Genomic DNA, 288,358 nt, shown 5'->3' with positions numbered 1-288,358 from the left:
GGAAACCAAATCTAATCCTAAGTAAATTGTCGCTAGTAAACCTTTCAGGAGAGGTCTCGATTTTGATTGGTTGTGCAGGCTATGAAATGAAGAAACTGCACAGAGAGTCAAGATAGTAATGCAGTCCTAAGGCTGGTTATGCTATGGACTTTGGCCTGGACTTGGGGAGAGGAGGGCCTCTGGAAGGTTTCTTGGAGAAATAACATCTAATTTGACCTGAAGAGCCAGAGGTAGCCTAAGAGATTAGGTGGTAGGAGATTGATAACAAAGGGAGGGAAATATTGTAGAGAGAAATCAAGTGATAATAAGTATGTCAGGGTGAGATAACTGAAGGTGATTCTGGGCATAGGGATAGAGGTCAGCCCAGACAGGTATGGAGAAACCAGCTTCAAAGGACCTTTTAATTAGCGGATAGGATTGGGTTTTATGGCATGAACCGCTGAAGCTAAACAACGTATCAACATAATTAAGTGTTGTTAAATTAATTAAACAGGGAGGCCAATAGACTGAGGTGGCCTATATAAGCAAACCAAAATCTAAGCCTATAAGTTCCTCAAGGTTATAAAATCAAAACACCAAGGACTACCAGTCACAAACAGCCAGCCAGGCTTTAAGCTATAGCCAATCCAATAATTTCCTTTCTTTTCTTCTACATTTTTCTCTGTATAAGTCTTTTCCCTGGAGCCTTTTGGCAGTGTTTCTAACCACTTCTGATTTGGGGCTGCCCAATTCTAATCAATTTTTGCTTAAATAAACTCTGAAAATTTTTAATATGCCTGAGTTTATCTTTTTTTTTTTTAAAGATTTATTTATTTGAGAGAGAGAGTGAGAGCACAGGCGGAAGTGGGGGAGGGGCCGAGGGCAAAAGAGAGGAAGAGAATTTCCAAGCAGACTCCCTGCTGAGCACTGAGCCTGACTTGCGGGCTCCATCCTTCCACCCTGAGATCATGACTGCCTCAAGTTATCTTTTAATAGTTCCTAAATAAGAATGCTATTTTAGTCTCAATAATGTGAGTATAGTGCTGTATTTTCTTTTAACAGCAAATGACTGTCTTTGACAGCATTTTGGAAGTTCAATAAATTAATCAGCCAGTATCAATCATTGGAATATAACTTTTTTAAAGCAAAAATTGCTTCTAAGGAAATTATCTTACTTTGGCATTTCTTAAAATCTCTAACAATGGCCCTGCATAGCTCCCCTGCTTTTAAACAACATCTAGTTTCGTTCTGAGGATGTGGCTGATGTGTAGTAAGTTCCTGTTAATTTAAATGGTATTTCTGACCTATTCACATCAAACCCCCCCAAAACATCTTTCAGGAATAATTGTCTCCTGACACGAGCAATATAATTAAGGGAAAGGAATTTTCCGTAAGTATTTTTATATTTTGATATGAAGCATCAGTATCATGGAAATATTTATTAAAAAAAAGGCAAGAGGAAACTTAATTATCTAGGGGAAAAGTTGGGAAATACTTTAAAGCCTTGGAGGAAAGCACATATTTACAGTATTATAAAAGGTAAGGAATTAGTCACTGTAGACAGAGCTCCTCTGGTGTTTGGCATTCTCAGCTGTCTTAATCAAAACCCAAAAATAATTTGAAAATAGTTCTCCTGAGCATAAACATCAACAAAAGTTGCCAAAAAAGTTACCAATGCAAACATTACAGGAGAAAAAACCACCAGCATTCGCGTATATGGTGCTGGCTTTCAAAATCGGTTTTTATGAGACAAAAGTGAAGACGTGAGAACTTTTAAGAAGTACAAAGGAAAATAAGGAAGAACACAATGTGGGTAGAAGGGAAGAAACTGACAGACAAGAGAAGTGGCAGCTGAGATGAGAAGCCCTGATAACCACTGTGAAAAAGACTAAAGGCTACAAAAGCTGCCCATGTCTAAAGAAGGAAGGAACATGGACCAGAAAAATATCAAGCTCCCGGGGATGTGTAGCTAAAGAGAAAACTCATACTTAACTTCAATAATTTTGAGCATGTGTCTTGGCCACTTCTAAATCCTACAGCAGTATTTGATCAGTCTAGAGACAAATTTAGAGATTCCCTTAATACATGAAAATATTTTACAACTGTAAAATAATTGTAACCCATTTAGGAAAGATCAGTACACCTGATTTCTTTTAATACAATAATAAGGAATAGTGTAATGTATTTTAGAAATGTTTTCAGAAGCTGATTAAAGTGAAAGTTCCAGAACTTAAAGTATGAAATATTCATTTGCATGAAACTTAATTTACCTAAATAACCCTTTTCTAAGTTCTATCCACTCCACTATGATATTTGTCTTAATATCAATAAATCAAAATTTGTCGGAATTATCCAACTAATTTTATTGATGCATTTTACCCACCTCCTCATTTCATCTGGGTAGAAACAGCCTGATTTTGGTTCTTATTACTAAAGTACTTCTTTTTTGTATATTTGGTTTAATGGAAGATCATTTAAAAATTGTTTGGGAGAAGGATATAATCGCTTTCTCAACTGTTAAAAATTAGAAACAAAGTTTCAGTAATATATTATGTGTTCAACTGGAATCTAGAGCATTCAGTGTTACAGAAAATTATAATAGGAATCCCCTGTGTGTTAATATACTGCCTGGAGAATAAAATGAAACAAAATGCAAATGTTGAGACTTTTCTACAGTCAGAGGGTTTGGACATTTTCCATTTTTATCTGCTGCAACCACACCGCCAAAGGGTTGCCTGCATTTCCTTATCTTTAGTTTCATACCTGAATTGGATGCAGTTAGTTGTTTTTTTCCATTTTAAATGTGTGATTCAATTTTGGGAATTTCTTAAAAATAGTCTAGGGATTGTAAAAATCCTTGGAGTGGAGCCAGATCTTCCTGAATTAATATACACTCTTGTCTGCCGTCAGCTACACGTGAGCGCCATTAACATTTGTCACGCACCTTTCATACCCATTGCTTGCGTGCCATACAAGGCCCTCGTACTTCTACAAACATTTCTCCAAATTTGCTTTGAGCAAGTCGGATTCCCAGTATGTGATGATCTTAATAGGAATGTGTGGTCAGAATCCAGTACAATAAATAAAAGATGTGCAAAATCAAAAGTTAAAAGGTCAGCAGCTTCTTATTGATGCCCACGTCTTTTCATTGCTAGTGATTAAAATGGGCATGCGTAGTAGCAGGAATTTCCTGTCTCATTTTTTAATTCCTCTGTTGATTTGTAATCTAGAAGAACAATTTTCTTTGGGGACTCAGTTTTATCTCCAGTGCTCTCTGATGCCCCAGACCATTGATTTTAGAAAATATTTGGAATAGTTGTTTACTATAGTACACTAATTCTGAAAAGATATTAGAATGTGTTGGAAAGATCATTTCCATTTGTTTTGTTTGTGTGGGCTGGTATGTATAAATGTTACATGCATATTAATAAATGTCTATTCACAATAATGTTTTCATGGGCTGCAAACCTTTAAAATGCTTCTATACTAAGATACATGCCCAGCATATGATGATCTATCATTTATTTAGTTTCCAGTGTCTAGGAAACATTATGAAGCCTCACACAGACTTAGCCCTATAAGGTCTTTAGCATGTTCTGTGGCCTGCCATTTATTTATTTTAATGTATGGTGAAGCTAATGAGGAGCAAATCTCAGATATAACACATAGGATTTCCCCCCACCAATAAGAGAGAAAGTAACTATGGTAAGTGGGAAGAGTAAATGTTCTAAAAAAATATTCTTAGTATTTCCTGGGGACGTGGTGTCTTTTTCAATTATACTGATGTGTAGTTAGCACTAGATATCAAAACACAGCATTCTCCTATATAATTTGCTAAAAGTTTCCTTTGGAAGAACTACCACACCACTGCTACTATGTAACTGCACTGTAGCTCACTAAAGTCCTTGGTGTGCTTTGTGCCTTTAATAGTTACATATATTTCAGGTAATAGAAGGCACCCTGATATGTCTGGTTAAGAAGCCAATTCCTCAGGGTGTGGAGCTATGAATTCACTAGAATAGAAGAGCAATCAGGTATGAAATAAAAAAATTCTCTAGATAATCTATTTTTTTGAGAAGGTGATAGTGCTGATGTGTGTAGCTGTGGTGATGTTTATAGTAGAAGCTGGTGCTGTTTTACCCAGATTCCTCCCAAGTGTAAGCATGCATGGTTCAGAGGCAGTAAGTGTTGTCTACTAGAGGCTCACAGTTATTTCCTTTTATCCTCTGGGGTGCCATTAGTTGCTGTCTGGAGATGGAGAGGGAGGTTATATTTCCCACCATCACTGCCTTCAACCCTTGCAGAGCGCAACCGATTGCTAACACAGAAATCCCAAAGTTTTGCCCCCTTGGCTTAAAGGGACACAACTATGATAGGCCATTAATGCTTCTGAGCTTCTGATGGGATCAGGCTGAGGCTAGGACTCAACTAAAACCATAGCTTTGCTCAGCTTCTTTCTTGACCTGTTTCTTCAAGGCCCTACAGGTTTCTCCAAGAGCACTGCCCCAGTGAGTCCTTTGCATGGAAACCAATTCCATGCTCTGCCTCGAAGCAACTGGATCTAGGACAGCATTGATTTCACTCCTTCAATTCTAGAACGCTTATTGCAGATTGCAGACATCGTGTATTCATGTACAAAATTGAATAAGAAAATTCCTGCTTTTGAGGCACTCAGGTTCTGGTGAGCGAGGAACACCTTACGGGTCCTTACAGAGTGATACATGGCTTTGATAGAGGAGAGAGCAAGAAATCTGGAATGAGGCGGGGTCAGGAAGCTTCAAAAAGGAGGTGACAATTGAGCTACATGTTTATCATTAGGGATTTGCTAGACAGAAAAGAAAGAAAAAATTCTTTTTTTTTTTCAAACACACAAAAGCATGGTGTCTTTGGGAGACCCCTGCAAGCTTAACGTGTTAAGAAGGGATATGGAGGATGAGATTGATTTAGGCAAGGGGCAGACTATGTAGGGCACCAATGCAAAGAGATTAGACTTTATACTATAAGATATGGATCTCTCTCTTTTTTTTAAGTTTTTGCATCTATTCATTTAAGTAATCTCTATACCCAAAGTGGGGCTTGTACTCATGACCCTGAGATCAAGAGTCACATGCTCTTCCAAATGAGCCAGACAGGTGCCCCAGAATATGGATTTCTGAGAGACAACATATTTTTTTCTTTCCCTTCTTTCTTTTTAAATTAATATACAATGTATTACTTGTTTCAGGGGTACAGGTCTGTGATTCATCAGTCTTACACAATTCACAGCGCTCACCATAGTACCTACCCTCCCCAATGTCCGTCACCCAGCCACCCCATCCCTCCCACCCCCCCTCCCCTCCAGCAACCCTCAGTTTGTTTCCTGAGATTAAGAGTCTCTTATGGTTCGTCTCCCTCTCTGGTTTCGTCTTGTTTCATTTTTCCCTCCCTTCCCCTATGATCCTCTGTCTTATTTCTCAAATCCCACACATCAGTGAGATCATATGATACTTGTCTTTCTCTGATTGACTTATTTCGCTTAGCATAATACCCTCTAGTTCCATCCACATCATTGCAAATGGCAAGATTTCATTTTTTTGTTGGCTACCTAATACTCCATTGTGTGTGTATGTGTGTGTGTGTGTGTGTGTGTGTGTGTGTGTGTGTGTGTGTTTATACATACACCACATCTTCTTTATCCATTCATCTGTTGATGGACATCTAGGCTCTTTCCATATGAGGTACAGGATCTTATATGAAATTTAAAAAATATTAAACTCTATAGAAAGAAGGAGGTGCATTGAGAAAAAGGAGGTGGGGCAGTGAGAAATACTACTGACATATGTTGTTGGTGGAATTCTTTGAGGTGTGGGGTATGAGAGATTCAAGAGATTTAGAAAAAAATGATAATTTATTAAATGTCAGGGATGAGAGAGGGAAAGATTCTAGGATGAATTCTGGGGATCTGGCTTCAGTACCTGGGTATCTCATGGTTCCAGGAGGAATGTAAGGGAAGATCTGTTGATTCTATCACCAAACAGTTTTTACTTATATTGTCTTGCAAATTTATAATGGTTCTTTAAGTAGATAAATTCACAGGTACCTGTTATATATAGGAAGAAAGATCTAATGATTTTTGTCTTTCTTTAAAAAATATATATATATATATTTATTTATTTACAGTGTGTGAGCAGGGGGAGGGGCAGAGGGAGAGGGAGAGAAAAGAATCTCTTGCAGACTGCCGAATGAGAAGCCCCATGTGAGGCTTGATCCCTCAACCCTGAGATCATGACTGGAGCCTAAATCATGAGTTGGATGCTTAACCCACTGAGTCACCCAGGTGCCCCATGATTTTTATCTTTTAAAAATCCTTATTAATGTTTCTCTTTCAAGTTGTTAATGCTGTCCTCATGGGCAAATTTAACTTGTTTTTCCCCCACTCTCTTTATCCACTCAACCATTTCTGTCAGTTTAAAAATTTTATAAACACCATCCTCTAGAAAACCTTGTCTTATTTATTTTTAAATATATTAGATAGTTCTTAGTAATTACAGATTGTTTCTATTTTCTTTGCTAGTATTACTCTGTTTAGAAGTCTTTTTGTAAAAATAATATTCTTTCATAGCTTTCAACATACTGTTAGTTCAAATGGTTTTTATTGAAGATGCTAAAGCAGTGGTTTTCGCTAGAATTATCCCAGGATTTCTTCAAGGGCATGTAATAGAAGATTCATGTGCATATTTCTATGAAGTTTGTATGGTACTTATAATCTATAAGGGCAGCTAAAGCTGAAGTACCACAAAAATCTTAAGGGACTGGCCATAGCAGAAGCCTATGTTGAAATATGGTGGGCACAGAAAGCAAACAGAGCCTTTTATGGAAATGTCAAGGACAGATGCCCTGATTTGCAGATAACAAACCCGATTTGCAAATGTACTGTTTTTCTAATGGGCAACTCCAATATAGCCAAGGTGATTTAGCAACTGTACCTCATTTATTTAATGATTCTCCCAAGGAATACTAGTGAGACTTGTTAATCTTTAAATAAAATATGTAGCTAACTTGAAAGTGAAACAGGGTATGTGTGTGATCACTTTTGTCAAAGTGAGGAGGACTTCTGTTTCTGAATTATTATTTTTGAGTTGGGAAGCCTATTTTTAGAATACATTCTACAATAATCTTTGATTGTTAAGCATAAATTTCCATTAGAATAAGAAAAAAAAACAAAATGTTCAAGTGATTATAGGCCAAAATTCTTTATCTATAGTGTTTTTATTTTTTTTAAATTTTAAATATTTTTTAAAGATTTACTTATTTTAGAGAGAGAGAGAGAGAGAGAGAGAGAGAGAGCTCACACGTGTGTGAGTTTGGGGAGAGGCAGAGGGAGAGAATCTTCCAGAAGACTCCCTACTGAGCACAGAGCCCCATGTGGGGCTCGATTTCACAACTCATGAGATCATGAGATCATGATCTGAGCCAAAACCAAGAGTCAGATGCTCAACCAACTGAACCACCCAGGTGTCCCTACAATGTCTTTATTTCTAATATATCCTGAACTTATAACTGATCCATTTAACATGGGCAATGGAATTTCTATTTTTATTCATGTTTCTGAAATAAATATACGTATTTTTGAAAATAAATAATATATAAAAAATGTATAAGTAATTATATCCTATGAGGTAAGGTATAGCTCCTTATGATGTAATATAAAACTGTTTTTTTTTAATGGTGTCATTCTGGTACTTTAATTACTAAGTTTACTATTTGTACAAGCTAGTGTGTACTCTTAGGCAACCCTAAATGGATTTTAATATTTTACTAATCAGTAGAACAAATATATTCCATCTAGGGATAATTCCATCTACATATTAGTTATGACAAAAATCAATTTCAGGTCCAAAAGACTTTTAGAATATATGATTTTCAAATTCCAAGACTATGCAATAAAGCAATGGTTATTGACTCGGTAATGAAATAGAATATGGAAAACAGTTAAGGGATTCAAATAATGTTTGATTTGGTGAATTTACTTACAATCTGCTATTCGTATTTAATAAGGAACTGGTATACCATAGGAAATTATTTTTAAACCAAAACACGAAGTAAATGGACATTTTTTGCTTCTTTGTTATTTTACAAAGGGCACTTCTGTTTTACCACAATCAATCTTGCTAACCTGCTAGTGCCTTTGACCCTGATCTGAGAACCTTTTACTTGAACTTGGCCTTTCAAATAGGGTAAATATGATCATGGTTGTGGTTTGTGGAGGGCAGAGGCACAGCCAGCCTGGGCTTATCCAACCAATACTAAGTGCAATATTATGGTGTAGAAGAGGAAACATGCCAACTCAAAGATGAAAGAATTTCCTGTGCTTCACTTCTCAAAGCATTCAGAATTATTGAGTTGGCCCCCAATGTACAGAAAAATATTCTAAACTGGAAAGTAATTTGTTTGAAAGGATTTTCTCCCATGGTGAAAACCCATGAAAATAACATCTATATATTATAATATATAAGGTGAAAGTTGATATCCTATATCTTTAAGTAATATTTTCCTTACATGAGGGAAATCTCTGGAGTCTTGATAATTAAAACTACCCAATAATACTGGCAGAGTGGATGTAGGTTGGGATTTTCCACCACATAAGTATTGCCTAAGTTTTATTGCCTGAAAAAAAAATGTGCTTTTTCATTAGTGAGTTTTTCTATATTACTGTGTGCCAGTTGTAACATTTATTTTTGTTTTACACAAGTTTTGATTTTTCCTCATATAATTAAATTCAGATTTTTATTGGCTGTTGGTTTCTTGGAAATTTTTGCGTTCAAAATGACTCTTGCAATAACCTCTAAGTAGTCTTGTTTTTGCCTTGAAAAAAAGGTACAATTTGGATGGAGAGGAAAGATGAGAAGTGAATACTGCTGACAAATACCACTTTCATCATGCTGTTCCCATGATTAAGAACCTAACATGTCTTGGGGCGCCTGGGTGGCTCAGTCGGTTAAGTGTCTGACTCTTGATTTTGGCTTAGGTCATGATCTCAGTCATGGAATCGAACTCTGCATCAGGCTTAGTGCCTGGCATGGAGCCTCTCTCTCTCCCTCCCTTTGCTCCCTGCCCCACCCACTGCTCACGCATACGGCGCACTTTCTCTCTCTCTCTTGCTAAAAAAAAAAAAAAAGAACCTAATGTTTCTTAAAGCTTCTCTCAAAAACTACTAACTCATCTATTTGACCTTGGAGTTCTTTCATCAACAGCCCCTGATGACCCTAATATTATTTTTCTCCTGTTGTCTGTAATCTATCTTCCTAGCAATACTTATCCAATTTTATCTGTTTTCTTCTCCTGAAACTTGTAAAATTATTTTCCTCTTGTTTAAAACAGCCTCTTCTGCTTTCTGCCCATTCAAATCTAGCACATTCTTCAAGGCCTGCTGAAACAGACCTCCTGCATTCATAGACAAACTGGCCACGAAGGCTCTTCTGTACCTCTGTTACTATAAATGCCTTTAATCATATATATGTGACTATCTATCTATCATCTATCATCTTATCCCACTATGTGAGACAGCCATTGAACTAAACACTTGTGATATTAGTGTACCAAACAGAAAGGTAAATTTGCCCTCCTAGAACTTACATTTTCTGGTTATACATGATGAAGAGGAACATATCATAATGACTAAAAGCTTGAGTTCAGAAGTTGAACAAAATTGGGGTCAAATTTCAGCTCTAACCTCACTTAGCTTTGGTTAATTTTCCTCCCTGTGCTTCACTCTTCCCATGTGTATGTTAGGGATAATTATAAAGGTATTATAATTAGGTTTATTGTGAGAATTAATTTTTTTTAGTTTTTTAAAATTTTATTTTTAAAGAATTTATTTATTTGAGGGGGTAGAGGGAGAGAGAAACTTTAGGAGACTCTGTGCTGAGCTGAGCACGGAGCCCAGTGCAAGGCTTGATCTCACAACCCTGAGATCACAACCTGAGCTGCAATCAGGAGTCCGAGGCTTAGCTGATTGCACCACCCGGGAGCCTTTATTGTGGGAATTAAATGAGATAATGCTTTTTTGAATAGACTAATACCAATAATATTCTAGAATTTATTACATGCAGCTTACATCACTTAAAATATTAGGGAATTATTGATATCTCTTTCAAAGGTAGCATGTTATTAAAATGAGAATAAGGAGGCTTCATTGAATGTACCAACCACACAAATTCACTTAGCATTATTGATATTTTTACAAAAGATAATCTTTTGCTCTTATGAATCTACAAAATTGGAAAAGCAGTTCTTTGCTGATTACCATAGTTCTGAAAGGCAGTTTTTACTCTCCAGAGGCTTAACTGCCTTCTGATTATGAAAGAGTCAAATTACATGATTTTTTACACATACAGGGTATTATTTAGTAAATGAGTAGGTCATTGTACCAAAAGGTATCTTACTAGTCTCAAAAAACTTTTCAAATGACTTAATATGTACCTAGAGGAGTTATTAACTAATGATCCCAGCAAAAACTGATTCTGTCACTTACTCTTCTTATGATATTTTATTTCTACCTTCATATGACGTGGTTCTTAAATCAAAGGTTGACATTCATCTAAAAAACTCTGAATTTATGGAACTAAGTGGACTTGGTTCATTTATTTATTCGTTCATTTTTTTCATACATGTGCTTGTTCATTCATTAGATTTTTTCATGTTACTATATTAAAATCTATAAAAGAGGTAAAACATTGAATGAGAAGTTGACTTGGGGCATGTAAAGAACCAAACAACTGGAAAATAAGGCTACATATTGATGCAATGCAACAAAAACAGATGACTTATGGTGGTCAGGGAAGTCTTCTTGGAGTCAAGGATTGGAAAAAAATGAATGCCATGCATTGGCTAAGAAGCAGTCAAGTATTAAAGATAAGGTACATAATTAATCTTTTATATTGGGATGTTTTATATACTGTTCAGTTAGGCAATAGGATTTAAAATGCAAATGTCAAAATAAAACTTGCTCCATAAGCATTCTATCCAAAGGCTTGAAGGTGGTGGAAAATTTCCATTATACATTTAAATTGCAGCAAAACTTTTTTCCTTAACTTTTTTTTTTTTTTTTTTTTTTTTTTACCCTTACTGATAGGAAAATATGTCAGGACTAAAACACATTCACATACACACTGAAAACCACTTAAGCAGGATGCACAATTTTTCCTCAACACATGTGGCCTTGAAAATGAGTATGTAAAGGAAGAAACTGGTCTATATAAAAGTGTCTCTGATTCTTGGGTGGCTTATGGTTAGTGTTACTGTTTTTAAAAACCACTCTTGGCTTCTGTGGTACGTTGACCTGTGTGTGGAATCTCAAAGTAAATGTTTTCCACTCGGTGGGACACTGGGTCAAAGACGAAAGGTTTTGTTCCCTTTCCAGTAACAATTTTCTCCCCCTCCATATTCACATGATGATTTTAAAGCCCTTTTCTTTTATTTGAGGCAAATCTTCTTTCTTAGAACAAGCATTTCATAATTTGGGAAGCCAACTTCCAAGACCTGAAGCTCATTGTAAATCAGGCTGAGGCAGTCCTTTATTTGGTCTAATTTTAAGGCTGTAGAGGGCTTGTTTTCCACTACAAGGAGCTGTTGTTCCCAGCATTAGCCCTGAACATTTTGGTTAAACCAGACTTCTCTAGAATGCTGCTACTAATGCTTTCTCTGATTTAAGCTATTGTGAGCTTGAACACAGATTAGTTTATTTGATTATCTAGAAAAGCTATGAGGGGATGGACAGTGGATGCATACATTTTTATAGGGGAGAGAGAAAGGGTAAATGAGGAGTTTGATGCACTATCCAGTTGGATGATGGAAAAATAGGGAGATGGTCTTTACTGGAGGTAGCCAAATGGATGCCTTGTGAAGGGGGAGAAGACTGAAAGTGAGAAAAGACAGATGTGAAAGATGAGGTCTCCCACAACAAACTGTCTACATGACAACTTTGTGTTGTTCTCTGATTAGAAGACCCTGTCTGGGGTTGCCTAGAGTGAGCCGTGTCTGACGTGCCAAGACATTTGGCTTGTGAGAGAGCTACTTCCGGGATTCCGAGAGTTCAGATGTGGCACAGGACTACATCATGCAAAGTTGGAGTAATCTAAATATTTCAAGACCTTTGTATTCCCCCAAAAGAAAATCTGGAGCGCCGTTTAGAATTTCAGTAGGACTGGATCTTTGAAGCATGTATTCTTCAGATACCGCCTGGCCTATGGTACACTAAGGTAAATATCAGACTTTTGTCACATTGTCTTCCTGATGGAGTATGCCAGAGCCGGGCCATAGTCTTGAACTTCTGGTTTCATATGCCCTTTGCCTTGTATGCCCAGCTTTTCCCCTTTCCAAGCACTTCCCACATGTGCCTCCACCAAGGTCCCCCATCTCTCCTTTCCCCGCCCTCATTTCTTGCTCCACTCATTCTATTTCTGAGCAAACAGAGTAACAGTAGTGTAAGTGGAGGAAAAAAAAAAAATCTCTTGCCCTACCTATCTTAGGTTCTCCAGCTGAGGCTGTATAAATTAGACGGGCCAAAGATAGATAACAAGAGAAAAACAAATACAAATTTGTTAACATGTGCATGCACTTGGGAGTACCTAGAGATGAGTAACTCAGAGGGATGATTAGATTTAGGCTTATATGCCATTTTAAGCTAAAATAAAAGGGGCATGGGGCTTCTGGGATAGGAAGGCAAGTTTTGAGAACGTGTCCAGGAAAAGTATGGCAAACAAGGATTTTTTAATAAGGTTTGCTGTGTAGATTTAAGTCAGTGCCTTCTTCATTGATCAGAGTTGTTAGAAGTCCTACCTCTTTCTTGTGCTGGAGAGAGAGATGCCTTTACAAACAAATTTCCTTTACCAAGGTAGCACTTATGCCCTATTTTTAGAGATTTTCCAGCCTCTGATGGTTCTCAGTGGCCTTTAGCTCAAAATAATCCTTATGCCAAAGAGACATATTATAGTGTGGTACATTTTGGTACCCCACATTAGCTTCAGCTTCCTGCCTGTGGGAAATAGGATTAGGTAATATTCATGGATTGGCCAAGACTGCTTGATTTCCCACTCTGAAGGCTTTTTGGTGTCCCTGATTAGGACTCAGAGTTTCCTTTCTTATCAGGTAACACCATGATTTACCCAGCTGTTTATGCTACTTATGTATGATACTTCTTATAGGTCACCCCTATTTCTAATCCATTGGGGATTTCTGCTGGCTCTACCTCTTGAATCCATTCTTTGTCTTCACAACTGCCACAAGACAAGAATATTGACATCTTTTACCTACATTACATTATAGAATTCTCTCTTTATATGTCTGCCAACTTCCACTCTTGTTTTTCCACAGTCTAGTAAAGGATAGATGTGAATGGGATTTATATCATTCCTTAGATTAAAAATTTTCAGTATCTTCCTGTTGAATTTAAAATAAAATCAGCTTCTCACCAAGCTCTGCAAGGCCTGGTGTGACCTGGCCCAGCCTCCATTTCTAGAGTTTTATTTTAACATTCTCTCTCATACTCACTATTCACTATCTCCAAGCATAATGATCTTCTTTCAGCTTCTTGGTCACATGAGGCTCTTCTGCATCTTGGAATATCTGCCTGAAATGACCTTTTTTATATTTCTTCCATGACCAGATCTTTCTGTTTATCAAGCTTTTGACTTTAGTGCTATCCCAGCTCTCAATTTGTTGTTGTTGTTGTTGTTGTTGTTTGTTTATGGTACTTGTCATGGCATGGAATTAACTTTATTTTTCTGTTCATATATTTGTTCTGTCTCCTGTACCCATATGTTCTTTTTGAGATGATAGTCTTGCCATTCTTTTTTACTCTTCTGTATTGAGATTGTAGTATAGTCCCTGACACATAGTAGCTACTCAATAAATATTTGATATGCAAACAGCCAAGGGCAAGTCCTGTTCCCAATACTTCCGATAAAGACTATATCACTGTTGACTAAGGGTTGTTCCTCAAAACATGTCTCTGGTTTTATAGGATAATCCTACCTTATATTAAATTTGCATCTGAATGAATTGGAGTTAGACCTCTCAGAAATTATAGGTTTTTCGCCATTTCTCTCCAAATAAACTGCTAAACAAAATTCTTGCCCCGAACCTAAGGAATTATTATTGTCAGAAACTTAGGTTTCAAAATATACTAGTCAGCTAACCCAAAGCTATGAATACAAATTTTATAGTGTTTCCCCCAAGCAAATCATGCATACTGTAAACGTTTTGGAGATTTTACTTAAAAAATTGGTTTCCTAGCCATGCACATCTTTCTGTTTTCCCACCACCTCATGTCTCTTATCTATCTAGGAGAGCTAATTGCAAAAAGTTCACAGATGTAATTGCATTGAAACGTCAGAATAAGCTATTCTTTTGAAGTAAAACGGAATAACTATAGTTATTAGTTCCAAAGTATATCTGACCCAATGGCATTCAACAGCATATATCTCATCACTGCATTGTATAAAAGGCTTGACTCCAATTCAGGAGTTTAAACTTTGCTCACTGTACATTTACTTTTCAGTAATGTTAATCAGCTAATTTGTGAGACACAAATAAGCTATAATTAGTATGGTGCTTTTGATATTTTATTTCTTAACAACAGGAAGATGATTACCTTCAAAAATAATAAAAGATTTAAATCTAATCTAAATTACAGTCGTTGCGTTGTGTAGAAAAGTGAATTCAGTTAATCCCTATTTGCATGTGCCAATTAGTTAAGTATTAATCAATTTCCTATATAAATGGAAATGAGAATACCAGGGTTCTTTGGTAAGATAATGTTTCTCATTAACACAAACACAACCTCCTGACATTTCATAAAAAACAAAAACAAAAACAAAAAACTCCGTTTTCCTTCTTCAAAATATCTAGTGATTTATTTTTCTAAGTTATGGAATCTGTTCATCCCAACACATTTGTAAGAATTTTTTTCAGAATTTCTCTTAGTATTTAATAATAAAGAATAGCTATTGAGCAGAATTTAGAGTACACCTTAGTTATTATTTTAATTAGAGTTGACACACAATGTTACATTAGTTTTAGGTGTATAACAGTGATTTGACAAGTCTATACATTATGCTGTGCTCACCACAAATGTGGCTACCGTCTGTCACCGTCTGTCACTATAGAACTCTAGTATAATACTTTGTTCCTTATGCTGTATTTTTTTTTATCCTCATGACTTATTCATTCCACATCTGGCAGCCTGTATCTCCCACCTTCCTTCACCCATTTTGCCCATTCCTCTACCCTACTCCCCTCTGGCAACTGTCAGTTTCTTCTCTGTATTTATGGATCTGTTTCTGCTTTTTGTTTGTTCATTTTTATTTATTTATTTTAGATTCTGTGTAGCAGTGAAATCATATGATATTCGTCTTTCCCGAACTCATTTTACTTAGCTTAATACCCTCTAGTCATCCGTAGTGTTGCCAATGGCAAGATTTCTTCCTTTCTTATGGCTGAGTACTATTCCATTGCATATATCTGTGTGTATATATATATATATATATATCACATCTTCTTTATCCATTCCCCTATGGATGAACACTTGGGTTGTTTCCATATCTTGGCTATTGTAAATACTGCTGCAATGAACACAGGGATGCAAAACATAATACTGATTTGAAAAGATAGAGTTATTTTTTTATGAAAAAAATTTCAAATCTCAGAACTCAATTTTGTATCTGAAGATGTGGGAGAGCAAAGTAAGAAGCTGAAAATTTTCAGGTGAGCTATGCTCCAGTGAATTTATCTGTTTTTCCTCCCTTCCTTCTTCCCTCCTTCCTCCCCCACCCCGGCCCGACCCAGGTATGGAATATACCCAAGTATATGTGTTTAAAATATTTACATTTAAAACAAATAAAAGAGTTTGAAAAATCACTAAAATTCCTTGGTATTGAAAAGCTATTTGGTATTTGGAAAATCAAAGGAACAGAAATTTTAGCATAACTATTTCAAATGAATGATTTTTAACAAGTGCTTTTACAGGACTTTTAGAGCTCAATTTTGCAAAATTCAGGACTGACATAGACATGATATTCACAGAAATAAGGCTATGTCAACATTCTCTGCCTTTCAGAGTTAGTCCTCTGGGGTATATTTGCTCCATGATGACCTGACCCTTTATCATCATATTGATATATGCCTAAAATGCAATTAAAAAATTATTACTGTGGGAAGTGAGAAATTATAATAAAACCAAGATGGTCTTTGAAATGTGGTTTATGTGGGAAATACTCTAGTGAGATGAATAGAGTAGTGGTCTGTTTTCCCATCCTACTACAAATTTTAGTTTGAGGAGCTTCTAAGTATCAGCTAGCTTCTAGATTCCCAAATTATACTTTCTTGATTAAACATCAGATTGTTTTTCCTCTATCATTTATAAAAGGCAATATTAATCAGTGTGATAATTTAGGAATTTTTGACCAAATAACAAATATATATATATATGTTTATATATATATAAATTTTAAGATTTTATTTGTCAGAGAGAGAGGGAGACAAAGCACAATGTAGGGGGAGTGGCAGGCAGAGGGAGAAGCAGGCTCCCTGCTAAGCAGGGAGTTCTACACGGAACTTGATCCCAGGAACCTGGAATCATGACCTGAGCCAAAGGCAGAAGTTTAACCGACTGAGCCACCCAGGCACCCCTCAGATAACAAACTTATAAAGATAATGGTGTAGACTAGAGGAATATCCAATTATCCTAAAATTAAAAAAAATATTATTTAATAAAAAACAAATAAAAATTACCCATAATCCTAAGACAAAACTAAATAAAGTAATAAGAGAATAGCCTCTTCTGCCCACTGTTCTTAAAATCCCAATCCCTAGAGGTAACTACAGTTAAAATTTTAGTACCTGTTTTAAATTTTTTCTTCATTTTATTAAAAAGTACCCACACATACATATATACAAGTATTCACACACTTCAAAAATGGAGTCATGTAAAAAAGTAAGGTACCATAATTTATTCAACTATTTCCTTATTGATATATAATCAGAGGCTTTTGTTTGTTTTTTGTTTTTCCCGTTACCGTGCTTCAGTGGGAATCCTGGGGGACAGATGCTTCTGTGCTAGTGTGTTTATTTTTTTTGTTTTTGTTTGCTTATTTGTTTGTGTCACTTCCAAAAATGTTGAACTGCTTTCAGTTCCATAAAGAGTTTGTGAGAAGGGCCATTTCCTTATACCTTCATCATCACTGATTATCATTCTTAATTTCTGTCAATCTTATGATAATGTGATTTTTTATTTCTTTAAATACTAATGAGCCAGAACACCTTTCAAAAGTTTGCATATACTCCATTCTGCATTTCCTCTTCCTTGAATTCCCTATTTCTCAAGGTGTCAAACATAAAGAAGACTGAAAAAACAATCAATTATGAAGTCCCCAAAATTTAGAATAAAGTTTGAATCTAGATGGCTTCTCTAGTTGTATAATACAATAACCAAATTCTGTTAATACTGCTTTTGTCTTCTTGTTCTGCATTTGGCTAGGATATGGAACCAACTGACCAGTAGTATGAACCTACAAAAGAGGATATTTGAAAAAAACCTTGCATCTGAGTTGATGGCAGCATACATTTTGCAGTGGTACTGGTGGTTAAATACCTCTCTTAGAGCTCATCCGGCTGATACCCTGAGTTAGCAGTCCATTCAAAGCCCAGAAACTAAGACTACTTAATGGTTGCCCAAGAAAGCAGTCACTGAAATCTTAATTTACCTTTGGAAATGTTATGATTTGGATTGCAGTTGTCTAGATAAGGACCAGTATATATGCGTGTGTGTTGTGTGTATTGATGTATGTATATATCTGTATATTTATATATAGATTTTTTTCCCAAAATGTGTGCTGATTTCAGGAGAGCATCTGTTTTAGCAAGTTGACAGATTTCAAGGTCAATATACAAATATGTTTTGTAAATTTTAGTAAATTTTATTTTTATATACTGGCAACAATTAGAAAATGAAATATAAATATACTATTTTCAAAGCATCAAAATAATTCCTAGGAATAAATCTAACAAGAAGTGTGCAAGACCTTTATACAGAAAACTACAAATATTGAGAGAAATTAAAGAATACTTAAATAAACATAAAATGAACACATCATGTTCATGAATTGAAAGACTCTATATGATAAAAACTGACCTATACATTCAAAACAATTTTAATTAAAAAAATAACTAGAAGTTTGTGTGTGTGTGTAAATTGACATACTAATTCTAAAAGCTGCATGGAAAGTTCAAAGGGCCAAGAATTACCAAAGAAATCTTGAATTATGAAAATATAGCTGGGAGATTTGCATTGCCAGGATTATATTATGTATTTTATATTATATGTTATATATTATAGAGCTACAGTAATTTAAAAAGTCTGATATTGCCCAAAGACAAACAGACAGAGGTGCCTGGGTGGCTCAGTCGGTTAAGCATCTGACTCTTGATTTTAGCACAGGTCATGTTCTTAGGGTCATGAGATTGAGCCTCTTGTATAGGGCTCCATGCTCAATGGGGAGTCTGCTTGAGATTCCTTGAGATTTTCTCTCCCCCTCACCCTCTGTGCTACCCGCCTCTGCTCTTTCTCTCCCTAAAGTAAATAAATAAATCTTAAAAAAAAAAAGAAACAGACGAATGATGCAGAAAATAGAGTCCATAATAAACATTTACCACATGGTCACTTGATTTTGACGAAGTTAATTTCAGTGATACGAGAAAAGGATGTTCTATTAAATAAATGGTGCTAGGTTAATTGAATATCTATATGAAAAATTGATCATGATTTTTAAATCATGTCACACAAAAATAATTTTTGACTTTAAAATTAAATATAAAAAAATAAAATTAAATATAAAAGGTAAGGCAATATATTTTTAAGAAAAAATAACACTTTCTTGACCTCAGGTAGGCAAATATTTCTTAAGACATAAAAAATACTAACCATAAAATAAATGACAGTAAATTGGACATTAAAATAAAGAACTTCTGTTTATCAAAATACACACATTAGAGGTTAAAAAGGCAAGTCTTGGGCCACAAAATGAGAGAAAATTTTGCTGTATTTGTGTGTGTGTGTAGAAAAATGTGCGAAGACTTGAACAGGACCTTTGTAAAAGAAACCATCCAAGTGGCCAATAAACATAAAAAAGATGCATTAATACAGGGATACATAAATTTCTGCAATAAAGGGCCAGATAGTAAATATTATGGGCTGTGGTAACTGAAAAATACTCCCTCAAAAGATATCCATATCAAATTTGTGAAACTTGTGAATACTACCTGACATGGAAAAGGGTGTTTTTCAGGTATAATTAAAGATCTTAAAATGAGACCACTCTGGATTATCCAGGTGAATCTAAATACAATAAGTATTTTACAAGACACATAGAAGAGAACAGACATACTAGAGGAGAAGGACACAGAGATTGAAATGTGGCCACAAACCAAGGAAGCTAAGGAATGCCAAAAATTCTCCCCTAGAACCTCCAGAGGGAGTACAGCTCTGTCAACATTTTGATTTCAGACTTTTGGCTTCCGGAACTATGACAGAATAAATTTATGCTGTTTTAAGTGATTCAGTTTGTGGTAGTTTGTCATGGCAGCCACGAAATGGGCCATATGATCTCTGTCATAACTATTTAACACTGTATTTGTAGCATACAATCAGCCGTAGGCAATAGTAAAGTAATGTGTATGCCTGTGTTCTGATAAAGTTTTATTTCCAAAAGTTTGGAGAGACTGTGAAGCAGGGAATTCTCATATACTACTGGTGGGAATATGAAATGGAATGAGAATTTTGAAAGATTGTTTGGCATTTTCCATAATCCAGAAATTCTGCTCCTAGATTTAAATAGAAATTTATAAACACATGCACCAAAACACACATATAAAAATGTTCAGAGTAACACTATGTAATAGTTCTGAACTGGAACAAAATTCAACAGTGGAATCATCAATCAATCAATTGTGGTATGTTATAGACATACAGGCACACATGTATACACTGTCATGTAATACTACAAGGCAATGAAAATGAATAAATACTGCCTCCTGTAATAACATGGATGATTCTTGCAAAAAATATTGGAAAAAAAACAGTTATAAAATAGTAAAAAATAGTACATACTGCATAATTACATTCATGTAAATTTCAAAAGCACTCAAAGTATTGATGGTGGTAGGAGTCATTGTAGAGATTACTTTTGGAAGGCAGTGAATAGGTTAGGGGGCTTGGGAGGACGTCTGAAGTTTTGTTCTTTGATAGTTATGGTGGTTACCCAGTTGTGCTTACTTTATAAAAATTTGTTGGACTGTGTGATTTGTATTGCTTTCTGTACCTGTGGTACACTTCAACCAAACATTTGTATACTTTTAGAGTCCGCATAGCATGGATTTTAATGTAAGTAGGATCAGTAGTACTGTATCATGTGACAAATAAACATCTTAAAATTTAAATAGTGACATTTCTGCATAACATTCTTCAAGATAGTATTTTTGAAAATCAGTACTTTAAAAAATAATCATTCTGACTTGCGAATTACCTAAACTTCTTAGTTAATATTGTTGTTTTTAAGTGGTTAAAAGAAAAACATTTCTGGTAGTTGATGTTTTTTTTCTCAAACATGATTAATGATGAGAAATTGGAAATCCTGAACATTTTCTTGTTAGTTCACAGGGAGTTTTTAATTATGAAAAGATATATTTTTAAATTGTAAAATACTAGGCAGAATTAATTACATAACAGCTCTTTGGGAATGGTAAATGTTAGTAAGGAAATCTAGATTGCGGGCAATGGCTGTCTATTCTTCTAAGCACCATAGCTGAAAAGTGGCTCGGATTGTAATAAGAGATTAACTTTCATAGCTTTCTTCAGATCATATGCACATAGTCAATTCACTGCTCTAGTAATTTAGTTGAAACTTTACTGAGGTATTGATATTTAGACTTTTTAAAGTCTTTCATTGCCATAGGCCACTTTATTTAATTCCTTCATCTCAGAAATGGGAATTCTACCACCTTCCTGACATCACAGTGACATGATGATTAATTAGTTAATGTTTGTAAAGTGCTTTGAGGATGTAAAGTGCTAAATAAGTGTTAAGCCCTGGTAAGTATCACAGTCAATCAATATAATGTTTTATTGTACAGAATCTCATGTGTTACTTCAAATGCAGTATACTAATTTAGTTAATGTGAGAGTTCTTATGAAATTACAACTATATCACAAAATCGGCAGAAATTTTATAAATTATGAAGATGCAGCAGGGATCAGAGAATTATATTGATTTATTTATTTAGAGTTTAATTTGTATTCATTTTTCATTTTTAATCAAAAAGAATTAAAACTTCTCACCTCCCATTTTAATTTTACATATTAAAAATACTCATAAAAATAATCTGTGCTAGAGTCTCCTTAGCCATCCTCAATTCTGAATATAATATTTCATTTCCACAAGTAGTATTGATCTCTTTTTAAGAATATCTGAGGGCTGGAGTTTTAATGAATTTATCCCTGTTTCTTCATAAAATCTAATAAGTGGCTTTGCATTAATAAAAAATGGCAAGAATTTTGTAATATGGCATTTAGGTAATATAAGACAACTTTTCTGTTTAATAGGTATAGGCTAAGATTGGCTGAAAGAGGCTTGATGTTATCCAGATATATTGACTCCAAGCCGAGATATACAGAATAATTAAGGAGGTAAGAAACATAATTATTTTTTTCATTTCCTTAAAACCCAGAGGACACTCATGTTCTTTGGGCAGGAATTAAGAGTTAAATCCAGTGTATTTATCCACATTTAATATAGAAATTAGCAAATTATAACTTGAAAATAATTCCTTATTATTCAAAATAGTTACTATTCTTAAAAAAATACCTGAAATAGATAATATAAGTACCTGCAAATATATTGCACTCTTTGTTGCAGCATGTAATTTCACTCTTTTGGGTGAAGATTTAAGGCAGATAGTGAGCAAAATGAAAGAGCAAACACAGAGTTTATGTATTCTAGACAGCTTTCTCTTGCCTCTGTAGACCTAAGGACATTCCTTCTCTGTGTTGACGTCAGTACTTGCTTGAGAATAATCTGAGAACAGCAAAAGATTTAATTAGGTAGCTGACTTTGCAAAAACAAACCATGCTTTAAAAAACATACAGATCCCAGAATCTTCACTTCTTTTGGGAAATTACTTTTCCTGGGTTCCTAAAGATCAGCTAGTATAATTTTATGGATGAGAACCCTGAGCTTAAACACATTCCCTCAATGTGCCTTGAGCACAGGATGGTAGAGTCCGCACTGCTCTGGCAGGGCCCTCACCCTGGTCACCTCTTCACTGTCTTTGTGGATGATGGAAGGGGTACAGGGTTTGGAATTAGGCAGAGTTGGCCTGGGGCCAATGTCTGGCTTTGTCACTTTCCACGTGTGTGACTTTGAGCACATCCCTTCCTGAATACCAGTTTCAGTGCCTTACAGAATGGGGAAATGATGCTTTTCAGGGTTGCTGTGAGGATTACAGATAAGGCACCCTAAGTACCCAGAGAGGAGCCTGACATATAGTCAGCTCAGTAATTGAGGGTCAAATAATATAACTGGCTTATGGTCCTTTTACGCATATTATCTCCATTAGAAAATCTCGATTATTATAGTAACTATACAAATATACTGTTTTACATGCAGCAGCTCTCTACATTTATTCATTTAATTTTACAACAACTGATAGGTTTCTCAACAACTGTTTTATTTCTATTTTATATGAGAAAGCTAAGACTTAGAGTAATGGATATGTGTAACACAATCAAGACTCATAGAAATTAAGTAATCAACCCATGAAAGGCCGCACAGCATGTGCCTGGGGAGCTGGACCTCTGTCAAATTGGCCCATCTGCCCTTCTGCACCTTCTGCTATTGCTGTCTACCTAGATGACTCATTAATTTTATCCTGTAGTAGTGATCCTAAATATGAGCAGGAGAAATGCCCCCAGAGAAAAGAGAAGGGAAAAATGAGGGCAGAAAAATGAGAAAGAAATCAGAGTAGAAAAATTCAGAATGCAGTATGTAGGATTCTTGAATAACCAATGCCACTGACACATTCTTTACATTAATGATAGGATTTGAAAAACTGGTATTTTGTTACTCTGGTGTAAAGTTAATTCCATAAGAATCTGAACTTTTTTTCTCAGTCTTAGTGTACTATCAGTTAGATGAGGTCAGTTTACATAATATCCTGTCTTTGCCACCAATTTTACTGACTAAAATAAATTCACCATAGTATCTGTTACTGACGTGGCTCCCATTTGTCACTGGTAAATGCATATTATGTCCCACACCGTGACAGTGACTTTATGCACAGTTCCTTGGGGAACTAGAGTATATCACTTACAGGGCTTGGTGAGCTCATAAAGTTATTTATAATGTGTAACACAACCATTAATAGTTTGAATATTTATAACCATACTTAATAGCTATATATCACTGGTACAACAACAAAAAATACATATGGAAAGAAAATGGTTTCTTTCTCAAATGCAAAACTGATATCTTTGCCTTTCAGCGGACTTGGGAGGAAAATTAGATTTTTGCACAAAACTGGAAACGGCCCTCAGGAGACATGTGTCCTCGGATTTTTCTACTATATCCTTATAGCATTGTTACTTACCTGAACACTTACCAGAACATTTTTCAGCTTGCTTGTTTTACTTGTCTTGCCATCCTGTGTCCGGTTGGTTCAGGTTGGCTTAATTTACCTAATAGACATCTCAGAGTTAACCCATACAAAACTGAAAGCTTGACCCTCAAAATCTCAGCCCCATTTGAAGTTCCCAGATCATTTAAAATCATCCTTTTCTAGTTGATGACATATTCCTTTCTTTCTATTTCTTGGGCCACAGACCTTTGAGTCATCTTCAGTGTTGTCTTTCCTTCTCTGTCTGGATCCTCTAATGAGAAACATATTCATCAACATAAAATATCATATAATTTCAGGAGTTTCACAGATGCCCTGAAGCCCAGACACTTTATGGACTTTAGGTGAAGAACCCCTATAAAATGCCCCTTCCAGGTTTATAATCACATTATGCTTTATAGTGAAAGTTTTTATTATAAAATGATACAAAATAAAACACGATTCATTTTCTAACAAATAGGTAATACTTCAATAGTTGGTTCTTTTAATCAATAGAAAATAATACCTTAATTTATACTTCTCATTTTCTCTTCAAGTATTGATAGTAAGAAAGTCTTAACATGGAAAATCTGTCATGAAAGAACTTAAGGATCAGATAAAGAACCTCAGGTCTGCCTTATGAGATTCTAGAGAACTTAGATATTCATAACATGACCAAAAACAGGATTGCTGTGGCTCATTAGGCTTAAACATTAATTTAAAATTGCAATATGAAAAGAATGCTACCTGTCACGTATACAAGCAAGAGACATTAGAAACTTGGATTTTTTTTTTAAGATTCACAGGGAACCTTGTTCTCTGGCAAGTTAATTAATAGTAATCAAGTAAATTTTCATTATACAATTAGAAATTGAATTGAAGGTTGTGTTTATAAAATAAATAAAATACAACAATACCATTTTATTGTTAAAAATGCAAGAAATATTCCTATATACTTCAGATAACAGTCTAGATGGCTACTGTAGAATTGTAAACTTCTAGAGATAGAAAAACTGGAATTTATTTCATTGTAAGTTAGGTGCAATAAACAACTGTTTAGGACATCCCAATATTGAGATAAAAAAAATCCAAAAAAACTTTGCTAGGCACCATGTAATGTAAAAGAAATACATGACACCATTTTATTATAATCACAACAAACAGCATGATACAGAAGTATTTTGCTGCTGCTGTCTTCTCCCTCACCACTGGCAGTCACGAACTGAAAACTGCATATATCTGCTAAACCCTGAGAGTGGCCTCAAAATACTTTACAACGCATTCCTTAAATAGTCACTTCCTATGTATCTGAGTGGGCTAATAGGTGAAAGTTATTTATCATTTTCTTCCTGCAGTACAACCCCCTCCAGATAGTTTATACTCTTGGCTAAGGGTTCTTTTCTTTTCTTTTTTCTTTTCTTTTCTTTTTTCTTTTTTCTTTTCTCTTCTTTTCTTTTCTTTTCCTTTTCTTTTCTTCTTTCCTTTCCTTTCCTTCCTCTTTTCTTTTTTTCTTCTTTTTTTTTCTTTCTTTCTTTAAAGATTTCACAATGTATTTATTGCATAACTTTTTCTCTGGGATTGCCCAGCATACTGCTGCCAAATATTCCAACTTTCTCCTTAAACTGGCCTATGAATAAATCCAAAAATTTATCTGTTTGTAGGTAAGAATAACTTACCTACTCCAGGAAATAAAACCAATTAACTTAATTTAAAGATATTAAAAGCCTAGAGGTTATTCAAATGTCTAATAATTTTCAGGAAGCCTAAAAATGATCAACAATCCTAAAATTCTCAGTATAACTTACCTACTCCAGGAAATAAAACCAATTAACCATATTTAAAGATATTAAAAGATGAGGGCACATTTAGATATACCTTTAGTATCCAATGTAGCAGCTGGTCCATTCTTAATAAAGATGTATTTTTTTTCCTTATTACTGTTGTAATTTAAACAAGAAGCCTCTAGATCAATATTCTATTAAAAAAAAAAGAATCCCAAGAATAAATAGCAAGCATATCTTCATTGTAATAGTCTTTGCTTTCCTTAACTTGAAGCATAAAAGCCTTTCAGTAACGGATGTTAAATTCTTAAAATAGACTACATTATCTTCAACCATATTATCTATTTCCATATGTCATAAAATGACTAAGTTTCTACCAGAATACCAGGAAATATACAAAAGGAGTCAGTAAGTGGTATTATTTTCCTAATGTCTTCAAGAGAGATGCTGAATTTGATTCTGATTTTTAAATGTAATATGATAAAATAGGAGAAGTAAAAATATATTTTAGTTGTTAAAATCATCGTAAAATTTTCTCAGATTTCAAATACAATATAAACGTGAAAAGGCAGATGTTCCATTTCCACTAATATTCATTCATTCTTTGAACAAATAGTCTGAATGTCTTCTAGATGCTAGTTGTTCAATGTTATGGCAATGAAAACCAAACCAAAACACATCTCTGTGGTAAGTAGCCTCTGAGTGGCCCACAATGACCTCAGCCTCCTGATATTCACAATCTTATATAACTACCTTCTTTGAGTGTTTGCTGGACTTAATGATTCACTTGTAATGAACCAAAGTATGGTTATGAATCAAAGTATGGCCAAAGTAATGGGATGTCATTCCTGAGATTAGGTTACAGAGAGACTGCTTTCTGTCTTACTCAAACTCTCTCCTGGCTCTCTCTTTCCCTCCAGGAGCCCACACTCTGGGAAAAGCAATCTTCCAGGCTGCAGGTTGCACTATGGAGAGGCCCATGTGGCAAGGAACTGAGAATTCTTTCCAGTAGCTAGTGAGGACCTGGTGCATGGCAGCAGCCATCGGAGTGACCCTGGAAGTGTATCTTTTGAGACTTCCCAAATAGACTAAACTTGGAAGTGGATCCTTCTCCAGTTGAGCCTCTGGTTGACTGCAGCCCCTGCCAATATCTTGACTATGGCCTGTAGGACACCTTGAATCAAAGGTATCCCAGCTAAACTGTGCACAGATTCCTGACCTACAGAAATGGTAAGATAATAAATATTTATTGTTTTGTGTTGCTAAGCTTCAGGTGTAAATAGATAAATAGCAATAGTTAACTAATACATCTTCCCTCATTGTTTATATTCAAATGTATATATTTGACCTAAGGATAAGACATTTTAGGGTATGGTAAATATAAAAACTAATGTGAACAGTACGGAGTTCCTCAAAAAATTAAGCATAGAATTACCACAAGACTCAACAATTCCACTTCTGGGTATATGTCCAAAAGAGTTGAAGACAGGGATTCAAACAGATATTTGTACACTCATGTTCGTAGCAGTGTATTCACAATAGCAAAAAGTACACACAACCCCTGTGTCCCACTGACAGATAAATGGATAAACAAAATGTGGTATATACATACAAAGAAATATTATTCAGCCTTAAAAAGGAGGAGATTCTGATATATGCTACAACATAGATAAAACTGGAAGACATTGGACTGAGTGAAGTAATCATACAAATACTGTATAACTCCACTTATATGTGGTACCTGAAGTAGTCAAATTCAAAGAGCCATAACGTATAATGATGGCTGTCAGGGACTGGGAAGAGGGGGTGGATAGGGAATTACTGCTTAGTAGGTAGGTATGAAGTTTTAGTTGGGGAAGATGATAAGAGTTTTGGGAATGGGTGATACTGATGATTGCATGACAATGTGAATGTACTTAATGTCACTGAATTGTACATTTAAAAATAATTAAAATTGTAAATTTTATGTTATGTATATTTTACCACAGTAAAACAAAACAAGAACAAACAAATGGAAAAGGAAAGAACTATATAAAGGAAAACCCTCCCTTCACCCCTGCATTTTCCTTAAGCTCAGACAATTGAGGGTGACTGAGTAAATTTCAAAGTGAGGTATGTTTTGCGTTCTCAAGGTGTGATGTGAATGCTTTTGGTGGTGATGGAAGTCATTGGCCATGCTCCTCCCCCTTCAGAGAATTGAGAAAGATGAGAGTTGCTTGATGGCCATGGAAATGATAAAAAGAAGTGAAGCAGAAAAAGACAGTGAAGACATGCAGTAGAAAAAGACAGTGAAGACTTACAAAGTACAGATGACAGTCCAAGCTGGTGTGGACTTAATGGAGATCAGATGAGAGAAGCTAAGACTGAGCTACAGAGTCTGGGAAATATATGACAAAGCCTTGACTGGTCATTGTTGTGGTGGGGGTGTGGGAGCCTAGAGATTATTCAAACTTTTAAAATTCCCTTTGATCATACTCTCAGAGGAGCTTTTGTGCATGGGGTTTTCAGGACTAGGTCTATCATGGCACTTTACATAAAGCTGAATTTTTCTATCACGTAGCCAGTAAAGAGAAGGTAGAATGAGAGGTGGGAATTTGGGACCAGACGGAGAGAATTTATTCAGCCAGAGAACATCTGGATACGTATATACCTGAGTACAATATAAGGCCTTTGCTTTACACCTACAAGTAAGATTTAGAGGATAGAGGTAATCAAATGGGTATCAGGCTACCAGATAGAGGCTCCTTGCTGTGTTCTACTCCTGCATGGAGAACCAGATTATGACTCTGCTCATCAGATTTTATACTACACAAGCTCAGGGATGGTGTATTCTTCTCTAATTCTAGGGATGAAAATCTCCAAATCCTGGGGCCACTTTCTCAGACTGTAGGTTTTTTGGTTTCTTCAACATTGGAACACAGCTGAAAGGTTTTGTCATGGCTTATTTCTCAGGGCCTTTGGTGCCAAGTGTTTTTTTTCCTCTCGTGAATTTAGAGCAGTGCGAGGACAGTGTAGGAAAAGCCTTCTTACAGAGTGATCACTGAGAGCTCAGCGGGGGCTCAGGGACATTTGAAAACAGTTGGCCTGTGTTCTGAGGGGTGACTGAGAAGTCAAAAAAGCAAAGTAGGAAATCACAGTGGATAGGGGACTCAAGGGCAAGAGAAGCATTTTGCCCTCCCTGCCAATGACCTGCCTCCCTCAATAATTTGCACTTCACATTTGGGTGTTATTTATATCATCAAATACTGACATTTCAATTATTAATAAATGTTTCATTTAGACTATATCACTATAATTGTGAAGTGGATCATAAATTTGCTATCTTCATCCCTTTATATTATGAGGTATATCCAGGATGCTGCAGTTGATCACAAGGAAACACAGATGATTAAGAATAAACTTTCCTTCTGGAGCCTGAAATGAATTGGAAAGAAATAAACATTTGCCTAGTGACATGATCAGTAGGATAATAAAGATATGGAGGGTGTGCAGAGAAGGAGTGCTTGTGGGGGCAAGAGAAGCCTTCTTAGGAAAGGTGAACATTCATTAGAGAAAAATTCACCTGTGTAAATTTTAAAGGTCCTGTTGGCTTTATTCAGCAGTTAATGAATCAGGAAGTATCCAATCTAGTAGACAGAATGGTGCTCCAAAGAGCTGTCTAAGGAGACAGATTTTTCCACAATGAAGTGAGCAGGCACAAAGAAGTTCTACTTGGCATTTGCTGATTGGTTAAAACAGGGTTACTTTCATTTTGTGGAGCAAAGGACTGCCTTGAAGCTGATCCGGTAACTTGTTCTCAGTGGGCAAGTACTGATTGGTTGATCCTAGGCCTTCCCTTTCTGGGAGAGCCTAACATAGAAATTTAGTTAAGTTTTGGTTTGCAGATGTAAGGACTGAGCACAAGTGACTCCATTCTGGGTCTAATCTGGCCACTTTAACATGTTAAACAGTCTTGAATAGGTTTTAGCTCATGGAAAAGCAGAGGAATGTGAGATAGCATGAAGAAAGCAGGTAAATTGTTTTATTTATTTATTTAAAGATTTTTTTTATTTATTTGACAGAGAGAGACACAATGAGAGAGGAAACACAAGCAGGGGGAGTGGGAGAGGGAGAAGCAGGCTTCCTGCAGAGCAGGGCGCCTGATGTAAGGCTTGATGTGGGGCTCGATCTCGGGACCCTGAGATCATGACCTGAGCCAAAGGCAGACGTTTAACCAACTGAGCCACCCAGGCACCCCAGGTAAATTGTTTTAATACTGCTATAGTAGTGGGTGTGGATGGCAGGAGAGGCAGGTAGAAGCCAGACCCTGCTGTGCTCTGTGCTCCCAGCAGAGTATCCTAACAGACAATGGAGGCATTAGTGTTATAATAGTGGAGATATTAGTGATAGAAGTAAAATGCTTAAAGGTGTATTTTTTTTGTAGATGAAAACCATCAAAAGGAATTGTTCTGTTATGGAACCTGGACTGGATCACCCACAGAAGAACCCAGCGGCACCTGGAAATCTTGGATAGGAGGTTGGTCTTCAAAGATCTGAGCCCCAAGCACAAACAAAGGGGGCAATTTACACACTTCTACTTCTGCATACTTGGCACTTTTGGCACGTGCGCAAAGCGGGGCAGGGAGAAGGACCCGGATTGGGGCACGTGGGAAGCAGAACAGGGAGAAGAACCCGGAAGAGCCCCGGGGCAAGGACTGGGACTCTCTCGCTATCTTGGTGGGCCATCTTAGGATAAGGATTTTCCTTATCATTCCCCCCTTTGATGCCCCTTTAAACACCTAGTTTAGAGGGCATCACTTTCATCTTCTAATGGGCGATAGTGAATAAGGAGTAACTGGAGTCTGATCTTAGCAATTTGAATAGTGATAAACGTAGTAAGGCCATTTAAGAATCCAAGGACCAAATGCTACTATGAGGAGAAGCAATAGGAGGGGGCCGATGAGGGGGGCAAACAAAGGGAACAATTGTGAGAAGGTATCCCACCAAGTTGTCCACTGGAGTGATTCCCACTGGCGATGTACTCGTTCCTGTAATTGGGCCAGAGTTTCTTGGACCACCCCCGACTCATTAGCATAGAAACAACATTCCTCCTGTAAGAAGAAGCAGAGCCCACACTGCATGGCTGTGAGTAAGTCGAGCCCATGCCTGTTTTGGAGGACCACCGAGGCCAGTGACGTGAGTTGGCACTGCAGGGCCAGGGCCGACTGAGTGAGGGCGGAAAAATCCTCTGTGAGTTGTTGAGTTAACCCCTGGTACTGAACCTAAGACATTCTGACGCCAGTGACACCGAGGGCAACACCTGATGCGGCCAGCAGGCTCATGATAAGAGGGATGGCCACGGGGGAGCATCGAGGGCGCTTAGGAGGTCTCCATATGAGTGGGGCATTGCTCCCGGGGAAGGACTGAAAGATCAGGTAAGAGACTGACAAGTGTGCATGATTGATGGTGCGGGGTGATGCAGATGTATACACTTTGATCACAAGCCAGAAAAGTGTTGTTAGGCGCACAGACCTGACTGTGGCCAGTGATGGGAGAGAAAGAGTTGCCATGCAGCAGTACTGGAGCCAGAAAGGGATAATCTGAGGTCCCTGGTGCCGAGGTGGGAGGTGACACTATAGAATGGTTGAAGATGACGCCTAGGTATTGGACGGGACCGGGCTTTATACAGATCCAGCAGTCAGATGCTAGGGGTGGATTTATTTTCCTCCTTTCCTCTGTGTTAAACAGGGTGCGGAGTAACTGTTGGCAGTCTTCCCAGGTTGTCCGATGAGTCTGGAAGAGCGATTCTATGAGGTCTACCATAGCCTGTGGTTTCTCAGAGTAGGATGGGGTGTTATGTTTCCAGCTGAGGAGGTTGGTGGTGGAGAAGGGCTGATAATACATCATGGAATGGCCGGGTTGGACTGTCCCATCTTCATTGTGCCTCTTGGGTTCCCATGTCTCTCATACTGGCATTTGGAGGGCGCTTGTATCTGGCCTGGGGCACAGCCTGGTTGCTGGTCCTGGAGAAAGTGGATCTTTTGGGCCTGGGGGCACTGGTGGATCCTCTGGGCCTGGGGGCGCTGATGGATCCTCTGGGCCAGGGGGCACTGGTGAAACCGATGGCGGTGGAGTGTCTGGACCTGAAGAGACAGGTGTAGGTGGTTTTGGGGGTATGTATGGTGGGGGCAGGTTTGGTTCATCCTCGGGATCTCTGGCTAAGATTTGTGGAGACTGGGGCTTTTGCTGATTTTCTTTAGGTCACTTGCATGAGGTGATTAAGACTCTGGCCTGTCCCTGCCTATTGCAAGCGAATTGCACCCATGGGGGGAAGGGTCTGAGCAATTCCTAGCCAGGAGTCAATGTATGGAAACTGGTCAGGGTGTCCTGGTTCTCCTGTTCCGACTTGCCATACTCGATGATTCGTTGGGACATCCAGTGTCCCTCCCGAAGGCCACCCGACATCAAAGATGGGCCATTCCAATTCACATAGGGTTCTCAACTTGCTGGGGTTCACCCTGATTCCAAAGTCTCCTGAAAACCCCTTCTTGAAATTTCTTGATTATGGTCTCTAGAACCGTAGGTTTACTCTGCCCTGATCCCGTGGTGATGTCCCCGTGTGCGGTAGCACAGAGACAGATAAAAGAGGGGTGCCTCCTGAGATGAGATCAGTCAGATGCCTGTCTGGCTGTGTCCTGAAGGAGCTTAGGTGAGGCTTAGCCGTAGCGATTTCAACGTTGTGACTTACGATTGGAAACTATTCTGATGCCGCCATAGACTGTTTGCCATTCACCATGGAATCGCAGACAGGCCCACTCAGACTCTATAGGCTTCTGAGGACCTTAAGGGTGCCCGCCCGTGGAGTCACAGAATCTGTCCACTTGAGCAAGCCAGGTCGGACTGGATATTCACTCACACATTCACACTCCAGAAGTTATTACACTCCCTCCCTGGGAATCCCTACCTGTGAGACGGCTAAGAGGTCTCTGGGAGGTGATCAGGCTCCCCTTCCACCCCAATGGGTGTGGGCTTGTCTGGGTCCTGGGGCCCCAGGCCTTATTGGAATCCAACGTCGGGATCAGGTCCTCGCCTGCCAAGTCTCCTCGAGTCTGGCGGGAACAGTGGAGCGGGGCCGGCCCGAGGCGACCGGGGTGGGAGACTGCCAAAAATTAGGCAGGTGCGCCTTGTCTGTTATGACATCTTGTTCTGTCACCACCCCACTGTTTTCCCAAAGCGGTGGCAACAACGGGCCAGTGCGGTTGGGTTTCCCGGTCAGGGAACCAAATGTTACGGAACCTGGACTGGATCGCCCAATGGAAGAACCAAGCGGCACCCGGAGACCTTGGAGCGTAGGAGGTTTACTTAACACCAGCGGGCTCAGAGGAGAGTGGTCTCCAAAGGTCTGAGCACGGAGCACAAACAAAGGAGGCAATTTATACACTTCTGCTTCCGCATACTTGGCACTTTTGGTGCGTGCTGGAAGCAGGACATGGAGAAGGACCCGGATTGGGGCAAGTGGGAAGCAGAGCAAGGAGAAGAACCCAGAAGAGCCCCAGGGCGAGGACTGGGACTCCCTCGCTGGCTCTGTCGGCCATCTTAGGACACAGATTTTTCCTTATTAGTTCAATGACAATTTTAAATGAATTCATGCGTCAGTTGCATGAATTATGTGGACGTTCTCCCTTCACTTTCTCTGTCTCTACTGCCACATTTTTTAAGGTCTGTTATGATTACTTAGATGTGGATAATTCTCATACCCTCTCACTCCCTGTCCACTCCTCCCCTCACCTGTGAGACAGTACAGGTAGTTTAGCTAGAGGTAGAAAAGCTAAACAAAGCAGTTGATTTACTTGTAAAATAAATATTTAATACTACTGATGTTATTTTTTAAAAAAATACATTTTTGGAGACCTTTTTATCTGGGAAGCAAAACTGATCATTAGAAGTTCCTTGGTTGCTATATTTCCAAACCAGAAGAAAGTAAAAATGCAATCTTTATTTTCTTCAGAATTTTAAATTACCCATCTTCTCATATTGTCTTTCTTCCTCCTGAATATCATATGTGCTATTATTTTTATTTTCAATGATTTTTGAATTATTATAAAATTAATGGTGTTACAGTGAAAGTTTTCTTTATGGAAAGGATAAGCACAAAAGAAATATATGAGTAGTATTTCATAGATACTGGAAAAAACTAATTTTTGTCTTAGATTACTTTCTTAAGTTTATCTTTAGACAAGCTAGTTTGGTTCCATTAATTGTGCAATATCTATTGAATTATTACAAAAATAAGACACTTGTATTATAAAATGGAACATAAGATATAACAATTTCCCTACCATGAAAATTCTATACTGTAAATGTAAAAGTAATATAATCACCAAGGTAAAAATAGCTTGAAATCTTATAATATGAAGATTTGTTTTATGATGAGCCTATGAGAGATTAGTTACAGCTAAATATTTTGAAATATTTGATAGGGTCTGCTGTTCTTACTTTGGAATTGATTCCCAAGAATAGTGTGGATGGAAAATCAGTTTGAAGAGAATATTAAAAAAAAAAAATCCTCCCCAAGATCCAGTGAAGGAAATGTATTGCAAGATCAAGTGGCAGTAGCAAAACAATAAAGACAACACAAAAGTAAAATCCAGGGCATATCTGAATTTGTTTCAGACTGAAGGCTAAATCTTTGTTTTTTCCGGAGAACGTGTCTTCCTTGCTGGAAATTATAAGTTAGGTAGGACAGTTTCTTTCTATTCCTTTCTATTATTCATTCATTAGACAATGTATTTTTGGGTGGGTGTCATATGCTAATTAGGATATATAGGTGCCCTCATAGAGATAATAGTTGAATGGGGGACACAGACCAGAAAATAGGAAACCAGAAATGAAATAAGAACTGAGAAATTCTTATTGGATATAGCAATGAGGAGAAAGTTTCTCTGAGACCTGCTTCAATAAAGTGTTAGTCATTGTGTGGTTTGAGGAAAGAGAGAGCTATATTGGAGACTGACTATAGATAACTTCAATCAAGTTTGGCTCTGATGGTTGAAGAAGGATGGGGGGGGTGGTAATTTACTGAGGGCTTATGAGTGGAGGGAAGCCTTATGTATTCAAGATTGGAGGGAGTTAATCTTGTTCAAATGCTAACCTCTGGTAAAGGTTGAGGATACTGGACAAGTCACAATATGCAATGGCATACAGATGTATGGAAATAAACAATGAAACCCATGGGCTAGTAAAGGTAGGAATTATGTATCATTTCTGAAGTAGGGAATAGACTGAGCATCTTTTGGGATTCACTTTTCAGGTAAGATTAGTTGAGGGAGATAGTAGGCCTTATCTACTGCCCTCCTTGCTTCTTTACCCAGATTTCCATAATGTGAAAGGTGAGGAGGCAAAAATAACTGAAAAAAGGACTTTTTTTTTTTTTTTTTGTCAAAGACTCTACCTCCCTTTCATTGTCTTATATAAAATGTATCTTGGTGAGTTCTAAATTAATTACTTAAAAAAAGCAATAAATCTGGGTAGAGCAATAGAATTTTCACAAGACCCTTCATATACTTTAAATTATTTCAGTGAAAAAAAAGTAAAGTAATACCCTAATGGACTGATAAAATTTTGAAATGTTAATCTATATTTTTTCTCTTGTATTCTGGTTTTCTTCCTCTTTTGTCCGTTTAAGGAGGTTATTATTTCTCTACCATGGTCATCAAACCATGCATGGGTAGAATGGAAAGGAGGTTGCAAGTCTGTCTGGGTTTTGTTTTCTGAAAACCTAAGTCTTTAGAAAAATGTGGAGGGATAATGGAGGAGTAAAAAGGATGAGGTTCATGGGTATAGACAAAATGTCTTGAACATATCGTATTGGAGAGTGATATTTCCTCTCTAGTCTGGCAAGATTTCTCCCTGCTTTATAAGTTCAGGGAAGGAGCTGAGGAGGAAATCTCTGGGTCCTAAAATTAGTAACAACCATTCCTTATATCCAGTAGCACTGCTGGTGAGGCTGTGAGATCTGAGGGTAGAATGGCTTATGGAGTCTTTGCAGGAGGGATCATGGGCATGGACAGCTTCAACAAAGTTTCCTGTGACCCCTAAGCATGGCTTAGAGGCAGCAGAGCTTTTAGATCTGCCTGGGCCATGCAGCAGGAGCAATGGGTAGCTCCGCAGAAATCTGTGGTGACTGAAAACTGGACCAGATGCCCATGTGGTCTCAGATGCCTTGGTACTGATCTATTTCAAAGGCACTAGAGGAATTCTGCATGCTGTGATCTTACTGTTCCAGAAGGAGTATTTATTCTCACTTTGGTGAATTTTGAAGGACAAGAAGGGCAGGCCCCACAGAGAGACAAAGAAAGAAGTAGAGAATCCAAGCTGTATCGTTGCTGCTCTTTTAAAGACTTTGTGTGTCTTTAACCAACGTATTCACACTGAATTTTTTCACTTTGGGCTCACTTTAATATAGATTTATGATTCACTAGCCCAGAAAGTAACCCACACTCTAGGTATATGGCCAAATTTCTGGGTTCCTGCTGCTGAACAAGTGAATCATGTAGCTTCTTTATAAATAATTTAAAAATTTAGAATTGCCTGTATATAGTAAACTTCAATAAAAAACGGATCGGTAGTAAATTACCTTTTATTTCAGTTTTAAGGTAAAAGAAGCCAGTATACAATAAATGTTTTACATATACTTTCTTATTATTCTCATGGCAATCATATGGGAAAAATGATTCTTGAAATGTGTAAGAAATTTTTGAAGGTAAGGCAATTGAGTTGCTTTTTAAATGCAGGTTTCACTCTTTTCTCTCCCTCTGGATCCTTCTCTTTCTACCTTCTTCCCATAGTAGGGGTATTGATTTTTTGACAAATATACATAATGTACAGATTTAAGCTTGTATCTTTTATTTCTAAAGTAATAGCTTTGTGCAGATATTCTAATAGTATTACTTGTTACAGAACAGATTAGAATGCCTTTTGGCATTTGCCTTCAAAGTGAGCCATATGAGAAAAAGAGTTTTATCTCATGTCTTGTCCCATCATACATGTCTAAAATTGACACTGGTTTGCTCACTGACAATTATCATGAGGTTTGGTACTGGATAACTAGTGGGTAAATTAAAAAATTCTTAATGTATAAAAGATATGACATCTACATTGACTTTAGAAAAATGTTATAAGCTTTTGAGGCAATTAAAAAAAAAGGTGAGATCATAGCATTTTAGAGCTGAAACAGATCTTTGTCCAACTTCCTTACTCAGCTCAAAGTTACTTTTAAGTGGTTTAAGTGTGGTTTAAAGATAACATACAGATTATCACATTAGAAACACAAAGTTATTCAAGAAAATGTTCACCACAAAGATTCATTTTCCGTCTTTACACATTCTTAAGACACTTAATTCCTAGAAGGAGATTTAATGTCCACCACTAGAGTTAATGGAACAGTGAAGACAGATTTTTACTTAATCCCCTTGAACCAAGGAAAGCTAATTTATAAGGCTTCATATAACAATGAAGATTAAGAATTTCATGAAATCCAGATGGACAAACAGTATCTATATTATGTCTTTTTCATACCTTTTCTTAAGTGTGTTTTAATTTCACTTTAAAATATAAGTGAGGACTTAAATACTTTGGAGTTTAATCATTATTCATTACTATGATTTTTATGATGCAGAAAGATTGTATGTTTTATGCTTCCTGATAGGGGCTGAGTTAAATATGTTTGTATTGCTTAATATCTTTATAATGGACAGTCACTTCTAAAATTTTGAAAGTTGTTTATAATGGAAAAAATGGAATTTTAATTTTCTTATGACTAAGAATTTTTACTGAATTTATATTAGGAAAAACACTCAGTACTATACAGTTGTCCCATTTTATTAATGAGGAAGGAAGTAGCAAATACCTTTATTTAGACATGCCAACTAAGTAATAATTTTTAAATGTTACAATATTTTTTATTTCTATAGCATCTTATGTAATATTTGTGATTGCTCAAGAGATTACTGATGGTCGAAAATGCTTGCTTTTAAACACGTTCAATTTCTTTTTTTTTTTTTAAAGATTTTATTTATTTATTTGCTAGAGAGAGCGAGAGAGAGAGAACGCACAAGCAGGGGGAGTGGCAGGCAGAGGGAGAAGCAGGTTCCCTGCAGAGCAAGGAGACTGACTAGGGCCTTGATCCCAGGACTCTGGGATCATGGACCTGAGCTGCAGGCAGATGCTTAACCAACTGAGCCACCCAGGTGTCCCTTCAGTTTCCTTTTCTGGAGTATGTAGTCATTAACAAAAGATTCTTTTTCACCACATATAAGAATGTATGTTATTGTGGATGGAGCATTATTGATTTGCTAGGTAGAACACATTATAACCCAAAATTGGTCATGCTTTCTAAAACATCCAAAACTATACAGAATTGTAAAAATTCTCCGGGCACTTGGGTGGCTCAGTTGGTTAAGTGTCTGCCTTCAGCTCAGGTCATGATCTCAGGGTCCTGGAATCGAGCCCCACTTTGGGCTCCCAGCTCAGTGTGGAGTCTGCTTCTGTCTCTCCCCCTACCTCTCCCCCTGCTCATGCTCTCTCTCACTCTCTCTCTCAAATAAATAAATAAAATCTTTAAAGAAATTCTCACAAAAATATGGGTTAAGTCTAATGTTTAGGCCACAAAAATCTCTATTAAAATTTGAAATAGATAAAATATTTTTAATTATCTACATAATATTTAATATTGCCTGGAATTCAATGTATATTTTAAAAGTTAATTTAAAAAATATCTTGTTAAATAGTTTATCTAATTTACCTAATGAAGGGATATCTTCAGTAAGCCCTTTATGTAGCCCTTGAAATGACACATGGATTTTTAGCTTCCCCCCTCACCACAGGGGCTTTTCTTTTTTTTTTAATTTTTATTGTTATGTTAATCACCATACATTACATCATTAGTTTTGGATGTAGTGTTCCATGATTCATTGTTTGCGTACAACACCCAGTGCTCCACACAGAATGTGCCCTCTTTAATACCCATCACCAGGCTAACCCATCCCCCACCCCCCTCCCCTCTAGAACCCTCAGTTTGTTTCTCAGAGTCCATCGTCTCTCATGGTTGGTCTCCCCCTCCGATTTTCCCCCCTTCATTCTTCCCCTCCTGCTATCTTCTTCTTCTTTTATTTTTCTTTTTTTTAAAATTTTTTTATTGTTATGTTAATCACCATATATTACCTAATTTGTTTTGGTGTAGTGTTCCATGATTCATTGTTTGTTCATAACACCCAGTGGCTCCATGCAGAATGTGCCCTCTTTAATACCCATCACCAGGCTACCCCATCCCCCCACCCCCCCTCCCCTCTAGAACCCTCAGTTTGTTTTTCAGAGTACATTGTCCCTCATGATTCGTCTCCCCCTCCGACTTACTCCCCTTCATTCTTCCCCTCCTGCTATCTTCTTCTTTTATTTTTCTTAACATATATTGCATTATTTGTTTCAGAGGTACAGAACTGTGATTCAACAGTCTTGCACAATTCACAGCGCTCACCATAGCACATACCCTCCCCAATGTCTATCACCCAGCCACCCCATCCCTCCCACCACCCACCACTCCAGCAACCCTCAGTTTGTTTCCTGAGATTATGGATTTTTAGCTTTTAATACCTTTTTCACCAAGACTTGCAGACTTTCTGAGGCAATGTTCTTTTAAAAATATGTTGATCATACTGTTACTTGAGTAGACTGTGGCTTTCTGAAGTCAAAAAAATGTGTCTTATTCATCCTAGTGTCCTTAGCATAGCACAAATCATAGGATTCAGCCTATTTATTCAGTCTATTGAATATAGATGAATGGTAAACTTTTCTTTATGAAACATCTTTAGGATATCTGTATCTTCCTTAATATATTGTATCTTTATTGTTCCAGTGGAAGCATATCTTTTGAGTTTCCTGATGCGGCTCCACTCATTTAAAAATCATTAATGGATAACAAATAAATCAACAAGTTATTTATGGCCTACCCATATAAAAATGAAATGCAAGTTACAATATCTAAGAATTTTGTCTACTTGGCAAAATATTGAACAATGGCATTGCTTAGTAAAGATAAATTTGGTTGAAGATAATGAAGCTCTTGAAATTGAGAGGCACAGAATTTAGGCTTAAATCATTGAGGTAGGCAATCGGATACATGTTAGGTCTTAATCAAGGGTTTAAGTATGATAAACTCAGGATTTAAAATAAATGAGCCTCACTGCACAATAAGAAACCCTAAAGAGATGATAAAGTTGAAGACAGATCAACCAAGAGACTATAATTCTTGTGTGAACTGTATGGTGGAAAAGTGAATAGAGAGAGATGTGATAGAATATATCTCACAGGAAATACTGATAGGAAAGAATATAGGCCAGGGTGCCTGGGTGGGTTAGTAGGTTAAGCATCTGACTTTGGCTCAGGTCATGATCCCAGGGTCCTTGCTCAGTAGGGAGTCTGCTTGTCCTTCTGCCCCTGCCCCCCTGCTCATTCTCTCTCTTAAATAAATAAATAAAATCTTTTTTTTTTTTAAAGAAGGAATATAGGCCAAGGAGAAGGTGAATTAGAAATCTCAAGCTGGTCTCACTGACAAAAATACCTTGAATGACTAAGGCATGAGGGAGAGGGAACTGGAAAATTTGATGACTGATTTTAGATTCATTAAATTTGATATGACCTTAGGGCATCAAAGCATCCAGATGGAAATATATATAACAGCAGTCCATTTAGAAATGTGAATGACAGTACAGAGCAAAATATATATTTTTGAGCATAATCAACAATGAAGGAGTAGTTGAAGTTATGGTAAGAGAGCATACTATAGGATTATGAAGAGATGGAAGGACAGAGTCACACTGAACACTGTAAATTGGAAATGAGAGTAGGAGAAGGAGCTACCTGACAATAAATAGAGTCAAAAAAGAAAGAAGAGAACCAGATTGAAGTAGGAGATGCAGAGTGTAGAGAGAATTTCAAGGAATGCAATAGAGCTGTAGTGTCAGAAGCCTGTTCCTATCAGCTCAGGAAAGTAGATTGTTAAATTTGGGGGAATTTTATGGTTCACTTTTTAAACTCAGTCATTCAAAAAAAAATTAGATTACATAAACTTCAGTTAAACAAAATATATTAAAAGCAAAGTTAATAAATACAACTTACCACTTTCTAATTATTTTACTGTCTTTCGCTGTTACCCATACTCTTTATGTTATCTAAATATATTATAGGTAACTATATGGTGGGAATACTATTTAGTTGTGTTCTATTTTATTGTCCATCTCTTCCCAACTCAGCATGCAGTGATATCACATTGGTAACTTGAAATCAGCAATGAGGGAGGATGTGAACCATTAAAATGGTAAGTGCTAAAATTTAGGCCCAGTTTATAGTTCTATTGATTATCTAGGCAAGGGATTGGCAAACTACATCCCTTAGGCCATATTCAGCCTATTGCTTGTTTTTGTACATAGCTAGAGTATTTGTACATAGTTAGACTAGTGTGCACAGTCTAAGTTTTATTGGAATACGGCATAGTCTTTTGTTTACGTGCTGTCTATGGCTGCTTTTGTGGTACAATAGCAAATAGGAATAATTATCACAAAGAGTATAAGGCCCACATAATCTAAAATATTTAGTATCTGACCCTTACAGAGAAAGTTTTCTATTGCTGGTCTACACATAAGAAAGTGATGGAGGACATATGCATGATGCAGACGAAATTTATTTATTTATTTGACAGAGAGAGACAGCGAGAGCAAGAACACAAGCAGGGGGAGTGGGAGAGGGAGAAGCAGGCTTCCTGCCGAGCAGGGAGCCCGATGTGGGGCTCGATCCCAGGACCCTGGGATCATGACCTGAGCCGAAGGCAGACTCTTAAGGACTGAGCCACCCAGGCGCCCCGCAGATTAAATTGAAAAGTGTGTTGTGTGTACAGGTGTTACAGTGTGAAGACCACAAGAATCTGAGAAAATATTCTTCTAGTGTTTGTAAACTATTAATCTGAGTCAGCAAAAAGTTACTAACACTGTTGACAAATGTGTGAAGTTCTGATGTATGTCTCTGTTTTGTCATTTTTATTGTACTCAAAAACATTAACAAAAATGTCAAACAACACCCACATTGGAATTACACTCATTTGTCAATCTCAAATATGGATTAGCTATGGATACAAGAGTTAGGAAAATAATCAACAAAATCCGTCTGTGAGAATCAATTGGCTAGATGGAATTTTCAATGAAGAATATTGTATGTTTTATTATTTGTAAATTGTATCCTGTGTATTTTTTATGTCAGTAAAATTTAAAATAAAGTTATGTATATATACACATGCATTACTTTTCGTGCACAGAGCACGTTTTTAAGCATTTCCCAGAACAGCCCTGAATAGCAGTTTCAGAAGCAGTGGAGTTTTGGAGGAAGATAGTAACAGAAAAGATCGTTATATTTAATAAGTACTTAATGACATAGAGTATATTTGTCATTCAGAAAACTATGAATCACTTAAAAAATCCTCAGAGTAGTTAGCTGCAAATTTTATTGCTTTTTTTCTTTTATTCATTTAGCAAATATTTAATTGGTCATCTGCTCTGTACTAAGCATTATGCTAAGTGATTGATACACTTTGAGGAATTAAGTAAAGACACAGCTTGTTTTGTGGTGTTTATAATCTGATGTAGAATGCAGGTCATAAAGGAATAAATATATAAACAAGCATGCAATTACAAAATTATATAAACAGACTATAGAGTTAGTGAATAATAGAAAGGAGATGGCATTGACCTTCCTAAGCAGGATGTCCAGGAAGATCTCTGAGGAAGTGCTGTTTTGGCTGAGGCAGAGACCAGGCTGGGAAGATTGTGCCTGGCAAGGGGAAGAGATTGTACAAATATCCTGAGGACTTAGCTTTAAAAAAATTTTTACTCCCTTGCAATAAAAAGGTAATCACTTTCAATTGCTTCATTAATTATAAAAGAAACTAAATTTTAAATGATATTACTTGGGATATAGGCAGTTACTTTCCTCTAAAAACCTCAAAGTTAATCATGTGTGGAAGTTAATTTCCCAAGTTTCCTTTTAAAGCTAGTGTGGAATTCTCTGTATGTTTACATATGACCTTCATTAAGGCTAAGAATTTCTTCATTTAGATTTTGGCTTTATTTGATGCTAATATGTTACGTCAGGTTGTTTCTCATTACTTTGTGTCAAAGGAGGATAATTCTTTTTCTTTCTTCATTTATGTGTTCCCGAATCTCTAAACCATACTTAGGCTCAGACAGAGAAGCATTCACGCTTTTATCCAATTTGATTTTTTTCTTAATTCATCAGGCCTCAGGGCTAGTATATGATCTCTGGTTTCATGAAAACCCCAGGTAAGTTCAGCATTACAGTGGAAATCTATCTTGTGAGAAAAGATTAATTGCATTTTCTCATCTTCCTTTATTCTTTTTGCTACATGGTTATTTTTTAACAAAAGGCTGAGTCAGATATAATAAGTACTTCAAGTGATAAAGATTAGAGCTAATATTTGTGAATATTTTGAAGCATTGACTGAAATATCCTCCTTAACATCACTTATTTCCTTCTCTGCCTGACTTCATTACCCTACACTTGAACTTCTTTGATTTCCTTTTCTTGGGACTTAGGACCCTTCATTCCAGTGCAGGCATCCAGAAATTGGTCATTGAATGTTATCATTGTAGGATTGGAAGAAAAAAAGAAAGGCAGCAAATCCTTGGCTTTTAAATTCAAAAGCTTCACTTCCTATACAAGAAGGAAGTATTTAGGAAGAATCTTTGTTATCCAGTTTAGAAGTCCCCTACTCCTGCCAGAACTCCTCTGCACTGTAGAAGGGAATAAAACAGAAGAGAAAGGAAGATAGTTAGCTGGGGCTTACAACTCATTTTATACAATTGTCTTTTACTTTGAGTTAAAAAGGATGCTGTAAAAATGTTGAGAAGTAAAAAAGTCCTTTGCCTTTTCAAAGGATCATTCTGCCAACTATGCTAAATATTTACTGAGGGGTCAAGGAGAGTCACAATGAAAGCAGTTAGGAGGCTATTGCTATAATCCTGGCAAGGGACGATGGTTGAGCACAAGTGATTAGATTCTGAATGTATTTTAAAGGTGAAGCCAACAGGATTTCCTACTGGACTAGATTAAGGATATGAGAGAAAGGAAGGAGTCAAGAGAACTACAAAGTTGGCAGAAAACAATGTCTGTCTTGAGGTACTGGAAGGATGAAGTTGCAACCTACTAAGATGGGTTTGGAGGAGAGATCAGGAGATTGATCTTTGATATATGATATATTAAATTTGAAGTGTTTATCAGACAGCCAATTGCAATTTGAACATACAGTTAGCTATGTGAGTCTGGAAGGACCTTGAGAAGAGATATTAATTAAGGAGCTTTCAACATAGAGATAATATTTAAAGTCATGAGGTTGAATTGAAGGCTGGTTCCCCAATAATATGTTTGAATAATCTTCTAACAGATCTCCATCTTGCAAATAACAGCTATAAATTCTAAATAAAATACCAAAAACAACTACTACAAAGGCTCTGAGGAGTTAACAAACCAGGCAGGTTATGAAGGAAAATTGAAACTTGTAAGAAGTAACGGTACTGGGTGAATTTCCTCATTTTTATAGCTTTTAGCTTGAGTACCATCTTCAGGGTTTCTGCAAGGCCTCTTTTAAGCTGCGATAGAAAACCTTAAGTTCTTCTGTCCTGAAGAATTAGAAGACAGAATTTGGGGCAACCACACAGAGTAAAAAGTGAATGAGGAAACAGAACCAGAAAAGGGGAGCCCTACTCCCCATGTACAAACTCTATGAAATCTCTGGCTAACACTTGAACCATACATGATTGAAAAAGATTTCAGCTAAAGACAAAAGAAATGAACTGACATTTGAGCTAACTCGGTGGAGATAGTTTGTCTTTTGAATCCAATTAAATTAACTGATGAAAAATTTTTCTACTTTTTGGAGGAATAAAATAGAGAGTTTCCGCAAAATAGCATTTACAGTACCCTAAATGCTATCTGAAATTATTTAACACATGAAGAATCAGGAAAATGTGACTATTTTAAAGAGAAATAACAATCAGTGGGGGCCAACTCAGATAATGAAGATACTAGAATTAACAAGCAAGGATTTTAAAGTAGCTATTTTAACTGTGCTCAGTGAGGTAAAGTAAAGATGTTTATAATGGATGAAAATATAGGAAATCTGAGAAAAACAAAGAACATGAAGAGAGAGTCCAGTGAAAATTCTAGAACTGAAAAACAGTGTTTATGAATTAAAGAATTCCCTGGATGGGTTTAACAGCAGAAAGGAGATGACAAAGGAAAGAGTCCATGAATTTGAAGAAAGATCAGTAGAAATTATTCAATCTGCAAAAGCAAAAATAATAAAGATCAGAAATTTTAACAGAGATTTAAGCATCTGTGGGCAATAGCAAAATGTCTAACACAATTGTAATTGGAGCCCAGAAGAGAGGAAAGAGAATGGGCCAGAAAAAGTATTTGATGAAAAAATGGCTGAAAGTTTCTCCAAGTTGATGAAATATACAATACTACAGATTCAAGAAGCTAAGAAAAGCCAGATGAAGGTAAATATAAATCAAACTATGGTCATTATTGTCAAACATCTGAAAACCAGAGGTAAAGAGATTATCTTGAAAACAGCAATAGAAAAATGACTCATTACCTACAGGGTAGTAATGATTTGTAAAACCACTAACTTCTAATCAGAAACTATATACACCATAAAGTGATGGAACAATGTCGTTAGAGTGCTAACATAAAGTCCTGGAACTACATAGGATCACTAGGAAAGTAGACAGAGAAGAGGAAGCAAGAAATTAGATGAAATGATAAGAAAGAAGGAAAACTGAGTGGGAAGTATCCTGGAAAATGTTTCGAGAAAGAGGCTGTGGTCAACTGTGTCAAATGCTCTATTATGTCAAGGGCAGAGAACGACCATTGGATTGTACAACAAGGATGTCAGTAATAATTTTGACAGGAATAGTTTTGGTAGAATAGTGGGCTGAAGGCTTGATTGGAATGGGTTTAAGAGAATGAGAGGAAAGGAATTGAAAATTATAAGTACAGGCCTCTTTCAAAGAGTTTTGCTGCATAAAAAAGAAATGGAGTAGTAGTTAAGGTGGAGACTGGGGTCAAGAGAAGGTTTTGTTTTGTTTTATTACATGCTAATTAGAATAATCTAGTAAAAAGTAAAACAAAAGTGATAATTTTGATAAAAAGGGAAAGAACTGTGCAGTGTTACCAGGTCTGTAGAAGAAAAAAAAATAGCCAGTTGAGTTAGAATAAAAATCATGCACATAAGTATATGACTTTATTCCCTGATCCCCTCTATCTTGGGCAAGGCTTGTTGCTCCCCAGGCTTTACTATTTCAATTTAATCATTTGTCAGTACAAATATTTGAAAAATATGTCCACTAAAAATTATGTAAAATTCTATGATTTTATCAAATAGTAACTTTGATTTCTTTGTGTTTTTAATTATGGACATTCCCCAAAATATGAGCAGTATATATTTCAAAAATTGTTTCTTAAGTGATATTAAAACTCTGAATATATTTTTCTAATAACATTGGTGTTATATGAGGTAGTTTATCCTGACCAGTCTACAAAATCCTGTGAAGTAACTGAGTTGTAATACTCATCATCTGAGAAGTCTCAGCTATTCAGATTTTTATTTCTATGGAAAAACTTATTCTAGTTTTCAGCCCAAGATTCTGGAACACATCTTCCATTGTGAAGTGGGCTTAAAGGTGGGAGTGGAAACACAGCCTCCTCATCACATTCCCCACCCTCATCTTCTAGCAGTGAGGGTAAGCCATCAAATTTCTCATGGCACCAAGGATTCAAGCAATGGGGTAATGGAGATCCTGGACATTTATTTTCTCACCAGTGAAAATTAATGAAGACCCAGGAGTTACTACAGCATTAGTGATGAGAAGGAAGTTTTAGCAGCTAGGGTGTGTTGGTGAGTTCTTGGTTACATAGCTGTTTATACCATATATATAAGGGTGTGTTAAAGTCTTTCTGTGCATGTGTGTGTGTGCACGCACACGTGTATGCTATTATTCTGTGTATACTGAAGTCCTGTTGACCTGAAAACCCAAAATGTAAAAAATGCCAATGAATAAACTTTTGTTCCCATCTTTGCTTTTATGATTGAGAGACATGTCCATTAAGTTAGCTAAAAGCAGATTTATTCCCACATATATTTTAAAGTATATAGAGGAAAACTCCATTTCCTATGCATTCTGCATCTATAAGATTATGCAGTGATAATGATGTATGCGTTTAATGATGATGCTCAGGGCAGGAAAAAAAATCCTGAAGGGAATTCTGAGTCACCCATGATTAAATTATTTTCAGCATAGATTCAGTACTCTTGTAAATCTTTGAACATTGATAAACCATATAATTCTTGGGTAAAAGGAATATTAACTAGAACAGCTCCCAACTACAGGGGTGAAAACTTAAGGTTGTGTCCTTAAGTGGAGAGACACTTTATTTAGACCTATTGAAGTAATTTTTTTTTAAACTTTATTCTTGATCTTCTGGGTCATCATTATAACTGTCTCCATTAACTATTTTCTGCCTATCTTGATGTAAAGCTGATAGTTTTAGATATACTTTGGACTTTAAGATTTGGAGGTGTATTTGCCTATTTGTGAGGACACCGAATGACTTGCTTGGTTGGGATACACACACACACACACACATATCTCAAGTGCACTACAGGAGCACTTGAGTTCAAAAGGTTTAGAGTCATTGTAATTACGATTCACTGAGAGTAAGAATTATAGCTAAGTAATTTTCTTTTCTTGTTTCAAAAGAAATGGGTACACAGATGTAGAGTCTGAATACTTACAGAGTCTTAATTGCCTGCCACGAGGTAGTACTTAGGAGCATGATTAAATGGGTTAAGACATCTGTAGGAAGGAAACCTCTAAGTAAGAAGCGATGTACTAGTTAATGCTGCTCCTGAGATTGAATTTAAGATTTATAGCATTCCCCATTTTTAAAAAAAAAAGTTGTATATGGTTTGTGTACACATTGTTAGAAACTGAATTGTTCACAAATGATATATTTTTATGCTGATTCATTGGCATTGTTTCTAAAATAGTAGTTGCTATTTCAAATCTTTCTTTTCAAAAACTGCACATTCTTAAATATCAAGATCTCTTCTCTATAATCTTGTTCTTCTAAGATATCACTGGTGCTGTGATCAGGAGCTATTTGTTCAATCATGACCTGTGGGGCTTTCATAACCTCTTATAAACTTAAGTGCCAATCACCAGGCTGGATATAATTACGTTTTTGTGATTTCTTTGAGCTTGAAGGCTAATGGATAGCCTCAGGTATTTAAATAACTGCTTGAACTTTCTTAATTGATACAAACTGCCTGTAATAATTCCACTTTTCTAGTATGCCACCTGAACAGCTTTATCTTAGGTTTATATACTTAATTGATAGTGTTTGATGGTATACAATATTTATATGAACCTTTGTTGTATTGAACTGTATATGAGATAATCATTCTAAGTTATATTTTAAAGCTGTGTACCAACTTCAAAAACTAAAACTCTGTAATCAGTGTTTGTATGATAGATAAGCAAATTTAATATTTCATATCAAATTTTGTTAGTCTTGTAAACATACTAAAACTTACACAAATGATTTTTCCTGTTTTTTTCATATTGCAAATTTATATGGAAACATATTTATATTTCAATTAAAATAAAAGTAACCATGTTAAACTTATGAAAACCATACCAAATGATCTAATATCTAATGAACAATTATTTGAAGACTTAATTTTCATTGAAGGGTTTTATTGATTTTCTACATTAAAAATAATCGAGATGTATTTGGAGGAATAATTGGGTTCATAGCTTATTTTCCTTTAAAAAAATCACATAGGTACAGATCTGTACCTCTGAAACAAATAATACAATATATGTTAAAAAAAAAAGAAGATAGCAGGAGGGGAAGAATGAAGGGGGGGAATCAGAGGGGGAGACGAACCATGAGAGACGATGGACTCTGAGAAACAAACTGAGGGTTCTAGAGGGGAGGGGGGTGGGAGGATGGGTTAGCCCGGTGATGGGTATTAAAGAGGGCACGTACTGCATGGAGCACTGGGTGTTATATGCAAACAATGAATCATGGAACACTACATCAAAAACTAATGATGTATAGTGGTTAACATAATAATAAAAAATGAAAAAATCACATAAAATGTACAGTATATATTGATCAAAATCGAGATATAATATAAATTGTTACAACAGAAATTGTGGAAGTAAAAAGCATATAAATAAGAAAATGTTTTTTGGAATTTCTCATTAAGAATTAACCTTAGCATCCTGGATTTGCAGCTAGATATTTGAGTCTCAGTCCTTGTTCTGCAGTGTGACTGCCATGTGACTTTTGGCAAGTTATGACAATTTTATAATAGCTCTTTGCTTATCTGTAAGATGGGAAAAAATTATGAAGACTGCAATACTTATCTTAAATATTCAACACCTCTTGATATTTTATGGACAGTCAATAAATTCTACCTTATTATCATTAACATAACTATTATTGTCATTATCATAAGAAATGCCTTATTACTTTTTAGTTTCATCTTGATTATAACCAGAAATTATGATCCAGATTTGGCTTAAGATGAGTTTGAATTATTTCCAAAACAAAGTAAGTCCCCGAAGTATTAAGATATGATACCATTAATGTTATTTACAAGAATATTTCAGAAAATCTGAAGGTAATTCATTTTTCTGAAAAGTAATTACTTGAGGCAGGTACCATTTTTGAATGTATACATTTTGGTATGTTTGAAAACAATGGTGATGTTCTATAACTAGTTATATATTGCATATTTTTATTCATTGTATTCTGCCTCTTAAGTAGATTATGTAAAATCATATGTCATTAAATTGGTATTATTAAATCTAAGTCACCAAACTTAGATCATTCTCAGATTGCCTGCCTATATACTAGCCAAGCAAGTTTTGGTGTTAGTATTGTTTGATAGTTTTTATCTGAAAAGATGTGGGTGGTGTGTGTGTATTTATATGTGTGTGTGTGTGTGTGTGTGTGTGTGTGTTTGAGCATTAGCAACTAATATACCATAGTAAAAAATCTTTGAAATAAATCTTTGCTACAGGTTGTATAGATATATGATTTGAGGGTTCTGCATGACTACTAAGAAATCCTTTAGAACTGGGAAGTATATATTATACTCAGAATTTTTTTATTAAAAAAATTTTTTTATTAAAAAGGAAGTAGAGTCATTTGCATATATCTTCCCCCATTGTTAGAAAATAAAAAGAGCAAGAGTCATAGTTTTTCTTAAAAAACCAAACTGTATATAAATGACTCTGTTACATCCATTAGTTCTTGGATACAGGTTGATTAATTTTGCAAGTTGATAATTTTGGTGTATATTATTCCCAGTTCCAGGAATTGATGGATAGAGTATAGCCATTTATGTGAAATTTTCTTTTCTACTGTTAGCCACTAGTCACATGGAACTATGAACATTTTGAAGTTTGGCTTGTGTGACTGAGAAATAGAATTATAAATTTTATTTACTATTACTTTATTTATATTTACATTTAAACAGCCACATGCAGCTAGGGGATGCCTTGTCAGACAGCACAGTTCCAGATCCATGAGCAGTTTTCATATATGGTTCCATTTATACCGTGGTTTGCTGTTGAGAATGCCCAGGGTATGAAGTGCCTTGGGGTGGCATATCCCAAACCTATCTCCTCATCTCATAGACATGGCCCATGCAGAAGAATGCAAAGCAGCATAAAAGCAGAGATGAGACTCAGATCTCCAGGTATTGTATCCCAGTCTCAGAATGCCCAACAGAACTTAATTTCTGATTTCCTTGTGACAAGTGATGAATTTGGTACATGGCGATAATGATTGTCAACAACCACAATAATTAAACTCTATATCCCATTCTGTGGCGTGCTGATAAGAAATGAGAAAAAGGAGACGGAACAAAGGGAACATTTTTATAACTAGACTCTGCTTCTTATCTTTCCAGTGAGTCTGTTGACAGAAATGGCCATATTCTTAATAAGCATTATTATCCCTGGGCTTGGTTACAAATCATTAACTGAGTTCATTACATGAAAGTCACTAATTTGAGTAACACAATCTTATTTGATAAAGAATGACATTGATGTATAAATCAAAGTGGACAACTTCTCAGGATTTTCTGATAATAAAATATAGACTATTTTAATAATAGTAAATTCATGTTACAATGGAGTACACAGAGTCAGTAATTTGGGGATCAAAGGGCCATTGCACATAAATTACTAAACAAATGCCAAAAGCCATCTAGAGACTGAGACAAGAATCTTTATGTCCTCTTTTCAGTTATATACTAGCTGCTTGATATTTTGTTCTTTTGCTAGAACAGAATATCAAGCAGCTAGCATCTAAGAAGTAAGTAACGGCAATGTGAACTTCAAAGTTACCTTAACTATGATGGAACACAAAAGAAATTGCCACATAATTGTTTTCATTTTCCCAGTTTAGATTTCACAATGGATCTCCCAGGTCAATCAATCATTCTTCTCTATTATTAAGATTTATTTATAGGAGGGCGCATAATAAGAAATTCTGATCCCTGGCATTTCAATAAGAATAATTTTGGCAGTGTTTTGCAGGATTAAATTTTTAAGATTTCATGACTTCTAGTCCCAACTGCTAAAGACTTTTTGGTAGAATTTTAGTAGATACTAATAATATTTCTGCTAGAAATTGGAACTATGCTCAAGTTCTATTGAAAAACTATTCTTGAACAGTAGTAAACTGTTAACAGTCTGTAGGGGTGGGCCCATCTCATGTTAAAAACGGTTTATAATATTCTGGTGATATATATGAAATAATTCGTGTCACCAATAAAATTTTGTTTGTGGAAAGGGAAAATGCTCTGAGCTTTAAATGTTTGTATATTTTGAACTTGCCATGAAGGCATGTGCTTTTTATTTCCTTGAGACATTGTTTTAAAATCCTCTGTTTAAAAATGTTCTTTGAGCTTTAGTAATAATTATAGGTTCAGATAGAGCAGCTCATCAAATCTTGGGCAGAAAAGAACAGAAATAATAGCAAGAGAGTTTCTGAGTTTGGAAGAACTGAGCCCAAAACCGAGTTTAAAGTTAAATAAATGTCCAATTTGGATATCTACATGGATTTGATATACTAATTCCTTTCTTGATATGTAACTTCTTTTTTATCTTTGTAGGTAACCTATGAATGTAAAACTGACTGACACTCATTTAAATTTGCTGTCTCCTATTCTATTGGAAAGATCCCTGTTTAGGTCAGGGATATAAGTGCTACAGGATATAAGAACAAGCATACACATTACTCCTAATAATAACGAAGAGAGAGCTATCATTACTACATTGTAAATTATACAGTAAGTCTTAGGTGATTTATTTAGTAGCTTAAACACCTAGGAAATTTCACTAGTTGGCAGCAATTGGAAATGCATATTAATTGCATGCTCCATCCCACATCTGAAATAAAAGGAGAATGTCAGGAATAGATTTATTCTGGTTTCCTTTTGAATATCATATTTTAATTTCTTTTATGTTTCTTTAATCTTTTTAGCAGTGCTTAAGGATTTGGAAGATGTTGATTAAAGCGTTTCCTCTGATTAATTATATTTTGGCTTTCAACTCTTTTATTTTATTTTAAAATGAAGTGCACACACATTGTCTGGATTATATGAGCATCTGCTCTTCCCAGTCTCTGCAAATATTTATATAAATCTTACTGCCACCCTGTTCCCTCCAAGTTCTCACTGCTTAGCTAATCCTGATTGCATCTCCTCATTAAGCCATCTTCAGGATATGGAAACATAAATAAAACAGACTAACAGCCTTCATTTCAGGGATATTTGTGTGCATGGTTTACCATTTAACTCATGTTATTAAATTCTCGGAATTCATTCTGAAATTATAGGGTTTCCTTTACCTCTGTTTTCTCTATTTATACATCTGATTATTATTAACCCAAGAACTATTTTGGTCATGATGACTAGATCTTTATAAAAAAGATACACTATTTTTGACTGGAAATTTAGAAGTTAGTAGGCAGCTTAAAGGTGATGCATAAATGTTGAATATCTCTTATTTTTTCCCTTTAACTATCCTCCCTGAGTGTTTCTTCCTTTGTTATTTATCTGTGGGTTCAGAGAATAAAAGATAGTACCTGCTACACGGGGATGGAATTCTAGTACTTACTATAAAGATTGTCCTTCACCTGGGTTCCCTTAACTAATTCTGGCTTTCATTTGGGGACAGTACTTTAATCTGGGGTCTTAGCTTTATTTCATGCTTTGATACAGAGTGAGAGACATCTATTTGACTTCATTTTACAAATTGTCCTTTGACCATGTAGTTTTTGTAGACAGAATGATTTTTTTTGATAGTAAATTTCTAAGACTGAGAATTTCTGTTCTTGCAGCTTTATGTAATTATGTTCAAAGGGGTTTGAATTAAAATGGAACAGATGTGTTCATCTTTAATTATGGTGTAACAAATTGTGTTACTCTAAGGCTTTATTAAGTGAAACGCTCATCTTTTTGTAATAATGGGTCAGACAGTTTCAAAATGATATCGGTGGACACAGTGTATTGCCTATTTCACTTAAACTTCAAAAGGAGAGTTAAAACTCACAGACTCTGCATGTAGAACCAGAAGAAACTATAGAAAATAGGCATAATTTATTATTTCAAGTTAAGTGAAAATAATTGTTAGAAACGTATGAATTTTAATGTCATCTAAATAAGACCAAAAAGGTAACATTTGACATGACAGATATATCTAAAGGGTATGGGAATATTCAACTCTGTATTGGAAAATGTAATTTTTAGGTTTCCTGAAAACCCTCTTGTATTCTTTTGTGCAGACACTCCCTTACAAATGAATAGCCAGTTGTTTTTTTTTTTTGGGGGGGGGACCATTTCTAAGTAAGTACAATAAAGTACTTTTTATTTATTTATTTTTTTAAATTTTTAAATAAAGTCCTTTTTAGAATTAGCTGGCAGCTACTTAGAGAACCAAAAATTAGCAAGAAACATATGGGCAGGCACAAATCCTGTGATGCGAGTCCCATCCCAAATTTTCCATTTCTGTCCTTGGTACCACTATCCTTTTATGCTTAGGAACATGTTCAGCTCCTTACAATTTTTCCATTCCCTTAACCCAATCTGTCACCAATTATTAATTTTATTTTTGATTTTTTTTCTTTACATACTCTCTCTGCTCCATGTATCATCACCACTGGAATCCAGGCTCCATTACCTCATACCCAGATCATTACAGTTGTTTTCTAATACATTTTCTTGACCCTTCTCTCCCCTTTCCATTCTCTTCAATTCCTGCCAATCTAATATAAAATAATAATGCTATTATGACACACTATTTCCTAAAATATTGTGATAGATATAAATTGTCTATTATACAAAGCCATACTTTTAGGTCTGGTCTTCAGGATCACCCATAATCTCTCAGCACCTTCTTCTCACTACTCCTCAGTAAAGCTAGTGATATGATCTTGCTTTCATAATGTCTTTCAGTAACTAAACCCAGCCTCCACCTGGCAGGATTATTCATTTCATGCCAAAATACACACCTTTATCGTCACCCACATTTTCTTTCTTCAGCCTAGGATGCTCTGGTGGCTTTCTCACTAAACACTTTACCTCTCTTGAAAGGCCAGATTCATCATGATGTGGTTTTTCTCTTTTCTCACTTTTCCCTGTCTGAATTGTCAATTCAGTTTTGCTTCATACTGTATTTTCTGAACTAGTTTTGAGTTTTCATAAAGATCTTAATCTTGTGAAATAAGGTTTGATTCATCGAGTGACTCAATGAAAAGTATACATTGGTTGATCAATTGACATGCCTTCTTTGGGGGATTCATTGATAAGACCGTGTTTATTGGGATTGGCAGGAGGCAAAAACAGGAGATGGGTAAAAGAAAAAATTGGGGAATTGAATATTTTATTGCAATGTCTATAAAATTGTTGGTCTAAAGGAAGCAAATACACTAAATTCAAAGAGAAAAAAAAAAAGTAAACTTCACAGAGCTGTGGTAAACACCAGATGTTGAAAGAGGATCTTACCAGACTAGCCATCTTCATCTTTCATCTCTTAGAGACAAATTACAACAAAGAGCCAAGATAAACATTAAGAAACCATAGAGGATATTAAGTCAGAATGCAGAGCTATAGATTTCAAAATAGAAGACATACCAGGGAGCCATTGTTAATGTGTCCCTTAATTCAAGGCTGCTGCTGCATGTTCTGCTCCCATCAGGATCTTCTGGTCTCTGTCTTTTACTTCCCTCTCCTTCCCTCAGTAGACAGGCACACTCACATTTTCAGGATCCAAGGAAGGAAACAAAGCTTGGTATTTTGGGTCAATCAGGGCATCAGGACAGCGGATGCAGTTTGATACTTTCTCCTGTAAATCCTTAACACAAAACTCTGGATTCTCACTGAAGGACTAACAACACCTTTAATTCTGATGAATTAAAAATAAGGTAAGAGCTACAACTGAGTTACTTATCTAATATTAGAAAACAAATGTTGATCACTGGGTTCCCTTGGTTCACTAAGCATATCTTTATAATCTGAACATACACAGTACAGGATTTTTCTTATCTTTTAATAACTAATTTGAAGCAACATAAATATCATTTATATTAAAACGTATAGAGTAGAGTAAATTAAAAGTAATATACAAAACTGAAATGCTACAAATAAATAACATCTTATGACATCAAATAAATGAGTGGCAAAGTGGACATGGCTTCAGAGATGTTGATTTCTTGTCTTTTGTTTTTCTAATATCAAAATTATTACAATGCTTATTATAGAAAATTTGGACAGAGAGAAAAACACAAAATAAGAAACTTACTCTCATTCTACCACCAAGTGATAACCCCAGTCAATATATTGGTGATTATCTTACCAAGAGGTAGTTTTGTATAGATAGACATTTTTTTATTACAAAATGATACCACATTTATGCTGTTTAATAAAATTTTTTACTTCACAATATATAGTCATTTTTCATGTCAGAATAATATTATGCTAGAGCTTTAATGCCCAATTTAAAACAGCATTAAATGTAAGGTAGTTCTCATTTGCCCTATGAGAAGGCCAATTTATTAGTGACAAAGACACTTAAAATCACATGTTTTAGCAAATACTAAATTCATTTTAAAATGCCAATTTTAAAAAACCTTATAGTTCATGAAGTGCCATTAATTTTTCATCATTGGAGACATTCTTTTGAGTCACCAGCTCTTTGGAGCCCATCGTCTGTACTTTGTATCTGTTTATGATGCTGTTACTGGAAATTTTATCCCATGATATAAATACTCGTTTACATAACATTAAGATTTATAGTATTTTTGTTAATCTCCACAATATAACCATTTATCATATTGCTTTTAAAAGTGATCTTGTTTACCACAATATCACCACTTGGAATTGTGTGGTCGGACTCTGGGAATAACTATTCAATATGTTAATTTTCTGTAATTCTGTTTTTTTGGTTTTAGTCATGTTAACGCTCTATCATATCTGTCTATCCGTCCGTCCATCTGTCATCACCTATTTAAATATATACATAAACTAAGTAACATTGATGAAAACAGTTTTGGGCTAATGTCTTCTTCCAATTCCTGCAATGCTATTCAAGACAAAGAAATTAAGAAAGCACCATTTGGAAATATTGATTTTAAGCTAACTCCTTTTGGGGGCAGGACAGAGGGAAAACTTTTTTAAAAGTTAAATATATATCATATAATCCAACCCATTTGGTAAGTAGTTTATCATGATTAGCTGCTTTTTGGTAAATTCCATCAGACTCTCTTCCGACAATAATATCAGCTGCAAATAGACAAGTTTCTTTCTTTCTTTACATAAAGATGCCTTTCTAAGGTGAATAATTACAGTAGTTAGAGACTCTAGTACAATAGTGAATAGATGGTAAGAGTGGACATGCTTGTTTTGTTACTGAACTTAAAAAGTATTTAGTTTTGTGCAGGATTTATGTTAGCTGTACTTTTTAAAAATCAGGAATGAATATTAGACTTTGTCAAAAGGTTTTACTACTACTACTGAGATTATAATTTTTTTTTTTAATTTTGGTGATATGATGAGTTACATTGATTTTCAAAGGTTATAACAGCCTGCCTTTTTAGGATTAATCCCTATTTAGTCATGACACATTAATCTTTATATTCTGTATTTTTTTAATACTTTGTTTACAATTTTTGCACCTATGTTCATGAAGAATATCGGTCTTTATTATTCCTTCTACTTACTTTGGGCTTTTTCTGATTTTCTTTTTCTAGTTTCTTAAGGTGGAAACTGAGGTCATTGATTTGACTTCTAATATAAGCATTTAGTGCTATAAATTTTCCCATTAATACTGCTTTCTGATTTTTTTTTAAAAATTTACTTTAAAATATTTTCTAATTTTTCTTTAAGTTTCTTCTTTGATCCATGGGTAATACAGAATTATATTAATATTTTTTAAAATATTTGGTGATTTCCAGAGATTGTTCTTTTTTTTTTAAAGATTTTATTTATTTATTTGACAGATAGAGACACAGTGAGAGAGGGAACACAAGCAGGGGGAGTGGGAGAGGGAGAAGCAGGCTTCCCACTGAGCGGGGAGCCCGATGTGGGACTCGATCCCAGGACCCTGGGATCATGACCTGAGCTGAAGGCAGACGCTTAACGACTGAGCCACCCAGGCGCCCTCCAGAGATTGTTCTTTATTAATTTCTAATTTAATTCAGTTATGGTCAGGGAAGATTTTTATGGCTTAAATGCTTTTGAATTTATTGAGACTTATTTTATGGCCTAAACTATGATTTTTTTTTGCAAATAGTCCTGCTCTTGAAAATAATGTATATTTTGATGTTGAAATGAGTATTTCATATCTTTTAAGTTTGTATATTAGGTTGCTTGAAGTTGTTCCACAGTCAATTGATTTTTATTTTTTTAATGTTATTTTTTCCTGTTTCATTTTTAATGGTTCTATTGTGTTCTCAATTTTACTAGGTTTTTCTTTTACATTGTTTAATCTGCCTTTAATTCTGTTCTGTGAATTTTTCATCTCAGTCATTTTAGTACTTATCTCTAGAAAGTAGATCCGGGTCTTCTTCCTATCTTTCATGTTTCTAATGAGTTTTATAATGTATCAAACACAGTTATTAAAGCCATCTTATTGTCCTTCTCTACTAATTCTAACATACCTGTGTTAGTTCTGGGTCAGTTTCATTTTATTGATTCTCCTCTTCTTTATGAGGCATGTCTTCTTGCTTATGTGCAAGCCTGGTAATCTTTGACATTCATTGTGAATTTTACATTTTTGACTGTTAGATATCTTTTGTATCCCTATAATTATTCTTGAACTTTATTCCAGCATATAGTTAAGTTACTTTGAAATAGTTTTATCCTCTCTGGTTTTCTTTTTTATACTTGTTTGCTGGGGTTAAGTAGGGTTAATTTTTTCTTTACCAGTAGGGTTAATTTTTTCTTTACCACCCCTCCTGGGTGGTCCATCTCATTACCTGTAAATGATGAGATTTCTTAGTCTGGAAGATGTGAAAAGGCCTCTTTCTGACTCTCTGTTAGTTCCAGACATTGTTCCTGATGTTTTTTTTCTCACTAGTTTTGGGTAATTTCCTCATGTGCATGCACTGATAATTTCTCTGCTGAATACTTGAGGGGATCGTCTATAGACATCCAGGGTTCTATCCCTGTGAAATTCTCTCCTCTCTACGACTCTGTCCAGTGAACTGCAGCAGCCTTATTCTTCCTGTCTTGGCACCCCTGTTCCTGTCTTATTCTTGCTGTCTCCTCAATTCAAGGGGTCCACTGGGGTCCTCCCGGCTTCTCCCTCCCCAGATCATGGCCTGAGAACTCTCTCAAGACAGTAAATTAAAAAAAAATGTAGAGCTCACCTCATCTGTTCCCCATCTCTTAGTGATCACTGTCATTTGTTGACTGGTGTCCAAAATCTTAAAAAACTGTTTTATGTATTTGAAAATTGTTTTATGTGTTTTGTCTGTTGTTGTAGTTGTTGTTGTTAAAAGGGAAGATTGTTTTAGGTGGGATAGTAAATCTAGTTGCTGCTACTCTACCTTGGGTAGAATCAGAAGGCTCTGTTAGCTTCATTCATAACTTTGAAATATTTAAAAATATTGTATATGGGCCGCCAATTGTACCATTGCCCTGGACTCAGCAAATATAATGGTGTATCTGGGAAAAAGAATTAAAATAGATGGGAAAAGGGGATAATTGATGTAATAACAAGGTCTCAAAAGGGAAGGAAGTATTATTCCTAAAAGTTTTATAGAAAATAGATAATATAGGATATTTGAAGAATGTGATTTATAAAAAGTGCTGTCAATATTTAGAGATGTCACTGTTTGTTGACATGTAGAAGGCTTACTGAACCATAAAGATAGCACAATTGCTCTTGGAGGTCTTACAGTTTTGATACTTAAAACCCAGGCATATATTTTCCCATCAGTTTTTAGCAGTCTTGGTGTGGAGCAGAGCAGCTAGTTGGCTAAATTTGTCTGTGTCTTATTTGGCGAAAATGAAATAATGAAGTACAGATTTTAGGCCAGATATGAAAAAATAGGTGAAAAATAAACTTAGGAATAAATAAATGTGTAAAAAAGAACTAATATTTATTTATCACCTACTATGTTCCTCACCCACACTATGCCGAGTGTTCCAGGTTATCTCATTTTATCTTCATAAAAACTGTATTAGGTGGGCATGAGTATCTGCTAGATTAAACATAATTCCATTTTCTTTAGATGAGGAAATTGAAGCCTGTTTAAGTGTACACAGCTAGGAAGCAACTGATCCAGGATGTGGATCCAAGTAGAATCCAAGTAGACTGATTTAAGAGCCCACACACTAAACCACTGACTATATTGCCAATGAGGTTAAAATGGAAATGAATTAAAATACACAAGAGAGCTGGAAGGATTGAAGGATGTGGTCAGAAAGCAGGATATTAATGTTAAAGATGTTGGAGACAAAGCTGCTTTGGGTGATGCTGGTTCTAAGTTGGGTGGCTGGAGTAGAGTTGAAGTTAATGTAATTAGAATTAAGGTAATTTAAGAATGTTTAGGCAGGGTAATGCATGTTCACGGATATTAAAATTACCCACGGTACTGGCTGAATTTGAGGTAGAAAGTAAGACTAATGAAATTTTATATTCCTATTCTGTCATACTGACTGGCTTTCTGTAAATCTTTAGGAAAATTCAAGAAGTTGAGGAACCCTAACATCAGACACTGTATTTAATCAGCCAGGGAAAGGTTCCCAGGTTCTCAACCTGCCAGCAGACAATCTAATAGATAGGTATACTTGCTTTTTTGGTGTCCACTACTTGTCATAACTTCTGAAGTTATCTGGGCCTCAGTCAAGGAAAGGTCTTAATTGTTTGGGACTTAATCTCCATGCTGTGGCCCTTTTGGCTCCCTTGTTCAGGTACTTCATCAGTGCCTGAGAGGAATTTCAGTACATACTAGGAGTAGGGTCATCTGAAGTTTCCTGCTCTAATAGGGGAATTCACCAGAATAAGTCTATATTGAAGGGCCAAAGCTTGTAGAATCCCTCAGTTTCTTGGCTGCTTATTTAATATTTGTCAGGTAATCTCATGGAGTATTAGCTCTCCAACGTCGTCTTAACTCATAGTATTATTTTAATATAACATTATTGTTGTTAATATTTTTAAAGCAAACTCTTTTACAAGGCTTATTTTTTTTATATAAATTCTCCTTGGAGAGAAGGAAAAGATGGTGTCAATTTCTGCCTAAGAAAGGAGACCATTATGGATTCTGTACTATACCTGATGAGATTATAATATGAAAATTAGTCCAAAAGTAATTGCATTTTGGCAATACTCTCTTTCCCCTGATTTTGTTTAGCGTGGGTTTCCTGCTCTGCAGGAATTTGGTCCTCAGTGGATTTTAAGCTCTAGCACTTTGAGGTCCCATAGACCCACAGACCTGTGCCAGGTCATGAGTTTCCATTTGTGGCCAGTTCTATGATTAAAATGCTTCAGAGCATATCAGTGACAAGGCACTGTTGGCATTCCAGTGCCGTCAGTTTGTGTAATGGTTAAGCCACAGATGTATGTGGATATCATGTTGTCATCATGTTCTAGAGTGAGTTGACCAAAAACCAAATGGGGCAGGGAAGGCATAAAATCAACCTATAAGGCAAATTAGGAAAGAGAATTTGTTTTTCTAACAGAGATTTGAAGTTTTCATGTCAGCGAGTCTTAAAGTTTGGTTTGTAAATGAGTCTTAAAGTTGAAAACAAAATATTTTATTTCCTCAAGCAATAATTCTGTGTCCCCCATCATGTTTATATTTTAATAGAGAATGGATACATACAGGACAATTTAAATAGAGTGTTAAAGTGATCACTATTTTCTAGGATTAAAAAAGAGAAATAGGTAGTAGTTATTGAAGGGGGAGAGAGAGGGGCTAAGTAAGGGTGAAATGCGTAATTGGAGCCAGTGGAGGGAACAGGGGAATATTTCTTAAATATAATTAATATTGTAAGTTAAAGTCTTCTTTAAAAAAAAGAAAAAGAAAAGCAAAAAACAGCTTGTGTCTCAGCCTAACCCCTTACTATTTTCAAGAGGAGCTTTCTAATTCACAGGACGGCATAGAAAAGGAAACAAAGTGATGTAAGAGTCAAATAGTTGCTGAGTACACTGAGGCTTCATTTATGAAAGTTGTAGTTAGAGTGTGTCTTAATTGGTGGTGGGGCACTAGATGTTTAAGGTCGAGGTAGAGAAAGTGTCATGTAGGGACAGAGGCAGGGAGTAAGGGAAGGCTACATGGAAGATAGTGCTTGAGCACAGTGGCTTAGCACGTGATGAGTTTTATATTTCATGCATTGTTACCCTGTAGTATTTGTAATTAAGATTAAAAAAAATTCCAAAGATTTTAGAGATTAAAAACAAAAAGTTCTAAGAGAACCCCACATTTTATACTTATATTTCCTTATCAGAAAATCTGTGTTTTCAAAACTGGACTTTAACTTTGTTGCAGACAGTGTTTTGGAAACAGATTCCTAAGTTTGAAAAGGTCAATGCAAACCCTTCACACCAACAAAATGCACACTTTCCTTTCCAACACTCAAGAATAGTTCTTCTGATGCTGATGAATGTTAAAGTAATGAAGAATTTTGGTGTTATCTAAAATATTTGTTTTGTTCTCTGGGCATATGAACTAATGCTAATTTGCAAAGGCTGGTTGAAAAAAAAACCTCACTTGGATAGCATTTAATAAAAAATGCAAGTCTTTTGACTATGGTAAGATTATAGTATTTGGTTCTTCTCCCAAGTAAACAGATTTGTTTCCAGGAATTTGAGTGATGGAAAAATAACCTTTAAACTTATTTTTCAACTGGAAGAGACTGTTCTATTGTGAAAATTCACATACAAATATTTTGGGGAATACAAATTTCCAAGGAATTATGGGGAGCAAAAATTTTTGAGATAAACCATATGGACTTAAGCTGATATTATCGACATTTTTCTCTTATGAGTAAACCAATTTTATAATGTAAATTTGAAAGGTTTCTATTCTAATGAATGAGTTTTGTTGTTAGCTGTTTCCAGCTAAATTGACTCATTTCTGCTATTTTTCAGTCAATAACCATTTGTTGAGGGTCTATTAGCTGCCCCGTCCTCTTCTAGGCACCAAAAATACAGTAGTGAACAAGATAATGTTTGCTTTCCTAGATTGATGAGAAATAGATAATAAAAAGAAAAATACAATAGTATGATATCAAATAGTGATAATATGTTGAAAGGAGAAATTAAAATAGCGACCTTCAGTTTGTTTCTCAGGAAACTGAGGGTTCTAGAGGGGAGGGGGTTGGAGGGATGGGTTAGCCTGGTAATGGGTATTAAAGAGGGCATGTATTGAATGGAGCACTGGGTGTTATATGCAAAAAATGAATCATGGAAGACTATATCAAAAACTAATGATGTAATGTATGGTGATTATCATAACATAACAAAAGGGGCGCCTGGGTGGCTCAGTCAGTTGGGCGTCTGCCTTCAGCTCAGGTCATGATCCTGGGGTCCTGGGATTGAGCCTTGCGTTGGGCTCCCTGCTCGGCACGGAGCCTGCTTCTCTCTCTCCCTCTGCCTGCCACTCTGCCTACTCGTGCTATCTCTCTGTCAAATAAATAAATAAAATCTTAAAAAAAAACATAAAAAAATTCAAAAAAAAGAAAAGACTTAAAAAAAAGGAAAAGAAAATTTCTCCCCCAAATACATATTCCATCTCTGCAAGTTAAAAAATAAATAAATAAAATAAAATAGGGACCTTGACTAAGTAGTGATTGAGGGGCTACTTTAGCTAGGCTGGTTGGGGAAGATTATCTGAAAAGTTTGTTGAATTCAGATCTGAATGATGAAAAAGATGCAGTTAAATTAAGATCCGGGGGAAGAGGCCTAAAAAACAAGGAATAATTAAAATAGCATGAAGACAGGAACACGCTTGGCATTTTTTTGAAATGGAAAGAAGGCCAGTATGCTTTCTTTCACAAGAAAGAGAAAAAAAAATTCCAATAGTTAAAAATGATTAAGGCACATTTTGCCTCTTATAGCCAGAAGTTCAAAGGTCAGGTAGTTTCCAAGATTGTTTGATCTTGTCAACCACATGGCATCTGTTGCCTATTTTATCAGGAATAGAAGTTCAAACATTTCTGTGCCCCACATCTTGGTATGGAGTCGTCAGGGAAAACACAATGCATTCAAGCACTGGACTGCCTATAGCGGAGAGACAGTGCAAGAGAGTTTCTCTAGTGGCAGTGGTCCTCCTTGGTCCCTTTTGGCAGCTGATAGAGAGTGACTGGCCTGCATACACCCATCTTGTGCTATAGTCTGCAAGGGGGCAAATACAAAGGTGAGGTTGTCCAGGTGCCGTATGATGCACATGCTTAAGCAGAAACAGGGAAAGATATTCCCACACAAGGTGATAAACCCAGCAGAGACTGTGAGGACTTTTGATCTCTTGGTGAAGAAACATTCCAGGCCCAAGGCCCATCCTTAGGCAGTTGATGAGGTGGAAAGACTGCAAACATGAGATTGCCTTTCCCAATAGATCCCATCATCATAAACCCAGAGTTTTTTCCTTCTTTTTGTCTTACTCTCCGATGTTTGCACTAACCTTTGATCAGTATCCCTTGAAGGTCAGGTCACTTTGTGACTATAGGATACATGTCAGAGCTTCCTTACTCAAGTTCAGGGGGCAATAAAATTAATTCCTGACTTTGTCTTAGAAGAAAGGGGAAGAAATTTCTCAGAAGCTCTGTCAACCTTTCCTCAAATGCTACCAAAATCTTCCAAATGATCAGTGCTGAATTAATCACTGGTGAGGGGAATAGAATTACCCTTAGGTAAATCAGACCCACCTCTGGATATGTCTGGAAATGTGGGAAACCCTGTACTTTCCACATTCCTGAGATATGTAGCTTGCATGTAAGAAAGAAGAATATGAAAAAAAGATCCAGGAGAATGGGTCAAACTGTTGGTTAGGCAACCTATTGGTTGTCTGATACAGCTCTTAAGGGTATAATAAACAAGGTGGAGAGTGGAAAGAAATGAGGCCAGGCATTTAGGCAGAGGGTAGATTATGCAGAGTCTTATAGGATATTGAGTTTGCATTCTACTCCAGTTGAAGGGAAGAGCAATTTCTGGATTTTTAAACTGGTATATATATATATATGTGTGTGTGTGTGTGTGTGTGTGTGTGTGTGTGTGTGTGTGTGTGTGTGTCTGTGTATGTGTGTGTGCGCGATATGATCTGATATATGTGTTAGATTGAACATTGATAATAGGGTGGTGTGGCAAGTTCAGGCAGTTCTTCTCACAGAAAACAATTATAGTAACTGGAAAATAATCAAAACAAAAATTTGAAGATACTGGAAAATGACCAAAGGCAGGTAGAAACTTGAGAACAGTTTACTACTAAAAGAGTGCTACTACATCAGGTAGAAAGTACAATGTTGTGGCTTTTTTAGAAAACCTCAGCCTAAATGACTCAATTTCAGGGGAAATTCTAGAAGCAGGAGCACCACATAGGTCTGAAATCTAAAAATCTGAGTATAATATTTTTGCAAATTCCCGGATGATCAATAAAATAAGCAGGCTGGTGAAAAAGCAGGGTGAAAATAGAGATGGGTTTGCTCTTGAATGACAGAATTGCCTCTGGGGAAATACTGTAGTTTGTTATGCCTCTTATTGAGTGCATTCCCTAGTCCACAGAGAGCCTGGACAGCAGAGAATAGAAATCTTATTAGACTGATTTGTCAGAAGGCAGAATTCTGAGATGGGAAAGCAACTGGAAATTTACAAGGGGGGCCTGGAGGCAAGAAACCACCAAAAGAGTGAACCCCCAAATCTGAACATTGACTCAGCTAAATTTCTTGGCAGATATCTAAACTAAATAGGCACAGAGGAGACCAACATGGAGGCTAGGCTTAAAAGCAGCATCTGGAAGCCAAGAAAACTTGGCCAGAGTTACTGTCTTCTCCAGACCACGGGGAAGACAAATTTTAGTTTGGATCCAGGCAAGTTAGTGACTTACTGGAACCAAAAACCGATAATCCTAAGAAGAAAAGAGATTTCAGAGTCACTACAACATATTGGACTGAATATATCTCCCCCCAATTCATATGTAAGGCCTCACCCCCTCACTGTAGCTGTATTTGGAGATAGTGTCTCTGAGGAAGTAATTAAGGTTAAATGAGGTCATAAGGATGAAGAACTGATCAAAAGGCTTGGTGTTTTTATAAGAGAGACTAGAAAACGATCCTTGCCCCCTCCTGCCACACACACACTGAGGAAAGGCCATGTGATAACATAGTGAGAAGATGGCTGCTGCAAGCCAGGAAGAGATTCCTCATCAACTGAACCTTGATCTTGGATTTCTAGCCTCCAGAACTATGAGAACTGGAAAGTACATTTCTGTTGTCTAAGCCACCCAGTTAAGGTATTTTGTTATGGCAGTCTGAACTACTGAGCTAACAAATACATTATCTGTTATGACGAGTTTGCAACAAAAAGTTACTAGCCATGGAAATAAATTGGAAAATGTAGCTCATATGCAGGAAGAAAAATATATCAATACAAACTGATTGCAAGTGGGTCAAGATATTAAATTAGCACAAATGTCAAAGTAAGTGTTATATTCAGTGAATTAAAGAAAACTATGTTCAAAGATTGAAAAAGTGTTATCACAAATTGAATTATTGATTTTTTAACAGACAAGTGGAAACTAAAAAATAAGCCAATGGAAATTCTAAAGCTGAAAATTATAATAACTGAAAATAAAAATTCCCTAGGTGAGCTCAAAAACAGACTGAAGATAGCATAAGAAAGACTCTGTTAACTTGAATGTAGTTTGCTGGAAACTATAGATTCCAAAGGGCAGAAATAAAAATAGATAAAAGAAAAATGAACAAAACTTCTTCAGAGAACAGTGCAGAGTATCATGGGGTCCAACTTATGTGTAATTGGAGTCAAGAGTCAAAAGGAAAGAGAAAGGGACAGAAAAAATATTTCCAGAAATGAACAGAATGCTTCTGAAATTTGAGAGCAAATACTAACTTACAGATACAAGAGGCTCAATGACCCTAAATTGGAAAATAAAGAAAAGCTGTACCTACATCCCTCATGTTTAAGATGTTAGGAATCAAAGATAAAAGAGAAAACCTTGAAGGCAGCAAGAGAGAAATGACTCATTACTTACAGTTATGAGACAATTATAAGCTGACTTCTTATTAGAAATAGCGGAGACCAGGAGACATTAGAATGACGTATTCAAAGTGCTGAAAGAACAACAACAATAACCAAAAGTCAACCAAGATTTCTATTTTCAGTCAAGCTGTTCCTCAAAAGTGAAAGAGATTTTCCAATAGACAAATTGAGAGAATGTGTCACATCACTAAAGGAAGACCTATACCACTAAAGGAAGGCCTTCAAGTTGAAAGGTAATCAACTATACAAAATGAATAAGGAGGACTAGAAATTGTAAATAATTGTAAGAAAATATTTATTTATGGTTTTATTTCCTAATTTCTCTAAAATATCTATGACTATGTAAAGGAAATTTTTAACGCTGTATTATTTGGCTTGTAACATAGATGATGTATTATGTATAACAATGATAGCCCAAAGGATGGAGGGTGTTAAATGAAAACTACTTTCCCATATATCATCAAAAAATGTCAATATTTAAATAGATTGAAATAATTTAAAGTTTAATGTTTTAATTCCTAAAGCGACCATTTAAAAATGTAAAAATTATAGCTAAAGAAGTAAAAGAAAATTTAAATTAAGAAAAGAAATAAAGGAAAGTGGGAAAGAGGAACAGAGGAAGTGAGGTAAAACAAAAGAAGAATAGCAAAATGTCACAAAGAGATCCAGTCACACTGATAATTACATTCAATGTAAATGGACTTCAATCAATAAAGATTACTACACTAAATAAAAAAGCAACCCTCATATTTTTATATACGTGTGTTTGAAAATAAAATAATAGAAAAAGTGTAACATGCGAAGAGAAGCATGTGAAAGCTAAAGTGGCTATATTGATATAAGATTTGGTAGACTTAACACAAGGATTATTACTAGAGACAAAGGTAGAGATTTCATGATGATAAAAGGGTCAATACAATGGGAAGATACAACAATTATAAAGGTGAGTGCACCTAATAACAGAATTCCAAAACTTAAAGAAAATCTTAACTGCAAGGAATCACTGGCAAATTAACAATTACAGTTGGAGATTATATTACCACTCAGTAATTGATAGACCAACTTGATAGGAATTCAGTAAAGATATGAAAGAATTAAACAATACCTTTAGCTAATTTGACCTAATTGATATTTATGAAATACTCTACCCAACAACAGAAAAATATTTATTTTGAAAATTTATGAAATATTTAGCAATGTAGATCATATTCTGGGCAATAACATACAGTATCAATACATTTAAAAGGACATTTAAAAGTCATAAAAAGTACATTCTCTGATCATAATATAACTAAATTAGAAATCAGTATTAAAGGTATCTGGAAAATCCCCATATAGTTGAAAATTAAATCATATGCTTTTAAATAACCTATAGGTTAAAAGGAAATAAAAGGAAATGAGAAAATATCTTGAACTGAATAAAAATATATCAAAATTTGTGGGATGCAGCTAACATGGTGCTTGTAGGGGATTGTAACAGTAAATGTTTTTCTTACAAAAGAAGACAGCATGAGAATTAAGTTTCCACCTTAAGTAAGAGGCTCAAAAAACAAGAGGAAATGAACTCTAATGTAAGTCAAAAGAAGGAAATAGTAAGTGTAAGAGTGGAAATTACTGAAATAAAAACAGAAAAAAAAGGAATGAAATAGAGAAACTTAATGAATGCAAAAGTTGAATTTTTGAAAGAGAAAAAATTTGATACTAGTTCAACTAATCAAGCAAAAGTTAGACACAGATTACCGATATCAAGAATAAAAAAAAATGAGACTATTATGAGTGACTAAATGCCAATAAATTTCACAAACTTAATGAAGTGGACAAAATTCTTGAAAAATAAAAAATTCCAAAAAAGATTCAAGATGAAATAGAAAACCTGAATGGCTTCATATCAATAAATATAGATCATTGATATTTGTAATTTAAAATCTTTCCATTAAGGAATTCTAGGCCCATCTGGCTTCTCTGGCAAATTCTATCAAGTATTTAAGAAATATGTACCACCAATTTATACAGATTCTTTTAAGAATGATTACTTTATAGGCTGCCTGCTGGAGAATGGACTATAGAGGAGCAAGAGTTGAAACAGGGAGACTGGTAGGAGTTTGTTTATAAAGTACACAGTAAGTTGATGATTAATCAAATTTGAGTTGTGGCAGTGGACTTCAAGAGAGTGGTTTAAATGGGGATATATTTTGTAAAAAAAAAGGTAGGACTTACTGAGTTTTGATAGATGTGGGATGTTAGAGAATAATCACTGCCTCCTTAGTCTTTGTAACAAGCAATGAAGTCCATGAGAGAGCTATTAACTACAATACTGGAGATTTGAAAAAAGTGCATTTGAGGGTGAGAGGGTAACAAAGAATTCTAGTTTGTATGTGTTTTGTTAGAGATGCTTCTAAGATTTCCAAGAGAATAATTGATGGAATCGTCTTGTGTTTAGTGGAGAGATTGTGGATGAAGACATGGATTTAGGAATCATCAGCATTTAGAAAATGTTGCTAAGGAACTGGATGAGATCATCTAGGCAATGAATGTAGATGGAGGTGAACAGATTGCTAAGGTCTACTCCTCTTTTAGAAGCAGATGTGAGCACGAAAAGACAGCAAATGGTGTGACTCTATTCAATATCTTTGTTTCTTTATGTCTCGTCCGAAATTCTATTTCACACTCAAAACTTACTTCTGACAGCCATATTCACTCAAGACACCATGCTTTTTTTCTTCACTTTGACTATGCAATGGCCACCCTTTGCTTTTCCTATCTCTCCAGGCTAAAATCATTCCCACTTTGGATCTTTTATATTTGCTATTTTCTCTTTCTGGAGCATTCCTTCCACTGGTATCTCCATATAGTAGATTTGATCACATTCAGAATTCAGTTCATGTTATTCCAAACTCACAGAGGCCTCCCTGTCTTCCCTTGCTGACCAGAAAGCTACTCCATCACTCTCTAGCCTATAGTCTGATTTAATTTTCTCCAAAACCATTTCACTATTTAAAAATTTTTGATTATTAATTGGCATTTTATTCCCTCTTTTTTCTTTTCCCTTATTTCTAAATATTTGTGTTCTCCAGGATCCGACTTCAACCTATTTTAAATTGTATTTCTTCGTACTTTAGAATGTATTAACTCAGTAAGTTTAGTTTGCTACCTGTATTGTTCATTTCTGTATCAGCAGCTTCTAGAACAGTGTCTAGGTGTCATAGGTGCTCGGCAAATGTGTTTTGAATATGTGAGTGAATATTGAGGACTTTTGATCTTAGTTACCTAAAATGACTAATTTCAATTTGACTTTCCATACATTTTCACCTACCTTCATCTATCTTTTTTTTCCCAATGAGAAATTTCTTTACCCTCTCCAAGACTGAGCTCTTCTGATGTTTTCTTGATCTACTATTTCATTACCTTCATGTGTTAGCACTTTGAATTAAATTCTGTTTTAGTTTTCAGTCACCCTTTAAGATTCATGACTTTTTTCAGCCTTCTGATACATTCAAAACAGTAACAAGCAAGGACTTTCCCTTGTTCATGCCATTTCCTCAAGCTAACATACTTTCCCTCATTACTTTTGTGACTAAACTTATTGAAAGTGTATCAATATTGGACCTTACAGTCAAGCTCAAGCACTGATTCTGACCTAAACCAAGATTTTTATTCTAAGTTTACCAATAATTCCTAGTTACTAAGCTCAACGACCTCTCTCAATTCCCCCTCCTCAGCCACTCTGCAGCACTTAATAACTTTTGTTTGTCCTTTCCTTTTTGCAACTCCTTTGTCCTTTGATTCTCATCCCCATCTCTGAATTCTCCATCGCAATCTCAGTCATTGTCTGAGTTTCCTCATTTTACCTGCAAAGAGAAGATGTTCTTTAAGGATCCTCTCTTTCACCTTCTTTCCATTGGCAACTTCATTTTGTTTCATGGTTTTGATAATTAACAATGTGCCGATAGCTATAAACCTGCAGTTTGAGCTTTTTTTGCAGAGTTCCAGATCCTTTTTTTCACTGTTTTTTGGATACTTTGACCTGAAGTTCTTGCCATAACCTCAAAGTCAGTTTTTCTGAAATGAAACCTATCATCATTCTTCCCAAACATCTGCTTCTCACTATGAATTGGTGCCTCTCTACCTAGACTTTGGAACTGTGGTATTTCCTTCGATCTCTCTCTTTCTTCATTTTCCTGTTAAACTATTTATCAAGTTCTATTTATTCTAGTTCTGTTAGATCTATCAACTTTTCCCTTCTCTACATTTTCATTGGTGCTACTCTGTTCAGGCACAGCACTTCCTTTGACCTTTGAGTGATTGAGTCTGTATTCTGTTATTTCCAGATGCATTGTCTTCTTCTTTCATCCATTTTGCAGTTGGCAGATGGATTAACTTTACTAAACACCAATCTAATAATGTTGCAAATTTCACTGTTAATAGTAATGATAGCAAAAACTTACTAAGTGCTTAGTACTTGCTAGGCCACTCCTTTAAATGCTTTTCAATTATTTCTTACACAAATATTGTAACATAGATACTCTTAATGTCTCCATTCTTAATATCTTTCTTCAGAAGAGGAAACTAAAACACAGGAAAAAATAATATGCCCATGGTGACACAGTGTTAAGGCTGGTATTTAATGATTTTAGCCAGCACACTATGTACCGCCTTAGCAATAAAACCTGAAGACTCTTTCTCTACAAAGGACCATCTGTGAATTTGATTCAATTCACTCTGTTTTAATTGAAAATAATTCACTTTTGTCTTAAGCAATACTATCAGTGATATAACAGATTTTATGTGCTAATAAATTTTTTCACACATAAAATACATATAAAGCTGTTAAAATAAAAAATGCCATCAATGTATACCACTTAAAATCATATTACATACCATACTTTAGGACATACCTATCTGCAAAACAAAGTTAAAATCATTATGCTGTTATGCAAATTCTTTTACCGCTCATTTTTAATGATGACAATTCCAACTTAAATATGTAATTTTATTTCCCACTTCTACCCTTTATTCTCCCACAGGTAAAATAAATAAATAAGTAATGCAGTTCTTCCTATATATATTCCACTACTTCTGGTTTCTTGACTTTGTTCATGCTATTTCCTTATGTCTAATACTCTATTAACTGAACTTTTGAATGTATTGTTAAATTTATTTTATTTTATTTTTTAGTAATCTCTACATCCAGTGTGGGGCTCAAACTCAAGATCCCAAGATTGAGAGTTGCATGTTCTTCTGACTAGTCAACTAGGTGCCCCTGAATGTTAAAATTATTTCCATTCTTTCCACTTACAAAGATTCAACTAAGTGGTTTTAATAGATTCCTGAAACTGGATAGGATATTTCTATATTCTAAACCAGTGCTTTCTAATGAGCCTCTTTACAATGATGTATATTTCCAATACAGTGACCATTAACCACATATGGCTGCTGAACACTTGAAATATGGCTAGTGAGACTGAGGAATTAAATGTTTGGCTTTATTTAACTTTAATTAATTTAAATTTAAATTTAAAAAGCCACAGATGGCTAATGGCTCCTGTAGTAGATAGTACAGTTCTAAACTGCCAATTCAATACATTGGTATTGTTGAATGACCAATATATTTTAAAAATTTATGTTACTGTAGCATATAACTATATTATCTTATTGTTTATAGTTTCCTGGAAGGAAGAATCTACATTTTATTTTTGTGTGTGTATTCTAATGCATCTAAAACATTTCTTTGTGTGTAAAAGAACACAGTAGGTATTTGTTAATGTGACTGAATGGATGACCTTCTGTTAACTTTGTTTAATTGTGTTACTATTAATGATATCAAAAGCTATTCAATAATTTAATTTTTTCAAGATAACAGGTAAAATAAATGCTTATAATAATAAACAACTGGACTTCATCTTTGCAATTGCTTATATGATTCTTTAATATAAAGTGCTTTCATTTCATCAGTTCATCCTTATTTTTTCCTGACATTGCTAGAAATGAAAACAACTATTAACAAGCTCAATTTCAAGGTCAACCAGACTGCAAAGCCCCAGATTTACTATAGCTCAGTCGACAAACCCTGTAACATGTCTGCCTATATTCACCATGGTTCTAATCAGTCTTTTGCACATGGAAAGCTCTCCATGTGGCTCAGACCCCTGTGACACTCATCTCTTTCTAATGCAAGTGCCTCCTTCTCCCTCTGCTGGTTTCAGAATAAACGCCTTGTCAAAAAAAAGAATTAGATTTTGACAGCTTTTTTCCTATGGTTAATTGAGGTTGTAGATATACTTGACATTTATCTAAGTATAGAATAGAAGATTAAGACATATTTTCTACATACATTCTCTGTTTTAGAGGAGGTCACTTTCTGGGGTCCTTTTAATATGCCTGTGCAATTAATAGTAGTGATAATTCTGCTTCATATCACAATGTCTTTAAAGTTCTTTCAAATTGACAGATAAACTTTTCTTTATAGGGTTTGAATTATTTGGATCATCTTCAAGTTCATCCTCTAGGTCTTACCCCCTTCAGTCCTGTAAATTAATGGTTGAAAAATACAAAAATGGTTTGCAATCTCACTCGGTTCAAAGAGAACAGGGAAAGAGGGTTGGATTTGAGATTGCCTTAATTATTGTGCCTAAATTTGTGAGGGCAGTCCCTGGCATTGTTAGGCTGACCTTAAGAACATTTGAAAGTTTGTGTGTGTGTGTGTGTGTGTGTGTGTGTGTGTGTGTGTGTGTGTGTGTGTGTATTCAAAAGTTCCTCAGAATCTAGTTGTGTTTGTTGTTACTGATAGAAATGCAGACTATGATTTTTTATTTTCCAGGGAGACTTATTTATTTTTATTTTTTTATTTTAGCATGCCAAAGTTATCTCATGTAGATATCTAACATCTTCATAGTGATTCTCATCATCCAATTTAATGTTAGGTGTTCCTTTATTATAGCTACTATTTAAACATTATATTTGTAGTATTTTAGTCTGAAAAATATTTCAATGAACTTAAATGTATTAGTACATTTTTAGGATATCAATTTGTGAAAGGGATTTTGAAAACATATATGCTCTGGAAACTATTAATGAAATTATTATTATAAATATTATAGGTGATGTTAATATTTATTGAGAGAAGACTATACAAATAAATGGGAGATTAGAAAATGTATTTAAAAGGAAAGCAAAAATAATTTTCAACTTAAAAAATGTAAACAATTCTATTTAGATTAAAATCAGAATGCAGGAGGCTAAGGCAACTAAATTAGTAATGCTAAAAAGCAAATGTTTGCAATATTGTAAGAGACAAAAGAATTAGACAAAAAGAATATTTCATTATGTCAGTAAATTCTAGTAGCTTACAGAAAGAATCTGGTAGCAAAGGCATCAAGCTATATGTTAAGTCTTTCTTAAGTATTATATTTAATTTTTATATCACTTATTAAAATCATTAGGGACAATAGCACTATTTAGAAAACTAAATATCACTAGTAAAAACTATAAAACCAATTTAGAAAAACATTAACTATTTCTAAATAGCATTCCTTAGAAAATAAGGCTTTCAAGTTATATTTTTGTCGACTGGCAATGCTCACGTATAAGGGAATGAAGAGGTTAACATTTCTAAAATAGATTCAGAATTAAGGCAAGAAAGGAACATAATAACTATAAGAAATAGAAAAATGAATAAGAGCTTTATGCTGAAAAGAAAATGAATTAGTTGTAGACTCACTAAAGTTTTTAGAAGGCAAAGTATTCACGGATTTATTTTTATTTCTTTCACATGTTGAACCATTAAGAATTAATGTCTTCCTGCTAGTGTTTAATTTATTCCTGCCAAGGAACTTAGATATTAGAAAATTTGGGCTTACAGTATCTCCTTCATAGATGTGTAAACAGGGTGTCAGTCAAAGTAGAGATTAAATAAGTTCCCCATGGAAGAGGATACTTAAAATGACAGGTTCTTGCTTGTTCAGGTGGAGACAAAAAGCCTCTAATACAGAGGAAAGACACCTCAGTGGTACTGCAGGTGTGTCAGGGTTAGGCTACAGTCCAGCCACCAACAAGTTATGGTGTGGCAGAAACTTTGTTTATCAAGGCTACCACTCTCAAATGTCCTTGGTTAGGAAGTGTGTTCCTTGAGGGAGAGGTATATCTGTTTGTAAATGAAGACCTGAGGCCTTCTGGAAGGGAAGATGGCAATAAATATTCTAAACAATCTTATTTGGAACTCCTAGTATAGGAAACCAAGTTGAATGGATCTGAATGAACCTGGCCAAGACCTTATGGCAGGAGGAGGGCAATGAGACCCCTGAAATAAAATTTCCTGTAGGACAGGAGTAGTATGGGCTGCTTCTTTAGATGGTATACAATGAACTAATATTTATGTTCTTCTTATGGGAAGGGTGAGGTTTTACTGGTTTGGATACAACATGGAGCTGGTGCCCTTCATAAGCCCAGCCTTTGTACTATTGCGTGGGGAACAATTGCTAGAATATGTGAGTCACTCCAAAGAGTATCTTCACACTCCAGCATGGAGACCCTCTGTGGCTATATTGTCAGAGAGAATAAACATCCATAAGATTGGGCAAAAGTAAACTTCATCAGTAGCACAATTTAAAAAATGAGGAAAATGGCAGTAATGGAAGGATTAAATGTGAGATTCCTATAAGCCTGATTTCCAAAGAGGGTTGACTTTCATTCTTTGGGTTTGGCCCTTAGCATTCCTGAACAAAAGTGGGTCATAGTTGGAAGAAATTGGACTTCCTTCTGATAACGTATATATAGGGGTTCAAACAATGAGTTCAAAAAGTAAAAGGAGATAAATTATACATGGTACTTCATAACAGTTCAGGTACAATGATAGAAATAACTATCAATCAATTAGAACTAAAAAGATATCATGTACTAACCAAGGATCAACCTTTAGTGCTTTCTGCTCATTCTGAGAAAAGTGGTCACAGTTCCCTTACTCTGGTCCTCTTTGCTTCTCTTTCCACCTGCTTCTTTGCCCAATTTTCTTGCCACATGAGAACGTGCTCTGTACCCCTTTCATTCAAATACTTTGTGAGAGAGGATCTAACTTGTTTAGTCACTCTTCAGTATAGCACATTTCTATTGGATATGGTTCTTGTGTTAATAAGCAATATCAGAGTTAGCTTCTTACATGAAGGATGACTGCCTTTGAGATAGGAACTGATCCTTGGTACAATCCTCTGTAGTCAGGATATCAGTATTGAAAAATTGAAGGGTAAGCTTGTCCCCATGAATTTGCAATGAGAGATACAGAAGGGTGATGGTACTATAGCCCTACCATATTAGGGATAGCTAGGCAGAAGCTCCCAGTAGATTGGGCTTCATTAAGACTTCCAGAGCCCCCGAGCACTGAGAATATTACGGTACTTCTGAATGTGTAATCAAAATATATTAATCTGCAAAATACATATACAGAAGTCTAAAACAGTTCTGATTTTTCCTATTAAGCTTCTTTGTTTCTTAATTGTTTTGCTGCTCTTTTTCTTGTTGTGGCTTCTACCTTACAGGAACCTTTGGAAGCTTCTTAGTCTGTCCATTGACAAAATACTCCTGAATGAGTCTGAATGCATTGTTGGGTAGGAGAGGGGTACTGGGCTCAGCTGTGAAGACCTTAAGATGGAAGATTCCAGGAGAAGTAAATCATGGACTCATCAATGCTCTGAGCATTTTTGTCCCTATGGTTAAAGCAGTTCTGGGCCTTGAAAGTTCATATCCAAGAGGTCTGATATCAGTCATTTATTTTTTTTAATATATTCTGTTGCTGATTTGGTTCACTTGTGCCCAGTACAAACCTAATCTTTCATTTTTACACTGTTATTTAGCTGTATATTTCTAGTTTATATTATTGAGTTATTTGGATGAGAATATGAGGTTAGATCTAGAAGTTGGTTTCTACTCTCACACTTTCCCATTAACTAACTTTGTGGCATTGCATGACAGTTTACCTTTGAGGACCAAAAATTAATCTCAAGTGTTTTTCTTCCCCTTCTTTCTCCTCTCAGGAGATTTTTTTTTTTTTGGAGTTACTTTAGGACATTAAAAATAGGACTCCTGTAGGTCTCTTTTGGGCCTATACCTTAATTCTTAGATTCAGAGGACACTAACTTCAAAACTTACTGAAATAGAAAACAAAAGAGGTTCTGTGATATTGTAGAAAAAATATAGGCTTTGGAGCTGGGCAGACATATTTCTAATCTGAGATCCATCATTCACTATTTATGAAATCTTAGGCAATATCTTATCTTTCTGAGTTCAGAATTTTTAGCAGTAAAATGATGTGGACAATGTATACTCAGTATTGTACTAAAGGGGGTGATACAGACAAAATACTCAGCACAATGTTTGGTGCACATTTAATTCTCCATTATTGTTTGCTCCCTTTACAGATGGACACTCAGGGAGCCACTTTACTGTTTACTCACCAACATATGGCCTAACTGATATTTCTTGTGCTTGCTTAGTCATAGGCTTTATCCTGGGAGTTATTCATCATTTTGAACAGCCCATGGAAACCTGTTTCTTCTCATGCTATAGCTTTGCTTTTGACTCTCTAGCTATTGGTGTAGAAATAGAAAATAATAACTTTCTTAAATAAGCCTTTATGTGATAAGCTCATGTTCATTCATTATTTCATTTTGTTCAGAAATATTTACTAGAGTGGCTATTTTGTGCTCTTTTCCAGACTGGGAATACTATGATGAAAAAGATAGACAAAGTCCCTGCCCTTATAAAAATTACCTTCTAGTAGCCTGAGATGGACAACAAAACAGGAAACAAATACATGGAATAAGAAATTACAGATTGTGAACAATAATAAAAGGGAAATAGTATATATTCAATTAAAGTAACTGGAAACAGAAAGGGTCCATTTTTGATTGGACGGTGAAGGATTTATTTTTTCCTTTTTCCCACCCTCCCCCTTCCCTTTCCTCTTTCTTGCTTGCTTGTTTTCTCTCTCTCCTTTCCTCCTTCCCTCCCTCCCTCCTTTTCTCCCTCCCTCCCTTTCTCTTTCTTTTACTGAGACCTGAAGTTTTAAAGAAAAGCTAGCAAAGTCAAGAGCCAGGGGAAGAGAATTGCAAGCCTTGGGATTAGTAAGTGGAAGGCTCAGAGGCTGGAAAGAACTTGGCAGGAATGAGAAGAGTAAAGAAAACCTGTGTGGCTGTAGCATAGTGAGATGGGATAGAGTGATATATTATGAGATAAAAATAATGTGACAGGAGTTGTTTTTCCCCCCTCAAAGAGCAATAGGAACTCCTGGAACAATTTCATACAAGGAAATGACATGATTCAATTTACATTTTAAAAGTGAATCATTTTTGTAGCTATGGAAAATGGTCTCTAGTGAGATAAGAATGGAAGCAGGGAGACCAGAATGAGACTGCAGTTGTTTAGGTTACAGGAGATACTGATGACTTAACTAGGATGGAGACAATAGAATTGGAGAGAAATGGACAGACTGAGATATATTTAGGAGGTAGAATCAAAGTGATGTGCTTATAGATTTGATCAAGGCAGTGAGGAAAATGGAAGAATGAAGTTGGGCTTATAAGGAAATAAGAGAAGGCACGTCAATTTCTGAGATGCAAAAGATTGGGGAAGAGTTTTGGTGAAGAAGAAAGCAAAAATTCTTTTTGAGATATATTGGAGAAGCCTAACTTAAGCCATCTTAACCGAAGATATAAAATGGACAGTTAGATATAGGAGTTTAGAATTTAGGCAGTTAGGACTAGGAATTTGGAACTGGGGAAAGTGTTAATGGAGATGCAGGAATAGCATGAATTTATTTCATACTATAAGATTATCTTGGGAGAAAATATATGACAAAGAGAAAAGGTGATTCAAGGTAGTATCCCAAGGCAATCCAGTAATTTCATGTTGGACACAAGAAGAATAGTTAGCAAAGGAGGCTGAAAAAGAGGAATTGGTGAGGCTGAAGGAAAACTCAGAACATGTAGTGATATAGAAGCCAAGAGAAAAGAGGTGTTTAAGAAGGAGGGGTTAGAAACTATCTTCAATGTTGTGAGCCATCATTAGAATAGAGAGATTGCACTGAATTTTGGGACTGTATAGGTCTTTGATGACTTGAGAGGAAGACTATCAGTCAAGTTGAGTGGTTAGAAATCATATTGAAGGAAGTTGAAGAGTAACTGGAATATGAGGAACTGGAGATAGCAGTAGTGAACAACACATTAAATAAGCTTTTAAATTTTTATTATTTTTCTTATTTAAATGAGCTGAAAATGACAGGGTACCTGGAAGAGAATGTGGGGTCAAGAAAAGTTTGTTTTTAAAATATGGGTGCTACTAGAACATATTAGTGTGCTAACTGGGAGTCGTTAAAAAGGGAGAGAGAAATTGGTACAGTAGGCAAGGGGAATGCAACTAATAGAATAAAATCCTTGAGAAAATGAGAGCAGTTGGAATCTGTAGCTCAAGCTGGCTTGAGCATAATCAGTCACAGTCATCACTGACATGGTCATGTCACTTAGTCCATTCTAACAACAAGAATAAAAGAGAAGATGGGCATATAAGAAGATGATTTTGTAGATTTGGAGGTGAGAGAATGAGGGAGTTACTTTTCATGGCTTCTGTTTCTCAATAAAGTATGAGATCATTTACTGAAAATGGAAGATAGCACATGAGTTTGAGGACATTGGAAAAGGTGTGCAATATGGGCTAGAGAGTAGGAAAATGGATTAACTTGGCAAATGTAATAAGACTGAGAGAAATACAGAGAATTCAATTCAGTTTGAAATTTATGAATGGGAAATGAAATATGCAATCCATTTGTGAAATATTTTTGCAGCAGTATTCAATTTCTTATATGAAATTCAGAGAAAGCAGATAATTTGGTTAATTCAGGTTTGAGGTTTGGTCATGCAAGCATGACAGAGAGAGAACAAAATAATTGGGACTATTTTTAGACAGTAATTATAATTACCAAATATGTATTCTAAATTGGAGTAAGATGGTGTGAATATGGGAAGTGAGGAAGAATGACATAACATAATCAAGAAAAAATCGGTAGGGTTAATCATAAAGAGGTTAGACGTGGCAGTGGAGTTACAATTGTAAATGAAATGGAGGAAAAAGGATATGGTAGTCAGCAAATGAGATGTTTAGTGCAGTGTAGTTACTAGTGATGATGAAGTCCAGGGTTTGGCTATATGACTAGGTGGCTGATGTGAAGGAAAGACAAAGATGGTCCAAGATGGGGAAGTCAAGAAACAGAGATCAGTTGTTAAGTGGGTCATCTACATGGATAATAATGTCACCAGTAATAAAGCCAGGCACTGAGACAGATGGAAGATCTGGGATGGAAATGCAGTGAAATTGAGGCTAAAATTGTCCACCAATAAATAGTAGGTGAAAAGTTACTTGGAGATGAAAATGAGCAAGAAACCTGGAAACTTTTTCTTAATCTAGTAATTTCATAATTTTGTTTTTGATTTCACCATTGCAACAACCACTATCCTTTATTTTTATTATTTAAAAAAATTTTTTTAGATTTTATTTATTTATTTGAGAGAGAGAGAGACAGAGATAGTGAGAGAGAGCACAAGTGGGAAGGAGAGGGAGAAGCAGGCTCCCTGCAGAGCAGGGAGCCCGATGCGGGACCCTGGGATCATGACCTGAGCTGAAGGCAGACGCTTAACCGACTGAGCCACCCAGGCACCCCAGCCACTATTCTTTAAATATAATTGCCTGAAAACACCTGTTTTTACTAAACTATCCCCCTTCTATTTGTAGGGTTACCTATTTGTATCTCACTGTGGATACTAGCTGTAGCCCTCACGATTCCCATTTCTTAAACTTTTTTTTTCATGAGTGTGCATTGCAATTTGTGTGCAGCCCATTGTTGCTACCCTTAACCTATAGGATAATATTGGTATGTGAATTTTATTTTTCATTTTCTCCCACCTGTAGCACTGCCTTGAGATAATGTATAAGCCTTATTATAATCCTCCTTTCAGGTTTGCATTAATTAACTCTTTCCCATTTATTTTAGTGCAATACTTATCTTTTTTATCCCGCTGAAGGCAGTTGTATTATTAGACTTCCTCTTTTGCCAGTCCTACGTTAGGCTCCAACAATTCCCATTATTTCTCTACTGATTACTTTTTTTCCATATAAATTCCTGACTAAATCACACACACACAAACTCACACATACTATTAGTGTCTTACATGAAAGAGTGGTCTGTTTAATATCTATGTTTTTTAGAAATATAACTCTTCTAGTCATTTTGGTGCTAGGCCAATTATGTTAATTAGAGTATATTGAGCAAAGTACATATTTCCAGTCTCTGCACATATATTATTCAATTTGATCAAGCTTCAACATATAAAAGCTTTTTGCAAAATGTAGTGTCAAAATATTACAGTCTTTGGTCAGAATCTTGGCAGATTAAGTCAATTAAAAAGGTCAAAATAATGGTCCCTTATTTTACAGGAAGTGTAAATGTACAGAATTTATTATCTAATTAAATGCAAGTCTGTAATTCAGTATTAGAATGGAGAATATAAGTGCATCCAAATCAGGAAGCAGAAAAAGTTGGTTTATTAATAGTAACCAGATATAAGATTGGCTATCCAGTTTGTTGCTTATTTTTTGCATTTTGTTGTTCTGGAAAACATTTATAACCTCATTTCGACAAAAACATTTTCTCTTTAGTCAGGTTGCCTTCATTATTAATTTTTGGTTAGTTGAATATCTGCCAAATTAAGGTTGTTTTGTTTAGCTATGGAAGGAGTTTTCTGTGGAGGGTGTATATAAGATTATTTTTCCCTCTACCCAATTTAAGAGCAAATAATAGTATTGATTCATCCACTTAACAGATATTTATTAACTATTTATAGTGTCGTTTGCACTGTTCTAGGAGCTGAGCATCCATCAGTGAAACAAATAACAAAAAACAAACTAGAACACTCGGCCCTCATCAGCTTACATTCTAGTGGGGGAATTATATACTAAAATAAAAATGTATATAGTTTATATTTTAGTTTAGTTTTAGTTTATATACTAAAATAAAAATGTTGTATGGGTATATTAGATGGTAATTTGTGTTCTACGGGGGGGGGGGGGAAGAAAAAGAAAGCAACAAGTGGGAATTGACAGTACCAAGGTAAAGGTACAGATCCAAATATGGTGTTCAGAAAGGTCTCTGGTACTAAGAAGGGAACATTTGATTAAAAACTGCATGGACATGAGAAAATGAGGATTGTGTTTATTGGGAGGAAGGTTGTGGAAAGAGCAAGTGCAAAGGCCTTAAGGTTGGCTCTTGTCAGGCTGTACTAGAGGGACAGCTTGAAAGCTGTTATGGTTGGAGCAGAGTAGGGAAAGATGAGAGTGAAAGAACATGCCAGATCATGGGGGACTTAGAAACCATTATAAAGATGTTGACTTTTCTTCTGATTGAGACCAGAAATTAGTGAGCAGAGAAATAAAATGATCTGACCTAAATGTTTTTTTAAATTTTATTTTATTATGTTATCTTAATCACCATACATTACATCATTAGTTTTTGACGTAGTGTTCCATGATTCATTGTTTACGTATGACACCCAGTGCTCCATTTGGTACATGCCCTCTTTAATACCCATCACCAGGCTAACCCATCCCCCGACCCCCCTCCCCTCTAAAACACTCAGTTTGTTTCTCACAGTCCATAGTCTCTCATGGTTCGTCTCCCCCTCCGATTTCCCACCCTTCATTTTTCCCTTCCTACTATCTTCTTTTTTAACATATAATGTATTATTTGTTTCAGAGGAACAGGTCTGTAATTCATCAGTCTTACAAAATTCACAGTGCTCACCGTAGCACATACCCTCCCCAATGTCTATCACCCAGCCACCCCATCTGTCCCAACCCCACCACTCCAGCAACCCTCAGTTTCTTTCCTGAAATCAAGAATTCCTCATATCAGTGAGATCATATGATACATGTCTTTCTCTGATTGACTTATTTCGCTTAGCATAATACCTTCTAGTTCCACCCACGTCATTGCAAATGACAAGATTTCATTTTTTGATGGCTGCATAATATTCCATTATATATATATATATATATATATATATATATATATATATATATATATATATATATATAATGGATATATATATATATACCACCTCTTTATTCATTCACCTGTCGATGGACATCTTGGCTCGTTCCACAGTATGGCTATTGTGGGCATTGCTGCCATAAACATTGGGGTGCATGTACCACTTCGGATCCCTACATTTGTATCTTTGGGGTAAATACCCAGTAGTGCAATTGCTGGGTCATAGGGTAGCTCTATTTTCCACGTTTTGAGGAACCTCCATCCTGTTTTCCAGAGTGGCTGCAACCAGCTTGCATTCCCACCAACAGTGTAGGAGGGTTCCCCTTTCTCCGCATCCTCGCCAACATCTGTCGTTTCTTGACTTGTTAGTTTTAGCCATTCTGACTGGTGTGAGGTGGTATCTCATTGAGGTTTTGATTTGGATTTCCTTGATGCTGAGTGACGTTGAGCACTTTTTCATGTGTCTGTTGGTCATTTGGATGTCTTCTTTGCAGAAATATCTATTCATGTCTTCTGCCCATTTCTTGATTGGATTATTTGTTCTTTGGGTGTTGAGTTATATAGGTTCTTTATAGACTTTTGATATAGCCCTTTATCTGATATGTCATTGGCAAATATCTTCTCCCATTCTGTCAGCTGTCTTTTGGTTTTGTTGACTGTTTCTTTTGCTGTGCAAAAGCTTTTTATCTTTTTATCTTTTTTTAAAATTTTGTCCCAATAGTTCATTTTTGCCCTTGCTTCCCTTGCCTTTGGTGATGTTTCTAGGAAGAAGTTGCTGTGGCTGAGGTTGAAGAGGTTGCTGCCTGTGTTCTCCTTTAGGATTTTGATGGACTCCTGTCTCACATTTAGGTCTTTCATCCATTTTGAGTCTATTTTTGTGTGTGGTGTAAGGAAATGGTCCAGTTTCATTCTTCTGCATGTGGCTGTCCAATTTACCCAACACCATTTGTTGAAGAGACTGTCTTTTTTCCACCGGACATTCCTTCCTGCTTTGTCAAAGATTAGTTGACCATAGAGTTGAGGGTCCATTTCTGGGCTCTCGATTCTCTCCCATTGATCTATGTGTCTGTTTTTGTGCCAGTACCATACTGTCTTGATGATGACAGCTTTGTAATAAAGCTTAAAGTCCGGAATTGTGATGCCGCCAGCTTTGGTTTCCTTTTTCAACATTCCTCTGGCTATTCAGGGTCTTTTCTGGTTCCATTACAAATTTTAGGATTATTTGTTCCATTTCTTTGAAAAAGGTTGATGGTATTTTTTAAAAAAAATTTTTATTGTTATGTTAATCACCATACATCATTAGATTTTGATGTAGGGTTCCATGATTCATTGTTTGTGCATAACACACAGTGCTCCATGCAGAATGTGCCCTCTTTAATACCCATCACCAGGCTAACCCATCCCCCAACCTTCCTCCCCTCTAGAACCCTCAGTTTGTTTTTCAGAGTCCATCATCTCTCATGGTTCATCTCCCCCTCCGACTTACTCCCCTTCATTCTTCCCCTTCTGCTATCTTCTTCTTTTGCTTTTTTCTTAACATATGTTGCATTATTTGTTTCAGAAGTACAGATCTGTGATTCAACAGTCTTGCACAATTCACAGTGCTCACAATAGCACATACCCTCCCCAATGTCTATCACCCAGCCACCCCATCCCTCCCACCCCCCACCACTCCAGCAACCCTCAGTTTGTTTCCTGAGATTAAGAATTCCTCCTATCAGTGAGGTCATATGATACATGTCTTTCTCTGATTGACTTATTACACTCAGCATAACACCCTCCAGTTCCATCCACGTCATTGCAAATGGCAAGATCTCATTCCTTTTTATGGCTGCATAATATTCCATTTTATATATATACCACATCTTCTTTATCCATTCATCTGTTGATGGACATCTTGGCTCTTTCCAAAGTTTGGCTATTGTGGATATTGCTGCTATAAACATTGGGGTACACGTACCCCTTCGGATGCCTATATTTGTATCTTTGTGGTAAATACCCAGCAGAGCAATTGCTGGATCGTATGGTAGCTCTATTTTCAACTGTTTGAGGAACCTCCATACTGTTTTCCAGAGTGGTTGCACCAGCTTGCATTCCCACCAACAGTGTAGGAGGGTTCCCCTTTCTCCGCATCCCTGCCAACATCTGTTGTTTCTTGACTTGTTAATTTTAGCCATTCTGACTGGTGTGAGGTGGTATCTCATTGAGGTTTTGATTTGAATTTCCCTGATGCCGAGTGATGTTGAGCACTTTTTCATGTGTCTGTTGGCCATTTGGATGTCTTCTTTGCCGAAATGTCTGTTCCTGTCTTCTGCCCATTTCTTGATTGGATTATTTGTTCTTTGGGTGTTGAGTTTGATAACTTCTTTATAGATTTTGGATGCTAGCCCTTTATCTGATATGTCATTTGCAAATATTTTCTACCATTCTGTCGGTTGTCTTTTGGTTTTGTGGACTGTTTCTTTTGCTGTGCAAAAGCTTTTTATCTTGATGAAATCCCAATAGTTCATTTTTGCCCTTGCTTCCCTTGCCTTTGGTGATGTTTCTAGGAAGAAGTTGCTGCGGCTGAGGTCGAAGAGGTTGCTACCTGTGTTCTCCTTTAGGATTTTGATGGACTCCTGTCTCACGTTTAGGTCTTTCAACCATCTGGAGTCTATTTTTGTGTGTGGTGTAAGGAAATGGTCCAGTCATTCTTCTGCATGTGGCTGTCCAATTTTCCCAACACCATTTGTTGAAGAGACTGTCTTTTTTCCATTGGACATTCTTTCCTGCTTTGTCAAAGATAAGTTGACCATAGAGTTGAGGGTCCATTTCTGGGCTCTCGATTCTGTTCCACTGATCTATGTGTCTGTTTTTGTGCCAGTACCATAGTGTCTTGATGATGACAGCTTTGTAATAGAGCTTGAAGTCTGGAATTGTGATGCCGCCAGCTTTGCTTTCCTTTTTTAACATTCCTCTGTCTATTCGGGGTCTCTTCTGGTTCCATACAAATTTTAGGATTATTTGTTCCATCTCTGAAAAAAGTGGAGGGTATTTTGATGGGGATTGCATTGAATGTGTAGATTGCTCTAGGTAGCATTGACATCTTCACAATGTTTGTTCTTCCAAACCATGAGCATGGAACGTTTTTCCATTTCTTTGTGTCTTCTTCAATTTCTTTCATGAGTATTTTATAGTTTTCTGAGTACAGATCCTTTGCCTCTTTGGTTAAATTTATTCCTAGGTATCTTATGGTTTTGGGCGCAATTGTAAATGGGATCGACTCCTTGATTTGTTTCTCTTCTGTCTCGTTGTTGGTGTATAGGAATGCCACTGATTTCTGTGCATTGATTTTATATCCTGCTAATTTACTGAATTCCCGTATGAGTTCTAGCAGTTTTGGGGTGGAGTCTCTTGGGTTTTCCACATACAGTATCATATCATCTGCAAAGAGTGAGAATTTGACTTCCTCTTTGCCGATTTGGATGCCTTTGATTTCTTTTTGTTTTCTGATTGCTGTGGCTAGGACTTCTAATACTATGTTGAAGAGCAGTGGTGATAGTGGACATCCCTGCCGCGTTCCTGACCTTAGGGGAAAAGCTGAGAGCTTTTCCCCATTGAGAATGATATTCGCTGTAAGTTTTTCATAGATGGCTTTTATGATATTGAGGTATGTACCCTCTATCCCTATACTCTGAAAAGTTTTGATCAAGAAAGGATGCTGTACTTTGTCAAATGCTTTTTTGCATCTGTTGAGAGGATCATATGGTTCTTGTTCTTTCTTTTATTAATGTATTGTATCACGTTGATTGATTTGCAGACGTTGAATCAACCTTGCAGCCCAGGGATAAATCCCACTTGGTCATGGTGAATAATCCTTTTAATGTACTGTTGGATCCTATTGGCTAGTATTTGGTGAGAATTTTTGCATCCATGTTCATCAAGGGTATTGGTCTGTAATTCTCCTTTTTGATGGGGTCTTTGTCTGGTTTTGGGATCAAGGTAATGGCGGCCTCATAAAATAGGTTTGGAAGTTTTCCTTCCATTTCTATTTTTTGGAACAGTTTCAGGAGAATAGGTATTAATTCTTCTTTTAATGTCTAATAGAATTCCCCTGAGAAGCCATCTGGCCCTGGGCTCTTGTTTTTTGGGAGATTTTTGATGACTGCTTCAATTTCCTTAGTGGTTATAGGTCTGTTCAGCATTTCTATTTCTTCCTGGTTCAATTTTGGTAGTTGATAAATCTCTAGGAATGCACCCATTTCTTCCAGGTTATCTAATTTGCTGGCATAGAGTTGCTCATAATATGTTCATATAATTGTTTGTATTTCTTTGGTGTTGGTTGTGATCTCTCCTCTTTCATTCATGATTTTGTTGATTTGGGTCATTTCTCTTTTCTTTTTGATAAGTCTGGCCAGGGGTTTAATCAATCTTGTTCATTCTTTCAAAGAACCAGCTCCTAGTTTCGTTGATCTGTTCTACTGTTCTTTGGTTTCCCTTTCATTGATTTCTGCTCGGATCTTTATTATTTCTCTTCTCCTGCTGGGTCTAAGCTTTATTTGCTGTTCTTTCTCCAGCTCCTTTAGGTGTAGGGTTAGGTTGTGTATTTGAGACCTTTCTTGTTTCTTGAGAAAGGCTTGTATTGCTATATACTTTCCTCTCAGGACTGCCTTTGCTGTATCCCAAAGATTTTGAACAGTTGTGTTTTCATTTTCATTTGTTTCCATGAATTTTTTTAATTCTTCTTTAATTTCCTGGTTGACCCATTCATTCTTTAGTAGGATGCTCTTTAGCCTCCATGTATTTGAATTTTTTCTGACTTTCCTCCTGTGATTGAGTTCTAGTTTCAAAGCATTGTGGTCTGAAAATATGCAGGGAATGATCCCAATCTTTTGGTACCAGTTGAGACCTGATTTGTGACCTCGGATGTGATCAATTCTGGAGAATGTTCCATGGGCACTCGAGAAGAATGTGTATTCCATTGCTTTGGGATGGAATGTTCTGAATATGTCTGTGAAGTCCATTTGGTCCAGTGTGTCTCTTAAACTCTTTATTTCCTTGTTGATCTTTTGCTTAGATGATCTGTCCATTTCAGTCGGGGGTGTTAAAGTCCCCCACTATCACTGTATTGTTGTCAATGTGTTTCTTTGCTTTTGTTATTAATTGCCTTATATAATTGGCTGCTCCCATTATAGGGGCATAGATATTTACAATGGTTAGATCTTCTTGTTGGATAGACCCTTTAAGTAGGATATAGTGTCCTTCCTCATCTCTTATTACAGTCTTTGTTCTAAAATCTAATTTGTCTGATATAAGGATTGCCACCCCAGCTTTCTTTTCATGTCCATTAGCATGGTAAATGGTTTTCCACCCCCTCACTTTCAATCTGGGGGTGTCTTTGGGTCTAAAATGAGTCTCTTGCAAACAGCATATTGATGGGTCTTGTTTTTTAATGCAATCTGATAGCCTGTGTCTTTTGATTGGGGTATTTAGCCCATTTATAGTCAGGGTAACTATTGAAAGGTATGAATTTAGCGCCATTGTATTGCCTGTAAGGTGACTGTTATTGTATATTGTCTGTGTTCCTTTCTGATCTATGCTGCTTTTAGGCTATCTGTTTGCTTAGAGGACCCCTTTCAATATTTCTTGTAGGGCTGGCATGTTTGCAAATTCCTTTAGTTTTTGTTTGTCCTGGAAGCTTTTTATCTCTCCTTCTATTTTCAATGACAGCCTAGCTGGATATAGTATTCTTGGCTGCATATTTTTCTCGTTTAGTGCTCTGAAGATATCGTGCCAGTCCTTTCTGGCCTGCCAGGTCTCTGTGGATAGGTCTGTTGCCAATCTAATATTTCTACCATTGTAGGTTACATGTCTCTTCTCCCGAGCTGTTTTCAGGATTTTCTCTTTGTCCCTGAGACTCATAAGTTTTACTATTAGATGTCAGAGTGTTGACCTATTTTTACTGATTTTGAGAGGGGTGCTCTGTGTCTCCTGGATTTTGATGCCTGTTTCCTTCCCCACATTAGGGAAGTTCTCTGCTATTATTTGCTCCAATATACCTTCTGCCCCTCTCTCTCTTTCTTCTTCTTCTGGGATCCCAATTATTCTAATGTTGTTTCGTCTTATTGTATCGCTTATCTCTCAAATTCTGCCCTCATGATCCTGTAGTTTTTTCTCTTTTTCTCAGCCTCTTTATTTTCCATCATTTGGTCTTCTATATTGCTGATTCTCTCTTCTGCCTCATTTATCCTAGGAGTTAGTGCCCCCATTTTTGGTTGCACCTCATTAATAGCCTTTTTGATTTTGACTTGGTTAGATTTTAGTTCTTTTATTTCTCCAGAAAGGGTTTCTCTAATAACTTCCAGGTTTTTTCAAGCCCAGCTAGTATCTTTAAAATCATGATTCTGAACTCTAGATCTGACATCATACTAATGTCCGTATTGAGTAGGTCCTTGGCTGACGGTACTACCTCTTGTTCTTTTTGCTGAGGTGATTTTTTTCGTCTTGTCATTTTGTCCAGAGGAGAATTGATGAATGAGAGAACAAAATGCTAACAGATTAACAATGTCCCCAGCAAATATACTGTATACAAATCAGAAAAGACCTGAAACCAGGGGAAAAGAAAGGGAAAGAAAGAAAAAAGAAAGAGGAAAAAAAAAACAAAAAGAAAAAGATAAAAACAAAAACAGAACAATACAAAGAAACAGAATATGATCAAATGTGATCAGGCTAGTGCATAGATCAGTGCCACACACTAGATTTTGGGTGTATTTTGGTCTGTTAGAAAAAAGTGCCTCCTAAAATTTCAAAGGAAGAAAGACTTATAGATACAAAAGAAGGGTTGATATAATGAAGGGATGGAAGATGACTGTTAAGATGAAAATTATAAAAGATTTTATAAAAGGAATTGATAAGATAAGAGGTTGTTTGAAAAAAGAAAGAAGATTTAAAAAAAAAAAAAGAATGTGATCAGGCAGGAGACTAGAACAAAGCCATACACTAGTGATTTAGGGTATATTTTGATTTGTTAGAAGAAACTGTATCTCAAAATTTTAAAAAGAGAACAACTTATATATATATGCCAAAAATAAGGGTAACTACTGGGAAGGGATAAAATATTCTAAAAATGAAAAATAAAAAAATTTTTTTTTAAAGGGATTGATAAGATGTTGGTTGAAAAAGGGAAAAAGAAAAATTAAAAAAAACAGTTAAAAAAATTAACTTTGAAAAACTAATGAGTCATGGTAAAAAAACGCCATGATTTCTATGTGCAGTATTCCCCTAGCGCTGGAGTTCTCCCGTTCTCCTTGATCAGTAAACTTGGTCTTTGCTTGCGGGCTGTTCGTGCTGATCTTCTGGGGGAGGGGCCTGTTGCCGTGGTCCTCAAATTGTCTTTGCCGGAGGCGGAATTGCCCCGACCTTGTCGGTCCGGCCTAAGCAAGCTGCTCGGGTTTGCTCTCAGGAGCTTTTGTTCCCTGCTAGCTCTCGGTACAGCTTTGGGGGACCACAGTGAAAATGGTGGCCTCCCAATCTCCGCCCGGAGGAGCTGAGAACTCGGGGCCCCGCTCCTCAGTGAGCCCCCAGAGAAAAGCAGTCACTCCCGTGTCCCCGGTCTCTGGCCGCACTCCGTGCTCACCCAGCCTGTGACGGAGCGTTTCCATCTCTGGCACCTGACCCCGTGTGGGGAGTCTCCAAACCCAGCAGATCCCTGCGGTGCGCTCCCGCGCCGCTCCTCCCGGGGGAGGAAGGGGAGTCTGCCCGGATATGCCGCTTGTTGGGTCCCTGCTGGAGGAGCAGTGGCCCGACTGGGCCGCAGATCACACTTTATGGCAACCCCGACCTGAGAGCCTGCTCCTTGGCTCCATCTCTGCAGCCAGCTTCCCTGCTCTGATCCCTGGGAGCTCTGCCGCACAGAGGCACCCCCGGTCTTTCTGTGATTCCCAAGGGTCCTGAGACCACACTGTCCCAGCAAGGGTTCTACCCACTGCTTAGCCACTGGAGTGACGTCCCTCAGCAGAGCAGACTTCTAAAATTTCCGATTTTGTGCTCCGCTGCTCCATCACTTGCCAGAAGTGGCTGACGGAGGCCCCCTCCCACCATTTATCTTCCTGATATCTCCTCGGATTCACTTCACATGTCCTACCTTCCAGAAAGTGGTTGCTTTTCTGTTCAGAGAGTTGCTGCTATTCTTTTCTTCGATCTCGAGTTCGTAGGTGTTCAGAATGGTTTGATGCCTATCTAGCTGAATTCCTAGATGGAACTAGATGAAATTTAGGTCTCCTACTCCTTTGTCATCTTGTTCCGCCCCAAGCTAAGTTTTAAAAGAGTTCCTCTGTGTTGAGATTAGAGTATAAGGAGAACAAGGGTAAGGCAGGGAGAACAGTGAGCATATATTGAAATAATCTAGGTGGTTTATACCAGGTTCTTGGGGATGAAGATGGTGAGTAGTATTTGGATTATGGATGAATTTTAAAGATAGAGCCAGCAGTAGAAATCTAGTACAAAAATATGCATTGGAGTGCATGGAGGTGAAAGCAGAGAGACTAAAACCCTGTATTTTTGTTTTGTTTTTTTTTTACAGCTATGAAAACCATGCTAGAATGATTCCTTTCTTCTGAGAAACCCACCAGAATAGCTTGTGTCAATATGCAAATATAAAACAAGTTCCCCCTCAGTGTTCTGGGGGAAGAATGTAGAAACAGTATATCTGAATCCAAGAATAGGCTCAGCTCTGAAAATGCATAGGATTTTAAGGCCTCTCCTTCCATCTCATGAATATAAGAAGCATAAAGAGCTTAAATTTTCAGGGGTATGGAGGGACCTGTGTACATGCGAAGTGTGGGGTGATATATTTGGATAGGATAAGATCAAAATTATTATAACAGATCTGATGCACTTGACTGGAGCCAAATGAGGCTGGCAGATGGGAAGGAAGAACTAAGGCCTGTCTTGGAGTGAACTTAATGTTAGATGCAGCATATTTGGACTAATGGTAAGGAGTAAACATCATGACATGAGATTTTGAAAGTAAAAGCTTCATCCAAACCCTAGAAAGTGACTACTACTAGAGCATTCCCTGACTCAGTGGCACTAACCTGGCACTGTGGCATGTCGTGGAAGAAAATGATTACATAAATAGGAAATAAATGAGCTGGTCTTGAAACATTGTAGTACTTCATTAAGCTTTTGACCATATGTTATATCCAATGAATGCTCTTCTTATTAATAACAAAATTAATAATAACCAAATTAAGCAGACATTTCTTAATGTCACTTTAATTCGCTGGTTAAAAAGTTACATGCTTTGGTGGCACGTGGGTGGCTCAGTCGTTAAGCGTCTGCTTTCAGCTCAGGTCATGATCCCAGGGTCCTGGGATCGAGCCCCGCATCGGGCTCCCTGCTAGGCGGGAAGCCTGCTTCTCCCTCTCCCACTCCCCCTGCTTGTGTTCCTGCTCTCTCTCTGTCAAATAAATAAGATCTTTTTAAAAAAAGTTACATACTTTGGAGGTACATTAATTCTATTAGGGTGTGGAAGTAACACTTATTTCATGAAGTATTAACTAAGGAGTTCATGAGCAGCCTGAAATAATTAGCACCACAATATGTGTTTGTTTGTTTGTTTATTTGTTTTTGCCATGGATTATCTTAAGATCTAGGAAAATTCAGGTTTCTGTATCATGTATTTTGATAGATTTGCGCATGAAAGTATACTAAGAAAATATGACAATCATATTAACAATAGCATTCATAACATTATTTTGTTATTTTATAGCTCCTTCCTAAAATGTAAAAATTTAAAAATCCAGTGCTTATTTAAGGTAAAGTCTTGCGTGATGATGAAGAATTTGGGTCCTGGAATCAGACCTCTCTGTGTTAAGTCCTTGATCTCATTTTCTAGCTTGTGATTGGAGCAAATCACCTAACCATTGTGTGTATAATTTCCTCATGGGCAAAAAGAGGATAAAACTTAACAGCCATCTTCAAGGACTGATCTATATCTACATCTATCTATCCATCTATCTACCTATCTAGATTGATTGGTCTATCATCTATCTATCTATCCATCCTAATATTAGTGCTTATTGCATAATAAGAACTAAAAGAAAGTTAGCTATTATTATTCTTAGGAATAATTTCTCCACTTTTGAGTTTTAGATATTTGAACTGTTTACTCATTTATTCATTCAACAAGTATTGGGAACCTACTATATGCCACGCAGTGTGCTAGGCCCTTGGCCTATACCTGTGATTCAAATGGACATAATATTTGAACTCATAGATGTTGCAGTATAGGGCATAACATATTTAAAATACTGAAAAAGCAAATGCAAACCTGAAAAGTGAAATAAATAGATTTTTAAAGGTCCATATAGCAGGTCAAATCTAAGCTAGAATAGTTTTTTTGTTGTTTTTCTTAAAATTATATGTGACAAGACTATTTGATTGAATGGGAAATATCCAGGTGGAGAAGGGGGAAGAAGAGTATTCTAGGCACAGGGAATAGCAGGGTCCAAGAATCAGAGGTAAGATTTTTTTTCAGGAAACTAATAAATCCATTATCAGTGGAGGACAAGCAGTAAGGGGAGACTTCCATTGGTGAGGTTGTAGAAGTAGGAAAAGATGAAATTGTGTATAGTTCTATAAGCCATCCTAGAAATCTACAGCTTTACCCTGAGAGCCCGGGGAAGTCACTGTGATGATTTATGGCAAGAGTAACATGATCATATATACATTTAAAAAAAGATTACTCTACGTTGAGATAGTGAGGGTGGAGGAAGGCAACTGAGAGTGGTCATAGTGGGATCAACAAGCAGACCATTGTAGCAGTTCATTCACGAGATGATGGTTTAAATGGAGGAAAATGAAAAGAACCAAAATGTCTTTTAAGATGCATGATCAAAGGAATTTGTAGTTATTTGGTTATGGAAAGGAGTGACAAAGAGAGAATAGCCAAGAACAAGACGCGGATTTCTGGGCAAATTGCCTGAGAAGATTGGGGTACCAGTCACCACCTGCAGGTGGTGCAGGGCAGCCTAGAGCAGTAGAAGGTGTTGCTTCGCACTGTGAATTGTGAATGTGCTAATGTCAAGTAGGCAGCTGGGTATGTGGTTCAGAATTCAGGAGAGAATTTTGGACTGACGATAGCTATTGTTACACCCCAAAATAGTTAAAGCCCAGTGTAAGGAGGGAGATATCCCCTGGAATAGAGTATTGAGTGAGGAGAGATGGAAGCTTAGGATAAATCTTGAGGAACTTATTGACAGAAAAGGAACAATAAACAAAAATGAAGAATAGTTAGAGAAATAGTAGAAAAAACAAGAAACTTAAAGGGACAGGAAAATTTAGGAAAGAGAATTTCAAAAAGGAAGAATCAACCAATGGTTCAAATTCTTCCAAAAAGTTAAGCAAGGTTAGAATAAACACTACTGATTGAGTTTTGGAGCAGAGAAGACATTAGTGACTTTTATGAAAGCAGTTTCAGTGGATTTGTGGAAGTTGAAACCAGATTAGAATAGACTGGAAACTAAAAATGGGATGAAAAAATGGAAAACGTGCAGTCAACACCTTGTATCAGTTTGGCTGCAGTGTGGAGAGATAGAATACTAGTTGGATTAGTGGGTCAAAGGAAAGACGCTTTTGTTTTGTTTTATACATTTTTTAAGATGGGGCCATATAAGCATTCTTAAAAGCAGATGAAGTGGAGGTTAAAAACATAGTTGTGATACAGTGGAGAGACAGATTAAATGTACAAGGTTCAGAGAAGGGAGAAAGAACTGGAATCTAGAGAATAAATGAGAGGATTGGCCTTGGAAAGGATGAAGGGCAATTTTTTTCTTTGAATCAGGAGAAAGGAAGTATGGGTATAACTGTACTTTGGATTACATCTTTGGTGGTGAACATTGGAAGAAATCCCTCACATATCTGCAGAGGATATGAGGCAAAATGAAGGGTTTTATTTTCAAACATATTAGAGAAGGTTTAATGTCATTATGGGGAATGAGGAAGAAGCAGCTTAGGTAAACTGAGTCATGGAAAATTTTGAAAGCCCAACTGAAGAATATTAAACTTTTTTATATCAACTTGTGTAATTGATATTACTTCACCTAAATTATAGCATGGAGAATGTATATAGTGGATTCATCTGGGGTTAGGGATTTGGCATTTATTTATGGACAAAGGAATTTTAGGAAAAAGTATAGTGGACAACAAGGATCAAATCAAAATAGATGGGAGAAATATAAAGATATCGGTAGATAAATAGGTAGAGACAGGGTAGACATGATGATAGGACAATGGTTTGAAACTCAGCAGTGTGTGTGTGTATATATATATATATATATTTAGAGTGTAATTACAGTAGCAGAGTGACATATCCAGAATTTTAGGAGACTGTGGTCAGTGAGATTTCTGAAGTAGTTTAATGTGATTGTTTGGTTTATTCTGTGGTAAAAGAAATGTGTGGTTGAAATGGACTGGAGGAAAATGCTATTTCAGATGTAATAGAATTTCAGATATAATATTGAAAATGTGGAATTCAAAAATAATAATACAGTTTGGCCAGAGAGTAACAATGTTGAGCTGGATGCCAAGGTTATTAAAAAAGAAGTAAAAATGACTGAGAAATTGGTAGATACTACAGAGGGTTAGGAGGATTGAAGAACTGAAATGATGTGAGCCACAAATGAGCAGGGCTAATAGTCTGAAAGTAGTATGAGGGAACAGGGAAGACACTGACACATGGACACAACTCTGTATAATTACATATGGTCTGGGAAGTAATGTGTGGCCTTTACTTGACAAAACTACCAGGGATATGGTGTTCTCAGAGAATAACAGAGTTACACGTCAGGTCAGCAGATGTAGAGGACACTGAAACTCTTAAAAATATACAGGAGATTGTGAATCAAGAGATATACGAGCTGAACTACTTTTGAAGTTTTTGCATGGGATAATGGTCAAATATTTTTATGTGGGGAAGAAGTATAGAATATCATCAAGGGAAGAGTATGAGAGAGAATACAACACTGTGGGGGCTTAGTTTTTGGTGCTTACCAGAGAAAATCGGGACATAAGATGATTACTGCTGATCCTCTCATCTCCCTGAGGAAGGTGGGACTCTCACTTCCCCACTTTGAAATAAGACATGGTGTCAGTTGTGTTAGCTAAGGAATTTTTTTTTCGTGTAGTCTTTTACTTATTTTTTAGCTTAGAGTATTTAAGCAATTAGTTTTTTCATTTATTTAATGTTGTTGAAGTATAATTTACATACAGTAAAATTCACCCATGTTAAATACAATTTTATGAGTTTGAAAATGTATCCATGTTACCACCACTACACTGGTTATTTTTTTTTTTTTTTTAAAGACTTTATTTATTTATTTGACAGAGACAGACACAGTGAGAGCAGGAACACAAGCAGGGGGAGTGGGAGAGGGAGAAGCAGCCTTCCTGACGAGCAGGGAGCCTGATGTGGGATTCGATCCCAGGATCCTGGGATCATGACCTGAGCCGAAGGCAGACGCTTAACGACTGAGCCACCCAGGCGCCCCACTACACTGGTTATTGAACTTTTCCTTCACCCAAACAAGTTCTCTGTGTCCCTTTGCTTTCAGTGTACCCACCCACTGTCCTAATCAACAACAGATCTAGATTTGTTACTGTAGATTACTTTTGCCTTTTCCAGAACTTCCTATAAAAGAAATACTAGAATATGTACTCTATATCTGAATTCTTTTGCTCAGTATAACATCTTTGAGATTTATCCATGTGCTTTCATGTCTTGGTAATTCATTCCTTTTTGTGGATAAGTAGTACTCATTGTATAAATATACCAAAATCTGCTTACCTATTCACCCATGATGCAGATTTGGGTTGTGTTGAATTTGGAGCTATTATGAATAAAGGTGATATAGGACATTTGAGTATAAGTCCTTGTGTGGACACATTTATTTGTCTTGAATATTGTATGTTTATCTTTATATGTATCTTTACTTTCAAAAACTGGCCAAACTGGATATACAATTTTATATTACCACCAGAAATTTATAAAAGTTTAGTTTATCCATATTATTACCAATATTTGGTGTTTTAAAAATTTTAGCCATACTAGTAGCTGGTGGTATTGGCTAATAGTACTGAGTATCCTCTGATGAATTTACTGGATATTCATATATCTTCTTTTGTGAAAAGTCTCTTCAAGTCTTTTGCCCAGCTTTTAAAAATTTTTTAAAATTAAAAAAAGTTTTTTTAATGTTTTTTTATTTTATTTTTTCAGACGTAGTGTTCAATAATTTATCAGGTTGCGTATAACACCCAGTACTCATCACATCATGCACCCTTCTTAATGCCCATCACCCAATTACCCCATCCCCCTACACTCCTTCCCTCCAGCAACCCTCAGTTTGTTCCTTATAGTTAAGAGACTCATGGTTTTTCTCCCTCTCTGATGACTTCCCATTCAGTTTCGCTCCTTTCCCCTATGATCCCCTGTGCTGTTTCTTATATTCCACATATGAGTGAAACCAAATGATAATTGTCTTTCTCTGGATTGACTTATTTTGCTCAGCATAATACCCTCCAGTTCCATCCATTAACGTTTTTATTTTAATTCCGGCTAACAATATGGTGTTATGTTAGTTTCACATGTACAATATAGTGATTAAAAAAAGGTTTTTATTGAGTTGTAAGGGTTCTTTATGTGTTCTGGATACAAGTCCTTTGTCATATATGCTTATACTCACACACATACACATACATAAACGCACACATACACAATTTTCTCCTAGTTTTCTTTTCATTTTCTTAATGGTGTCTTCTGAGGAGTAGATTTTAAATTTTTGTGAATTCCAATTTGTCATTTTTTTATGGTTTGTCCTTTTTGTTTCATATCTAGGACATCTTCGCTTATAATGAAATTTCTCTTCTATTTTTGTTTTAAAAGTTTATAATGTTAGCATTTATATTTTAGTCTATGATCCATCTCAAGTTAATTTTTGAGAAGTACGTGAAATATCAAAACTTGTTTTCTCCCTCCATATGGATATCTAGTTGTTTAACACCACTTGTTGAAAATACTATCTTTCCTCACTTAATATTTTGGCATCTTTGTGAAAATCAATTCATTTTATGTGTTTGGTTATTTAAGGGTTCTCCCTTCTCCTGCATTGGTCTAGATATACTTACAGGTAATGTAAGTCTTCCAACTTTTTCTCTTTCAAAATTGTTTTGCTATTCTAAATCCTTTGCATTTCTATATTAATGTTAAAATCAGCTTATCAATTTCTTTAAAAAAAGTTGGAATTTTGATTGGGTTTGAGTTGAATCTACAAATAAATTTGAGAATTAACACCTTAACAAGATTGAGTCTTCCAGTACACTAAAATGGCATATCTCCATTTCTTTCTTTCCTTTTTACTTTGTCTCAGAAATTTTTTCTAGTTTTTAGTATATAGGTTCGTTACTTATTTTGCTAAATATATCCCTTAATGTTTCATATTTTTGTTGTTTAAGAGTATTGTCTTTAAAATTTACTTTGTAATTGTTTATTGCAGTTAATTACTTTTAATTGGTGGTCATATTAAACTAATATTTTTTGAGCATCACTATATGCATTCACTTGCTTTATCTTGGAATTATCATGATGAGGAGTTTGTTGAACAAACTCAAGTGGGCATATTTACTCTGTAGGTGATGACTAGAAAGATAAAATGTGATTAGGCTGGGGAAGAAAAATTGAGAATGAAGTAGAAGAGATGTGTTATAGCATCTATGTACATAAAATATTAAATTGTCAGTGGATATGAGTACAGATGGTGCCTTACTTATGATAATGTTTGACTTATGATTTTTTGACTTTCCAGTGGTGTGAAAGCAGTACACATTCAGTTGAAACCACACTTTGAATTTTGAATTTGACCTTTTCCTGGGCTAGTGATATGAGGCACGACACTCTCTGGTGATGCTGGGTGAGACAGCAAGCTAAAGCTTCCTCAGCCATGTGGTCATGAGGGTAAACAACTAATACACTTACAACCATTCTGTACATATATAACCATTCTGTTTTTTGCTTTGAGCACAGTATTCAATCAGTTCCATGAGATAGTCAACACTTTGTCATAAAATAGGTTTTGTGTTAGATAACTTTGGCCAACAGTAGGAGAATGTAAATGTTCTGAGCACATTTAAGGTAGCCAAGCTAAACTATGATGTTTGGTAGGTTAGTGTATTAAATGCATTTTCAGCTTTTGATATTTTCAACTTACGATAGGTTTATTGGGACATAACCTCATCATAAGTCGTGGAAGATCTGTATTTTTCAAAATTAGCTTTTTAATTATTTATAATAATGATGATACCTAGGTTTGGTTTTTGTGTGTTTTTTTTTTTTTTTTTGCCCTTTCTTTCTTTCTTCTCTTTCTTTCTTTCTTTCTTCCTTTCTTTCTTCTTTCTTTTTCTTTCTTTCTTTTGGAAAATATCACCACAATTTGAGGCATCCCAATTCCAAATAACCATTTCATTGCTAAATGTAAAAAAATAAGAAGTAGGCTGATAATATATAAATTGTCCATTCCCCTTTTAGATGCCATCTATTATTTATTCAGAAAGCAATCCCTAATCTGGGAGCCGAGCCAATAAATTGATTTCATTTTCATGACTTATAACAGTTTTGGATAAGAACCATTGTTATAACTTTGTAAAATTGGGTAACTGTTTCCTGACAACCTACAGGAAAATATATGATTTCCTATAATAAAACACTGAACTTCATCCAATTCAGAGAAATATGCTGAATTCATAAACAAAATTAAATCCTCTAATGTAGAATGAATATAGATATTATGGCCACTGGAATTGTTCTTAAACTTGAGCTGCTATTACTTATGCAAAATGTCTAAGGAAGATGAATGGCTCATTGTTGAACCCATTGAACAAAAAGCTTTGATTTCCAACAGTGATTTTAATCAGGACTCATTATATGATTTAGAATAAGATACTTAAAAAGTCCATGCTGCTGTTTCATCATCAGTGTACTAGAAGGAAAAATACACTTTTTCCCTGTTCTTGAGCTCATCAAGTTGTAACGAATAATACTGCTAGTGTACCCTACTAATATAAATGCAAAAATGTAATAATATAAAAATTATTTAAATCTAAGCATCAGTTAGATAAATTAATCCTAAAATAAAGTAGGGCTATACAGGATTAAACATTTTTAAATGCTGTATATGTCAAAATACATGTTTCATCTTTCCCAATGCAACACTTTCCATCCAGGTAGGCTTACTGTTAAGCACAGAGGAAGGCAGCATTTTGAATATGAAGTGAAACCATAGTTATTAGATCCAAGAGCTAGGAGTCTTTATTTAATGATTATAAATTGAAAGCTAATCTGACCATAAAATCTTGAGATACTAAGAAGGACATCTTGATTTGTCTATAACCAAGAGTCTTATGTATGGAGACAGATAATTTTTTATTTGGAGTTGTCAATCTTATTCCATTATGGCATAGAATATGTGCAGTTTTCACAATCCTTTGCACATTTTAATGTTTGATATCTAAGGAAGGCATGATATCAAGTGACATATATACTCATTTCTTTATTTACATTTTTAAAGAAGAAATAGAAACTGTCCTTGGTTCTAAAGATAGAAAGATTGGTTAGAAACACCAAGGAGTTCACGATCTGTCAGAGAAGAAAAACATATGAAAATGTATAATAAAATACTAACTTGATAGGACATTAGTTCTGATGTATGTGGTGTTTTTGAATGAAGTCATTTTAGAGAGATGCATTCTCTAAAATTAGCGTAAAGACTAAAAGCATTTTTGAAATATTTTTGGAAAAATTCTGTTACAGAAGATTTTGCTACTTCATTCTTGGACCAAAATGGTTGTCTTGGGCTTTTCTTTAACATTTTTAGAAGATAATTTATTGGCTTTTGACATTTGAAAAAATCATATCTGCATCTTAAAATATATTATCCCTAATGCAAGGGATTTCCAGGAATAAGTATCCAGAATGGGTTGAGAAAAGTAGAGTAGCCAAATTTACTCACCCATTCCTCTCCTGAATCCAAAGCTCGGACACACTAACATAGAGTCTAATTTTTATGTTAATCTTTCATTCCTCCTTTCATATATTCATCTGATAAATGTTTATTAAGTGCTTACTATATGCAGGGAATGTGCTGAACATTGGACTGGCAGTGATGAATGAAATTTATTTCTTCCTTGTGGAAAAAATAATAACAGATGACACATAAGCCTAAGACTGATGTGGGGCTTCATACTTCTTCATAAATTCAAGACAGCTAGGCCCAGGGTGCTAATCCAACCTGAGTTTCCACACCTGTTACTGTCAGAAATGCTGGAAAAGTAGAGAAAGAATGGAAAATCCGCCCCTGTGCTTTCTCCATGCCCTAGTGTGTCTTCTGGCAAGGAGAATCATAAAAGTGAGTGGAGAAGGAAAATAAACCAAGGAGCAGATCTTGCCTTTAGGCACAGAACTGACCCAGGCTAGTAAAATGTGGCACATAAAATATGGAGAATGCACAATGGAATGAATGATCGGAAAATGAAATAAAGGGAAAAGTATAAAACATGGTCAAATAATAGAAATATAAATGAAACATAATAAATACATATCTGAGAGTAGAAAAGTAATATTTGTCCTTGCATAAAATAAATGATAGATTGCAAATTAGTGGCCAGATAATACATGCTAGAGAAACTCTGGGTGAGAAATTCATTTAAGCTGACATAATTAAGTGATGCTTCAAAAAATGTTATTATCTGAGCTAGATCTAGAAAGGCAAGTTACTTCATATAGCACTTAACAAATACTTGCTAAAAATCTGTCATTTGGCTGCAATGAGACTCTTGGACTTTCTTGTAAAATGGGAAGTTGGATTGAGTGTACTTTTTCAGTCTGAACCACTCACTGCATGCCTTAATTTTAAGGGTAAAGAGGTAAACTCTTAGGTGGCTGGAATAGAGGAAAAATATGACAGGCAGAATGATGGTTCCCAAAGATTTCTGTGTACTAATATTGGAACCCATGAATGTGTCATCGTACATAGCAAAAGGGACTTTGCAGTTGTGATTAAGCTAAGGACCTTGAGATGAGGTGATTGTTCTGGATTATTCAGGTGAACTCAATCTGATTACATGGGTACTTAAAATTGGAGACACTACCTTAGGATGGTAAGAAAGGGGGAGATATGACAATGGAAAAATGGTCAGAAAAATGTTATGTTGCTGGCTTTGAACATGACAGGAGGAGACCAAGGAATATGGGTGACTTTTAAAAACTGGAAAAGTAACACAGCCCAATAACATCTAGATTTTAGCCCAGTGAGACCAGTGTTGGACTTCTAGCCTATGGAACTGGAAGATGAGAAATTCATATTGTTCTAAGTGCTAAATTTGTGGTAATTTTTGTATCAGCAATAGGAAACTAATGTAAGAGTGTTTATGTAAAGGTTACAGTAGGTCAATGATACAGAGGGGAAAAATATCAAATGTTTTTGATGAACAAAGATAAGAAGTTGGTAAGAAATTTGGCTGAGATGTGAGTGTATATAGAGCAATAACAAGAGATGAATCAGTACAAATGGGTTGAGTTAAATTATTGAGGGCCTTGAAACTTAGGCAAAACAGTTTTATTTATTTATTTGATTATTTTTCATTTGGTGAAATTATAATAGGAAGTTATCAAAAATTCTTGAGCAGTGTATAAGTTTAAAGGAGGGATGCCTGGGTGGCTCAGTCGGTTAAGCATCTGCCTTCAGCTCAGGTCATGATCCCATGGTCCTGCATCAGGCTCCTTGCTCAGCCGGGGAACCTGCTTCTGCCTCTGCCTGCCGCTCCCCCTGCTTGTGCTCTCCCTCTCTCTGACAAATAAGTAAATAAAATCTTTAAAAAAAATTTAAAGGAGAAAGTATATAGTATAAATACTTTGCATTTTAATAAATCATTAAAACAAATCATAAAAGTCAAAACATTCTTATAAAATTAATAATATAGTATGCATATTTAAAGAACTATATTCTGAGTATTTCACAAGAGATTAAATTCTTTTTTATAATTTTAAAATAAGATTGACTCCAGCAAACTGTCATTATTTAAATAAAAACATTACCATGTGCATACACAACCTACATGATTCCTTGAATATCAACAGTAACAATGAAATAGTAGTCCTTTCGTTAATAGTCCTGAGTTTATGTAGTTCTATGGCATCTTGCAGAAAGTTTCATTTAATTAAAAAAAATGAGTATCTTCTAGGGACTAACTTTAGGAACAAAGATACTTTTTGCAGAAAATTTTATTGAGAACAGATTTTAACATTGCTATAATAGACACATTAACTACTGGATAAAGTTAGCCTTATAGAAGAAAGATGAGTTTATTAGAATTGTCAAACTCCTAATGAGTTAATGAAATCCTCAAATCCTGCTGGCTGTATTAATGAAAAAACTCAAATGCAAAATCTCTGTGGGAAGTTGTAATCTATGCCACGTTTAAGAAGTGGCTAACCAGTGCAACTTTATAACTGAGTATATTTAAATGGGCTTTTCTTAAGGAAACAGGAGGAGAAGGTGAGGGACAAGGAGGAGAGGAAGGAGAAGAAAGCAGGATTTCTAAGAATGTTCCTGTTTACAAAAGTATAAATTAACTTTAAAAGACCTGATTTATAGTTAAGTGAGCTCTTCTTTAAGGGTCTGTGTTATTTTGGGCCTGAGGAAAATGGGATGGAACAAACCCTTTTCTCTGCTTTGGAAAGAAAGGGGATCTGCTGTTTCATTTCTTCTTTGGGCAATTCATTGTAACACCACACATGGTAACAGTCCACAGAGGCACAAAACAGGTTAAGTGGACATTTAGTAAGATACTTCAAATCTATAACTCAGGAATTGGCTGCTTAAAAGGTATTCACTTTAAAATTAGTTTTAATTTTGGCTTTTAAATAAAATCTAGATAATGTTATTAGATTTCACATTCACCAGAACAATAAACATTTAAGACATTTTGGCAATATCATGTGCTGGTGAGGTTATGGAATCAAGAGGACCCTTATATATTGGTAGTGGTTGTATAAATTGATACAGCAAGTTTTGAGAATGATTTGGCAATATCTGGTTAAGTTGATCAGGATCCAGCGTTCCACTTCTAAGTGCTGTATTTACTTCAGAAAAACTGTTGCATATGTGCAGAAGAAAATATGCACAAGGGTATTCAATGCGACATTGTTGTTTGTAGAAAAAAAACTAGAAAAAACCCCTAAATATCCATTATTAGAAGTGGATAATTTTACATTCAGCAGTCACAATAAATAAAGAAAATAAACAGAAGAATATTGAAAGAAAAAGGCAAACTCTTAAGAACTCATACAATACGATGCCTGTTATTAAAAATTTGAAACACATAAGAATAATATATATTGTATGTAGACATTCACAACATATCATATATTTGTATGTGAAAAGTATAAAAACTTGGACGAAAGGATACATTTCAGTTTGTCCAGGATCCAGTGGGGATGGCACGGAATAGATTGAATTAGGCTACAAAAAAAGGACTTTGATCAAAACTTCACTATTTTATGTCTTTCCACAGTTACTGGAAGAAAATGTGAAAGCATGTTTGTTTAATCTGAGAGTGGGAACAAGGTATTTGTTAGATTACTTTTTTGTACTTTCTGTATTTTCAAATAATTGAAAAATAAAGGATCATATTTTATTTCACCATATATACTCATCATCTCATGAATAATCTGGTAGTGGTTTTAATTTGGGTTGTTTTATGTGGTTCCATTAATTCTATTTCAGTCTCAGATCATATTTTTCATTTCAGGCAGCTGGCCTATATTCTTCCTTAGACTGTGTTCTTATAGCACAAGGATCTCTCTAGTACTATCATACATTTGATGATCCATTTACAAAGTTCTTTCTCAGAGATTTTCAAAATATGTCTGGAACTATACCTAGCAATATTTCTATTAGTTTTTTTTTCAAGATTAAATTGACTGCCCCACATATGATTCATTAAACACAAGCTCTGGAAAAATAAGGTCACCATGAAAAAAATGTAACTTTATTCTGGACTGGCTAATCTGATTGATGGAGATAAATATGTGCCATTTCTGAGAAGAAGACTAGCTTGTCATTAGAGATGATCTTAATCATTGATACCAAGGGATTCTAATGGGGGCGGCATTGTTCTTTTCCTCTTCATTCTTGGGAGAGAAAGTTGACCCCTTAGCTTGCTTCATTACCATTCTTCACAATAAATCATTGGCCCATTATGGACAGCCATTTAGAGAGCAATAATAATAATAATAGTTAACATTTAAAGAGCTTTTATTATTTGCAGTGCTGTAATCAGCACTTTACATGGATTATCTCATACCATTTTAACAACTTATAAGGAAGAAGCTATTATTATTTACCTTTATAGATGCAGGAACTAAGGCTTATAGGGGCCCGTGAAATCTCAAAGAAAATAAAAACTCTAGGTCACTGACAGCATAATCCTAAATTAAATTATAAGCACAAAGTATTTCATTTTAAGTTTGGTAAATGTCTTAGCAAAGAAAGTCTATCCTGTGGCAAAGAAATCTGGAAAAAAGTGGGAAATGATGTTTGCTGGTGAAAGGAAAAGAAGAGCTATGGATATGTGGTTGGGGTCAAGAAACACATGGAAACTTCCATCAAAGGGAAGCAAGTTCTATTCTTTCCTGATAATATTGGGAGACAAGTCCCACACAGTTGGTGTATTTTTCTTCTTTGTTTTCTATATGGCTTGAGGGTACCCGTGGAAGAAATCAAATCCTAAATAACCAGAAGCAAGACAACAATATCAGAAGGAAAATGGTAGACCAGGGATAGGTTTAGTAGGTGCATGGCATCTGTAAAAGGTAGTCTGGGGGAGATGCACGTGGATGACTATTCAGGAAGGGTGTGGGGCTGGCTGGTAGTGCATGGAGGCAGCACAGGCATACAGAGGAATGCTCAGAAAGTTAGGTAAGTTGGGGCGCCTGGGTGACTCAGTCGGTTAAGCATCTGACTCTTGGTTTCGGCTCAGGTCATGATCTCAGGGTCGTGAGATGGAGCCCCGGGCGCTCTGCTCAGTGCAGAGTCTGCTTGAGATTCCTCCCCCACCTTTTTTGCGGCTCCCCTACCTCCAGCATGCACGCGGGCACTTTCTCTCTCTCTCAAATAAGTAAAATCTTTAAAAAAAAACAAAACAAAAAGAAAGATAAGTTAATACTAAGTGACATGCTGCAGGAGTCTTTTATGCAAGCAAGGAGAAGAAAAGGATTTCAGATAGAGTGAACAAATTTCATAGACTGAGGTAATTTGGAAATTCTCAATTTTCACATGAAGCTTGCATTTTTAACATTGCATAACGGTTAAAGCAGGGCAGTCCAATAGAAACTTCTCTCTAGCCCAGGCCCAACTGGAACAGGCTTACGTGAAAAAAGGATTTTTTTTTTCGTTAAACTTTTATATGTTTATACCCATTGTACCCTCAGTCTTTTCTCTCTTGACCTCAACTTTCCCTCCTCCTCTCCATTTACACTTCCTTTCCTCTCCTCCAGAAACCGGAATTTACCATCCATAAATGATCCCGTACAACTTTCTCATTCTACACTGTTCTGCCCTTGCTTGAGTACTTTTTTGCTCCTAATTTTAAAAGATCTTTTTTTCTTTTAGCTCTTTATCTGCCCGCCATTTCTTCCTTTGTTCGCATTTTTACCTGCATGCCTTCATTTACTTTTTTAGACCCTCACTTTGCCCTTCCTACTCTGCTCGCTGTCTAGGGAGACTGACCTACACGGATAATATAACGAGAGGCCCTCTTGTCCTCTAGTAGCTTACTGCAAGGAGACTGCTGCAAGAGATCAGAGGGTGGCGAGAAGAAAGCTCAATGCGTTCAGTCCTCTGCTTTCCCCTGCGGAATCCCTTCCCGTCGGCTCTGTCCCTTGGCCGCAGGTCAGAGCTCCCACCCTAGCAGTCCTCCCTGGAGGACTCTTGCTTTGGCTTCCCGAAACCATACTCCCTTCCTCAGTTTTGGTCTAGGAAGAGTAATGGTTCAGATTTTCTAGCCTGGACTCTGGCCATATCTTTTATGATTTCTTTATACCCTGCCCACCCACACCTTGGTAAATACTTCGTGTATTATACAACTACCCCAGTTTGAGTGTGTCATCTGTTTTCTGTTGGGACCCTGACCAAACCAGCCATTTTAAGGCACTTTTCCTTTATTTCACACTTTCCTGATTTAGTTGGTCCTAAACACCCATTTATCTATCTATCTATCTATCTATCTATCTATCTATCTATCTATCTATCATCTATCATCTACCTATCAATCAATCTATCTATCATCTATCTATCTATATCTTATAATTGCCTGTTTTAATCTTTATTCTATTAAAGAGCTTGTAGATTAAAAATATTTCAAGAATGAAGTAGTCTGGTATCATCCTTGCCATCTACTAGCCATGTGGTCATAAGCAAAACATTTATTTCCTCTGAACCTTACTTTTTTATTATTTTTTTCTTTTTCTTCTAGAAAATGAGGAGAGTTATATTAGATGATCTCTAAGATTATCTTCTGGTTTTACGATTCTACAATTTCATAAAATAAGCAATATATAATTTTTCAGTCTCATCGATGGCTTAACTCTGGCCCTTGCTTTATTGTGACTTTATATGAAGACTTCTCTTTATGAAAATATCATCACTTTTTATATGTAAAAATTTAAAAAGAAGAAAATAAGCCTAAATGGGTTCAAGATATAAAAATACCGATATAAAAACAAAAAATAAATAGCTTTCATAACTACGTAGCTTTGAATTTGAAATTTAAACAGTATAATTCTATCCAAAACTAGAAGCAAAAGAAGAAAGTTAAGTGCAGGTAGTTATTTATTTAATGCACGTTGATTATATGTACTTTGAACCTTCAGATTGGATGAGTACAATTTATATTTTCAGGCATGGGATATGGGAAGAACAGTTTCTTTAAAATTTATCTATAGAAGATTTAGCTGGCAGTTGAACTTTTCCATTTCATTTGCCTGTTATCTCTTTAGACGTGAAGAGATAGTTTTTTGAAATATGTGATATTCTAAAAGGGGCAAAGAGACACTCTACATTGAATGGTCAGATCTCAAGGAATATTTTATCCATATTTAGCTTTGGATAGAAGATTGAACAATTTTAAGATGGAATTTTGGCCACTGTTTCATTGGACTTGATATTAAAATACCAAATCATAATATGATAGAAATATTTCCAAATAACATTTGTATTATGTATTTTTTTTTTAGCTGGAAGGTATTTTCTTCCAAAGAAGTCAAGCAAGTACACCTGTGTTATTAAAGTTTTTACTTTGATAGCCCCAGAAAAGAAAAAAAACTGTACATAGTGTACAATATTTAAATTCCATACTTGAGACAGACCCATGCCGCCATGCAATTGGCCACAGAATTCAGTTTCTGTCACGGAATTTGCCCTGTGGAGATCACCGTGCAGCTCCACTCTCATGTGGCTGACAGAGAAGCGAGCAGGAGTTTTACATTTGCTTTGCCTTGGCTCTGGCTTAGGAAAATTGCTCAGGCAATTGCTTTTTGTAGCATGTAATGCTGTTAGTTCCTTCTCCACTGCTAATAGCCTCCCACCCCCAAGCAGACCACAAAAAGAATGGAAGAAAGAAAAACCACTACATCTCCTAACCCTATTGACCCATGTATCAACAGAGGGGGGTAGATTTTCAGTCCTGCTTCCTCACACTGTGTGGATTCCAGGACGCCAGTGTGGAACCGTTTACTCAGTGCTGAGCCAGGTATTTCCCAGCATTGTGCCAACATTCTTCTTTTAATTCAAATAGATTATAAGTTTCAGGAAGAAATAAAGCGAAACTTTAGAAAAGTTAGGAGAAGGAAGGGAGATTCTGAATGCACACTTATGCATTTCATGGAATGTTTATTATGCTAAACATGTGAATATGTATATTTTATGTTTTTAAAGATTGAAACAGAACAAGATTCTGCTACTAGATTCAAGCTAGCAAAGTGACATTAAAATTTGATCAGCTTCTTGGTGGTCTATGTAGTATTTACAATAATCTTTTCTCGTTTTTGGTGACATGGTCACCGCATCTGGTGGAGATCAGCATATCATGCCCTCCCACAGTGCGGGTGACACAGGTGGCTCTGCAGGCTGAGAACATACATATATTTTTTTTTTTTAATGGCTTAGAGCTTTTTTTTTTTCATAAGCAAAGGTTATTTACTGTAAAGGTGATACCCTTTGGAAGAGATTCAGAGAAATACCATGGAATGGATTTACTTTTATATGTAATGTATTAATTTTTAAATATACATTAAAGCAGTACATTCAGTAGAACAGAAAGAAAAAGCAATTTATTCACCAGTACTAAATTCACTTCTTTTTTTTTTTATTTTTTTATTTTTTTTTTATTTTTTTTATTTTTTTTATTTTTTTTTAAAGATTTTATTTATTTATTTGAGAGAGAGAGAGAGAATGAGAGAGAGCACATGAGAGGGGTTAGGGTCAGAGCGAGAAGCAGACTCCCCGCCGAGCAGGGAGCCCGATGCGGGACTCGATCCAGGGACTCCAGGATCATGACCTGAGCCGAAGGCAGTTGCTTAACCAACTGAGCCACCCAGGCGCCCCTAAATTCACTTCTTAATGGGCACATTGTTAAGAGATAAGAAATAGAAAAAAAGTCATGTCTACTTAGATAGTTTTCACATAGACAATGGGGTTAGAGAGATTAAGTTTTTCCTTAAAGAAATAAAGACAATACATGGAGGTTGCTTATTTTTATTGTTCACAGCAAGTCGGACTGCTCATTTAATGGAACTCAGTAATAAAGTTCAGTTTTCTTGTCTATCAGACTAATTTGTTGTTTTTTTTTTCTTTTCTCCCCCCTCGGACTTGGCCTTATGGAATGGTAATCTCTCAAGATTTTGTGGAGATGGAAGAAAAAAAGAAGTGTTAAGACTTTTCTACCTCAATCAGCTGATTAATCTTATAGAATAACAAAAATTTGAATTTACCTTGATAATCTGGAACCAAGTCAGTGCCTGAACAGGCCCTTAAAACTATTATTACCACAAAGAAAAGCACCTTATCCACTTTATTTTATATGAAATAAAACACTCTATTAATGTTCCATACAGGGCGACAGTCTAAATTCTTATCTCCCAAAATGTATATGTTCAAGGTTGCCCATTGTAAGAGGATTTCCTGTGATCTAGGAGCTGCCAATATACTGTATCAGAGGCTTCTATTCCATCATTAAAATATGCCAAACTGTTCCCCGCAAAGATTTGAGCACCTACCAAGTTAACAGGAGGATTCCTTTTTTGTTTTATTGTTTTGGTGGATTCATTATCAGAACAAGTTTTCATTAGCAAATATATAAATTTATCATAACTTCAGACCCCTGAAAGTGATTCAAAATAAATCAGCCATGATCATTACTGCCAACTGAGACCATTGGAAAGGGGCCCTGGAATAGTGTAATTAGTTGCCATTACGTGGCTGTAAGCCTGCAATTTTCCTACTGACTCTGACCCACTGCCTTGCTTAAGTAAGTATTTGCACGCAAACTCATGATAATTGATCCCCTTCTGTGTCAAGTGTCTTCATAACTTTAAAAATTAAAGAGGCACAGTGTCTCAAGAGGTTTGGGTAGGCAATTTTATTCCAATTTTATTATCACAATGGGTCCATAATATGCATGGAGTGTCCTTTCTGATTAGCCATGCCTGAGCAGTTATCCACTCTATTTCTGTATTTTCCTGTTTTTCCCTCCTGTTCTTTCTCTTCCAATCCAGGCTTCCCCTCATTTTCTGAGAAATCAGAAGAGGCTGCTTCTAGAAATTAACTAGCTATGCAGATTAGTTACCCAGAATCAGGATTGGCTAAAGCAACGTGTTGTTCCCTGCTAAATCAGTTGTCTCTATTACAAATGAAAATGATTTCTTTCTCTCATTTCAGGAATTGGGGGAAAAATGTCTAGGTGACTGGGTACAAATGAAAACTTTGGTCAAAACATTAGAATGTATTTTCTAAATGCCCTCAATACCAAATTTTAGAAAGTGAGTGTTTTGTGTTGGTCTCAGCCTATCAATAGTGACAACACTTCTTGTGATGAGTACTGGGTGTTATATGTAAGTGATGAATCACTAAATTCTACTCCTGAAACCAATATTACACTATATATTAACTAACTAGAATTTAAACAAAACTTTGAAAAGAAAAAGAAAATAGTGATACTATTGGCTAGGAATGCCCGGGGCACTATCCTGGGCCCTTATGATTTGTGGTGAGCCCCACTGACGTTTCTCTGACCAGAGTCAGTGGTGTGGTTGGACTGGTTCTTGTGATTCTCCTTACTGCAAGACACGCTTCAGCACCAACCATCAGAGAACTTTGATAAAACAAGGTTTATTACTCAGAAATCCTGCAGGGTACATGGCATGTTCATGGCCTCACAGCAAGGTCTCAGGTACAGAGAGAGAGAGAGAGAGATCGAGCTCAAGGATCTGGAGTTCTGTCTTTATTGTGGTCAAGGGAAGGGTTCCTGGGGTTTTTTGGGTTTACTCTTCATTGGTGAATTTAAAACATAATAGCAGGAATTAAGGCATCTGAAATGAAAAGCAAGTGTCACTCTAGCAGGCAGGTATCTAGGTCACCCAAAGCTTTCTAAAAGGGGAACTTCATAAGTGGGGCCGCCTGGCTCTTTATCTCATTGTGTAGCTGGCAGTATGTTTATTTGAGGTGGATGACTTTGAAGTAGATCTCTTGGCAATCAACAGTTTAATGTCAAGTACTTATAATCAAAACTGTCAGGCACTTACACTACAGTGAGGCAAATAGAAAAAAAAAACTAGCTTATGTAGCAGAATGAAGTGATAAAAATTATTCTTAGGCAAATTGTAGCACACATGCATGATGCTATACATAAGCTGAATATCATTTAAGGAGCAAGTTATTTAGTTACAGGATCATTTTGTTTTGTTTCCTTTGGGCTCTTTGTTCATATTTCTATTTTTGTTCTATTTTCTAGTAAAGTCAGTGGTCTTGTCTTTAATTGTATAATGGGATGTATATTATTCATTTTATTGGTCACTTATAAAATGAAACAATAAAAATTCAAGTCATCCTTTACTACAGGAACAGTTATACAAGCACTGATAATATCCAACTTCCATAACAAATGCATCAGGGTGATGTATTTTTAGCTGTCTTAGGGCCATTATCTCAGCCTGAATTAGGACTATTGTGTGTCACAAGAAGCCTTTCACCCAAGAGTAGTTAAATCCTATCTGGACTAAGTCAATAAATCAAACTCCGAAGTCTTCAAGAGAAAGAATCCAAATTTTGCCACAAAATGAGCCAAAACATACGGGTGTTCATTTTATTTCATGGAAAAATGTAGTTCACTGATCTCCAAACAAATAAAAAAAGGTTCTGTAAATGGAATCATGAAAACTGCACTTGGGCAGTAACTTTAGTCAGATTGCAAAATTTAGAATATCCTGAAGATGACCCACCCCCACATATTTCCAAAATTGGGAGGGTTTTCTTTTATAGTGAATTACGCCTATAAATGAAAATGGTCTGTTCCTTTGCAGCACATGCAGAAATCAATGGAGGTATTTGAAAATCAGACCCATACTTGAGATCACCAGGAGTCTGACATTTATAATGATCTCTAGTTGCTGAAGCCCAAGCCTTCCTTCTTTGATTTGTTGCAGTGTGAACCATTGGACCATTCATGAAACTCTCCTGCCACTAAACTCCTTTAAAGAACTTGTCTTTTTTGGCGATTTAATTGACCGCTGTTCAGTCTTCAAAAAGATTTTTCACGAGATTATAGATATTGGTTATTACCTCTGAAACTTGTCTTTTCTGGTTAAATATAAATTGTTTCCTATAAGTTTACTCATTTTATTCTGATTTCTAGTCTCCCATCCCCATTGGGGGATGTGAAATCTAAGTATGAATTTAATTATTGTCAAATGCTACCATTTGATTACTTCTTGGTTTCATGGACAAGAAGTCAAATTCACAGTGAGTTCTTAGCAAGTGGTGGCTTATTGTATGAATTTTGGTGATAAACACTTGACTTTGATGCCCAAGATTACTCATATATAAAATACTTCTGTTGTGTTCAGAGAGATGGAGCAAAACAAATAGCAGTGGAGTAAAATGTTCATGTTCATGTTGTCTTAAAAAAAAGCTATTTTCCATTTTTTAAAAAGATTTTTTATTTATTTATCTGAGAGAGAGACACAGTGAGAGAGGGAACACAAGCAGGGGGAGCGGGAGAGGGAGAAGCAGGCTTCTCGCGGAGCAGGGAGCCCGATGTGGGGCTCAGTCCCAGGACCCCAGGATCATGACCTGAGCCAAAGGCAGACGCTTAACGACAGGGCCACCCAGGTGCCCCAAAGCTATTTTCCATTTTAACTGCTGATTAAACAAGACATATTAGTTTTTAAAATTATAAATATTTGTGATATAGTATTAGAAAACAGGTTTTTGTTACCTTAAATTATTTACTGCAAATTTCCTTATATATGTAATCAAATATATTTATATTTTATATTTATATTTATTGCTCATTTTTAAATGAATGAGAAAGATAACTTTTTATCATAATTAGGATGAAAATTTTCTTTTTGTTAAAACTAATTAGGAAAACCAACGAATGAGGTCAGATTTAAAATGTGTTTTAAGGTGTAGTTGTGTTTTTTTGTTTGTTTTTTGTGTGGGGCTTAGAACAAATCTCAACTTTCTCCTAGCTTTGAAGCAAAAGTAAGCCATCTTGCTTTCTCTAATTCCAGATATTTTGTAAGGTCTACAAGTGACATGAAATTTACCACACATCTTAGTCTGTCTGTTTATCTATCTATCTATCTGTCTATCTATCTATCATCTATCATCTATCTGTCATCTATCTATCATCTATCTATCTATTATCTATCATCATGATGTCTACCTTGTTTCCCCTAAATGATTAAGTTTTTATCAGCCTCCTATGAGTTTTATTAAGCTAAGTTTATTGTAAGCAATAAACTAAAGAGATTCATTAAGTTGACTCTCTACCCAGCCACTAAGCAGATATGGCTTCTCTAGACTGCCTTGTTTGCATCTAACCCCATGTAACTATTAAGAACTTGAAATATGGATTGTGTGATTAATAAACTGAATTTTTAATTTTATTTGATTTTAATTAATTTAATTCTAATATCAAAATTGATATTTGATTCACTTAGTGAAATATTATTTTGTTTGGAAAACTTGGGTATGTGAATCTTCTTTTTCAACCGTATTTTATTAAATCTAAGTACTAAATATTGCTGATGGATATATAGTGTCTGGAAAGAGATGTTTTGTGAGTGTATAATACATTCCAGATTTCAAATATTTGGTCTTATTAAAAGAAAATTTCAGATCTAGTTGGCTTTTATTTAGTGATTTATGAATTGGGAAGCATTTCTAGAAAAGAGAGGCGCTTCAAAGACCTGAACAAACTGAGAGGGTTTTATAGACCGAAGTAAGCCAGAAACGAGGAAGTTATACTGGGCATGTGCTTATTTGGGGCAAAGGGAAGTCTTGAAGTTAGTCAGGTAATTTGTGTTGAGTGAGCACGTGCTGGCTGGTTGACTTAGGCCTTCCTTTTCCGAGAGCTAATCATAGAAATTTTGTTAAATTTTAATTTGCTGATGAGGAGCTTAGCATGAGCAGCTACATGTTGGGCCTACTCTGGGTACTTTAACAGCATGAAAACAGAATGTAAAATATTTTGTTAAAAATTTATTTCAAATCAGTTAAATGTTGAAATGACCATATTTTGTTATTTTATTTTATTCATTTTAACAGTTTATTTATTTGGGGGGAGGAGGGACAGAGGGAGAGGGAAAGAGAGTCATAAGCAGACTGTGCTGAGCATGAAGTCTGAAGTAGGGCTCGATCTCTTGACCTTGAGATCATGACCTGAGTCGGAACCAAGAGTTAGATGCTTAAGCAACTATGTCACCCAGGTGATCTGACCATATTTTAGAAAGATTGGGTTAAATAAAGTATATTATTATTTTAATTTTAATGTATTTATTTTTTAATTTAAATTTTAGTTAACATACAGTGCAATATTGGTTTCTGGAGTAGAATTCAGTGATTCATTACTCACATACAACACCCAGTGCTCATCACAACAAGTGCCCTCCTTAATACCCATCACTCATCTAGCCCATCCCCCACCTACTTCCCTCTATCAATCCTCAGTTTGTTCTCTTTTGTTAAGAGTCTCTTATTGTTTGTTTCCCTCTCTCCTCCCCCCCACCTTTTTCCATATGTTCATCTGTTTTCTTTCTTAAATTCCACATATGAGTGAGATCATATGGTATTTGCTTTTCTCTGACTTATTTCACTTAGCATAATACACTCTAGCTCTATCCACATCATTGCAAATGGCAAGATTTCATTTTCTGATGGCTGAGTAATATTTCAATGCATACATATACCACATCTTCTTTATCCATTCATCAGTAGATGGACATTTGGACTCTCTCTGTAGTTTCACTATTGTTGATAATGCTATTATAAACATAGGGGTGCCTTACCCCTTCAAATCTGTATTTTTGTATCCTTTGGGTAAATACCTAGTAGTGCAATTGCTGGATGGTAGGGTAGTTCTATTTTTAACTTTTTGAGGAACCTCCATACTGTTCTCCCCAGAGTGGCTGCCCCAGGTTGCATTCCCACCAACAGTGAAAGAGGGTTCCCCTTTCTCCACATCTTGGCCAACCTGTTGTTTCTTGTGTTGTTAATTTTAGCCATTCTGACAGGAGTGAGGTGATATCTCATTGTGGTTTTGATTTGTATTTCCCTGTTGATGAGTGATGTTGAGCCTCTTTTCATGTGTTTGTTAGTCAACTGGATGTCTTCTTTGGAAAAGTGTCTATTCATGTCTTCTGCCCATTTCTTTCTTTTCTTTTTTAAAGATTTTATTTATTTATTTGTCAGAGAGAGAGAGCACAAGCAGGGGGAGCAACAGGCAGAGGGAGAAGCAGGCTCCCCGCTGAACAAGGAGCCCGATGCCGGACTCAATCCCAGGACCCTGGGATCATGTCCTGAACCGAGGGCAGTTGCTTAACTGACTGAGCCACCCAGACACCCCGTTCTGCCCATTTCTTAACTGGATTATTTGTTTTTTGGGTGTTGAGTTTGATAAGTTCTTTATAGATTTTGGAAACTAGCCCTTTATCAGGTGTATCATTTGCAAATATCTTTTCCCATTCCATAGGCTGCCTTTTAATTTTGTTGATTGTTTTCTTCTTTGTGCAGAAGCTTTTTATCTTGATGAAATTTATTTTTGCTTTTGTTTCCTTTGCCTTTGGTGATGTGTCTAGTAAGAAGTTGCTATGGCTGAGGTCAAAGAGGTTTTTGCCTGTGTTGTTCTCTAGGATTTTGATGGTTTTCTGTCTCACATTTAGGTCTTTCATCTATTTTGAGTTTATTTTTGTGTATGGTATAAGAAAGTGGTCCAGTTTCACTCTTCTGAATGTTGCTGTCCAGTTTTCCCAATGCCATTTGTTGAAGAGACTGTCTTTTTTCCATTGGGTATTCCTTCCTGCTTTGTTGAAGATTAGTTGATCATAGAGTTGAGGGTCCATTTCTGGGTTCTGTATTCTGTTTCATTGATTTATGTGTCTGTTTTTGTGCTACTACCATGTAGTCTTAATGACTATAGCTTTGTAATATAGTTTGAAATCTGGAATTGTGATACTTCCAGTTTTGTTTTTCTTCTTCAGAATTTCTTTGGCTATTCAGAGTCTTTAATGGTTCCACACAAATTTTAGGATTTTTGTTCTAGCTCTGTGAAAAATGCTGGTGGTATGGTGGTATTTTGATAGGGGTTGCATTAATTATGTGGATTGCTTTGGGTAGTATAGCCTTTTTTTTAAAAGATGTATTTATTCATTTTAGAGAAAGAGAGAGAGAGGGAATGAGACAGCAGGGTGGGGGAGGGGCAGAGGGAGAGGGAGAAGGAGAGAAGCAGACTCCCTGCTGAGCATGGAGCCTGACTTGGGGCTCTATCTGACCAGCCCTAGATCTTGACCTGAGCCGAAATCAAGACTTGGAGGCTTAACCTACTGAGCTACCCAGGTGCCCCAGGTAGTGTAGACGTTTTAACAATGTTTGTTCTTCCAGTCCATGAACACGGAATGCTTTTCAATTTCTTTGTGTCCTCTTCAGTTTCTTTCGTAAGTGTTCTGTAGTTTTTAGAGTACAGATCTTTTACTTCTTTAGTTAGGTTTATTCCTAAGTATCTTATTTTATTGGGTGCAGTTGCAAATGGGATCAATTTCTGATTTCTTTTTCTGTTGCTTCATTATTAAAATCATTTTAACAAGTTCCTCTTTAAATTTTTAGTGTGGTGATTAGAAAGTTTGAGCTTATATGTGTGACTTGCATACATTTCTATTTGACAACACTGTTAGAATACCCCAAGAGAAAGGGTAGTTATAATCTGTCCTGCATATAAAAATAAACTTGAAATAAAGAATTTGGTATGAAAAAATTAGTCATTAACAATTAGATGACAAATATTCATTTTATCTTTGGATGAGTAATTGTTTTATCAGAATTAAGAAAAAGGAAATCATAAATAGTATATTGATCACTTTGACTGTATAGAATGGATAACCTGTGGATTTCTGTGTGTGTTTCCTTTAAGAATCCATTGTGAATAAAATTAAAGAGCAACAGTTCATTATGTTGTGGAGTCAGTTCTTCTTACCTTCTCTAAGGGGGAACTTCTCTTGCTCATTCCCTAGAATTGGATGGCATTCAGATCATCCTTCTGGACATTTATTTCTCTCCTAGAGGAAAAGACTCACCTTATGTTTATGATTGGATCAAGGATACTTGCTTATCTTATGACATGGTCTTTATCTCTCTCTCCTTAGAGGAACACATTATCTTTATTTCTGTTTTGTGGTAAGTTTCAGTTATTGGAAAATATTTAAGTATGCTTAGCACAATTCCAGTATACAAATCTGCTTTTTCAGTTGTAAATTTATGAAATCTATATGGCTGAAGGTGGGGATCAGAGTACATGGTTTGTCATTTTTCAGCCACCTATGGTAGGATGGATGGAGTAAACTGGTACTTTTCAATGGGTAGAAAAGTAGGTGTCCCTATTTTGGCTTTTGGTCTAAGTTACACTTTTTAAAAAATACACTTTAATTTAAATTAATATTTTTTATTGTGATACAATCAACATATAACATTGTGTAACTTTAAGGTGTATAACATGTTGATTTGATACACTTATATATTGCAATATGATTACCATTGTAGTGTTAGCTAACATGTCCATTATGTTGAATAGTTATCAGTTCTTGTTTGTGATGAGAACCTTTAAGATGTAGTTTCTTAAAAACTTTCAGGTATTATTTCTTAATCTAGTCTCTTGGGGAATCTTTTGGGTAATAAAGCTGATAGTGTATTAATCCTAATTTGCCTTGTGTGACCTTAATTTAATTTAGCAGGCACTGACTAATGATCTAATGCATTGGGAAATATGCTTCATCTAGATATGCTCTTGTCAGATATATTCAATCTAAACTTAATGATGGGAAAACAGTTAGATATATCTAGAAAGTGGGATGTTCTGCAGGTTGCCTGGCCTGGACTATTCGAGTAGTTAATATCACAAATGACCAAGGAAGGAGCATATAGTTCTTGTAGATTGAGGGAACTAAAGAGACATAATAGTCAAATGCTATGAACCACTGGATTTTGAAAACACATTTTAAGATAATTGAGAATATTTGTGTATGGATATTGGATAACACTATTTTAACTTTTTTGGGGTGGTAATGATGATGTGGTTTCATAGGAAAAAATGTTCCACTTTTTGGGAGAAACATGCTGAAGTATTTAGGGGTGAAATTTAATGATGTCTGCAACCTACTTTGGAAAGTTTGACAAAAGACGTGTGTGTGTGTGTGTGTGTGTGTGTGTGTGTGTGTGCGCGCGCGTGCGCATGCGCACGCAGAGAGAGAGAGAGAGAGAGAGAGAGAGAGAGATGGATAGGTAGAAAGTAGGTATAGCAGAATGTTAACAGCTGGTAAATCATTTAGATTTTTTTTTAAAGATTTTATTTATTTATTTGACAGAGAGAGACACAGCGAGAGAGGGAACACAAGCAGGGGGAGTGGGAAAGGGAGAAGCAGGCCTCCTGCCAAGCAGGGAGCCCGATGCGGGGCTCGATCCCAGGACCCTGGGATCATGACCTGAGCCAAAGGCAGACGCTTAATGACTGAGCCACCCAGGTGCCCCAATCATTTAGATTTTTCTGTGTTTTCAGATCTTTTTTAAAACTCTCAGTGGATTTAACATTTTTCAAAATAAATATTGATATAAAAAACATTTTTATGTATATGTCACATAAGGGATAAGAAATGTGATTAATTGATAATCCTAAACCCCCCACATAGGAGTGACAAATATTTGCAACATATATGACAAATGCCTAATAAAACTAATTTGTAAGAAAATTATAAGATCAATAAGAAAAGATAACTTTTTTAGAAGAAAAATGGTTAACGTAAATATGTTATCAACAGAGGAATAAAGACAAATGGCCAGTAGATTTATGAAATGTTTATCACTGATAATCAAAGGCAAGAACCTAAATACAATACCAAGGTAGAAATTTTGTCTCTCATTTAATAAAATATTTTAAAATTATAAATAATAAGACAGTTCAAGGCAACAGTTACTTTCAATCTGCTAGTAAAAGTGCAATGTATGGAGAAAACTATTTGTAAATTTGTTTTGAGTACTATAGCTTAAGAAAATCAGAAATATCCATAAAATATCTACAGAGATTTTTAAAAGTAGGATTTTTTAAAGGCAGAGCATTATAGATTCTGGATTCTGTTTCCTTATATTTAGAATAGAAAATATTTTAAATGCCTGTCTCTTTGTGAAGTTGCAGATATTCAATGAAATAACTGTAAAATTAAGAGGATTAAACAAGATGATAAACACATAGTAAATGGCAGTTAATAGAGTATTCAAATAGAAATGACCAACACAGTGACCCAATTAGGGATTATATAAATAAATTATGTAATTTCTATATAACTGGAAACAATGGATTTATTGAAATTGTGTTCAAAGATTTTTAGTTGAGTTTTTAAAAGAAAAAGTCATGTGGGGTGCCTGGGTGGCTCAGTCGGTTGAGCGTCTGACTCTTGATTTCAGCTCAGGTCATGGTCTCAGGGTTGTGAGATGGAGCACTGTGTTGGTGGTCTCTGTGCTCAACATGGAGTCTGCTTGACATTCTCTCTCTCTCTCTTCCTCTGCTTCTCAGGGCTCTCCCTCTCTCTCTCAATAAATAAATAAATAAATAAAATCTTAAAGAAAAAAAGTCATATGTACCTTCCAAAAAGTGTCTAGTATGATCTTAATTTTATTAAAAAATACATAAATCCTTGAATTCATACCCATGTAAAAGCAACAAAGGCCATGTAACAGCAGTTATTTAATGGTAGAATTATGGATAGTGTTAATTGTTTTCTCTCTTTCTCTAAATTTTTCACAATCATTTCATTTACTGGTGTGAAAAAAATCCAGCAACAACATTACAACATTCTTCTTTGAAAATGGAATAGGATTTGTAATTCCCAGTCTAGAGTAAAAAGATGAAATTGATAAGGAAAATCAGCTCAAGATACCATTATAGTAGGAGTTTAGCATCATGTAAAGTGTCTTCCTATTCTTTTGAAGTCGTCTACAGAGTAAACACAGTAAGGATGGTGTCATATTTTATTAGAAATATAGTGGTGTGCTGGAATCAGATTGATTTGGGTAAAAACTGATTCTGATATCCATCATGGTATAATTTGGGGAAATTTTATTAACATTTCTGATTTTCCCTTTTCCCATTTGTAAATTAAGAATAATATTACCTAAATAAGACTAGTGTGCTCTTTTAAATGAAATAATGAAAGTGGAGAAGGAGTGGGAAAGGTATCAAAAAACCAACATTTGCCCAACATCCACTGTTCTAAACTTTCAGATGACAATGCATAGACTCAGTCCTCACAGACCTGTGAGGTGCTCTGGTCATGGTTCCTTGCAAAGGTCATCTGACTTCAAGAGACACACTAATGTATACAGCTTGCTTTACAAGCCCTAACTCCAGATCCGGGAGGTATAATGTTTCCTTTATCTTATAGCCTGAAGTGAACCACCCCAGCAGGTATGATGACCTAGGAGGGGAACATTTTCCCATTAGACCTTAAGTTCTGTTGAGATGCCTAAATGTGAATCTATACCAAAATTCAGAAACACAGAAGCCAAAGTTAGTCTTGTTGCTCTCCAGAAGGCTTGGATGAAATAGGGTGACATAGGCTTGAGCCAGCCACAGGAATTCAAGAAAATGCCACTTGCATTTGCACTTTGTTTATAGCTTTTGCATCTTCCTAGTGAATCAAATTGTTCTCTATAGACTCACAAGCTTGAGTTCAGCACACAGCTGAGATAAGGAGCCCCACTAGCATTCTCAAACCTCAGATAACCAGATCAAGATAGCATTAAAATTAAGAGACAGAGATCAGTAATACATTGTTATAGCTTTGAGGCTGTATGAAAACTATTTATTTATTTAAAGATTTTATTTATTTGACAGAGAGAGACAGAGCGAGAGAGGAGGGAACACAAGCAGGGGGAGTGGGAGAGGGAGAAGAAGACTCCCCATGGAGCAGGGAGCCCGATGCGGGACTCGATCCCAGGACCCCGGGACCATGACCCAAGCCAAAGGCAGAGGCTTAACGACTGAGCCACTCAGGCACCATGCTTTTTTTCTCCTGAGACACTTGCTATACCATATCACTGAATCCTAGACATTTATCACCCTTCACATATTTACTCCTTACATGCAGCTTCTGGATATAGAGGGAACAATGGTTAGTTTAAGGCAACATAACTGTAAATCTAACCCATTAATTTACTTCAAGAAAAGTTCTTGGCAATTCAGATTGCTTGATTAAAAAGCTGTAATGTTACCATTCAAAATAAAAGCAGCTTTTTTGTTTGTTTGTTTGCTATATTTGCAGATTAGGTAGGATTTCTCCTGTTTAACTGCCCTTGCTAACAGATTTTAGTATATGGTACATATGGAATAATATGGCATGAAAATAATGTAGAGCACCACAAGCGTCTTTCTGAATTCTCCCCAGTTTACTGCATTATTAAATATTACATAAATTATTCAATGTCCTTTATCTCAAATATTTTTTCTTGCAAACAGGATCAAAACTAAGTGACATTATTTAAGATTACTAGGCACAGATTATAGAATATCTCTTTTTTTTTTTAACTAAAAAAAGCCTGCCTTTCATTTACATACTTCACTGATTGAAGCACAGGGAAAATGTGATGACAGAAAAATAGGGAGGCAGTTTAGTTTATTTACACAATAAATAGCCACATTTGTTAGTATTTAATGTTTGCTTTGTTACTGCCTCTGTGCTCTGAGATAAAGATTTGAGCATGTACTTTATTCTTGGTTATCTGGCTCCAACAGAAGGTTGCCTGAGAGCTGGAAGGGTAGGCATTTAAAAACCCAAATATTTAATTACCCCTCCTGGCCTGGTTCAGAAGGCAGTCTGTCGTTCAGAGAAACAAGAGTGCTTCTACTTGGGCTGGTGCTTAGTTGTGTCTGAGAAGGAATGTTTGATACTTCCTCCATGAGATAGGGAGCAAGTCAAGAACTTACCAGCTTTGTATCATCTCCCACTTGTAGCTCTATTATTTTTAAAAAATGGAGAATTCCCACATTGGACATACCAACAGCCAACTATAAGTATAATAGGCATGCTATACAAGGTGGCACATTTTCATTCAGATCTGCTCATTCATTCTATTTTATACTGATCTCAAATTTGCTTCCATGTAACTGCTGCCCATTGGTCCTGGTTCTCCCTGAAGCAATATAAAGGGGACCTTGTTCTTTTCCACACTATAGCTCTTGCCTATCAGACATCTCCTATGATCCATGAAGGCTTGTGTTAGACCCGGTGATATTTTGACTTGTAATGCTTAAAACAGTTAAGTATTTACACATCCATATTATAATAGAGGATATGAAATTCTTTCTTAAAGATCAAGGACTAGCCCTATTTGAGACCTAAAATAAAATATGTGAAGAGTTTTCAAATTTATAATATTTTTATCACAGCATCTTTGTGATACTGTAAAGAATTTGGGAATTGGTAAAAATGTGATTATATACTTAAAAAATGTGAGAAATTGTGACAATAGTAGGTTTTGTAGATGCATTTGTAGGGAAATCTCTTGACCAAACTGAATAATAAAATATATATATTTTTAGAGCATTAGAATTCTTATGAAATCGGAATTCATTGGTAATTCCTTTGGAATGTGTGAGAGGGTACATGTCACTGGGATGACGAGAGGTGTTTTGATGAAAGCCAGTGGAATAGTCCTAAGAATTTCATTTTAAAAGAAAGGAAAAACACCATGGTGCAGTTAACATATTGCATGCCTGTTGAAATCTTTTTCTAAAGCACTCACCACACAAGAGTAATTTTAATAATTAGGACTGTCATTATGCTATTGCTGACAACTTCCAAATGTCTACGGAAGCTAAAGGTCTGTGTGTGTGTGTGTGTGTGTGTGTGTGTGTGTGCGCATACACGCATGTGCCCATTTGTGTACCTTTATCCTCTAGTTTTCAGCAACGGTTAGAATGGCATAACATCAGATTTTCCTTTTAACAATCAGCTGTAGTCCATGAGGGAAGGTGAGGGGAAAGGGAAGTAGAATTCTAAGATTAATGTTATTTGAAATTATGCATTTGGTTCATTATTATTGTTTCTTTATGCTTTAAATTTTCTTTTCTTGAATATGGAGAAAACTTAATGGCAAGGAGAATTTTTATAAATCCCTTTAATAAAACAAACAACTACAAGAAGTCTTTTGCTTAAAGTTTCAAGTCGTTTGATGTTCCTTTTAGAGCAGTTGAAAGGATGTTCTGAGATCCAGAAGGCTCTAGAGGTGTTATGCAGAATCAAGGCAGGGGGAAAAACATGCATTTATCCCTTACTGCATCATAATGCATCAGAAACACCTGGGAAGATATTTTAAAAATACTGATCATGCCCAGGCCCTCCCCAGAAAAATTCTTGTTTTATTAGTCTGAGATGGGGCTTGGGCACTGGTATTTTTTTTTTTTTTATCTCCCTAGGTGATGTTAATGTGTAGCTAGGAATTGGAACAACTAGTCTATTTTAGAACATCATAAACATAAAACTTTTACTTGGCAGCTTCCACACTTGAATTAGGCACTTTCATGGAGATACATTTCACTGTCTCTAACTAGTTGGGATGCTTTATTCAGATCTAAAAAAAAAAAATGGTTGTTGGTTAATAAATGGTTAGCTTAATACTGTACCCATATATCTTACGTCTGGCTATCACTTACAAATAAGACTGAATGGCTAATCTGCCTTGCCAATGCTACAACTCTGCCATTCCCACAGGTAGGCATTTTTAATTGTCCTCGATCGCCAGTTAGCCTACATAAAGCATCATAATCTCCCTCAATGTTGCTTTTAAGGCAACCATGACTAATGACTCAGAATGACTCTGTGATATTAAAACTATATACCACTTCTGTACAAAAGTTAAAGCACTTGGCATTTTTTTGTTAGGACATTTGAAATGAGTTTTATAAAAGTTAAATGTTCACTGATTACAGTATATATAATAATAAGCTATATATTCATTATTTATTATGAAACAAATGGGGATAAACATTCATAAAATTCTACAGCCAAAAAATGTTTAATTATGAGTAGATTGTTTCATGAGATGACGTAAGATAATTTAGATGGAGAGTGAAGTGCAAAATTCTGGAGAAGCCAGATGAATATTTAAGTTGCATTCAGTGCCCAGACTAAGGACTCTATATGGAAATGTATGTTGCTTGGGTCATGACATGTGAGTATGTGACAGATAGGAAAGGATGAGTTAAAAAGAATACAACATGACTTGGTAGGGGCCAGGGAAAGAAATATGTGTTTGTTCCAATCTGAAATGATCTCTTGGTGATTTATGTGGGATCCATCTCATATAAGAAGGAGTGGGGGAGAACACAGAATCATAAACAAAACATCTGACAATATTTTAAATAAAAATTGTTATTAAAACTCCAAAATTTAAACATATGGAAATATGTTTAAAGAGAACAAATGCAGGGGAAATTTGTACAGCGTACATTTGGAACTTACCTTATGCATCATGTCCTTCCCCCGCTTCTTGTCTCAGAGGAGAGATGCCCTAGCTCCTTTTTTCACTTTCTTCCTGAGGACTAGATCGGTTTGTACACTATTCTTTATTTTTCCATAACTTATATCCTTAATGAGGAAAAAAAACCACCCTTTTTGTGATTGTACTCAAAGTCATTGTGTCCATGTCCTGGTTCGTTCTTTCAACCTTGAAGATTATATGTATGTAGGGAGCCTTGCTGTAAGTCTGTCTAGTACCCTCATTCCATAAGGCAGCACTGTCTCCATATATGGCAACGGTTGTCTTGCTACAGTTAAAGCTTCTCTTTAGTTCGCATGATTTTATTTCATATTTTCAATACTTCAAAATTATATTTATGTTACAGAAACACAGCACTTTCCTCCTGTCAAGAAATAACTCCACCAACATATATGACTCCAAAAAGCCATCTGGATTTGCCTCTAGCAGTGTTGCAAGCTTGCTAATGAGGACAACTTTTAACAGAAACCATACTAGAAACAATTTTTCTCCAAAGGTCTGTATATTTTTCTTAGAAAAAAATGTAATAATTATTTCAGCAGAATTTAAAGCATAGATGTAATAGCATAGCAATAAGAATTCATGAGCTATTTAATTCCTCAATTAGCAAAATAATCTGTCTCTCTCTGTATCTGACAGCATATAGGACTCTGTATTAGTTTTTAGAGTTTTCTCTTAATATTTTTTTGTATGTTTGAGTATGTGTCTATGAATGTATGTTTGTTTATTCTACATGGCTCTCCATGGGTTAGCTTTTGACATATTTATAAGGAACTTTATGTCTGTCTATTTGTATCTGCATATTTGGCAACATGGGTTCTTCGATGGACAGAGCACTCATTTTACTCTTTATCTTCCTGTATGTTCATCTATTTTATTTTCCTTTTATTTCCCTTTCCTTTTGTCATCTTTTTTCCCCTTTTTACTTTTTGTGTATCTTTATTTGTACAATTGAAATATCTTTAAATTTTTGTTCTTAAACTGAAACATGGATGTTTTGGGTGGTTATCTTTCTCTTAAAATTAACAAACACCAAGCCAATTCTCTGCTCCTCTTCTCTAAGACAATGTCAATTTAGTAGCCTCTTTTTTTTTTTAAGATTTTATTTATTTTGGAGGGGGGAGCGGGAAGAGAGAGATAAACTCCAACAGACTCCACGCTGAGCATGGAGCCTGACCCAGGGCTCAATCTCGTGACCCTGAGACCATGAGCTGAGCCAAAATGAAGAGTCAGACACTCAACCAACTGAGCTACCCAGGCTCCCCATTGCTCTTTCTTTTATGGCTTTAATGAGATTTTTTTTTTACTGAGAAAGAAAATAAAGATTTTTCCACATCCATGACCTAATAGCTATCCTACAAAAACAAAACAAAATAGAATAAATCAAAACCAAACAAAAACCAAAACATGAATACAGCCCTGGAATTAAACATCTAAAAATATTATTACCTTAACCTCTATGTTAGAAAGAACAAAGTAAATATTTTTTCTAAAAAAGCAATTGTTAATCTATTGTAGAAAATTTTTAGATTAATTTTTTTGCATATCTAAGATGACAAATATTTGGTCTACTATTGCTCCTTTATTTTCTTTTACTCTTATTGTTGAATGAATACAAGCAAGAAAGGTGTCCTAGCAGGCTAACAGCCCCCTGCAGGGTCTTGCCAGTCACATATTTGAAAAGTTAGGATTTCTGACCCATGGTCCTTTCAAATTAAAGATCTTTTCCAACTTATGATGGCATTGTGTACTGATAAACCCTTCATGAGGTGAAAATATAAGTTGAAAGTGCATTTAATACACCTAACCTATTGAACATCTTAGTCTAGCGTGCTTTAAATGTGCTCAGAACACTTACATGAGACTACAGTTGGGCAAAATCATTAACACAAAGCCTATTTTATAAAAAGTGTTGGATATCTCTTGTAACTTCTTGAATATTGTACTGAAAGTGAAAAACCCAATGGTTGTCTGGGTACAGAGTGGTCATAAGTGTATTGGCTGTTCACCCTTGTGATAGTGTGGCTGACTGGGAGCTGTAGCCTGCTGCTCCTGGCCCCAATCCCACATCACTGGGAGAGTATCTTATTGCATATCAGTGGCCTGGGAAAAGACCAAAATTCAAAATCGGAAGTATTTTCAGTGTATTCTCCTGAATGTATATCACTTTTGCACCATTGTAAAGTCAAAAATTTTAAGTCAAACCATTGTAAGTTAGCGACCATCTGTACAAGCTTTGACAAACAACATTTATTAGGCCTTTTTTCTATAAGCAGCATTTAAAATGATTTATATCCATTTAAAGTAAATTTGAAAACAACAAAACAATCAAAAAATAATACAACTCAAGTTGTATCTTTGCACTGCTAGGACAGAAATGTACATATTTGGGTTTAGTTCTGACTAGTAGAACCAGATAGTCAGTTTAGAGAGTGAACTCCATGAAGGCAGGGGATCATGTCTGTCTGGTTTACTGCTTATTATTTGTGTCTAGCACTTATTGCCTCATACTCAAGTAGATACTTAATAATTATTGGTTGGACAAACTCAAACATTTAGAAAGCAATTTTCTCTTTAATCTTCAATATATCAACCATAGAAGAATTCTAGAAATTGGATAATTAAACTCAAGTCTAATACTTGTGGTCTAAAATAATTGTGGGTAATATCTTAGTTTTCTATTTTGGGGTCTTCTGTAGTTTATTACAAAGTTATATCAGATAAGAGGAGGCACATATGACTATGTTCTCACCTTTTCTGATAGAACAGTTTTATTAATTTGGAAAATTACCAGATAATATGTGTTTATTTTCATTCTTCTAATGAAAACAAAATGGAAAACTAAATGCTTTAGCAAATTACAAGAAGTCGCGGTGAGCAGGGGTTCCTTGTCTCACCTCCTTATGTTTCTCTTTTATAGAAATAAATGCTATCACCTTTATTTATTTATTTTTTTTAAAGATTTTATTTATTTATTTATTCGAGAGAGAGAGAATGATAGAGAGAGAGAGAGAAAGAGAGCACATGAGAGGGGGAAGGGTCAGAGGGAGAAGCAGACTCCCTGCTCAGCAGGGAGCCCGATGTGGGACTCGATCCCGGGACTCCAGGATCATGACCTGAGCCAAAGGCAGTCGCTTAACCAACTGAGCCACCCAGGCGCCCAATGCTATCACCTTTAAAACACATTGACATAGACTTATTTCTTATAATATTTTCCTTTTATGATCATATTTCCTCTCTTGATTCTTTTGCACTGGAAATAGGAATGAGATTTCACGCTGTTTTACTTTTTTGAAAAAAAATAGCTATTAAACAAGAAAATTTTATTTTGAGATAATCCATTTAACCTCTCAACCTTCCAACACATGAAGAGGCTTGAGGAGTATCTGTGATATTCTCTAACATTGAATACATGCAGGGGTGCAACTCACAGTTAAAAAAACAATTTTTAGGGTTTTTTTTATGGGTTATGTTTAGATTTTTGGTTTTGTGCCCCAAGCTGAGCAATCCTAACAAAACTATTGATACATTGATAGATTGATGAACACCTTCATATATTTACTTTTTCATTCATTGTCCCTTTGTAGTTGATACTGTAATGTTCACAGAAAATATAAATATAACAATATGACTGATGTTTATATAGGCAGGTTATAGAAAGTGCCTCTCTATGTTAAAGATCAGGAGAAAGAGAGACTGACAGTTACCCTCTGTCTCCTCTCTGTTGATCTAGCCTCTTCACAAGTTGTAATACAGGAATATTTAGGTTTCAAAAATTAGAAGATTCTTTCATTACATGGCACAGACTTTAGAAGTTATGTGGCAGATCAGGGAAATACGTTCGACAGCAAGGAGATGAAATGGACCCTGGCACCAGAATGGGTCCTTACAGCACGGGAGAATCCCATTTTGTAGGTAAGGGATCTTAGGCACCTAGGATATGGAGAAAACTTGACCAATTTTCAGTGCTCTCTTGTACCTGGCACTTTTTGCTGTCTCTTAAAGACGTTGCATTTAACAGGCCACTCTTAGAAAAGAGGCAGTTTACTTACATAGAGGGTGAACTTCTCCCTCAGAATGTAGAAGGGTAGTGTCACAATTCACCTCTGACTGAGTTATTTCTCTTAAGTGAGTTTTAACCTTACCAGCTTCTTGGTGAAGCTGCAGTTGATTGTTTTAAATTTTTCTCTCCTCTTTTTTTTTTTTTTTCTACTACCCCTGCTTCCTCCCTTTCCTTGTTTCTCACTCTTCCTCCTGGCTGACTTTAAACTGTTCTCACCCTTGTCTGATTAGTCATGGTGATATACTTGTAGATTATAGACAACTCAGTGCTGGGAAGACTGTCTTGTCTTCAGAAATCATAGTGTATGAGGGATGCATAAGCTTGTGTAGTAGACGTGTTATTCTAGAGTATTTATGTTTTCTCAGTTGTGAGAAATAATAGTAATAAAATAATTTTATATGTCCATTTGACACCTTATATTCTGGACATGTTAAGTGAGAATATTTTTGTTAGAATAATCTTTGAGGAAAGGAGGCGGCAAAGTCAACCCTAGCTGCTGTAGAAGGAGCCCAGATTTCACCGGACACTGAGAGAGACCCTGTCTTTAGAATTGAGAAGAAAAAACAAGGGAGAGAAAAAGTCTTTCTATAGATTTTGACTTTAAATTTACAGTGGGAAATAAGAAAGAAGTTGTTTTTTTATAGGGGCTGCATTGATCAATTGGAGGGAATTGCCATCCTGAAGATAATAGTTATTGAGTCTTTCAATCCATGAACATAAAATGTGTCCTGATTTATTTTGGTCTTGAACAATGCTTTGTACTTCTCAGTGTACAATCTTTACCCATTTCCTGTTGAATTGATCTCTACATGATTTATTCTTTTTTTGATGCTTTGCTAATGGAATTGTTTCTTGATTTCATTTTCTGATCATTGCTAGAATATAGAAATACAATTCATTTTTTATATTGATCTTATCCTGTATACTCACTAAACTTATTAGCTCTAGTAGTTTATTATGAATTCCTTGGGATTTCTATATACAGGATTATATCTTTGGTGCGTAAAGACAGTTTTCCTGTTTCCCTCTCAATTTTTACTTTATGGCTTATATTCTGCCTATCCACTGTTCCCTTGGCCAAATTAACTATTAAATGAATTTGCATGTATTAGAATTTTATTTATTTTAGAGAATTTGTATTCCTTCTCAGGGAAAAGTATTACATACATAATTCACAGGTAAAAAACAAGTAAGGAAACAAAATCATATATTAGAATCTTTGTTGTTGACATCCCTTTGGCTATTTAATATGGGGGACTTCTCATTGGCTTTATTAATGTACATGGGCCTGGCTACCATCACCATTGTGATGGCTCTTCTCTCCTCATTTCAACTCTGATATATTTGCTTAATTCTTCCTTTAAATTCTTACTCATCTGTTATGCAGAGAATTTCAGCTCTTACTTGTCCCTACTTCTAAACTTAGTTCCAGGCCTAACTTTTTCTATGGAATGATCTTCACGTTTAGTTAAATGAATGTCTGTTTGCTGAGTTCATAATCCTTGCAAGAAGGTTATGCTCTGAAATATCTTTTTCTGTCTAGATTGCCATAACATTTTGGACTATGTGTTTATGTGGCATATTCCATAGGAATTACCTTGGTGAGTTTTCTGTACAATGTTGGTGTGTAGTAGGTAGTAGTAGGGAGAGGACTTCGCTGATATAATATGATATTGTACAAAGTCAATATTTTACTCTTCCTGAAGGCATCTAAGGGCAACTCAAAAAGGACCTTGTACTTGAGGGACACAGTTTAAAAAAGACACTAAAATTTCAACTTTAGTGATAAGTACTTTAAAGAATAACAATATAATGGTGTGTCAGAACATCACTGAGAGAACTTTCATCATTTACTTAATACCATTGTCCCAAAGTATGCAAATTTCTGTCATTGGCTTTTACGTGGATGGATGCCTACATCTTTTAAAGTCACTCATCAAGTGTTGATATTTATATTTGAACTCTTCTCAGTTAAGAAATATGCAATTATTGGACCATGACTTCCTGGATTTAGTATATGAAAAAGTAATATTTACCAGTTTACCAGTTAGACCTTCATGAATTACTTATTTCCAGCCATAATCTTTAAAAAACTTTTTTTCTGCATGTGAAAATCCTGTAACATAAACTTAAAGAAGTGTAATGATGTAACCTTTTAAAGAACAAGTTATATAAGAGATGGAGCATTGAAAATATTTCCAGCTTGAAGAATGAATACCTAAAGAGGTAGACATAAATGCAGATTGTCAAGTTACAAATAGATCTAAAGAGACAGCAGAAACTTTTAATAAAAATCTTTGTACAGAGAGGCACATCATTAACATTTCATTTCAGAGATGTTACTCTAGTTATTTCCAGAATCATAACTAAGAAAAATTACAAACCACATAATGATAATAAAAATCACATTTTCTGCAGATTAACAATAACTGTATTAAAACATACATGACAAAATTTATTTGTTTTCAAAAATACTTTGTTAATGCTGTTTAAATAAAACGTAATTAGCTCTCTGTGGCATTTAATATTCTGACTAATCAATGCCGCTTTTTTCTTTTTTGCATCAAGATGGATTAAAAGTAAACCAAGATAAGCTCTCTTTCTTTCCAAATGTTAAAATGGTTCCAAACCTAAATAAGTAATAAAAATAAATAGATATAATTAATGTGTTATACTTTGAACCTTTAAACTTTAAATTTTGGAATTAGAGTCGTCCATTTATACCATCATTATCCTATCCTAAATATAAACTGAAATCGACTCTGTCTCCTGAACTCAGTTTTCTTGTTCTTTTTATGATAATATACAAACTTGACGGTAAAAACATCTTCTTTTTGTAATAATGTTATCTGTGTTAAGTGGTCTAGGTGACAGACATAAAGTTACTTAATTGCTATGAAATAAGCATTTGTATGACACTTTTAGTTTTATAATACACTGACATATTCCTTATGACATTTAATAGTCAAATCATTATTATTACCTGCATTTTACAGATGATTGTTTAGATACTCAAAGAGTTTGCTTTTCCACCAAGATTACTTGGTAGAACTCCCACCTAAGTTTCCAGCCTTCGGACTTGCATTTCCCTTGTTATGCTACATGTTGTAATAGAGTGGTAAGCAAATTAATTAATTAATTAATTAATTTTTTAATGAAGTCAATTTTTTAATTATTATTTTCAATTAGCCAGCATATAGTACATCATTAGTTAAGCAAATTTAATAGTCTTGATTTTACTCCATGAAGAAGCTGAAATCTTGAGAAGTAAGTGATAAAATCACTAAATATTCATTTATTCTGCACACATAGTGTGGGCAACTTGCTAGTTCTTGCAAGGGAACCAAGAATATATAAGCTAAAGTTTCATAATAAACATTCTAAATATTTTCACATAACAGACACCTATTTTTAAGTGAAAGAGTCCTTTCCTAAAAAAACAGACAAAAACATAAAAGAATTACTAAAATGTTTCTTGATATTTATGCAGAACTAAGAAAATCATGAATATTTTAAAACTTCCTTATGCTTTTTTTGAATTAGGATCACTGTATATTTGTTACACATCATAAATGTACTAAATGTTGCCCTAGTGGGCAGAGTTAAAATGACTTTCTAAGTGTCTATGTCAAGTGCTAGTGTCTGTGGAAGTACTAGGAAGAATGAACACTCCACGCTCTTGCTACTTAATATGTGGTTCAGGGACAACAGCATCAACAGTAACTGAGGGCTAGATAAAAACGCAGATTCTCAGACCCTACTCCAGACTTCGTGAACCAGAATTTGTACTGTAACAAGATCCCAAAGTCATTCTTATGTTCATTATACACTAGTCCATATAGGTAAGGAGGGGATAGACCAAGGATTGTTTGGAAATAGTATGGTATAAAACCACACTGCAAATAAAAAAAAGCAGGTTTTGAAGGCTCCATATGTCAGCAAGGAGCTATATGATGTTTGGCAAAGAACATAATAAAATGAAACTTAGTAGCCTCATCTCTAAAACAAAATGATTAGGCTAGTTGTTCCTAGCTTGTCTCCATTTTCTTATCTGCATTTATTTTTCTAAATTAGCTGGTACATAATAATTGCCTAATAACACCTTCCCCCCCTATTTGTGGGGATTACATTTCAAGACCCCCAATGGATGCCTGAAACCACGGATAGTACCAAACCTTATATATTCTATGGTTTTTCCAATATATACATACCTATGATAAAGTTTAATTTATAACTTAAGCACAGTAAGAGTTTAACAGCAATAACTAATAAAAAATAGCACGATTATAATAATATGCTGTAATAAAAGTTATATAAATGTGGTCTCTCTCTCAAAATGTCTTGTGTTGTACTCACCCTTCTTTTTGTGATGATGTGAGATGACAAAATGCCTACTCAATGAAATGGAGTGAGGTAGATGATGTTAAGACAGGCATTGTGACATAACAGGCTATTGACCTTCTGGCGATGTGTCAGAAGGAGGATCATTTGCTCCAAGACTGGTTGACCAAAAGTAACTGAAACTGTGGAAAGCAAAACTGCAGATAAACGTGGGGGCGGGAGGGGGAGACTGCTGTAATATTTGTGTGCATTTAAGAAATTTATAAGATAATTAGCTCTTCTGTAGTTCTAAGTGTGGTATACTTTACTTCCCTTTGGGTCAGAGCATCTGTTAAAGGTTTGCAAATATAGGCCCTGCATTTTAGATTTGTGGTTCCGTTGGTAACAGTTCTTTTAACAGTCTCAGTAGGCTCTTTATTTGCATTCTTTTTTCCATGGACCAGTGGTTAATAACTAATACCAGAGCTCTGTCCAAATATACTCCTCAAATTTAGTCATCACCTAGAAAGTTTGAAGCATGAGCTTTGGCACTTTGCTTATCCTCATGTCCCTTAGCTTCTGCCCATTTATACAAGGAGCCTGGCAGTGAGACAGGGAGATGTGCCTCTAAGCTCTATCTTTAGAGGTGAGTTTTCATGTTGATGTTAGTCACTTTCTTTTTTTTTTTTTTTTTTTTTTTTTTTTTAAATTTTTTATTGTTATGTTAATCACCATATATTACATCATTAGTTTTTGGTGCAGTGTTCCATGATTCATTGTTTGTTCATAACACCCAGTGCTCCATGCAGAACGTGCCCTCCTCAATACCCATCACCAGGCTAACCCATCCCCCTACCCCCCTCCCCTCTAGAACCCTCAGTTTGTTTTTCAGAGTCCATCATCTCTCATGGTTCGTCTCCCCCTCTGGCATACTCCCCTTTTCTTCCTCTCCTGTTATCTTCTTCTTTTTCTTTTTTCTTAAAATATGTTGCATTATTTGTTTCAGAAGTACAGATCTGTGATTCAACAGTCTTGCACAATTCACAGCGCTCACCGTAGCACATACCCTCCCCAATATCTATCATCCAGCTACCCCATCCCTCCCACCCCCAACCACTCCAGTAACACTCAGTTTCTTTCCTGAGATTAAGAATTCCTCATATCAGTGAGGTCATGTGATACATGTCTTTCTCTGATTGACTTATTTCACTCAGCATAACACCCTCCAGTTCCATCCACGTCGTTGCAAATGGCAAGATCTCATTCCTTTTGATGGCTGCATAATATTCCATTGTGTATATATACCACTTCTTCTTTAGCCATTCATCTGTCGATGGGCATCTTGGCTCTTTCCACAGTTTGGCTATGGTGGACATTGCTGCTATAAACATTGGGGTACATGTACCCCTTCGGGTCCCTACATTTGTATCTTTGTGGTAAATACCCAGTAGTGCAATTGCTGGATCGAACGGTAGCTCTAATTTCAACTGTTTGAGGAACCTCCATACTGTTTTCCAGAGGGGTTGCACCAGCTTGCATTCCCACCAACAGTGTAGGAGGGTTCCCCTTTCTCCACATCCCCGCCAACATCTGTCGTTCCCTGACTTGTTAATTTTAGCCATTCTGACGGGTGTGAGGTGGTATCTCATTGAGGTTTTGATTTGGATTTCCCTGATGCCAAGCGATGTTGAGCACTTTTTCATGTGCCTGTTGGCCATTTGGATGTCTTCTTTGGAGAAATGTCTGTTCATGTCTTCTGCCCATTTCTTGATTGGATTATTTGTTCTTTGAGTGTTGAGTTTGATAAGTTCTTTATAGATTTTGGATACTAGCCCTTTATCTGATACGTCATTTGCAAATATTTTCTCCCATTCTGTCGGTTGTCTTTTGGTTTTGTGGACTGTTTCTTTTGCTGTGCAGAAGCTTTTTATCTTGATGAAATCCCAATAGTTCATTTTTGCCCTGGCTTCCCGTGCCTTTGGCGATGTTTCTAGGAAGAAGTTGCTGCGGCTAAGGTCGAAAAGGTTGCTACCTGTGTTCTCCTTTAGGATTTGGATGGACTCCTGTCTCACGTTTAAGTCTTTCAACCATTTGGAGTCTATTTTTGTGTGTGGTGTAAGGAAATGGTCCAGTTTCATTCTTCTGCATGTGGCTGTCCAATTTTCCCAACACCATTTGTTGAAGAGACTGTCTTTTTGCCATTGGACATTCTTTCCTGCTTTGTCAAAAATAAGTTGACCATAGAGTTGAGGGTCCATTTCTGGGCTCTCAATTCTGTTCCATTGATCTATGTGTCTGTTTTTGTGCCAGTACCATACTGTCTTGATGATGACAGCTTTGTAATAGAGCTGGAAGTCCGGAATTGTGATGCCACCAGCTTTGCTTTTCTTTTTCAGTATTCCTCTGGCTATTCTGGGTCTCTTCTGGTTCCATACAAATTTTAGGATTATTTGTTCCATTTCTTTGAAAAAAGTGGATGGTATTTTGATGGGGATTGCATTGAATGTGTAGATTGCTCTAGGTAGCATTGACATCTTCACAATGTTGATTCTCCCAATCCATGAGCATGGAACGTTTTTCCATTTCTTTGTGTCTTCTTCAATTTCTTTCCTGAGTATTTTATAGTTTTCTGAGTACAGATCCTTTGCCTCTTTGGTTAGATTTATTCCTAGGTATCTAATGGTTTTGGGTGCAATTGTAAATGGGATAGACTCCTTGATTTGTCTCTCTTCTGTCTTGTTGTTGGTGTATAGGAATGCCACTGATTTCTGTGCATTGATTTTATATCCTGCTACTTTACTGAATTCCTGTATGAGTTCTAGCAGTTTTGGGGTGGAGTCTTTTGGGTTTTCCACATACAGTATCATATCATCTGCAAAGAGTGAGAGTTTGACTTCCTCTTTGCCGATTTGGATGCCTTTGATTTCTTTTTGTTGTCTGATGGCTGTGGCTAGGACTTCTAATACTATGTTGAATAGCAGTGGTGAGAGTGGACATCCCTGCCGCGTTCCTGACCTTAGGGGAAAAGCTCTCAGCCTTTCCCCATTGAGAATGATATTCGCTGTAGGTTTTTCGTAGATGGCTTTTATGATATTGAGGTATGTACCCTCTATCCCTATACTCTGAAGAGTTTTGATCAAGAAAGGATGTTGTACTTTGTCAAATGCTTTTTCTGCATCTATTGAGAGGATCATATGATTCTTGTTCTTTCTTTTGTTAATGTATTGTATCACGTTGATTGATTTGCGGATGTTGAACCAGCCTTGCAGCCCAGGAATAAATCCCACTTGGTCGTGGTGAATAATCCTTTTAATGTACTGTTGGATCCTATTGGCTAGTATTTTGGTGAGAATTTTTGCATCCATGTTCATCAAGGATATTGGTCTGTAATTCTCTTTTTTGATGGGGTCTTTGTCTGGTTTTGGGATCAAGGTAATGCTGGCCTCATAAAATGAGTTTGGAAGTTTCCCTTCCATTTCTATTTTTTGGAACAGTTTCAGGAGAATAGGTATTAATTCTTCTTGAAATGTCTGATAGAATTCCCCTGGGAAGCCATCTGGCCCTGGGCTTTTGTTTCTTGGGAGATTTTTGATGACTGTTTCAATTTCCGTAGTGGTTATAGGTCTGTTCAGGTTTTCTATTTCTTCCTGGTTCAATTTTGGTAGTTGATACATCTCTAGGAATGCACCCATTTCTTCCAGGTTATCTAATTTGCTGGCATAGAGTTGCTCATAATATGTTCTTATAATTGTTTGTATTTCTTTGGTGTTGCTTGTGATCTCTCCTCTTTCATTCATGATTTTGTTGATTTGGGTCATTTCTCTTTTCTTTTTGATCAGTCTGGCCAGGGGTTTATCAATCTTGTTAATTCTTTCAAAGAACCAGCTCCTAGTTTCGTTGATCTGTTCTACTGTTCTTTTGGTTTCTAGTTCATTGATTTCTGCTCTGATCTTTATGATTTCTCTTCTCCTGCTGGGTTTAGGCTTTCTTTGCTGTTCTTTCTCCAGCTCCTTTAGATGTAGGGTTAGGTTGTGTATTTGAGACCTTTCTTGTTTCTTGAGAAAGGCTTGTATTGCTATATACTTTCCTCTCAGGACTGCCTTTGCTGTATCCCAAAGATTTTGAACAGTTGTGTTTTCATTTTCATTGGTTTCCATGAATTTTTTTAATTCTTCTTTAATTTCTTGGTTGACCCATTCATTCTTTAGTAGGATGCTCTTTAGCCTCCATGTATTTGAGTTCTTTCCGACTTTCCTCTTGTGGTTGAGTTCTAGTTTCAAAGCATTGTGGTCTGAAAATATGCAGGGAATGATCCCAATCTTTTGGTACCGATTGAGACCTGATTTGTGACCTAGGATGTGATCAATTCTGGAGAATGTTCCATGGGCACTAGAGAAGAATGTGTATTCCGTTGCTTTGGGATGGAATGTTCTGAATATGTCTGTGAAGTCCATTTGGTCCAGTGTGTCATTTAATATCTTTATTTCCTTGTTGATCTTTTGCTTAGATGATCTGTCCATTTCAGTCAGGGGGGTGTTAAAATCCCCCACTATTATTGTATTGTTGTCAATGTGTTTCTTTGCTTTTGTTATTAATTGGCTTATATAATTGGCTGCTCCCATGTTCGGGGCATAGATATTTACAATTGTTAGATCTTCTTGTTGGATAGACCCTTTAAGTAGGATATAGTGTCCTTCCTCATCTCTTATTACAGTCTTTGTTTTAAAATCTAGTTTGTCTGATATAAGGATTGCCACCCCAGCTTTCTTTTGGTGTCCATTAGCATGGTAAATGGTTTTCCACCCCCTCACTTTCAATCTGGGGGTGTCTTTGGGTGTAAAATGAGTCTCTTGCAGACAGCATATTGATGGGTCTTGTTTTTTAATCCAATCTGATAGCCTGTGTCTTTTGATTGGGGCATTTAGCCCATTTACATTCAGGGTAACTATTGAAAGGTATGAATTTACTGCCATTGTATTACCTGTAAGGTGACTGTTAACTGTCTGTTGTCTGTGTTCGTTTCTGCTCTTTGCTGCTTTTAGGTTCTCTCTTTGCTTAGAGGACCCCTCTCAATATTTCTTGGAGGGCTGGTTTCGTGTTTGCAAATTCTTTTAGTTTTTGTTTGTTCTGGAAGCTTTTGATCTCTCCTTCTATTTTCAATGATAGCCTAGCTGGATATAGTATTCTTGGCTGCATATTTTTCTCGTTTAGTGCTCTGAAGATATCTTGCCAGTCCTTTCTGGCCTGCCAGGTCTCTGTGGATAGGTCTGTTGCCAATCTAATGTTTCTACCATTGTAGGTTACATATCTCTTCTCCCGAGCTGCTTTCAGGATTTTCTCTTTGTCTCTGAGACTCGTAAGTTTTACTATTAGATGTCGGGGTGTTGACCTATTTTTATTGATTTTGAGAGGGGTTCTCTGTGCCTCCTGGATTTTAATGCCTGTTTCCTTCCTCACATTAGGGAAGTTCTCTGCTATAATTTGCTCCAATATACCTTCTGCCCCTCTCTCTCTCTCTTCTTCTTCTGGGATCCCAATTATTCTAATGTTGTTTCGTCTTATCGTATCACTTATCTCTCGAATTCTGCCCTCGTGATCCTGTAGTTGTTTCTCTCTCTTTTTCTCAGCCTCTTTATTTTCTATCATTTGGTCTTCTATATCGCTGATTCTCTCTTCTGCCTCATTTATCCTAGCATTTAGTGCCCCCATTTTTGATTGCACCTCATCAATAGCCTTTTTGATTTCGATTTGGTTAGATTTTAGTTCTTTTATTTCTCCAGAAAGGGTTTCTCTAATAACTTCCACGCTTTTTTCAAGCCCAGCTAGTATCTTTAAAGTCATGATTCTGAACTCTAGGTCCGACATCGTACTAATGTCCGTATTGAGTAGGTCCCTGGCTGACGGTACTACCTCTTGTTCTTTTTGCTGAGGTGATTTCTTTCGTCTTGTCATTTTGTCCAGAGGAGAATAGATGAATGAGAGAACAAAAGGCTAACAGGTTTACTACGTCCCCAGCAAATATACTGTATACAAATCAGAAAAGACCTGAAACCAGGGGAAAAGAAAGGGAAAGAAAGAAAAAAGAAAGAGAAAAAGAAAAGAAAAAGAAAAAAAAGATAAAAACAAAAACAAAACAATTCAAAAAAGGCAGAATATGATCAAATATGATCAGGCTAGTGCATAGATCAGTGCCACACACTAGATTTTGGGCGTATTTTGGTCTGCTAGAAAAAAGTGCCTCCTAAAATTTTAAAGGAAGAAAGACATATATGTACAAAATAAGGGTTGATACAATGAAGGGATGGAAGATGACTGTAAAGATGAAAATTATAAAAGATTTTATAAAAGGACTTGGTAAGATAAGTTGTTTGAAAAAAGAAAGAAGATTTAAGGAAAAAAAAAAAAGGAAAAAGGGAGAGAATGTGATCAGGCAGGAGACTAGAACAAAGCCATACACTAGTGATTTAGGGTATATTTTGATCTGTTAGAAGAAACTGTACCTCAAAATTTTAAAGAGAGAACAACTTATATATATATGCCAAAAACAAGGATAACTACTATGAAGGGATAAAATATGACTCTAAAAATGAAAAAAAAAAATGTTTTTTTTTTTTAAAAAAAAGGGATTTATAAGATGTTGGTTGAAAAAGGGAAAAAGAAAAATAAAAAAAAGTCAACAAAAATTAACTTTGATGAAATAATGAATCATGGTAAAAAAAAAAAAAAAAAAAAAAAAAAAAAAGAAGCCATGAATCTATGTGCAGTATTCCCCTAGCGCTGGAGTTCTCCTATTCTCCTTGATCGATCAACTTGGTCTTGGCTTGCTGGCTGTTTGTGTTGATCTTCTGGGGGAGGGGCCTGTTGCTGTGGTTTCCAAATGTCTTTGCCGGAGGCGGAATTGCCCCGCCCTTGTCGGTCCGGGCTAAGGAAGCTGCTCCAGTTTGCTCTCAGGAGCTTTTGTTCCCTGCAAGCTCTCGGCACAGCTCTGGAGGACCAGGGCGAAAATGGCGGCCTCCCAGTCTCCGCCCGGAGGAGCCGAGAACTCAGGGCCCCACTCCTCAGTGCGCCCCCAGAGAAAAGCAGTCACTCCCGTGTCCCCGGTCTCCGGCCGCTCTCCATGCTCACCCGGCCCGCGATCGAGCGTTGCTATCTCTGGCACCCGACCCCGCTCGGAGTCTCCAAACCCAGCAGATCCCTGCAGTGCGCTCCCGCACCGCTCCTCCCCGGGAAGGAAGGGGAGTCTCCCCGGATCTGCTGCTTGTTGGGTCCTTGCTGGGGGAGCCGTGCCCCGACTGGGCCGCAGATCACAGTTTATGGCAACCCCGAGCTGAGAGCCCGCGACTCTGCTCCGTATCTGCAGCCGGCTTCCCCGCCCCGACACCTGGGAGCTCTGCCGCACTCAGGCACCCCCGGTCTCTCTGTGACCCCAAGGGTCCTGAGACCACACTGTCCCGGGAGGATTCCACCCCCCGCTTAGCCACTGCAGCGACGTCCCTCCGCCGAGCCAACATTTAAAAGGTCCGATTTTGTGCTCCGCGGCTCTAGCACTTGCCAGAAGCGGCCGGCGGAGGCCCCTCCCCCGCCGTTTATCCTCCCGAATATCGCCTCGGATTCACTTCTCCGCACGTCCTACCTTCCAGTAAGTGGTCGCTTCTCTGTTCAGAGAGTTGTTGCTACTCTCCTGTTCGATCTCCTGTTGAGTTCGTAGGTGTTCAGAATGGTTTGATCCCTATTCAGCTGAATTCCTGAGACCAGACAAAATCTAGGTCTCCTACTCCTCCGCCATCTTGCTCCGCCCCGATGTTAGTCACTTTCTTAAGCAGGCAGTGCCCTGCAGGACGTTTGAGGAAGCCAGTAACAAGTACCTGGGAAACGCCAGGTGGTTTCCTTTTCCTACTTTACTGGCTATAGAGCTTTACCTGTTGTACTTTTTACTGCTGTGACTTGGCTTACACTAACTTTAATCTGGGGCAGATAATTCATCATCGCAAACCTCAAAATTATCTGATATTCAGTCTAGCTGAATAGTTGGTTCTCTGAACAAGGCGATGTTTTCTTTCTTGGTTTCAGATGGGACAGCTGGGCTAAAGCTTGTCATTTTCTAGTAGGTCTTTATGGAAGGTTTTTAAATTCACCAAACTTTTAAAATAATTAAGCCCCTAAACTCTTTCCTTCCTAGGTGCATTTTCTAAACATTTTTATGCCACGGGTGGCAGTTTGACATCTTGATATTCTATTTTATATGCCAGGCTAATTTTGCAGTAAAGGATTAGAGGGACTCCTTCCTGCTCAGCACTGAACCTTCTAACTAAAGCTAACTATTCCTGTAAGAGAAGTTTGAGAGGCTATTTCATGGGCAAACAAGAAAAGGCTGCGCAATATGTATTTATACATATATATCTCTCATATAACAAGATAGCGTTCCTAAAAATTAAAAAAAAAAGAAATTGCAGAGGAATCATACTCAATAGAAGGGCTAAAATATCTATTAATTATCAAGAAGAAAAATAATAAATTTGAGAAAATATACCAGCATACAGAGGAGGGACAAAAACATAGAGAGGGAAGAGAGAGGTAGGGGACATGAATATAGAGGCTCCAGTATTAGACTAGTAATTTCAGAAGGACAGAATAAAGCCATTGGGGAGACCAAATATAAGAGAATTTTCCAGTTTTTAGAAGAGCCAATCTATGGAAAGGAGCAACCCAAGAAACTAAATAGCAGTGACTTGAAAGGAGGGAAAACACCTCACATATATACAATCATATTCACCCCCCCACCCACATACACATACCTTAGCCATATAATAGTGACATTTCAGACTTCCAAGGATTCAGTGAAAATCCAAATGCTTCCAGGAAAAAAGAGCTTTATTTCTAAATAGAGGAGTGACTTCATTTAGAAGTCTATTTAGAACTCATTTCAGTAATATTGAATAGTAGGAGATAATAAAGGTAGGACTTCACATTTTAGAAAAATTATTTAAAGATGCACTCTATCAAAATAACTTGAGAAAAATAAATGATTGGGCTAAAGGAATTAGTGGAAGTTATTCAAGAATATAATACATAAAATTCCAAGATAACAGCAAATGCAACAAACTTTTGGTCCAACTCCACTTCATAATGTGAAGTCTGAGGTTTTTGAGTAAAGTTAGGAAACTCTACACAAATTTTAGGAATAGGCCCTAGAAATTCTTGATGTGTTTTAGACATGTGTTTCCTACTAATAAGAAAAATGAAAATCAGTTGGTATTCTGGGAAAGATAAAGTTCTAAAAAATGTTCCTGAAGTGAAGCAAGTAAGTATGTGGCTTGCTTTTAGAAAAAGAAAGCAATTACATATTGATTAGATGATTCAGGAGGGACAATACATACTATAATTCATGTAAAATATCTTAAGAGTTTTAATAGGTAAAGTCTCTAATCGTTTCTGCATGATGTGGTATTGTCTTTTCCTCTAAAAGTATGCTGTTTTTATAGGATATTTTAATTATAATACAACACTTATCTTACAGTTTCTCTAAAATTTTTGTATTTTTATTAAAAATAGCTTATTTTTTATACAGTTGAGATGCCTTCTAATTTTTTATGATATACTTTATCTTATTTTTGCTGAAAAATAAAGCGATGGCCATTTACAAAATATATACCTTAAAAAAAATCACACACTAATGACCCCAACCATTTAATATTTTCTTAATTTTCAAATTCAGAAGACGGCCTTAAGAAAGGATTTTTACTACCGAGAAAAATATTTATCTAAGGTTTAGTAATTTATCTAATTTCATATATCAGTTGATTTCTGTTTAACCCAGATTGATTAAATTATCTATATAATACAGATAGGAGGGAAGAGAAAATATGAAACTGATCTATCATTGCTCTGAAATTTAATATATAAAGATATATATAAAGATATATATATATATATATATATAAATTTTCAAAATACATACCAACTCATTTGGGGCAAAAACCAATAAAGTAAAAAATAAACTATTTTGAAATCTTACCAATAAAAGGTAATAATGATTTAATTTTTAATTAAATTTAATTTTTTCTTTGTACTACAGCATAACCTATAAGAAGGGAAAACTGAATTCTCCAAGCTAAAGTTAGGGTAGGTAAAGATGGAGATAGCTGGAGGAAAAACAGTCTTAAAATCCCAAGTTTCTACCAAACATCTTCTCTTAATCATTCTCTTCTTTGTAAAAAGAACAGTCAGCGTTGCTGTGGAAAAAAACAGTTGTAAGGCAAAAGCAGGTGACACGTGATGGATCCCTCTCCAAAGCTACTTTTTACAGTTCCTTCAAGGTAGAGACTCAGGGAGAGGAGCCCTCTCACAAACTTGGGTCTGACAGGGCACAGAAATTTAAAGATTCAAAACTATGACAATCACTTTGAACACAGATATTATGTCATGGAATTAGGGGAAGACCAAAACTTGCTAAGATATTTATGGATTTCTATATTGCCAAAGCAACCCCAAAGCTGACTGATGATCGTCTCAAAAGTTCAATCCTTAAGGTGAATTCCGTGTCACTAAACTCCACCTAAGAGAAAAAGGACTGTCAGAGCTCTTGAGTCCCCATCTTAGGTGTGGCTGTAGATATCAGGGCCCATGGAGGTTAATGGGAAGGAGGGATCACTTCAGAAAGCAGAATTCCAAGCAGGTTCTGATGTTTGTCTGTAGTATCCATTCTACCTCACTTCCTACTTCTTAATGAATACTGTTGAATAGTCCCAATATTGGTGAGGTATTCATCCCTCCTCTCTCTGGCTAAGTGCCACAACCTATTTTGTTTTCAACTCCAGGGTTCCAGGTTGAATATGTAAGTCTATTTTAGTAATCCCAGCTTTCTTGCCAGAAATTCGTTTAGGAATGGACAATGATTTGATTCTGGTTGATGAGATGAGAGACGAAGTTCACTTGTGTGCTTTTGGAAGAATGTAATAATTCTCAAGAAAGAGACAGAAGAGAAAATGTGTGTCTTGACTGTCTCTGAATGTTTTCATGTGTGCCCAGATGAGATGCTAAGAATATATAACATCAAATCATCTGGCTACTAAAATGAGGATAAGCCAAGATAGGGAGAAAGCCAGAGTCAATTCATAGGTTTATAGAGAAGTGGATGTTACCCCCACTCAGAATCCATTACCCCTCTGGATTTAATGCTCTATGAAATATTATCTCATTTGTTAACCAGAAAAGTTGGATTTTCTTTTGCTTGCTGCTTTAAAAAATACTGTAACTGAGCCTTCTCAAAGCACATTCAGTACTATATAGACACAATTGAAATTTCTTTGTCATGTGGCAAGGGTTCGTAGTAACTTATTGTGGATATTATCTTACCCAAATCACTAAATGAAAAAGTCTGGTTCTTAAAAATTGTAGGTCTGAATCAGCAGAACATCTCGAAACTTGTAATTAATAGAAGACTTTTTTGAGATAAATTTTAGTATGCGTTTGATATATGCATCAAGGAAAGGGTGAAGAGATATAGAGAAGGAGGGAGAATCAAATAGAAGAAAAAAGAAGGAAATGAAAAAGAAAAGGAAGACAATTGAGTTTACTGCACAATGTTCCTTAAAATCTTAATCACTTTACCCAATGAACAAGGTGGAACACATTATATTTAAACCTTGTGTAAACACTTTATCACTTTGTATAATATGCATTACCAGATGCCAAATATCTTGTGAATTTTAAGTGGTAACATTTGAAAGAATGAAAGGTTAGTCGGTTATTCTGCACTGAAATGTTGGATTAAGTGAAATTTAAAAAGTCAAGATCATTAAGGGAGATTCCAAAATAGAGAGGTTGAGTGACATACCACCAGGATAACTTTAGGATTCAGAGAAGCTGATATGAATTGAAAAAAGTGAACTTTTTTTCCTTAAAAAACATCTTTTGATCCAAAAAGCACTTCTGGCCACATTTCATAGTCAAACTGATGGTTGAGTTATATCATGTTAACAGGATGGCTTTTTCATTAAACATAATCTTCTCATGAAATTTAAACAAAATCTAAATTTAATTATAAAATACAAAAGTGTACAAACTTTTAAAAGGGAAGGAATACTACATAACTTCACAATTAAAATAATTAAAGCAACATTGGGCTGTTTGAAGTTGATGAACTATATCTCCTGCAAATGCTATCTGATCATTCAGGAAGAAGGAAAATCCTCATATGGTTCTGACAACACATGGAATTTTGATGTGTCAGTTTGCTGGATAGTTACCTATTGCATTGCAGCAACAAGAAAACAAACAAACTAGAGTTCTTGGCATACTAACTTCATAAAATGTTCAGGATTTAAAATTTGGGAGCAAATCTGTTTGTAATTGTGTGTATGTGTGTGTTTCTAGAATTTTTAATACAAAAGCGTGAGTAACACTGTCTTCCAGTCAAAATTCTTAGTGTTTATGATCAGGAAAAAATTTACTCTAGGTTGTAATGAAGTCCAATGTGCTTGAAAGTAAAACTCTTAACTAGTCCTTATTTATTTGAAATCTACTGCTTGATTTGATAAATGTACTATTAATTAGAGCAAAAAAATGATTAGTGCCTTTTTATTATCAGGCCATAACTGTTCTCTTTCAAAATTGTAAGTAAATGCCAAGTTTAGTTTTTTCACACTCATTTAATTTTCCATTTTTCTATTTGGTGTCTAAGTAATATAATACTAATGGTACCACAGTCTCTGCCTGCTATCTGTCTATCTCTTTCAAGAGCACAGCCTGCTTTGAGAGTACCTAAGAATTTATCTTATTGGAGGGCCATTAACAGAGAACAAATTCAAATCCCATTAATGGTCTTGCTCAATTAGTGGCAGATGTTTCAGAATTCATGGCACACTGCCCTCAGTTAAATGGAAGCACTATATTTCAAGTTCAACTGGAGTTGAGCAGGAACTAGAAAATTGTGCAATACCTTCATGATTATGAGCCAAGAAGGAATTCTTCAATCATAATATTATTATAAAACTGTTCTTAAACACCTTTAATCTTAAATCATATTGTATACCGACTATATATTATATTAGCAAAATTGTAAGTTTGCAATTTTTTCTAAGTCAAAATAATTTCCTAATATCAGAAATCCTAAAATGTTTTAAGATCTTAACATAAAAACAAAATCAAGTTCAATTACTATTATAAAGGATTGATTTATTACTCATCTAGCTCAGACGAGTGTTAAAAATGAGCTACCATCGTTATTTGCTTCTTTAATAATGTTGATTTTAATAACATTTAACAGTTATTAAGTCCTTACTATTTCTAGGTCCTGAGCTAAATATGTTGACTTCACTTATCCTCATAACAACACCAACTTCCCTATTAATCTTTCTTAGATTACAAAGGTGGAATCTGGAAAGGAATTTATAAAGAATAAGAAAGGTATTCAAAACACTCAGTGAATGGCAGAGCCTATTTCAGACCCAGATCTAACTAATTTCTAAATTCATGTTCTTATTGATTCTGGCATGACATTTCTTTCTCCACTTCACAGCTAGATGTTTCAGCGACTGTCTAAAATAATTTCTACTGTAAATCTATAAACTGCTATCAGGTTATCACAAAGATGTATTTATTGTCAGTTTCTCTGAAACTTTTACCAGCTTCCCCGTAGCTACTGGTTTACATAAAATGATCGTCCATACATCCACCTGCCTTTGTATTGTCCCCAAACTCCTGTCTCACCACTCCCATAACCCTCATTTCTTCCTCCACTTGCCTCAATGACCTCATATTCCCTAAGCAGTGTTCATGCTTTCCCCCCTGCTCTGACTCCCTCTCCAGCATTCTAGCCTTTGAAATTATGCCCCCTTCGAGGCCTTGTACAAATACGGCATCAGTCCCATGAAATCTTTTCTAACAGCCACCCCTCTCTATCCTTCAACCTCTTCCAGTTTCTAAGACTCTTACATGTACCACTTTTCTTTGACTTTCTAACCACTGCCCTGTTGAAACTACTATGACTGTGTCTCTGTTGAGTAACATGATGTCTTATCAATAAGTTAAATACAGATGCTTCGGAACTGTGCCCCTGTATGTTTCTATGCTGATTTATTTTTTTAACTTATTTTGAGGTCTATAGAATAAACTTAGAGTTAAAAAAATAAAAAAATAATTTGGTAGCACACATTTTTCTGTAATAGTTTTTACATTGTTTACAGGTTGATTTAATTTTAGTTTAGTACTTTTACAAATCAGAGTTAGCACTACCAATAATTGCATGTGCACCAGGACCCAGTGCCTAAACAAATTTTTGTTTTGGAGAGATGAGGAGAAAAAGTTTTAAACCGAAGGTTGACCTTCAGTTTACATTAACTAGAGTGGCCTTATGATTTGTTTTCCAAACTGGGACAGTTTGGAGAGATAACAGGGTAACTATGATTTAGGACAGTCTTGGGAAATCCTGATTTGATTAACTAGCTAGATGATCTTAGGAAGTCATTTAATCACTTTGAATTCAGTTTCCTCATCCATAGATGACAAGTTTGAAGTAAACAGTTGAGATTTCTTCTATCTCTAAAATTTGTGAAAGGTGTAAAATATGTATTACTCCATAAAATGTATAGCAGTATTGCAAATTCAGTATATTTTAATACTTTACCACGTGTTTTGCGTTTTGGATTTCAAATTCAGGGAAATGGGAATGCAGGAAATGTAGTGACAAAGAACCCTTCTGGTAAAATGATAAAATTTAGAAAACTATTAGTTGGAGTTAAGGATGAGATACTTTTCAGATTAGCTCGAAAAGAGTTCAGTAGCAATAAAAATGGAATAGTTAGTAATACAAAATAGATTTATACAGATATTGAATATAATCTTCAGGTTTCAAAAAGGAGTTGTGTGGGAGAGGCTTTTGAAAAGTCTAGAACTCTGGTAGATAAGACATGGGAACTGCTTTGGGAATATGTGTATGGCAGTGTGCACGAGAAAAGGGTATACATCTGTTTGGGAAAGGATAAATTGCATTAAGTATTTTAGATCTTTCTGGATAATGAATTTCAAGCATTCTAGTAAAATAAATTTTAAAAATGTGTTTTATCCAATTTAAATATTAGTATTTGATTTAATTTTGATTTTTTTGTTGTTTTCATGTAGAAACTAAAAAGCCCCCCCTAAAGTGATTTTAGAGGTGTGTGGTCTGTTTTTATACGGTATACTCTAATGTCTAGAAGTTGCCTGCTATTCTGAAGTCACCTGAAGATTATCTCAGCATCTTTATGTAACATTTTTCTATAGTCATCCTGTTACCTCATGCCAAATGCCAGGAAATAGCCTGACCAGATGCAGATAAAAATATTACATTCTGTTTTAATGCCACTATTTGAATTTCAAAAAAGAGGAAATTATCCTTAATTGTAGATTCAGTTGTTATTTGCAGGTGCAAAAGGGAACTTTGGCTGCCTCATTTAGTAACCTATTCCAAGAGTTCAAAGGTGAATTAAGAGAGTGATACAGTTTAATAAATGCCCAATTTAATTAGGTGTTGCCTAGAGAAGTTTATGAGTTCATTAGGGAAGGAGCAGTACATTATATTAGCAAAAGGAACTTCTATTAACTAGTCACACAACATCAGAAAGATGTAAACTCGTTTTTCTTTTGAAAGATATCCCTGCTTAATTTTTTAATCTATTGCCAAGAAACTGATTAAAGTTTGTTGTTATTGATGGTTTGGGTTTGGAAGACTTAGACGTGTCTGAAACTTGCTTACTCCACATTTCCACTTAAATAATTTAACTTCTACAGAGTGATATATTTTCTTACTGTGGGAAGAAAAATAAAGAAACTTAGGGATTAAATGGAATATATTTCTTGGTTTCCTACATTAGCTGATTTTGAGGTTATTTCTTCCTTCAGCTGTTATACTAGGACAAAAAGCAATAAAAAGGTTATATGGTGCATTTCCATGATTGATTATAAGCTGGGTTAAATCCTTAAACAGTAGAAGTGTTTTCTTGTCAAATTCTTTAGTGTGATATTTTGTTGAACATTCCTTTACATTTTAAAAGTCTGATATAAATTAGAAGATAATCTTTTAGATGGAGAACACAATTTTTCTCCTTAAATAAAATTGTCTTATACTTAGTGAAGTTATCATGCTACATCTAGATATAATAGTTTTGATTTGGTTGTAAGTTCTTCCTTTTTCATGTGTTGTGAACTGATTATATATACGTGGAATTTATATTTTTATCCAAAGGTATACTTCAAGTACACCAATCAGAATTAAATGCTGGTATGCCGCTATGTGTTTACATAGGAGTTTTCTACAACCAGAGTTTACCTTCTTGTTTATCATCTTTATAAAATGTAGTGATGCTATCTTACTTAAAAGCAGAAACAAGGCTTAGGCAAACCTTTTTTTGTTTTTAATAATTTGTGAGGTTTTAAAAAATTCTATAGTTTTTGGGAAAATTTAAAAATTAAATAGCTAGACAGAAAAGCCAACACCAGTATTGGAAGGTCGAAATCCATATATCTCTTGTACACTTGCCGTCTAGATTAGGATATACATATCTCCTATTCATAGGATACACACATTGGACACACACACATATACACACACACATCAGGTCTTGTTAATTTGCATTTGGCTTCTGAGATTTTTTGAGTATTCACACATATATCTCAATATTTTATTTCCTTATAATTACATAACTAATGGAAACACCATGGGTTCCCATAGGCAAGAACACCCAAATACACATCAACTGTAATAGGTTATGGGAGAGTTATCTACGTAACTTGAGTTTCCACTATATAGTGAGGCAGTGGTAATTATTTTATAATAATAAAAATGTCAATTTATTAATCATATATGCTTCACTAGACATTCTAACAGACATTTTAACTATATTTTCATGTTTATTCCTCATAGCAATCATGAGATAAGCACTACTATTGTCTTTGTTTTACAGATGAGAAAACTAAGGCTTACAGAATTTAGATAATTTACCCAAGATCATCGAGCTAGAAAACAACATGGTTGGAGCTATAATTTTGGTATACTTGACCTAGACTTTTAAAAAAATTATTGAAGTATAATTGACATACAATATTATATTAGTTTCAGATGTACATCATATTGATTCAACAATCTATATATTACTCAGTGCTCACCACGGTAAATGTACTCACCATCTATCACCATATATTATTACAATATCATTGACTACATTCCCTATGCTGTACTTTTCACCTCTGTGATTATTTATTTTATAATTGAAAGTTTGTACCTCTTAATCCCCTTCATCTATTTTGTCCATCCCCCGGCTACCTCCCCTGTGGCAACCACCAGTTCATTCTCTGTATTTGAGTCTGTTTGTTTGTTTTTAGATTCCACATACTAGTGAAATCATATGGTATGTCTGTGACAACATGGATGGATCTAGTATTATGCTAAGTGACCAAGATTTTTCTTAAACTCTCTTATCAAAAATATAAAAACTGTTTTAACCCTTTTGCATAATTTTTTTCCTGATTACAATGAGGTCTTTAAAAGTCTTGTTATATTTCTTAATACCCAGAAACCTGGGTACAATCAATAATCATATATTATGGTTGGTTAATTAAAAATTGAGATGCTTTCACTGCAGTTTTTTATAATATAAACAAACTTTTATTCTAATCTAATTGCTTTCCTAACCAATCCTTCAACTGGTGTGAAAAGATAAATAAATACATAAAAGTTTGCTTTTTCAAGCAATATGCTAAAATACAAATTGCACACTTTAGGTAAATCCATCATCCTAAAGAAGTAGTAAAAATAATATAGAATAATTTGTGTAAGACTTGAATCACAAACATCTACCTCTGAAACAAATAATACATTATATGTTAAAAAAAAAAGAAGAAGATAGCAGGAAGGGAAAAATGATGGGGGAAATCGGAGGGGGAGACAAACCATGAGAGACCATGGACTCTGAGAAACAAACAGGGTTCTAGAGGGAATGGGGGTGGGGGCATGGGTAAGCCTGGTGATGGGTATTAAAGAGGGCACGTACTGAATGGGGCACTGGGTGTTATACGCAAACAATGAATCATGGAACACTACATCAAAAACTAATGATGTAATGTATGGTGATTAACATAACATAATAAAAAAATAATTTTTAAAATTTAATGATTTTTAGTGATTTTTGTTTCTTATACACATTCAATACTGTGGCTAGTTATAGGAGTTAAAAATATTGTATTCAGTACAAGGGGGTTTGTAAACATATTGTTTATATTAAATGTCTGCTGTTTGGCACTGCTGTTCAATATAAACATCTGGATTTTACCTCAAATGCTTAAAATTGTTGATATAGCAATTTTTGATAGTATTATAAGTGAGGAAGCATATAAAAACAATGAGCTTGATAGGAAATAGAAGAAGGGTTTAGAAGTAGAAGTTAGGAAAAATGAGCGCAAATTGAGAAAAGAGGTGCAGAGATGTGGGTCAGAGAGAAAAGGTCAGGAAGATGAAGAGAAAAGTCTTGGAAGGTATGTAGAGGATGACTGAAAACAGATGCTGGCAGCAGTCAAAGGAAAGGCAGAGAGAGGAGATCATAATTCTGAAGGTTATTTATCTTTTAAAGATAGAGAAACAGAAATCAAATGTCCTTCTCTATCCAGAGAGAAAAACTGAAAGGATATTTTCTTATCCACCTTTGAAAAGAACAATCATGAGGTCAAACCTAGTGTGTGTGGCGCACTGGGCCAGGCCACTGTTCTTAACAAAAATGGAGTTAATATTAATATGTTCTGAAAAGGATTGTTGTAGAGCAGTAAAAGAGTTAATTCATACAGCAAGAACTGAGTAAATGCAGTCTATTATTAATTTCACCATAATCATTTTGATACTACTTCATTTGCCATTCCCCAGTTTTCTATGAATAGAAATATTTGGGAAATAGATGGATAGAAAAATAGTAAAAGAGTAATGGAATCATCTTGACTTGAGATATTTGTGATAATCAAAGGTCTAGATAGAAATTTTCATTTTTTTGTCTATACTTTCAATGTAATGTCTTAGGGAAAATATATAACAAAATTCCTTTTGTAGTATCACAGATAATGCTTTCAAGAGAAAATATTGCAGGATCATCTTTTATAGGAAGAATTTTAAAATTTGTATATTTCAAAACAAGATATTAACTTGGTAAATAAGTGAATCAAAAGTTAATTTATATTTTCTTATAAGTTTGTTTTCCTCTGGGATTATTTGAAGAAATACTGAAAAAAGAGCAGCACTGGAGCTCAGACAAAAATCTTTTAATCATAAAATCAAGGGCATAGAAGAATTAGATTCATCTTTTAAAGGAGAACCTTTTTAAAAATGATCTAAACTAGTGGAAATTTAGGTGAAGGCATTAATAGTGGTTTATTTCAAAAAGTTCTATAAGCTCATTTTCCAATAAAGAAAAGGTTATGCAGTGCTTATATGCAGTAGAGTACTAAATGTTACCTGTCATCATGACTATATTTTGATTTGTTGTCATGATGAGAAAACTAATCTCTTGAATTTGGAAAAGATTAAATTACTAGGTATTTGTCAAATATGATATTTTAAAATACCCTATTTTCTTCTTATCTTAAAATGGTTAGCATTAGGCTATTGTCAAATACATGAATATATAGAAATGTTATGTATAGGCGTTAACTAGTTTAATGCATTTGGAACAAAATCTGCATTACTGAAATCTAATCATTTTAGATTCAGACAGCAAAGGGTGTTCTGTTAAGTGAAAAAAACAAATCAAGCAATATGAATGTATAACCTACCAAATTATCCATTGGAGGCTATGTCCTTGATTTTGTATAAGCAAAATATCTTGAATTAGACATGCAAGGTAATCAACAGGTCTTTTAATGTGTCATGGTTTTCCATAAGGTCCTTCCCTTTGTTTGCACAGCTGCTTTCTAGAGACCTGTATATCACATTTCCCTTATGATATTGTCACTGCTATTTTAAACCTAGTGACTATATCCAGGAAGAAAGTTGCTTGCACAAGCGTTTGATCTTATGAAAACTTGACCCATTGTTTCATTATCATTGACAGTTGAATTTTTTATATAGTCAAGATGTTTGGAGTGTCTAATATAATATTAAAGTGTGACTACATTAAAAAAGAAGAAATGTTTATGTAAATTTTAGCCCAGAGAATATAGTGTATTCTGACATGTAGTCCCATTTAATCATTTTGTTAGAAATATAATGTTATAGGGCAATTGATTTACAGATGATTTATTGGCTTTGAAGAGATATCTCAAAACCTCAATCTCAAAGGCTATATCAAATAAAATTGATAGGCCAATAATGCCATGAACTTAATACCACATTACACAATTGACTTTTAAAACAGATACCCTTCTAATAAAACACACTGACTGACATCAATAAACTTTGTATTAGCAACAAGTAGCCAATTAGCAAGACGCTATGGTACTTGGTTCCTACCTAGAGTTTACAGTCTGATTATTCATGTTCATCTTAATGGTCTCACTTCTCAGTTGATTGCTTCCCCTGCTCATCAGTCACCCCCAGGATAAGATCTATATTTTTTAGAACTACATACAGGGCCCCTCTTCATCTGCTTCCATCCTCATCTTTCCAGGAGTCATCACCTGCCCCTCTTCCAGTGACCTGTGTTACTGCCACAGTGAATTTCTCACTGTCCCTGAATGTCTTAGGTTCTTTCATATTTTTGTGCCTTTTCTTAAGATGACCTTCCCTTGATTGTCAGTGGTGAAATGATCTTTCAAAAATCCAATTCATATGTCTCTTCTTCTTTGAAGACTTACTGGACATCTGACGGAGAAGTTCACACATCTTTTAAAACCATGACTATGAAAGTATAAAACATTCTTGATTTGACAACACACACACACAAACACACATGCTTCTGTTACTTGAAAGTAACATGGAAAGAACCTCAAAACTTTTAAATTATGCTTTTATGTTGAACAACTTGATGATCTTTATAATTAATCAATTTGATATCATAAGACATCCCTTTCTATTTACTTTAGTGTTCAGCATCTTGTGGATTGGTGTGCATACTAACTTTGTTGGAACTCCTGTTTATGTTCTCACACATGTCATGAGTAAAAACGGTTATAAAATATAAATCTTGAATGAAATTATCGTACTGGGTGGATCAAAGCCAATATGATAAAATTTTTATGGCAAACAATGTAAGGGAAATATTTGCAGTATTTGTGATAAAAGGTAGACATTATAATACATAATGTATTATATATGTATAAATATATTAATTATAATATGTTACAATATATACTATATAAACATAATATAGTATATTATTTATACTATATATAATTATTATATACAAAATATACAATATATAAAGAACTCTTATACTTAATAACACAAAAATGAACACACTGAATCATGGGCAAATAAAGGGACCGAGGACTTAACAAATAGAGAAATATAGATAGCCAAAATTTAGCTGATATTTAAAATATAGGTATTAAAATAAGTGAGGCCAGCAAAGAGATAAAATATCTTAAATGTCCTGGAGCCAGAGTTTATGGGGTAGCTAAATGTCACTTATCTATTACTGATGGGAATGTATTTTTTTTTATTTTTACAAATTTACTGGAAGAAAATTTAGCAAAATATTTTAAAGCCTGAAAATATAAAATTTTATCCTAAACTTCTAATTCTAGAAAGTAATCTAAAAGCAGAGATGTACAAAGATATTGGTTAGGATAATAATCTTCAAAGCCTCACTTTTAAATAATGGAAATACAATGATGCACTTATGGGCATCAATTAAAATTATATTTGAGAAGAATATTTAAAGACATGAAAAAAATACTAACCAAACAAAAAAGAAAATGTTAAGCACCTCATATTTGTACAAGAATGCAGATATATAAAAACATCGGAATGATATACACATAATAACTCTGGATAATGGGATTATGGGTGATTTTTATTTTCTTGACCATATTCTTTTCTAAGTTTTCAATGATAAATATATATTACATTTATAATCAGTATATTTAAGTGATTAATTCTCCTGAAATTAAAACCAAAACAATCACAAGCACAAAAATTAATGGATTTTTACAAAGCATATTATGTAAAATGTGTCTAAAATGGGCTGACTTAGCTCTTCACATACCAAGTCCATGGTTCTTGAACTTGTCTAGGAGAGGAGAATATAGAGGATAGACAGCATTGACTACAGCTGCATGGCGATGGATAGATTTCTGCAGAACTCATGGCAGGGTTGCTTAAAGTCCACTCCACTGACAACTCCCTGGATTTGGGTGACAACTTGATTGCAGGTGAAAAAAGGCGGAATTTTCTCAAAGCTCTTACTTTGAATAGAGAATTGTAGAGTTCTTTCTGGATATGGTAGCCTAGGAATTATACTTATTTTTCTGTGCATTACAACATAGTCCTTTCAGTATTACTTTTCCTCACAGAGAATGTAAATAGTATATAGCTTACAAGATTGTCTAGCATGAAAGTAGCTCAAGTTTCTTTTCTAAGAATCATTGAAAGAGCCATATTTTTAGTTTTCATGAAACTTCTCGTGGGTAGAGGCACATTTACAACCAGGAATGTGTATAGATGACTGTGCATGTATATGCAGGTATAATAGCATTCAGAGAATGTAACCCTGGAGTATGAATCTAAGAGATTTCTTGTGGGTTTATATTTGGGAAAAGATGAGAGCTGAATGTCTGAGCTCAACAAAGTAGAAATGTCAGGTATTCATGTCAAGTACTCATGTCAGGCTAGAGATAAGCCTAGGATTGCGGAGGTTTCTTCTGAAGTCTGTATACCTGAGCCAGTGCATCTTATGCATTTGGCTCCCAAAAGAGGATTATCCTCTTAGAGTGATCAATCCTCACTTTGACTCTAGTGCATTAAGAATTAACTCCCAAGAAATTCTCTAAATTAAAATCTTTTGAATTGCAAAAATAATGTAGGCCTAAGGGTATTTTGAATGTTGAATTTGGCAGGCAGGAAACTTGGTTTAAACGAACCAAACAAACAGATTAAAACAAATAGTGCTAGGTTACTCCAGACTAAATTAAAAAAAAAGAGAGAGCTATCTTATATTCTGACTATTAACTCTATGTGACATTGCTGGAAAATTGATCTATATGTACAATAAGAATACTGAATATAAAAAGCTAAACCAATCTTCACCAATTTTTAGGCATCTATACATTTATATTTTTATTGTATGGGTTTCCTAGAGGCCTCACCTCTTTGATTTCTTTTGAACTTGGAGCATGCACCTATTTCTATTTTGATGGTTTATTGAGAGCACAAAGCATTTACCTCATTGTACTGTCTTTTTTCAGAGGTCTTACATTTGAGATATTAAATGAGGTTGGTTTGTGAGACTCTCTTTTTTCTACATTAGGGTTGTTTTTTGTTTATTTGTTTTGTTTTTGTTTTTGTTTGGGTCTATCGATTTGTAATAATTTTGCCCTTAAATTCTCAACTGAAGATGGGATTCCTGAGATTAGTAGTAGTAGTATTCAATTATATGGGACTGCTGCAAATTGTTGATTCATTCATCTGCTGATGGACATTGGATTATTTTCGGTTTTGGACTATTAAACTAAACCTGCAATGAACATATTTCTACAAGTTTTTGGGTGTTTGCTTTCTTTTCTCTTGTGTAAATACCAGGGGTGGAGTGGCTGGATCATATGATGCATATGATATTTAGCTTTCTAAGAAATGGTCATCCTTTTTTCCAAACTTCTTGGGCTATTTTACATTCCCACCAGCTGTGTATCAGAGTTCTATTTCTTCCACATCAACACTTAGTAGGTGAGCTTTAAAAAAATTTAGCAGCTCTAATAGGTATTTATTCATATCTCTCATGGTTTCAATTTGCATTTCCTAATTACTAATGATGTTGAATATCTTTCCAGGTGTTTATTTTCCATTCATATATCATCTTTGGAGAGTTGTCCAAATATTTTGCCCATTTTTTTTTATTGGATCACTTGCATTGTTTTTGTGTTTTGAGAGTTATCTATATACTCTTGATAACATGTCCTTTGTCAGATATATGGTTTGCACATATTTTCCCTAAGTTTATAACTTATCTAATTGTTTTCCCAAAAGTATCTTATGAAGAGCAGAAATTTTTAATTTTGGTGAAGTTCACTTTATTCATTTGTTCTTTTATTTGTTGTGCTTTTGGTGTCACATCTAAAAATCTACACCCAACTCAAGTCACAAAAGATTTTCTCTTCTATTTTCTTCCAGAATGTTTGTAGATTTAGGTATTATGTTAGATCTATAATGCTATTATCAATTGATTTTTATATATAATTTGAGGTATGGGTCAAACTTCATGTTTTTTTGTAGATGTATATCCAGTGATTACAGCATCATTTGAAAGGATTATTCTCCACTGAATTGCTTTTTGCACATTCTAAAAAAAGGTCAGCTGTCCATATATGTGTGGGTGTATTTCTGAACTTCCTATTTTGTTCCATTGGTTTACTTGTGTACCTTTATGTCCATAGAGACTATTTTGACTGTTGTTGTTTTTTTTAAAAAGATTTATCTATTTATGTGAGAGAGAGGGAGAGCAGGGGGAGGGGCAGAGGGAGAGGAAGAGAGAGAATCCTAAGCAGACTCCCTACTGACTGCAGAGCCCAGGAACTCAGGGCTCTATCTCACGACACTGAGATCATGACCTGAGCCAAAATCAAGAGGCAGATGCTTAACCAACTGAGCCACCCAGGTGCTCCAACTATTGTTTTTTAATAAGTCTTGAAGTCAGGTAATGTTGGCCTTCCAATGTCTTTTTTCAAAGCTGTTTTGTCTATTCTAGCTCCTTTGCATTCCAACTCTTCATCCAGACTTTTCTAATGTTAACATTTTACACAACCATTGTATATTTATCAAAACAGACACTAACATTGGTAAAATACTATTAATTAAAGTACAGATTTTAATAGAATTTCACCAATTTTTCCATGAATGTCTTTTTGCTGATCCAGGATCTGATCCAAGATACCACATTGCATTTAGTCATTATGTTTAGAATTTTTCTAATCTGTGACAGTGCTCCTTGTTTTTCTGTGACTGACACTTTTAAGGAGTATTGGTGAAATATTCTATAGAATTTTTCTTAATTTGGGCCTGACATTTTCTCATGATTAAGATTGGGTTCATGGATTTGGGGGAAAGTGTATTATCCTTTTTATATGTTCTTGGATTTGACTTGCTAAAACTTTGGGATTTATGCATCTATCTAAGGAAAGAGATCTTTAGGTTTGTATGTTTCAATCTAGTAATGCTTTTGTTTGGTTTTGGTATCAAGATAATACTTGATTCATAGGATAAGTTATGAAGAAATTCTTCCATTTTAATTTTCTAGAAGATTATGTGCCGAATTGGTATTGTTTTTTCCTTAAATGTTTGTTACAATGTACAAATGAAGCCATCAGAGTCTGGTGTTTTCTTTGTGGGAAGGTTTTTTATTTTGTTTTGGGTTTTTTGTTTTGTTTTGTTTTTTGGGGGAGAGGGGCAGAGGCAGAGGGAGAGAGAGAGAGAATCCCAAGCAAGCTCCACAACTAGCATGGAGTCTGACACAGGGCTCGATCTCACAACCCTGAGATCATGACCTGAGCGGAAATCAAGAGTCAGATGCATAACCAACTGAGTCACCCAGGTGCCCCTCTTTGTGGGAAGGTTTTACTCTCAAATTCAATTTATTTCATAGGTATAGAGATCTGTAGTTAGTTTTTTTTTAAAGATTTCATTTATTTATTTGAGAGCGAGACAGAGCAGAAGCAGGGACAGAGGCAGAGAGAGAGAGAGAGGGAGAAACAGGCTTCTCTTTCAGTGGGGATCCTGATGTGGAGGCCATCCCAGGACCCTAAGATCATGATCTGCGCAGAAGGCAGCTGCTTAACTGATTAACCCACCCAGGCGCCCCCTAGAGATCTGTAGTTTTTAAATTTATTTTGAGTGAGCTTTGGCAGTGTGTGTCTTTCAAGAAATATGTCTCTTTCATCTGAGTTGTCTAGTATAGTGGCATAATATTCATAGTATTACCTTACTTTTCAATATGTATAAAGTTGGTAGTAATATCACCTCTTTCATTCCTGATATTTTTAATTTATTTCTCTCTCTCTGTTTTTTTTCTGGACATGTCTGACTAAATGTTTTCAGTTTTATTGATCTCAATCAGATTTTGGCGTCCTTGATTTTCTGGTTTGTATATTTTTAATTTCCTTTCTAATCTCTATCATTTTTTTCTACTTCATTTTGGCTTAATGTGCTCTTTTTCTCTTTGCTTAACAAGCAAATTAATGTCCTTGGTTTGAAAGCTTTCTTTTCTAATATAGTTATTTAATGATACAGATATCTCCCTTCTCCTAAGTTCTGCTTTAGCAGCATCCTACACATTTTTATACATTTTAGTTTTATTTTCATTTGTTGAAAAATGATTCCTTTCTTTTTGTCTTCTTTGATCCATGGGTTATGTAGAAGTATATTATTTTATACTAAATGTTTGGTTACATTTTCAGATATTTTTGTTACTGATTTATAATTAATTTCATTGTCAAATCCAAGAACATACTATGTATGATTCAAACCCATTTGAATTTATTGAAATTTGTTGTATGGTCTATAAATGTTTTGGTGGTTATTCCATGTGCCCTTGAAAAGAATGTTTTTGGAGTGAAATGTTCTATGAATATCAATTAGTTCAAGTTAATTGATAGTGTCTTTTAAATCTTAAGTACAAAATTTTACTGATTTCCTGCTTATTTCTATCCATTAATGAAAAACTTACTGCAATTTCCAATTGTAATTTTTCTATTTATTAGAAACATGTTTTGAAAAATGAAGTAGAATGAAGGAACAAGGAACATCTGTGCATTGGAAAAATAATTGAAAGATACAAAAGAAGCAGATACAGTAAACTGTTGGCTTTCTTTGACTACTAGGCATTTGTATTTCTTCTATGTAAAATTTTCAAGTAATTGCTCATTTTTGTAATAGGATGTTTGTATTTTTATTGAAATGTTAGAGCAAATAATATATAAAGTATCTATGGTGATCATATAACCTGCTAAATGTTGATATTTAGTAAAATTCTTGATTCATATATATTGACTTAGTAAAGTGATTTCACTGAACTTTCTGAATTTTAATATATTATTGATTCTATCAGGTTTTCTTTAGTCTAAATTGGGTTTTTAATCACACAATATGCATAGAGAGATAATTTAATTTCTGCCTTTTCAATAGTTATGTTTCTTTTTTTTTCTGTTTTCTTCATTATTACATTGGCCAGATCTTCCCAAACAATGTTAAATTGTGGTAATGACTACATGATGGATATGCTTGTCTATTATCAGCCTGTAATGGGATTAGCTCATATTTCAATATCAACTGAATGATTTCAGTTTACTTTCAGATTGAGGTTTGCTTTCAATAAATAACTAGTTTTTTCCTAGTAGTTTACTGGGTTTTATGAGGAGTGGATGTTGGATTTTATAAAGTGACTTTTTTTAGCACCTATTAGGATTTATTTTGAATTATGAACATGACAAATTACAATATTTACTAATAGATCATTACATTGTGTGAATAAGATCAAGTTAGTGATAGTTGATTGTTATTTTATTGTAGTGTTGTTTTATTCTATTTAGTAATTTTACATATGAAATGTGTCATTTTATTATTTTTCTTTTAATGTTGAACTATTTTTGTTATGGTTTAGTATCAGAATCATAAACAGCAGTTTCATAGAACAAATTTAGACTATTTCTATATTTATCGTATTCTGAAAAGGTTTATATAAGTATGTAAATCTCTTCATTTCAAGTTTGAAAGAACTCATCTATAAAAAGAATTTGGGCACAAAGACTATATGTGGGTTAATTTTTTCTTAAGTGGTATTCATTTTCTTCTGTAGTTATAGCTTCACTCAAATTTCCACCACTTTTTGAGTACTTTTAATATTTATGTGCTTTAGTAAAACACATTCTTTGAAATGGGAGTGCCATTTGCTGAGTAAGTCTGAAAGTGGAAAACATTCAGAAATGTTATTTTTCTGTTTCTTGTCTTAAATAGATTTTTGTTAGTTCCATTTGTTTTGAATTTCTTTATTCCTCTACATATGATAGCAGGATTTCCACATTATATTCTTTTTTTTTTTTTCAAATTTTCATTACATCTGTTTGCCAGATCTTGGTTCATCCTTTAATGTTTCACCTTTCAGTGCAATTTTGTTTCAGATGTGTCTTTTCAAATTAACATCAAGTTATGTATTTTTTAACTTTTTATTGAAGTTAAGAAACATACAAAAATACACACTGTGTAAATGTTAGAGCTCAATTATCACAAAATGAGTTCACCCATACAGTCATCTTCCAGGTCAAGAAACAATATTACCACCACCCTAGAAGTTTTTGTTTCCTCCTAATCTCTACCTCCCCAAGTGTATTAGCTTGACTTTCAAGATCATAGTTAGTATGACCTTATTTTGTACTTTCATATGTAAAATTTGAAGTATTTTTTGTGCATATTATTATTTTCACTCAACATTTTGTATGTGAGATTCATCTGTTTAGGTGCCTAGTGCTAGACTTTTGTTAGTTTCATTGTTGTTTGGTATTTCATTGAATGAATGTATCATAAACTTATTTATATATTCTGCTATTAATTGACAGTTTATTTGAGTTTGGAGCTATTATGAATAATGTTCCACTGAACATCCTAGTGCATGTATTTGGTGCAAATATTCATTCATTACATGCCTGTTGGATTATACCTGGGAGTGAAATATATGTGTGTGTATAATATACTAATTAATATAGTCACCAATTCTTGGCTTTGTCTGTTTTTATTTCATTTAAAAATTTTTTATTTTGCTTTAGTGATATTCTGATAATGTATTCTAATATCCCTATGTTTTAAATATGCATTTCATGGGTTTCTAATGAGGCTGAACTTTTTTCATATATGTGTTAGCATTTGGATATCCTCATTTATGAAGTGCTTGTCCATGTATTTTGCCATGATTCCAATTGCATTTTTTTTCTAAGCAACATGAAGAGGTTATATATGTAATATTTCCATGATAATATACATATCCATATTTTTTCAGATATTATGTATTGTAAATATGTTTTCACATTCTTTGATTTGCCTTTACTCCTTCTAAATATGGTGTATTTTGATGATTGGGAGTTCTTGGTTTTAATTTATCAATTTTTAATGGTTGCTGCTTTTGATATTCTGTCTAAGAAATCTTCACACACCTCAAGGTCATGAAGTTATTCTATATTACCATCCAGAAGCTTGTTAGGGTGCCAGACAGAACACAGTGGAGTGTACCATTTTCTCCTTCTTTAAAAAATTGGATGTTGAATCACATCACACAAAATCCAGCAATCACAAATAACTTCAGTGCTTATTACTCATGCATACTCAGGCAAAATGAAAGAATTCCCTGGGTGAACAGCAGCTGTGTCTCACCAGCAAGAATTTGTTCTTGAATGTCTGAAAGAGGAGATGGAAGAGGGGGAGTGAGGTCATGGGGGGAAAGATAAAGAAGTTAATAATATATTTGTCTACATGGGATATGCCTACAGTATAAACTGAAATAGTGACATTGGATAGGAAAAGGGAAATTAAGATGTGGAAGAGGTAAAATCAGCCAGTATTGGTGTCTAACTGGTTTTAGAGGTTGAAGCTGTCCAGGATGATTTCAAAGATTCTGAATTAGGTAACTAGGCTTTAGGAACTGAGATAGAAGATATAGAAAAAGATTTCTCTAGAAGGAGAAATAATTTTATTGAGTTTTATGTGTTTTTTATTTGAATTGTCTTTGGGACTTTGGGATAGAGAAGTCTGATGATTAGCTGGAAATATAATTCTGAAGCTAAAAAACCAGCACTAGAGACAAAAGATTAGGAACTCATTGTTGTGTAAATAATTTTGTTGGTACTTGGAGAATTCCACAAAGAATGACTTGAAAACAAGTGAATTAAGATATCAATAAGATATATTTTTAAATAGATTAGAGTAAATAAGTGAAAAGACACCTTGACGTAAGGGAAGACCTTCTAGTAGTAATAGAATTGATAGTTAAAAAATTGGATAATTTGGCATATACGAAAAATAAATTTGTCCGTCAGGAATTGAGTTGGTAAGTCATGGAAGCATAGGAAGAGTCACGAAACCAAATTTTGATAGCTCCCATCTTCAAGGGCCTTAGGACCACTGACTTAATTGGCTGATCCCAAGGTCTGTTGTAATCATTCTCAGTTTTTTGTCATATCATGTGTCTTAGCCTTAAAACCAGAATAAACCCCAAGCCATGAAAATAATGTCATGTTATATTATATGTTGTCTTTTTTTTAAGATTTTTATTTATTTATTTGAGAGAGAGAGAGTGAGAGAGGGGTGAGGGACAGAATGAGAAGCAGACTCCCTGCTGAGCAGGGACCCCCCCCCCCTCCCCAGGATCATGACCTGAGCCGAAGGCAGATGCTTAACCAACTGAGCCACTCAGGTGCCCCAAATGTGTTGTCTTTAAAAAGCAACACCTCTATTTTTTCTGAGCTTTCATCACTTTTGGCCAGCTATATGTTTCTGTTTTTTGTGAGGTTTCTTTCTTTAGTTCATTTTTAAATCCTAAACATAACTAGTGTGATTACATAGGAATAAAATAAAAAGAGAAGAGAACTGGTGATAGAACACTGAGGACTACATTGAGGTTAGAGGAAAAGAAAATAATTTAATGAAGGCCTGGAGAGAAATGAGAGAATGGAGAGAACCATAATATAAAGAAATAAGGCACATGAACAAAGACATTAGTTTTAAAAGGTAGTAGTCACAGTTTCAAAAACTACAATGGTGACAAATAAGAACAAGAATAAAAGTATGCAATGAACTTTCAACTAGAATTATGGACTATTGGAAATAAGCTAAAAATAATGATAGGTATTGAATCTAAATTGAAAACCAACATTTCAGAAGAACTTCTTTTTCACTTTTTTCTAAGATTCTCTTATTTCATGCAACAAACTTACCATAGATTTTGTTTTGTTTTGTTTTGTTTTGTTTGTTTTACTAAAGCTGTTATTAAAAGAGTACCAAAAATGGCTATTACCTTTTATTATGTCCTGGGCAATGTTATACATTTTGTATCTTAGTTTTTAGCTCAATAAATTAAATATTTATTTATTTTACAGATAGATAAATGAGGTTTAGAAAGTTTAATTCAAAAGTTACACAGAGTAAATGGCTTGGATTTAACATAAAGCCCATGCTCTAGTCACTACAGTTTGTTGTATTAATTAGGGATATTAATATCCCTATCGGGATCTCTTCTGAACTCTCTTCACTATTTTATTAACAGGCATTATTTGCTCAAGAGGAAAAAAAAAAAAAACCTCTAGGAAATGAAAGAGAAGATAGTGGAGAAACTCAAATGGTGATAATTTTTTCAACTTCATCTATATCTGAATTTTGAGACACGCTATAATATTTGGGAATTAACAGTGAGGAAATAAGATAGAAGCTAGAAACTATGAAGGACTATTTATTTTAAAATATTCCTTGTCCAATGAATCCATCTAAAATACTCGCAAATATCCCACAAGCCAGCTGCTTTCAAAAAGACCTCTACCACTAGCACAAGATGGTACCATTGGCATATTATGATCAACACTTTGTGCCATTAGAACACCCTTACCAACTGGCCACAACCAATTCATTAACACATCAATACGCAGGTGAAAAACTAAATCAATCCAATAACAAGCCGGTGGTCAGAGTGCAGTCTCCTAGTAATCACCTTGCAGCACTTCCAGGTATCTCTAAGCAGATGGTGCAGAGCTGCTCAGTATTGTCCTCTGCCAAGTCTCAGGACACAATTTCACAGGGCTTCTATAGCAAGGTTCTGAAAGCACCAGTATCCCAGTCCAAACGTCAGGCCACACCTTTACTAGACCTCCACCAGAGAACTTCACTGTGGCCTAATCTGAGAGCCCTGAGCTCATCTGTGATACGTCATAAACCTCAGACAACATCTTCCCTTGACCTTAATAAGACATCTTCATCACTGGAGTCCAGCCAAACAAATTTGAGCTCACAATTACCCCTCCCCAAACCTCAGACTACATCTTCACTAGACTTTTGCTGGACATCACCTTCACAGAAGTCTAATCAAAGAGTCTCAAGTTCATCATTATTCCCCTCCAAACATCAAGAAACACCTCCCCTAGACATCCTCTGGACATCATCATCTTCAGGATCTAATCAAAGAGTGCTTAGCTCAACATTACCACAAGCCAAGCCTCAGAAAGCATCATCATTGGATAGCCTTTGGACATCTTTATTAGAGCACAATCAAAGATCTTTGAGCTCACCATCACTCAACTCTACACCTCAAATAAATGACTTACTTCAGTCATCACGTTCATTGGAATCCAATCAAATGGCTCTGAGCTCACCGTTACCTGACTCTAGACCTCAGACACCACCTGCACTGAATTGTAGTTCTTGTGTTCTGAGCTTACCATTGTCCCACTCAAAACCAAGGAAATCACCTTTGGCACATTCTGTCCACCAGACTCAGAGTTTGCCATTGTTCTCACCCAAATCTCAGAAGGTGCTTACACTTAATCACGACTTCAGGACCCTGAGCTCACCAGTTTGTCACTCCAACTTTCAGAACACCTCTTCACCAAATGACAAACAGAAAGCCACAGATTTATCTTCACCGCATTCTAAGCCAAATGTCTCAGGTCCATCATTATCAAGCTCCAAACAATTTATCAGAAATATAGCTGCTTCAACATTGGGCTCCAGATTCCAGAGTAAAAGCAGCTTTGATCTTTGTGCAAAGACAAAATCAAATAAAGAAATTCCATGGAGCTTAAATTACATTTATCCCTGCATTGTTAAAGGTGGAACTGTCCCTGATGATGTCCTCAATAAAATTGTCAATTCTATCTCCAAGACCAGAATCCAGAAGGATCTCTGTAGGCAGGTTCTGTTTCGAAGGATGAGGGGAAGGCCAAATCCTTATCCTGGTCCCCGCCTTTCATCAAATTATGTGGTTTGTTTAGCTTGTGCTTCCTGCATAAAATCTCAGTGTAACCATCTTACAGGAAGGAAAGACCCTCGCAGTGCAACGCTGTTTGTCATACCAACACCTGAACTTGGTTCTGAGGGAGAAATGGAAGTGAAATTAGTTTTTCTCCTTTCCCTACCAGAGACTTCTCTCTCTTCTTGTTTCCCATCCCCTGTGAAAGAAAATCGGCCTGATGAAGCCCCTGAAGACAACCTTGAAGGAATGGAGAAGATACAAATTTTCTCTCCACCTGAACCTGAAATCACACGAGAGCTAAATAACAAATGGTGGACAGCAGCCGCTGTAAACAAAGTTGTAAGCCAACAACCCCAGGCTATTGACTGGCTGCTTTATGTTAAGAAAAGTGGTCATTTTCAGCCACCGGCCCTGCCTCAGTCTTCTTCCTCCTCCACGTCCTCCTCCTCCTCCTCCTCCTCCTCATCTTCTTCCTCCTCTTCTTCTTCCACCCCACCTTCCTTACCCCCTCCTTCCAAAGAGTCTACCACATCTACTCTCTCAGGTTGTGTATTCACTCAGGTACTTAGTTACCACCGGTTGCCTCCAGGAGTCTCCTGGCTTGAGTTTATATGTAGTAAAAATCACCAGCTACTTCCTGGAAAACCACGACAGAGTCAATCACGACCTCCCAAAACAAGGCCTATGAGGAATAGCACCACAGTAAAAGGGCCAAAGGGACCAAAGATACTGTTCAAATTTTTCCAGAGAGTTTCAAAATGAGAGAGATATTAATTAAATTAATTTTTGTTTTTTTGAAAGCAATTGACCTCTTATCTTAGTTCTTTGAAATTAGAGATTGATTTCCTATCATGCTTATTAAAATTCTTAGTAATAACTAAGTGTGACTGTATATTTTAGCTGATGAAGCACCTAGTTAAGGGGAACTAATACTCTTAAGTCTGTTTTCTAGTTAAATAATAGACTATGATCTCCTAGACAGCAAAAACTGAATTCCAGGTTTTAACCAAATGCCTGGCTTATAGTAGCCACTGTATAATCATTGTTACATGAATTAATCATAATTGGCCATAAACCAGAAATACCTCATCTGTTTTGTCCTGAACAGTATCTAGCTCATTGTTATTCTCCTTCCTCATAAAACATGATAATGACAGTATCCATAAGGCAACTTATGCTAATCTGTTTCCCTATCTCTGAAGAAAATTCATATCATGTTCAACAGGTAAGAATGTATATAGAGAGGAATCTTTTCTCTAGTTATGTGAATCTCTTTCTAGTTATGTGTTCCTAGGGAAAATTCTTCTATGCTAAGATCCCACACTCTGAAATCCAATGACTTATTCAACCTTAGTTAACAAATCTCAGGAGAGAAGAACTTACCAGTACAAACAACCCTACCTATTGTCTGTGCCAATATTTAAATTATAGGCTCTGAATATTACCTGTTCAACACTTCTATCTATACATCCAAAATGGGTTAATAAAAATGTTTCAAAAATGTTTTTGTTCCACTGGGTCTACTGGTAGTGGGAAGAGAAGGAAGTTAATTGTCTTAGATAAGACAGTAGATACTCACCTTCAGTGATCATCTCAATCCCTAAGGACTAGAATTAGTATCTCTTGCATGCACTGATGACTCGTAATTCTGCTCCACCAATATCTTTCTGACTGTACACTGGACATTTCCAGTTGGAACGTTGCATAGGCATCTCAAACTCAACATGATAAAACCAGAATTACTGTCTTTACATTTATAATTTGGATCATTACATTTACAAGCCTTTGCCCCTAGTGTTCCTATTTCAGTGGATGTACCACCATTCATCGTGGAGTCATGTTTGACTGTTTTTCTCATTGCCTGCCCCTCTTTAAGTCCATGAGTTCTATGATAGCCTTTTTATCCCTAGAATCCAGCTTTTTTTCTCCAACCCCATCACCTCTATCCTAGTTATGATCATGACCGTTTGTCACCTGGATTACTGCAATAACTCCTAAATGTGCACTTCTAACTTTTGAATACATTTGTAAGACACAAATTTGATAATGCCATTCCACTGCTTAGAATCCTTTCATTATTGCCCAATGTTTTCTTGGGAAAGTCTAAATTTTTCTTGTAATTGAACTATGATAACCTCTCAAAACTTATTTCTTGTTCTTCTCCAGCTACAGCCATACTAATTGCTCTAAAATGCACAGAATGTGCCAAGGTCTCTGTTATATCCTACACTTTTTTCGTTTATCATTTTATTCTATTTCTTTTTTTTTCTTTTTTTTTTTAATGTTAGATGTACTCTTTAATCCCCATCCCCTATTTCCTTTATCCCCCCCTTCCCTCCTCTCTGGTAACCATCAGTTTGTTCTCTTATAGTTAAGTCTGTTTCTTGGTTTGTCTCTGTCTTTCTCTTTTTCTTTTCCTTTGCTTATTTGTTTTGTATCTTAAATTCCACATATGAGTGAGATCATATAGTATTTGCCTTTCTCTCACTGACTTATTTCATTCACTTAGCATTATACTCTCTAGCTCTGTCCATGTTGTTGCAAATGGTAAGATTTCAATCTTTTTATGGCTGAATAATATTCCATTACAATAATATTCCATTACAATATACAATGGAATATTATATATCTATATATCTATATCACAATCTTCTTTATCCACTCATCTGTTGATGGATACTTTGGCTGCTTCCATATTTTTGTTATTGCAAATAGTGCTACAGTAAACATAGGGGTGTGTATCTTCCTTTGAATCAGTGTTTTTGTATTTTTTGGGTAAGTACCCAGTAGTGCGATTCCTGGATCATAGGGTAGTTTAATTTTTAATTTTTTGAGGAACTTCCATACCTTTTTCTACAATGGTTGTACCAGTTTGCATTCCCACCAACAGTGTACTAGAGTTCCCCTTTCTCCACATCCTCGCCAGCACTTGTTTTTTCTTATGTTTTCTATTTTAGCCATTCTGACAGGTGTGAGGTTATATCTCATTATAGTTTTAATTTGCATTTCTCTGATGACGAGTAATGTTGAGCATCTTTTCATGTGACTGTTGGCCAGTTTTATGTCTTCTTTGGAGAAATGTCTGTTCATGTCTTCTGCCCATTTTTCCATTGGATTGTTTTTTGGATATTGAGTTGTATCAGTTCTTTTATATTTTGGATAGTAACCCTTTATCAGAAATGTCGTTTGCAAATTTCCTCTCCTATTCAGTGGGTTGCTTTTTAATTTTGTTTATTTTTTTCATTCACTCTGCAGAAACTTTTTATTTTAATGTATTCCCAATAGTTTATTTTTGCTTTTATTTTGCTGGTCTCACATCCTACACTTTTAAATAGAAAATTTTGCTGTCCAGAAATATGTTCCCATCTATACATTTTTATCCTACAAGGCTCTATTTTGTCTTGAAATCTCTGGAAAGCCTTTCCTGATGCATGTATGAAGGGGTTAGAAGGCTCTTTTATTATCATAGAACTGTGTTAACTCTTTGTACTCCTCTTAACCCATTATAAAGTAATCATTTCTTGTCTGTTTTCACTTACTATACTGAAAACTCCTGCTCACTATGTTTTTTTTTTTTTAACCTAGTCCTTGGCATAGAGCACATTCCTTAAAACAATGTTGATATTGAATAATGCTATTGAAGCTCTTCATCTTCTTTTAATTCTCTGAAATAAGTAACATTTCATCAGTTTACTTCTTTCCCTTAAGATTGAATTGTTCTTTGTACCTTTTGTCTTGGTGAGAACATGTATAAAACTGTTATTGATGACAGCAGTTATCCTTGTCTTATTTCTTATGTTAACAGTGCTTCTTTCTAGTATTTCAGTATTAAATGTAATGTTGGCTGATGTATAGCTGATCAGTGATGATGAGGAAAAATTTATGTATGTGATAATGTGTTCATGGCTTTCTCCAAACCATTTAGAAAACCCTTGACATGTGCTTTATTCATCCTGAACTTTTCTTTTGGTGACACACATCACTTTGTAATTACTTGTTTAATATGCTCTCAACTAGACTAAACTTCAGGAGTGGAGGTCCTGTGTCAATCTTGTTTACCACTAACTCCTCAGGATGTAGTGGTACCTGGCATATATTACATATTGAATAAATACTTATGGAATTAAGTTAAACTGGGGAATTCAACTGACTTTTATTTATTGATATAATTTACATGTTTAATTTTCTAACTCTTAGCTTGTTTTCTAAACTTTATACCTCACTGTATTTTCTTTTCACTTCTTTCCTTTTTTTCTTTTTTGGGCTATGATTTAGTTGTTTTTAACTTTTCTAATAGATTGGCAGTTATTTATCTTGTTCTTAATTATAACAATGTCTACTTTCAAGATTTTTTCAAAAGAATTCCTTAACCAGTATTTTCTAATTTGAAAATAAAACTGCATCAAACTTATGGGAAAAATGCATAAACAGTGGTTATCCAACCTTTTTTCTCTCCAGCTTCTATTAAGACACCAATAAAATTTTTAAAATAAGGAATAACATGTGTCATGCCAGAAAGACCAAGAAATTTCTGCCAAATCTTGTATAGATGAGACCAGATTTCAAAAACATAAGTCTCAAAATTCACTGCATTTGAAAAAAAATGATCATCTGAAAAGTAATAGAAAAAGACATTAATTGCATCTTATTAATGCCTTTCTCTTTAAATTGAAAGGGCTAGACATGAGAACAGATCATAGTAGAGTTGAGAGGTAGAAAGTGGATCCTATGAGTTGTCTCATTTTTATCCAACCAATTGATGTAAAGTGGAATGACACATCTGGGTGATAACTTGACAATAATATAAACCTTAATAATGTATGTAACTGTTGGGGAGGAATAATATACATAATTGTTTGCCCTATGGTCATCTTTATTCAAAATTATTTTAAAGAAATCATAATGACTACATAGAGTTATACAAACAAGTTAGCTTTGTTTTTTTTTATAATAGGAATTGGGGAAAAAATCTAGATGTTCATTTATAGAAGTGTTTAAATACACTATGATTCATGTGATATTTTTCCTAGTGAAAAAATTGTTATTTCTAATGTTGCATCTACATTCGTTTCAGGAAATAGAATGACTTTCGTCAGGAAAATATCTTGTTGAGAACCCTTAGGCATGGATAGTGATCCTGAGCATGGGTTGGAAGAACAAAGTTGAACAAAGAGGAGATAGCTAAACTACTGTATTTCAATTTCAAACAGGACCTTTTCAATGAGAGAACAATGAAAAGAGAGAATATAACATTTTTGATTTGTCTTAAGTGAAAATATACTTGAATTGTAAGACATCACATGCAGTTTATATATGATTCCACCTTGTAAAACATTGAAATTATGCATATATGTATATGTATGTCCTCGTATTTGCACAAAATCTATTTCATATATATGAGAAATATGGAGTGACTGGAAGTAAACACCGAAATGATGTAGAAAAGTGATTATTACTAGAAAATAGTTATAATAGAATGTTTAGGAAATGAGATTTTTAATCTTTTCCAAATCTTTAATGAATATGAATTCCTTTTACAATCAGCTTAAATGTTTTAAAAATGAAAAATGAAACTTGCTTTGTCTTCTCTATTTTAGATGAAGTATGTAGCACACAATTTTGCTGTTGTACTCTTGTCCTCCTATTGGTATCATTTGTGGCTTTACAAGTTCACAAGAAATATATATTTTTATGAGATACATAGTTTTTATGGGGGCAATAAATTTCCATTAAGTTTTAAAGTCCATTAAAATATTTTAAAAATTCCATATTTTCTATTTCAATGTTCATTGCCAGACTTCTTACATCATTCTTTTATTTATTTGTGTATTTGTTTATTTTTAATTATGAAATATTTCAAACCTACGGAGAAAGACAATATGTTGGTGAAAGTTTTTAACCACTATTTAGCTTTGTTAAATCTTCTTTGGTTACATTTACTTCATATGTTAAAGAAGTAAAACATTTTGATATAAATGTTAAGCCCTTTGTATATAACCAGCCAGGATCTCAATCCTATCTTGTACTCCCCAGGAGTAATCACTGTCATAAATCTGCTGTAAGTCACTTGTCTATTTTTTAGAAAGTTCTTAAATATTTATAGAACCATAAAAATCTATTTTTCTGGATGTTTTAAAGCTTTGTTTATGTTTTATCACAATATATTTAACATTTTGAAATGTGTAATTTTTGATCTGGAGTATATTTTTAAGATTTATCCTTGTTATAAAATACTTTATAGATAGGTCATTTCATTTACAGTGCTTTGTGTATGTGTGTGTATGCATACGTGTATATAATATTATACACATATATAGATGAATATTGTATAACTGCATAGTGTGAATTTATTACAATTTATTTTTAGTTGAATAGTTAATTTACATTTTTATTATCACACTGCACATCAATGCACATATATGCATTGACATTGTTTAAAAAAATTTAACAGAGGTATAATTGATGTATAATGTATTAGTTTAAGATATACAACATAATGCTTTAATATTTGTACATATTGCAAGATTACCACTGCAGTAAGTCTAGTTAACATCTGTCCGTATAGTTACAAAATTTTTCTTTCTTTTCATGAAGACTTTTAAGATTTATTCTCTTAGCAACTTTCAAATATGCCATACAGTATTATTAACTATAGTCACCATGCACATTCTTTTTCATATCCTATTTTGCACTTGCAGAAATTTTGAAGAGGCATGCTGTGAAATATTTGATCTGTGGATTTGCAGCATCACTGTAACCTCTGATCTTGTTAGGAATGCAAAATCTCATCCCATCTCAAATACACTAAATCATAATTTGAATTCTGTAAGGTTCTCAGATAAGTTTTATGCACATTAAGCATTTGGGAAACACTGTGCGAGTGTCTTACTTAGAGTGGAATTGATAATTGCAACAATGTTGTCCAAAAAAGACATCATGTGAGTCATATGTAATTTTAAATTTTTGTGTAACCACATTAGGAAGTAAAAAGAAATAGGTAAAATTCATTTTAATAGTATATTTTATTTAACACCATATATCTCAAAGTTTACCATTTCAACATGTAATTAAAACTTGTTCTCAACCAGGGTTGATTTGCCTCCGAGGGCAGAGGGAGAAGGAGATAGAATCTCCAGCAGACTCCATTCTAAGTGCAGAGCCCCAGGCTGGACTCCATCCCACAACCCTGAGATAATGGCCTGAGCTGAAATCAAGAGTCAGATGCCTAACTGACTGAACCACCCGGGTGCCTCTACAGACATTTTCGATTGTCATAGGTTGGAGGGGGGTATGTTTTAGGGGTTCTAGGTCATGACTAGGTAGAGGCCAGGGATGTAGCTAAAAATCATACAGTGCAAAGGACAAAGAATTACCCAGTCTAAAATGTTAATAGTGTCAAGGTTGATAAACCTTAAATTAATACGACAAATATTAGTGTGAGTTATATAAATGTGTGTGAATACACATATATATCTGTCTTTAAAACCTGTTGAATTTAACACAACAGCACATCAGAACTCAGACTAGCCACATTTCAAGCACTCAGCCACATTGAACAGTATAGGGTTAGTGTTAAAACATTTTAAAATTTACTGGATACTACTAAATTGCTCCTTAAGGTAATTTTACTATTATATATTCCCACAAGTAATGCATGAAGGTTTCCACTGTTCTGTAGTCTCACCAGCAGTACATAATTTTCAGACTTTTTAATTCTTGACTTATATGAATAATGTTCATACTAATAAAATGATCTTGTACTGTATTTTAAATTTTTACTTCTCTTATTGCTAGCTACCTTAAACATATTTACATGTTTATTGACCTTCTTGATTTTCTTATTTATAATTTGTCTTTAATAAGCATTGTCCATTGTTCTATTGAGTGCTCTATTTTTCTTTTAATTTGTAGAAGTTCTTTATATGTGTATTCCAAACATATGCTCTTTCAGTTGGCTTGATATTAAACAATCCTGACACTATCAATAAATCCTACTTGGTCATCATATGTTGTGATTATACCCTACCACAGTCAGGTTTTGTTTAAAACTGACTATAATTATAAATCTATATTCAAAAGTATTATAGAAATAAATGAAGACCAACCAAATGAGAACAAGTGAAGGCTGTTTATTCAGAGCTTGTTATAGCAAGGGAGTCAGCCACCACTACTTGTATTTGCAGATACTTAAAGGCAAGAAGAGCAGTGGGAAAGCTTTTTTTAATTAATTTTTTAAAATTTATTTGAGAGAGAGAGTGTGAGTGGGAGAGAGAGGCAAAAGGAGAGGGAGAGAGAGAATCTTAAGCAGGCTCCACAACCGGCTTGGAGCCCAATGTGGGGCTCGATCTCATGACCCTGAGATCATGACCGGAGCTGAAATCAAGAATCAGAAGCTTAACCACCTGAGCCACCCGCACACCCCCAGAGGGAAAGCTTTATAGCAGAAAAAAAGAGAAGTGTTCAGGTATGCCCTACATGGAAGCTGTTGGCACAGGGAAGCTGTGGGCAGGCTTACTAAAAGAAGGGCACCCTATGTAATTGGTTAAGGGTGAACATTTGGTTTTCTCTGGCCCTAAGTTGGAAGTGGAAATGGAAACAAAAGTTAGTGAAGCTGTTACTTATTTAATTAAGTGTAATAAAAACTTATTTAATTATTTAAACCATTTTGGGCCAATGGTTTCAGGCATTATTGTTTGGCTCCCTGGATTGTGACTAGAGATTGTGGTCTGACTTCTTACAAGTCTGATATATTAATTGTGGGCATGCATCCTAGGCTGGTTACTGCAGATGATGATTTCTTGGGCTGCTAAGTGTAGGTTGTAGATCAGAGTGTATATTTATACATGGTCATCTTCTGTATATTTAGTCTGTCAGTATGACCTGTGTAAACTTTTCTTGTACTGTCTTGACAGTTTTGTTATAGAATTCTAAATTCATGAATAGATTTTCCTATGTTTCACTCTTTTAAACAATTTATATCCCATATTTTGATAGGTAATAATTTTTTGTTTCGTTCTTCTGTTTCTCTTAAAAATTTCTACATAGATTTCCTGGTAATTAGTAATTTAGATTACTCTGATATTTGATAATTTTTAGAACACTTTGTCTCTGCCTTGATTCTTAATGAATTTTTTTTCTGTCATCTTAATTTGAAAATGTTGCCGGCAAGTGCTTGTAGAATGCAATAAGCTTTTTCAATATGTATACATAGTACTCTGTTAATCTATTTGTCTTCTATAACTTTGGAAAATTGCTTTTTGTAATCTGTTGTGTTATCTTTTTTTATGACCACTTGTATTTTTTAGTTACCTTCCATTAATTAAAAAAATAAAACATTACCAAGATATATTTCTCAATGGCTTTGAGTTTTTAGATTGATTTTTTTCTTTCATATGTTTTACAGAATATTTACAGAACCATTTAAAAATCTTTTTTAATACTTTTGAACATGAAATATTTATCAAGATTTATAGTTATTTGACATGTCACAAAATTGAAATACATAAAACCACTATTCTCACAGGCATTACTAGTACATCTCTTCCTTTCTCTGAAACTTGTCTTGGAGAAACTAGTTGCCCAGGATCCAATGCACTATACATTTCTGACTCCATACTTTTTATTTTTCTATTTCTCTTTAATAAGAGAAGTTTCCTTCCTCCCTGCTTCTCTTTTTATCATTACTTTTCTAACAGTAGTTTTCCATATGTGTGTATTTGGTAGCAGATATGCTCTAGCCAAATAAAACTATACCAAAATACATTAAAGGAACATCTGTTTATTTTTCTAATTGATCCTTTGGGTTTCAGAATTGGGACAAATTTGGAGGGGGTTTATAAAGACTCTACTTATCTTCCTTTTACTTCCTCTACTTATCTTCCTCACCAAATACTCCTTTTAAGTGCTGGGGAAAAGGATTTAAAGCAGCTTGCCTGAAATTCATGATCCATTAATTCTTCTTGGGGAAGGAGATCCCCTCCCAAGCCTGGGGAGAAAAATGTCAGATGACTCAGTGTAATCTCCTTATCAGATGGAATTTCCTTTGCTATGAGGAGTAGCCCTTATTTGTAGAATGCCTTTAGCAAAATATCCCTGTTTAATCATTACTTACAGCAAATAATAAATGAAATCATAATGCATGATTCACTAGAGAATGCCAAAAAAGCTGTACAACTTCCTGGGTATAAGACAGTGATATTTCATAACTTAAATGTTCCTCACTGTGTAAGGATTATTACTAGAGACAGTGGTCTGACTTCCTACAAGTCTGTTGTTTAGATATGATACCTTACAAAATGTCTCTTGCAAACCTCACATGTTATTCTTATATAACTGAGATCACATATTGAGTGTAGAAGAGTATAGGAACATTCTGAATGTCCAGGTCTTCTTTCTACTTTGTCTTTGCCCTTGACAACCTGTATTTTTTTTTTTTTAAATATGTAGGTAAACTTTGGTAAGGCAAGGCCTCTGATAGTTTAAATCTCACTTAACAATCTGTTATTTTGTGTGAGCTCAAGGCCTATTTTCCATCCTCTGACTTGGTGCTGGAAAAAGAGCTGCTGCAGCAAACCAGTTGATGTAAAGTGGTGTGAATTATCTGGAGAATAATTTCACAATAATATCAAAACCTTAATAATATACATTGGTGCTGTCAGCTAAGTTTTGCTTTTATGCCAGCTGGCTTGGCAGTCCTTCCAAATCAATATTCAAGTTATTGAATTTTATTGCAATAAAGTGCTATTTTTCTTTTTTTTTTTCAGATGGTCCTCTTTCTCTACCTTCTCCTCTCTTAATCTTTTCCTTTTCCTCCTCCTCCTTCTTCTTTTTCTCCTAATCTGAAACAATCCATGCAAGTTCTTTGTCAAATAGTCTTAAAGAAAAAAAGGAAACGAAAAAAAACCCCAAAAATCCTCTTATTTAAACGTCTTTCATTGGCTTCTTCCCTTTTCTAGGAAAACTCATCACTTTACCTTGTGTTACAATTCCCTTTTGCAGTCCTTTCCCAGCAACCACAGCCTTTCCCCTCCCTGCCCTACCACACGCACAGAAAGAACCAGAGAACTGGTGAATTTCTTATATTCACGGATGTGGTTTTCACAATAACAAACTATAGTGTCATCAGCAAGTAATTTAGCCTCTATTAGCCTCTTTTAATCTCTGTTTATACATCTGTAAAGCAAAAAAGTTAAAGTGTATGTTTCCTAGAATTCCATATTCTTGTATACAATGTCCTTAAATGCAAAACTATAGCTAAATCTAACTGTTCTTCACTTAATCACATAGTGTAAGACTTCCTTTCCTCATGCTTTTGGTCACAGGATTCCAAACACATGAAGTAACTATATAGTGACATTAAATATAATAGTCATGTCACATTAACTGATCCTGTGTATACATACAATCAAAGCTATGTAAACCACCATTTATTTTTTACGTTATTTAAATTCATGAAACGTGAGGTGCTGAAAACGAAATGAAGGTGGAATCAGGCTCACGCCTTCATTCTTCTGCATGACATCGAGTGCACATTTTACACAAGGCATTTCCTAAGGAAACTGCAACCTCTGGAACATCATCTAAACTATGGCTTGGACTCTTTCTGGAAAAAAAAAGAAATAGAACTGTATTATATCTCTGGTCTAAATATGTGTTTCTCTTCCAGGCTGAAAAAATAAAATACCACTTTAACACTCATGGAGAATGATCATGTGTCCCACACTCTTGGACTCAGACACACTCAGACTCGGGCTCTGTCACTAACTGCACAGCTTTGGCAAGTTAGTGAATCACTGTGCAAATCTGTTCCCTCATCAAAGAGGGATGAACTATGGTGAGCATCTGGCACATAGTAACCCTGAAATGAATAGTGTCATTCCTACTTTTATTATTATTTTGTTGAAATTCTTCCTCTTCTTTTCCTCCTTCTCCTTTTTCTCCTCCCCCTCCTCCTTCTTTCTTCTTCTTCTTCTTCTTCTTCTTCTTCTTCTTCTTCTTCTTCTTCTTCTTCTTCTTTTCTTCTTCTTCTTCTTCTTCTTCTTCTTCTTCTTCTTCTTCTTCTTCTTCTTCTTCTTCTTCTTCTTCTTCTTCTTCTTCTTCTTCCTCTTCCTCTTCTTCTTCTTTTCTTTCTTCTTTTCTCATTTATGCGTCCATTTTGTGCTTTAATAGTACAGTTGGTAACATAAACATTTTTGATGCTTTAGGATAATAATGGCCTGAAATCCACATTCAAAACATCAGTTACAGTATTCTTTGATGGTTTCTCTTCTGTTGATTAAATCTGTATTCCATTTTAATCATTACCATTCAGGTCAAGGCTGCTTTTTTGCTCATTGAGCAAAGTCCAGACTCCTCAGCCTGTCACATAAGGTCCTTCACTATTTTGTCCATATCAAACTATTTTTCATCACCTTTTTTTACAAGGTACTACAACCATAATACATTTCAATTGCATGTAATCTTTGCCTCTTGCAATGTTAAATATACCCAATATTTTCTGCCTCTCAGACCTTGCTTACTGCTGCTTGGGTCATTTAGAACATCCAACATCCATACCCACCTATGTTAATATCTTGTCCATTACGTAAGCTCATCTCTGTTAACAATATATCTATACCCCTGCTTGTACCCTAAACCAGTGGTTCTTTCTTAGCGTTCCTGTGCTTCTGGCATGGGTTCTTTGATTCCATTTACATATAGATCCTTTTGATTTATTTACAATTTCCAGTTAACCCTTGAGATTGTAAGTGCCCTGAAGTTTTCAGCATATTTTCTTCACTTCATTTCTTCTTTAAGTTGCATAAGGTCTTGCCTTTAGTCAATGCCTTGCTAATAAATATTTAAATATTTGGTTCTAGACAGGAAGTATAGAGGAATGGACATAGAGCTATTTTTGTTCCTTATAGAAAATGACTTCCCTAACGCTTCTTCCTACAGTGAGGAAATGGTGTGTCAGAATCACATTCTGGGATTTGTGCCAGGCTTACACTACAAAGTGAGGAGTGTTTGAAAAGGTAACACTGAAGTGTTGGAATATTTCACTAAAGAACTGTGAATTGCAGTACTTTAGAACATGAAAATGAGCTGAAGTATAACCATTCACTTCTCAGTCAAATGAAAAGTATAAGATGTAATAGATATATAATAAATGGAAGATGATTTTTTTAAAGGTTGAGATGAGACTATACCATTTTATTCATAGTAGAAAGCTAAGGAGATCTGTAATAGAGTGGAATCATAGTATGTGATATTTGATACTCTTATTAATGACTAAACTTTAAATTAGCCTTCATCTCTCCTAGCAGTTGCAATTTCTTTGAATATCCATTAGAGAAAAAATATTGTATTTAATTACCTTCAATAATAATAATAATAATAATAATAGAACCCACTTGTTTGGAGGATTATGTTTTGTTTCTTCATTTTTTTGAGGAAATTTTTTAAAATTTAAATTTAATTAACATATAATGTATTATTAGTTTCAGAGGTAGAGGTCAGTGCTTCATCAGCCTTATATAATACACAGTGCTCATAACATCATGTGCCCTCCTTAAGGCCAATCACCCATCTCCTCACCCTCCTCCCCTCCAGCAACTCTCAGTTTGTTTTCTATGATTAAGAGTCTCTTATAGTTTGTCTCCCTCTCTGATTTCATCTTATTTTATTTTTTCCTCTCTTCCCCTATGATCCTCTGTTGTGTTTCTTAAATTCCACCTATGAGATCATATGATAATTATCTTTTTCTGATTAACTTATTTTGCTTAGCATAATACCTTCTAGTTCCACCCATGTTTCAAATGCAAGATTTCATTTTTTTTTTTGATGGCTTAGTAGTCCATTATATAAGTATACAACATCTTTTTTTTTTTTTTAAAGAGAGCACAAGTAGGCAGAGTGGCAGGCAGAGGGGGAGGGAGAAGCAGGCTCCCTGCAGAGCAGGGAGCCCCATGCGGGGCTCGATCCCAGGACCCTGGGATCATGACCTGAGCTGAAGGCAGCCACTTAACCAACTGAGCCACCCAGGTGCCCCCCACATCTTCTTTATCCATTCATCTGTAGATGGATTTCTGGGATCTTTTCAGAGTTTGGCTATTGTGGACATTGCTGCTATAAACACTGGGGTGCAGGTGCCCCTTTGGATGACTACATTTGTATCTTTGGGGTAAATCCATGGTAGTGCAATTTCAACTTTTTGAGGAACCTCCATACTGTTTTCCAGAGTGGCTGCACCAGCTTGCATTCCCACCAATAGTGTCAGATTGGGTTCCCCTTTTTCCTCATCCTCATTAACATCTGTCATTTCCTGACTTGTTAATTTTAGCCATTCTGACTAGGGTGAGGTGGTATCTCATTGTGGTTTTGATTTGTATTTCCCTGATGCTGAGTGTTGTTGAGCATTTTTTCATGTGTGTGTTGGCCATTTATATGTCTTCTTTGGAGAAATATCTGTCTGTTCATGTCATCTGCCCATTTCTTGACTGGATTATTTGTCCAATTGGATTATTTGTTCTTTGGGTGTTGAGTTTGATAAGTTCTTTATAGATTTTGGATACTAACCCTTTATCTGATAAGACATTTGCAAATATCTTCTCCCATTCTGGCAGTTGTCTTTTCGTTTTGTTGACTGTTTCCTTTGCTGTGCAAAAGCTTTTTATCTTGATGAAATCCCAATAGTTCATTTTTACTTTTGTTTTCCTTGCCTTTGGAGATGTGTCTAGCAAGAAGTTGCTGCAGCTAAGGTCGAAGAGGTTGCTGCCTGTGTTCTTTAGGATTTTGATGGATTCCTGTCTCACATTTAGGTCTTTCAACCATTTTGAGTCTATTTTTTATGTGTGGTGTAAGGAAATGGTCCAGTTTCATTCTTCTGCATGTGGCTGTCCAATTTTCCCAACACCATTTGTTGAAGAGACTGTCTTTTTTCCATTGGACATTCTTTCCTGCTTTGTCGAACATAAGTTGACCATAGAGTTGAGGGTACATTTCTGGGTTCTCTATTCTGTTCCATTGATTTATGTGTCTGTTTTTGTGCTAGTACCATACAGTCATGATGATTACAGCTTTGTAATATAGCTTGATGTCTGGAATTGTGATGCCACCAGCTTTGGTTTCCTTTTTCAACATTCCTCTGGCTATTCAGGGTCTTTTCTGGTTCCATACAGATTTTAGGATTATTTGTTCCAGCTCTGTCTAAAAAGTTGATTGTCTTTTGATAGGGATTGCATTGAATGTATTGATTGCTCTAGGTAGCCTAGACATTTGAACAATATTTGCTCTTCCAGTCCATGAGCATGGAACGTTTTTCCGTTTCTTTGTGTCTTCCTCAATTTCTTTCATGAATGTTCTACAGTTCTCTGAGTACAGATTCTTTGCCTCTTTGGTTAGGTTTATTCCTAGGTATCTTATGGTTTTGGGTGCAATTGTAAATGGGATCGACTCCTTATTTTCTCTTTCTTCTGTCTCATTGTTAGTGTATAGAAATGCAGCTGACTTCTGGGCATTGATTTTATATCCTGTCACTTTGCTGGATTCCTGTATGAGTTCTAGCAATCTTGGGGTGGAGTCTTTCAGGTTTCCACATAGAGTATCATGTTATCTGCTAAGAGTGAGAGTTTGACTTCCTTGCTGATTCAGATGCCTTTTATTTCTTTTTGTTGTTTGATTGCTGAGGTTAGGACTTCTAGAATTATGTTGAGCAGCAGTGGTGATAGTGGACATCCCTGCCATCTTCCTGATCTTAGGGGAAAAGCTCTTAGTTTTTCCCCATTGAGAATGATATTTGCTGTGGGCTTTTTGTATCTGGGTTTTATGATATTGAGGTTAGTACCCTCTATCCCTACACCGTGAAGAGTTTTAATCAAGAAAGGATGCTGTACTTTGTCAAATGCTTTTTCTGCATCTATTGAGAGGATCATATGGTTCTTGTCCTTTCTTTTATTAATGTGGTGTATCACATTGATTGATTTGTTGTTGTTGAACCACTGTTGCAGCCCAGGAATAAATCCCACTTGGTCATAGTGAATAATCCTTTTACTGTATTGTTGGATCCTATTGGCTAGTATCTTTGTGAGAATTTTTGCATCTATGTTCATCAGGGATATTGGTCTGATCAATTTTCAAACTGATCACATGTAAAATACTTAGATATATTTAGTATAAATTTTGTAATTCTGAATGGATCATATCACTCTCTTGGATATGAAAAATCATCTAAAGAATTTCAAATTGTTTGGAGATTTAAAAAAGATAAATAACTTTATTTTTGATTTACATTTCCTATGTGCCATCTTCCCTAGAGTTGCATAATATTCTTATAAAATTTGAAGCATATTATGATCCCAATTGTACTGAAAAAGAAATGGAATACAGAGGAAGACTTAGTCTAATACTGGAGTTCACACAATGGTCAAGGAATTGTTTTTTTCAAAAGTCTAGAATGGCATGCACTCTGCAGTATAGTGGCTATTAGGCACATGTAACTATTGAGTGCTTGAAATGTGGTTTGTACCATACTTTAAAATTTAAAAACTGAGGCAGTATAAAATGGTTTTCCAAATAAACAGAATTTATAGTTTTGGTTTAACAATTCCATCACTTTAAGATATTACTGTTTTATTATTGTATGCATGTTGTGGCCTGCATATTATTTCCATTATTATACATATGCACATCACAAAGTTAGTTGCTATCAGTGGATTCATTCAGTTCAAATGATTTTTTTTTACATACTGTTGTAACATTGTAATATGCTTACTTGAATATTTTATGTGGATGGCATGAGCTATAGTAATGCTTATGTAACTTGTAATTGGTAATTAAATTGAAATTCTTGTGAAAGTTTTGATTACAGTATAATTAAAACATTTTTCATTTACAAATAACTATGGACATATTTTAAATTTAAAATGAAAACATACTACTGTGCAGAATGAAGTGGAGATGTGGAAGTTTGTACTATATCTAAAATAATAGTAAAAAAGAGAGTGGAAGGTTTGTCAAACATTTATGATGAATGGCAATTGTAGTATGCTGCATCAGAACAACACAACTTATTTATTCATTGTGTTAAAAATTAAATATAATATGGTAGATAATATTAGGAAATATTTCAGCAAATAAGTTTTTTAATTATTATTTTTTTATTTTTAAGATTTTACTGATTTATTTGAGAGAGAGAGAGAGCATGAGATAGAAACAGAGAGACAGAGAGCATGAGCAGGGGGATGGGCAGAGGGAAAAGAAGACCCTCCTGAGTGGGGAGCCTGACGTGGAGCTCAATCCCAGGACCCTGGCTGGGATCATGACCTGAGCTGAAGGCAGATGCTTAACTGACCGAGCCACCCAGGTGCCCCAGCAAATAAGTTTTCTATCAATAGTAAAAAAAAGTGTCAACACATTTAATTGCCAGAAAGTGTAATGAAATGTCCAAGAAGTATTTAAAAACTATTTTTAATGGGAGTTGTTTTCTAAATCAGTATAGATTTTATTAAAAAACAAACAAACAGGGGTACGTGGGGGCTTTTGGTTTCTGCTCAGGTCATGATCTCATGGGTCATGGGAGTGAGCCCCAACTTGGGCTCTATGCTCAGCAGTGAGTCTGCTGGGAAATTTTCTCCCTCTGGCCCTACCCATGCTTGTGTACATACACTCTCTCTTTTTCTAAAATAAATAAATCTTGGGCGCCTGGGTGGCTCATTTGGTTAAGCGACTGCCTTCGGCTCAGGTCATGATCCTGGAGTCCCAGGATCGAGTCCCGCATCGGGCTCCCTGCTCAGCAGGGAGTCTGCTTCTCCCTCTGACCCTCCCTCCTCTCATGTGCTTGCTCTCTCTCTCTCATTCTCGCTCTCTCAAATAAATAAATAAAATCTTTAAAAAAAATAAAAAAAATAAAAAAATAAATCTTTAAAAACAAACAAGCAAACAAAAACATCCTAATTAATTTGGCATTAACATAAGGTAAATTTAAAATATTGGCCATTAATATCTAAGTTGGAAAGTGTAATTAATGTGCTTTAAAATATTTCAACATTTTTGTAATTTTTAGAAGGAAAGCAAAGATTCTGTGATATATCCTCTGAGATATATGTGATATTAAAATTTTATGGATAACTATTATAAGGATAGAATTCCAAATAATTTAAAAGACAAGAATACAGAAAATTTGTCCAATTTAAAGCAGTATGAGTAGAATTTTTTTTTTGAAGATTTATTTCTTTATTTTAGAGGGAGAGAGAGCACAAGTGGGAGGGATAGAGGGAGAGAGAATCTCATGCAGACTCTGCTGTGGAGCCCATTGCAGGGCTTGATCTCATGACCCTGAAATCACAACCTGAGCTGAAACCAAGAGTCAGAGGCCTAACTGACCACCTAGGCATCACTGAGTAAGACTTATTTTTCAGGATTTATTTATTTATGAATAAGAGAGAGAGAGAGAGATTGGGGGGATGGGCAAAGGGACAGAATCTTCAATTAGACTCCCTTCTGAGCACAGAGCCTGACTCAGGGCTGGATCTCACAACCCATGAGATCAGAACCTGACCCAAAACCAAGAGTCAGACACTTAACTGACTGAGACACCCAGGCACCCATATTTAGTTGTTTTTTAAACAGAATTTGAACTTGTAAGTTTGGTAGGCTCCAAGTAGGCTTGAATTCTTGCACAAAAAGAAAACCAATTTTATATAGAGGGATACAAAAAATATTCCAGTTTCAGAAACTCTGTTACAAAATTATGAGGGAAGACTCAAACTGACATAGTACTAAAGTGAAATACCTTCGGTGAAGCCACCAAATAACAACTCTTAGAATATAATACCTTTCTAACAATATCAAAAAGCACTTACTAAATTTGAAAAATTGCAAATACTTTTCTTTAGATTTACAGTCACGCATCATCTGAGACACACCGTCCAATCTATACATGGGGTAGCTTTTTCCTCAGAGGACATTTGAATTGACAAAGAAATATCATTTGGTTGTGTAGAATAGAAATTTTAGCTTATTTTTGAATTTTTTCCATCTGCTAAAGACAAAATTCAGCTAGATTATGGAAAAATTAATTTCCATTTGATGTATGGTGCTCCAGCTAGTTAAATTAGGTCAAAATTCTATACTGACTGGAATTAAAACTGATGTTTCCTTTATTGTTTCATTCCACTCTGTAATACATATTAAAACTGTCTGTGTTCAGTTTTTGAGTCAATTATATTAAAAACATAATGTACACAGTTGTTAAAATCATTCAATATATGCATGCAAGTGCTATGAATTACAGCCAGTTTATGGAAGTTATTGAGAGAGAGGAGCAAATGAATTTAATGATCTTGTGTTCTTTGCCAATTCCCCTTGTTGAGTTGTGGATGAATGCTCTAAAGATTTACTGTATTGTTAATTCAAATTTTTTTTGAAACAGAAGGGATGCTTGCCAAATATTCAATAATATAAAAAAATAGTAGTGTGATTTACATATTTCATTGATATAACATTCCATATGAGCAAGCAAAATTTGTAACATCAAAGAAAAGAAAGGTTTGTGAGTTAGCTAAACAGGTACATGAATTTATTTTGAAATGAAAACTCTTCATTATACAAGTCAATTGTAATTACTGCACATTTTCCAACACAAATCAATATGCAGATTTTAATTGAAATTGGCAGCATTATGTAAATTGTCCTCAAAATATAAAAGAAAAATTTGAAGAACACTAAGACTGGGTTGGCATAAGAGTTAATAAATGTATTTAATTGGAACAGACATAGTTTTGAAACTAGCATGATTTTGCTCCAAATAAAAAAAAAATCTTTTATAAATGATGAACCAGTTTTATTGGTTTAGATACAAGTAAAAGAGTAAAATAAGTTTTAGAAATTGATTCAGTTTATTTGAAACCATTGAAATATGTTTAGGATAAATTGTGTATATAAATGTATTTTTTAACTGTATGTTTAGCAACTCTAAATGCAGATCAAATATATTTGATGAAAATTTAGTATCCAAATGGAAATGTGCTTTAAGGGTAACATACATCAAATTTCAAAGAAGATGGCACAAAAACTATAAAATGACTCATTAATAATAATTATATTGATTACATGCTGAAATGATAATATTTTAGATGTATGCTAAATAAAATGTATTATTAATGCTAATTTTACTAGTTTCTTTTTATTTTTTAGTATTTCTACTAGAAAATTTAAAATTACATATGCGGCTGACTTATATCTCTATTGGATAGTGATAGTCCAGAATATAAATAAGGATTGAATGTCTTGAAAACTACCATTTCCTGATGCTTAAGAGAAGTATACTTGGAATATGTTTGGTAGTTAACAAATATGTTTGAGTGACAAACGTTTGTTTAAATTTCTGATAGAAATGTTTGAGATGTGTAAGCAGAAGAATTGTTTTTTCCTCTCTCTCTCCCTGTCTCCCCTCCCTCTCTCCCCTATTTTTTTTCTCATTAAAAATGATTGTCATAAAAAATTCATATGTTAGCAGTGTAATATCTGTCTTGTGATGCCAGTCTGGAGAGATAACTGCTATTAATTTGGTATATCATTCCAAATTGGTCACTGCTATCATTCTATTCTCCCGCATTTTTAAAAACATAACTGGCATCACAATGTACACACTTTGATGTTATGTGGTCCTATTATAGTTTTATAAATTTTGATTGTAGAGATAGTGAATACTTATAAAAATTCAGACAATAACCAAACATATACTATAGAAATCCAACATTTGTTTCCCTCTTAAAAATAATTCTTAGAAGATTATAATATATTGTTCCATATTTTGCCTATACAAATGCAGACATGTTGCATTTTTAAAAAAAAATATATGGGGGGGCGGTGCGTGGGTGGCATAGTGGGTTAAATGTCCAACTCTTGGTTTCGGCTCAGGTCGTGATCTCAGGGTTGTTAGATCAAGCCCCTGGTGGGGCTCCATGCTCAGCAAGGAGTCTGCTTAAGGCTTTCTCTCCTTCTCCCTCTGCCCCATCACCCCGCTCATGCACACTCTCTCAAATAAATAAATCTTAGAAAAAGTGGGGTTTTATTGTACATATAACAGGCATATTATCTCACTGTGTTGCTTGGATACTGTAAGGATTCATCTTATTTGCTTTTTCAGTCAGTGATTGGGAAAAATCCATAGCTCTGGTCATCATCACCTTGGCCAACATGCTCCTCCTGTGTGCCACTGCCTTTTTTTAGCCCTCTTCCTTACCCTTACCCAAATATTGAAATCCTTCCTCTAAGCCCAATACTATGGTCAGTCTTCAGAACAATTTCCTAAACAACATACTCATCTCTTCTCTGATCATTCCATTCCTGGTAATCTAAATGGTTGAAATATAGGTCTCTTTTGAGAACACTGCATCCCTCAAGTTACTTATATCTTACATCACTCTTTTTGAAATACGAAGTTTCACTTTTGATTCTCATTGGGGTTTCCAAACCATTCTTTCTCTTTAATTCCTAACCCCCATCCCAGGTTTCAATGACATGTCATCCAGCCATATCCTCAACTATCTCACTTTTTTTTTCCAGTCATTTTCTGAATGTGCTGTCAGTCTCATTTGGATCCTAGCTTACTTTCATCCTCTTCAATACTCCCGCTAAGTCTCATGATATCCTGAAGTTCTCATTTCCGTGGTTTCTTCATTCTGCCTGCTCTTTTCCCTCTCAAAAGCATGGTCAGAATATAGATCTTTTCATCATTAAACACTCTAAAATCTCAATTTACAACATTCCACTAATTTTCTTTAGTGCTCTTACTCCAACAATATTTTGGGGGACACAATCTACTGTTCTTAAAAACATTTCAGTGTCGTTTGCCTCCTTGATGCCTTCCTAAAATGTCTTAAATTTTATAATCTATCATTATAAAAATGATTACATATACCCTCATCTCTTGCCACATCTTTTTTTTTGTATTTTTTTTTTTTTTGGCAAAACCCCAATCCTTGTTATTCAATTCTCTGCCTACTCCAAAGTTGCATCTCTGCTGGTGAGTGTGGCTTCAGAAAAACTACTGTGCTGGTAAGCCTCACTTTAAACTTCAAATGAGCCTTGAATGCAGTCTAAAATCTATCATCTTTTCTCCTCTCCTAGATAACTATTTGATACCTTTTCCTCTCCTTGGCCATCTCACTCTCAAAAAAGCACTGTTCTGTCTGAGTGTTCTGTGCCATGAACTAAGGCCTCTTCCCTTTTTACACTTAATTCTATCTTCTTTTAGCTACAAAAGGACAATTATCTACCAATTGTCTCCTGCATGACCAATTCTCCCCTTTCCCAATTTTTGTCCTATTAGCAAACAAAATAATGTATTTTCCATTATCCTAAAAAAAGGAACTATTTTTCTTCATTTACAGCTACTGCCCATTTTACTTATCCATTTACCCATTCAGAAAAGTTATGATTGCTCTAAATACTTCTTTTAAGTTCTTTTATATACCAACTCTAATCATGGTTTCACCTATACTGCTATACCAAAGTTACTACTGTCTAGGTCATTATAGCCCTTTGTATTGCTAAATACAATTCTTTTTTTTTTTTAAAGTATTTATTTATTTATTTATTTATTTATAGCATGATCAGGGATGAGGGACATAAGAAGAGGGAGAGGGAATCTTAAGCAGGCTCTGTGCTGAGCATGGAGTCCATGTGGGGCTCGATCTCATGACCCTGAGATTATGACCTGAGTCAACATCATGACCTGAGTTGAAATCAAGAGTCAGTCACTTAACTCACTGAGCTACATAGGCACCCTGCTAAATATAATTCTTAATCTTCAATTAAGTTGAATTTTCAGTGACACTTCCTTAATAAATTTATTAATCTTTCTTCCCTGAAACACATACTTGCTTGGATTCATAGGACCACATACTCCTGGTTTTCTTTCTCTCCTTCTCAGTGCCCTTGTTTCTTTCCTCATCAGGACCTTGAGTTTGGATAGTGTAGTACCCCAAGATTCAGTCCTTGGACCTTTTTTCTTTCTCATTTTCACCAAGTGGCTTTCAGTACTACATATAGGATGATAATTCTTGAACTTGAACATCCAGTCCAGATATTATAACTCCAAACTACTTACTCAGTGTCTCCAATGGTAATAGTCATTTCAAACTTAACTGATTACAAACCAAACTCCTTGTCTCTGTTCTTATATCTCTGCTCCAATCCCAAACTTGTTTCTTCACAAGTCTTCCCCATCTCAATAAAGAGCAACTTTCTTTTTCCAGATTAATTTATGGAGTACTAGTAAGCTTACAATTTTATATTTAAATCATGAAGTATAGAGTAATTTTTAAAGATTATTTTAAAAACTTTATTCAAGGCTAATTTTGTTTGCTGACAATTTAGAAGCACTTTTGTTGAGTAAATTAAGTGATTTGGGCTTCTTAGAAAAACTATCCAATCAAGGGACCTACTCTCTTGTTTGTCCTTAAACATACCTTTCTTAAAGAAAAAGTAAAAAATTTAAATTATCCTGTAGCTTTGTGGGTTGCTCCAAGAGATTAAAGAGGATACTAAACATTTCCTTCCCCTTAACTTTTTCAGTATCAGATTAATTAAAGGCCACCAGAAAATACTAAGGGACCTCTATTAATACATTTCAAACTCACATGGAAAGTTATAAGATAATTTTCAGGTCATTTGGGAATTTTAAAAAGCAGTTTTAAAATATATCTCCCAGAATTGCTAAAGCTAGCATAAAATAGTTTTGAGGAAAAAAGTCACTGCATCTTATGTTTAGACTTAAAAAGAATTAGAATGCAGTAGTGTTTATTAAGACAGTCACATCCTAAATCATAGTTTGCAAACTGTTTGAAAGGTAAGTAAGGGAAGGGGCATTGTATCAAATGGTTATTTAGAAAAATGTCTATACTGATCACCAGAGACTACAATAAAAAATCAGGAGTAAGCATATCTATTCTGAAAAGTTCTCAAAGTAATTCTGAAATGATTTTCATTAATTTTGAGAATAAATAAGAATATTTTAGAGAAAGGCACAATCTCAGCTTGAAATATGTCAGCAATAGGAGATGTAGAGTTGGACTTAGATGGAACTTAGAATTTGAGTCAGAGGCAAAAAAAGATAATATTTTAGAAAGAGGCAGAGATGCTGTCAATGATGGTGATGTTAAGCAAGAAGGACCCAACAATTTCAACTGTAGTAAAGTATACAAAATCTCTGAATTTAGGCACAAATCATTTATTTACCTGAAAATGCTAGTTTTGTTCAAATTTAAATATTTGGCAAACTTGGTGACTTAGAGAGTAAATGTAAAGACAGTAAGAGGAGAAAGGAAAGTGAAGAATTATTTTTTTGAGGCATAGGTATCAGACAATATTAAGGACTTTATATTTGTTAACTCATTTAATTTGCAAAAGTCTATGAGGTAGGCAGTATTATTAATCATTCTTGACAGTTCAAAGACTGAAAGAGAGAGATTACATAACCTATTCATGTTCATAAAGCCAGTGAATAGTAGATCAAAGTCCAAACTTATGGTATATCACAACACATTTGTTGATATTGCTAAAACTAAAAGCAACAACAACAAAAAGAAAACTGGTAATACTCATCTCTGGCTAAGATATGAAGCACTTAGAATCCCACTACAATGCTGGAGGGGAGGCTAATGGGATAGCTATTTTGGATAAAACAGTTTTGCAGCTTCTTATATATTTAAACCTAGAACTATCACATATCCAGCCATCCCACTTCTGGGCATATGCATAAGATACATGAAAAGTTATATTCACACAGAAATCTGTATATGAATACAATAACTTTATTTATAGCCTCCAAATAATGGGTACAACCCAGATGTCATTTGACTGATGTATGGGTAAAGAAACTGTGCTCCATTTTTACAGTAGAATACTACTAAGAATATAAAGAAATAAAATATTGATTTATACAACAATGCAAATAAATCTTAAATGCATTTTGCCAAACCCACAGAGTACATATTTTATGATTTCATTTAGCTGACACTCTGGTATAAGGCAAAACTGTAGATGTGGAAAACAGACAAAAGATTGCTGGGGATGAGGGTTTGGGGCAGTGTGTTCCTACAAAGGGAGAGAGTTCGGGGAGTATTAGAACTGTTCTCTATGATCCTGTGGTTTTAGGTACTTAATTCTATGCATTTGTCAAAAGTCTATAGAATTTCACATCATAAAGAGTAGATTAGGTTGAATAAATTTCAAAAAAAAAACCAAACTGCCATGATATGGGGGTGGTGGTGAAATACTAATTCCCACAAATGAATCTAACAGTATTAAAAATGAATTACATAATCACACTGAAGGGAATGGGAAAAAAAGCAATTGACATATAATTTGGAATTGTTTTGAGTGAATACTCTAAGGCTACAGGACATTGTACACAAATACTATACTTTAATTGGTAAAATTTGTTTCTCACAAGGATATATGTTGGCAAATCTGAAACTACTATAACTATTTAAGATTAAAACAAGAAGTAGATAATGAGAGCCAGGTTTTTTCGTGGTCTGAGAGAAAAGTTGAAAATGAGGGAGAAGGCTGTAATAAACTTTATGGTACTGGATTGTAGTCAGAGCAATTAATACAGACTGTTTTTAAAAAATTATATATACAAATAGATACAGAAATAATTACAGGTATGGTGCATGTGTCTGTGAGTGTGCATGTGCATGGATTAATCTACAGAAATATATTTTCTAGCTCTATCACTAACAGGGAGTAGAAACAGTGACACCAAGTAAAAATTGGCATATTTAGCACCTATAACCTGGTATCTAAATACCTTCCTCCAGTGAAATTACACAAGGCTTCCTGGAGACTGGAAGGACTCCAGGACTGAGGTAGGAAAAGGTGCAAGATGAAACGGGAGCCTTTTGTAGTTCCAGAAAGTAAGGATGTGCTAGAGAGAAAGAGAGAGAGACAGAGAGAGAGAAGGGGGTGCAGGATCCCCTATGGAAGAGCTCTCAATGGCCAAAATGGAAAACACCTTGTAAACAGAGTAACTATTGTCTTGAATTAAACCTCAAATTAAAAAAGAAGAAGAAGAAGAAGAAGAAGAAGAAAATCACTACAGATATAAATAACTGAATAAACAAATGGGGAGTAGGGACAGTTTCTTACTGATAGAGAATTTCAATTAATAAATGTAGATAGAATAAGGAAAAGAGGAAAATCAAACATTAGAACACCATAATTACTGCAGATAAGATCCACTGATAGCTGTTAAAATTCGGGAGCAGAAGTTTAACAGAAAAAAATGATACTTGTATAGTCTAGAAGTATCTTTTCCTAAATATTCAGTTATTAGGAAGGGGGGAAAAATAGTAACTTTATAGGGAATAATTCTGGCAAATACCACTTTAACTGTGTGATTAAGGTTAACGTGACTACTAATACCACTAGTGCCCATGGATATTGTGTGCCTAAAAATGGTGCACTGAAGGGAGCACATTACCTCAGTGGTATTTTTCCTAACATTCATGTACTTCATTCTAAAAATGAGAAAACACCAGACAAGCCCAATCTGAGAACCATTTTACAAAATATCTGACAAGTATCCTTGTCAAAGACAAGAGAAAAGACTGAAGAACTGTTAAAGTTTAAGGAGACTAAAGAGATATAATAAAGCAATGTGAAATCTTTTTTTATGATTTTTTATTGTTATGTCAATCACCATACATTACATCATTAGTTTTTGATTGTAGTGTTCCATGATTCATTGTTTGTGTATAACACCCAGTGCTCCATGCAAAACGTGCCCTCTTTAATACCCATCACCAGGCTAACCCAGAGCTTTTAAGTTCTCTCTTTGCTTAGAGGACCCTTTCAATATTTCTCGTAGGGCTACTTCATGTTTGCAAATTCCTTTAGTTTTTGTTTGTCCTGGAAGATTTTTATCTCTCCTATTTTCAATGAAGCCTAGCTGGATATACTATTCTTGGCTGCATATTTTTCTCATTTAGTGCTCTGAATATATCATGCCAATCCTTTCTGACCTGCCAGGTCTCTGTGGATATGTCTGTTGCCAATGTAATGTTTCTACCATTGTAGGTTACAGACCTCTTGTCCCAAGCTGCTTTCAGCATTTTCTCTTTGCCTCTGAGACTCGTAAGTTTTACTATTAAATGTCAGGGTGTTGACCTCTTTTTATTGATTTTGAAGGGGGTTCTCTGTGCCTCCTGGATTTTAATGCCTGTTTCTTTCCCCATCATTAGGGAAGTTCTCTGCTATAATTTGCTCCTATATTACCTTCTGCCTCTCTCTCACTTTCTTCTTCTTTTGGGATCCCAATTATTCTAATGTTGTTTCATCTTATGGTATCGCTTATCTCTCGAATTCTGCCCTTGTGATCCAGTTGTTGTCTATCTCTCTTTTTCTTAGCTTCTTTATTTTCCATCATTTGGTCTCTACTATCACTAATTCTCTCCTCTGCTGCATTTACCCTAGCAGTTAGCACCTCCATTTATGATTGCACCTCATTAATAGCCTTTTTGGTTTTGACTTGATTAGATTTTAGTTCTTTTATTTCTCCAGAAAGCGTTTCTCTAATATCTTCCATGCTTTTTTTCAAGCCCAGCTAATATCTTTAAAATCATCCATTCTGAACTCTAGTTCCAACATCATACTAATGTCCATATTGAGTAGGTCCCTGGCAGTCAGTACTGCCTCTTCTTCTTTTGGTTGAGGTGATTTTTTCCATTTGTCATTTTGTCCCCAAGGAGAACAGATGAATGAGAGAACAAAATGCTAACAGGGTAACAACGTCCCCAGAAAATATACTTCTAAACAAATCAAAAAAGACCTGACACCAGAGAAAATAAAGGGAAAGAAAGAAAAAAGAAAAAGAAAAAAAAAATAAAAGGAAAAGATTAAAAACAAACAAAAACAGAACAAAACCAAAACAAAAACCAATATGATCAAATATGATCAAGCTGGTGCATAGATCAGTGCCACCACACTAGATTTTGGGTGTATTTTGGTCTGTTAGAAGAAAGTGCCTCCAAAATTTTAAAGAAAGAAAATATATGTACAAAAATAAGTGTTAAAACGATGGAGGGATGGAATACGACTGTAAGATGAAAATTATAAAAAAATTTATAAAAGGAATTGATAAGATAAGAAGTTGTTTGATAAAAGAAGGAAGAGGATTAAAAAAAAAAGGGGGGGAGAGAATGTGATCAGGCAGGAGACTAGAACAAAACCATGCACTAGAGATTTAGGGTATATTTTGATCTGTTAGAAGAAACTGTATCTCAAAATTTTAAAGAGAGAACAATTTATATATATATATATATATATATGCCAAAAATAAGGGTAACTACTATGAAGGGATAGAATATGACTCAAAATGAAAAATAAAAATGTTTTTTTAAAAAGGGGATTGATGAGCTGTTGGTTGAAAAAGGGAAAAAGAAAAATAAAAAAAAAAAAAAGACAGTAAAAAAAATTAACTTTGAAAGACTAAAGAATCATGGTAAAAAAGCATGAATTCTATGTGCAATATTCCCCTAGCGTGGGAGTTCTGCCGTTCTCATTGATCGGCAAACTTGGTCTTGGCTGGCTGTTCTTGCTGATCTTCTGGGGAGGGGCCTATTGCCGTGGTTCCCAAATGTCTTTGCTGAAGGCGGAATTGTCCCGCCCTTGCCAGTCCGGGCTAAGTAATCTGCTCGGGTTTGCTCCTCGGCAGCTTTTGTTCCCTGCAAGGCTTTCTGTACTGCTTTGGAGGACGAGAGTGAAAATGGTGGCCTCCCAATCTCTGCCATGGAGGAGCCGAGACCTTGGGACCCACTCCTCAGTGCGCCCCCAGAGAAAGCAGTCAGTCACTCCCATCTCCCTGGTCTCTGCGCCGCACTCCGTGCTCACCCGGCCTTTTGACCGAGTGTTTCTATCTCTGGCACCTGACCCCGTGTGGAGTCTCCAAACCCAGCAAATCCCTGTGGTGCACTCCCACGCTGCTCCTCCCCGGGGAGGAAGGGGAGTCTCCCCGGATCTGCCGCTTGTTGGGTCCCTGCTGGAGAAGCAGTGGCCTGACTGTGCCGCGGATCATGGTCTATGGCAACCCCGAGCTGAGAGCCCACACCTCGGCTCCATCTCTGCAGCTGGCTTCCCTGCTCTGATACCTGGGAGCTCTGCCGCACTCAGGCACCCCCGGTCTTTCTGTGATCCTGAGGGTCCTGAGACCACACTGTCCCGTGAGGGTTCCACCCCCGCTTAGCCACTGGAGCGACGTCCCTCAGCGGAGCTGACTTCTAAAAGTTCCGATTTGTGCTCCGCTGCTCTATCACCTTACCAGAAGCGGCTGATGAAGGCCCCCTCCCCTGCCGTGTATCCTCCCGAATATCACCTCGGATTCACTTCTCCGCACGTCCTACCTTCCAGAAAGTGGTCGCTTTTCTGTTCAGAGAGTTGTTGCCATTCCTTTCTTCGATCTCCTGTTGAGTTTGTGGGTGTTCAGAATGGTTTTGATTTCCTATCCTGCTGAATTCCTGGGACCAGATGAATCCAGGTCTCCTACTCCTCTGCCATCTTGCTCTGCCCCCAGCAATGTGAAATCTTAAGCTAAATCCTGGAATGAAAAAAAAGACATTAGTGAGGGAAAGTTGAATTTCAAAGAAATTCTGTCGTTTAGGGTGCCTGGGTGGCTTAGTAAGTTAAGTTTCCAACTCTTGATATCGGGTCAGGTCATGATCTCAGGGTGGTGAGATTGAGCCTCACATTGGGCTCTGTGCTGGGCATGGAGGGTTGCTTAAGATTCTTTCTTTCCCTCTCCCTCTGCCTCCTTCTCTTTCTCTCTCTAAAAAAAAAGAAACAAAGAAAGAGAGAAAGAAAGAAAGAAAGAAGAAGAGAAAGAAAGAAGAGAAAGAAAGAAAGAAAAGAAAGAGAAAGAAAGAAAGGGAAAGAAAAGAAGAAGGAAGAAAAAGAAATAATTTTTTTTAGTTTAATGGTATTTCCTCAATGTAATTTATTATTTATGATAATTCTATGATTTTGTATGTTATTAACATAAGGGAAAACTAGATAAAGGATATACTGTTTTTTGAGTCTATTTTTGTGTGTGGTGTAAGGAAAATGGTCCCAGTTTCACTCTTCTGCATGTGGCTGTCCAATTTTCCCAACACCATTTGTTGAAGAGACTGTCTTTATTTCCATTGGACATTCTTTCCTGCTTTGTCAAAGATCAGTTGACCATAGAGTTGAGGGTCCATTTCTGGGCTCTCGATTCTGTTCCATTGATCTATGTGTCTGTTTTTGTGCCAGTACCATACTGTCTTGATGATGACAGCTTTGTAATAGAGCTTGAAGTCCGGAATTGTGATGCTGCCAGCTTTGCTTTCCTTTTTTCAACATTCCTCTGTCTATTCAGGGTCTTTTCTGGTTCCATACAAATTTTAGGATATTTGCTCCATTTCAATGAGAATCCTTGAAAACAGTCATTCTCAGGATGCCTGGGTGGCTCAGTTGGTTTTGTCTTGCCTTGGGGCCTCAGGTCATGATTCCAGGATCCTGGGATCGAGTCCCACATTGGCTCCTTGATCAGCAGGGAAACTGCTTCTCCCTCACCTGCTCTGCCTGCTGCTCCCCCCTGCTTGTGCTCTCTCTCTCTGACAAATAAATAAAATCTTAAAAAAAGAAAGAAGACACTCATTCTCATACATTGTAGAAACTTTTAAATTGGAACAATCTGGAGAGTGTAATTTGGCAATATATATCAACATAAAAGTGCCTGTGACCTTCAATTCAGCAAGTCTACTCTAAGAATTTATCTAACAGTTATACCCACACCCACATGTCAACAACAACTATATATATATATATATATATATATATCACCTCGGATTCGCTTCTCTGCACGTCCTACCTTCCAGAAAGTGGATTCATTGCAGCGTTGTTTGTCTTATCAAAATAATGTGAGCAACCATTATTCCGGTAGCTAGTCTAATAAAGTATGGTACATTCATACAATAAAATATCATGTGGTCAAGTAAAAGTATTTTTCTATGCATTGTTCAGTGAGAGAGCAAGGTTGAAAAACATCAGGTGTGCACTGTTCTAGGTACTAGGGATTTAAATAGTAAAAAGAAAGAGTTCCTGCCTTCAAGGAGCTTTTACTCTGATAGTAGAAGATAAGTAACAAAAATGTAAATCAATCAATATAAATATATAAATTCATATCTATTAGAAATCTAATGTGACCAGTTCTTACATGTTCGTGATAACTGGGTGTAATTTTAAGATAATACTTTTAACAAAGTAAAAAAAGAGAAATTTCTATTTTCATGTAATAGTTTTATGTTTAGGTGAAAATGCCTTTTGGAAAATACATGACACAAAATTTCACATAACTATTTCTTCATACCGAAACATTATTTTTGGAGTAATCTTATTTGAAAGTGAAGTATATGTGGATATCAGAAAAATTGAAATTATATCTCAATTTGGAAATCACTGTTGATGTATTCTTTGTCCATTTTAATTTTATTTTGTAGGTATAATGAGATAGGCCATAACAGACGAGAGGCCTGATGCCTCACATCCATGCCTTCATGTGCATGGGTGATACCACAGGCTTAGGGGAGGGCTTCCAGCAACTTTATTGGTTTATATATTGAAAGTTGGTAGAATCAGCGATAAGGAAAAGTGACTTCTTTCCTCCAAAACTATTTCATACTTTTAAAGCATTTCAGTCATAATGTTTAAGTACGGAAAATTATGTTTCTGTTTATCATCACCCCCTGGATGCAGCCATTAGGGCCTTACTCTATAATGGTTAATGTATTTTTCACATGATTTCAAAATACAAAGATATACATTTAATTCTGCAGAAAGCTTAATGTGTAGATTGCTTGTCTCTCCTCAACAAGGGTTTTATACTTTTCCAGGGCTTAGGTATAAAGATGTTCTGAGAAGCATATGGTATAAATTGTAGGTTTTTAAAATATATATATAATTACTGTTTTGAGAGGGAACAGAACACGAGATAAATTCATTGCTATTCAATGAATTTGAATTCAAACTATTTTTCTTGGATTGAAAACTTTAGCGGACTGGTGAAAATGTCTATTACAGAATTTATTGGCACATAAACAATTTACCATAGAAATCTTCCTGAAATCTTCCTTCTCAAATTCACCATGAAGGTCTCAGTTTCAATTTCAGATATTTCACTACTAAAATATTCTCTTAGGATGACTCTCATTTCAAAGCTGGAAGCCAAGTGAAACTTTAAAATGATTCTGATCATAAAGCTAAATATATCTATTATTTAAAATATTCTGATATAATTAGGAATAACTATCAAAAGCTTATAAAGTAAGGCTTTACAGGTGTAACCTTATTTTATACTCTGTGCTATAAGGTGTGGCAGTTGTCTCTGTTTAATTTTTTATGTTTATTTATTTCATTTGAGAGATCCTTAAATTGATATTTTTATTGAAGTGTAATTGACATAAAATTTTCTATTAGTTTCAGGTGTACATCATACTGATTTGATATTTTTATACACTACAAAATGATCCCCGTGATAAGTCTAGTTACCATCTGTCCCTATACAATGTTATGACAATATTATTAATTATATTCCCTATGCCATACATTAAATCCCCGTGATGTATTTATTTTATAACTGCCTTAAATTGATTTACTTTATTTAGAAATTTCACTTATGGCATCACCCATAAGTGGAAATTCACACCATTTAAAAAATGCTTCTTTCTCTCTGGATGAATAGATAGATAGGTAGGTCAGTAGATAGATGATAGAATTCCCCAACACCAAAAGATAAATACATAGACTTTTAATGCAGAATGTAAGACAAATATGTTCTAATTTATTTCCTTATTACTACAAAACATAACCAAAAAACCAAAAATCTCGATCTTTTTGAGTGCCTATGCTCCCCCCATTTGCTGTCCTTATCATTATACTCCTCTTCAGAGACAAGCTTCTACTCCATTATATACTCAAATTATCTCCATTTTCTCACTTTCTATTCTTCTCTATTTGCTATGATCTTAAACTGCACTGGTCATGAAACTTGTTAAGGTTCTTCAATGGCCTACTCTAATTATTCAATTAAACACATTTCAGTTAGCAACTTACTTCATCTCTGAGAAAGTACCTCGCCATTTCCTTCACTTTTAAAGATCGTCTCTTTCACTGGCTTCTGGATACCATGCTTTTTTGGTTAAGTGATGATCAACTGCATTTAACAGAAGAATACTGAAATAATGGCTAAAACAAGAAATACAATTTTGTTCTCATCTAAAATAGTTCTAGAGTTAGGAAATGTAGGGGGTCTGGCAGCTCCAAGATATCATTGCAGATCCAGGATCCTATTTTTCCATGTCATTCCACAAGGCCACCTTTTGGTCCAATGTGGCTTCTAGAGTTCTAGCTATTATGTCTATATCGAAGGCCAGAAAGAGGAGTCAGATGGTAAGATAGAAGTGCTCTTCCTTCCAACTGAGTCAACTTCCAACTTTAAGCCACCTTCTTACTCCACATTCTACTCCTTGAGAAACATAATCATATGTCAGGCTAAGAAAAGGAAGGCTGGGAAATAAAATCACCTACTGGAATATAATTGAAGTTCTTTTTAAAAGAAGGAGAAAGGAGGTACTGATTGCAACTATGCATCCTTCCTCCATTACATATGTCCTCTCTCTTCAGCCTCTACAACCTCACCTTTTATAGTAACTTCTTAAAACCAACTTTTAAATATATTAAATTCTCTTCTATCTTAGAATAGCTATAGCCATATTGCCAGCTTTTAAATTCCAGCTTGACCACCTACTAGCTCTGGGATCTTAGAAAAGTAACTTAATTTCTTCATTCCCAGTTTTGTCCCATTAAAATGGTAATGGTGAGAGGTACTACCTTCTTGAATCATTGAGAGGGTTGATATTTATAATACACTTAGAACATCATCGTGGTACATAATATGTGCTATATTACTCATTTACTTATATTTAATTATTTTTATCTGAGTATAGTTGACACACAATATTACATTAGTGTTAGGTGTATGACATAGTGATTCAACATCTCTATACTTTATGCTATACTCATCACAAGTGTAGCTACCACCTGTCACCATGCAACACTATTACAATATCATTAACTATATTTCCTATGCATGTGTCTATTATTCCTATGACTTATTCATTCCGTACTGGAAATCTGTACCTCCCCACTTCCCTTCACTCATTTTGTCCATTCCGCCTCCCCTTCTCCCCTCTGGCAACCATCAGGTCATTCTCTGTATTTATAGGTCTGATTCTGCTTTTTGTTTGTTTGTTTATTTTGTTCATTTTAGATTCCACATATGAGTTAAATCATATAGTATTTGCCTTTCTCTGTCTGATTTATTTGACTTAGTGTAAGACCCTCTAGGTCCATCCATGTTGTTGCTAATTGCAAGATCTCATTCTTTTTATGGCTGCTATGTTATGGATACTGATACTGCTGATAGCATTTGAATTCACCATTTAACAATCCAGCCCACCCAGAATGTGAACCTGAATTCTAGGTCTGATAGTGAGGATGCTAGCAGGAAGGAGTGTTAGCTCTTGTGTTCTTCATCATTTCAGGGGACAGCCACTTCTAGGTTTAGTGTCTACTCTCCTTCAAGCAACTTTTAAGACTAAATTCATACATCTTCTCTATTTCTGTTTTCATCAGTCAGCAAAAGCATGCAATCCTCTTATCATGGGTTCTCTAAAACACCATCACCTAAAGTCTTTGTGTCCGACCATCCCCACACCCAACCTATTGCCCACTGTACAAATCATTTTACTGCACCCCGTAGAATCAAGTTTCATAATTAACAAACTCCCTTCAACTTGCAAACTCTTCTATGAGTGTTTTCTTAATATCCTTGTTTTAAGTGAAACTCTCCTGTTATGAGAACATTTATCTGGCAGAAGATTTTCAAGAAGTGACTGGTTCTTTCAAACCTCTAGTACATGACGTGAGATTGGGCTTATTCCTATGCCTTGTTCTTCCACACATCCAGATCATTATTATTAACTCTTCCGTAAAAACTAACATGAAAACTTGGTTAAGTCGTTCATCAATATCACTTAATTGCTTTCTGTTGTTGTCATTTGGTGGCTTTCAGACAATTCTTTCTAATTTTTCAAAAGAATTTGACATATCTTTAACAGACCTCATTAAGAACAGAAGTTGCCATCTTCCCAGGTCACTTCAGCACTCAAGTGATTTATCCATCTTCTCATGTAGTTTCTTGACCTCTTACCTCCAGAGTCATCCACGTTTATTCCCTTTCAACCTCTTTGTCTATCTCTCCAAGTATCTTCAACATTTCATTCTGGCCACAAACTTCTCTCAGAATTTGTTTATCTAAATATTTGTGTCTGATTTTTATTGCAGTCAAACTGTAGTCCACTGACTTCTCTATCCTAATACATTGGCCCTTTCCTTTTTTATTTTCTTGTGACTCAGCTTAGATTAATTAGTTATTATTCAAATAATTCTTTTTCCAGCATCACCAACTTTCTTGATTCTGTTTTAGTGGCATCCATTTGGCAAAATCCTAACCCTGGAAGAAACCAACCACCAAATTTCTCTGCACCTGAACCCAAGTAGTCAAGCAATATGGCAAGATATTACCCAATTGGGTCTTCTGGTTTCACTATAAATCATGATCACTGGCCTTATGTGGGTCTTTCAACACTGCTCAGAAATCTTGCTGTATGTCTTTGAAAAACGTACATTCTCCTATTTAAATAATGCCCTTTTCAAACATTTTCCACTCTACCAAAATTTCTGATCTTCCTATCTTCCCTGTTCAGTGTTTATGATTACCCTATGATTCACTGAAAAAGAGAATCTGTTAGATGAGCCCTTCTTCAATTTCATGTTAAGAAACAGAAAAAATGACTTATGTCTATCCATAACCTGTGCTTCTTCCTGCTACTGACCCTTATCTAAGAGTGCTGCTTCCACCGTGTTTGGCATCTCAACTTTGTTGCAGGAAATTCACACTAAAGATTGCACTTCCTTTCTCCAAACATTCGAGTGTATAGAATACATTGGGTTCTTCACTTCTGCCTCTTTCTTGCTAATCCAAATATTTAATTTTTTCCCGAAAAATATTGTCTCTATAGGCTGTCTCCATTTCCTCACTTCCAAGCCACTTCTTGGCCCATTCTAATTTGATACCTTGCTATTGCTCTGTGCTCAATTAGCTTTTGATTAGGTCGTGTATCTTCTCTTTCTTAATATAACTAACACTTTTTAGTCTATTTAACTTTCTGGCAGGTCCTTCTTCATCTCTTGTCTAGTCTCAGCCTCTATCCAACTTTAAATGTTAGCATTTCTTGAGGCTGGCTTCTTAGGAAATTTCTCACTTTATATTATTTCCCTTGTAATCTTATTAAAACCCATCTCTTCAATTACCACTTTGGTCAAAGTTAACTCATTAACATATTTTTAAATAGATTTGTAGACATCAACATCTCTGAGTTCTAGAGTTGTTCCTTTAACTTTCTCCTAGACAACTTTTCTTAGTTTAAAGCCAGCCTAAACTTAATATGTGCAAACCAAATTCAGGATCACCTTCTGTCTCAGTCCAGCTTTATCTGCTATAATGAATTACCAGAAGCTGGGTGACTTAAACAACAGAATTTTTTTTCCACAGTTTTAGAGGCTGGAAAGCCCAATTAACAAGGTGCCATGAAGGTAAATTTCAATCTGAAGTCTTTTCTCTTGGTTTGTAGGTGGCTGCCATCTCATGTGTTCAAATGGCCTTTCTTCACTGTGTGCTTATAGAATGAGAGAGAGAGAGAGAGAGAGAGAGAGAGAGAGAGTGAGAGAGAGAGAGAGATTTCTCTCTTTTCCTCTCTTTATAATACCACTAAAGCTATTGGATTAGGACCTTACCCTTATGACCTCATTTAACCTTAATTATCTCCTTATAGGCCCTCTCCAAATATAGTTCCATTGGGTTTTAAGGTTTCAGTATATGAATTCAGGGGGAGCACAATTTAGTCCATATCACTTCCCCATATGCAAACATGCATATTGAATAATGCACGAAGTAGAGGCAATTTGACATAATCTGATATAAAGAAATATATCCATAAAACCAACAGCCAGCCAAAAATTAGAACATTACCAGTATCTCAGATGCCCCCTTGGCCCCTTCTCAATCCTCCCACCATTGTTCAAAGGAAACTACCATTTTACTTCTCGTGCCATAGTTAGTTTTTCCCTATGTTCATATTTGTTTTCTATCTGGCTTTATTTTTTCTCAAAGTTGTGTTTATTAGATTTATCCATGTTGTTGATATAATTAAATTATTTTATTTAATGATGCTGTTTAGTAATTTGCCATTAGAAGAAATAAAATGATCTAGGTATAATTTTGCCTTTATTGTATGATTTGGTAAGTATTTCCCACCCACTCACCCATACTATTGATTTTATGATAGTAACCATGTCTAACTTTACTTATTTTACCCCCAGATCCTGGTATTTTTTTTTAATGACCCAGGGCTGACACTTGATGAGTTACTTGGCAAATGCAGAATCAATTATCTATCTTTGAGAGATACAATCCATGTCTGTAGCTTTAATTGTAAGACTGATATTTGTTCCCATCTGCTTAGAATCTTCCTCTTGCAAAATGAGAGAGAAGCTCTAAGAGAAGTGTTAAAGATGTCTTTCAAAACTAGATTTACATCCATTCCCCAATTGGGTCTCTGCTTAGGCAAAGACCTAAAGATCAGACTATGCTATGTGAGCAGGAGAGAAGAGAAGTAGAGAGGGGTGGCAGGACCAAGAGACAGACAGGCTGTGGAGCAGCCCACATTCTCACCATTTGCTGAGGCTAGCATGTGAGACTTTCCTCAGGACCAAGGAACACAATCAAGATACCCAACTCAACTCCCCATAATTACACTCCACAATACAGTTCTAGGTAGAGTAAAAGGAACCTAGCGGATAATACACAACTGAGTGGAGTCAAAGAGGTTGAGTCCCATTTGGGGTTGCCTGAGGGTCCAGATAACACCCAAATGAGACAACCATCTGCTTTTTGTTGCCTGACCTTCACAGAGTTTTAATGGGCAGGTCAGAGTTCAAGAGCAGTAATAGCCAGCACAGAAGGTAAAAAATAATCCTGCAATTCTGGAAAGTACGGTCTTTTTTTTAATTTTGAGATTATTTATTTGTTTTATATATAGAGAGAGCACCAAGCAGTGGGAGGGGCATAGGGGGAGGGAAAGGGAGAGAGAATCACAAGCAGACTCTGTGCTGAGCATGGAGCCTTTAGCAGGCTTTGATCTCATGACCCGGAGCTCATGACACTGAGCTTATGACCTGGACCAAAACCAAGGAATCAGACGATTAACCAGCTGGGCCACCAGGCTCAGTTATACTTCCCAGTGCTCCTGGGAAGTATAGTCTTAAAGGGAAAAGGTAGATGTGGGTCAGAGTGATATCATGATCAGTCCATCCGTATCAAAGCAGACATGGGTAATTGCAAGCCTTAAATTGAGTTTGAAATTGAAATTTTTAAACTGGACTAAATTTAAATAACTATAGGAATTCAAAATTTTGTAGAAAATTCCCAAGATGACAAAAATGAGAAAAAATAAATTTATCGATCATAGTTGAAAATCAATAATTGGAAAATATTTACTATATTATTCTGAGTTGAAAATTTTCAATAAAATTGACATGTACTTAGACTTTGAACAGTACTGTTATACATGCCTTCTCATTTGACCTTCAAAACAATATGGTAAAGTAGGTTGGTACATAGAATAAAAAATTGTTGATGTCATTGGGCAGTTATCTGGGCTAGGTTAGAGTTTTGTGCTGGTGAGGCCACTGTGGAATGTCAAAATCTTCCAGAGAAAACATGTTTTTATCATAGACTGCTATCATAGCCTTTTGAGATATATTTGAGATATGTTGAGCATTTTGGTGAATATATTCTTTTCTATTTGATTTCTGCAAATTAGAATCAAAATTGTTTACTTAGTGGCAACTTTATGTCAGTAGAAAGAACTATTTGCCTAGAAACAGATTATCTAGAAAATTGCTAAAAGACACAAATAATGAAATCAGCCTAGTGCACATATATGAGATAAGCAACTAGGCTTTAAATTGTTCCTCCTAATGGAGAACTAGAAATCAGTTGTTTTTATAAAAAGAATGTATGATTTAAAGCAAATAAGGTGTTATATTTATTCTTAGTATCTAGGTCTATAGAGATTATTGTTTTCAATTCTAAAATGTTAATCTGATTGTTAAACTGGATTAGAATATAAATTAAGAGTTATTATTTTATTATTATTCCATTTACTATTTTACCATAGAGACCTTATATTTTGAAATTACCTCTCCTTAGATTTAAAAAAAATTGAATTAATGTTTTCTTTTTTCATTAATCAAAACACCAGAACTAATTTTGCAAAACGTTCAGAAATAGAAAGCCAGAATATCAATGTTGGCGTTAGTCTATAAAATCTTATTATTAAAATATACATCAGATTTTTTTCCCAATATTAAAACAAAAACAAAATCTAGTGGACTTCCATGAGTATAGACATGGACCTTAAAATTGGGATCCCATTTGGAGAAAAAGTGATTTTATTATTTAACAAAATTGTGGTTTCTTCATTCAACTTTGGCTGATTCCAGTGCTTTGTCTCTTTACATTAAGTTCATTTTGTGAGGAAACAATTGTTTTAATGTACAAAACTAATGGGAAAAATAGAAACAGATAGTTTACTACTTAGTGAATTAGCAATTAATCAGACTTCACAATTAAAGTGCAAGCTTTGCCCAGGCAGGCCAGAGATTGCACTTAAGGTTAGAACTATACAAAGAAAACTAACATAGCTCCTTAATGTAAAGATAATCTGTTCATAAACTCTTCCTTATTTTTTGTTGTCTCTGGCGCCCCCAACTCTGGGTAAACTCTTTCTGTATATCTTAGAAACTGTACTTCCTTCATTATAGCATTTATCAAACTATATTATAATTTTAAGTTTAGTTTATTATAACTTTCTTACTATATTTTAATTTCCTTACAGGGACAGACTGTATCATCTTGCTCTACATTGTATTTACAGCAAATGAGCACAGATTTTGGCCCAAGCTAAGTTCTCATTTACACATAAAGAGCCGAATGAATAAAGAAATAAAAAGTATTCTAAGAAAATAAGGGAAAAAGTTATATGAAAAATAAATTTACTTTTAAGAAAATATTTTTAAAAAATCCTCCCCATTTATATTCAAATCCTTGTCCTCATTATAAACATGAGTAAATATAGAAATTAATTGGAAAACTAAGTTAGGGTGACTGCACATGACAGAAGGAAGAGTTTGTACCATAGTAATTTAAATAAAACCAGCAATAGATTTTGGCATGATTATAGACTTGAGAACAGATGTACATATTTGAACTCTGGGTTCCTCATATTTTTCTTATTTAATTAATGTCGTTAAATCATCATGCTTGTTTGAGCAAGTATTGCATTAAATGCTTTAAATATTGTTAATATTTTTGAAATAAAACAATAAAGTTGAAATTTACTCTATTCATTATTTTGATATACCAACATTTTAAAAGCCATAATTTCATTAAATTGCAGATATTCTAATGCTTGATACAAGTTGAACTTTAAAAATCAAATGTAAAAGAGCAGTTAGAAAATTAATGATTAGGACAATAAGGGACTATTATAATTCAATAGATTGAGTTTACTAATACATTATACTTTCTGCTAAGACATTAGATACTATTAAAAATAAAAATAATAAAATTGAATGATAAACTTGACTTTGAATGTGAAGGAATAAAGCATTTTAGTTTGATTTTTGTCTCCTAAAACTCATAGAAAACAACAGAAAACAAACAAAAACAACAGAGAAAAAATATGATTTTCAATGAAACAAAGAAATATCCATAACCTCAGATCCTAAACTACGAAGGGTATGTCCCAAATGCATGGAATTTGAGCCAAAATGAGAAAAAATATCCAGAACAAGCAGTCTTCTCCTTGGATCTTAGGCTAAAACTTTTTTGTAAGTCTGAAAATTTGAAGGTTTCCAGTTTTCATTTCTCCATTCTTATCTATGAATATGCCTTGAAATGAGCATGTGTTGGTTAGAAAAATTTTTTGTTAACGTAATCACACCTCCCTCCTACCTTTCATAATATGAGCATCTTGGTCCACTGCATGTGATTATGATTCTAGGATTTAAATGTACTTACTTACAGCATGGCCTTCAAATATAAGCCAATATTTTATCTTGTACTCAAAGAAACAGAAATTTCTTTCAAAGCCTGAGGAAAATTTAGCTCTCTTGGATTTACTGAGAAATGATATATTGGGCTTTTAGTGAAATATTCCCAAAAGATTTTTCCGGGATAAAATTTCATATTTCAGATTTTCACCTTATAAAATCACAAAGGATGAGATTCTCCTATAGATACACTGCTTCCTAATCTAATAAAAATTGGGAGAATGCCAAAATATATTAAAATTATAGTTTAGAATGGGTAGATTTATTAAGGCAGAGATTGGAAGAATTTTGCTCATTCCTATAAAGATTTTAATAGACTTTTTAATGTTTATATTTACATTTTCATAAAAATGAGCAAATCATTCCAGTGCAAATAAAAAAAAATCAATAGAGAAATAACTATGGAATGAAAAAAGAAATTTTTGACAGTTAAGTATGTAAAAACTACTAGGCAAGCCCAGATGGGTTCACAGATGATCTCTTTCACAATTCCCAGGAATAATCAGGATGTAATTTAAATTCTTTGAGATTGGAGGAAAAAAAGAGGAAGTCTTCCAAAATACTTCACACAAAGCTAGAATAACAGTGCTACCAAAACTTGAGAAAGATCACACATACCCACTGCACAATTACAGAATGAGTGACCTCATGTTCAATTACTGATGTAGAAATCTTAAGCAAAGAATTAAAAATCCATGATACACCAAATAATTTTATTTATTAATCATAAGGGTTTTACTCCAGAAATGCAAGGATGGTTCAGATTAAGGGCATCCATTTATAAATTTACCATACTAATACATCAAAAGAGAAAAAATATTATTTTCTTAATAGATATTATGTAAAATATATGATAATTCTTTTCAAATAACTCTTAACATGATTAAAAGAAATAAAAAAACCTCTAACTCAAAACAAAGAAAGCATCCTGCTTAATGCTGAAATGCAAAAATTTCAGCTGAACTGAGAAATAAAGCAGGTATGTCCTCTTTGTTGAATTAAAGATGAGCACACATTTTTTCAGTCCACCATTAAGAGGTAAAGTTTATTTCTTTTTTTGGGGGGTTAGCTCTGTGACTGTTTAGTTAATAGATGACTGTGAGTTGACAGTATTCTAGTTCCAATATGAGGCTTAAAAAGGCCTGACATGAACATGGATGCAAAAATTCTCACCAAAATACTAGCCAATAGGATCCAACAGTACCTTAAAAATATTATTCACCATGACCAAGTGGGATTTATCCCTGGGCTGCAAGGTTGGTTCAACATCCACAAATCAATCAACATGATACAATATATTAACAAAAGAAAGAACAAGAATCATATGATCCTCTCAATAGATGCAGAAAAAGCATTTGACAAAGTACAGCATCCTTTCTTGATCAAAACTTTTCAGAGTATAGGGATAGAGGGTACATACCTCAATATCATCAAAGCCATCTATGAAAAACTGACAGCGAATATCATTCTCAATGGGGAAAAGCTGAGAGGTTTTCCCCTAAGGTCAGGAACGCAGCAGGGATGTCCACTATCACCACTGCTATTCAACATAGTATTAGAAGTCCTAGCCACAGCAACCAGACAACAAAAAGAAATCAAAGGCATCCAAATCGGCAAAGAGGAAGTCAAACTCTCACTCTTTGCAGATGATATGATACTGTATGTGGAAAACCCAAAAGACTCCACCCCAAAACTGCTAGAACTCATACAGGAATTCAGTAAATTGGAAGGATATAAAATCAAAGCACAGAAATCAGTGGCATTCCTATACACCAACAACAAAACAGAAGAGAGACAAATCAAGGAGTCGATCCCATTTACAATTGCACCTCAAACCATAAGATACCTGGGAATAAATCTAACCAAAGAGGCAAAATATCTGTACTCAGAAAACTATAAAATACTCATGAAAGAAATTGAAGAAGACACAAAGAAATGGAAAAATGTTCCATGCTCATGGATTGGAAGAACAAACATTGTGAAGATGTCAATGCTACCTAGAGAAATCTACACATTCAGTGCAATCCCCATCAAAATACCATCCACTTTTTTCAAAGAAATGGAACAAATAATCCTAAAATTTGTATGGAACCAGAAGAGACCCCAAATAGCCAGAGGAATCTTGAAAAAGAAAAGCAAAGCTGGCAGCATCACAATTCTAGACCTCCAGCTCTATTACAAAGCTGTCATCATCAAGACAGTATGGTACTGGCACAAAAACAGACACATAGATCAGTGGAACAGAATAGAGAGCCCAGAAATGGACTCTCAAATCTATGGTCAACTAATCTTCGACAAAGCAGGAAAGAATGTCCAATGGAAATAAAGACAGTCTCTTCAAAAAATGGTGTTGGGAAAATTGGACAGCCACATGCAGAAGGATGAAACTGGACTATTTCCTTACACCACACACAAAAATAGACTCCAAATCGTTGAAAGACCTAAACGTGAGACAGGAGTCCATCAAAATCCTAAAGGAGAACACAGGTAGCAACCTCTTCGACCTCAGCTGCAGCAACTTCTTTCTAGAAACATCGCCAAAGACAAGCAAAGCAAGGGCAAAAATGAACTGTTGGGATTTCATCAAGATCAAAAGCTTTTGCACAGCAAAAGAAACAGTCCACAAAACCAAAAGACAACGGACAGAATGGGAGAAAATATTTGCAAATGACATATCAGATAAAGAGCTAGTATCCAAACTCTATAAAGAACTTATCAAACTCAACACCCAAAGAACAAATAATCCAATCAAGAAATGGGCAGAAGACATGAACAGACATTTTTCCAAAGAAGACATCCAAATGGCCAACAGACACATGAAAAAGTGCTCAACATCGCTCGGCATCAGGGAAATCCAAATTAAAACCTCAATGGGATACCACCTCACACCAGTCAGAATGGCTAAAATTAACAAGCCAGGAAACAACAGATGTTGGCGGGGATGCGGAGAAAGGGGAACACTCCTACACTGTTGGTGGGAATGCAACCTGGTGCAACCACTCTGGAAAGCAGTATGGAGGTTCCTCAAACAGTTGAAAATAGAGCTACCATATGATCCAGCAATTGCTCTGCTGGGTATTTACCACAAAGATACAAATATAGGCATCCGAAGGGGTACGTGCACCCCAATGTTTATAGCAGCAATGTCCACAATAGCCAAACTGTGGAAAGAGCCAAGATGTCCATCGACAGATGAATGGATAAAGAAGATGTGGTATATATACACCTTGGAATATTATGCAGCCATAAAAAGGAATGAGATCTTGCCATTTGCAATGACGTGGATGGAACTGGAGGGTGTTATGCTGAGTGAAATAAGTCAACCAGAGAAAGACATGTATCATATGACCTCACTGATAGGAGGAATTCTTAATCTCAGGAAACAAACTGAGTGTTGCTGGAATGGTGGGGGGTGGGAGGGATGGGGTGGCTGGGTGATAGACATTGGGGAGGGTATGTGCTATGGTGAGTGCTGTGAATTGTGCAAGACTGTTGAATCACAGGTCTGTACTTGTGAAACAAATAATGCAACATATGTTAAGAAAAAAGAAAAAGAAGAAGATAGCAGGAGGGGAAGAATGAAGGGGAGTAAGTCGGAGGGTGAGACGAACCATGAGAGACGATGGACTCTGAAAAACAAACTGAGGGTTCTAGAGGGGAGGGGAGGATGGGTTAGCCTGGTGATAGGTATTAAAGAGGGCACATTCTGCGTGGAGCACTGCGTGTTATGCACAAACAATGAATCATGGAACTCTACATCAAAAACTAATGATGTAATGTATGGTGATTAACATAACAATAAAAAATTAAAAAAAAAAAAAGGCCTGACAACTTCTGCTTTGTACTTTTTGGGTTGCAAAGGAAAGTCATGTGAGAATATGATGACCCTGCTGACGAAATCACATCAGAAGATTAAGTGAAGAAACTTGAAGGAAAGACTGAGACCGTATGGGGCAACCAAACCAGCCTATCAACTGAGCCTCCAAATGACTCCAGTTCTCACTGTTGCCATCTGACTACAATTGCAGGAGGGGCCCGAGGCAAGACCAGCAGATGAAATTCCCAGCTGATCCATGGCAACCCACATATATGAAAGATATAGAAATGATCTTTGTTTTAAGCCTTAATGATTTGAAGTAGAGTGTTACAATCTACTTCTACTGTTTTCCTCAAAAAACAGCTGAAAAAGAATTGGTTTTTAGAAGTTGTTCTTGTAACAAAAAACACATGTTGTATTGGCTTTGGGCCCTGGTCATGAGCAGAAGTCAGAAGGGTCTCAAGGAGACTGTTGGTAAAGACTGGAAAGGACAAAGAAACAATTGTCATTGGAAACTAGGAAAAGGCAACCTGCAATATGAGTTCTACAGTGTTTGGCATTGGGATCTCCCAGTGTAAGGTGAAAAATTAGACATATACTTTAATATATAAAACAGCATGACACTTTTGCAGTCATTTATGAGCCTGCACTGAGTAGTGAAATTTTGAGTCACCCAGGACAAGCATGATCCCAGTTGAACAAGGCAACATTATGTCTTGTTAAAGCTCTCATATTGTAAACAGGTGTCCTATTTGTCATCTATTTAGTACCACAACTTTCACATTTTTTTTGGTGATTTTATTATTTTTATATGATCTGAAGTATAGTATTCCCATACTGTCTAGTGTCCCTAAGTGCAAGAAGTATGAAATATGCCTTATGGAGCAAGTGTTTATGAGATAAACTTAAGTTCAGAAATGAGTTATAGAACTGTTGGCTGCAAGGTCAATGTTAATACATTACATAGTATATTAGAGTACTTAAATAGAAACCCACATCAAAGTTATGGAGTGATTTGCTGATGGAAATGTGACTAGAGGCTCATAGGAACCTGACCCTGTATTTCCTCTAGAGGCAATGATTCAGTATTTGCTAATTCAGTATTCATGGGGATTTTATTGAACATAACTACTGCAAATAATGAGAATTGATTTATGTGTACATACCTATCTATGGACTGGGATAAGATTTCCAGATAGAATGCCAGTAGTGACAATTTATTTCATTTGTCTAGGTATGATAAAGAAGAAGCAGATTTCAAGCAGACCTAAAAGAAATATTTTAAACCTAGTGTTTGTTTTTTGGGAAATAAAACTGTTTCTTATTCCCAGATTCTCTGGACACCAAAAGATTCTTGATGTAAGAGATAGCCTCAGGGTAAAGATCAAATCCATGACACTGAAAAAATATTATATATATAACCTCAGGATCAAGATATTGAAGCTTACAATTGTAAGATTCTCTGTTAAGGTATCAGAAGGATTTAGGATGTTGCCTCATAGACCCTCTTTGCTAGACTATAGGATTCTAAGGTTCTTAAAGGTATTGTTCCATAGTCTTTTGATTCTCAGTCCAAGGTAGAGAGGAGCTTGAATTGAAAAGACATGTGGGTGTCACTTAGATCTCCTGGAGTAGCTTTTAACTGATACACAGGAAACCTGCATAATTTTTAAGGGAATTATAATTGTATGCTCTGAAGGGGACAAAAGCAAAAGAGGCATTGGAACCAAAAATTTCCTACAAGCAGGAAACAGACTGAAAAACTAAGCTACCCAGTTGCCTTACATGGGCTATTTCTTGTAAAAAGAAAGGATAACTCATAAGATAGAGCCAAAAGTCCAGAGATTAGAACTATTAGTGACAGAGGACCACTCCCAAGGAGTAAGGGTGTGCTCTAATCAAGGGATTGGTTCCATGTACCTACTTAAATTTCAGAATTACCATGGACCAGTGACTACTATGTGCCTTTTATTTTGCCCAATTTTTGAATGAAAGTGTATGTTTAGGTTATCTTATCATTGAATGCTGAATATATGCAGGTAAAACTTTCTTAATTCTAAGATTTTTAGTTAAAGAGTATTACTCCTAAGGAAACTGGATCACATTTAGACCTGATTTAGATGATTTCTTGAACTTAGAATTTAGGACGAAATCTGTTTGAGTCCTAGAAGTGTGTTAGGGTACTTTACATGAAAGAGAACTATAAATAATCTGTGGGCCAAAAGAATACTGTGAAAAATTAAAAATGACTGCTTATTCTTCACTTCTCCATTGAGAGGTAAAGTATTTCTTTATCCCTTGAATCTTAATATATTTAACATATGTCTTGTTCTTACCTAAAAATAGAATTTTTAGAGTTTCAATTTTTCATATAGTAATTAGTGGACTGTGATCCACATAAAAATATTAACAATTTTTTTTCAAGCATGATAAAATTACATTATATTCATCTGGAAAAATAACTATGAGAAAATATCAAGGAAAATTACTCAAAATAATATTTATGAGAGGCAATTAGAACAACCACATTTAAAAACAGCATAAAGCTGTAGTAAGTGTTGTGTTGTCAAGGGAAAGGATAATCAATGAGAGACTGAAATCCATAGAAAGATATGGCTTATGGTAATTGTGGGAAAACACTGATTTCTTTAGTACCTAGTATTGGGGCAACTCGCTAAACCAGTAAAACCATATCCCTACTTTTCTTTTTATACTAAGATAAATTCCAGATGGTTCAGAGGTTTAAATATAAGAAAGAAACTATAAATGTGTTAAAAAATAGTGTTTTGTTTAAAATTTTCAAATGGAAAAGTCTATCTGAGTTTAATGTAAAACCTAAGGAAGAGTTTGGTAATATCCTCCAAAATTAAAATTCGTATATTCCTCAACTTAGCAATCAGTGTTTAGGCATTTATTCCACTGTTAAAATCATGTAAGTAGGCAAAATGTAGCTATGTTTTATAATTTTGCAAAAATATTATAAAATATTCATAGTACAATTGTTTTAAATAGGAAAAAATTAAAAATAATTTAAATATTTACCATAGGGGATTCATTAAATGATTCATCTATATAATTTGATTTATTAAAATGATTCATCTATATAATTTATTACAAATACCTCCTCAAAAAAATGTCATGGTTCTCTATGTTCAGATAGAGAAAGCTATCTATAATGTATTTTTTTAAAGTCACATAACATTATATGAAATATCATCCCACATATAAGATACTAACTAGAACATGAGCAATATATTTCGAGAGGGATTAATAAGAAACAGTTTATGACACACTGTTAACTCTATATCACTCCTTTTGTGTTTTTATTTTGTTTCAGTTTTGAACTCATATTTCTCCCTCCCTAATCATATAACATCCCATACATTTCCAACTCCTAGTATTTAATTTACATAACTGCTAAGTATTCTTTGTCTTCTTCCTTCACTATTAGGTTTTTCATATTCCTACAGATTGATGAATAGACATAGTTTATTCTTATTTTAGTGTCATATATTTTTATATATGAAATCCACATGTATTTAATGACTTCTCCATCCTACTTCCAATTCTTCATTATTAAAATAGTGCAGCAAAACTCCTCCTCTCTAGGTCTGCTTAATCAAGCCAGAGAAAAAATATTAAAGTCTAATGTGGGGGCAGACTTACTGGGCTGTAGTGTTTCTTTATATCCAATTCATGTTCCCAAACTACTCTAGAACATCTGACCATTTTCCATTGCCACTGTAGTGTGTAAGGGGGTATTATCATCAGCCCCTGGAAATAATTCACTTTAAAATTTTGCCCACCTGATGGCAAAAATAAGCATTAAAATTTTTCCTTTTTTGCTTAGACATGATGTTGAGAATCTTTTTATATATCTACTGTCTTTCATACATCTACTGCTTTTTAGGTTTCCCTTTTTGTATGTGAATTCCCATTTTTAATTAGATTTCTGTCTTTTTCTTGTTGATTCTCAAAACATTTGCCATTATATGAATATTTATGAATATTAAATATATTTATATTTAACTTTTCTATGTTATCTTTTGTTGAGCAAGAACCTTTCATATTGCAGTAGAGAAATCCATTAATATTTTCATTTGTGGCTTTGAGATTCTTTTGCTTTTCTTCTTCCTGTTGTTTTTAATTACTAATGATAGTCACCATCCTGGACATTAGATCTTCAGAACATATTCATCGTATAACAGAACGTTTGTAATCTTTGACCAAAATTTCCCCATTTTCCCCCACCTCCAAGCCCCTGGCAATCATTACTCCACTCTGTTTCTATAAGTTAACTTTTTTGTAGATTTCACATATGAATAAAACCATACAGTATTTGTCTTTCTCTGTCTGATGTATTTGACTTAGCGTAATGTCCTCCAATTTCATCCATGTTGTCATAAATAGTATTTGAATATATAAGATATTCCTCTCTATTTTTCTCAGAATTTTAATAGATATTTCATTGAATCTATAGATTACTTTGTGTAGTATGAATACTTTAACATAGTAATTCTTTCCATCTGTGAACACAATATTTTTTCATTCATTTGTGTTTTCTTCAATTTCTTTCATCAATGTCTTATAGTTTTCAGTATATATATATTTCACTTCCATGGTTAAATTTATTCCTAGGTATTTATTCTTTTTGATGCTATTGTAAATGTGATTGTTTTCTTAATTTCTCTTTCCAATAGCTCTTGTTAGGGTATAGAAAATCAACTGATATATGTATATTGATTTTATTTACTTAATTTGTTTATTAGGTCTGATAGTTTTTTGGTGGTGTCTTTAGGATTTTCTGTATACAAAATCATGTCATCAGCAAACAAAATGACTTTACTTCTTCTTTTTCAGTTTGAATGCCTTTTATTTCTTTTTCTTGCCTAATTGTTCTGACTAGGATTTCCAGGACTATGTGAATAAAAATGGTGAGAGTGGACATCCTTGTCTTGTTTTTGATCTTAGAGGAAAAACTTTTGGCTTTTAATCATCATGAATATGATGTCAGCTGTGGGTTGTCATATATGGTCTTTTTAAGTAGAGCTATGTTCCCTTTATACACAGTTTGTTGAGAGTTTTTATCAGGAAAGGATTATAAATTTTTTAAATGATTATTCTGCATTTATTGATATGATTTTTATCCCTCATTTATCCACCATTACTGTGGTTTATCATGTTTATTGATTTGCATATGTTGAAACCATCCTTGCATTCCAGTGATAAATCCTACTTAATTATGCATATGATTTTTTAAATGTGCATTTGAATTTGGTTTGCTAGTATTTTGTTAAGTATTTTTGCATCTCTGTTTATCAAGGATATTGGCCTGTGATTTTGTTTTCTTATAGTTTCCTTATCTGGCTTGGTATCAGAATAATGCTGGCCTCATCAAATTAGTTTGGATATGTTCCTTCCTCTTCAATTTTTTGGAAGCATTTGAGAAGGATTCCTATTAGCTCTTTATATGTTTGGAAGACTTCACCAGTGAAGCCATCTGGTCCTGGACTTTTCTTTGTTGAGAGATTTTTTATTACTGAGTCAGTCTCCTTCTAGTTATTGGTCTGTTCAGATTTCCTAGCTCTCCATGATTCAGTTTTTGTAGGTTGTTATGTTTCTAGGAATTTATCCATTTTTTTCTAGGTTATCACCTTTGTTGGCATTTAATTGTTCATAGTATTCTCATATGATTCTTTATATTTCTGTGGTATCAATTGTAATGTCTTCTAGTTAATTTTTTATTTTACTTGAGTCTTTTTTTCTTAGTTCAGCTAAAGTTTTGTGAATTTTGTTTATCTTCTCAGAAAAGCCAGCACTTAGTTTGTTGTTCTTTTCTACTGTTTTTCTACTCTCTATTTCATTTATTTCTGCTCTGATCTTTGTTATTTTTTTCCTTCGGCTAACTTTAGGTTTAATTTGTTCTTCATTCCTCCTTCCATTCTTCCTTCCTTTCCTCCTCCTCTTCTGTTTCCCTCCTCCTCCTCCTCTCCCCCCTCCTTCCTCCTCTTCCTTCCTCCTCCTCCTTCTCCTTCTTCTTCCTCTTCTCCCCGTCTCTCTCCCTCCCTCTCTTCCTACCATTTTTTCTTTTTTTTAAAACATCAGTGCTTTTATACAAATGCCATAAATACTGTTCACATATTTTCTCAATTATTTTTTTTAAAGATTTATTTATTTATCTTGAGAGAGAGAGAGAGAGCAAGCATGTGGGGGAAGGGATAGTGGGAGAGAATCTTTCAAGCAGACTCCCCACTGAGCAGGGAGCCCAACACAGGGCTCAATCTCATGACCTATTAGTTCATGACCTGAGCTGAAACCAAGAGTTGGACAGTCAACCAACTCAGCCACCCAGGTGCCCTTCTCAAATAATTTTTAAAAATTGCCTTTTATGGTTAAGTCTTTAATCCACTTATAGTTTGTTTTTTTTATTTGATATAACTTATTTTTCCCCATACAAGTCAATTTTCTACAACTTCATATTAGATGATTTATCTTTTCTATTCTCATTTTTTTTTTTAATTTTAATTCCCGTAGAGTTAACATACAGTGTTATCTTGGTTTCAGGTGTACAATATAGTGATTCAACAATTCTAAGCAATACTCAGTGCTCATTATGATAAGTGTACTCTTTAATCCCCATCATCTATTTAACCCATCCTCCTACCCCCTCCCCTCTGTCTCTACAGTTAAGAGTCAGTTTCTTCATTTTTCCTTCTTTCTTTTTTCCATTTGTTCATTTGTTTTCTTTCTTAAATTCCAAATATGAGTGAAATCATATGGTATTTGTTTTTCTTTGAGTTATTTTACTTAGCATTATACTCTAGCTCCATCCATGTGGTTCTAAATGGCAATAATTCATTCTTTTTATGTCTGAATAATATTCCATCTTCTTTATCCATTCATCTATTGATGGACACTTTGGCTGCTTCCATAATTTGCTGCAATAAATATAGGGGTGCATGTATCCCTTTGAATCACTGTTTTTGTATTTTTTGGGTAAATATCCAGTAGTGAAATCACTGGACCATTGGGTAGTTCTAGTTCTAATTTTTTGAGGAAATTCCATACAGTTTTCCACAGTGGTTATATCAGTTACATTCTCACCAACAGTGCATGAGAGTTCCTTTATCTCCACATCCTAGCCAACACTTGTTGTTTTTTATGTTTTTGATTTTAGCTATTTTGACAGATGCGACGTGATATCTTATTGTAGTTTTGATATGAATTTCCCTGATGATCAGTGATGTTGAGCATCTTGCCATGTGTCTGTTGGCCATCTGTTTGTCTTTGGCGAAATGTCTGTTCATGTCTTCTGCCCACTTTTAAATTGGATTGTTTGTTTTTTGGGTGTTGACTTATGTAAGTTCTTTATATATTTTGCATATGTCATTTGCAAATATCTTCTCCCATTTAGTAGATTTCATTCTGATTTTTGATACTATTTCTATCATATACCATCCACATGTATCCTATTATCACAGGTTCTACTCTGTTCCAAGAATCTATTTATCTGTTCTTCTGCCTATACCTACTACTGTAATAGCTCTGAGTTTTTTCATATTGATAAAGTGACACACAGGTCAGCCTTTTTTTTTAAATATTCCAAAAATTATCTTAGCTATTAAAAGATTTTCTTTTCTTTTCTTTCCTTTTTTTTTTTTTTGGAAAAGAGAGAGAGAGAGCATGAGCAGGGGAGAGGGGAAGAGGTATAGGGAGAGGGAGGAAGAGAATCTTAAGCAGTCTCCATGCTCAATGCAGAGCCTGATGTAGGGCTTGATCTCATGACCCTGAGATCATGACCTGAGCCAAAATCAAGAGTCAGACGCTTAGCCAACTGAGTCACCCAGGCGCCCCTAAAAGATTTCCATATGCATTTTATAACTATGTCATCAAAATTCTCAAAAACAGTGAAGGACTTTTTATTAGAATAAATACAATTTATTAATTGGTCCCCTAATTGTATATTTATAACCTTCCAATTTTCAATCAACTAATAATGTTCATATGTCATTTATACAAACCTTTTTTGTGCCCTATAAAATATTTTTAAATGTTCTACATAAGTTTCAGGCTTATGAAATCTTATTTTATTTTTTGTGGTGATTATAAATTATACCCAATGATCTCTTCTTGTCGATTACATCTTCTATTTGCCTCTTTCTATTAAAGAGGAAAAATATTGTTTTTCTTGATCTTCTGACTACCTTTCAGAAATTTATATTAATTTAAATTAATTTAAATATTGTTTCTGTGTATGTTCTGTATTAAATATTTTGTATCAGATGAAGGCTTTGCTTCTCTCTTGCACTATTTTTGTTACCTATTTCTTCTTGAGGTATTGCCTTGGCCAGACTTTTAGTTCTAAGTTAAATACTAATACATATGGTAGATATTTTTGTTTTAGTCCCAATCTTAAAGAAATGCTTCTCAACTTTAGAATTATATTAAGTGAATATTTGCCATACAATTTTGTCAAATAGAATTTATAAGCTAAGAGAGTTCTTACATCATTTTGATATTTTAAAACATTTTATCATACATAGTTGTAGACAGTCAAGAAAGCTACTATTGTTTCTATATTTAATTTCTATATACAAATTTTCTTCTTTTTTCAAAATAAGATAAATTTTATTAATTTATTTTGGTTATCTTAAACCAATCTTGCATTTCTGGAATAAATTCTATTTGACATGATTAATTATATTTTAATACATTGAAGGATTTGGTTGACTAATTATACTTGAAATTTTTGCAAACTTGTTGCAAAATAACGTTATTTTTCATTTATTTAATTCCTTTATCAAACTTCAATATCAAGGCTATAACAACCTGTGATCAATCAACTCTACTGTCTGCAAAAATAATATATAAAATAATTATTTGTTTTTTGAATGTCTGGTAAAACTTTGTGATAAGGGCACCTGGGTGGCTCAGTCGTTAAAGTGTCTGCCTTTGGCTCAGGTCATGATTCCAGGGTCCTGGGATTGAGCCCCACATCAGGTTCCCTGCTCAGTGGGGAACTTGCTTCTCCCTCTCCCACTCCCCCTGCTGTGTTCCTGCCCTCGCTATCTCTCTCTCTCTGTCAAATAAATAAATAAAATCTTTAAAAAAACCTCTATGTTTAAAAAAAAAAAAACCTTGTGATAAAATTGTGTTATTCTTATTTTGTTTTCCAAGAAGTGGGTATGATATAATATTATTTACCATTTCAATTTCTTTAAATGTTAATGTGTTAGTTATGTTGATATATTGAAATATTCATCTTTATCCCAACTTTGAACTTTTAGAGTACTTTCTACTTATATTTCTGAAACATCTATTTCTCCATGTATCTCTCTACCTACCTGCTCATCCATCCACCCATCTACACACACATTTTTTATTATTTTCTTTAATCAACATATATTTTATTTTTAAACATCAAATTTTATTTGAATCATCAAGTGAAATTATAATATATTTTTCACTATAAAGACATTTTTACTTTACCTAAAATATGTGTTCTGCCTCATATAAAAGATACATTACACACAATATACTTTAAAATGTTTGAGACATTGATTCTTACTTTCTAATGGTTTCTTCATATGTTTGAAGGTACATTTTTGTGGGAAAAGTTGTGACTCAAGAATTTTAACATGCATTACAATGAACATCGTTCCTTCATCCATATGCATTTGATGCATATTTTGTTTTCCCCACACTTGTATAAGATAAATTAGTCAAATTGGTAATTCATATGACCTTGAACATTCAATTAAAAATGTGCATATGACAAAATACATTATACTGTTAACTCCATGTCATTACTTAGTTCTCATTGGCTTCATCGGACCACCAACATGAATGATTCACATGGAGAATCTTTAATTAGACAGAGCTCAGACACTATAAGCAATGAGCATTTTGACATCAGGAGTGTCACTTTTTAAAAGACACTTTAAAAACCTTTGTAATGCAAGCAACTAATAAATTCTCGATAAATTAAAAAAACAAAATTATTATATACAGTTTTCAAAAGAAGAAAATGCATACTAATTAATCTGAACAACCAGGCTGCTCATTGATACAAAATATGACAGGTATTAAAGCTATCCAAATATGTTAATCAAATCACTGCCTTAAATAGTTACGTACAAAAATATAATTATGGGCTAAATACTTGAGTCAAAGAAAAATTTACCTAAAAAGGAATCTTAATACTAGGAGACAAATATGCAAACAGATATGTAGTTTGAAAATCAGTTTAAAATAGCCACTAAATCGAGCAATAAAATATGAAAACAACTTTTCTTTTATTTGAAGTTCACTTAGTATTATTATTTTGAAATATGCTGAGTTTTAATATTACTTTCACAGACAGCAGTTATTTTTTCTTTGGCTTCGAAGAGACTTAAGACATTTTCACCTAGCCAATCTTTTCTCTTGTTTTTGGATATTTAGCCTTTGGATATTGATTGATTGAATTATGATTGATTGATTGATTGAAAAAAATAAAAAGACAAGTCATTAGTCACACACCAGCAAGAGAAATAAGATTTCTTAAGTGAAGTATAATTTTTATTCCTTTTGGATATAACTGAGCCAACTAAATTGGATAAGTATGTATTTCTAACTTTTTTCTATATCTTCTCAGACCAAAAATATTTATATAATAATGAAAATCTGAATTGATAACTTGACTAATAGTAATTTTTCCATAAATATTCTAACATGGGGAGGCTAAATAGATACAAAAAGGAACTCAGTTTTAATTTAATTAGAAGTTTAATTTTTAAAATAAAAACTAGAGGAGAAAGTTTATTATTATATTAAAGAGAGAAACTCTTGTTTAAAAAGATCATATGTTGACGACTCAAACCTTGTATTAGCATGCTCTCAAAGATTTTTATGTGATGCTCATAAATCCATAATATCCTATAAAATTGCTCACAGCAAGACAATCTTAAAAGGAAGCAAACGCATGGAAAAATATATTAGAAGATAGTTGAGTGATTTACTTTCTTAAAATCCTTTTATGTGAATACATCCATACAAAAGTAGCAATTGACAATAGAAATTTCTTTCTTTTCTTTCTTTCTTTCTTTCTTTCTTTCTTTCTTTCTTTCTTTCTTTCTTTCTTTCTTTCTTTCTTTCTTTCTTTCTTTCTTTCTTTCTATTACTGCTAATAATTATACATTACATCCTGATGGGCATATTAAATAACGCTTTAAAGTACTTTTGGAAATCCCCTTTGCACTAGCCTGCTGTAAAATTTACTCATTTAATATCTTTTCCTTACAGAATAATTTTTTAAAATGTGGTTCTACTATCCACAGTTAACTGAATTTACCATAAGATCTAGTATATAATAATCTTTAAGAAATCTCAGTCATTTCTAAAAATGAAAAGAATCATAGTATCCTTTTCAGTAATATTGCCATTCTAAGTAATATTGGTGTTTGAGGCATTTTATACTATATACCAAAGTAACTGGACACAAACTCTTGCAGCACATCTCAAACTGCTTAAAATTAGAAGCAAGAAGTCCACTAGATCTAAATAATATTGGACCTACATAAAAAAGTAAGTTCTGCTCAAGTGACATAAAGTTATCACAACTAATGATTGCCACACAGCATAACTTTATAGGAAAGGTATTTGTAAATATGATTAAGCTTTAACATGCAACAGGCACTGGTGGAAATGTTAACATCTCCAAAACAAAAACACACATTAAAATTGATCTGGTTTCTACAAATGTTCATTTCAAACCACTGAGAAACTTTCACATTAGTAACTGGGCCAGGGAAATATACTATAACTATTGTTGTAATTAGATATGCAGATACAATTTATAACTAATTCTCTTAGACATTCTCAGAAAGGTAAATATTACTGGCAATAATAAATTCATAAGTTGATGTTATTTTGAATCTTTTATAGCTCACAAGTGCTTAAAGCCGCAAATCAGAGTCAGCTAAATAAACGAACTATATTTCTTCAAGTTTTCAGGGGTGGTACAAATTAACTATTTCTGGATGGTGGATAGATTTCTATGCTGAATATTTTTCTTCACATTGTCCTGTAAAATAAAAAAGTGTGTGGGGGGGTGCCTGGGTGGTTCTGTTGGTTAAGCATCCAACTCTTGATTTCAGCTCAGATCATGATTTCAAGGTTGTGAGACTGAGTCCCATGTTGGGCTCTGTGCTGGGCATGGAGCCTGCTTAAAATTTTTTCTCTTTCTCTCTCCCCATCTGCCCCCCACCCCGCTTGCACTCTCTCTCTCTCTCTAAAAAAATAGGAAAGAAAAGAAAGAAAATAAAAATTAAATGAATTCTACATAAAGAAAATGTGTGAATTTTTATTAGAGCATAACTGTTGACTGATATAGAATTCACTAAGATGAGATATGTGATGACTAAATTTATGCATCAACTTGGTTGGGCCATGGTGCCAGATATGTGGTCAAACATATCTGGATTTTTTTGTGGAGGTTTTTTTTTGGATGAGATTATCATTCAAATTAATGGACTTTGGACATTTAAAGGAGATTAGTCTTCATAATGTGGGTGGGCCACATCCAATCAGTTGAAGTCCTAACTAGAACAAAGACTGACTTATCTTAAGCAAAAGGAAGTTCTAGCAGCCAGCCCTCAGATTTGAACTACAACACCAGCTCTTCCTGGGTTTCTATCTTGCGGGCTCACCCTACCGATTTTGGACTTGCCAGCCTCCATAATCTTATGAACCATTTCCTTAAAATAGATCTCTTCCTATATATCAATATGCATCCCATTTGTTCTGTTTCTCCAGCGGACCATGACTAAAGCAAGCTGGAACTGACTACTCGAGTCTTCAGCACCTGCAGGTCGTTTTGATTCTGGATGTACCAAAAGCTTTAGACTCTATAAGAAAGAGTGTCCAGGTTACCCTTCTCTCTGGAACCTTCCTTGGAAGTCCTGTGTAATCTTAGGTCACAGTTGATTTGTTTTGCATATTTTGGCTATGATGATGGTTTAAAAGCCAGAGATCTGCGTTTCCTTTTTCCTTCTTGATACTTTCACCCTCATCCATTACTGTCCAGCCACATGGCATTCTTTTAGCTGCTTCTATCCCTTGCCTGGAAAAGGTATAGACAATTTCAAATGTCTGTGGGAATCAAGTAAGCAATGCAAATGAGTGAAGATGCTTCAATACATGTATATTAAACTAAAAAAAATATGCAGAGCTCATTTTTCTTGAATTTTTGTCCCTCTCTATTTCCATCCTGTTTTTCCTCTTTTGATAGAAACCTAACTATTGATAAGAGTTCCCTATTTTAAGAGAAACAATAATGTAAGCATTAGGATAAAAGGAAACTGACTTGGCCTTAGGCGAAACAAAAGAGTTGGTGGATAGAATAGGGAACTGGAAATATGCCATTTGAAAACTTCAGCTAGGAAACTCTACTGAAGTGTTAGCTTAAATTTATCAGTAAATTATGTAAAATTCCACTCTTTTCATCAAGTATTCACAAGCTTTTGCACTTTATATTTTAGCAAATTACTTACATTGTACCTTAAAATTAATAGCAATGCATCATATCGTGCCAACACTTTGATTAATGTAGCTATATTAGTTGGAATTTGGGAACCTTAATTACCCATTAGATCTTTCAGTAAATTGAAGCAGACACAGATTATTTTCTCCAGCCATTTCCTGCAGAGGTGACATGGACTTTGGTAGTTTTATGAACAGGTTTCTATCTTATCTCCAGCATTTAATTTTCATCTATCATGCCTTCCTATTAAAAACCTTAAATCTGCCCTTAATTTGCAAATAAATATTTCCAGATACATTTCAAAGATTTGGTGTACCAAATTTTATAAAAGTGTGGTTTTAACAAATAATGTCTATTGACAAATATCTAAAAGATTTTCAGTCCACATGGTTTTTTAAAATTTTTTTTAAAGATTTTATTCATTTATTTGAGAGAGAGAGAGCAACAGAGAGCACAAGCAGGGGGAATGACAGGCAGAGCGAGAGAGAAGCAGGCTCCCCACTGAGTGGAGAGCCTGACTCAAGTTTCAATCCCAGGACCCTGGGATCATGACCTGAGCTGAAGGCAGATGCTTAACCAACTGAGCCACCCAGGTGCCCTAGTCCACAGTTTTATCTTTTTTAAAAAATGATGTATTATTTTGAGCCTTTACATAATTTCAATTGGGAAATTGAATTTTCATATCTCTATAATGAAAGTTTTCTTAAGACTATGCTTATCCAAATGTTTTATTGCATTCATGGCAGAAATTTTATTGATGATATATATATAGACCCATTACAGAATTCTCTAAAAATTGTAATTTAGGAAAAACTTGAGTTTTTTTTCTTCTTTTTTTTTCTTCACAGTCTGTCCTGCTTGTGCTCTCTCTCTCTTTCTCTCAAATACATAAACAAAATCTTTAAAAAACACAAATAAATTCAATGCCCATGGATGAAGGGGACAGCCATGTACAAACAGTAGCTGTATAAGAAAATGAAAAAAGAAAGGCTCTGGGAACTCAAGAGTACTTCCCTATCCAAAGACATGAAAATAAAATTATTTCAATATACTATAGTATATTAGAACTCCAAATCAACCAACAAACAACATCCCTGCCACAAATTCAAACTGTGGAAGCATATAATACTTTCCTCAAAGTATCTGAAAACAAGTAAGCAAAAAGTACAATAAATAAATATATAAGTGGATAGTTGAACAATTCTATAATACCTTGAAATGTATTTTTCTTTCATTTAATTTAGTTTCCATTGCAACTTCCACCACTCTGGTTGAGGGTGCAAAAAGTATAAATTATTGAATAAAATAATCTTCAGTTGTTCTATGTTTAGTCTCTATTTTAAATTCTTTCTACACACTGATGCCATCTTTTCTTTAAAAAAATTAAATTCAATTATTAACATACAGTGTATTAGTTTTAGAGGTAGAGTTCAGTGATTCATCTTTCTTATACAACACCCAGTATTCATTATATCGCCTGTCCTCCTTAATGTCCATCAGCTGGTTACTACCTTCCTCTCCAGCAACCCTCAGTTTGTTTCCTATGATTAAGAGTCTCTTTCAGTTTATCTCCCTCTCTGATTTTATCTTGTTTTATTTTTCCCTCCCTTCTCCTATGCTCCTCTGTTTTGTTTCTTAAATTCCACCTGTGAATAGAATCATATGATAATTGTCTTTCTCTGATTGACTTATTTCTCTTAGCATAATACCCTCTAGTTCCATCCACGTTGTTGCAAATGTCAAGATTTCATTTTTTTGATGGCTGAGTAATATTCAGTTGTATATATACACACCACATCTTCTTTATCCATTCATCTGTCAATGGACATCTGGGCTCTTTCCATAGTTGGCTGTTTTGGACATTGCTGCTATAAACATTGGGATGCAGATGCCCCTTCAGATCACTACATTTGTATCTTTGGGATAAATACCTAGTCCATATTTTCATTTAAAAATATTTCTTAGCATCACATGTATAAAACACAAACTTCTTGGCATTTTTTTTTTTTTACAATTTTCTTTCTCCAGTGGTCTTCTGTATTATCATTCATTTTGTCTTCTCTCTCTCTCTCTCTCTCTTTTTTTTATAAATCTAAATACAAGTTAGTTAACATATAATGTAGTATTGATTTCAGGATTAGAATTTAGTGATTTCGTGATTCATCACTTACATATAATGCCCAGTGGTCATCCCAACAAGTTCCCTCCTTAATGCCCATCACCCATTTACCCCATCCCCCACCCACCTCCTTCCTGCAACCCTGTTTGTTCTCTTAACTATAGAGTCTCTTATGGTTTGACTCCCCCTGTTTTTTTCTTATTTTATTTTTCCTTCCCTTCCCCTATGTTTATCTTTTTCTTAATTTCCATATATGAGTGAAATCATATATTTGTCTTTATCTAAGTTATTTCACTTAGCATAATACGTTCTGGTTCCATCCATGTTGTTGCAAATGGCAGGATTTCATTCTTTTTGATGGCTGAGTAATATTCCATTGTATACATACACACCATTTCTTCTTCATCTATTCATCATTCGATGGAATCTTGGGTTCTTTCCAGAATTTGGCTATTGTTGATAGTGCTGCTATAAACATTGGGGTGCATGTGCTCTTTCAAATCAATATTTTTGTATACTTTGGATAAATACCTAGTAGTGTAATTGCTGGGTTGTAATATAGTTCTATTTTTAACTTTGAGAAGCCTCCATACTGTTTTCCAGAGTGGCTGCACCAGTTTGCATTCCCACCAACAGTGTAAGAGGGCTCCCTTTTCTCCACATTCTTGTCAACATCTGTTGTTTCCTGAGTTGTTAATTTTAGCCATTCTGACAGGTTTGATGTGGTATCTCATTTGTGATTTTGAGTTGTATTTCCCTGATGATGAGTGATGTTGAGTATTTCTTCATGTGTCTGTTAGCCATTTGTATGTGTTCTTAGGAGAAATATCTGTTCATATCTTCTGCTCATTTCTCAGCTGCTATTGATTTTCATGAGTTCTTTACAGATTCTGGACACTAGCCCTTTACCCAATATGTCATTTGCAAATATCTTCTCCCATTGCATAGGTTGCCTTTTAGTTTTGTTGTTTCTTTTGCTGTGCAGAAGCTTTTTATCTTGATGAAGTCCTAATAGTTCATTATTGCCTTTGTTTACCTTGCCTCTGGTGACATGTCTAGTAAAAAGTTCCTATGGCTGAGGTCCAAGGGGTTTCTGCCTGTGTTCTCCTCTAGGATTTTGATGGTTTCCTATCTTACATTTAGGTCTTTCATCCTTTTTGAACTTATTTTTGTTTATGGTGTACAAAAGTGTTTTTCCAACACCATTTGATGAAGAGACTGTCTCTTTTCCATTGGATATTCTTTCCTGTTTTGTCAAAGATTAGTTAACCATATAGTTGTTGGTCAATTGTTGGATTCTTTATTCTGTTCTATTGATTTATGTATCTGTTTTTGTGTCAGTACTATACTGTATATAATACTGTATACTAATATAGCTTGAAGTCTGGTATTGTGATAACCCTTGCTTTGCTTTGCTTTTCAACGTTACTGTGGCTATTTGTGGTCTTTTCTGGTTCCATATAAATTTTAGGATTGTTTGTTCTAGCTCTGTGAAAAATGCTGTGACTATTTAGATTAGGATTGCATTGAATGTGTAGATGTGTAGTTTGCTTTGATTACTATAGACCTTTTTTTTAGATTTTATTTATTTATTTGACAGAGAGAGACACAGCAAGAGAGGGAACACAAGCAGGGGGAGTGGGAGAGGGAGAAGCAGGCTTCCCGCGGAGTAGGGAGCCCGATGCGGGGCTCGATCCCAGTACCCTGGGATCATGACCTGAGCTGAAGGCAGACGCTCAATGACTGATCCACCCAGGAGCCCTGGTTACTATAGACATTTTAACACTATGTGTTTTTCCAGTCAATGAGCATGGAACATTTTTCCATTTCTTTGATTTTTTTTTTTCAATTTCTTTGATAAGTATTCTATAGCTTTCAGTGTACAGATCTTTAACTTCTTTGGTTAGGTTTAGTCTTAGGTATCTTATGGTTTTTGGTAAAATTATAAATGGGACCCATTCCTTAATTTCTCTTTCTTCTGTCTCATTATTAGTGCATAGAAATACAACAGATTTCTGTATGTTGATTTTGTATCCTGTGACTTTGCTGAATTCATCATCAGTTCTAGCAATTTTTTGGTGGAGTGTTTTGGGTTTTCCACAGAGTGTCATGTCTGTGAAGAGTGAAAGTTTGACTCCTTTGCTGATTTGGATGCATTTTATTTCTTTTTGTTGTCTGATTGCTGAGGCTAGGACTTCTAGTACTATGTTGAACAACAGTGGTAAGAATGGATATCCCTGTCGTGTTCCTGACCTTAGAGGAAAAGCTCTCAGTTTTTCCCCATTGAGGATGATATTAAGTGAGGGTCTTTTGTATATGGCCTTTATGATGTTGAGGTATGTTCCTTCTATCCCTACTTTCTTGAGGGTTTTATCAAGAAAGGGTGCTTTTTTAAAAAAATGCTTTTTCTACATCTATTGAGAGGATCATATGGTTCTTATCCTTTCTTTTATTAATGTGGTGTATCATGTTGATTGATTTGCAGATATTGAACCACTCCTGCAACCCAGGAATAAATCTCACTTGATCATGGTGAATAATCCTTTTTAATGTAATGTTAGATTTGACTAGCTAGTATCTTGTTGAGAATTTTCACATCCACGTTCATCAGGGATATTAGTTTGTAATTCTCCTTTTTGGTGGGGTCTTTGGTTTTGGAATCAAGGTAATGCTGGCCTCATAGAATGAGTTTGGAAGTTTTTCTACCATTTCTATTTTTTGGAACAGCTTTAGAAGAATAGGTATTAATTCTTCTTTAAATGTTTGGTAGAATTCCCCTGGGAAGCCATCTGGCCCTGGACTCATATGTTGGGAGATTTTTGATTACTGGTTCAATTTATTAGCTGGTTATAGGTCTGTTCAAATTTTCTATTTCTTCCTGTTTCAGTTTTGGTAGTTTATATGTTTCTAGGAATTTATCCATTTCTTCCAGATTGCCCAATTTGTTGGCATATAATTTTTCATAATGTTCTCTTATAATTGCTTGTATTTCTGCAGTGTTGGTTGTGATCTCTCCTCTTTCATTCATGATTTTATTTATTTTGGGTCCTTTCTCCCTTCTTTTAGTAAGTCTGGTTAGGGGTTTATCAATTCTGTTAATTCTTTCAAAGAAGCAGGTCCTAGTTTTTTTGATCTGTTCTACTGTTTTTGTTTTCTTTTTAATTTCTATATCATTTATTTCTGCTCTAATCTTTATTATTTCCCTTCTTCTGCTGGTTTTAGGCTTTATTTTCTGTTCTTTTCCCAACTCCGTTAGGTGTAAGTTTAGGTTGTATATCTGAGATTTTTCTTGCTTTTTGAGGAAGACCTGTATTGCTATATACTTCCCCCTTATGACCACTTTTGCTGTGTCCCAGAAGAAACTATTTTCATTTTCATTTGCTTCCATGTATTTTTTTATTTATTCCTTCTTTAATTTCCTGGTTAACCCATTCATTTTTTAGTAGGATATTCTTTAACCTCCATGTATTTGTGATCTTTCCAAATTTTTTCTTGTGGTTGACTTCCAGTTTCATAGTGTTGTGGTCTGAAAATACGTATGGTATGATCTCAGTCTTTTTGTACTGGCTAAGGACTGATTTGTGACCCAGTATTTGATCTATTCTTGAGAATGTTCATGTACACTTGAAAAAAATGTGTATTCTGCTGCTTTAGGATGAAATTCTCTGAATATATCTGTTAAGTCCATCTGGTAGAGTGTGTCATTCAAAGCCCTTTTTTTCCTTGTTGATTGTCTGCTTAGATAATCTGTCTGTCATTGCTATGAGTGTGGTGTTAAAGTCCCCTACTATTATTGCATTATTATAAATGAGTTCCTTTTCTTTTTTTAAGATTTATCTATTTATTTATTTGACAGAGACAGAGACAGAGACAGTGAGAGAGGGAATACAAGTAGGGTGAGTGGGAGAGGGAGAAGCAGGCTTCCTGCTGAGCAGGGAGCCTGATGCGGGGCTCGATCCCAGGACTCTGGGATCATGACCTGAGCTGAAGTCAGATGCTTAATGACTGAGCCACACAGGCACCCCTCAATGAATTTCTTCAAGTTTTTTGTTAATTGATTTATATATTTGGATGCTCCCAAGTTGAGGGCATAAATATTTACAATTGTTAGATCTTGTTAGATAGGCCCCTTCATTATAATATAATACCCATCTTCATCTCTTATTATAGTCTTTGGTAAAATCTAGTTTGTGTGATGTAAGTATGATTACTCTAGCTTTCTTTTGATGTCCATTAGCATGATACATGGTTCTCCACCACCTCCCTTTCAATCTGGAGGTGACTTTGGGTGTAAAATGAATCTCTTATAAGCAGCATATTGATGGATTTTTTTTTAATCCATTCTGATACCCTATGTCTCTTAATTGGACCATTTAGTCCATTTCCATTCAGAGTAATTATTGATAGGTATGAATTTAGTGCCAGTGTGTTACCTGTAAAGTCACTGTTCCTGTAGATTGTCTCTATTCCTTTCTAGTCTTTGTTGCTCTTGGTCTCTCTTTCTTGCTCAAGCAGTCCCCTTGAATATTTCTTACAGAGTTGGTTTAGTGTTCATAAACTCCATTAGTTTTTGCTTGTCTTGGAAACTCTCTCTCTCCTTCTATTCTGAATGACAGCTTTGCTGGATATAGTGTTATTGGCTGCATATTTGTTTCCACTTAGCATGTTGAATATATCATGCCACTGTCTTCTGGCCTGTCAATTTTCTGGGGACAGATTTGCTGCGAACCTTATGTGTCTACCCTTGTAGGTTAAGGACCTTTTGTCTGCCACTGCTTTCAGAATTCTCTCTTCATCTTTGTATTTTGCAAGTTTCACTATGATATGTCTTGGTGTTGAGTTGTTTATGTTGATTTTGAGGGGAGTTTTCAGTACCTCTTGGACTTGAATACCTGTTTCCTGCCCCAGATTAGGGAAGTTCTCAGCTATAATTTATTCAAATAAACGTTCTGCCCCTTTCTCCCACTCTTCTTTTTCTGGGACTCCTATGATATGGATTTTATTGCACTTTGTGGAATTGCTGAGTTCTCTAAGTCTATATTCATGATGTAATAGTTTTTTTCTCTCTTATTTGCAGCTTCATTATTTTCCATAATTTTATATTCTGTATCACCTATTTGTTGCTTTGCTTCTTCCATCCTCATTGTGATTACGTCCAGTTGGTTTTTCATCTCAGTTATAACATTTTTTATTTTGGCCTGACTAGTGTTTAGGTCTTTTATCTCTGCATCCCGTTTCTCTGGTGTCTTTTATGCTTCTTTCAAACCCAGTTAGTACTCTTATGACCTGTTCTAAATTCTTGTTCAAATATATTGCTTATATCAGTTTCGAGCAAATCCCTGGCTGAGATTTCTTCTTGATCTTTCTTTTGGGGAAAATTCCTCTGTCTTGTCATTATGTCTTAGTTTCTGTCTTTTGCATGTTATGCTCATGAGAGTAATAGTATATTAAGAAGAGGTCTTACACTGTTCAGGGCCTGGAGCTTCAGGAAGTGTTTCTGGTATGTGCTATGTGCACTCTACTGTTGTGTTTTGGCTGCTCTTTCCCACAGGTCAATTCTCTGCAGAATTCCTCCGTGCTTGCAGTAGAGAGTGTTTGGACCTTTAAGTAGATGTGCTTTGATTTGTTTGTTTAGGTAACCCTGATTAGAAAAAAAAAAATCCTGATCCAAGAGAAGAGAAAAGGAAAAGGAACAAAAAAGGAAGCAAACAGACGAACTAAAAACTATAAGCCTGATTCCAAAGCATAAATAAATAAAAAACCAAAAATAAAATATAAGATATAAAAAAATTAAAAAAAAAAAAAGGAAAGCCTAGTCCTATTTCCATCAGAATTGAAGCTAATGCTTTGGGGTGCTCTATGATCAATAGACTTGGTACATGTGGGGGGCCTGTGTCATTCTTCTGAGGGAGAGGGCCACTGTGCTGGCTTATGGTTAGAACTGTTCTTGTAAAGATTCCCTTGTGGCACATTGGGGCAGGTTTGGCATAAGCGACTCAAGCCTCCACTGGGTTTCTCTCTGAAGTCTTACCATGCTGGTGGGCAGGGGTTAGGTGGGGGAGTGGGGTGGAGGTGGTGGTGAAAGATGGTGTTACTGTGCCCTCTCATCTCAAGGGAGGGGAACTCAGGGCCACTGCTGTTCAGAAGGTCCTCACAGAAAAGTGAACAATCTCCACTCCTGTATCCCAGGCTTTTGGTCAGATCCCCACCCTCAGCCTGCCTGTGCCCAGGCTGTCAGGATGCCTGGCACCACAGTTCTCCTATGTTTTATCTGTGGTCTGTGGCTGAGATTCAAAACTCCACATCTTAAAGGACCTGGTAAGGCATGGACCCACTCTTCTCGGTGGGAGAAGAACCTAATGGTGCTGCACTTGGCACCATTCTGTTCCAGAAAAGCAGCTGCAAGCGTGTGTGAGTGCCCAGAGTCTATGTTGAAGCACAGCATAAAGCTCTGACCAGGTTACTTGTCCTCTGTGTGTGCCTCTGTCCCCTTCTGTTAATGGCTGCTCAGTGGCACCTAGTGGGTCTTTTGTTCTTGGAGAAGCAATATACCTTTTTCCAAATGTGCTCTAGGAAGGGAAAGAGTTCTTTCCCAGTGCAAGCCACAAGATCCCCATACCACAGCATCTTGCATGAACCCTAAGCACTTCTCTCTCTTCTGCTCTCTCCCTCTCTCCCTGACTTCTCTCCACCAAAAGGGCTCCCTCCTCTCTGCAGTACTGTGGCTTTTCTCTCCCCCAGTTAATGGCTCTGAACCCTGCATCCACCATGTTGTCTCCCTCCAATTGTTCAGATTGTTTTCTTAATCCTCAGATGATTTTCTAGTTGTTCAAATGATTTGATGTTGATTTAGGTGTGTTTGAGGAATGAGGCAAGCCCAGAGTCTCCCTACTACTCTCCCATATTAACTCTTACTCCCACATCCAATAATCATCAAATCCTTTCTGATTTTCTTTGAAATAAATCCAGAATCAACTCTACCATCTATTAGTTGGACCATTGCAATAGCATCTTAACAGGTCTTTCTGCTTTCTACTTTATTCTCTTACAGTTTATTCCCCAACAGCAGCCAGGAGAAGCCAGAGCAGTCACTTTTCAGATTTATTTTGAAAAGGTGAAATATTCATCTTATTCCAAATGCAGAAAATATAAAAGGGGCATACAGTGAAAAGCTGATCTTCCACTGATCTACTTCCTACTCCCCTTCCCATTTGATATCATTCTTACATCTTATGTGTTATTCAAAATTTACTTTTTTGAATTTATTGGGAAATGTAAATGTGGACTTTTTGTGTATTTTTATTTATTTATTTTCAAACTATCACACTAGTTAGCAATGAATCTGTTCTTTAGAGAGATTTTCCTATTACTACACACAATGTACATTTCTTCTTCTTCTTCTTCTTCTTCTTCTTCTTCTTCTTCTTCTTCTTCTTCTTCTTCTTCTTCTTCCAGATGCCTTATATTCAATTACATGGTTATAATATAATTTACATATCATCTCCCTTACTGATGTATATTTAATATGCTCATGTCTGCTATTACAAATAATACCGCTATCCTGCAAAATCTGTAACATAAAAAAACAAATCCTGATTGCTCTTTCAAAAGGTATTTTCATTTAAATTTTCCATGAATATAGTCAAATTGGCCTCCATGAGGTTGTATCGTTTTATCCTTAGTAATGAATGAGGGTGGCCTATTTCCCACATACTCAGCAATAGAGTGTGTTATCATATTTTTGGAATGTTGCTATGTGATGTCTCAGAGAGTGCTTGTAGATAGTAGGTGCTCAATAGTGCTTTTTGTACTAAATAGGCAAATACACCTGTTAGGATTGGCTTCATACAGGATAAACTCATATTGAATTATTAACTCTAAATTTCTTCAATATATTTCAATAAGTGGAGAGTACACAGGGAGTGTATATAACAAAAAATATGTGGATTAATGAAGAAGACAGATCATTTCAATTCCAGATGCTTCTTATAATGGAAATATCCTAGTTAGACTCAGGCTTATTTTTTGTTATCTGATTTTAAAGAGAACAAAATCAGGTATATCTTTAATACATTTTTATTCTGACCAATAGTAACCACAGAAAAAATCATGGATTTGGGACAGAAAGAGCTAGCTTTTTTTCTGAGCAAAGAAATATATCAAACAATAACAATTAACATTTGTAAGTGTGTATTAAGTTCCACTAACAAAGCTAAGTTCTTTACAATTTTATTTTATGTATCTTTACAATAATCCTATGAGGTAGGTGATATTAACAAATCCATCTTACAGATATAGAAATTAACTCTTAGAGTGATTAAATCACATAGCTTGATTCATAAAAAAAAGTCACATAGCTTGCCACAAATACTAAAACTACATATATATTTCCTTCCTACTTCAGAAAAACTAAAACATTCCAACTCTCATAATTTATTATTTAGCTGCTACAGTTGGTGCATTATGTTTTTCTTCCTATGATACATGATATTTTACAAGATTTTGATTGAATATCAGCTTTATTTGATAGCATATATACCCAACAGTTGCCTAGTTTCCATTTGGTAAATCTAAAGAGGAATGCAGTTATCACAGGGCTAAACCCACCTTCATTTACATTACTTCAACAGGTAAAATAAATGGTGTGTTTTAAATTTCCTGTTTCATAAAAAGGAAAAATGATCTGGCAGGTGATATAGATTTATATTTCTTTTGTGTATGTGTGTGTTCACTGGGAGATAATTATATTTTCATCTGATCCTTTTCAATATAACTGTTCTTATCCTATAATATGCTATGCTTTTCTATTATTTATTTTGTGGTAATTTAATATAAATTGTTAGTAGGTTTTAGTCTGGGGAGATTTCCAAAACTTCAGATTTCATATCTAGCAAAGGAACTGGCTTAATATGTAACTCACTCATTTGTTTTTTATTATCTTAAGTTTTTCTATTCAAAACTACTTTTGACCAAACAGGAATTGTAAGAACCAAATACTTCCACTGAACTTTAGAAATATATGGACATATTTTGAAAAATATGTCCTTTCGTGATAATTTGTTAAATGTATTGAAGGCTTATACTAGAAAATACAGTTTTTTTCTCTATGGATTGTTTAATCTCTTCATATCATTCATTTATAGATTTATTGTATAAGAATGATAATTTTGAGGTAATTGACAAAATCTACCTGAATATTGCAAATAATAGAAACCAACGTAATACTGAATACAACTGGACTGCACAGAGAAAGATACATTCAATATAGGTGTTTGATTTAAAAATTAACTTTCAAGAACAAGTTTCTCAATCTTTCAAGATTTTTCCACCCACTTGGATTATGGGATACAATCCATGCTTTTTAAAAACGGGAACACTGCCTGCTATTTGTATGATATTACGGTTGTATTTAAAGCCATTTCTGAAAAACTATAGGTTCTAGTGTAAATCACCTTTTTTTCCCTCTGATCCTATTATTATTATTATTATTATTGCTATTTTGAATACAGAATACAGTTGACGCACAATGTTACATTAATTTTAGGTATATGACATAGTGATTCCACAAGTCTATACATTATGTTATGCTTACTACAAGGGTAGCTACCATCAACCACCACACAACACTATTACAATACCATTGACTATATTCCCTATTCTGTGCTTTTTATTCTGTGACTTCTTTATGCCACAAGTGGAGGTATGTATCTCCCACTCCCTTTTACTATTTTGCCCATCCCCTCTCCATGGCTGTTCCTCAAAAAATTAAAAGTAGAAATAACATATGATTCAATAATTCCACTTCTGGGTATTTACCCAATGAATACACTAACTCAAAAAGATATGTACACTTTTATTATTATTATTTTTGTTATTATTACTATACCAGTACAATTAGTTAAAAGGAAATCCTGCCATCTAGAAGGAAAAAGAAAAAAAGAAAGGGTTCACAAAGGCAGTCCGCAGCCTTAGAAGTCCACATGAAATAAAGGAAGAGTCAGTACTCTTCTGGGTTCTAGACCTCTGCAACATGGAGGAACATTCCTCCAAAAGAAGTTGTTTTCACTAGTTCTTCCCAAAGGGTAGTTCTAACTGCATTGACACTTCCAACTTAGCTTCATGTTACCTGCTGTAAATAAGAAACCACTGATATTTTGGTAAACTCAGGAGATATTTTTATGAATATTTATAAGACGATGTGATCAAACATTTTATAAAATTGTATGCTAGCATTAAAATTATCTTATATATTAGTAGTGCCTGACATTCCATAAGACTTTCAGATTCTGTAGGCATTTAGAATGGCAAGATTGATTTTCCACGGTATTCATAAACTCATTTGTGGTAAATTAATTCTGTTTTTATAGATGTAGTTAATGTCATTCTTCAACAGAAGTCAAAACATCCTTATGCTCTCATCATATGTGCCTCCATGAATACTAATGCTGTTAACATTCTGGATTTTTATTAGAGAAATCCTCTATCTATTTCTTCATAGAAAAGGATGACTCTTCATATAAATTCAAGATACCTGGTTGTCTCTTATATATTGGTATATTTTTTTAACAGCCCATGTAGGATCAGTCTCAGTGAATTTTAGGAAAGGGGTCACATGAATCAAAGAATGAATGCTCATATAGTAAAACTAATATAAAAATAAGCTAAATAAAAGAAAACTACATTTAATGTTTTCAGAAAGCCCTACAACCTTCTCAAGTGTGCATTAAAATGATCTACTAAACATAATTGCATTGAGGAATTTCTGACTTAATCTTTATCTTTTCTTTTTCTTTCTTTTTTTTTTTTTTGGCAGGGGGAGAGGGGCAAAGGGAGAAAGAGAGAGAATCTTAAGCAGGCACCACACCCAGCGTGTAGCCCAACACAGGGTTTGATCTCACAACCCTGAGATCATGACCTGAGCTGAAATCAAGAGTGGGATGCTTAATTGACTGAGCCACCCAGGCACCCCTGTTTCCTTCTTTCCTTCCTTCCTTCCTTCCTTCCTTCCTTCCTTCCTTCCTTTCTTTTCTTCTAATTTTTCTTCTTTTAGTAAGAATATACTTTCAGGTCAGATCCAGTTTTGTGAGGCCTTAGCTGATACAGTTTTGTGTGGTGGGCATTTTTAATGGAATGAATAAGAATATAAAATATCTCTTTCTCAAATTTTCAAAACCATTTGACCATATTAATACCTTGTTAGGACCCTCCCAATCTTGGAAAGGTTTCAGGACAGTGTGAGGCTGTGAAGTTTCAATATCATTAGCTTCACAGCTAATCTGCCTCTCTATGTTGTTAGAAAGAAGATCCTTAGATCATTAGAAAAGGAGGCCCTTTTCCTATCGACCACCAGAAAATAATACCAACATACACAACCACTGGCAGGAAGAATTAGAACTTATTTCTCCAGATTTGCCAACCTGCTTACATTCACAGCTTTAAATCTTTAACAACTTGGTACCTAAAGGGGACTATCTCATTGATTAACTGGTGCCATACTGGAGTTTAGTTGGTCTCTTCTATAGAGATTAGGCAGTGAGCATTAGTGTTAGCCAGGTCAGTTTTGGTAATGGTAAGTCTATGTTGTTGAGGCCATGGCCCCAATGTCACTTTTCTTCATGTGTTCACTGAGCAAGTCTTGGGATGGCTGGAGAAAGAGGCTAATGGACACCCACGGAGCTTGCTATTTTTCTACCTGATTACTAAGAGCTCCCTCTGAGGTAGATGCCCTTTGGTAGGCATTTACAACATAGGTGCACATATCTTCATAAATGGTGTCCAGTCTGAGATTTCTATCCGCATATGTTTTGTTGACTTCCTTGTTACCCGTATTCTAATCCCATTTCTTCTAAGTCTCAGATCATTGAGCCAGCCAGTTAATAACTGCCAATGAATCAATGTAGAACTCTACTTCTGACCATCTCTAATTGTAGACAAAATAGACAACAAAATGTCAATAAAACACTTGTTGGAACCAGGAACCAGGGACAGTGACCGGTAAAAAAACTTGGTGGAGTGTGATAACCACTGGGTTTCTGGTACACTTACTGCTGGCATCTATGACATAGGAGCAAGAGAAAAGGAAGCACAACAGAAGAAAGACAGAGAAGACTCTTTTCTCCTGTAGGGTCCCTTCTATTGATGACACTTAGCACTGTGTCAGCTTGCAAAGGAGAAATGTTTGCAGAGTCTGGTTCAAGTTTCACAGAGCAAAACAATGAAGTGTGTATGTAGAGGTAAGCAATTCACTGCTACCTGGCACATGTACACCATCTCACTTATTCTTCATAACATAATTGAATATTTATCAATATTATTTTTTCAAGCCTAAATTGACTTTCTATATTAACTTAGAAATTATAGAATTATTCACAAAGATATGAGTTAATTCTATAAAATCATAAAAGCTTATATGTTGAAAAAAGAATCAAAACAAATACAATCAATGGATGAGAACATAGATGAGTAGCAAGTACTATAAAAGGGAGGTTAAATTTATGCATTGAATATATATTTTATTCACTTAGATAAGAAAATTATTAGTGCCACAATATATAAATGAGTAAAATTCATGACCAGAAAATTAACAATTGGAAATTAAATTGGTAAGAATGTGTAGTTAAAAATATTAATTTAAACAATAGTAGGAGCCATACTTTGCCTATATAACTAGATAATTGGTGACTCTGTCCATCCACTGTCCCATACCTCTACCACACAATTGCTTAAAGTACTTACTAAGATTTGCAAACCAGAGTCTTTCTTGTTGTAAAAAAAGAGCAAACACTGAGGGGCACCTGCCTGACTCAGTCAGAAAAGTGTGCAACTCTTGATCTCAGGGTCATGAGTTTGAGCCCTGTGTGAGGTGTAAAGATTACTTAAATAAATAAAACTTTTTAAAAGAAGAGCAGACATTGAAAGGTGATAGAATACTTTCCTTTTTTCTCTCGGGCCTCCCTCAAAAAGTAGCAAAAATCCAAGATCATTTGGCATAAGAATAGGACTCACTGATGCCCAGTAGAAGGGCTAATTACAAAGCAGTTTAAGAAATGTAATATTTAAGGGACGCCTGGGTGGCTCAGTTGGTTAAGCGACTGCCTTCGGCTCAGGTCATGATCCTGGAGGCCCGGGATCGAGTCCCACATCGGGCTCCCTGCTGAGCAGGGAGTCTGCTTCTCCCTCTGACCCTCTTCCCTCTCGTGCTCTCTATCTCTCATTCTCTCTCTCTCAAATAAATAAATAAAATCTTTAAAAAAAAAAAAAGAAATGTAATATTTATTACTCAATATGAGATTTCCATTTACTTGGATTGATACCTATATTTATACATATACATATTCATTTAATCCAATGGGTACAGTAATTAGAGAAATAGTCTTGTACACAGTTCTCAAAAGGAGTATTGGAAAAGAAATTAATCTGACCTAGAATATTCCACCATTCCTTTTAAGATTTGAAATAATGGGGAGCCCAGAGGGTAAGCGCTGGAGGAGAAAGAGAAAGCAGAAGTTTGCTGCCTGGAGGCTGAGAATGTGTAGACACTAACGGATTTTTTTTAGAAACAAAATTATGCATTTTGTTAGTCAATTCCCTCTTCAATCTCTCTAATAGTATAGGTAAATCTCTACCAATTGTCACTGTTCTTAAGAAGGGAAGCTTTGTTTGGGAGGAGCCAAGACAGAGGGAGACAACCTGTATAAGGGCTACACCAAATAAAAAGGGTTTGAGTTTATATAGAGAGAAAATCAATTGTTCCTAAGACCCACCCAGAAATGTTGGGAAAATATACACATTTCATCTGTTTGCAGAAGCTCTAAAATAATGAGGCTGCTTGGGTATCTTCCTGTCTTGGTCTAATCCTGCTCCCTGCCCTGGGACGTGGGGGAAGGTGAAAGAGAAGAAAAGGGAAAAGAAAAAGAAGTGGCAAGGACAGGGAAGAGAGAGGAGGAAAGGAAATGAATGAATGAGATAAAAATCCAGCATTTATGTTGGGGAATAAAGTATAAAAAAGGGAAAAGTAACACTTGAAACCATTCATTGTTTATAATGTCAGTATGGAGACATTTATTTTAGAATGTGGATTAACCTTTTAAGTCAGGTGTCACTCCCGGTACCTTTCCATGGGCAAGCATGCCCGTTATTAAGAGAATGTGGTCCTGATAACTTGCAAAAGGTGAGTGTGAAGGTTATGTCTTTGACTGACAGTTGCAGATTAGTTTGTCTCCAGTAATACCATCCCAGTGTAAAAGACATTTAGCAGCTGTACCTCTCCATTCTGGCTGATCCATCAATGACTCTGGCCTCCCCAGGATTTTGTCCCCTCTTACCTTGTGTGTGTATGAATACAATTTTATTTCTAGTACAACCAACTAAAGAAAATGTTTTCTTTAGTTGTTTTTTCCTGGTCTCTTCCCTCTCAAAATTCTCAGAAAGCTTTAAATCACTAGTAAGGAATTCAGATATATATTACTGGATTTTAGTATCTAAATATCAAGAGCATTCAAAATAGTGCCCTAAAAAAGAAAACATCCATTTAACTCCACATGGCTTAATTTCGTTAAATTTAAGAGTAGTCGAGGTATTTACAAACCACTTTATTAATAATTTGAAATATCTTTATCTTCAAGTTATTTTTAAAATCTTTTATAAGTAACAGAAAATAATTGTTATCTTTTAAGAAAAGCATCAGTGAATTAATTATTGGGCATTGAAGTATGTACGGTTTAACTAGTGTAAGTTAAAATATCAATTAAATTCTGGAAGATACAAAATGTTAAATACATTATATTTAAAGAAATTTTCACTTTTCTAGGAGGAACTCTCTTATTTTTTATATTATTTTCTAGAATTCTTGGGTAGTTTTTACTTAGGGGGCAACATAACATACATTAAGAAAAGAAGCCTGCGTGAATTCTGTAGACATGAATGTGATGCTGTCAATAACTTATAACTTACATCATCACTGTATCCGTTTTGGTCTTTTCCACTTTATCTGCAAACTAGTGATAACTATATATATATATTATATATATATAACACTATATATAATAATAAAGTTATTAAGAAAATTAAGAGGGGGAAAAACTTGCACAGTAGTAGGCACATATTAAGTAATAAATAAAAAAATAGTTGAATGAATATATTTGAATTTGAATTTGAATATAGTTGAATATGTTTTTTAGTTAATGATGTTAGAAAACTTTAGTGGGATTGTTGCTTTTATAAAGAAAATCTAAAAATATTTTTGCAACATGTGGCATGAGATGCTACAGTTAATAGGCTGTGACATTAAATAAGTCACTTGACCTCTCTATATCTTAAGTTTCCTCACTGGTAAAGTGAGGATAAAAATAGTGCTTACCTTTTAGGGTTATTATAAGGAAGAAAAGAGGTTTATAACTATAAAGTGTATTGAAGAGGGCCTTACATAAGCATAAATTATTATGTAAGGTTGATATAAGTACTATATTATATAAGCATTATGTAATTATATACATATTATATAAGGATTTATTAAATGAATGAATGAATTAAATAGGTAGAATTTTCACTACTCTTTTCGTAAATCCATGATATAATGCAACTATTCATCAATGTAAGATTTTACGTTTTGTATTTCTTAAAAACAACTCTGTTAACTAGATACCTCAATTACATATATTTATTATCTGACAGAGACTGTTTGTCTGGAGCAAGTGCAATTTCTATACTATTGATTAGAACTTCACTACTTAAAGTGTGATCCTTGGACCAAGTGTGTGACATCATGCAAATTATCAGGACTCACACCAGGACAGCATTTCAACAGGTTCCTAGGTGATTTGAATTTGTTACTTTAAAGTATATATTATGTCACCAATATCCTCCTTTCATAAAAAAAAAAAAAAGGAATACAAGATTAGAAAAACTCACAAGAGCGTGACATTTATTTTTATTTGGAAGGACATTTCTCTTTAAACAACAGATAAAGCATATACAAATTAAAAACATAATTTCTTTTGACTACAGACATGATTTTTTTCAGTTCAGTTTTTTTTCTTTTTTTTTTATCAGTATAACAAAATCAATATTGTTTGTAATTACTGGGAGCCATAATTAGTTTTTTTAAATTGTTTCATGTTCTATTTTACCTTATTTAATTTTTTACTTTTTTTATGTTATCTTAATCACCATACATCACATCGTTAGTTTTTGATGTAATGTTCCAATATTCATTGTTTGTGTATAATACCCAGTGCTCCATTCAGTATGTGCCCTCTTTAATACCTATCACCAGGCTAGCCTATCCCCCCACCCCCTTCCCCTCTAGAACCCTCAGTTTGTTTCTCAGAGTCCATAGTCTCTCATGGTTCGTCTCCCCTTCTGATTTCCCCCTTCATTTTTCCCTTCCTACTATCTTCTTTTCTTCTTTTTTTAAATATATAATGTATTATTTGTTTCAGAGGTACAGATCTGTGGTTCAATAGTCTCACACAATTCACAGTGCTCACCATAGCACATGCCTTCCCCAATGTCTATCACCCAGCCACCCGATCCCTCCCACCCCTCATCATTCCAGCAACCCTCAGTTTGTTTCTTGATATTAAGAATTCCTCATATCAGTGAGATCATATGATACAAGTCTTTCTGTGATTGACTTACTACGCTCAGCATAATACCCTCCAGTTCCATCCACATCTTTGCAAATGGCAAGATTTCATTCCTTTTGATGGCTGAATAATATTCCATTGTATATATATTCCAGCTCTTCTTTATCCATTCATCTGTTGATGGACATCTTGGCTCTTTCCATAGTTCGGCTATTGTGGACATTGCTGTTATAAACATCGGGGTGCATGTACCCCTTCAGATCACTACATTTGTATCTTTGGGGTAAATACCCAGGAGTGCAATTGCTGGGTTGTATGATAGCTCTATTTAGAAATTTTTGAGGGACCTCCATACTGTTTTCCAGAGTGGCTGCACCAGCTTGCGTTCCCACCAACAGTGTAGGAGGGTTCCCCTTTCTCCATATCCCCGCCAACATCTGTTGTTTCCTGACTTGTTAATTTTAGCCATTCTGACTGGTGTGACGGGGTATCTCATTGAGGTTTTGATTTGGATTTCCCTGATGGCAAGCGATGTTAAGCACTTTTTCATGTGTCTGTTGGCCATTTGGATGTCTTCTTTGCAGAAATGTCTGTTCATGTCTTCTGCCCATTTCTTGATTGGATCATTTGTTCTTTGGGTGTTGAGTTTGATAAGTTCTTTATAGATTTTGGATACCAGCCCTTTATCTGATATGTCATTTACAAATATCTTCTCCCAACCTGTCCGTTGTCTTTTGGTTTTGTGGACTGTTTCTTTTGCTGTGCAAAAGCTTTTTATCTTGATGAAGTCCCAATAGTTCATTTTTGCCCTTGCTTCCTTTGCCTTTGGTGATGTTTCTAGGAAGAAGTTGCTGCAGCTGATGTCAAAGAGGTTGCTGCCTGTGTTCTCCTTTAGGATTTTGATGGACTCCTGTCTCACGTTTAGGTCTTTCAACCATTTGGAGTCTATTTTTGTGTGTGGTGTAAGGAAATGGTCCAGTTTCATTCTTCTGCATGTGGCTGTCCAATTTTCCCAATACCATTTGTTGAAGAGACCTTTTTTTTTTTTTTTTTTCCATTGGACATTCTTTCCTGCTTTGTCGAAGATTAGTTGACCATAGAGTTGAGGGTCCATTTCTGGGCTCTCTATTCTGTTCCACTGATCTATGTGTCTGTTTTTGTGCCAGTACCATACTGTCTTGATGATGACAGCTTTGTAATAGAGCTTGAAGTCCGGAATTGTGATGCTGCCAGCTTTGCTTTTCTTTTTCAACATTCCTCTGGCTATTCGGAGTCTTTTCTGGTTCCATACAAATTTTAGGATTATTTACTCCATTTCTTTGAAAAATGTTGATGGTATTTTGATAAGGATTGCATTAAATGTGTAGATTGCTCTAGGTAGCATTGCGATTTTCACAATATTTGTTCTTCCAATCCATGAGCGTGGAAAGTTTTTCCATTTCTTTGTGTCTTCTTCAATTTCTTTCATGAGTATTTTATAGTTTTCTGAGTACAGATCCTTTGCCTCTTTGGTTAGATTTATTCCTAGGTATCTTATGGTTTTGGGTGCAATTGTAAATGGGATCGACTTCTTAATTTCTCTTTCTTCTGTCTTGTTGCTGGTGTATAGAAATGCCACTGATTTCTGTGCCTTGATTTTATATCCTACACTTTACTGAATTCCTGTACGAGTTCTAGCAGTTTTGGGGTGGAGTTTTTTGCGTTTTCCATATAGAGTATCATATCATCTGCAAAGAGTGAAAGTTTGACTTTGCTGATTCGGACGTCTTTTATTTCTTTTGGTTGCCTGATTGCTGTGGCTAGGACTTCTAGTACTATGTTGAATAGCAGTGGTGATAGTGGACATCCCTGCCGCGTTCCTGACCTTAGGGGGAAAGCTCTCAGTTTTTCCCCATTGAGGATGACATTTGCTGTCAGTTTTTCATAGATGGCTTTTATGATATTGAGGTGTGTACCCCCTATTCCTATACTCTGAAGAGTTTTGATCAAGAAAGGATGCTGTACTTTGTCAAATGCTTTTTCTGGATCTATTGAGAGGATCATAAGTTTCTTGTTCTTTCTTTTATTAATATATTGTATCACATTGATTTGCAGACGTTGAATCAACCTTGCAGCCCAGGAATAAACCATTCTTTGTCATGGTGAATAATCCTTTTACTGTACTGTTGGATCCTATTGGATTAGTATTTTGGTGAGAATATTTGCATCCACGTTCATCAGGGATATTGTTCTGTAATTCTCCTTTTTGATGGGGTCTTTGTCTGATTTTGGGATCAAGGTAATGCTGGCCTCATAAAACGAGTTTGGAAGTTTTCCTTCCATTTCTATTTTTTGGAACAGTTTCAGAAGAATAGGTATTAATTCTTCTTTAAATGTTTGGTTGAATTCCCCTGGGAAGCCATCTGGCCCTGGGCTCTTGTTTTTTGGGAGATTTTTGATGACTGCTTCAATTTCCTTAGTGATGATAGGTCTGTTCAGGTTTTCTATTTCTTCCTGGTTCAGTTTTGGTAGTGGATACATCTCTAGGAAAGCATCCATTTCTTCCAGATTATCTAATTTGCCTGCATAGAGTTGCTCATAATATGTTCTTACAATTGTTCATATTTCTTTGGTGTTGGTTGTTATCTCTCCTTCTATTTTCAATGAGCTTAGCTGGATATAGTATTCTTGGCTGCATATTTTTCTCATTTAGTGCTCTGAATATATCATGCCAGACCTTTCTGGCCTCCAGGTCTCTGTGGATAGGTCTGTTGCCAATCTAATATTTCTGTCATTTTAGGTTACAGACCTCTTGTCCCAAGCTGCTTTCAGCACTTTTTCTTTGTCTCTGAGACTCATAAGTTTTACTATTAGATGTCGGGGTGTTGACCTCTTTTATTGATTTTGAAGGGGGTTCTCTGTGCCTCCTGGGTTTTGATGCCTGTTTCCTTCCCCAAACTAGGGAAGTTCTCTGCTACAATTTGCTCCAATATACCTTCTGCCCTTCTCTCTCTTTCTTCTTCTTCTGGGATCCCAATTATTTTAATATTGTTTCATCTTATGGTATCACTTATCTCTTGAATTCTGCCCTCGTGATCCAGTAGTTGTTTATCTCTCTTTTTCTTAGCTTCCTTATGTTCCATCATTTGGTCTTCTGTATCACTAATTCTCTCTCTCTCTTTTTTGTAAAGATTTATTTATTTATTTGAGAGAGCGAGAATGAGAGAAAGAGAGTACATGAGAGGGGGGAGGGTCAGAGGGAGAAGCAGTCTCCTTGCTGAGCAGGGAGTCTGATGTGGGACTCGATCCCGGGACTCTGGGATCATGACCTGAGCCAAAGGCAGTCGCTTAACCAACTGAGCCACCCAGGCGCCCACTAATTCTCTCTTCTGCCTCGTTTCTCCTAGCTGTTAGAGCCTTCATTTTTGATTGCTCCTCATTAATAGCCTTTTTTATTTTGACTTGGTTAGATTTCTTTTATTTCTCCAGAAAGGGTTTTTGACTAATATCTTCCATGCTTTTTTCAAGCCCAGTTAGTATCTTTATAATCATCATTCTGAACTCTATTTTCAACATCTTACTAATGTCCATATTGAGTAGGTCCCTGGCAGTTGGTACTGCCTCTTGTTCTTTTCTTTGAGGTGATTTTTTCTGTCTTGTCATTTTGCCCAGAGGAGAATAGGTGAATGAGAGAACAAAATGCTAACAGTGTAACAATGACCCCAGAAAAATATACAACAACCAAATCATAACAAACCTGAAACTGGGGGAAAAGAACAGGAAAGAAACAAAAAAGAAAAGAAAAGGAAAAGATATAAAAAGAATATGATCAAATATGATCAGGCTGGTGCATAGATCAGTGCCACACACTAGATTTTGGGCATATTTTGGTCTGTTAGAAGAAACTGCCTCCCAAAATTTTAAAGAAAGAAAAGCTTATATATGTACAAAAATAAGGGTAAATAAGAAGAAGGGATGGAATATGACTGTAATGATAAAAATTATAAAGGATTTTATAGAAAGAATTAATAAGAAGTTGGTTGAAAAAAGAAAGAAGAGAAATTTAAAAAAAAAGGGAGAGAATGTGATCAGGCTGGAGACTAGAACAAAGCCATACACTAGAGATTTAGGGTATATTTTGGTCTGTTAGAAGAAACTGTATCCCAAAATTTTAAAGACAGAACAACTGATATATATATATATATATATATATATATATATATATATATATATATATATATATATATACCAAAAATAAGGTTAACTTCTATGAAGGGTTAGAATATGATTCTAAAAGTGAAAAATAAAAAAGATTTTTAAAAAAGGGATTGATAAGATGTTGGTTGAAAAAGGGAAAAAAATTCAAAAAAAAGAAAAAGAAAAAAAGAAAATTAAAAAAAATAACTTTGAAAGACTAAAGAATCATGGGGAAAAAAGCCATGAATTCTTTGTGCTTTATTCTCCTAGTGCTGGCCTTCTGCCATTCTCAGTGATTGGCAAACTTGGTGTTGGCTGGCTGTTCTTGCTGATCTTCTGGGGGAGGGGCCTGTTGCCATGGTTCTCAAATGTCTTTGTTGGAGGCAAAATTGCCCCGCCCTTGCCGGGTGCAGGGCTACGTAATCCACTCGGTTTTGCTCTCAGGAGCTTTTGTTCCCTGCAAGCTTTCTGTATAGCTTTGGAGAAAGAGTGAAAATGGCGGCCTCCCGATCTCTGCCCTGGAGGAGCTAAGAGCTCGGGTTCCCACTCCTCAGTGCGTCCCCAGAGAAAAGCAGTCAATCACTCCCGTCTCCCTGGTCTCTGGCCGCACTCCATGCTCACCTGGCCAGTGACCGAGTGCTTCTATCTCTGGCACACGACCCCTTTGGTGTCTCCAAACCCAGCAGATCCCTGCGGTGCGCTCCCACGCTGCTCCTCTCAGGGGAGGAAGGGGAGTGTCCCCAGATCTGCCGCTTGTTGGGTCCCTGCCAGAAAAGCAGTGGCCCGACTGTGCCAAGGATCACGGTTTATGGCAACCCCAAGCTGAGAGCCCACTCCTCCGCTCCATCTCTGTAGCCAGCTTCCCTGCTCCGATACCTGGGAGCTCTGCCGCACTCAGGCACCCCTGGTCTTTCTGTGACCCCGAGGATCCTCAGACCACACTGTCCCGCGAGGGTTCCACCCCCCGCTTAGCCACTGGAGCGACTTCCCTCAGAGGAGCTGACTTCTAAAAGTTCTGATTTTGTGCTCAGCTGCTCTATTACTTGCCAGAAGCAGCTGACAGAGGGGCCCTCCCACCGTCTATCTTCCCAATATCTCCGCGGGGTCACTTCTCCTACCTTCCAGAAAGTGGTTGCTTTTCTGTTCAGAGAGTCGCTGCTATTCTTTTCTTCAATCTCCTGTTGAGTTCGTGGGTGCTCAGATGATTTGATCCCTATCTAGGTGAATTCCTGGGATCTGACAAAATTTAGGTTGCCTACTTCTCTGCCATCTTGCTCCTCCCCTCATGTTCTATTTTATTTTTAATGAAGAAGCATACATAGGAAAAATATCTTGGGGACAGATAAAGTTCCTTTCATATTTCTGAGGTCATGTATAATTGTAGGAATTGTAAGATTGAAGACCACTAGGAGAAAGAGCTGTCCAAAGGTGAAAGTGTTCTTTACAACCGAGCGTCTTGAAAGGAAGAAATGGTGGTAATATGTTAATAGGCTTGACAACGCTGTTGCCAGTTTTGACCCAGAGGTCACTGGTTCTCTGAGTGATGGAGTCTACTTGCTAAAGATTTGAAAGGAAGAAGGGTTTATGTTATTTGTCCATGGGAATCACATTATCCCCTGGAATGCTTGGATTCTGAGCCTGTCAAAACCCAGCTATGTGGAGTCAGTCTAGCACTTGACTATTCAGAAACATGTGGCATAATATTATGACAAATACTGCCCCTGACCCACAAGTAACATACCTCCTTAGCAGTTATTATAACGTGGGTCCTGCACATCATGACATCATGTGAGCCCTGTGCAAGTTTGTATTGTGCTGCTGAGGATTCAGTGAAGACATTTGTACAAGTCTTGCTGATAACCTGATAGCTCCCTTGAATTTGAACATATCTCAAGCACTTTATTCTTTTTTATTTGCTCTCTTAAGAATTTGATTTTAGGGAAAATTCATATTTTAGGAGAAATGTTATTATAGTACACATTGTGCATTTAAAAATAGGCCCGTCACCTTTAAAAAAATCAATTGTTGATGCTAGATGTGTGTAGCATGATAACATGCTTTCAGGTTAAAGCTTTCAGAGAAGTGTTCAGGCATTAACTTGAACTCCTGCATAATGTAATTAGGCTGTGGGGAGAGGGTCAGAGGTGCTAAGAATAGCAGTGAGCCACTTTGTGTCATTCTGTATGCTCTCTTCTCTTCCCTGAAGAATTAGCATCACTTCCTTGGCACCCTCTCCCTCTCTCATCTCACCTTGCTGTAGATGAGCACACACAGCCACGGAAATAGATACACACACATACTCTCTCTCTCTTTCTCCAAAACGCAGAGGAATATCAGGGGATAGGGAGCAGATAATCTCAGTGCTCCCTAAATTATCTAGTAATAATAATGATATGTGCCTAATTTTATATGTATATGTGTATGGAACGTGTGTATGTATGTATGTATGGATGAATGGTACATATGATGTTCTAATTTTCCAATGTAATAAAATTAAACACAAGCATTGAACTTACATAGGCCTTAGTTAGAATCTTAATTCTCATATGATATAACTATGAACACATGATTTACAGTTTTCTGAGCTTCAATTTCATTATCGTTAAAATATTAATTATAATAGCCCTAGAAATAAGTTTATTATGATAATAAAATTGGAAAAGTCACACTTAAATGAGATTTGAAATACAGATACATTTGATATGTTTGCTTAGGTAATATTCTTCCCTAAAGTTCTCCCCAAGCTTCTCAAGCAGAGATCAATTCTTTCTTTTTCATGATTTATATGGTGGCTTGTAAAGGAAGGAAAAGGGTGTTCACTCATAGAGTTGATTAAAATATACATGAAGATGTTAGTGGACTGATGTGGGGCTAAGAAGTTGGTAAAGAAATAAGTTTTTATATGATATGGAATGTCCCGGACCTTCACAGTTACAATAAATAATTCTCTTATAATGAGCTAGACTAAGCTAGAAAGCCAATAGGTCAGAAGGATGTAAAGTTTCCAGTTGCAGTTAAAGGGCTCACACCTGAATGTGGTCTGAGCCATCTTGGTGCCCCTCTATGTCATTTGGTTTGACAGGGCCTACACGTAAACCAGAAATTTTCCCAGGTTCAAGACTTCTTGTGTAAGAGACTTCTTTTTTATCTTGTTTGCTATAAGGGTCAAGTGCATTAATGGTCAGGGAAGGCTAATGACAGGACTTTCCACCCCATTGGCATTGGCAAATCTGTAGCCTAAATTACAGTTATAGTTGTGGATTTCCAGGTGTGCAGAACCTTTGCTCAGCAGAATCTTAGCTCGGTAGAGATGGCAATGATTTTTCCCATGTTAGGTAGGGCCAAGGCTAATTTATAAATGTAACAAAGACATTCCTTGGATATTTCCACAATATCTATTGGGAACTTGAAGAGCATTTTTCATGGGGCTTGAGTTCCTGCATGACAAGGAATTTGTGGCATTAGATTTAATGGCTACCATGGCATTAATTGTATGGTCATAATCTAATAAGAAATGAGGATATTTATATTTCTTTTTAAAAAATATTTTTACTTATTTATTTTGACAGAGAGAGAGAGAGAGAGAGCACTTGTGATTGGGGGAGGGGCAGAGGGAGAGAGAGAGAGAGAAACTTAAACAGACTCTCCACTGATCGTGGATCCTGACGTGGGGCTCAGTTTCACAACCCATAAGATCATGAACTGAACTGAAACCACAAGTCAGACACTTAACTGACTGAGCCACACAGGTGCCCCAAGGATATTTATATTTCTTGAATAATACACCAAACATAATGCTTAGCCTGGTAGATATTTAGCAAACTTGTTTTTCCTCTTTCATGTTGATACTTTATCTTTATAATATAATTAAGAACAAAAACCTTCTTCAATTAAAGCAATTATACTACATAATAATAAACTTACTCACAAACAACTTCTGTGTTATAAATTCTAGTATTGGAACTTAGCAAATTCTGTATTTTAAATTCTCGTTGCCATGATGGACAAAATATAACTATGATAGTCATAAAAATACCAAATAATAATTTTTTCTCCTTGCTTTGCAGTTGATAAATTGCTTCTATATACATTATTTCAGTATGTTCAACAACTTTGGGTTAAGTATTACATTCCATGTTTTACAGTTGAGACTCAGAATCATAGCTAGGGAAAAGAGAAAGATATCTAAAGCTATTTAAAGAAAAAATTGTATTTAGTATATTAATCATCACAGAGCAGAAAATATATGTATTCCTGTACTTGCGAAATAAGAGAAGGTAAAAAGTATTACACCTACAATTAGAAATATAAATTCATCTGATTTTTATTTTAACATGGTCAAATTTTGTTTCTAAATGATTTTTCAGGTGTAAAACATGATTTAACAGTGTTTTATACTGTTTCACTGGTATTTCAAGTTAATTGCACAGAGGCTGCTGAATGGATGAAAAATTAGTTGAATTGTAATAATAGATGAATGTGTATTCATAATTGTCAAGCATATTTTCATTAGGATCAAAGATAAATCTGATCTTTCTTAATATCTTCATAAGTGAGGAAACTAATATAATTAGTAGATATTTATCACCTGGAAGAGGGTACTAAATCTAGTCAAATTCTAAAGAATTATAAATAGGAATTTACTGTAGGGAAGCAGTAAAATGAAATTCTACTTATATCCAAATATGCATTAGCATATCTGAAAAATAAAATGAAGTAAAGGCAAACAAATATTTAGCATATACAAGTTTTTAAATGTAAAGTAATATAAATCTGGGTTTGTGGTGTATTAGAACTGGTATTAAGAGTTAGCAAACAGGATTTTGGCATATTTCTAAACTTTATGTGAGTAAATAGACATTTATTAATTTTGATGCATTCATTATGTTATCATTTTGAGACTAAACTTAAAACATATCCTAGTCTAATATCAGGGAACAAAAAGAGGGTTATGGTCCAAAGAGAAATAACTAAAATAATCCACTTATGTAGGCAAATGACTTTGGATATTTGATTTCTTCTTAAATAAGTCAATAAGTCAATATGCATTAAGCTAACCACACACTTATTCAGTTAGGGTAGAAAATGGTAGTACATCGTTTTGAAAACAACTCTCTTAACAGAGAAAAATAATCACCATGATACTAAATATTTATCAAGTGACAGATTTTAATTCTCATTGTAGCATGCTTTTTAACTAACACTACTTAACTCTTATTTCTTAAATATATAATTTAAGTATTTGTAAAAGTTATTCCAGCAAAATCTATTAATGGTCAATCATCCAATGATTTCTTAAACTAAGTACAATTTACTATTGAGCTACTTAATGACTTTTCCTAATGAAAACTTTCTACTCATTATTCACTTAGCTCTCTTCATTTGTTTAAATTCATGAAAGTCTATTGAGAAGGGACTTTTACAACATTTTTGTTTATTTTGCATCTAAACCAGGGATTAGCAAACTTTTTTTCTATAAAAGTTCAAATAGTAAATATTTTAAAGTTTTTGCAGGTCATAGACTCTCCATCACAACTCTCAACTTTATCCTTGTAGGGAAAAACAGCCACAAACAATGAGTAAATGATTGAGGATGGCTATATTCCAATATAACTATTTATGGTTAGATTTGGCGTGCAGGCCATAGCTTGCCAACCCCTGATCTAGGCTGTTGTCAGTTCTTGAATAAAAATGACAATTTTAAAAAGTCTTTAAAAATACTTAGATCCCTAATAGTATTGGACAGTAGGTATAATATATGCTAGAATCTATGATGTAACAAGAAAATACTCATTAGAATTTTGTCTAACATAATCAAGCTAGTTATAGTTCTTTTGGGCTAGTTTATTAGAGAGACCTAGGTGGAAAAGGGAAGTCAAACATTAAAGAAATGTCAATTATGCACCTATTTAATTTTTCTCTCATTATGCTATTTTGTAATGCCAGTAATTAAAAGGAAAAATGAAACAATTTTCTTTGGCCACAAGTGGATTCCAGTCTATTTGAAGACAGAGTTTCAAAATTGAGTTAGTATGGAAAAAAGTGCTAAAACTCTATAATCCTCATTATCAGAAATATTTTTTTAAGATGTGTTTTATGTGCTGAAAAGCTCTACATTGTTTTTCTCATTATTTGACATACTTTTATCCCTCTAGCAAGTGAAGCATTATGGTAGAGAAGCTGTAGACATTCTGCTATTTAACATCTCTAGAGCAAACAAGATAAAGTTGACCCTTTCATATACTGGTGAATAAATATGCTGCAAGTTCTGCTTTTGTCTCCAACAAATGTACTAAATTCACAAGATGTGTGAATTTAGATTTAGTAATATAGCAAAGGCTTATGATAGCAGAAAAAATGAAAGAAAATCCTAAGAACAATCATTCAATGTATCTAAACCTGCCCATCCTATAAACCATATTTTCAAGCAAGTTGATGCCATTAGCACAGAACTGAATTAGGAAATAATCTAACACTTCTTTCCATGCCTCTGTAATCAACAGGGAAACAACACATCCATAAAAATACACAAAGTGTGATGGAAAGGAAAAAAAAACCCAAAAACCCAAAATGGTCAAACTAAGCATAATAAGCTGAACTCATTTTTTAAATTTCACAATATAAGTATTCTCCTAGTTTTTTAAAAAATATATAATTTTATAGCCATTTTTAATGATTGATTGTTTTTTATTCAGTAATTTGGCTATTGCATTATATTTAAGTAATCCCTTATTATTGGTCATTTATGTTGCTTGATTTTTCAGCTAGAGAAGCAATCCTACTGTGAACAACCCTTTTAAAACACCTCTTTAATATATTAGTTTCCTATTGCTGATATGACCAATTATCATGACTATAATGACTTAAAACAAATTTGTTACCTTACAGTTCTATAGGTTAGAAGTTCAACAAGTCTCAATGAGCTAAAATCAAGGTGTTGGCAGGGGTGTGTTCTCTTCTGGGGTCTCTAGGAGAGAATCTGTTTCCTTGATTTTTTTCAGCTTCTAGAGGCCGTCACATTCTTGGCTTGTGGTATCTTTCTTCTTTCTTCAAAGTCAGGAACATGGCATCTCTGACCATTCCTCATAATCATCTGTCTTTGACCATCCTTTGATAGTTACTTCTCCCTCTCTCTGAACACAGCTATGATAGGTTTTCCAGTTTTAAGGATCCATATAATTAGCTTGGGTCCACTTGGATAATCCAGGATACTCTCCCCATCTGAAGTTCTTTAACCTTTGTCCTCTCTGCAAAGTCCCTTTTGCCATGCAAGATAACATATTTGTAGGTTCTGGGATTAAGACTTGAACATCTTTGGGGAGCCATTATTCTGCCACTACATTTATATACAGTAAGATAGTTACATATTCCTATTTAAGTCAACATCCTGTGTTTAAACAAGAAAGCTCTGAGTCAGCATCCATCAGGGATTCACAATCTACTGTAGCTTTGTTAATCAGTTTACCAGGTATTCCAAGTAGACCTTCTTTTTTTTTTTTCTTTTGCCAGAACTAGTGACTTGTTAATTACAGTGGTGAATGCTAATGTCAAACTCTCATTTATAAGTAGCTAATATTTAACTAGTAGGAGTCAACATTACCATGATATAAAAAGATTCCACTTCTCTTTAATAAAGTTTCTCCATATCACTCACACAAGCAAAAACCTGTATGTATATGTGTATGCTTATGTACATGTGAATGAAATGAATGGGTTAAGAACTAGTTGGGTCTTTGTGTTGCAGAACAGGAAAAATAAGCACTGAAAGAAAAAAAGCCCTCATATAATTAGAACAATAATGTATAGTTTTTAGCATAAGAATTTGACTAAAACAATTGAGCAGAAGTGAAAACTAGATTTCTAGTCTTAAGGAGAATTTAAAGGATTGTAAAACCCAATGTCATTCACTTTAAATGGATGGTAATTCAATACTTTTAAAAATACAAATTTGGGGACTTTTGCTTTTGATTAAGATATAGCTAGTCACAAAGAGACTACTGCTCACACATGGACAATAAGATCAGACTAGATGAGCCATAAAATTATAATTATAGTTTTTTTAAACCTTAAAATATCTGAGTATACAAAGGGACCAAAATGCACTAAATTCTTGAAAAAAGATGAATCTTCCTAATGGGAGAAGAAAAATCATGGCTGTTGTCATCTCAGGCGGAATGTCAGAAGGAAAAGTGAATCTAGCATAACGTTTAAAAACTTTTAACACTGGTATGTTGTGTTAAAAGATTAGATTAAAAACCCAAGGGGCTCTAAACCTAAAGCAACTCTGCCTACAACTCTAAACTTTTTTCATGGGCCATCTGTAGTTCACAGAGGTTGGGGCAAGACTGAGGAGTTAAGAGAAATTCATTTCACATTCTGAGTTACAGAGGGCTATCTTCATATGCAATGCACTAACCCACTGAAGGCTGGGGTAAGTGGAAGATGGAAAGTCAAAAGAAATTTCAGCGACCTAAGAAGCACAATGGAAAACAGATCTATTGGTACGGGGAAAGCTGAAGACTAAGTTTTAGAGCAGGGGTTGACAAATGTTTTCTGTAAAGGACTAAATAGTAAATTATTTAGGCTCTTCACTAAAATAAATTATAAGAAAATTTCTTAAGGGTGACAGGGAATAATACTAGATGAAAGGAATGCAGCCCACTAAAAAGGATAACTCTGAAATGCGTTCATATATATAATACTTAATATATGTTTAATAGGTATATAACACGTACCACTTTTATAATATGTAATATGCATATATACATGTGTATACATGTATTATGTATCTTATATAAATGATTATCTAAAACAATAATAAAAATATTGTAGGAACTACAAGCACATATGGAAGAAAATATATCATGGGGCACAAAATCGAGAAAAAATGTAAAATCATCTATTTTTGTAGTGAGTATGATTGTTTACATAGAAAATCTTTGAAATCTACAAAAATATAACTACTAGTGAATTTAGAAAAGCTGCAAAAATTTTTACTGGTAAATAAAAAAAACAAAGTTTTAAAAGTACCATTTACAATTGCAATAATTTATTAGGTCACCAAAAGTAATAATCATTGAAGAAAAAAATTGATAAACTGGACTTTATCAAAATGGCAGTTTCTGCTCATCAAAAGACACCACTGTGATAATTAGTAGGTGAGTGACAGATTGGAAAAAAATATTACATATATATAAAATCACCCTCCAGAATGACTATAATAAAAATGACAGGTAATAACAAGTGTTAGTGAGAATGTGGAAAAATCAGAATCCTTAGACCTGGCTAGTGGGAATACAAAATGGTGATGCCACTTTGGAAAAGGGTCTAGTGGTGCCTCAAAATGTTAAATATAGAGGTTTCCATATAAAATAACAATTCTCCTCCTCAATACATACATAAGAGAAATGAAAATGCACATCCACATAAAGTCATAATAGCCAAAAAGTGGAAACCATCTGTGAAATAGAAAATATATATTGGTCTCTGCCTCTGGTTCCTGGCATAGAGTTCCTAAAACTCATAATTTTCTAAGTGATAAGAGCACTAAGAATATCTTTTGCTCTGATATTTGGTCTTTGACCCTGGTTCTTGATATAGGTCTCCTAAATCCCTTGGAATTTCCTGGGTAATAGAAACATCTTTTATTCTAATAAAGTGACTCTGGGTGGGCTCCTGGATGGAAGGGGATTACTGCCCAGAAAGATCAGACCACAATTAGAAGAAGCTTGGACATTTCAGCTCCAATCCCCACCCTCTGGGAAGCAGAAAGGGGATGGAGATTGAGCTACTGATTGATCACATCCATGCAATGAAATCTCCATAAATTCTCCCAAAGTTTGGAGAGCTTCAGGATTAGTGAAAATATCTAGGTGCTGGGGCAGAAGGTATAGGTTCACCGTCAACTTCATGGAGACTGAAGCTCCTGTGTTTGGGACATTTCAGACCTTTCCCCATGTATGTCTTCATCTGGCCGTTCATCTGTATCTTTTATCGTAGGATAAGCCAGTAAACATAAGTAACTGTTTTCTTGAGTTCTGCGACCTGCTCTAGCAAATTTACTGAACCTAAGGAGGGGGTCATGGGAGCCCTCACTTTATAGCTAAATGAAGCACATGTGACAACCTGGACTTGCAATTGTCTGAAGTGGTCGTAGGGGTGGACCGGGGAACAAGCTGTCTTATCAAGCTGTCAACCCTTAACCTATGGCATTGGCACTAACTCTGGTTAGTGTCAGAATTGAGTTGAATTGTACAATACCCAGCTGGTGTTGCAGAGAATTGCTTGGTGTGAGAAAGACCCCCACACATTTGGTGACCAGAGATGAGGCTTTCTGAGTATTTAGAATAAAGGGGAAAAAAAAAGAATTTTTCTTAGACACCACCCAAATGGCCAATAACTATAAATGGATAAATATATATAATGAACTATTATTCAACAATAAAAAGAAACAAAGTATTAATACATGTTACAACCTGGATGAACCTTGAAAACATTATGCTAATTGAAAGAAACCAGACACAAAATAATAGTATTATAGAATTCCATTAATGTAAAATGTCCTGGATAAGCAAATCCCAAAAGACGGAGAGTAGATTAGTGATTGTCATGGGCTGGAGGGTAGGGAAGATGGGAGTGACTGCTAAATAGTATGAGTTTTTTTGGGGGGATGGGGTGGGGTGGGGTGATGGAAATGTTTTAAAATTCAGTTGTGATGATGGTTCACAATGCTCAATATAAGAAAAAACCAGTGAACTGTATATTTTAAATGGAGGTGTGCTCGTGGTATGTGAATTATATTTCAATAAAGCTGTTTAGAAAAACAAAACAACTTCCTGACCAGTCCACTTGCCACCATAATAAGTCTAACTTCTCAACCTGACCTTTGGGTTTCCTTTGGGTTCCCTCAACCTGATCTTTGGGAAACCAGACATCCTGCCACTTCTTTGACATTCCCAGCACAGACACAGAAACCAAAAGTAGTCTGTTAAAAATTCATCTAATCCATCAGACAATTCAAATTTCGTACCTGTGGCTGCCTGGTCAAAGGTACTTCTTGTGAAGAATATTACTGACAATGCAGTATAAGTAATTAAAAATACACCATGCATTCGTTTCCTTTTAGGATGGGAATTATGCAGGGTCCCTGTGCTTTAAGCACAACCTTGCAGCAGCAGTATGACAAACACTAAGGACTGTGTGGGAAGCTCTATGTTTTATGCATCCTGCCAGGCCAGATCAAGTCCAGGCAGGTCATTACAAATGGGCTGTGAAGCTGGAGGAATCTCGTCCAAATTATCAAGTCCAAAGAACAAATTCTAATCAACTCTGCAAGAGGAAACACTCTGTTATTTTTCTATTCTGGCTATAAAAACAGACATTACAAAATTATTGTCATATGAAGAGATAACCAAGGACAATATGGCCCAAAAATGTAGAAAAAAGTGTTAGGAAATTAATTATTCAGAATATCATGCTATGTTTGATTTTGTGTTGTTTGTAGTATTTATCAGCATTTTAAATTTAGCAATTTGTAGTGAATTATTTTATTCTAATTACATATTCACAATTATATACATATTATTATAATTAAATGAAGACAAGTTTGGCTTTAAGTTTAATCTGTCTTGATTTTGCTTGTTTTATATGGTTCCTTGCCTTTTCTTTTCCCTTGTTAATCCACTTTTTTTTTTAAAGATTTTATTTATTTATTTGACAGAGAGAGACACAGCAAGAGAGGGAACACAAACAGGGGGAGTGGTAGAGGGAGAAGCAGGCTTCCCGTTGAGCAGGGAGCCCGATGCGGGGATCGATCCCAGGACCCCGGGATCATGACCTGAGCCGAAGGCAAACGCTTAACCGACTGAGCCACCCAGGCGCTCCCTTGTTAATCCACTTTTAACAAGAGCATTTTATAGTCTTTCTTTTCTTCAGTTTGATAGTGACAGCTTTGACTTAAAATTAATTCATTGCTTAAACCAAATGCCCTCATCATCTGTTTTATTTTTTAATACATAATATTCATATAAATACCAAATGCATCCATGGTTCTCCACTGTTTCCTGCAGTAGCAAGATTTGACATTCTATCATACTTAGCATCATGAATTTTCCGTTGACCTCTCTGCAGGCAGGGACACAGTTTTGCTCCTAATCCAGACACAAAGCAGCCTTGTATTATCATCACAGAATGATAATTCAAGTTGTGAAATTGTGACATTGTACATTATCACTTTTTCCTGTTGACAAATTATGTCCAATACCATAATACAAAATTACATGCATTTAATCTACTGACCTTATATACAATCAGGTCATCCACCTCAGGCAATACAACATAGCAGCATCATGCAAAGTATAATCTTCCTACAGATCAGAGATGTCAAAAGGGACAGATTTTTAAAACACCACAGAAGTAAAACACTTGCATGGTAATTGGTTTTGGAAAGCTGTATTGAAATGCAATCATGGTTTCATCTACCAGCTATAGCTTGCTGTACAGAAAAAAAAAAAAAAAGAGTCAAGATAGAGAAAGTCAAATTTCTATGTTTTCCCTTTCCCTAATCTGTCACAGGCCAATGATTGGGTGAGTAGCCTGGAGAAAAAGTTACCTTGTCAAGGTAAACTGAATTTTCATCACAACTAGTGCCACCATCAATGAATTGTCAAAAAAAGGAAAAAAAAATTCTCTAATGATCTTTCTTTCTATCTTGTGGGGCACCTGCTGCCCCAAATGATGCCAAACTGACTGACAGCAGGTAGTTTCTAGGAAAAACCAGTGACTTTTCTCGCCCAAGGCTCTTCGTGCCTTTACTGAGCTCTTGGCCTGGGATTGTTCAGTGGGAAAAGTCAATAATGCCTGCTGTCAACAAAATGTGACTGTGTGCAATTTTTAAAGGCTCTGCTTTCTTGAAGTTGAGTTGTCAGGAACCTCTCTTTTAAATAGATTTCAGGGTCAATATATGCTGTTTCCCACTAGCGTTAAGAAATGGCCACAAAGAGCAGGATCTGATACTGTGTCAGGATGTTGGCGGTGCTGATACTTATTGGCTGTCCATCCATCAGGAAGCATCTTTAGAAACTGAGGCTTGGATGAAAAAGAAACCATTTCAGCTACTTTCTTGAAGTTTCCTCATTATCACCAGAAGATATATATATATATATATATATCTTGGACCAGACATACATTCAAAATGTATTCATTGGCCTAGATATTGAACACATGGGATGGCAAACTAAGGGCTACACGTAATAGTTTCAACATTTTAAAACACACATGAATTATTACAGAGACAACAACATTAGGCTGTCAATTTCTGCAGATGATATATTTTACCTGTTTTGAGTAGGCACCATTCTGTCTATATACATGTTTCCCTCAAATTCGTGTATGGATAGAATTTTTTTGGAGGGAGGATACAACTTTGCAGGTTTATTTTTTATTCTACATAAGTCGGCCAATTTCAATTGGCCTCATGTTTTTAAAGTGTAGATCAAATTAATAAAACTGAATTTGCTATAATTTTAGCAACAACCTCTCTGACCCTAAATGTTATTATGAACATTTACTGAAAACACTGAATGAGATGTATTTATTATTTTTTTTCTACCACAAAATATTTTAAGTATCTTAAAATATAATGCATTGTGCTGAGTACCTCGTGGTACTGAGAAATACATGAACTTCTTTACTAACCAAGAGTTTAAATTCTAGTATCCAGCTGGGGACAGAAAGTCACAAAAACTTAAGTAAGAATTGTAACTGGGATACAGCAGTAGCAATGGAGAGCAAACAACTGATTAATTCTGACTGAGAAAATAGAGAGCTTCGTGAAGCAAATGTGTTTTAATCTGAGCTTTGAAAGATGATCAGAGTGTCTGAAGTTGGAATTGGGATGCGGGATGGTAGAAAAAGCTTTCTATATCTAGATATAGGTATGAACACTGAAGTTATATTCTTTGCAAGTTAGAAAAATTAGAAGTAATTCATGGCTATATGTGTATATAGAGTAAGGAGGGAAATGACCATGCAATAGAGTTATTAAAAAAAAAAAAGAAATACAACTGATAACTTATACTCTGAGAGATTCTTATTAAACATGGTATACACAATTATGACTTTTTAAACTTACTAATTTATTTATCCAGTTATTATTTTTAACAAACATTTGTTGCAGTCCTACTGTTGGACAGGTTGTGTAGGTGCTGAGTATGCAGCATTAAAAATAAATCTTGTTTTTCATGGAGTCAACCATTTAGTACAGGGAGTCAGAAAATGGATGAATAAAAAGGTACACACTATCACCTGCAAAGAAGACAAAAAGGCAAGATCACTGGATAGAGAAATTGAAGACATGGATAGGGAACAGTACTATTTTATACTGTGGTCATAGCAGACCTCTGTAAGGATGTTTGAGCCAAGATCCAAAAGTGACAAGGTCAAGATCTACACAGAAGTAAAGGGAAGGATCTTCCAGGCAGAGGGAATAGTAAGTGCCAAAGTCCTGAGGCAGGAGACACCAATCACCCTTTTCAGTTTTCTCATCAAATGAAGATGTACCATTACATAATCTCTAGAGTCCATAGAATAGTGTTTAGTTTCTACAGGGTTTTCTTTGAGAAGCGACATGATATAGTAAGAACAATAAAAATATCTGGGTCTTTTTAAGAAAATGGAAGACTTTTATTTTTCCATAGAATAATAATCTTAAAACAGTTCTGAAAATGAGGTGGAACTTTGTGTTAGAGCAGAGATATATTAAAAAATTTTTCTTGCTGTATTTGCTTATATGTTATTTAGGGCTATATTGCCCATAGTCATATAATTTCATACACTCAGGACTTCAGTTCTATTTCAGTTAACTTTCCACATGGTGTTCTTTTTTTTTGTTTATATGAAAAGAAACAAAATGATAGAAATGCTCCCAAGTGGAATTAATGAATACGTCCCCATAATTGGCAAAAAATATTGTACCTTTGTCTAGTTTTTATTTCCTTGTAAAGAATAATAAGTAGTTTTTACAAGCATGCCATCATTTTGAATATTTGTCACAGCGGGCCAATTCCAAAGTATGGGTACTGCGGAACAATGATACCTTGAAAGGCTTAATAGCTTGCTTCTGAGCAAAAAATGAGAAAATGAGTGATCAATGCTCAGTTAAAATTCCCAACACAGCTAAATTAAAGATAATTTATTTATGTTTTAGCTATCTAGGAGAAATTTCAACATATTCACAAATAAAGTCAAATTAATGGACATTTTTCTTTTATAAAATATTAAGCCAGTAATAGTTTTCACATTTTCCTTACAGTATGTTACAGATAAGGATGTTACAGTAAAAGTTTGAAATGATAGATTTGCTATGTCTTTGAAGTCTTGTTTTGCTAAAACCTAACAGCTCATTTTTGTGGGTTATCAAGAGTATTTAAGGAGATGTTTCCAATTTGGGCATAGTCTAGTACTTTCCATGAAGGTCACTATCATTTGTTGATAAGTTGTTCCTGTAAGTTTCCTAGTAGGAGGCTGATACTCAACAGAATATCAGCAGAGCTAAATAGTAGAGCAAATACTGGACCCTCATAAGGTCTGAGATGTTCCAGTCAAGGAAGCTTTATGCGATTTAATGTACCTCGGGCAATACATCATTAAATAAAAATGCACTCCGAACTCTCTCCAGCAGAAAGGAAGGAGTATGTTGATGAAGACCCATATTTCTACCCAACAAATGGAAATACATTTACTGTTCTGCTCTGAATTAAAGAGTGATGTTTCCACCCTCTTAAGCAGAGTATCTCCATCACGCAACAGAATGCAGACATATGGCTGGAAAGCACATGGATTCAACTTGGAGCACTCACATTAGAGAGAGGGATGCCCCTCTCGGGTTGATAGTAGCAGGTATTTTGCAATTTATTAGTAGAAGCAAACCTCACAAGAAAACAGTGCTGAAGACTTGATACTTGAAAAAAACCTTGAGCAACTAGAATAGCCAAATCTGAAACTAGTCTATAAGAACTAAGAAGATCCCTGATTAAGACATTGCCCAATTTTAGTGGAAGTAAAGGGACACAACAGCGTGGGACCGAATGGGAAATCTGCCCAAACTAGAGGAAATAGGCAAATTGGGCCTAGGTAAACCAAGTGTAGTATATCTTTAGGAGAAACCAGAAGCTGACATCAGAAATCATTTTGTGTACACTATAGTATTTGTTATTTTTCCTTTTTTTCTTACATTTCTTATTCAGGAACTTTGATAGCATCTTTAGTATAAGTCCTACTTCAAACATCATCATGCATAGAGATTTGGGCTACCTGGACCCACAATCAGATCTCTGGCTCTTGAAGAGGGTAAATACATATATGTATATATATAGATTACCCTTAATAATGCTTATATCTTAGCAAGGCTTAATCATGTGTGTGGTTTCTATTTAAATTAGGCTAGCAAGGATTTGTCCCTACCAGTTATAATTATTAGGAAAATAATGAAACATTAGGGACAAAGATATAAAATTGTATCTTTACCACTTGCCCCATAACTAATTTAGGATATTCTCATTCAATTGGTTTTCATTTACATAACCCTTCTGTAAATATATTTATGAATCACTTTGTAGTATATGCATTGTTTGTAGTATATGAAAATATACGAACTACAACCTGTCCACCAAGATATTATAATTTATGAATGTTGTAGATAGAAAAATTTCCCTTGGAGACATTTTTGTTAATTGGCATTTCTAAATACAAAATTATACATGAAAGAAAGATAAGAAATAGGTATAATTATAGTCAAATAGGAGGAAGTATGGAGAACATTAAAATCAGGTACACATGGTTGTAAATTCATGACTTACTATTTGGTAGGTGTATATAATTATTATAAATAATTTGATTATTCTATTAATAAGAATGATTACAAATTATTACGAATTATTCTGGAGTTTGGTTTTCAGATCTATACAACGGTCATAATATCTTCTCACAATGCTCTCAAATGGTTAAATGAACTAAAGTAGGAAAGTGCTGAACAGAACTCCTGGTGAGTATTCTGATATTAAGGATTAGTCCTTGTTATTGTAGAACACAGAAAACAACCCAGATAATTTAAGGTGTGTTGTAACTACATCCTTTAAATGGTCCTTAAGTTCTCCTCATATGAAATTCCTATAATACTTGTCTTAACATGAGGTTTTAAAATTATAATGATATAGATAATTATGAAAAGAAAAAAATAGCCATTATAGAATATTGACTCTTCTAGCCTCTATGCAGAGTGTTATGTCAAGTAATTCTCATCACTATACTAAAAAGGAGGTATTGTTCTCACAATTTTGCAGATGAGGAAATGTTCAGATAGATCCATGCACTTGCCCCCAATTTCAAATCTAATAAATGGCAAAATCAGGAAACAAATACAAATGTTATGAATATAATATGCATTTGGGCATTTTAAATAAATGTTATGTAAATTTGGCCTGATTAATATAGTCTGTAACACATATTTTTGTTAATAAGTAATCGGTTTATAATAAAAATAAAATGTGAAACATTAGAAAAATAAATTGCATGTGTGTATAAATGTGTACACATAACAATTTTGAATATCTTATGGGCAATTATTTAGGTCACTATAAGTTAATCATCTTTCAACCTAAATGATTCTATGGTGCAGAGATTCACCACTTCCCCAACAGCAAGACCACTCATGTTATTCTTATGTGAGCAAGAGATGAATTTTTATCTTTTTAAGCCTTTGAAATTTAGAGTAACCCAGTCCAATAGAGAGCATGATTGTTGAGTTAGGGACAAGTTGCCATTCAAAGTTAAATTAGGAGGATTAAAATCTATCCTATATACAATATAAAACAGAATACCTCAAGTATTCAGAAATTTTACAAGAAAGAAGATGATGGATTTCATGATACAACTGAGAAACCCAAAGGATAGTTTTCATTCTCCTTTTTATAATATGGGTGGCTCAGGAGAATTGCTGTCTATGGTAAGAAGATTGGATAACTTTTAATTTAAGAAAAGTAAGACATAATAAGAACCAGGAAGACAAGATAAAATATAGCACAAAACCTCACAAACTCTAATATGGTGTGTACTCTCAGGCAAAGGCAAAGTCCTTGGGCACCAACAGACCCGGGCTTATGCATGGTTTTACCTCTTATAAGGTGTGCCTCTGTAGGAGAGATTCAGAATCTCTGCACCTTATCTGTAGAAAAATGCCCTCTTAGCCTTTGTCTTTGTTGTTGTTGTTGGGGTGGTGGTGATGGTTGATGGTGTGTGTGTGTGTGTGTGTGTGTGTGAGAGAGAGAGAGAGAGAGAGAGAGAGAGAGAGAGAGAATTGAAGATACACGGTCATGTGTTGGATAGAGTGCCTGGAATATAGTAGCTTACAATACAAGTCAGGTCATTTCCCCCGCTAAACTCACGAAGAGTTTAAGTGATACCTACATCTCTTTAGCTACTATATCATAATAAAAACTAAATCGATAAAATAAAACTCAATGAGTTGGTTTTTCTTAGCAGAGTTTGAAAGGTGGCTGCTAGCATTTGTGAGCCATGCAACATAAGAAAGGACAACTGGAAGTGCTTGAAAGAAATATTTCCCATGAATCACAGACCTGTACCTCTGAAACAAATAATACATTATATGTCAAAAAAAATGAAGATAGCAGGAAGGGAAAAATGAAGGGGAAGAAATCGGAGGGGGAGATGAACCATGAGAGACTATGGACTCTGAGAAACAAACTGAGGGTTCTAGAGGGGAGGAGGGTGGGGGGATGGGTTAGCCTGGTGATGGGTATTAAAGAGGGCATGTACTGAATGGAGCCTGGATGTTATACGCAAACAATGAACCATGGAACACTACATCAAGAGCTAATGATGTAATGTATGGTGTTTAACATAACATAATAAAAAAAAAGAAAGATTTCCCATGTGACTACAAAAAATAACAAATGTAATGATAAAAGAATGTACAACTTGCATAAGATCACAGAGGTGGGATCAACTAATTCTGCTTTGTGAAGTACAAGGAAGGAACTATGTGGAATTAACTCAACGAAAAAATGATGATAAGGACGTGCCATTCAGATGAAATAATACATGAATGTGCTCCATAGGGCAAGGGAAGATTGAACAGATCTTTGGGACCTTACACTCAATCTCTATGAAAAGCTCTCTGGGAGTTGTGTAGCAACTGGAGTGGAAGCAGGGAGACTGTTGAAGGAGCCCAAGTAAGAGACAGACAGTTCCTGAGCAGGACCAAAGGCACTGGGTATGGAGAGACTCTGGGTCCAGCAGTGCTCACTATCCCCTCTACCTGGAAAGCTCTTCCCTCTCCTTCCCCCGACCAAGCTTATACTGTTCCTCCAGTTTTTGCTCAAAGGCCACCTCTTCCAGGAAGCTTTCCTTGACCATACAGACTGAGTTAGGTAACCTTCATCTGGGCACCGATTGCCCCTGGGGCTGCCTCTGTCACAGCACTTCTCCCACGACCTGGTAAATGTTAGATTTTTTTGAGCTTGTTTTCTTATGTGAACATCCCATAAAGTGTCTGACAAAGTGGAGGTAGAGACTGAATCAATAAGAATCTTAGGAATAGATGAAACTGGATTAAACAATGGAAAAGGAAAAGAAATGCGAACTCAGAGCAATGGGGAGAACAAATTCATGCAAGTGGAAACAACACAGAAGGCAGGTATGGCTGTTGGAAAGCAGAGGGTGAGTACAGCAAGTTTTTGAGTTTAGTTTAATCATGACATGAAGAAGGGGTATGAACTGGAAAGTCATTTGAGGAAATAGATTGAGGTCCTATAGTTTAGAGCTTTTAATTCTAGATTCAGAATTTAGATATTTATTCTAAAAGGAACAGGCAGCCTCAGAAGGTTTTTTTTTAAACCTTTTTTCCAGAATGTAAATGACACAGAACTGTATCTAAAAATTATTCTGATAATGATGGATAGGAAGAGTTGCAGAGAGGATTCCTTGTAGTAGGGAATCAAGTTGGGAAACTCTTGCATTGGGCCAAATGGATCTTTAATACTACTAAGTCAAGACATTGAGAGATGTTAACTCATTTTGGTGATTGATGGGGAAGGTTCTTACACTTACTCTAGGGTGTACCAACTCCATCTTAGTACAAATGAATGGTATGTATGGATGAAGATAAAAGTGCATCTTAGAGATACGATCTGTGGAGTTAACTCAGAGTCTTGTGATCTGCCAGTGAAAGACAAGCGAAGTCTGCTTTTGCTAAGTGAATGCTAACAGTACGAATTTGTGTCTTCATACTGATAGAGTAGAAAGTGTGCACTCTGGAATGCAGGTAAAGTTATGAAGCTGGACTGTATTAAAAACAAAGCGTAGACATATCCAACTTCTTGATTCTTTGCTTTTCTCCCCAGGCATTTTCTGCCCACAATGTAATTATAGGAATGAGTAAAGGGATCTCTCCCTCCAAGGTCAATAAAACTTAGAACATATTTTTCAAGTGCTCACTTAGGTTAAGTCAGAAAGCCTACAATGGGTAATGGCAAATTGGGATGGCAATTATTCTGATCTGACGGTTTCGGGATTATAATTAAGCAATAAGGCACAAACCAAGGGTGTGTTACTTCAAGATAACACACTTCTTGGAAAGTGCTGTGAGGCATAAGGGGCGAATGAGAGCCTCCAATGATCTGGGAAATGCGTTATCTGTCTGTAGCACAGCTTTCGGGGTGTATTAGTGCCATATACACGGTGTTAGATGCACTAGTTGTACACAGAGTGATTGTAACATGTAAAACATATGGTTAGAACACGTTAGCTCTTGTGCGCTAACAATGGCCGCTGATTTGGAAACATCAGCCTTGCCGTTATCAACTGATAGGTGGATGGGCTGTGACTTCACCGCCGTGAGCCTTTATGGAAGACGTGTGCTCAGGGAGCTGGAGTCCATCCACTTATAACAATCCTGATCCTATTCCTTTCAGTTGAGCTGTTTTAATGACTTCTTCCATTTGGCACTTCATTTCATATTTATGTAAATGAATGGAGTAAGGTAGTTCAAAACTGAATTTTTAATGTGGCACTTTCTCCCCCCTTTTCTATCATTTTTTTCCCTGGTTTTCATAACATGCTGCCAGTTCCTGGGTTTGCATTTGATTGACGGAAAGTGATTTCTAGTTCAGCCACCATCAAACACCTTGGCACTTCATCCCGGAAGGTGTTTCAGTAGTTAAAGAGACCATGTTGGACAAAGAATCCTTTAAAGCTGGCTCTTTCTTTCTCCTAGTGCGTCCACAGCGAGACGCACCAGGCGAAAAGAAAGACCCATCTTTAATCTGTGCGGCTGAGAGAAATCAAAGGGAGTGAATTAAAACCAAGAGTAGCTTCTTATGCTCATTTGGAGAGCCTTTTTTCTGCTCCATTTGATATAACAAATAAGATCATCAAAGTAAGTCAAGCACAGGTTCGGAAACCCACTGCTCCTTGACCCCGGCTTCCTCCCTGCCTGCACAGCCTTCCCTGGAATTTCGTGTGATGTCAAATCACAAAGCTACATGAGGTGCTCACACCCCAGGAATAGCGAGGGAATTTTATTTTTAGATTCTTTTTCTGTGACTCTAGTAAAATAACATGAAGTTCTTTTGTGGCTCTATCTAAAGGTTTTGATAAATCTGCTGCATTTCAAAGCATGAAAGGGGTGATACAAAATTTCTGTCTTGACTGCTTCTAGCCACGGGTCTTCTTAAGAATATCTGCAGGGTCCCAGTGGCAAGGTGCCAGCATGTGTGCATTGCTAGGAGCTGTAAGGAACTTCACCCCACCCAATAGACATTTATCTCCAGATGTATTACATAAAACATTTCACACAATAGGCATTTTTCCCCCTAAAACTTATATATCTTGTAATTTGGGATTCTTATACCATCTAAGAAGATTTCAAAAACCTCTTCCCATGTTCCTTAAAATTAATGTTCTTTCCTGAGTACTCTGATAAAACTATTTCAATTAAAATTAAATTCAGGAATGGTGATCAATAGTTATCAAAATCATCATCAATGTTATGAATAATACAAACAAATCATCCATATAGTAATGAAAATACTTTTCTTCTAAATTTTCTCATCCCTTGTTCTTCCATACTATTTAAATTTTTATCTATTTGGGAAAAGGCTCTTTTAGGTGCTTAGATTTTCAGTCAGACTGGACAGAATTATATATTTAGAAATACAAGGTACAAGTTGTGAGATTTAAAAAAAGAATAATGGAAATTAAATGGTTTTAATCATATGCTCATTCATTCATTTAATACATTTTAATTATGTGTCTTCTATATGCTCAGCATTCTTCTAGACATTGAATGCAGTGATGATTTTCCAAACGAATCATTTAGGTTTTCACACAAAACTTTCTAATAAATGACTTCTAAATATTTAGACTTATTTAAAAATTAAAAACACACTTAAAAGACACCGTATCTTTTTTCAACTTTATTGAGGTATAATTGACAGATAAAATTTTAATACCTTTTCAATGTGAAGTGTACAATGGGATATTTGATGTCTGCTTACAGTGCAGAAGGATTCCCACAATGACATTGTGGATCACCTCACATATTTACTTTGTAACATCTTTATTGAGTGTCTACTAGTTACCAGGCTTTGGCCTAGAAACTTCAGGAGATAGTGATACTTAACATATACTTGTGCCTTCCACAAACTTAGTCTCTAATAGGAAGAATAAAGCAGTTAACCAAAACTCATAATATAAGAGAAAAATGCTTTGAAATGAAAGTCACAATTGAATGCTAGGAGAATTGAGAGAGGTCTTACCAAGCTCAAGGACATGGCACGGGAAGGCTTTGGATAATGAAGGCAGAAGGAAGAGCACTGACTAAGGCAAACAATATGGGAAACCATTTTTTTTTTTTTTTTTTTTTTTTTTGCAGGAATAGTCTGCTTTGCCTGAAGCATGGGATGTGTAGAGAGGATCCCATTATGAAATAACACAAGAGCCAAGTTAATTAGTATATGTTATGCTGTTAGCAAGTGGCCAGTTTTAGAAGCTTTCTGAGAAAGCCAGTGTCTTGAACAAAGTACTGTTTTAAAAAAGTCTGTTTTTTTGGTGGATAATAATATTGAGGCAGAAAGAAAATGAAGGAAGAGTTAGTGATTGGGAAATTCTTGCAATTATAATCCAAAAACACCGTGTCAGAGTACTTGCCTGATTAGACTGTGGGAGGATTGGAATCAGCACGTGCAGCACTCCCAATCTGCTCCTCATAACCGCAGCTACATCATTCATGATCTTTCTCAAAGGTTATATATCACTTCTCCAGGGAGCAAAAGCAGCACAAAAAAAGGGAGGGTCTACATGCCGAGACATAAAGAATATCTGCTTGTTGTAAGAGTGATAAATAAGTGGAAAAGGAGATAAGAAATCCGTGGAGATGATGAGTGACAAAAGGCTCCTGAATTTGGCAAAAATCGCAGTAGTTGACACATTCTACTACTGCCTTCCTGAAACATCCCTTTTTTGTATTTTAATATAATTTTTAAGATTTTATTTACTTATTTATTTGAGATAAAGTAAAAAAGAGAGATCTGGAGGGAGACAGAGAGAAAGAATCTGAAGTAGATTCCCCACCGAGCACGGAGCCTGACTTGGGGCTTAATCTCACGACTGGGACATCATGACTTGAGCCGAAAAAAACAGTGGTTTGCTTAACCGACTGAGCCACCCAGGTGTCCCTGTTTTTTAATATTTTATGTTGAAACTTCTTTTGTGCTCAGAAAAGCATTTCAGGAAAGTTGCAAGGTGTAAGTCGTGCCACTTTGTCCCTCAACTTTAAGTAGTTGGCCCTGAACTCCAATTTCCATGCTGTTCTTCAAACTAGTGAGTTGTCTTCTGTTTATTTGTTTTTAAACAAAGGAATTAAGGAAACCAGTATGTTAAACTTTTTTTTGCAGTGGCATTTTTTGTTTGTTTGTTTCTTGAATCATGTGATTCTATAGAATAATATCGCCTTTTGCCTTAGCGCTATTTTCCATCAACTCCTGTGCATCTGTAATGATTGTCATCTATGTCAAAAAGGGAGGGAAAACTCTTTTGTATCACGATGCAACTCAACAAAAATAGGCCCACCATGTCATTTAAAATAACAACACTAGAAGTAAATCATTAGTATTTTTATATACATGTGGCTTTCCCTTTCAAGGAGAAGCATTGCAATTCTTCTTTTAATCATTATATTCCACTCTACACTGTAAACCCAGATTGAGCTGTTTCACTGACAAAACTGTACAATTCAGACAAAACGGATTTTCAAAGTGGCATTTCAAGAAGCTGAACTCACCATTTTTAATAGACCAGGGCACTGGGGCTATAACTCTCATGTTTAAGAATAAAGGCTCCTCTGCAGTACAACTGTTCTTTATTTCAATTTTTGTGCCTGAGATGCTTTGTGAAACACAAGGTCATTTAAAATTAAGGATAAGGCATTTTTTCCATCATTTCCATTTCATCATATGCACTTCTTGATCACAGTGTAGCTTGCTTAAAGCTGCAAATCCTCCAAATTATGGGGTTTGTTTCCAGCCTGCTGAGAGGGAAATTAGATATAGAACTTCTGTCTTCTGTTAGTGTTAATGGGAGTTGCATGCCTAATTCCCTTAGAAGCCCAGAACAAATGTATGCTTATGAGTCAGCATTACTGGGTTTTCTGGGTCTTTACCCTTTAAAAGTGTCATTAGTCTGAATAATAGTCAATTCCTCTGGTTACTCCAAACCAAACCCCAGCTACTGTAGTTGGAAACTCTGGGATTTCATCTCTCAAAAATACCCTGCACTAGCCTCTAATCTGAACGTTCCCATATGTTATCCACTTTTGTTCCTTTGGGATAAAAGTCAAACTCCCAAACTGCTCAGTATTTATGTTTTTAGCTTACATTTTGATATTGAAGGGGTAATACTCATTAGGCATTGGGATAGCTTTTTGGGATTTGTTAAAAAAAAGTATTAATCTTTATTTGGGTCTTAAAAAGTTATTAATTATTTCTATGCATTTTTTCTAATTACACTATCAGAAAGTATTATTCATTCCAGGCAAAATTATCTAAAGCAATTCTGTGTTATGTGTTCTCATTCCTGAAGTATTTGTTCCTACTGATATACTAATATCCATTGCTTAGTGCTTAAAGGACTTTATATCACAAGTAGAGAAAGGGCATCTTTTGGTAGAAGTAAGATTTTGTCACAGATTTTCAAAATCAACAAGAACTTCAAAAACACCTAATTTCCATTTTTTTCTTTAATCAAAGATCCTATTTTTTGATCTTTGGATTAGAAAGAGTTCTTAAATATTTTTAAAAGGAAGGCCAATAATATTAGAAGAGGTAAGTTTAATTTTTTTTTTTTTTACCATAAGCTGGTTGTTCTTTATAACCCTGTTATTCAAATGTGACCTCACCTGGGAGCTTGTTGGAAATGCAGAATCTCATCCCTGTTTTGCTCCTTTTAAATCTGCACATTGTCCAGTTCCACAGCTAATTTTATGCACATAAAGTTTGGGAAGTACTGCTGTATAACGTTGAAGCAAACTCTAAACACTCAGATTTAAGCCTCTTGTAATGCCAGGATTTTCCTACAATATTCCATCTTGTGTAGAAAGTTGTCACTATATCTTAAGCCACAGAAATCTACTTCTAGTGGTAAATATATTCATTTTATCCTTACCACATAAAAAGAGCTCCTATAAAGCAATTGAGGACTTAACAGTGCATGTTCTGAAACATTGTAAACAAAACACAGTTGTCCCACCAGATAACAATTTATTTATTATAGTGCTTCTCAAAAATGCATAAGAATAACTGTAGTGTTTATAAAATGTAGAATCGTGGGTCCTACCCCAGACATTTCTGTCTAATTTTCCAGGTTGGCATCCAGGATTATGTGTTTTTTTTAAATTACCCTCAATGATGTGAAGTTTCCCTGGAGAACATTTTGAGAAAAATTATCTAATATCTAGCTTATATGCCAAGTTTGTTCTTTTCATTCCTGAGCTGTGTGGCATAGTTCAAAGTTATCGCGATTTTGCACTTTGTAGATTAGGCAAAAAATATGAGAAAATAGAAAAAATACCATTGGGTCTTGAAAATTTTGTATTGCCTGCTGATAAAAATATCAAAGTCTCCATTTATGTAGCTAGGAGTAATGGCACAATACTATTTCAAAAAGTTATAGCCAAATTGTTCTTATCAACAGTAGCTTGTTATTAAAAGTAGATATTGACTTTGCCATTTTACTTAGGGAGGTGTATTTTGAATAGTTAAGGAAATTATTAGGCTGTTTTTAAAATGTGTGTCATCAAAGTAAGGATTAAGATTAGTTTTATATTTCAATATTTGAATTCTTTTTTTTAAGATTTTATTTACTTATTTGACAGAGAGAGACACAGCGAGAGAAGGAACACAAGCAGGGGGAGTGGGAGCAGGAGAAGCAGGCTCCCCACTGAGCACAGAGCCCTATGCGGGGCTCGATCCCAGGACTCTGGGATCATGACCTGAGCCAAAGGCAGCTGCTTAATGACTGAGCCACTCAGGCGCCCCTCAATATTTGAATTCTTGAATAAGTAACAGCTCAACAACTAAAATGTTATGTTGTCAACTTGTCTTTGTCTAGGATTTTTTTTTTAAGTCATCCCAATGTTGAACATTTCAAAGACTCATTCATTTGAAAATATTTATTGGAGCTACAGAAATGAGTATATTGCTTGGGGCAAGTTGACAGACAAAAGCATGCCAAGTAGTAAAGTTTTCAAAGAAGGAATACATGAAAATCAGGAGATGAAGAAGAAGCTACAAATCAACTTGAAAAGAAGTGACTGAAGCAATAGGAAGAAAGCAAAAGAACATTTGAAATCAAATTAGATTTCAGGCACAAAAATAAAAATAGTTACCCCTTCTATTGTCTAGGAAACATAAAAAGTATCTTTATAATTAACTCTTGAGCCAAAAAGAAAATACCGTTGAAAATAGTGAATATTTACTATAAATAATCAGTCAACGAATATACTGGTTCTCACAGTCTGCGGGATGCATCAGAAGGCAAACGTAGTCTTAAAAAGCAAAAAGGGTGACTGAAAAATACATAAGTGTTAGATACATAAGGCTATAAATAAGTATACCAAATTAAAGAAAAAAGAAATAAGAAGGAAATAGATATTAACAAATGTAAACAATGATATAGTTATTCATTGCATATTGATATTTTGAAAATTGAATACCTTGATTTACAAGGTATAGTAAATGAGTACAAATTTTTGTAAGATCAATCAGTTACTTAAAAAGACAAAAAAAAAGAAGGCAGGATAGTATCATGTCATGGAAGTAAAAAAAAAAAAGGTGATAGGAGGGGATAGTCAAGTTCTCTATTTTTATCCTGCAAGCTGAGTGAGGATGAATATATCAAGATTTGGGGTTTTCTAGACAAGGTTGACAGAAACACAAGGGTGCAATAAGTTGTGGACATTGAAAAAAGAATAGTTGAAGTTGTGGGTCATGGGACCCAAGCGAATGAAAAAAGAAGTGACTCACAGAGGGGTTGATATATGAGGTAAGGGGTGAAAGCCAATAGGTTTGGGCAAATGGAAGAGCTAGAGGTTAGAATGTCAAATCTAGCAACCTTCTGGACAGCAAATAACCCATGATGACCACAGGGTTTGGGGTGAGGAAATCTTTGGGCAAAGTGCAGATAACCTGACACCTGATGATGCCTGAATAGAGGTTGGGTTGTCTAAGAGGAGGTGGGGGTTTATAGACATACAGGAAGGTGGAGGAATATGGATCTCTCCATCTTGGGGTTGATGTCATTCTCACCGTGAGAGGAGAGGCATCTAGAGAACAAGCAGTTTGGACTTGAGAATATGAAGTTATATCTTCAGAAGAGCCAGGTTTTACTGAAGGCCAGTAGGTATATAGAATGTTCTGAGAAGAGGGTGAGGAAGTAGATTGTTTGTTAACCAGGGAATGGGAAGTTTAAGATCCAATGGAGTAAATTCAGATGGTATGGTCAGTTCGAAAAAAAGAGCAGAGGGGAAGAACGGAGTCGAGAACAGGTTACTAGGGAAACTTACTCCTGAGGAGTGAACAAGGGGTCTAGAGATAGGAGGCATGGACGGTTAAGCAGTAGACAATGTTGCCAAAGAACTAGGCTTGGTGCATCCAGGGATTTTGTGGGAAGAGAGTTTTGAGGCATAAACTTAAATTAATTACATAGTTGCTTCTATTTGTCAGTGACATCCTAATCTCTGATGTAGAGACTTCCGGATTGACTTCTGGCTTCTAGGAATCAATTATTTCTGATAAATGTGTTAATTATCTTCCCTGCTATAAACCGCATCATTTTTCTGTGAGTAAGGAAAGATTAAGCCACCTGGAGTTAAACAATTTATGTAGGATAAAAGACCAAGAGAGCGATAAGGCAATTGGAGGCCTGGGGAGAGGGATAAGTCATCAGAGGGCTTCTGTGTTTGGCTCTGGGTCTGGCCTGAATTTTGGGGAGGATTTTGCCCCCTGGGAGATGGACAGTACTCATGGTCAGAGGAGAGGGTGAGGAAATACTCAAGAATGCTTGGGTAAACGATAGAGGGTGTTTTGGGAAGATGAGCTTTACATATGTGTACACTGATTAATGATTTCTTAGAGGCTGTGATATCAGGAGGCATTAAGAAATACAAATGTGGAAGATGATTTTGGAAGCAAGACATTTAGCATCAGAAGCTTCACTCTTACTTTATCTCATACCACTTCTATTACTTGATACTTAACTATTTCAATAACATGGTTGATCTTTCAATTTCCCAATCAATTCATGGTCCTTCTTGCTTCAGGCCCTTTGCACATGTTGTTCCTTTTGGCAGGAACACTCTTGCCTCTCATTGCCTTGGACAACTCTTAGTCATTGTCTCAGCTAAAGGGTCACATCCACATTAGCAACCCTATAACTTTTCCTCCTAGTACCGTGTACTTTTTCTTTATAAAACATTTAAGTAAATCATTATTTGCCTTAATAGTACATTTACTATCCTCATTCACTCTTTTCTAAGTCCCACAAAGGCAGGAAACATGAAGGGTTTTTTTTTTTTTTTTTCCATTGCAAAATTTCTAGAACATAAGAGAGCACCTGGCACAAAGCAGGTGATGGGATGGTGATTGAATGAATCAGCACAAAAATGCCAAGTGTTTTTAATTGTGTGATTATGGAAACTAACCAGTAGGACAACCTCATGTAAATCTATTGTAAATTGTTCATTACTGTACAAAAATCTTTGTTAACTAAAAAGATGTTAAGAAATGAAATATTATTTCACATTAAGTAATGTTTCCTCACTCAAAGTAAGCCAGTTTACTATTTGATGACAGTAAGGACATCTGAATTAGTATTTTCACTGTATAGAACAAAATAACTTCTCTGTAAAACTAAGGCTTGTGTCTGCATATTATATAATTGAAGAAATGTATATCAATATAACCTTATACCTACAGGGTTTTACTCAAACTGTGTAGAAATAGTGGTTCCTCCCAAGGAGTGGAGGGTTGAACACCACTTTATAGACTATTTCAGAGGAACTGTACATGACATCTCATTCTCAGCAGCGGAAGAAAAATTATTACTTAAAATGAAATTAAATATGTCTTAGAAAGCTTTTCCTTGATAAATAAGGAAGCAGTTCCCATATCTAAGTATGAGAAGAAAGTCACGAAAAAAATCTATAAGATGTAGTGCTTGTATAAGTCATAATTACTTTAATAAAGTCCATTAACTAAAAGATTTAGGAAAAAAAGTCAGTTGGGAAAAGGGCAGTTTGGTTTACTAACAGGAAACATACAGCGGGAGACTTGTATATTAGAGAACAAGTTTCAGCACAGTTAGGGCTGATTTTTTTCCAAATCAGCAATACAAGCAAAATGTGAAAACTGCAGTTACAGAAAAAAATAAATAAACATGAGAATTCAAGAAAATAAGAGCTAGATGGAACCTCAGATGACTCAATGCATTGATTCCCAACTTTGGGCAAGAGACTACAGAAAAAAAGAAATGAAAAGATCCTTAGAAAAATTCTCTTCCCAAGCACCTAACCAGACACAAAAGAACAGGAAAAAAAAATCAGATTTTTTATATTGTTTAATTTTAGTTTTTTTCAGAAGGAAATTTTAGAGAACAGCCCTTTTTTACAACCACTTATTCTAGACTTAGTAGAAGAGACTATGTACAAAGTAAGAAGATTATATTACTGAATGATTAAAAATATTGTTTAGGATATACTTATTTTTTTTTAAATAGCATTTATTGTTTTCTGGTTACAACATCATATACAGTTATTGTAAAAGTTAGTAAAACCAAGATAACAAAGGAAATAAAACCACATGTAATCATTTAGTTCCACATGAAGATAACCAATTTACAACTAAAACCAGAATTTGCCATGGCAGTCTCCTAATATTAATATTGTGAGTTGTTCAGAACAGAAGCAATAAGGCAAAAGGGCCACTCGTCATGTTAGGATGACACAATAAACATGTGGAAAATAATTACATGGCTCAGATCAGGAGTAAAAGCTGTCAAATTCTTTCCTGATTACTACTCCAAATTCAGGCAACTACAGAAGTTACTGGAAAACAAACATAACAAGGAAGGGATTAATAAAAATGAGTTAAAAACACTATATACAAAAGAAAACCAAAAAAGGGGAGATTCGTCTCAATTCTTTAAAAACTATAATAAAATACTTATAACTTAGTAATTTTAGGTAAGAAAAATGGAGAGAATTCCAAATGCACAATACTGTGATTGAGAAAACGAATGTAACCACAGATTCTATATCCTTTATGGACATCAAAGACCGTTAAATGGGATGGAGTAGAAATCTGCTTTTTTTTTCAGGCTTGCATCTATTCTTCCAATTGTTCTTTGACAAAATACCCATTGCCTACATTTCATTCAAGGAGAGACAGTTTCTATCACCAGCTCCAGCTTTTGACATATGGCCCAAGACAATAAAACACCTCAATCTGCCTGAATTTCCACCTCAGCCTCCCAAATTACTTCAGGAATGAGGCATGTGAATCAATTTAGGCCAATGGGAATCAGGCTGGGGTTTTTACGGACACAGGAAATGGTGTTTGTTTGTTTTTTTCTGAATTTGAACCAAGTGTACATAAATCTAGAATTGTCCACCTTACTGAAAGTGAAACCAACCCAGATTACAATAGTTGAGCCCCTGGATCTTATGCAATTAATGTTACTTATGGACTTTATAATTATACATCCCATTGCATTCCTTTTTTTTTCCCCCCTTCAGAATGGTTGAAACTGAGTTTTCAGTTACCTTCAACCAAAGCGGCTTTGTTGAATTGTTAGCCTATGGGTAACTTTATGCCAATACATTTTAAAATCTTTATACAGAAAAAAAAATGACCAAAATAGATTTAAGAAAACCTAAAGTGGTAAAAGAATAATCACACTTCCCACAGGTACCTAGCCATTCCCATCAAACTTACCAGATTCAATTGGTTTATTTTTTCACTGTTTAGGAACCAGGTTGATCATTCCTGTGAATTAACTTGCACTAGAATGATGCCCCAAGATGGTAGCCACTGACCACATGTGACTACTGAGCACTTGAAATGTGTCTTAGTTTGAACTGAGAGGGACTCTAAATATAAAATATATGACTAGATTTCTCAGACATAGAACTAAAAGAAGAAATGTAACATTTAAAAATAATTTTATATTGATTGTATGTTAGTATTTTGACATGTTGGGTTAAATAAAATAAATTAATGTATTTCATTTCACCTTTTAAATATAACTACTGAGAAAATTTAAAATCACATATATGGCTCACATTTGTGGCTTGCATTATACGTATACTGGACAGTATTTGGAGTATATAAAAAAGGAAAATCTTAAAACCTAATATATAGGACATTTTTCTTTATATCAATGTTTTGATTGTGATTTTGCAAATGTAGCATCACCTTACTATGTAAACCCCGAAAAGAATGTAAGATAAACGGACATACCCTAGCTCTGTGAATATGGACTACTATCTTGTGTCTAATGGGCCTAGTGGAAGTTTGAAAATTTTGACAAAAATTGACTTGTCATCATGAAAATCTTGACAAAAATTGACAGACATCTATGTCTGTCTACTTAATTGACACATAGAGGTAGGACTGGTTCTAGGCATAGTTTGATTCAGCTCAAATGATAGCACCAAGACTACATCTTGGCTCTTGATTAGCCCTGTTCTCAGGTTCTGATCAGTAGCCCCACAAGGCCTCAGGTCAGAGCAAGATGATTTCAAGTCCAGCACATGGGAGTTCTCAGCTGGTAGATCCCATGGAAGTCCTGGGAGTCATTCTCTGATGTTGGCTTGAATTGGGTCACTGACACCCTTTGTGGAGGAAAGTGGAAGACTAATTTTTTGTTCAAATGTAAAATTTATAATTATGGCCTTCTGGGGTAGAGATTGCTAGTATCTACTTTCAGTTTCTTTCTCAGTAATGGGACTCTGATTTTTACCAGACACAATAAATATATTTCTCAGAGTCCCTTGTAGCTAGGTTAGTACAGATGATTAATTCTAGCCAATGGGACATCTGGAAAGTACTCTTAACAGGAATGAGCATCCTTGTTTCCTTCTTTTAGGCTGAAGCATATATGCTGAAATACATATGTGAGGGTCCAGTTTAAGCAGCTTCTTCTGACCATGAAGTGTAACCATGTGTGGAGGATCACAGAACAATGTTATCAAAGGAATCTGGAAACATAATGATTATGACACTTTTTTTTTTTAAAGATTTTATTTATTTATTTTTGATAGAGGGAGACACAGCGAGAGAGGGAACACTAGCAGACTTAAACTGGTTTGGATTATATAAAAGATATAAACTTTCTTGTTTAAGCCACTGTTATTTTGAGTTTCTATTGCTCAAGAAATAACATAATTTTTATCAGTACAATTCCAAACTATTTATGTGTGTATGATTCAGGTTACGAATTTTGTCTTTTTTTTGAGAGAGAGAGAGTGCGAGTGAACAGAGGAGGGAGAGGGCAGAGAGAGAGGGAGAGAGACAATTAAAAAAACGATTTATTTATTCATTTTATATAGAGAGTGTGAGCAGGGAGAGGGGCAAGGAGAGAGAGAAAGAGAGAATCTCAAGCAGGCTCTGTGCTGAGTGCACGGAGCCCTAGGCGTGGCTCCATCTCAGGATCCTGAGACCACATGACCTGAGCTGAAGAGTCAGACACAACCGACTGAGGCACCCAGGCACCCCATTTTAAATCAAATTTTATGTACACTTTTTTTCTGCAACTATTTGGCTTATTTCCCATTTTTTTTTTTTTGCTGTATATTTCTTTTTTTTTTTTTTAAAGATTTATTTATTTATTTATTTGAGAGAGAGAGAGAGAATGAGAGATAGAGAGCACGAGAGGGAAGAGGGTCAGAGGGAGAAGCAGACTCCCCGCTGAGCAGGGAGTCCGATGCGGGACTCGATCCCGGGACTCCAGGATCATGACCTGAGCCGAAGGCAGTCACTTAACCAACTGAGCCACCCAGGCGCCCTTTGTTGTATATTTCTTTAGACATATTATTTTTCTTTACATTAATATTTTGATTATAGTTAATGTTGAACATGTTTTTAAAATTCCAGTGTTCGGGAGTTTATTAAGATAAGTAGTATTATGTGAACTGTAATTTTGCAGGATATTTTTACAAAGTGGTTTATCATTATGTAGTTTGGGAAGTGTCAGCTTGATTCTTGAACTTTACATATATTCTCGTCCCAGTGTTTCCTACAAACGTCTTTGCAGTTATTAAATCAATACCCAAATTCCTGTCTGAACCTGAGATTTCACACGTCCCATGAAGATTTATACAGACATAATCTTTCTCATATTAGTGTTTTTGATATCATAGTGACCTATAAAAATGCATTAAAATAAAGATGTGTGTAAGTGGGGGTATAGAAATACAATTTAAAAATTTAAATAACTCTTTAGGACAGAGTGGATTCAGCCATGCCAGAGGTCAGACCAAAGTGAAATAACTTTCTGTCTCCCACTTAGAAAAGAATTCAGGAATAGAGCAAGATTAAAATAGTCGCTTGAGTAAACTAGTGCTCAATAGGCTTAGAGAAATACATTTTTCAGGAAAGAGAGGATAGTGAATCCTGGAGAATTGAGGGTACAACAGAGATGAATCAACCTGGGTGTGTAGAGAGGGAGCCATGGTCCAAGGAGCTGGTTGTGTGATATGAATGTTGGCAGTGATATGAAAGATCCCTGAATGGGGCACATGTGGCTTCAGCAGGAGAGACTTATGCTGAAGCAGAGAATCCTTCTGGAGGAAGCTGCAGCAGCCCACTGGTAACTGTAGGGGTAAAAGTAGAGAGCAGATTGGGGAGAGTTTAGGAGCTACATAGAAAATCTAACAGTCCATATCTATCTTCCCAGCAAGGGCGGGATTAAAATTCCCATCAGTGCAATTTACTGAGGAGTAACAGACTGCTGGAATGGGAACCTTAAGAGAAGTAGGAGAAGAAGAAGGAGCAATTTGGGTTTTATCGAGTTAGTGAGGAGATCGCCCCAAACACCCTTAGTTAAATCGATAGAGGAAGTGCAGAGGTGGATAAACATACTGGGGTGAATACATCAATTGAGAGCAATGGGGTTTAATGAAATTTAAATGTTCTTAGAACTTCAATCAAGTGCTATGACTCTTCTGACCCTTGGAAATAGGGGAAAACATGCATTATAATGAAATGATTTCAAATCACTGCATAATTTTACAATTATTTTGAGTGACAGCATAGCAAATAATATTGAATATAGGTATTGCTCTCAAACCTTTCTTTTTCTTTAGAAAATGGGTTCTAATTTAAATTTGAATTACATTGGGGATAAATGTAGTACCCTGTACTACTGAAAAAGTTTCCAACCATACATTCAAGAGGACTTAATATGGAAAGAATGGGAAGGAATTGGACTGAGCCACCTTGATAGGAACATCACACCAGCTCGTGACAAGGATGTAGGTTTGCATTCTGTCCGTGTGCCCGGCACAAAAAAAGAAAGCCTCTGCCAAGTGACACCCAGAATGTTTTCTATGTTCTAGAGCTGTTAAGGAGGAAAAAAGCCAATGCTAATGAAAATAATTTTGTTACACATATGAATTCTGTTAGGTTTTCTGGTATGTTGAGGTATTAGAGATATGTGCATTTTTTTTTCCAGGTGGTACAGTTTTATTTCAATTCTGGCATGGCCCAGGTGTTTCTACTGCATGCCTGTGCACACATATAAGGGGTCAATGAACCCAGGTATATATTAGAGTAGAAATAGGTTTTGAATTATTGCTTTGATTATGTTTTCAAATGTTTTGTATTAAGAAGAAAGTAAAATATGATTTTAAAAAATACTTTTGCATTTTTATGCTCATGTGGACATTTTATGGCAAAAATTAGATTTATATTAGTATAATTTCTAGATTATATAAAATACTTATATAGAGAGCTGTTTAGTAGTTGAAAAGGTTTGGAACTTCTTTAAGAAAGTGAAGTAAACCAAACTACAGAAGGGCTACAGAAGATAGGGGGTGGGGGATGGGGTAATCCGGTGATGGGTATTAAGGAGGGCACGTGTGGTGATGAGCCCTGGGTGTTATATGCAAGTAATGAATCGTTGAACTCTACATCAAAAGCTAATGATGTACTATATGTTGTATAATTGAACATAATAATAAATAATAATAATAAAATAAACATGGATTTGCCTGGAAAAAAAAAGAAAGTGAAGTAAATAAAAATCAAGGGACGTGTGGCTCCTTTTTCCAAACAATTCAAATTTATGGATGCCCAAGGTCTCATTGCAAGTATAGCACCCAGACTTTCAGAAATTAAGTTACTTATTTTCTTATCTGCTTTGAGAAATAGGCACCAGGAAAATCCCCATGGTATGCAAATACTGATCCTAGATGGGCTGGGGAAGAAAATGAGGTAATGCACTTACTGAAGTATTCTACACTATTTTATTAAAAACTAAGTAGCACCTTCATAATGCCATACAGAATGCAAAGCACTTTTACATACATTATTGCATTTCAATTCTCCTGAAAATCAGCTATAATTCTCCCCAAACTTGTACCCTTGTTAAAACTAGTACATAAAGCTATTTATGATATATGTTTTTGGCCTCATTCCTCACTTCCTTTTATATATTAGTTTGTGTATTCATCATTCTTTTCTCCCTATAAATTGTATCTTCCCTAATTATGTATTCTTAAAAGTTTCCTTAATATTTTCCTGAACAAGGGAGTTCCAATTATTTTTTTTAATTAAAAGTGAAAGCAATAATGTCATTTTATAAGAACAAAAAAAAAATCTACTGAGGTTTAAGGTGATTCAGTCTACTTGCCTATATGGTAATATAGGTAAGGCCTAATGTTAGACAACTAGTTTTTCCCACCATAGTTCCTCCATAGTTCTTTGTTCCTTGGGGTTATCTTCATCAGCCTATGCACACGTTAACTCATTCTTTAAAGCTAGTTTAGATAGTGGAAATGGCTGCAGGAAACTTTTAGTAATAACGTCAGTGGGTTTTAAGAAGCCAATATCTCTCTCATAGGCGTTTACCACTACAGAGCGCCGAGTTCACGACCATGCAGGAAAAACCAATCCAAACATAATGGCAACCACCACCACAACCAAACCCGATTTCCAGTCTCCTCTTGGTTCACTTTTTCTGCTTAGGGATTCCAAGTCTCTACCCTCCCCTTGGATAACTTGCTCCCACCTCCTCTGTCTATTCTCTTCCTACTGCCAGTTCTGAAAGAAAGGCTGTGCCACCATTCAAACACTGTTAAACCGTAAGAAAAACTGGAATGGAGATGCTTTTTTTCCCAAGTTTTTATTTAAATTCCAGTTAGTTAACATATAGTGTAATAATAGTTTCAGGTGTAGAATTTAGTGATTCATCACCTACATACAACATCCTGTGCTCAGCACAGCAAGTACCCTCCTTAATGTCCATCAGCCATCTAACCCATTCCCCCACCCACCTCCCTCTGGTAACCCTCAGTTTGTTTTCTAGAGGTAAGAGTCTGTTTCTTGGTTTGTCTCTCTCTCTTTTTGTGCTTTCCCTTTGCTCATTTGTTTTGTTTCTTAAATTCCCCATATAAGTGAAATCATATGGTATTTGTCTTTCTCTGACTTATTTCGCTTAGCATAATACTCTCTAGCTCCATCCACATCATTGCAAATGGCAAGATTTCATTCTTTTTTTGGTTGAGTAATATTCTTTCTATCTATCATCTATCTATCATCTATCTATCTATCTATCTATCTATCTATCTATCTATCTATCATCTATCTATCATCTATCTATCTATCTATCATAAAATATATACCACCTCTTTATCCGTTGACAGTGGATGGACCCTTGGCTGTTTCCCTAATGTGGCTATTATGAATAATGCTGCTATAAACATCGGGGTGCATGTATCCCTTCCAATTAGTATTTTTGTATCCTTTAGGTAAATACCTAGTAGTACAATTGCAGATCATAGGGTAGCTCTATTTTTAAATTTTTGAGGAAACTCCATACAGTTTTCCAGAGTGGCTGCACCAGTTTGCATTCCCACCAACAGTGTAAGAGGTTTCCCCTTTCTCTGCATCCTCGCCAACACCTGTTGTTTCTTGTGTTGTTAATTTTTAACCATTCTGACTGTTGTGAGGGGATATCTCATTGTAGTTTTGATTTGGTTTCCCTGATGGTAAGTGAGGTTGAGTATCTTTTCATGTGTCTGTTAGCCATCTGTATGTCTTGGAATGAAGACACTTTAAAAAATTATTTACTTAAATGATTCTAGGTATCAGTAAGGTTTTATGTTTTCAGACAAAAGCCTTTTTCTGGTATTTCTGAAATTATTTTATTTGTGTATTTTTGTTTGTTTTTTTGTCTGACAACCTCTAAATTCATTATCCCACAAATCTGTAGAGGCTTAGCTCCCTACATCAAAGAGGTAGGCCCAGTCTTAGATTAACAATAATCCCCAAAGAATAACTCACTTCTAGAATACAGGGGAGCCATGGGGCACTGCTAGTCACCAGTAGAGGTCACTGGTCCTTAAAATGCCCATTTAGGAATCTAAAGTGATAATAGCAGGAGTAGGAGTAGTAGTTAACACTTCTGACTACTATGTGTCACATAATCTTTTATGTGTCTTTTATTATAAAACACTGTGAGTAAGTATTATATTATCCCCATTTCACTGAGGAGATAGCTGATTTTGAATCATTTTCTTTAGAGAAATTTGGTGTTTCATACCACAACTGTATTTATGTCTCTCCTCTATATAAGTACATATATATATATATATATATATAGGTAGATAGATTTATATATACACATTTTTAAATAAAAGATTTGTGTATAGTCTTAGAATTTTGTCCTATCGCCTGTAGCAGAGTATCTCTGAGGAAAAAAAATACATTTCTTGCTGTTTCTATAGTTTAATTTAAAATCATGTGTCCTTTTGAAACCTCCTGAAGAAACTGGCAAACCAAATGTGAATCTTTAAATGATTGCATTGTGTTCAAATATTTATGGAGTGGCAGAAGAAGTTCTAAGAAAGCAAAAAACAAGAACTCAAGCAATAATTGGATATTTCAGTTTCTGAGAGGTTTGAAGTTTCTGAAGGCAGTAACTGGGTTCCCTTTTGTTTACAAATGCCCAGGAGAGCCTAAGAAGGATTTAAAGGGCCTTGGAGTTAAAAGAGATGGGAATCAAAGGGAAGAAGGCAAACGGGTGTTGAAAAAGGCTCACATAAGTTTAAGAGGAGTTGCAGGAACCAGCACGTAATTAAGGGTGTTAGGTAATCGAGGAAAAGAGAAGGAAGACAGACTGATAAATTCAGTCTAATTAGGAATTCACAATTCATTTTATAATGATAACTCCTCATTAATATGCTCTGAAAATGCATCACTTAGTTTAATAAAGAAAAATTGTTTATGGAAGGAAGAGTAGAAATTTAAAAAATTAAGATTGATTCTAGATTTCTGAAGCCTTTTACCCATTTTAGAAACTAATTCAAATTCTTACCTGAGTTCCTCCAAAATAACTGTGGGAGGGTGAGAAAAATAAGAAGAGAAAGCCCTTTTATACGTTAAAGTCCCAGTATCCAATAAAAAATAGTAATTTATATTTACTTTAAGCATATTGTAATAGCTAAAGAAGCAATTCTTATAGTGTGGTGCCAAGGGCATCATGTGGGAACTGGTTAGAAATACAGATGCTTGGGTCTTACCCCAGACTCCCTGAATCACAAACTCTGGGGTGAGACCCTTTGATGTGTTTTACTAAGCCCTCCAGGTGATTTTGAGGTATGCTGAAGTTTGAGAACCACTGTACTCAGGAATAAGGTAACACTAGGTGCTGTAGCAGACAGACCCCCATCTTAGCCTAAGATGATGAGAATTAGTTTCTGCCTGGGTAAAAGTTCAAAGCTAGTGTGGCTCCTTAAGAGGCTGTCCTTCAAGGATACAGTCATCCATTTGATGACTCTCCACATTAACCACATGGGACCACATATCTTTTTATTTTTTTCCAGTTTTATTGAGAAATAGTTGATGTATATCACTGTATAAATCTAAAGGAGTACAGCATGTTTGATTTACATATATTATGAAATGATTACCACAATAGGTTTAACTAACATCCATCTTCTCATGTAGATACAATAAAAAGAAAAGAAAAGAAATAAAGAAAATCTTTTCTCCTGGTAATGAGAACTCTTAGGATTATTCTCTTAACAACTTTCCTATACATTATACAGCATTGTTAGCCATTGTCACCGTGTTGTACATTACATCCTTAGTACTTAGTTACCTTATTACTGGAAGTATGTACCTTTGACCACTTTTCTCTAATTTCCTCTGCCCTCAACTTCCACCTCTGGTAATGACAAGTCTGATCTCTTTTTCTATGAGTTTGTTTGCTTGCTTTAGATTCCATATATAAGTGAGATCATATAGTATTTGTCTTTCTTGGTCTGACTTGTTTCATTTAGCATAATGCCTTCAAAGTCCATTCATTTTGTTACAAATGATAGGACTTCCTTTTTTATTACAGCTGAATAATATTCTATCCTATAAGTATGCCACAAGTTCTTTATCCATTCATTCATCAGTGGACACTTATGTCATTTTCATGTCTTGGCTATTGTAAATAATGCCACTATGAATATGGGAGCGCAGATATCTTTTCAAGTTAATGTTTTCATTCCCCTTGGATATATTTGGAGAAGCAGAATTGCTGGATCATACAGTAGTTCTATTTTTAATTTTTTGAAGAACTTCATAATGTTTTCCAAGGCAGCTGTACCAGGTTGCATTCCCAACAACAGTACATAAGGATTCCCTTTTCTCCACATCCATGCCAGGATTTGTCTTGTCTTTTT

The 288,358-nt window shown here is 35.3% G+C and overlaps 1 protein-coding gene across 2 annotated transcripts; it reads left to right on the top strand.

Moving 5' to 3' along the window:
- The first annotated feature begins 46,240 nt into the window (after positions 1 to 46,240).
- On the top strand, positions 46,241 to 167,795 carry LOC113917584 (casein kinase 2 subunit alpha' interacting protein). 2 transcript variants are annotated; one of them, XM_027585443.2, is made up of 3 exons: positions 46,241 to 46,443; positions 125,181 to 125,330; positions 164,627 to 167,795. In XM_027585443.2, the coding sequence occupies exon 3, from the start codon at positions 164,909 to 164,911 to the stop codon at positions 167,081 to 167,083; it is 2,175 nt and encodes a 724-aa protein (XP_027441244.2). In that variant the 5' UTR covers positions 46,241 to 46,443; positions 125,181 to 125,330; positions 164,627 to 164,908; the 3' UTR covers positions 167,084 to 167,795. The 2 variants fall into 2 exon arrangements, with proteins under 2 accessions (XP_027441244.2, XP_027441245.2); XM_027585444.2 differs by lacking the exon at positions 46,241 to 46,443 and adding an exon at positions 104,068 to 104,086.
- The last annotated feature ends 120,563 nt before the right edge of the window (positions 167,796 to 288,358 follow it).

The sequence above is a fragment of the Zalophus californianus genome, chromosome 1, assembly GCF_009762305.2.
Source record: "Zalophus californianus isolate mZalCal1 chromosome 1, mZalCal1.pri.v2, whole genome shotgun sequence".
Lineage (NCBI taxonomy): Eukaryota > Metazoa > Chordata > Mammalia > Carnivora > Otariidae > Zalophus > Zalophus californianus.
The sequence above is the reverse complement of the archived record's forward strand: the minus strand, read 5'-3'. Positions and strand labels throughout refer to the sequence as shown.

Bases quoted from the DNA above. Each gene is read 5' to 3' on its own strand.
- LOC113917584 (XM_027585443.2), top strand. From the start codon at position 164,909: ATGGTACCATTGGCATATTATGATCAACACTTTGTGCCATTAGAACAC.